Here is a 267,865-nt window from a genome sequence, read left to right on the forward strand (position 1 = left end):
TACTGCTCTAATCCCCAAATCTATGGGACGACCTTTTCCTCCCCAGCGCTCGACTCAAAGTCAAAATCAAACACAGCTTCTCCTCATCTTCTTATATTGCTGATGTGTTTTAATTGGCTCTAATGTTTTACTCTTTATTAGTATGAATTTATTCCTTGGATCATTATAGAGATCATCCGTTGTTATTTGGTGTTTAAATGCTCTTTATTTTATTTATTTATTCATTTTTCATTAATTGGCTTAAACAGGTTGCACCATAACTATGCTCTTCATATATAATATCAGATGAATTGCGTTATGTGATGGAGCTAAAAGCTAAAAGAGAAATCTGACATGTATTGTATGAACACACCATCCTCCTACAGTCACAGGAGGCACTGCAAAGAGCACAGTCGGCTGTTTTTCATGCTCATTTATTAGCCAGATACATAATAAAATAAAATTAATTGGGCCACCGGGGCTGTTTTTAAACTTCTTAGTCACTGTCTGGGCGAGGTTCAGATTTAGCTACAGTTTCTATTTTAGATTTATTTAATTATTTCATGTGTCCTTGTGTGTGTTTTTGTGTGTGTGTGTGTGTGTGTGTGTGTGTGTGTGTGTGTGTTTGTGCACAGGCACCCACTGTGGAGTTCCTGTTACATAAGTGGTGGAAAAAGAATCAGCACACCTTGAATTTCGTTATTTTATTTCATTAAATTTTTTCTGGATCCTTCAGCTTCTTTTCTATTATGTAAAATGAATGAAAATCATCAAAGGCAAGTTTTTTCTCGCTCTGTCTTTATTCTTGATTCAAGGAAGTGACATTTTCCAGAATCACATCAAAAAGAGCCACAAACAGCAAAATACATGCGCTTGGAGGAAGGAAGCTGCTGAATAACAAAATGAAGTAATCAGTTTTTACCCGTTAGACCTTTTGTGCCTCCTGAAAATATTAGAAATGATAATAACTCAAGAGGACAAAAGAAAACAGCGTTGCACAAATTACAAAAAAACATTGTGAGCCTGTGAGTGCTCCCCCGATCTCAACTTGTACAATGTTCCGCTGTGAATCTGTTGTTGCAGCTTTGGTAAAGTGTCTTTAATAGCATTAAGGATGCAAGAAAAAGAACGAGCAGCCTCCAAAATGAGATTACCCTCACTGAATATTCTAATGCATGAGTCCATTATCTGCTTACAGCGGCACAGAGAGCAGCGCCTCAACATTAACATACACGATCAGTGAGGATGGAGAATCTGAGGACAAAAGGTGAGCTGTTCAACATGATCTCTACCGTGTTGATGATTCCCATGTGAGAGACGTCCATAAAGCCACACGCCCAATTTCACCTCCTGACATTTCAAAACTTTGCAGAGAGTTAACGTTTTTCTACTCCGGAGGTTTTTGTGCTGTAGTTGGATATGAAGTCACTTTCGGTTACCACAGAATACATGTGAGCACAGGCAAGTATCTGTCTGTACACTAAAGATACTGCAGAGGTAGTTTTCCACTGATGTGAAATGTGTTTATTCCCACAGAGATTCCTCTTCTCCCTCGTCTTTGCTTCGACGAGCTGTTTGAGACGCTGCACTTGTTTCTCCGGTGGCTAAAACAAGTTTTTCTATGTCTGTATCTTTTATATGCAGCTTCAGACTATGAGAGATTATTTTTGAAAACCAGACTCAGTGAACTATCGAGTTGAATGAACTGACAAACTGTTTTTATTTCCAGACTGACTGTAAAGTGAGTTTTCACCCCCTGACTGTCTTGTACCAAACTCTGTAGACGTTAGCTCCAGCAGGTTTACATTTTCCAATTCTGTATTAAAACAGATTCCTCATGCTTGTATATAGAGGTCATTCAGAGAGTAGTCAGACCCCTTAACTTTTATTTATTATGATATTTTGCAGCCATGTTGAGGACAAACCGGTTTGTTGTTGTAAAAATCTTGTAAAAACCTCCTATCTCCCAATGTGCCTGGATCCCCCCCCTGATCCATAATAAATGTGAAGTCCATAGAATCACTCCTATAATATCCGTGTCCGTGTAATTGTTGCTGACGCAGTCTGATCACGTCCTGCATTAACATTCTCCGTCACCTATAGGAAGTTCCTCTTCTGTTTTTTCTCACATTTACATAACGTGTGCACATGCGACGCTGTTCGCTGACGTCTTTACCGAGGCTCGAAATGCAGATGTGACTTTAGACACTGGAAACATCCGTGACTGATGTTAATTGCTGAATCGTACCATGCAGCACATCTTCAGTCGTCATGCATTTTAATTTGTCTCAAACTTCTTTAGGAAGCAAACTCTTAATGTGCAATGACAAATACATTTGGGCACCAGACTATTGGTTAAGCAGCCTTGAAAAATTTGTGATGAATCTATTAGCGGCTCAGAGTCAAGCTGGAATCATGCTTCTGCAGAGATTCATGTAGAAATCTCTGAACCTCTGCAGACGACCTGTGTGTTCGCTATTACACCTAAGGATTATGGGTATAGTGCACATAACTTGTGTTATCAAGGAGGATATACAATTGTTTCACAACCGCGTAGTTTGAGGGAAATCTACCTTGGATGGTTAAAATATTATGGCTGATAATTCAAATCTGGGATTTTTACTTTGCTTTTGAGCTCAATGTGGCTTCGACTGGAATCTTTTCATTCGTGGTGTTCATGTTTTCGTGTGTGTGTCTCTCTGCCCGAGCCTGTGTGGGAACAACGGGCTGTGACCTGAATTAATGTGAAGCTCAGACCTCCCTCGGAGATGATCTATAGGTCAGAGTTAACCCTGGAAGTGACAGCGCCGCTCAAAGTGTGGAGGTGAACCCCGAGTCTCGGATGTCCTTACCTGTCAGCGAGGGGTCAGCGCCGTCCACGTCCCAACAAGCGGGCTTTCAGGCTGACTGATGGTCCGCTGATAGATCCTGTCAAGAGGCTGACGTGAAAGGGAGGTATACGACGTCCCGTAACGAGCCGGACAGACGGCTGATATCCCTGAAACAGTCGAGGCCCGGCGTCCTATTGAAGAGTCCTTGGGCAACACAGTGAAAGCTGTCGTCCTCGTGTCACATGAATCAACCCAGCTCTCCAATGTCATGTAACTTTAATGCAGCTGTTCTCCCAGGCACCGTGGGTTTGATACTGAAAGAACTGAGGTGCATTGAGTTTGTGTTTTACAATGATAACATCAAAACATGGAGGTTTTCTAACTCAAGCTGTAAATCCAGTGATGTGCCACTCGTCCAATTAAAATCACCCGTCCAAGTGTTTGTTTGTCTGTCAGCAGGATTTCACAAAAACCACAGAACTATTTATTCATGAAACTCGGTGGAAGGACGTCACATGGGCCAAGGACGACCTCATTAAGTTTTGACGTGGATCTGGACAAAGAGGCAAATCCAATAATTTCTTTTCTAATCTTTCTTTGCAGGATTTTTTTTTGACATTCTCTGACATTTTCACTAATTCCCCAGGAAATGATTCATGAATATTGATGGGAAAAAAAAATATCAGGCACATTTATGGGATTAATATCTACGAGTGTGTGTGATTTGGGGCAGTTTGACTGAATTAAGGCGGATGTCTGCTCTCTATTGAGGGTCATTACGTGAAAAACAACTTGTTCTCATTCCGTTCACAGTGTAACGATTTTCAGATCTTCATAAGGTAAAATATTAAAGACTTTCTGGAAGGAAATAACCTTTGTCAATTAATGAAATTCAAAATGTCCCATCACAGGACAAGAGTGAACCCAGAGATGCCACTTTGCCCAGTTGTTACTTCAGGACTGTGAATATGGATTCTCTGATGATCCGGCACCAGAAGCGTCGCAGCCACATGCCCCGGGGCCTCGAGAACGTCTGATTACATTAGTTCAAGGAAGAATAATTTCGTGAGAACGCTCTTGAATTTTTATAATCAGCATTTTACCAGCGATTGCAATGATACCATGCTCAGAAACCCCTTAATGAGGCCGGATACCACCAGCTCTCTGCCTAAAGCTTCGTGAATTTAAAAAGTTTGGATGAAGATTAGAATGTGTTGACTATTTTCGATGCGTCTGCACTGGAATGATGAGGTTTGGTATTTCTTTGGGGACGGGGGATGTTTGCTAAGACCCACAAAGTCCATTTTACCTGGGGCCCCCCCGACGTCCTGTCCGGAGCCCCCAGTGAAGCCGCTGCAGCCCCACGGTAACACTGCTCAGATCAGGCTTTAAGAATTCATCCAGACGCTCCTCGTCCAGGAGACTGTTTGCAGAGGAGTTACGACATCAAGCTGCTTCACACAACCAGCGCTTTCATTTCTCTGCCAAGTCTTGTTGTAGTGATGTTCGCTGCTGGTGCTGCTGCTGCTGCTGCTCACAGTGTTGCCCACATGAGCTGTGATCATACATTCTGGGAGGCATGACGTGAATAACATAACAGCTATACTACTATATAAAACTTTTGATCAGCCATTGTCTCGTTATACCCGAACTCCAAAGGCGGGTGACAAATTGAAAGGGAGATATGATAACGGATGCTTCCATACAGGGAACCGGGGGAGTTGCTAACTGGGTCTTTGAATATGTATAGGAAAAATAATGTGAATCATATGTTCTGGTCTTCACGGTTTCCAGTTTCCACGGGAATGTACTTTTGGACAAATCTCTCAATTGAAAGGATTCTAGGAGTTTATGACAATGCTTTACTTATGGTGCTTTTTTTTCAGTTGTTAGTATTCGGTGATGTTGTGATTATTTGTTTTTTCATTTCAGGGAGTCAAGCTAATGGTTGACTCCTCTTCGGTGAGTGACAGCAGCTCCTGCCCCCCCCCCCCCTCCACCGAGCTGTCACACCTCAGAGGAAAACCTGCCCTCACAACACACACTTATTACTGTGATTGAGCCTAATGAAGCCACCTCCTCACACCGAGATAATGACCGCAATTGTCACAAATAGTTTGTCACCGGTAATTGTCGGTGTCACTCATCTCTTCATGTTACACAGAGGCCACTCAGAGTTGACATCGGAAGATGAGGAGGAGAAATGAAGCTGTACTCGTGTTTTTTATTTGATTAGGGAGCAGAGGAATCGTGCAACACAAACAGAGCATCACGTTTTTTAATAAACCCACCTGCACTGGTGTGGTGGTGTGTGTTTCCACAGGGGGTGGGGTCGTGGGGTCGTGGGGAACCTTGCAGACCCCCTGCTGAGACGTTGACAAGCTCCCACTTCATCCCCGGCTGTCAGATGACGCGCCTGCGCAATGACTGCGCGCTCAAACACCCAAACACACACGGGGCTCAGTCGGTGTTTGCAGGTTCGTGTTCCCAGTCATCCGGGAAGTGCACAACAAGAAGTGGATTAAAGAAAACAACGACGAGTGGAGTAGAAACCAGTCAGTTTTAATGGTTGGGACAAACTTCTCAGCGGATTTCTACTGGGATTTGACTCGGGGGGGAACCAGCAGCACTTTCTCTGTGGAACAACAACCAGCGGGGCTCGTTACACCTTCTGCTCCACACCTGAGGAACACGTCCCTGCGTTTCAATGCGTCCCTGAGCGCAAATACGCGTTTCACAAGCCGATAACAGGGAAGCGACCCGACGCGCCAGGTGAACCAGACACTCCGCAGCTTTTACGCGCTCGTCTGCTCGAGTCAATCCGACTCCAACTTTGACTTTTACGTCTTTTTTTTATTCCATTTCCAGAGGTTTTTCGCCATGAACCAAACCGCAGGAGCCACAAACGCGTATCGGAGATGCTCCAAGGCAGGAAAGGTAAGACTGCGTAAATCAGAGAAGTTGAGATTGTGGATTTAAAATGCGTCCCCGGCGAGGTGCAGAGCTCCTGGGGCATCGTGGCAGTGATCTCTGTGGGATGGGGAGGCTGTTTCCCGGCTTGTTTGGTTATAATCACGCGTAATTGCGCTTTGGAGAGGTTGTAAATTCTGTTCTGGGGACAATTTATGTGCTGGAGGAATCAGTTTGGTGAATGTGAGTGGTGATAGTGGCCAGTTAACAAGGACATTGGAAGCTTTGGAGCAAGAAACTCCTGCATTAGAGATCTTCTTCACATCCAAGATGATGACACTGTGCAACGCTCCCAAGGCTGTGACCCACATTACAGAGGCTTCTCCTCCTCCTGCTGCTGTGTGGATGTGCTGTAGTCAACTGGGAGAGAGGAGGGATGAGGATGGAGGTGGAGAAAGAGGATGAAAAGGAAGGCTGGGGGAGACGAGCTGGAGGGAGTGCATTGGTCTCTTTCCAGTGGAACCAATAGGAGAAAGTGTGTGTGTGTGTGTGTGCGTGTGCGTGCTCTCATTCCCAACACATCTGCCCTGTGTCAACATGCACCTCCACTGGTGATGAAGCATGAAAGCTTATTCATCACCAGCAGCTGTGACTCATGGGACCAGCTTTCCCAGTGCTTACCGAGTATTGATCCTGGAGCCACGAATATTCTTGAGTTGATGTGAATTGATGGTTGATCTGGTAAATGAGCTCTAATGGGATCAGGCATGAATTAACACTCACTGCTGGTTCACCGGCTCAGTTTTAATAGACCCTGACAGGTTTTCTGTGTCTTTGTCAGTGACAGGATGCAGGGGCCAGTTCAATCCGGTGGGCTTCACGGTAAAACCATGTGGAGAGACCCTGCAGAATGCGTGGTCAGACAATCCCATGTTCTCGCCGGTTGCATGCGGCAGTGAAAGTCAAGAAAATCTAAGCCACGACAGTAAGCGGAAAGATTTTAATCCCATAACAAAGTGATTTCGGCTCAGCGGGAGACGGCTGTAAGTGGCACTTTAACAGTCGCCAGGGGGGAAACACGTGAAAAAGTAATTCTGTTGTGGTAGTGCACTGATTTAACCCTGTTGCCTCCCAGCAAAGTGATTGTGAGTTTGAACGTTTCCTCTGGGAACGTTGGCATCTTCAGATCAAGTTAACTGTTGACTCTAGACTGTCGTCATGAGTGTGAAGGGTTGTTGGTGTCTGTGATGGACTGGTGATCTGTCCAGGTTCTACTGCTGATTGAGACTGCATGGAAAAAGACTTAGGGGTCACAGGTCAGAGGTTAGATGAGATTTTCATTTTCCTAAATCTTCCTAAAATGATATTGCATGAATGCATCACCACTAATTTACCTACAACATATTTGCTTGGACATTTTAACAACATGATAACAGAATCTCCACCTGTCAGAAATACATCTCATCATCTTATACATCCTTCCATCCCCGTCCTTCGTCACATGTCTGCAGTGTTTCCTGTGTTTGCTCGTCCTGCAGGATAATAGTGGTGTTTATATCTGAACGTGCTTTCAGTCGCTGTTTGTTCTAGATCTGTTGTGTTTCATCTCCACTTTGACTGAGAAAATAGACTCACTCCAAACTCCTCTCCAGACGCCTCCTCGGTGTCCATGTCATTATCTGTCCCGTGGCCGCCGGCGGGATCGTCTGCAATCTCAAACTGTTTTGGCGTTTTGTGTTTGTGTCTGTTTAAAGCCTCGGTGGCTGCTGCGAGTTTCTCTTTGATGAGTCCTTCGTCTCTCGGTGGAGTTTCTATTTCCAGTCGTGTTGACAGTCGGCCACGGAGACGTTTCATCGTGGATTAATGACGCCCCGATCGGGTCTGCATGTGTTCTGCAGGCCTCCCAGCAGGATCAGCCTCACGCGGTCATGGTCATCAGCTCGTGACGAGCTTTGACGGGTTTATAAACACCTGAAACGAGACGAGAGGGAGTCTGCTGTGTGTGTGTGTGTGTGTGTGTGTGTGTGTGTGTGTGTGTGTGTGTGTGTGTGTGTGTGTGTGTGTGTGTGTGTGTGTGTGTGTGTGTGTGTGTGTGTGTGTGTGTGTGTGTGTGTGTGTGTGTGTGTGTGTGTGTGTGTGTGTGTGTGTGTGTGTGTGTGTATAAAGGGAAAAACCGACCCTGTAACCATCGTGTAACCTGCATTCCTGCACCCGAGTTGTTGTTTGGTGTCTTTTTGTCACTTCAGTGCAGTTAAACGCAGGCGGTGTGGTGGGATGTCACGATGAGATATATCCACTACGGCTTTATAGGCTGTTGGTTCTGTTATCTTCAACACCGACAGCATGTCTCATCCTGCTTATCGCACATCAACAACCTTTTTTAAGGCTCAGGGAGAAAAAAATCATAGCAGAGGCAGACGTGCGAGTTTCTCCTGACAGAAGCCTCTGTAGACCAGCATGCAGTGCGACGGCGTGCAGGAGATACTGTCGCCGCTCCTCCTCGTAGCTCTGCAGTAATTTCCACCATCACACTGCTCCTGTTGTGCTCAATTTTCACACTAACACTCAATCCACCTCGCACAGCAGGGAAGCTCCTTTTATTTCTGCGGGAGGCCTTCTGGGAAATGTAGGAAGTGATTTGGAAAAGTGGAGAAGGCAGTTTGAATATAGAGTATGAAAGAGTAATTTGGCAGATTGGTAGTTTCCAAGATTATAAGATTATGCATCATTTAAGTTGTTTTTTTGAGCAACACATCAAGTATTCTCTTGTTTTTCAAATGTTATTTGTGTCTTTTGTCGTAGAGAAGTGGATTTTTTAGGGGTTTAAACTGCTATGATGATAGATTTAAGACATTTTAAGACTTCTCTGTCAGGCTTTTGGATTTTCTTGTTGTAAAAACCCTCAGAAGAACAGTTGCTGACTCATGACATGGTTGATTGTTTACGTCCCACAGTGTCCGTCTCCATCCTGTGTTGCCCGGTTGACCCAGTGGAGATGGTGGGAGAAAGGGAAACGATATTTAAACCAGCTCAACACCGAATTCCCTCAGTTATGACTTAATTTAACTGTTAATTTCTCATTTTCTGCGTTTGTTATTTCAAAAAAAATCCCATCCCTGAAATCCTGTTTGCAGTTTATAGATTCTGTTTACATTGTATAATTCTGTTTATATTGCATGTTTACTTCTTAATTACTTTTTTTAACACCGATGTTTCTCATTTTTACTTTTCCCATTTGCTGCAGAAACACCCTGCAGTGAGACTAATACAGGATTATGTTACTTTACTTCTAAGCCTCTGTGATGCACTCAGCAGGGGACTTTGTCTTGGGCATCTCCCATTAGAAAGAGAATATGTAGAATTAGGTTGTGAGTTGCGTCTATTTTTAGTTCATATGAGGCATTTACAATAGTTCGTGGACATATTTCACTGACTTAAAAAGAGAGCAAGGCAGTAACTCACGGATTAGCTGTTGTTGGAACGGTCCTTGCAGCATGAAAAATGTATGTGTTGATGTTGTGTTGATGTTAAAATTGATCGCACACTCAAAGGTCAAGGTTCACTGGGCGCTTTATGGTCCTGAACATCCATATATGTGAAAATCTACAGTTGAACGAAAGAACGTTTCTCGGGACCAGAGGTGCAAATACAATAAAATAATCAATCATCCTAAAAGACACAATATTCATACTTATAAAGACACAATAAATAATCCCAGTAGAAGACCAGTGCTTTAAAAAATGCAATTTTAAATCGTGTAAAAAGAGGGAATGATATATACATGTTTATGTTCTAATACCTCCCCAAAGAGTTTGTTTCATTTCATGTTTATTTATTTGTAAATGGGAAAAGACAACGGAGCAATGAGTGAAAAGAACATATGCAGTTTTATATTAGTTATTGCAGTACATATACTTTAAATCACTTTGATCTCAATCAAATTCTGGATCTGGAGGATTTAAATGTGGTTTCATAAGGGGACTGTATAGTTTTGTCTTGTGTCTTCACTGTTTTGGAAAAAGCGTTATTGTGAAAAGGAAAATATTGCAGATGGTGCAGGATGAAAATTGTGTCTTAGCTTGGAAGAACCACTAGAGGACAGTGTGGCACTTTCAATACGTTAACCTGTAAGGGAGTCTGGTGTTCACTTAAAGAAATATACTTCAGTAATATAATTCATTTTAAACCCGTTTCTGTCCCACATTCATTCTGATTGAGCAACAGCAGTAAAATAAATACACGTTGCATCGTTACAGGATTTCTTTTTCTGTGACTTCATTTTACTGTTGTTCCACATCTGTAAAGTCTTTTACTGTCTTTGCATTAACAGTATTTAAAATGATAATATGCACTCGTCACACTCTGTTTCTGTCCTGACTGGAGCTTTAGTTCTGTAACATTTAACAAATGTTATAGATTCTTTTTATTATTTTTTTGGGACTCCACGTTTCATTCAGCTCCGTCTCTTTGTCTTCTCCTGGTCACAGCAGGCTGGTTTGATTATCTCGGCCCTCGACAGCCCCGCGGTTCTGTGTGCGCTCGCTAAATCCCAATTAGCTCCGCCGGTTTCTGAACCATTTGCAACTTTTGCTAATCTCCACATCTGCACAGCCCAGAAAATCCCCCAAATTCTTCTGATTACAGTTTCATAATGAGAATATGAAAGTTTAATTTGAGAGACTTAGGGGGAAAAAAAGTAAATTGATGCTTCCCTGCTATGAATATTTATTAACTTCTGCTGCACCAATATACATTGATCCCATCATAAAGTTTGCAATTTCTTTCTTTTTCAAATAACTGTAAAATCCCGGAGGCTTATTTGTCCGTCTCATTACTACGTGGATTTTCTTTTGTGTGTTTTCAAACTAAAAGTAATTTGTCTGTGCAGCTATTGAGCTCACACCAGAATATAAATAACCTCAGCAGCAGCAGCCAGTGGTTCATATAGAGCAAAAGGGGCTAAGCTGATCCTTCATGGTGCAGAGGAGGCGAGCTGACAGCTACTTGGATTGAGGGTAAACTTCTTAATTACAGCGGGTTTGTTGGCCAACAGCAGGGCAAACACCAGCAGGAAGGTGCCAGGTATCGATCCCTGCTCTCATTACACCCAGGGCCCATTGTAATGCACTGTTATCACTCCGACTCGCTCACTGGAGTCTATGGAAATCGTCATTGATTTATTTATGTTTTTTTTCATCTTTGCACCCTTGGTAAAATGGCAGGAGAGCGTCTCTCTCAATCATCTTTGCTCTTTGAATTCCTGTGTTTGAAGCCGTCTCCTGCTCATTAGCACCCGTGATCGTTTTTTTACGCTTCCTGATGACCGTGGACTCTGGAGGAAGTTGGACGATGTGACGGCGGCAAAAAAGTGAAGCCAAATCCTCTTGATCGCCCCCTAGTGGCTGGTTGTAGTAAAGGTCATTAACCCCGCCTCCTCAAATGTTAGTGGATGGGACGTGGACCAAACTGAAAAGTCAAAGTACACGTTCCTTTTTCACGCACATTGTGTGTCTAAAAAGCTTTAAAAATAAAACAAGTTGTCATATTTATTGTAATATGTGACTTTTTAAAGATTAACAGGATAGGAGCACTTCAGGGACCAATCAGATTTCAGCTTGGGCCACTGCCCCCCCCTGGCTGTGCTTGGATCTGCCCCTGCTCCAGATGAAGTCCTCAGCACAAGATGGCAGCACTTGTTCCCAGATTGTTTGGCCTCATGTTTGCACAGTGGGAGGAAAGTGGAGACGTGTGATCCATCTTCATGGACGGGGTCATGCCGCTGGTCAAACTGAACTCATTCATGCTTTGCAGCCTTTTACTTTTTGAAGTTTCTCTTTCATGCTTTTCTCCAACACTTGAGAACCGTGGTCTTGCAGCGATGTGGTGAAAATTGTCTTATATCTGTGACCGAAAAGAAAAAAAAGTACGACCCCACCGCTCCTCTGTATTTGTAAGGGAACATATTCAGGCTTCATTGTCCACAGTGAATTTACCTTTAAAGGCACATCTGAGAGCTGCACCCCTGTGAAATGAATAATGCAACACACACACTCACACACACTCACACATGCACACACACACAGAACAGATTTCCTCCCCTTCAACACCCAGTATAAGTGAAGTCAATGTGTTGCAGTTTGCTAATTTTGCTGTAGTGGCATTTCTGTTTGTAATAACCTACTGGTCGTGTGTGCACTTCATCACCGAGTGCGTGCTTCCTCCGCCTGAGCTCATATGAGGAAATCCTTTGGGGGGGAGGGGGGGGGGCGGTGGGAACTTTATTACAGAAACGTGAAAAAAACAAACATGATGCAGATGCGTAGCCCATTTAAAGCCGAAAGCCTCGTCGCTGTTCCTCGGCTGCAGCAGCAGCTCGCCGACAGCTCTTTGTTTTTCCCGGCCATGATTGACACCGCGGGGAGTGTAATTGCACGAGTCGCCGAGACCTCCCCGGCCCTTTGAGTGAGCGGTTGCCTCGGCAAAACGCTCGGGTCATGACAGCCCATCTGCTGGCGTATCGCGAGCAGTCAACAAGGCCCAACGAGACAAATGGCGCCGGCGGTCGGGAGACGGACACTTGAGCCGTGTCTGAGATTACAAACATATCCAGTGTGTGGCCCCAGAGGCATTAGGAGCAATAACACCAGTCTAAACTCACTGCGTCCAACGTGTCTCAGCTGTCGGAGCTTGTCGCAGCGGATTGTGCCTCTTCTTGTTCTGGACGTGTAACAAAGAGGAGTTACAGGACAAGATCTGCTGATGTGTACAGATTTCAGGAAGTGAAGTGTCAAACCTAAAGCAGCATCATGGTGAAGAGGTGGAAAACGGAGAGACCTTTAAGTATCCAGGAGCGGTGTTTGATTTCCCCGCTTGACGATGTAATCTGTGTTTGCATCATCAAGTGGCGGAACCAAAGAATATTCTTGTTGCAGGAGCTGAACTCTTTTTAGTGTCTGTAAAAACATTTTAACATTTTCATTTTTCTGTGAAGGACGTTTTGAATGATTATTTTTAAGGTCTGCTCCGAGATCATTTGAGTCCAGAGAAAAAGACCTCGGCCTCCTCTGGAAGAACGAGATAGCAAAAGGAATCATGAGCCGCGAATAATCATGTTCTCTCCAGGGGATTCGGTGTCATGGCCTCGGGCCGGCGCTGTTGTGTGTTAGCTCATAAAACAAACTTTCTTCGTTCCTTCTGCTATCGGGCCACTAAATGCTTAAAGTTGTTGATTTGTGCATGTTGATGTCTGGCAGGTTGGCGTCAGATTGTGGCTGCTAATTTATTTACTCTTATTTGAATGGGTTGGATTAACTAATTGCCCTCCTGGGATTAATAAAGTCTGAATCTGAAAGGGCTGCACGTCGGGCTTCAGTTCGCCCTCTGCTGGATGTTCAGAGTCCCACGCCTCGCTCAGCAGAGTCAGCTGCTGCACAATGAGGCGTCTGAAATGATTAAACCGTTGAATTAACGTTTTCTTGATGGTGAGACTTTACTGAACGAGCGGTTTCCCTTGTGACGAGTTTAGATTTGAGGCTTTGGAACATTTTTACAGAAAGATTGCAGCAGGAACAAATGATAAGGATTGTGTTCAGGCTGCTTCATGAAGCTGCGGCGGTCGAGCATCACTCGTCTCTGATAGAGACACAGTGGGACATTCTACCTCATCATGTAGGACAGCAGGACCTCACTTACTCCAAATAAACTGTAATTTTATCCGCATATTGCTTTTTTCTTTTGTTCTATTTGTTGTATTCTGCCTCTGCCGTCACTGTTTTTCCTTCTATATCCTAAACCCACGCAGGAGCGTGCACTCGTGTGTTGAATGGCCTCTGTCAGATATCCAGAGACATGTATACAAATAGCCACATAGGTTTATTCTGCCTGTTCTCTGTGCTGCAGATGGTTTGTTCTTTAAAATGTGGGAAAGCAACATATTAAAGCCTTATATGAATAATATATAAGCCAACATCAATATGCATGAACTCGCACACTTGTAGAGGTTGAACTGCACCGACAGAATAATTAATCTCAACAATATTAACCACAAGTGACTGCATTCTTTATTTGCTTTAATACACAGGAGACTTAAACATTATGATATGTGGTTACCTGTCTAAAGTGACTTTTAAAGACTTTTGAAACACGTCAGCATCATGTCAGTCAATAGGTCGTGAATGAGAAGGAGCACTGTGCTTCTCCACAGGACCCTGACCTGCAGGCTCTTTTAGCCGCTCCACTCCTCCTTCCGCTCTATTCTTCAAAATTAACGAAGATGATTGAATTTGTTTTCAAGTGCAAACATTTTTGAAGCTCTGGATTATTCCTGAGAACCCCCAAGTGTCTTATTAAGGAAACGTCCTCATTGGCTCATTACATGGAAGCATTTTTGGTGCTTCCCTAATTCCCCCTCTTCCTCCTCCTCTTCATTCTAGTCCCATATAAGTGTGTTCCTGGGAATATCCAGCACTTTGAAATCCTTTTTTATATCCCTTCTCCTCAGCTAAGCCTTTCAGCAGGAAGCTCCTGAAGACCTAATGTTAGCTCCCTGTTGCCCGTGCGTGTCTGTGCACACTGACGCACGCCGAGCTCCGAAAGAAACCTGAGTGAAATCCTTTAATTAGAATCACTTCACTTAATTTCAGGTGAAAGTGTATTGGCTCTGAATGTGATCGGTTAAACCCCAGCACGCTCGCAAAACTCCAATTTTAAGGGGAGGTGCACAGTGGAGTAATTTTCCCAGTTTGACACAAAGCAGACGTTTTTTGTTTGTTCTTTTCTTATTTTAGGCTTTAGGGTCGTTTATTTTGTTAATTTCAAGCTTTTAAAAAGAGCTTGTGATGTGTTCAAAGCAGATTTTGTGTCGTTACATGCATTAAAATTGCCAATTTAATGTGCTGCCTGTAATGATTTGAATTAATGCCGTCGCTCAGCCCTGCTCGGCCTGATTGCTCGGCTCCATCAGCTCGGCTGTGACTCTTACACGTTGTTTTGCGAGCTCTGTCCTTGTTGCATTTCCAATCTGCAGCCTTTATTGAAATGTATAGCTCGGCCCTGCAAAGGGCCCATTTTCACATAACTGGTGGAGGCAATTTTATTGACTTATTGCAAAAAAGCCGGCGTATAAGTGATCGCACAGGCCTCATCTGTCCCCGCGTCCCTGGCAGTTAAAAAGAGATGATTTGTCTTGTTAACTCCCGCGGTGCTCCACGTTGCCCCTAAAACAAGATGCTGCTCCCCCCCTTGACAATGAACACTCTCCAGCTGAACATAAACAACGGTTTTTATTGTGCTCCAGCCTGCGAGCCTCCAAATCAATGCTTTGTAAATCATCCTCGGGAGGCATGCGAAAACGCAGATCCATTCTGTGCAGCCAAAACATCCACGGACACGCTGGCACGTTAAAGCAGATGGATAAAGGGCGCGTGAACCATCAGGCAACAGTAATGAGTTGTTGTTTCGTGGTGAGAGAACTTCAGCGAACGAGAGACACGAAGGGATCAGTGAAGCCATCAACCACCTTTCTCAACTGGATTTTTAAAAACCTGAGCCATCATTAAAGTTGAACAAATGCTTTCTGATATTTCACCACGGCTGAAGCTCGCCACGCTGCCTGTTTGTATTAGTCTTACTTAATGGGTTTATGTGCCTCCAGAGACGATAGAATCTAAAATGAGCAGCCGGCTGTGGGGAGCAGGCGGAAAGTGGGACAGAGATGCAGGTGCGATGCTGGAAAAAAAACGCCTACTCAGCCGTGTCCTCCGGGGTAAAACCCGCTTTGGTGTTCGGATGAAGACCTGCAGCACCGAGCGTCTCACAGGCTGTTGCGTGATATTCCTCCGTGCAGCCGATGCCTCAGGGATAAACCTTATTGCATCATTAACTCTTCTCTTAATGATAAAGTTAATATATGTCTTAATGAGAGGCGGCAGCACTGTGGAGTTTAAAGTTATCGGCGACTCCGTAAGCTTTTCATTACGCCAAACCTCGTCTTTAAATCTATTTATGGCTGAGGCTTTTTTTTTTTTTTCAGAATTAGCCATTCAGTGTATCTGTGGTCTGTAATTGCTTTTTTATATATAATGGTTTTCTTTGCCTCTGTTGCTGCTTTTATTGCGATGCACGTTTTCATACCTTGCAGGAGAATAAATTCAATAAGCACCACACGATAATTCATATTCTGCTGCGTTGAGACTGTCACAGTTTTAGTATGTTAAACCTGTACATGTTAATAAATGTTAATTTCATATTTTAACCACCGTCTGATTTGTGTGAATCCTCTCACAGGACTTGAATTTCCTCGTTCTCTGCAATGACAATGAAATAAATTCAATTTTATGGTTTTGTTCGGCTGCACAACAGTTTGGGAAATGTGCTCAGTTGCTCTGCTGCTGAGAGGTGGATCACAAGATCGATTCCGCTCTCACGTCCATGAGTCAATACCAAGCTATACTGCCAGATTTCAATACGGCTTGAAACAGGAGGAAAATGGTTTGCACGTCGTAATCTAACATGTTTTAAAAAATCAACTAATTTTACTTTCGGGGCCGGTTATTTGTTGGATTGTTGCAGACTCGATAACTGGATTCATGTTTGCAAGATAGAAAATTGTACGTTTTCCCTGTCATCCATCACTCATCTTGACACTGGACATTGAATAACTGTGTTTCTTCATCGTTGTTGTACTGACTGTGTCAAGGAAACCTATTACATTTGTGTCCTGATGTGTTTTATCTACTATTTCACACATGCGCTGACCTTCTTCACACTTACTCCCGTTCTCGCACACGCTCGTGTTGTTTACCAGACATTTTTTCCCATCTTTCAGGTGTGTGTACATGCAGTGTGTGGGATGTGACACTAATTTTCATGCTGACAACGATTTCCAGTGAGATTACACCCCGCTGATTGATGGCCACGCTGTTGCCCCAGAAACCACCTTGGGCGATGTGATATGACTCTCCCGTTATCAGACACTGAAGCATATTCCTGTAGTTAATCTTCCAAAATGGGCGTTCACGGGAGACATCCAGCATCCAACGGGCCTTGACTGGTAATGAAAGACGGCCCCTTTCCAGTGGCACCACTGAATGCAGCTCATTTCAAAAGCAGCAGAAATTACAAAGAGGGGGCGGCGGGGAGAAAGCTCGGCCGGTGTGTATCATTATCCACTGATGTAGTGGAGGGAACTTTTATGTGAGATCACAGAACGGTGCAGCCAGATGATGGGAAATTAGTGTTTTTCATTGAGTGGATTTATTCTGCAGATAAATCATAATTGTAGGCAGTGTTGCTGGTGGGAGGTGAATGTGGTCACAGGCATGTTAATTCAATTTTATACATAACTTGAATGTAGAGTCTGCGACGGCCGCACCAGCAGCCGCACACTGAACCTCGGCAACATGGTGGTGCTTTAGTTCAGGTTTCTTTTTGCACACACATGTAACAGATAAATTACTGGACACATAGATTTTGGGTTCATACAACATACGTAAGTTTTATTTGCAGATTTTGACAATAGGTTAGTTATTTGGAGTGTACCCATCTAGTTTTACTTTTTTACAACATTAGCAATTCATTCTCTGTCTGTATTTGTTTGTCAAAGGGACGTACAGCAATAACCAGACAGGGTTAGTAGCTTAAAGCTGTTAAAATAGATTATTATTTTAAATGCTTCCATATCGGATTGGTGCTCACTAAATGGTATTGGAACATCTCTAGTTCTATCATGGCCCGTCACCTTTTCTTCCACCAAGTTTTGTGGAAATTCATTCAGTAGTTTTTGCTTCATCCTGCAGACAAACCTCATCAGGGAGGTTTATGCATACACAGACAGGTTGAATATGAAGAATGAGGACTTTTTGCATCACTGGATTGTCATGTTGAAAGAAGAAAACACACCTTCCCCCTCCTGTTGCCCCAGTTTGGTGCGTATGACCCTGACTTTCCTGTACAGACCCCTGATCTCCAACACCTTCGGGGGAACCGGAGCCTTTACTTCAGAGTCAGACCTCACTAATGCTCTCATGGCTGAATACAATCAAATCCCTGCAGCCAGGTTCCAGAGCACCGAGCTGCCGTGAGGCTCTGTGAGCTGCGTCTGCCTGATGGATAAACATGAACCACCCAAACATGTGCCGGGTACAGCCAGCTCCACACAGCCATCACTCAACCTTAATGGTTGTTAGCATAGCTGAGCACCCTGGTCTAATCGTTGTTCCGTCTGTTGACAGAAGAGCGGGACACATGTCTAAATGTTGATGAAGCTGAGAATCTAAAAGGCCAACAGAGAACGGTGTGTACTGTCTGTTCCCACGGTCCTGCTCCCTGTTCCATGGAACTACGCTGCAGAAGTGCCGCTGGGAAAACAGATTTGAGTTATTTGCCGATATCGTTAAACGAGCAGGACGGTCAACTGTTTGCTGAACCACTTCCCCAAGTTAAGATCGTCCAATCAGGGCTTATGGTGCGTTCAGAACAAACACAAAGTGGATTTTAACGTCGCAGGTTCGTGTTAGTCGTGCGAGCAATGGACGTGAACGAGGAGCGAGGGAAGGGCTATTTCATTCCATCATGGCTGAAGTAGCTACACGTGCTGAGTTGTACCTGTTGTGGAAATACCGTAAGAAGCCAGCGTAAAGGAACGAAAGCTTTCGATCAGTCAGACGCTCGAAGAGCTCTGCAAACAGTTGATTTTTCATATTCGTCAAGAAAACATTCAGTGATCGCAGTCGTGCACAATCTTCAGTGAGTTATTCGTACCTGTCAATATCATGTGAGGGTTTGTTAATCAGTAAACATCTCAAATTTCCATTTGATTCGCTAGCGATGTTAAATGCGTCGTGATCAAAAATGGGTTTTTCTATGGAACCTTTTCAGCCACAGATGAATTATATCAGATAGTGATGGAGTAAAAGACGTATGGGAAAAAGAAGATGTCTTTCATTAAAGGTCAAAATATAAATTCATTTGTTATAACCTATACGCTGGCTTTGATTTCCCTCTCCCGCACTTTCCACGTCGAGAGGCTGAAAGCCAGCTGCTCGTGCGGCGGGTGGTCGTCATCCGTCCCTGAGCCGAGCAGGTTAAAGTGATGAATCTGATCCAACTTCCTGACAAACGCCTGCTGTTCAAGGCAACTGTTCCATTAATATTCAGATGTACTTACCGGCTCCGGCGTGGGGCGTGGGGCGGGGGGAAGCAAAAGTCTTCTTAAGTTGGAAAATAATTACAGTAACTTTCCCGTCTTGTGCGACTGAAGAGGAACTGTCTGAACTGTGAAGCAGCACTAAAGTTTTCAATTTGCCGTATGTCATATTTTATTAGTCTATTTAAAATCCACAGAAAACCGGATTTAAAGGATCAGGGCGCTGTTCATCCTCAACACGGTTCATTCTTATGCATGAAAAGTCAAATTAAAGGACTGAACCTGCTTTTCTGTAGGTGAAGTGTATGAAGGAACGTATGTGGGGTGTTTCATACCGAGCACCACATCATTTCCTGATCTTTCCTTCGCCGTATGTGGCAGTAATGCTTGTAATAGACCCTCCCCCCCCTTCTCCTCATTGCATTGAAGCTGGAAGATGAATGTGCACTTTACATGCCCCTGCATCATTTTTCCTCTCCTCCTGAATTCATTAGAGACTGTAACGATCTGTCGCCGTGACACTCCGGGGCGGGGAAGGTCAGTCGCAAACCTCTTATCAAGATTACGGAGCTCCCCCACCAGCGGAGAGCTGCGCCCGGCGTCTCTGAGATGTTTGAGATGCAAATTGGCCGATGGTGCAGCGTATGTGCTGAAATAGTTACCTCCTGCTGCTCAGTAATGGTTTTAAACACACTTATCTGAGGTTTGCTTTGCATTTATCACATGTAGGCAAAAACTATGAGCCACGGAAAAGCCTCCAGACCCTCATAGAGCACCCTCTCCTACTATTTCATCGGAATAATCCAAATCAGTGAAAGTTATTCCGGTTGTTAGACGGTGATGCTGCTCAAACACGTCCAGTATCTCTCATTAAAAACGGCGGGAGACGCCGGTGACAGCGGAGAAGAGGATATCACGGTATCTCGTAATGAAGTTGATAATGAAACCATCGATTTGTCCCACGGAGGTCCAGCTCAGGGTTTATTGTGCTGGAAGACGGCCGTCACCAGAATGAGGCTCGTTCTCTGAACTCACTCCGATGGGGATCCAGGAGGAGCAATCAATTCTGGATTTGAGCAAGTTTTAATCACTTTTTCCAGCTTCTGGTCTGGTGGCACAAGTGCGTAAACAGAATTCCGTAGATATTTTTTGTGTATTTTCTGGCATATTTTGTCCATTTTATGAAGCATGTAACACTGTAAAAAATATTTTTAGATCCTCATTCCCCGTCTGTGTAACGCAGCAGTTCACTTATGGTGTCTTCATGTTGGAGTTGGACAGCAGCCGTCAACACTGCGGCACATTTCCTCGCTCCAGCAGAGCTCCGTCGCAGCTCAGCGGCGTTTGGCTGCGATCGGCCCTGTTACAGTCAACTGCCTTTTTTATGACCGGACGCCTCCATGCCTCCGTGCCAGTGACCGCTGCGGCCTGAGGTGCTACCATCTGAAGTTTGGCACAAAAAATCCGACACAAGGAGTTGATTGGATTTTGGGGCTCAGAGGGTCAAGGTCAATGTCGTCCCCCAAAACATATTTTTGTGTTTTTATTTATCCGAAAGGCCAAAGGTCAACTTCACTGTGACGAAATGTTCTGGCTGTTTTTTTTCTGGCCGTTATTAAAAACCGTAACTCAGGAGCAGGAGGGGAGATTGTGACCATATGTCTTTAAGTGGTCAGATACCTAGGTGGTGTGACTGTGATACCTGTGTGTGTGTGTGTGTGTGTGTGTGTGTGTGTGTGTGTGTGTGTGTGTGTGTGTGTGTGTGTGTGTGTGTGTGTGTGTGTGTGTGTGTGTGTGTGTGTGTGTGTGTGTGTGTGTGTGTGTGTGTGTGTGTGTGTGTGTGTCGAACCTCCATTATTTCCACCATGTGAGTCTGGACAGACATGGATGTAAACTGCAGTCTGACTGTTTGGCTGAGTCGTGCAGCCGTGTGTTGATCATTCTCGTCTGTGAGGACCTTAACGTCAAGCTGCTGCTTCAACGTGTCCAACATTGTTGTTACAGATGTCCTTGGCCGCCACACCTGCAGTATAGATGAATTCCAACTTGGCTGGCGGCCGATGCGCGTAGCTGGGGCGATGGCAAACATGTGAATTCAATTTTGCATGTTTAGTGGATTCCAGTTTGTGGGCTTGAGGGGAGTTTGTGGGGCCTGTTTGATGCACAAACCCTGATTAAATCAGCGAAGCACAAGGCTGCTGTGACCATGAGTTGCATGGAATTATAATGAAGGTTATCGTTCGCCTTTGTTGGAGGAACTCCGCCGAGTGTTTACGAAGAAAATCAGTCCCAAAAAGAAAATGCAGACACGGTAATGAAGCCGCTACCTGTCTCTTGCAACTGGCGTGTTCTCCCTCTGTCAGCAGTCCAGCTGGAGTCGAGGGAGCGCGATGCCCCCATTAGGTTGTTTTGACAGCCTTATCCAGCGTAATTAATACCAGGCACTTTTAAATGAGATTTATGTGAGGCATGCTGTTTGCACTCCCCAGTCGGGGGGGAAGCTGCTCTCGGTGAACTGCTGCTGTCAGTTTAGGACACGCCGCTGCTTGGCTGCAGCCTCGGTGTGCGGCGTTTTATTCACTGCATTAAAGTCCAGATTCAGCAGATGCACTTTCACAGATATATTGATTCATAAAAAGCTGGAGAGGGAGGGGAGTAAGGGCAGCTGAAAGCACGATGACTAAAAGGAGCGTGTTTTAGTAAAGAGTTCGTTAAGAATTTTCAATTAACCTGCTGATTAGTCTTTCTGCCAGGGAGGTTATGTTTCCACCCCTGTTTGTCTGCTGTCAGCAGGATAACTTAAAAACTACAGATCAGATTTCTACACAACTTGGTGGAGGGACGGGACCTGGGCCAAGAAAGAACCAATAAAATGTTACTGCAGATCCAGGATTCCCCCCCCCCCCCCCACACACACACACACACACACACTTTCTCTAACATTGCAAGATGCTGCATTTTTCCACTGATTTCCCAGGGAATAAAAAAATGGATCTTGATGAAAGAAATCTGCATCAATGTGGGACAATCTGAGGCATTTTCACATTGTGTGTTTGACCAACAATCCTTAACCACAACATGTATTTACTATCAGATGTGACAAAGAGAAGCATCAGATCACAGGTTCCAAGATTCAAAGGCAATATTTTCATATGCAGAAATATCAGAAGCTGGGAAAAACTTGAAAAACCTCGAACAGTTTTGTATTATTTGCAATTATTACATATTATCTAGGCAATGTTATCACCTGAAATTTGGTGCAGCTTGATTGAATTTAAAGAGGCTGATTGGCTGTCCTCGTTTAAGTAAATACTAAAGTTTAATAACTTGAAATCATGTCCACTACTGTTCCTTGTTTAGTGTAAATAATTTGTGGTAAACCCTGTCGCCTCTGGTTCCTCCTGTGATCTCCTCAGGAGTCTCAATCTCCAGGTCAGAGAAAGCAAGTTGTAAATTGGAAAAGTTTGTTCATGACTGTCAGTGGTGATGGATGTTTCTCTGCCATAAAACACTGTGTTGCAGGCGTTTGGCATTTTGGTTTACAGCAAGTCAGGGACAGTTCTCCAGGAAGCTGCCCCGTGGATCCCCCACAGGCTCATGGTGGATAATTCCCTTTTTAATAATCATGACCTTTAAGACTCAGTGTTTACGCATACAAAAAAAAAAAGCCCCAGAAGAAGATGTGGTCAGATTTAGGTCAGAGTTTCCCTGCGCACCTGATGTTCGTGATACGCTGTTTACTCCACGATCGTGACCTTCACGTGCGTAAAGCTGATTACTCCTGAACTGGCGTCCCCCCCCCCCCCCCCCCTTTTCCTGCAGGTTTCCAGTCCGTCCATCCATCCATCATCATTTTACGCGCTGTCCATCACCGTTATAAATGATTCCCTGCAGCAGCTCGGGCAACACGCAGCGACTCTGAATCCCGCAGCGACGAACGTGGAACGAGGGGAATCTCCTGCGCATCTTCCAGCCCGGAGAGCGAGCGATGGTGCCTCATGCATCCAAACTTGCAACGCCTTCTCCTCCCCGTGCATGATTCGCTGTTTGGTATGCACGAGGGGAACGGGAGCTGTGCCCGACACCGCGCACACACACCGCGAGCCCACGTTGTTTCCTCTCCTCTCTCTCTCTCTTTCTCTTTTTTTTTATTCGTATCAATCCGGTGGGTTGTAAGCCCACCCACCCACTCATGAAGCGACTCTCTACCTAGCGGGGTCTGCTGGGAAGCTGCTGGGACTCGGAGCTGACAGGAGGAGCTGCACCCCCACCCCCCCACCCCCCCTCCACCAAAAAAAGTCTGCAGATTCAGCCTTTCTTTCCCGGAGCACGTCCGCGCAGCGACAGGAGCAGAGATGAAGGAAAAGAATCTGATAGAGACTGCAAAGATGCAGGGCAACGTCATGGTAAGGTGGCCGCTCCGCTTGCACGTACCGCGTGACGCCGATCAAGTGGTTTTTGCTTCGCATTTAAACATGTGGGAAGTATCCCGTCTCCTTCGTCCTCATGCGCTTTGACGCGCGCCCGCAGCGTGAAAATTACGCGTTTTTAACACCGTGCTTTGCACTGCGCAGCTGGTGAAACCCCTCTGAGCTGCTTTTTGGGTAGTTCACGCCCTTCTGGCTCTTCACGTGCACTTCCCTTTCTGAGAGTACAGTGGAGTCGGTGAGGATATAAATCTGAGTTAGAGGAGCTGGAAAGTTTTGTCCTGTTTTTTTTATGGAGCAGATCGTGATGATTGCTGAGTTTTGGCTTTGTCTCCCCTTTGCCTCACGAGGCTTCTGAGGGGCAGAGGTAACCTTTCGCCCAAGGAGGGTCCCATTAATATTTTACTGCATCTAAAGCTGCGAGGTGCAGGATATATTACTCTCCTTCTGCTGGCAGCTGCAGGCAGCTATATGGACCCATGTGTAATGAGGGGAGTGGATCCTCTAATGTCCTTTGGGACGCTTTCAAATATTAAGGGGTTCAATATCGTGGGCTTTTTCTTTCTTTAAATTGTTGAATATTAAAGTTCATTGTGCATTCACACTGTGTTTCAAGCCTTAAGACCCTCGTGTTGTGTTTACTCTGTGATTCTCTGACCGCACCGTCTCTCCTCCCGGAGAGTTAGTTAGTTTGTAATGGTTTTGATTTGCCCCACGATTGCTTTATTTATAGCTGAATAAGCTCAAACACTCTGGGCCATTTTGGAGGATGTGGGGCACAGCTGTGTGGAGTCAGGCTTTTTCTAAACGGTTCCTTGGTCTCGTTCCTCCCCGTGGCCTTATTCTCTGAATGTGCAGTGAGTCTTTGGCCCATATCTCTCTTATCCCTGCACAATCAAAAGTAAACACCAGTGTTTATCGTGGGGATTTTGGGTTGTTTTCAAAAGGCACTGATATGAAGTGAACATTTTCATTTGAGCTGGTGGCTGTGCAGCGTTTCTTTTTCAGGTTTTGAATAATATTGAGAATCTGGAGACTGAAGCATTTAAACATCGCTGAAGATGAAACGTTGGAATAATCTGAGCTGTTTTCTTGCAGAGAGTAAGATGAGAAAATTGATGCGTCTGTGTGTTAAAACCATAACTACTATACTTTAAATGTCTGAAAACTAGACCTATGTTTTATATTTTGTTGATTTGCATCATCCAACATGTTAACAGCAATGTTCAAACCCAGGGAAATCCCCAGTTTTATTCAAGGTAAAGAGACGTTTCATTTTATTCTCATTGCTCTGTCCGTCTCTGCTGTAACTTCATAGCAAGAAGGAAAAACCTGTGTGAGCCAGTCAGCAGTTTTTTCCTTCCACTGTTTGTATTCTCGTGATGGATCATAATTATTCTTTGCTGCGTAGTGTGAATAAATCTTAGATACATGATTTGAAACATGCATCAGGTTGATCATCACTGGTAATTGTGGTGAAGACAACAAAAACTCCCATGATCCCACGCTGACGTCCTCAAACTGGACCTTTTTGTTATTGTTTTGATTGAGAAACCCAGAGTGGCCGAAGTTACATATTGTACATTTAATTTAGCGTATAAGCATTGATACCCGGCTCTGTGCAAAGGTAATTAACTCCTGTAAGTTTAATCATCTGAATCCTCATGTCTTGTTTGATACAAAAAAACAAAGTGTAAAAAGTGTTGTAGTTATTAGGAGGGAAGTTATGTGCAAAATGATTTCTTGACCATTACATATTGGACGTATCTAACCCAGAGATATATTCCCTGTCCACACAAATGCAGATATTTTGCATTTTAAGTTTTAGATTTTCAAAAACTCCTGTTTCTGTGTATCTGTTGTCAAACTGAGCATTTGGGGAAAGATGACGTCACAGCTCACTTCACAAATAACCACTGTTGCTTTGTCCTTTATGCACCAGAAGCAACAACAACAATAACAATGGCAGCTGTACAACAGTTTCTCTATGTTTGGTTTGCACTGGTAGGTTTAATCACAAGTTTGCAGTCTTGCATCACTGCACCATATTGGCGACTTTCACAGGCGGCTGCCTCACCCGATGTTACTTGGGCCGCGGCGTTGGTGTTTGACAGATTGTTGATGTAGACTTTATCACCACCTACTGGCCCAGCGCGCTTGTTTGAGCATTTGTAGCCGTTTATGTGCGATGGAGATAATTTGTAAAATGAAGGTTGTTTTATTTTTTTGCAAAGAAGCGAGGCTTCAGAGTATTGATTTGAATTTTGAAATCCCATTAATAGACCAGTAATTCTTCTAAAAATGAAAATCCAAAAACTATTAAGATTTTCCAAGCTGTTCCTCCTGGATTCGCAGCAACAGTCCTGCAGGAAGGCAGCGAGCGTGCAGTAGAAAAAGCGTCTGGCAAAGAGAAAGCAGCTCCATTATGTCTTTATCTGTGAGAGCAGTCTGCTGCCAGACTCCTGACATTTGTGAGTCCATCTTGGCCTCCTCACTGAGATCTACAACCTGTCAGCTCAGTTTACCGCCTGAATTCTGCAGGATCGTGTTCAGTCCGGAACCCGACCAGGCGTTGCTGTCCCGGAAAGATTTCCTGTTGGCCCTGCTCTCATTTTGTGTATTTGAATCCTGATCGTTTCCACTGATGACTTCAAACGCCTGCAGGCCTAAAAAACACTGTTTTATTTACTGACCCAAACACGATTTGATCTCCAGAGTTTGATTCAGCAGGAGGCAACATGGTCAGTACATGACAGCGGAGCCGGCCGTGCACTTTGGCTTCTACATGAAAGCTTTATTGCACAATACGTTCATATACTCGTGGGATGGAGACTAACTGCAGCGTCTCAGTGTGAAGTCCTCTCAATAACAGGGAGAGATCTGCACAGCGTGATTTCTGACCGACCACACAAGACGTTGGACATTGTTGTCGCCTGCTGGGGATTGTGTCTGCCGGTGAAACAGGTATAGCACTTGGAAGTGGGTGCCAAAACAGCCCCAAGGTGTTGTGCCTGCACAGGAAATTGCAGCTAATCAAGTCTGCATTCAGATGCCTGAGGGGGTAATGACAGCGGAGATGTTACCATGGGATACGTGGGCTATTATCTCGGGCCGGGCAGTCGCGGTACAGTGTGCGGAGCGCCGTGTGCTTGATGTCTGCGGATGCGTGAGCTTCTGGCACGAGCGTGAGACGGTTCTGAATGTGCTCCAGCGTTTGTGTTTTTTTTCCAGCGCTGTTCTGTTTGAGTCTAATTGTTCCCTGACATGGCAAACATCCCCCGTTCAAGGACACAGGCGGCGATGTTGTTGAACAACTGCTGATTTGTTTCTCTGGGCTGAAATTAAAATAAAAAAAAACAGGAAGAAAAATCTCTCGAATGGAGAGATGTTTATCTGCAGCGGAGGTGAGGGATTTAAAGGTCTAAGGGTCCTGTTGTCATGGTTATAATATTTAAAGCAGTTTTTCTCAGTGTGAGTAAACATCGGCGGAGGTTGTCTCATTAACTTCAGAGTTTGTGTGGCTGCATGACACAGAGATTCAATTCCAGCTTTAGTAAGGTGAGAGTTGGGTATTTAGGAATTAAAAGGTTTCTATTACTTAATTTGGAATATTTAATCAAATATTAATTCCATGTGGGAAGAGTGAGGTCGTGTGCTAAAGAAAAACCAGCACATCAGCCTTGAATCTCCAGTAGGTAAACTGTCATAGCACCGTATGTGACGAGTGGTTAGAGTGAGAGTGTAAAACCACTTCTACACTCTCTTTAAACTCAAAAGAATTATACCCTGTTGTGAACTGTATATATTTGGCTTTTTAACTGAATAAAACTGGTGATGGGTATGTTGCATTATTTAAAGAAGCTGTATAAATCTTTTCTCTCCTTCAGTGGTGTTGACAAAGTCATCACTACCGCGTCTAACACCTCGTTTCAGAGTCTGCTCGATGACGACGCCTCGGAGTGCGGCAGTAACAGTGTCCAGAGAGCCGTGGTGGCAGCGCTGACTCACTCACTACTCGATTCACTACTCGATTCACTACTCGATTCACTAAAAGGTGCACAGATACCAGGTGTCTGGCAGATCGTGGCGCAGGGTGCAGCAGGCGTTGCACGGCGATCGATAAAGCAGCGTGCATGCGGAGGTGGACAAACAGCGCTGTGATTCCACTGCTTCTTCACGTGGTTCCAAGCGGCCGGGGCATGGAAACAAGTGCACTGAGCTATTGACATAACACCTACAAGTTGGCCCGCAGCCACCCAGTTAGTATCGAAAAGGCATTAACTGTGCAGTGCAGCACCAAATCACGCAGGGCGGTCCTCCATCAAAACACACTCATCGGCCCTGCAGGCCAACCAGCAGTTGTAGTTCAGCAAACAGCTGCGAGATGAACACAACAGGAACACATCTGCTCCCAGTCTGGGGAGAAAAGTGCAGTCGCAACCATCTTCAATGACGGTGACAGTCTTTACACGTAAGCTTATCACTGTCGCCCCGGTAACCTTAAGTCTGAAATGTCAACCGCTCGACTTCCTAAGAGGTTGTAGTTTTCTGAAGGGTCATTCTTCCTTTTTCCTTTTCCTGCTGTAAAGTAAAGTGATGTCCGTCATAAACACAGTTAGTTGTGACCACTAGATTTATTTTGATGAGTAAGGTTTGAATACTCAATTCGTATAACTTGGCTATTCGGTTATTCTTAGAATTAAATCTATTCCTGCGTGTTTCCGGCCATAGACGCCTTCTTCAGGGAGATTTCAAGGGGATTTCCTTTGGGCTTTTTCTTCTTGGTGTTTGCAAGAAGTCACATGATCAGTGTGGACGGGTAAAAAGTCACCGACCCAAACCCAAATATCACTTCAACATTTGTATCCGAACGCACAATCGTCCTTCAGCCTTTACGTGACAACATGAAGACGGATTCAGAAACGCCGAGTGTTATTATTCCGCTGTCGTCTGAGCGGCTGCGACCCCGTGACTGTGCAGACTTTGGGGATATTTACGTCGGTGATTGGGGTCGGGTTTTTTTTTTTTTTTTTGCAAAATCAGAGAGGCGGGAGCCAAGCGACCTGAGGGGACTTGATTTATACCGACCTTTATACAGGCCACAGTTTTTCAGTGCACAACAGCAGCATTTCATTAGGCACACTGGAATCCATCAAACTGAGTGTTTCCCCTTTGGCTACATTTGTTTGTCGAGCTATCAAGCGAGGCCGGCAGATGGCTGGAGTCATCAGCTTTAGAGGCGCAGGAGCTGAAATCTTATGACAAGGGTAGTTAGCTGGATTTTATTTTGTCTCCTGAGAAGACACCTTGTCTCGTAAAAGCGCTCTGTTATTTACTTTATGTTTGTAAGTTAAAAAAAGCTCAGAACAACTGTAATTGGGCATTGACGGAGTGGCGGATCAATACCAGTAACTCAAAGATCTCAGAGCGTGTACTCGTGCACATTCATTGTGTTTCCACTTTAATAAACGGCGTCTCGACAAATTGAGAAGAGCAATGAGAAAACTGTTATTTAATGAAATCTTGTGTTTTATCTTTGTCATGATTTTATAATAATCTGGATATTTTCCACATCTAAACTTTAGTTTTGCCTGACACAGCCTGTTTCTGTTGCTTTTTCAGCCATTAAAAGTCTTTTTGTTCAAAACTATCTATTGTGGCAGTTGGAACCCAGTTAACTTCCTATAACTCTTGTCAGGAACACGACAAAATGTCTCCAACCTGCTGCGGCGCCCGTCACACCTTGTGTTTTTTTTTTTCCTGATCGTCACAAACTCCTTGAGACACTCGGGAGCGTTTCTACTTGTGCACAGTGTCGTCTCCGTCTGCTGCACCCTCTCCTCGGCCCCGAGCAATCAATCACCTCTTAGCCGGGCTGCACCACGCTGAGTGCCCCTGCGAAATAATGAGCATACAGTAGCTGAATATTTCATATGGCCCCGCCCCATCCATCCCCGCATTGTTTGCATGTGGAGTTTGAGGACCCGTGCGAGTTAAGGTCTGATTGCCGCCGTGTTCGTCTTTTATGAGGAGACGCAGTAATTGGGCTTGTTCAAGTAGCCGTGTTGATTCCTTCCTTCTGTTTTCATGGTGGTTATTCATCATAGTAAAACCGAGATGGCCCCAGTGTGCTCGGCGAGCACCTGATACGCAGTTTATGAGCGACTTATACCGTATTCATGAGGTACATTGATGAGGTGAATCCAGGTAAAAGCCTCTGTATCTTCGTAATTGATTTATGTATGTGGAGTCGTGATGGAGGAGGTGGACTAATAAAGAGTCAGAGGAGTTGGAGAAGTATTTTAAAGGAATATAACAATAGTTTCTATGGTTTAAAGGACTCTATTATTGTACAGGTTGCAAAGGATATCTGATGTATTTCTAGGATCATATTTCATCACAATGTAAGCCCCTGTTTTCCCTTGGTTTTGAAAGTCTGATGATGGATGGTTACTGGTCGTTGTTCCTTCGGCAGAGGAAATGACAAATGTCACCGAAAACGTGGAAAATGTCTTTGTAGAGCGACAAACACGACAAACACCGTCAGTTTGTGGGAACAACTTCATTTCTCTAGTGTTTTATGCAGTTGCAAAACGTATTATCACTAAAACACAAAGTACAGTTTTCAGTTTAAACCAGAATATTGGACAACAACAAAGTAAGTAAAGTTTTTCACCTCTGTCGTCCATCTTACAGTTTGAAGCAAATTTAAAGCAATAACTCTTGGACATGCATGCATGTGATAATAACTATCTATAACTATACTGCAGCCAGCCACCTGGGGGCCGTCCAGATGTTTTGGTCTCAGGTGTCGTCCAACCTTCCTCATTCACGGCCTCTGCTTCCTCACATTAAAACTGTTGCTGTTGTTGAAATGTGTACGTTCTCTCCAAACTGTGCCGCCTCACAGCTGTTACTCAACAACCTTGACGGAGACAAAGATGAAGAAACATTTGCGGTGATGGATCATTCGTCTCCAGCCGGTTTCAAGTTTATTCTAAAAACGTGCTCGAATGGAAACTGCCCGCGAGGAAGAAGAAGAAGAATCTGGAAGCATGTGGTGTAGTTTGGAAAGTGGACGAGTGAAACATCCAAAACCCGCTGGTAGTATATGTTCCCTTAAGCTTCATGACATGGGATATCAGGACTCTGGATGAGCAGAGGCTAATTCAGCAGTCTGTGCCAGATGTGGACCTGCCTGTGCAGGACTGCGATTACCTTGACCTGTGAGAAGAAGTATTGCAACATCATGAAGTCTTTCAGGTGGCCTCATCTGCTCGTTTCGTCCCCTTTGTGCTCGGCGTTAACGATTATTTCCCTCTGTAACACTTGTTAGGACCCTGACATGATAAGCTGGTTTCCACCACGTACTCATGGCAGCGAGTATAATTGCATTTCACAGGAAGTCTGTGTGCCCAGAGTGAGCAAGCCGACGACTCAATTTGTCCGTAATCCCTGCATCATCCCTACAGTGTTTACCACTTTGTGTGTGTGTGTGTGTGTGGGTGTGTAGATGTTTTAGATATTTATAGCGGAGGAAGAATGAGGAGAGATGCTGGGAAGCTCTGTCCGGGCAGTAATAGTGTGAGACAGAAGGTAAACACGGGGAGGAGGAGAGTTTAGGTGAATGATGGAGAGAGGCAGACAGACTGACAGACAGATGGAGAGGCAGGAGAAAAAAAAAAAGGTTTCCAACGCCAGGTTTTTGACTTTCAAATGGCTCCACACAGTCCGACGCAGTGAGGGAGTCTGGAAACCGAGCAGTGGACAACAATTCGGCCAAAATCTCTGAAAAAGATTATCTGCATTCTTTCCGACCGGGAAAGTAAACATCTCGCACTCGGACTGTGAACAGAAAAAGGACAGAAAAAGTCGTAAAGAGCGGAACAACCGAGTCCACAAGGCAAAGCAGACAACAGGCAGGAATACTGAAATTAGTTTTCATCATGTGAGACGCCCATGAAAACGCCCTGCAGCTAAATATGAGGTGTTCAGATTGTTCGATTTGTGAGAAACTTATTTCAACAACTAACACATGAAACAAAGAGAAGCTGCAAAGAGAAACTAAAGCTCGAAGAGGTGAAATTGTTTTACTTTGAAAGTGATTGACTAATTGATTAATTTACTAAATCCTTGCTGCTCTATGTAAAATAATCATTTAAGTGTTTAAAGTGATGTGTTTACATGAGAAATGAGGCTGTGCACATGTAAACAAGGAGACTTTCCTTAGTTTATTATTGATTTTTTATTATTTTTTTATTTATTTCTCCCCACAGTAACATGTTGGATTTAAATTCTAACTGAGAATAAGATCACGTGCAGAAACGTCTCCTTCAGAAGCTTCCTGATTCCCCTATAGGAGCATTTCCTCTCCGCCTTCTTCCACCAGGGGATCCATGTATGATTAATCTGTGCCATTTGAGTCCTGGCAGAGGAAGTTGGGGAAACTGCCGGCTTGAATTCTGGGTAATTATGTCCAACCTGCTCTAACAGGGATCTTAGCTCTCCTCTCCGGCGTCAGCGTGCAGCAGCGAGCGCTTCGTGCCCGGCCACACACAACAAATTCAATTATCCTGTTTTTTTTATCCTTTTTCTTACAGTATCTATCTGCGTCTTGTCCGTCTTGCAGCTCCTCGTACAGCTGTGACATCAGACAGATGTCCGGCCTGGATGTTGTTGTTTCTCCCTGTCGTGTGGGGCGGGGGGGAGGGGGGGGCCATAGGCAGTTCTCCGCTCTGAGTGGCTGTCTAATGAGATCATTAAAGTCAGCCATCCAGACAGAAAATGAAAAAGCACCTGTTGTAGAGGGGAATGTTGTGTATTCCCCAAACATTAGAGCGCTATTACCTCACGGAGCGTTGGGAGAACATTCTGCAACGCTAAATTAACTTTTGTGCATCCGCGCCTTGCAAAGCCGATATATTATTAATTATGATATGGATGTTGGGGATTCACTCGAATTAATTGAAGGCCTCTTGAATGCCTCACGGACGGCCATTTTCTCTGCACGTTAGATGAAACACCCAGGGCACAATCATGCCATGCATACATATGAAGCAGGGTTTTTTTTCATTAACTCTAGACGACGAAAACGCTGCCATGTGCTTCATTAGGAGCGAAAACAATAAAAAAAAAACTGTAATAAAAGGCCTGAAACATGACGAGCGTGAGCAGAGAAACATCGTACGATGGCCGGCAGTTACTCACGCTGACGAAAGCTGGCGTGATGAAATGCAGCGAGGGTGAGCGCAGAGTCGGGACGAGGTGAAATGCATCCTGGGTGAAGGCAGATACATTTCCTTCAGAATTTATAATGACACTCCCCTTCTGCCGGAGTCTTGAGGTTATCAAAACTCAGCCACATAAAGCAAGAGACAGGGAGCCGAGCTACTGGAGCCGGTTTGATCTGAAGTCGTACAGCCGGAGTGATTTTGATTTTATACACAGATGCAGTGAGCACCCTCCCTATGCACTGTGCTGGAGCCGCACACGGGCAGCTCAGTGAAGCTGAATTAATAGATTACAGTAGCATCCGAGGTGCGTTTGCCAGCTCCCACTGATCAGGCAGATGCTCAGTGGCAGGTTTCCACGTCAGCAGTACAGTACGGTGTCCTCGTGCACACTGCAGCACCTTCACGCTCATTCATATACAGGGGGAGATTTACACCGGCCGCATTAGAGCCGGGCCGGAGACCAACCGGATGTCAGGAATCAACTTTGGCTGGAGATATATGTCTAGTTAAAGCTTCACTGTAAATCAAACTTTACACGAGGCCAGTTGAGAACGTTCTTCCTCTCAGATGCTGCAGGGTGGAGAGCTGCTCTTCTTTTTTTATTTTCCTCGATGCTTCCACCCACTCTGGTTGCAGGGACTTTGGAAAATACATTTCAATACTTTGACCTTATCCAGCTGCTCAGTACACGTGTGCACCAACGTCACACTTTAACTTCTGATGGATGTTTGAATTATTTTCTTATAGAATTTGCAGTGATGTAAATGTATGAAATGGGGAAGATCAAAGATAATGACCAATATGGCCCAGTGCTCATATTAGCATCAAGATATTTTCATTGCGGACATATCGAAAAAACCAAGTGGAAATAACTGCTGCGGCGCGTGGACTCAAGATCAAGATTAACAAAAATTCACATCTTTTCTGCAAATATAAGTTTTCACATTTGCAAACAAACACTGATACGGATATCAGGCAGGATGCTAAGCTGTGTGTCTTTGTATTTGAATCAATGCTTCAGAAATTGAACTTGTCAGAACCAAAAAAAAAGATTTTAGAATTGATTTCCAAGGTCTCAGTGTCCCAATCTGCATTTATTGTGTGAAAACAACAACAGGTTTTGTTGGTGTCACCGCTCGTCTCTCTTTTCTCTGCGATGAGAAACTGAAGCAGGCCTCAGCAGCGATTTTGTCAGTGCGTATTGATCGTGTTGGAAATACCCAGAGTGTGACACGGCCAATTTGTCACGAACAGTAGCGGCACACACCCAGTGCCACTGCACAGGTGTAATTCATCACATTGTATTGACTCGCCTCGGCTTCTTCCTGCCCATCAATTATAATCTTTGGTAAAGGTATGAGCGCTATAGGCTCTGAGGATTCTTTAGGTTTATCATGTGAGAGAAGTTCGGAGCTTCTGGATATTGACTGATCTGTATTTCAGAGCCTGTGCCGTCACGCACCACATGGTAAAGCCTCCGATATTCCACATTTACCCTTTGACTCCCTTCTCTCGGTGACATCTTCCTCGTTTCGTACTCCTCCTCTACAGGCCGGTGGCATTTAATGTTTCCTGGCGAGCCGGTGAGAGAAAAAGCTGCTGAGTGGACTGATTTGGGCCCATAATGAGAGGGCTCCGACTCGCGGGCTGACAGCTGAGTGTGTGTCTCAGCGCCCCCTGGAGCCTCGGAAAGGTCAACATGCCTCTTAATCAAACATCAGGCAGGACCGAGCTGGCCGTCAGCTGGACGCCGCCGCTCGCTCCCCCGCTGAGTTTAAAGTTCACTCCCATCTGCTCCCTGAAACTCACCCTCAGCGGCAAAATGGCAGCCGCTTCGCTCCCATAAAGCCGTCAGGAGGCGGATTTGATGGCCGTTTATGGCGAGGTGGTGATTTAGAGGTTGTGAAAATCAGCTCAGCTACACAGGATGTCGATGAAGTGTTGTTCAGCAGGTTTGTTTTTGCCTCGAGTGGTAATCATCCACTTGTTCTTCAACCTTTCGAGGGTATTTTCTCATGGTTACAACTTTTTCTTTCTCTCAGCCGATCACCAGAATGTGTTTAATAATAGAAACGCTTCATTTTTTAATATTTCGAAGTCTAAAAAAAACGTTTTAGCCATGACTGGGTAATGTGGCGCCTCAAACCAAATACCTGCAGCCTCTGAGGTGCCCCCTTTGAAAATCCAACCTGAGACGTCTGCCTTGGAAGTATCTCGACAGCCTCGACTGAACACGAGCGACTCATCACTCATTTATCTTTTGACAACCTTCTTCTCGGTCACAGTGAAACCTCCTCAAAGAGATTTTTGAAAATATGTCCCCTCTCGTTTTGAGCCTTTGCTATAGCACGATTTAAAAAAAAAAAAAAGTTAAGAAAGTGTCTCTTCTTCCGAGGCCTCGGCCAGGAGGAGCGATACATTACTAAGAGGCCTAATCAAGTTCGGTGCGGCTCATTGGTCCTCTGCGGGGCCGCACCACGCTCCAGCACGACTGTTTTCCAAAGGCAAATTGGTCGTGGGGATGAGGCCCCCCCCCCCTGATGACGGCTTCTAATGTAAGGCTAATGTAGTGGTGATCAAAGCTTGCCTCTGGAATTTAAATATTGTCTGTGAGAGACAGAGGTGGAGACGAGGAAGATAATCGCCTCTCACACAAAAGTAAATGGGAGGAAAAGTCTCAAGTTCTTAGATGTGTGAGATATGAGAGAATGTAGAGCAGGGTGGAAAAAAAAAAACTATCTTTGAGAATCACACTTTTATACTGATGGCCTTTTTAAGAGTTATTGATTAACCCTTGAGTCTAAGAGTAAAAACCGTCAATCACAGTTTTCCAGAGACCAAGGCGATGCCTTGAAATATCTCGTTTTGTCCGACCAATGCACATCAATCCAAACATTTTGAGTCTACAATGCTAAAATCCACCTGGAATAAAAAAAAGCCTTGAAAATGATTTAGAGTCAAATAAACCATAAACCTCTGTGTGCATTACTTAAGGCCTCTTAAAACCAAAAGGCGACATCATCGTGTTGCATATAACTTCTCTCTTTATCACCATGCTTCTAATACATATTCATCCATTAAGAGAAAAGCAGAGGAATGGATAGAGGCAGCTGATTGAAACATCATTCATTCACATAACGTTTTTTTTAGAAATGTGTTAAACTTTGGCAATTCTTTAATGGAAACATAACTCATGTGTGTTTGTGTCTTTCTGAGTCAAAGTCGCCGGGACCGGTGCCAGGGACAGCAGCCATATTTCTTCTCTGGCTCTGTGGCTGCAGTGAAATGCTTCAATGCCAAAGTCTCTCTCTCTCTCTCTCTCTCTCTCTCTCTCTCTCTCTCTCTCTCTCTCTCTCTTCCGCTCTTTCTGTCTGGCTCTCGGGCTCATCCACATTCTCTCTCTCTTTCTCTCCTCTACCACCCAAAGCCTAGTTTGTCTTTGTAAATAGCCGCCTCTCCGTCTCCTCGCTCCCTCGACACCCACGGCTCGCCGTTACTGTAACCGCCACTTTTTAAATTAGACATGGAGCGGCACAGTTAATCGCGGGAAAATGAAAACCTGCAGTTGCATCGATCGCATTGAAATGGACGTGCAGGTGCAGGTATATGGACACATATAAATACTGCTGTCTCTTATTCCTTTATATTTCCACCAGTTTTGGGAGAAGGACTTTTTAATATGGACAGCTCTGTAAGGTTTTCCCAGTTCGGTGTGGAGGAAGGCGCCCGGCGTGCACAGAGCCCTGATCTCCACCCGATCCGACACCTTTGGGGAGAACAGGAACAAACGCTGGAAGCCAGGTCCTGTTGTCCAGCATCAGAGTTTGACCTCACTGATGCTGGTGTGGCTGCAGGGAGAACAATCTCTCGGCCAGGCTCCAACATTTTGTGGAAAGCCTGAAACCTGAATAGTGGCAGCAAATGTAGCAACAAGATGCTCAGTGCACACGTCCAATTAATGATTTCACCCTTCTCCCAAAACATATGGAGAATAATGCGTCATAAAACAAGTGTAAGAGCAACTGTTTTACTCCATAAGCAGAACTGTTATCATAATATCTTGCAAAGATATTCAGGATCGGTTAGTTGTTGAAACCCAAGCTCCTGTTAAACAATAATTAGAACCACTTTAACAGTCAGTGATTTAAATCAGGTTTGATGGGGGTTTGTGTCAGATCCCGAAAAAAAGGCGTGGAAAAAGTCTCACTCCTCTGCTGTGTGTCCCGGGCCAATCAGCTGCTCTGTAATTACTGGAAACGTCGCTTTGGGCAACACGACAGCTGAACAGCCACTGACTTTTCAAAGCAGAAGGAACAGAATAAATAAATTTCCCCTTTTTATACAAAAGTTTACCTCAGTGAACACAAGCTCAATGAAAAGTTGTTGATCACAATGGGCTGTTTTATAAAAAGAGAATGTCAGTTTTTTGTGTTAAAGAGCTCAAAATGTAACAGATGTACTCGTCCAAATGTTTCTCTTAATCATAACTTAATTATAATCTTGCATTTTCCTTTTTTTAATCCACCCACACTGTACCGCCGAATAGGAAAACATGATTTATAGAAGTCAAAACAGTAGAATGTGAATCGTAAACAGCAGTTGTTGTTGTTAATTATATTCATATCGTTACTTATTTTATGTGACAACGTAACTTATGTTGATGAGTCCCAGCTGCTGCTATAGAGCGCCGGTCAGCTGTTTATCCAAAGTTGATCAATATTGAAAGTATCGTGTCCAAATCGCAACAAATTGGACTAAACACTGCACTGAACTTCATTTAACAGGAAACAATTATCCTGGTTCCTCATCTAGCTGTATGGTGCTAGTAAAGGTCAGGAAATCATGAAAGTTCACCATGAATCCCAGAACCCTGAACTGGAGAATCAGTTGTCGTTACCTTGAACAAGCCGTCGCGAAGGACAACGTCGTTCATGTAACGCCGGTCGTTCTTTCATTCATTAACTACTTGCTCGCTCCCCATTCTGACCCTGTTAGACATCTTATCACATTTATTAATTCGGAGAGTACTTTGTGAATAATTTCATTCCATGTGAGCTGAGCATCAAACCACACAACCAAAAACCTGAAGACCTTCACTTGCTCTTTTCTTTGTCCATTCATACTTAGCTGTGTATCAACACCTCTCTTTATAGTACTAATAGTTTTTTCCCCTGAGAACTTGAAGCCCCATGAATGTGATTTTTCTACCACATTAATTGCCTATTGTATTTTTCCGATTATATGGCTAATTTTCCTTTCCCTTTTCCATAAGTCTCCAACATTAGGAAAGTTCGTCCACCCAATATCACCTTGAACTTGAGAAAACATCATTAATCACAACGGTAAAACGTACAGGACTAATGACACTGCCCTGAGGAGTACCATTTCCCACCATATACCTTCCTGATAATACTGTCCCTATTATTTTTGGAATAAATACATAAATAAAAAGTGTATGATCTTATTATGTCTACTTGATATCCCTGTCATGTTTAATTTAATCATTTAGGCACCAAAGTACCTTTGATCATTTCATGTCTTTGATGCGACACTCTGTGGCCCCAAACATGTTTAGTTGCTATAAAGATCAAAGCTCATTTGCACACTTTTTTTCTCATTCTAGCTCAGTCTCACACATGAGCCAGTGAACAAGCAGCTAACCAGCAGCTAACCAGCAGCTAACCAGCAGCTAACCTGGCAACATGCCTATCCTGACCATCGGTTTCCTTGTAGGAGCCACAGTCACTGGGGCAACGAGGAGTCTATTTGACTCTATTTATGTATCATATCTCCTCCCACGTGAAGAGAGAGATGGAGGTATTGGTGAGGATAACAATTCAGCACCCATGGTTGCCACTGATCTGCCCGAATCAGCATCTGCCATTCAGGAGGATGAGGTCAATCCAAATAAGACCATTGCTGCAACTCTGCTCGACATTTGTGGAGCTTGGTACAACGCCGAAGATTCAGCGCCGGTGGTTTCTACTGATCTGCCTGATCCAGTAACTGGTGTTCAGGAGTCGGAGGTCAATCCTTTGGCCACTGCAGAGTCAGAGTCTGCAGCTCTGTTCAATGAAATAGAAAAACAAGATGAGACTGGACCTGCAGCAGTTGATTTGGATGCTCCAGCAGCATCAAATGAGACCATTGCTGCAACTCTGCTCAACATTTGTGGAGCTTGGTACAACGCCGAAGATTCAGCGCCGGTGGTTTCTACTGAACTGCCTGATCCAGTAACTGGTGTTCAGGAGGATGAGGTCAATCTTCTGGCCCCTGCAGAGTCAGAGTCGCTAGCAGAACAGGACGAGACTGGACCTTCAGAAGTTGTGTTAGACGCGACAGCAGCTCTAAATGAGGCCCGTGCTGAAGATGTGATCAACTGGTGTTTACACAATGTGCACAATGTTGGACGATGGGTTATGCCTGTTGTGTATCATTGTTATTTGTTGTTTTATCTTCTTATCGTCTTTCTTACCATAGTTCTCTCCGTAATCTTTAGAGTATGGCTCGGCTAATGTTGCCAGCGGAAAAACTGTACTTAAAAGCTGTCTCCAACTAGTACCACTACGCAGTGTGAAAATATTAAATGCAGGTATTTCTCCCACACAAATATGTAATTTAATATAAATATATTAAATGATTCTACTATGTATTCCTTTACTTGTTTCATGAGAAGCGTTGGGAAATTCTTGATACAACTTTAATTTAAATTTAAATTCTTTCTTTACTGTAAAACTCAAAACTTTACAACAATCTACAATCAAGGAATTTTCAATTAAGCACACACATGAAACAGTCTCTTCCTTGGGTGAATGACAGTGTTCTAAAAGTAATGAAGGGAAAGGACGATGCTGTAAAAAGATCTAATAAATGAAAGCAGTCCCTTGACAAATAAGACAACTGATCAATCATTGAAAATTCGATTTGATCAACTAGGTCAATATATTATAATGAATCCGTGCCCAGAGTTTCCAGGTCTGACAAAGCTATGTATGCACCATCACTACCGAAATCTCGCCACTTCTTCTTTCAGTCCAGGTAAACGTTCGTACCACATTTCAAGAAGTTCCCTCCGAGCGTTTCTGAGACATCGTGTTCACCAATCTGTGCTGGAATAGTGGCGATTTCTATGCTCCACCATTCACACTCCGGTAACTACATGTGGCACAAACTGGGGTCGGCGGTTTGGCATCATGTCTCCTCACAGCAAGAGTCCTCTGTCCTCCCACTTTTCAAAGAGGTGAAGTTAATTGTATTTCACACTGGCGAAATGTCCTGGTGTACTTCGCCTCTTGCCCAATGTTCTTCTTGGACTGGCTCCAGCCCCCCCGGTGGCCCTCGAGGGGGAAGCTGTATAGATAACAGATGGATTGGATATAAGGATGGATGGCCCCAACTGTAACTTAGACATATTCAAAACATATTCACATAATCAACTCCCTCAGATCATTGAAATTCACAGGATGGAATTTGGGGATTCCTCTCTAAAATGTGCTGTCTGAAAGGTTTTTTCTTTTGCAGAAGAGAAAGCTTAACTGTCCCTGGGGAAATATATCAACATCTATATGGTTCTCCAGGTAAAATGAGTATGTAGCCATGGCTGGAGCGTGTTCAGCTTCCCTGTGGCTGTGTTGTGAAATCCAGACTGAGATAATGGCGTCTAGACAAATTTGTCATTGACATTTAACATGTCTCTCTTACACAGAAACGAATACAAATGAATGCGGCCGCCCAGTGAAGGTTGTGTTTGTGTCCGGCTGCGGCTCCTCATTAGGGAGGAGCTGTACGCCATCACTTTATTGTGCATATTTGTTATTGAGATTCAGTGACACAGAGAGAGGGATTGTTTCAAAACTCTCGAGTATTATTCCTTCAGCTTGTTTACTCGGTTCTTATCAAACGACAGAGGAGGCTGCAGGAGGAAGGCGTCGGGATGGCAAATAGATTCTGGGTTAAAGAATCTTTTTACAAAGGATTTAGCAAACATTTGCTTTGTTTATTGCAGCTTACAGTGTGCAAGATACTCGCCTTAACAAAACAGTGAATGTCCAAAGCCCTGGCGTGCCGAAAGCTCCAGGGAGGGAAGAGAGAGATTCCAAAAGTGTCAGGTTTATCTCGTACATAATCGCTCGCACGCGGGATGAGAGATAAGGCGGGGGAGCGGCGTCGGGGCTTCATATCTGCAAATGACACACGCTTGCTCCCGTGAAAGGAAACAGATGGAGGGAAGCCACGGCAACCTCCGCCGAGGCGAACTTTGTTAGGGCTTCACAAACTATAGCAAATAAGCATATGCCTTTATGGCCTGGTGGAGCCACAAATAGCTTGTCAGAAGTGTGAACAGAGCAGTTGCCCTTTATTGCTTTCAGTGGCGTGATGCTGCCTTGGAGTCGCTCGCTTTCTCTCTCATGCTGCTCCCCAATAAACGAGGAGCTGCTTGCTAACTCAGACCACGTTTACCTTTGGGGCCTGTGCGACTGAAATGCCCCTTTCATCTGGGAGGGACATGTCTGTCTCAATATCCCCATGGTGCTTATGGCTCTGTGCACACAGAGAACGTGGAGGAGGAGGGGGAAGAGATATTTCTTTGTCCACCATAGCGTATCCATCGTTTGTGTACCCTCTCCCACCCTTCGTCTCATCTTATGGGGAAGGTGTGATGAATGCAATCAGGTCTGAGGGTTGGTGGTGGTGGTGGCGGTGGTGTGTGTGTGGGGGGGGTGCATGTGGACATGTCTACGAGGAAACGAGGTGAAGGCTGACTGGCAGCACCTCCAACCCTCCTCCCACCACCCTTCTGTTCTCCCACTTGTACCTGTCACTGGTGCATGGGTTGAGATCTCAGCGGCTGGCTGGTGCTCTCCAGCTGGCTGCTCGCGCAATATCTGTTTATCCTTCGCCCCGGCGAACCCTCGGGATTCAAACCGCAGCGTGAAGCCACATTCGATATGCTACGTCAACACTGTCTGCATTCACCAAGGCTCAAGCATGAAGTTTTGATGCTTCAACCTCCGCCAGATCTAGTGAATTTAAATGCAGTTTTCATTAGGGCCTGTTGACTGTAAAACTGAGGTATGACTTGCAGCCAATTTCCTAAAAACCCTAAATGAGATTAAAAGTGCAAGAGGTCACAACATGTTTAAAGGAAAAGTCTGACTAAAAGCACGAGAACACTGGTGGCAGTGAAACTTTTTTTCGTCCCGAGAGAACAAGTCGTATCTAAAATGATGAATCATCATGTGCAGATCAAATCAGATTGTCAGTCGCACAGATTTAAAGAGCCGTGCTTCTGTTTAGACTCAGTTTGTACGAGTCAGAGATGAGAAGGAAACAGTTCTTCACTGTGAGTATAGACTCACAATAGAATATCCTCCTCCAACAGCAGCTTCAGCAAATCATAATTCAGTAAAAGTACAAGTTGCCAGATGCATTTCAAGCAAATAGTAGTCAGCGAATCTTCTTTTGCATCAGGAATTTTCTGGTTATTTTTTTCCTTCTCTAATTTATAAGAGCTGTCACCCGTCCTAAGTAAACAGGATCAGACGAAGGTAGATGAGACTGGTTTTAAAACTCATCGCTTTTGTTTATCAGGTGGTGTGGAGCCTCTGGCCCCGTTTCAGTTTGAAGATTGCAGTCTGGACCCTTATTTACCTCCTGATTGGTTCTTATCAGCTGGAATGCCAAGCGTTGCTAACACTTTCAACAAATCCCTGTTTTTACCTGCATTTCTCATTCGTATTATCTGCAGCTTGCAGGGTAGACAATCTGCTCAATGTTTACTTCGGCATACAGAGTGAAAAGGTTTTGACCATATTGTTTGTTTGCATGAAGCCTTAGAACCAAACAATCCTGACTTTTATGAGAGAAGGACATTTCTGTTTCTTATCTCCAGGTTTCTTAGCTCTCCTCCCAGGATGGAGATGTGTGGTGTTGTCGAGCGGCAGATTCGACCTGAGAGGTTGTGAAGGTTTATGATATGAGGTCATGGTCACTGGGCGACAGAAGCTAAATGAAATCATAGCTGGAAGCAGCAATATGGAACCTGCCTCATGCCTGTGTGCGTATATATATATATATATCTTCTTTCATAAAGGAGAAAGTGTTTGCAGATGATCTGAATCTCTATCGCCACCAACGCAACAGAGTGACCAGTCTGCAGAGAAAGTTCAACACAGAGGAAAACGATTTATCACTGAATCAGGATGAAATGATGCTTACATTTGAAAGTACTGAAAGTATTTGATATTCTATGTATTCTTAATTGGCAATATCTGTTTTTTCTCATCTATACTTCACTGAAATCAGTACAAAATAAAAAAATGCTTTGAATTGAAAGTATTATTCGACACAATAGACTTAAACCACTTCTTAGATTTGGAAAAAGTCAAAAACAAGATTTAAAAACATCATTTACAAACAGCAGTATTTAATGTCAGTTGTCTTTCAGTTAAAAATACGTCACAGGCTTCTGCTGAAGTTTTCAAACTCGGAGAAAAACTTTCTTTCCTTTCCCTTTGCTTTTTAATTCTCTTTAAGTTTGGACGTCGTCCATTAATCCAGTCGATCTGATGCTCGAGCAGACGCAGGAAACCACATCAGCAGGCAGAGTCTGTCACCGCTGTGGGAGAATTACATCCCTCCCTCCTCCAGCTGTCATTTACCTTGAGTCTCCGTATGACGAGCCTTTACATTATTGAACCCAGTGCACACGCTCCTCCATCTGTCACCATATTGGCCTCTCCCGCCCGCGCTCCCTGATTGGCTGAGGTTGTCATCGATCACGCGCCGCTGAATTGGCCCGGCGCTCAAATCAATGTGGAGACAGAAGAGAGTTTCTGACCTTGGACTCATCCCTCCCCATTCAAACCAAACTCCGCAGAGGGAGGCGGATTAAATTCCCAAAAAGTATTTATGAGTGCCGTAAAGTACACGACCTAAAGCATTTACTCTCTGCCCGTCCCCGTCTCTCTTCAGCACGGCATGAAATTAACTATATGCCAGTGAAGTCGAGTTTTCTCGCTCCAATTTCCCTTTTGACAAGCTGAGGCTAATGGAGGAGGTGTTCCTGGATTAATGTCTCAGCGCTTTAGCTAAACCCGTCACCGGGGTGAGCGAAGGCCTGATTGTTTGTGGGTGTCAGTGATTTACTTCACGTTTAAAGTACTTATATTCAGACTATTTACTGGGTCATAGTTTTAATTTACTACGACTAAATGAGGTCGACTCAAAATACACTCGCTTATTTTTTACTATAGAAGATTCTCTTTGACAAACTGAAGTTTATGGAGTTATTTTATTATATTTGAAGAATAATACAACATTATGTGGTATCCGACAGTTTTTGGACATTGTGCCATCGGGATTTACACTTAATTAGCGGCTGTGGAAATCTCGTAAACCACTGTTGTGTTTGCTGCTGCTGCTAAGTGGCCGCCTCTCGCTCTCTGTCTCTATATGTGCACAGACGTTGGTATTTGTTGGCCTTTATATATAAATCTCTCCTCGGCCGGTTCCTTCTTGTCTGTGTACATACGCCGCGCAAAACCGAAATCAATACGCCCCTGCACTCTAATAATATTCTACAAATGGTGGCCCCCAGAGTTGGAACAGGATTAGGTAAAGAAATCTTTTAAAACACGCCGCCGCTTCAACAATGTACGGAGGGACCCGGTGCTGTCGGGGCTGATTACTGCGCCGGAGTTTAAGTCACTTTCTAAAGGAGAATGGGATTTCTGCTCAATGTGACTTCACAGAAGTTGTTTTAGAAAACTCTTCGTGAACGGTTCTTTCTATTTGACCTTGTTTCACATTATTAACTGAGACAAATGATTAGTTATATTGAGTCGTTTGTAACGTACGACAGTTGCATTTGTATGTATGTATATACGCACACAAACACATATATAAATGTAGCATAAATATACATTTATATTTATCTCCGAAGCACAAAATACTTTGCTTATTATTTTTTTATGTATCTCGGATGTTGTTGTTTTTTATTCCAAGGCTTGATGAGATTTTGTGTTTGCTTATTTTCTTCTTCCCCCGAGTTTGTAAATGTTAGTATTGATTGGAATTTAAAAAAGCCCATAATATTCCAACCCCTATAGCGGCGGAGCGCACCGGGGCAACGCTGCGGAAAATGTCAAATACTCCCTCTGCTCTTTCATGCTGCTCCTGAGGTGACTGCTTTCTTTCTTTCTGGGAATTAGTGGCTCTTCAGCTTGAATTTCAAAAAACTTACCAATTAAAATGTGACTCTAGAAAATACAGTTTTTAATTAGTTTTAACTGTAAGATGCATTTTCCCGAGCACAGAAAAGCCTCCGACGACCTTGTTTGGAGCAAACACAAAAATTTTAAATTCTACTGCTCCTTTCACTAAACCTAAAGTTGTCTTTCTCCCTTTTGAACGCGGGAGCAAAAACTTGCCATGATTGATTGAAGTGCTTTGTGACAGTGGAGCTTTTTTTATACTTTATTCTAACACTGAAGTAGGTTGACTTCACCATATTTGTGATGTCGGAGTGTTGGAGGGATTTGTTTCTTTCTGAAGTGTCAGTCATTGTCCTCCCTGTATTAGAAATGATGAAATATCCTTAAGGGCTCCGCGGCGTCTCCTCTTTACAGCGTACTTTACCGACTCTGTTCTCCTCTAAACCGCTTTAATAGGAATTTAGATGAGCCACAAAAGAGGGGAAACTTGGAGCCGAGTCAAAACTTTCATCTTTTATTCACAAGCAGCGGCTCGAATGCCATTTCAGACTTCCTTCATCTGGAATCGTCCCCGATGACGTTTTTTTTCCTCTTCCTCCGCTCGGTGGTATCTCTGCATATGGGTTGGCTTTACTTTCTGATAGTCCTATTAATAACAATTTCAATAAAATATAACAGCGGCGACTCTTTCAGACACAGGTTTTATTATGAGCAATGGGGCAATTTGGCGTAGAAGCATGTGGGTGTTCAAAGAAGAGCCATCACTTATCTAAATAGCGCCGAGTCATACGCTGAATGTCAAGTTATTAACTACGGCTGTAATACAAATTCAATTCAGAGGCCAGATTGAATTAGCAAAATGCTGAACTGCGTGCTAATCAAAAAATTGGGAAGCTATTCTGGAATTAATTCATACAACGTCATGGTCGTTTCTCATCAGGACGACCTCGAGTGATGTGTTCTGCTTCCTGTTTTGTACCAAATGATGCCGGGATTCAATTTATCAGAGCATTTAGGACTATTAATAGAATTCACATCTCGTCGGATTATTTTTACGTTTGTTTCATCGTCTGAAAGTGTGATTATGATTTCAATTTTCCCTGATTTGCCTCTTAAAGCGCAGCAGCCTCCGTCCAGCCTCGTCCTCATATAGACAATAAGTTGGAATTGCCTTCAGTGCTTCTTCAGACCTCAGGGACTTTTCTTCATTTTGTCTCTCTGCTCCCTCCTCGTGATCCGGGGGAATTGAAAAGTCAGTGCTCAATAATGGAATAAATGGGTTTTAAGGGGTTGGGGTGGGGAACTTTGTCCTTATCCAGGTATTAGTTAACAGCCCAGACACCATATCAGGCCTGTGTTAGAGACTCTGACGGCCGTGGACTCTCCAACGTCTCACTTTACTGCTCGTTCACTATTCAATTCTATATTTAATGAGTTCTATTGTATTTTAATTGTATTTTATCTTACTTTGTCACATAAAGTTGCCCTAGAACATTTATTACTGAGCTAATATCAAGCTCTATTATTATTTATGTTACAATAAATAACAGTGCAACCATAGAATTTAATACAGTCCGACTGATTTAGATTTTTGGGGGCTGATACTGATATATCAAAATATATATTCAATTCTAACACGAACATAAGGGGAATTGTTAAATCCTATTTTTGCTGAAAAGTTACGGAGACTATTCGATGCTAAGCTGATACATTTCAACTCAGGATTTGTTTATTCATCAACATAAACACGTAGTCGAAGGTGGAAATCAATCACACAAGTTAATTTTCCTACTTTTTTTGCTTTCGTGATGGGAATGCAACTAATCACATGGTCTGTTGAGTCTGGAAACCGCAGAAATACAAGCGATTTTAAATGTGAGCAGCAGCAGCAGCAGCGACTGTGTGAAACCGAGTGAAACATCCGACATCAAGGTGAGAAATGCTCGGCCGGCACCGGAGCCAGGTCTCCACACCGACCTCGTGGACTCGCTGACTTTTTACAACACCATCTCCTGGAATGTCTCTTATAGATATTGCTGAACTTACAGTAGGTTTCATGCCCGAATGACCATAATGTATTTCACTTTAAAGTCCTGTACCTTTTATTTGCCTCAGCTGAATAGAAAACCAAGCTTTTATTGGCTTTATGTCCTATTTTCCCTCCGTTTTATGTGTATTGGATCATATTTTAGTGAGATACCTCAGTTTTACAGTGTGTTGACAACACAAACTCAACACCTCTGCAGGTACTTCACATTAAAAGCCTCCAGCAATTTCAGGACCAATCGTTTATTCCATTTGCAGCTCGACTTTTACAATGTTTATAGTGAAACATCAATATGAAGCGTCCTCAACAGTAGCTTGAATCGAAATATAATCATCTGGATTAATTATTTGTGCACAAGTTAATTCTGTTTTTGGCAGTTTTAAGCCAGATCCATAGGCAGCAGAAGCCCTGTGGTTAACATGGTGGAGAGATGACAGTATCATATCTGCTGTTTAAAATTAGTCTCATGTAATTTGAAGTCTTATTACAGTTAAGTTGTGTCCTAAGTGTTTTTAATATTGTTCCAAACTCGATGATGGGACCTAAACTTTCAATTTTAGCCTCACGCTGTCTCTCTGACCTTTTCCCTGTCTTACTCTTGACACAACAAAATTACACAACCTCATAAATAAAGGTCCGCTAAACATATTTTTCATATTTTTTATCAAGATCTATTTATTATTTTCTGAGAAATCAATGAAAATGTTAAAAATCTTGCAATTTTACAGAAACTCTGCACCAAAATGTAATGTGTGCTTTGTTTGAATTGGATTGAGTGTTTGTGTTTATCTGTGTTACAGTTGTCATAACAACCTCTCAAGGTGCTTTACCCTGGACTGCTTCTGTTTGCTGCACTTTTCCATCGCACATCATTCACAGTCTGAGCAGACAGCTGTCAGGGGTCGTTTAGGGTTTCAGTGTCTTGCCCAAGGACACTTGGGCAAGGGGATCGAACAACCGACCTTCTGATTAGCGAACAACCCGCTCCACCTCCTGAGCCGCGGCCGTCTGCCACAATCACTCACCTCTCGTTACGACATTGTGTCCAGGTAGAGCCGCATACGTCCCTGGTGACGCTCCCTCTGTGCGGGGAGCAGATGCTGCTCATCAATATCCGTCACTTTGTCTTTCTCTCTTTTTTCTAAACTAAATAAAATCTCAATTGCAAGTTGCACCAACGATGTTTCAGCAAATTAAACTTGATCGAGAACTTTCTGTAACTGGATCGTTGTGGCCTTTATTAAACCATTTAGTCTTTTTTTCCGTCCGGGCCCAGTGCTGCTCTTATTGTCTTGTTTTACTGCCTCTCATTTACTAGCTGCTGGCCACGGCGGAGTCGGGCTCGCGTACAGTACCATCCCTCGTTCCAGTTTGGCACTTTGGCTCACCAAGCCGCGGCCGTAAACGCTGCATAAATGTAGATTGGTCTTGCATCGTGCCCGGGACCAATCTTCCTGAGAGGTGGGGGCGGTAATTTACGAGGTGCGATTTGCGCCGCGAATGTATCACCGCCGCTTTATCACCGCCCATCACAGGGCCTGATTAAATTGAACGGCGGCTGACACCTCATTCGGCCAAAAACCTGCACAAAAACACAAACTCCAGTGTGAGTCGTGTTGTACACGTGTTCGATATCCGATCGCCGGAGTCACGCAAACAACTTTGTTTTGTGTGGATCGCTGCTGATCGGTTACAGTCTGTTGCACTTCTGCTGTTTATTTTATTTAGTTTCCCGTCTGTTATTTCCCTCAACCGCCCTTCCTCCCTCTCTCTGTCGCTTTGTCCACTTGCCAACTCTTAATACACACAGACACACACACACACACACACACACACACACACACACACACAGACACGCGCACACGCGCACACGCGCACCTTTGGCTCACTAAAACTGTGATGGAGATGTTGAGAACTCAGTTGAGTTTGCTGGCAGACGACTCTTCTCGTGGACCTTCAGTTGCAAGGAGAAAAGAAAAGCCCATCGTCATGTGGGGAAGAGCTTAGTGTGGAGATAGAAAGGTAGAGACGAGGGTGAAGAGAAAACTGGGTGGAGAGAGAGAAGGGGAGAGAGGAAGAGAGAAGCCCTCCATTCACCATCTGCAGCTACTACAAGTGAGAGTTGGAGCAGACGACTTGTCTCGGGGACAAAGCCGATGAGGGAGCTCAGTCAATGAGAAAGATCGAGGGGCTGCGAAAAGTCAAAGAGGGGCAGGGGGAGAGCGGCGTGGAGGAAACGGGGGTGGGTGGTGGGGGGGAGAGTAGAGAAGAGGAGGATGAGAGACGGTCGGCGCGAGTGAAGTCGGGGAGCACACATTTCCCAAGAGCCCATCCGGGCGAATGGATCGCGGCGCATCAGAGCGACTCCTTGTCGTTATGTGATTGATTCACAAACGTGGAAGTGTGCTCCAGTCAGCTGACTGGAGGGGGGGGGAGAGAGAGAGAGGGAGAGGGAGAGGGGGTCTCCTGTAATCCTCCCACTTCAGGTGAAGCCTCGCACTCGCTCGGCACTTGTCCAGAGGACTTTCCTGTGCCGAGGAAGAGGAGAAGAGGGACGTCGGAGGATATTTTATCTCTCACTGTCACTCCAGTCATGTCCATGCTAATTGCCGCTCAGCAGATCGATACCACCACCTCCAAAATGGTAAGCTGCACTCGCACTGTAGCGTGCATGCTAAAGAACCGTTGAGCCGCAGCAGAGCGTCTGTGAGCATCTCTCATCTTCATCAGCGCTATTAGGCCCATGTGGTTCTAATGATGCCGATTCACTTTAAACAGACTTGTCCTCCTGCTGCTTTCATCACATCTCAGCTGAACCGCGCCTGCTTTTGTTCGTCTCATCCTCAAACAGAGGACGTTGGGACATTTGACTCTGGTTCTGGTGGGATTAATAATTCTGCATGTGTCCTGTCAGAGGACGTGAATGGCCGGTTGGGGGTCTGGCCCCTGGACGGTGGGGGGGGTTATCATCCTGATGCGATGACAGCAGGTGCTGTGGTGTTGATGTGTCGCCCCTGCCCCTGGAGGTCTCCTTCATAACTCATTCACCGCCTCTCAAGGCTGCCGGGCGGAGGTGGAACTTAAATCCGACTCTCCACCTCCCTCCATTCATCTTTCTCTCGGTTTTATTCTGCCTCCTCGTTTGAACCCTGGGAAGCACGTCAACGTTGGGTCCCGTCAGCAGCTGTGACAGAACATGACTCGGGCCAGAAGTGACTCTTCTTGTGTTTGCTCGTTGAAATGTTTGCTGCTGCTGATGTAAAGTGGCCTCGGCTGCAGTTTCAAGGTTGTGGAGACAGACTTTAGATTCTGTGATGGAAATTCAACAGTTTGATTTATGTAACAACTAAACGCCTTGAGGTGTCATTCCTTGTATATCACAATGGACTTCAGTGTATTTCACGTCACTGGTATCGTCACATTTAAGTGAAGAACATGCTCAGATCATGTTGTGCAATTGAGATATCAAATTAATATTATGAGAGAGATATTTCTATTTCATTATTTCTATTTTTTCATTTATTTTCTAAGATATTGCACCTTTTCAAAAAAGATATCAGCTTCTGCAACTTGGATGTTACACTTCTCCATATTGCTATTTTAATTAATGTTTCTATTCTATTTTTATATGTCAGGGGCAAAGATTGCACACGTTTGGAGGATGAATGAAAGACAAAGCTCACGATAAAGTTTCACACGTTGCTCACATACATTGTCAAGCTGCGTGGCGAGATGGAAAATGTGCCACTTGTCATTTTGGAATTCCTGAAGGATCCATCTGGGTTTGACAAGAAGATGCAACAGTGGTAACCATTAAATTCCTATTTCCCACAATTGGAGACAACCCACTTCTTTTTTTTTTTTTTTTACTAGTGAGAAATTTTATTGGTCCTGTCACGACTCAGCCGGTTACATCCTGTCCCTCCTGGCAGAATCCGAGGAGTCTGTGTGAAACCGACACGAAGCTCCAGCGAGGCAACATGGAGACAGTTTAACTGAAAACAAACCGCTGATGCATCAAGTGCTTGGTCCCTGAGCAGCAGTAGGATGTTGAGCTGCAGCGTTCCAACAGGACCAGTTAAAAAAAAAAAAAGCACATGTGACAGGGGTGTGAAGTGTTGCCACCAGCCACCACACGTGTAGCTGGCACCGGTGCAGGCGTGGTACAAAAGCAGGAGGCAGCTGTTTGCAGGCAGATGTTTTGGGCTTTATGAACATAAGTTTTAATTCAGAGAAGAGGCTTCATGACTGTTTTGAGTTTATTCTGCCAAATTGGAATCAAAGATTTTCAAATTCAGGGTCAATAAAAGACATTTTGATTTGAAAGTAGTCAAATCGTGGATGTAGACGTGTAATTTTGCATAACAGACACTGGTGGTCACTTGGGTGCATTATTCAGTTTGTGTAAATGTGGTAAATCTGTGTCCATCACCTGATCATTAGGTTTAAAATATGATATAACTACAGTATTTTGCATTTATCGACTGCGACAGTGGAGATAGGCAGGGGCGTTAGGTGACGAGAACGTAGACGATGGGATTCGAACCCTGGGCCACTTTAACCAGGTGACCGCTCACCCCTCACCCCTCAAATCTCACCCTCCTGTCCTCTCTGTCCAGTCTGAATCCCACCGTTCCCAATGCGTCTGATTTCCCGCTCCCTCTCTGTTCCCCCCCCCCGGGCTCACCACACACGTCACCGCTCTGTGTTAAGACGTCTCATTTCCCAGCTAATGTGTCTAATTCCAATCACTGTTACATCCAAATGGTTTCCAGCCCATGTGCTCTTATTCCTGATGGAAACTCCTCACGTTAAACACGAGAGGAGCTTTGCAGGCAGAGGGGATGAGTTTCTGAATGAATTTTAATGACTTTTTTTTATACAGAGCAGAGCTGGAAAAACTCTGGAATTGGTATCTGGTTCAAACTCCACTCTGGTTTCACTCCAGCGTGGAGGGATTTCTGTACTTTGAGGTGGATTAGTTGTGTAGAAATGGGGGAATATTACAGAAGAAAGGACTAGATTCACTATTGATTCTTTTTGAAGTGACGGGTGATTGACTTCAACACGCAGCAAAGGCTGAAATATGAATATGTGATTTCTCTCTGCCAACATTTGTCTCTGGCGAAGTTCCTCGATGGCATTTAAGTCCAACTTCTCCCCAAATAAATCAATAATTACTATAAATCCACAGTTTTCTATTCATTCACACAACCTTTTACTTTCTGAGCCAAAATACCCCCCCCCCCCCCCCAAAAAAAAAAAAAAAAGCCAAGAGGAGAAATGACTAATGTGGAATTGAATGTATTGATTTTTTTGGGGGGTGCTAATTGAAGCTCTGGCTAATGCTTTCCAGCCACTTCACTTGGCCCCCACTCAAAACTGTGACTGAAATCCTTTAGTAAAACTAATTAAAACGCCATCAGATAATACCAGCAGGTCGTTGTAGTAATAACAAAGTGTGTGTGTGCGTGTGCGTGTGCGTGCGTGTGTGTTTTCTGCACGTGTGTGTGTGTGTGTGTGTGTGTGTGGCAGGTTTAAATGCCAGACGTCCACGTGAGGCAGATTTCGTTCAACTTTTCACTTCTTGACTTTTCCCTTCAAACTTTTCCTTTACATCCCATCCTCCCCCCCCCCCCCCCCCCCCCCCCCCCCCCACACACACACACACACACACACACACACACACACACACACCTTCTGGTCTTTCAGAAGGCAAGACCAAAAGGTATGTTGGAAAATGCCCACCACTGCATTTCCTCCTGAAAGCCTCTCTCAGTTAAATATGTTCCTTTTCCCCGCCGCTGTCTGGCCGTCTGTAAACCTCTCGCAGTCATAATTCGAGGACATCTGGAGGTACAAATAAGCAGAGGGCGCTGAGTGTGTGTGTGTGTGTGTGTGTGTGTGTGTGTGTGTCTGTCGTGCTGCAGTCAGCAGTGCTCGTAGCTACACAAGAAAAACGATGGAGTAATAAGCGAGGGAGCTGCAGCCAGATGCCTGAGTTTCTTAATGCTTTTCACCTGATAACTGCTTTTTATGAACGTTTTTAAATAGATACCAAAAGTGTCAGGAAGCAGGATTTTGAGTAAAAGTGCATAAAATAAATTCTCACCCTCTTATCTCTATGGAGGAGGCACAACAGGAATCAGGATCATTTCACTTATTCCAGTTCGTCGTGGAGGGAATAAAAATGTCTGTGAATGTCAGATGTCGTAACTGTTCAAGCAGACATGGATATGTATAAGATAGATATGAGATAAGATATGTTAACACCGTACAGCTGATTCTGTCTCTCTACGTGTTTTGGATGTAAAAGTGTCAGACAAATTAAAAGTGATTAGATTTATGAATGTAAATGAGGCTGTGATCTGGGTTTAAATGTTTCAGGCTGTGAACACATGATGTGTCTGCAGTGAGGAGCCAGAACTAGCTGAATATATATATCTAATGCCCTGTAGAATAAGATGATTTCAATAATCTTTAAATTTATTAGATGGACTTCTGCATGTGCACATTCTCTGGAGCTCATGTAATGTTCATGAAAACAGCTTTTGAAAATGAAAGCGTAGTTTCAGGGGCCCTGAGCTGAGAGGAGTCCCCCAAGGAGGGTATGAACCCCCTTAACTTTTAGGATTAGCTTCGTACTGGAGACTATAACGTCACCAAGGTGGGAAACTCCTTAACGAGGAGGTTTGGTTGAAGACTAGAACGTCTGGTGGGTGTTTGCACTTAAACTGAACTTATAATTGTGATAGTAACAGAATAATTTGAAGATTTGGTTCAGTTTCATTCGATCCCCACAGTTTTTGCTTTGCTTGTGAAGTCCCATCTCACGCTCCTGCGTGGATTCAACATGCAGAGCACATCGCTCGTCCTTCTGAACTCTCCACATGTGCTCCTCCGTCCCTGCTCCTGGATTTGTTTGGTTACTGCTGAGCCGTCAGAATAACAAATCAACCCTTGGCAAACACACCTTTCCCACCTGGACCACCGTCACCCTCCCAGTCGTGGGATTATTCTGCGAAATGGGATCCAGGTCGACACGGAAGCGTGAGATAACTGAAATGCAGTTTTTCCTCCTCCCAGCCTCACATCTGCAAATTACCTTTGTGCCTCTTACACTTTATATGTGCTTCACCCTCCGTTGCAGCTCCTGCCCGCTCTCGACCACTGGCTTATTTGTGCCCCCCCCCCCCCCCCCCCCCCCGCTCGCTCTGTCCCTCTAAATTTCCCCAGGACTTTATCATGCCCATTGCAAATAGGATTGGGAGTCCATTTGCCATGCTTCATGTCCCTTTGCCAGAGAAATCCACGGCTGATACAGACACATCATAAAACTGCAGAATGAGCGAAATACGATTCGTCAAAAACTTTTTCCTCCCACTTGCTATTTGTCATTTCCGAGATTTGTTTCTCCTTGAGAGATGGTGCCGCGGTGGCGCCGGGCAGATGGAGGTGTCGATCAAAAAGAAAAAAGAACAACCATCAGATTGACGTTGAGGCAAGTAGGTGGTTTCTCAGCGGCAAGTGACAGCGCCTATTAATTTGGCCGTTTAATTATAAGTCCAGCAGCGTCAGGCTCCAGCACCTTCAATCTCGCCCTGTCATTCAAAACTCACCTCACGCCAGCGGCCACAGAAACACACTCAAACTTTTTGATCTAATGCTGAAACTTTTCCTCCGTCGGTCTTTGGAAGAATCCGTGGAAGAATCCTTTAAATCAATCAGACTTATACCTTCTCTCACTTTCTGAATTGCCTCTGCATCCTTGTGGCGATACTCAGGGACGGATGTAAGATGTGAGGGGGTGTAAAATGACTGCAGCTGCAGAATCGTAGAGTCCAACAGACCCGAATATCCCGAGCAATGGCCACATTGATCCTCCCTCTGTCGAGCTCGGGATGGAAGGTGGAGCTTTATGACAGTATTCTCAGAGAGAAATGGACGCCAGCAGAGAAATGAGACGCCGCAGTATAAATTCACGAGTTCCTGCACCTCCTGTTCTCTCTCTCTCTCTCTCTCTCTCTCTCTCTCTCTCACCTGAACTTTTGCTCCTGCGCTCGCTCCCCCCCCTCAGCTTCAGGAGGAGGTTTTTCTTTTCCGTCTGTGACAAGGTCAAACTTCACACTCCTTCCTCCGTCGTGCTTCAAGTTTGCCGAGTGGATTAATTCCTCAAATGCCATATGTGCGATTAATCAGCACCATATGACTTCGCTTGCTCGGAGTGTTCTGTTCATCACTTTATCAAAAATAAAATTCAATTTAAAGGGTCAGTTCACCCGGAGCAGTCAAACACTGTTGGGGCCTGCAGAACTTTATTTAAAGTCTTGGTTGAGATTTTAACATTTACACAGATATGAATCTAATCTATGAAGTTTGTCTACATCCAATATATGTACATCTGATTATTGTAGCTTTTAAAAACATTGATTCTTGTATTAAACAAGCAGATGAACTGAAAACATCTGACATTGTGGAATAAGATCATTTTTCACCAAGGAATAAACAGTATTTTTTGCTATAATTAGATAAAATTGCCTTTTAAATCATGATATTTAGAATTTTCTACATTTCATCAAACTATCCATCATTAAAGATAATTCTTCCTCTTGATTAATTCACGTCACTTAAAGCTTGTGAGGATGAGTGACTGCCTCCCTCTGGCCATGATCATTTCATGGCCTTGCAGTCCTGCAGCAATAACACAGCGTTTGGGGAAAATACTGTGGACAACTGCCTCTGCACCACCTTCGTCTTTATGACGGAGGAGGAGGAGGAGGAGGAGGGTGCACCCCCCCAGAGTGGCTTCAGTCCAGGGGCGAGAATTTGGCTCGATAGGAACAACTCCTGCTCAGGAGAATTCATCATAAAGATAAGATAAGATTACATAAAACATAACATGTAGGAATAAAGGTTTTTGCTTTTCTAATGTGCAAAAGAAAGGATGCAGGTTGTGTAATGTACAAGATGTGGAGCAGTGTTTCTTTTTGCATAATGTTGTTGGTTCACAGAATGTAATGCATTGGTTTATATTGCCTCAGGGGCATGTGCACAGTTTCTGCATGAAGACAAATTTTCAAAATTGATATTTCCAGCAGCACAGTGAGGAATTTATTCAGAAATCAATAGACCTAGATGAAGCAGCGTTTATCCACTAGATGCCAGTGTTTGCTCTCCTTTGTTACATTTGGTGTCTCCTCTTTCTAATTCACCTGCTTCATGAAACATCTGTAGCTTTTAGGAGTTGTGGTTATTGTGTTTGCTGCAGAATAGTGGAATAATTCCCTGTTTCTAGTTTCCAGGATGCACCCACAGGTTCCTGTCGAGGTTTCAGTCATGATTGATTACATGAAAACATAATGAGGATCCTCATTAGTATAACAAAATCCCCTTTGTCGTGTTTTGTGATCCGGTTGAATCAGATAACACTGATTTATTTTGGAAGTTTATAAATGTCCCACTCAGACAGAGGAGACTCTCTGCCCTCTGCTGCCCAGCTCCAGTACTGATCCCAGCAGCCGGCTGCATTTAACTCTTCATCAGCTCCAGAAATACTGAATTTCACTTTCTGTGCATGATCCAAATCAATGTGATGGGCCGAGCTAAGGTGCAGCGGCCGAGGCAGACTCCACTGCAGACCCAGGAAGTGTCTTACCTCTCATTTCTTCCACATTATTAATATCCAGCTTGAAAATGTCCCACGTATAGTCTCCACTTCTAAATGCACAGCTCCTGCACCCTCAGGATTCCTCGCAGTTTGTCAAACCTTGCTGCTCTGCCTTCCTCTCTCCCCCTAATCACATCACTACAGTGCCTGAAAATTGAATTTCATTTTCTGGGTCCTATGCCAGAGCCTGAGATGGATGTGATGTGCCAAAACACATGGAAGCCTGTTTTTTTTTTTTGCTGTTCCTTTTATGAAACCTCTCTTGGAAATCAATGGTAAAACATTTTGCAGGCGCATGGCAGAGCGGCCCGGTGCGCACTCTGTGTATGTGGGTTTGCAGCTCGGTAATCAAGTCGTGCAGCGCAGGGTGTGTTTTTAATCTTCGAAGATTAAAAACACACCCTGCGGACTTCTTTCAGGAGGTTGTCTTAATTGACGAGTAAATCTGAACAGATGTTGGGGGGGGGTAGGTTCGCTCTGAGTACACAGGAGGAGGATGTTTGTATCTCATGAGGCATTAAGCTTCTCCCAGAGAACTTCCTGCAACTCGTCTGGTACGTGGGCTGTGATGAGAGCGAGGCTGAAGTCCCAGCATGCTCGGCTTGTTAGAAACACAGAGGGAGGAGTCCTGTGTCCTGTGAGGCAGAATGAGAGCAAATCAAATGACAGATTCTGGGTCTGTTGTGTGCAAAGTAACGATTCCCACTGGTTTGCTAATGAAGTTAAACGATGCTGTGTCTGGACTCGGCGCCGTCCTTTAGAAACGATTGGTTGAACGTCTGGTGACTCTAATTCAACTGCTCTTCTTCCCCGACTCATTCTGTCGAGATGAACAAGATGATGAATCAATAAGATGATTGACAAGCATCTATTTTGATAATCACGTTATAACTTCTATCGTCTCAGATGTGAGATTTCACTTCTTTTCTTCCTCATGTGTGGTTGTAAACTGATTATCTATCTGATTTTGGGGGTTGAAGGTAAAAGGTCACATGTTTTGGGCCGAACCTACAAAAGGTTCACACCAGTTACAACACAATTTAACACAAACGCCTAAAAGGTCTTGTACGATCACAATATTGAGCAAAAAACACTTTTCTGGACATTATTCAACGCCATAAATCAGGAAGCGGAGAATATTGTGACCATGTTTCCTGAAACTTGACCGGTCGGCTGAGGCTTGAAACCACGAGCTGGCAATTCTAGCTTTTTATACATCATCCTCTTTGGTCTCTGGAGGAGCTTTTACCCTCTTACCTCACCTCACTGCTGTTTTAATGTGGACAGGCTCAAATGACTGGATTACACTGCACGGACGAACATACACAACAATCTAAAGCTCAACTAATTTCTATCCTTTGGGCAATTTAATGTTTTAATCTCATCTTATTTCTACACCTTGTTTTAGTTGATTCATTACTTTTAATTGAGTCATTTGCTTTATGTAAAACTCCTATGAACTGTATTTGTTCACGTTGTTTTTATATTTGCTCTGTTTTTTTGTGTGTTTTCTTGTCTTGGAATGTTTTGTTCATCGATTTGTTTTCTTAAAACCAAACAAGGGGAATCAAATCTCTGTAATTCTTCACCGTGTTGACGTCAGACGGATTCATTTTCTTATTTTATGGTCCAGAAAAACCTTTCACCTTGACAACGTGCCATGCCTTTCAACTGTCTCTCCTCCACATGGGGGCGCTCTTGCTCTCTGCACGACGCCTCCTCCACGGACCCGAATGGAGGTAAAGATGTAAAAAAAAACAACTAATAGAGACACTTGCTTCTTCTCTGTCTCCATCTGCAAAGTCATGATAAGTTTCCAGCGCAAATCTCTTGATATCTGATGCGTTAAAGCTGTTCTGGGTCGTTCGCATGCGGCAGTTTGGTGCATCCGCTTCTCTCTGCGCGTAAAGACAAAGAGCCGCTGGTCCCTGAGCGTTAGTCAGCGGTCACTTTCTCCTTCTACCACGGGGATGGTGATGGAGGGAGCCGGGATCTCGCTGAGCTTCCTCCGGCTGCTCGGGTCCGGATCGTGAGCGGTGTGCGTCCTGGGATCCAGACCGGTTTGGCTTTTTTTTCCTGCCAGTTACGCATCAAGTTGGGGGAAAGTGAGGAAACTGCGTCGGTGCAGCATCGAGGCTGAAAGTACGTGATGTGAATCCTGAACAGTTTTTTCTCTTCCTCCAACCAGAGCTTCGTCTAATCGAATTACTAAAAAACTTGGACTTGACGGACTCGACAAGTTATTCTTCCTTTTTTTGTTTTTTTTAAACGAATAGTCGACATGGCGTCACTGTATCAGAGATTCACCGGGAGGATCAACACCAACACGTCCTTCCCAGACCCCCCGGAGGCGAGTCATCTCCTCGGGCAAGGTGTGGAGGGGGAGAGGGCGGCGGAGAGCCAGGGACCCCGGCCTCAGCTTCAGTACCGGAGACACTGCGAGGACGAGGATGTAAGAAACTCACCATCACCTCTGGTTACAGGACCATTATTCATTAGTTGTGCGCTTTAAAAACACATGTAATCGACTTTAAAATGACGAGATACATTGATTTTAGGGCCACAAAGCTGAGTGTTGATTCTAACTTCCCCCCTTTCAGAGGCAGAGTTATCGAACTTGTGCGTCAAAGCCTCGATTGGTTGGCGTGTGTGTCAATAAACGATGCGTCAGGAGCGTCTCCTCCATGTCTGGTCACTCAGTTAATCCCACAAATCACACGTCAGGGGTTTTGACACGACGTGCTATTCTTAGATTCCTAGAAAAATCAGCTTTTCCACGAGGCTCTGCTATAAATATGCACCATTTCTCCCGGTTGGTTTGATCTGACACGTTTAAAGCAGATGTTGAGCTGTGTGAGCTCAGAGGCTGGGTTTGTTTACCACACAAGACTTGTTTGCGGAGGGATTTCCATACATTCTTCCAGTGGTGGGGGGGTCACCTTGGCTCTTCATAATGATGCTGTTATAGTAAAGGTGCAGATGTATGAGGCTGTTTCCAGATGTTCAGCTCCAGACTCCCGGAGCTGTCCGCGGTGCTGAAACACAGACGTTTTAAAAAGAGGTTGCCTGTTTACTCCAGTCACATAAAGTGCCCTGTTGTCTTCCTTGTGGAATCTATTTGCATTTCACGAAGACCTTGAATTAGCTGTAATTATGGTTAGTTGTCAACATCCATGCGTGACCTTGGAATTATCTGCTGCTACGAGTGAATTATGTGGTTTTGAGCTCTGAGTTTTCACTTCATAAATGACCAATCGGTAAAATCTGCAAATATACCTTTTTTACACGGGCTACTTTTACGAGATAGAGCGGGTCGTCCACTCGAAGCTCAGCGGTTCGATCCCAGTCTCCCCTGTTACGCGTGTCCAAGTCTCCTTGGGCAAGATTCTCGGTCAGAGAACAATATACAAGTTAGTGTTCAGCATCAAACGAAGTAAAACATCATTTAGTGATGATGTCGCTCCTTTAACCTTGATCACAAACAGGCCAGTTGACATCTAATGATTCAATTGGATTAACTTTTTTTCCATTTGTCACCTCAGTATTAATCGTTCTATGTGTGTTTCCATGTTCGAATCACCATTTATCCAAATACCTGTGTCTCAGGATTCATCTGCGAGCTCGTGCTTCACACTCGTGTGTCGGGCGCAGGTTGTAAAAACACAGGTTGAGGTGAACATGAATACTAACATGAGGTTGATTTATTGAGCGCTGGTCATGTCTTTGTGCTTGTTGGTGCAGAGAACTCCAACATGATCTGAAATCAATACAAACAGTGATGTAGTGTCGTCCCTATTCATCAACCTGAGAGCATGATAGTGCAGAGAAGAGCTTTGTCAGAGATAAAGACTTATTAATACAGGCCTGTGCAGTGATTACTGCAGGACGGAGAGATATACTGTAAATCCTGCTCTCTCTCTTCAATGGTGGGTTTTTTAACACTATTTATTTTTATACACTGTTAATTTCCACATTTTATTCAGCGTATCTCGCTCTCCTGTCCCAGTAGTTTTCCTTTGAATGTCAATCCGAGCTTTGGCGTCCGTCCAGCTGCGTGGCTTTAATGATTGAGTCTGGTGGAGGTGACATTTACATCCCACTGTGAAGATGAGAACTCGAGCCCACTGGGATGTAAAGCTCATCCACTGACTCCGACCCCCCACCAGCCCCGATCTGCCACTTCAAACCTGCCTCCACCCTTTTTCTCCTTCATACCTCACCTCTCTGTCACACGTGGCTGTTTCAGAGACATTAGATTGTGTTTCCTGAGAGAAGCTTTGATTCCTGCATCATATTGTCACTTCTAGATGAATCCTAGCCTGCAGTGTTTGAGATGCTGGGTACATTTCACTCCCTCTGTGTGTCTCCTTGGATAAAAAGTGTCAATTTAACACTTTAATTCTCGGGCTCCATGATCTCAACACCTCCTTGTTCTTTCCGACACTTTCTCTCTGTCCTTGTTGCTCTGCCGTGTGATTTCCTTCCTCACATCTGACAGTTGTACCGTCCAGAACCGGACAAAGTGAGGGAGCACGTTAAAGTTTACTGTCCTGCTGAAGGACACTTGGATATTGATGGACACCTTCGCTGTGCCAGGTATCGACTGAGGGACCGTGACTCCTCACAACCTATGGTTCCCAATGCGGGGAACTGAAGTACAGATCAAAATAGTCCATAACAAACAGAGTCCTGTATTTAAACTCGTACATACAGATCATATCATCACTTAATGTTCCTAAAATATCAGTATGAGTAAGTACAAATACTGCTTCTACTTACAGCTGCCCTGTGAGTGACTTACTATTATAAATGACTTAATTACACTGATGATTTCTGTTGTTGGAGTTACTTTAACTACTTTACAGTATTTACAGTGAGATAGTTTAGGTCAGTGGTTCCCAGACAAGGTTCAGGTCGTCTCTTCGTGGGTCGCAAGATAAAAATCTAAGCGTTAAAAGTCCTGCTCCACTAATCTGCTTTTGTTTTTTAACCTTCCTCTGATTTTGGCTTGATTGTGAAATATTAGGTCATTTACCCTCTGTCGGCCTTGAACAGCTACTTAAATGAAACCGTCTGAGAAACTTGGAGCATTAATCAACATTTTATGCAGTATTTCATGGAGCCTAGTGAGGTAGGAGTATAAAACAGCATCAAACGATGATGCTGTATACTTCCAGTCATATAATAGGTTCCTGATCAGTGTTTGTTCCACATATGAGGACTGCAGATGGAGGAATTAGTCCCCCCTCAAATAGACGATCTAAAACCGCTCATTATTGCTTTTGTTTGGGATGAGCTTGACTCATTCTCCATTGCCGCCTAAATCCTTCTCTGTCAATACATTCGATTGTGATCTTAGTTTGAAAATCCTCTCTGATGATGAGTCCCGGCTGGTGAAACAACTCATTACGATCTGATCAAACATGTTTTCTATGTATTTCTTTGTTCCAGCAGCTTTCACTCTGCGAGCCTGTGTTATCTGCCTCTCGTCCGGGCGCTGCGTTTTCCACGAATCAACTTTCCCCCGGCCGACTTTCACAATTAAAAAGGGAATTTGAGGAGTTTAATATCCAGCATTGTTTAGCCTTTCACCTTCCGTCGGTCCAGTCCACGTCCGTCTAGACTGTGATATTATGTTAAGCCTTCTTTGTTCCCACTTGAGCCGCCTGCAGCTTCATTTTAAAGTGAGAAAGTACATGCAGCCTCACATTTCAGCCTCGTTAATTAGATTCCCTCTCCTGTGGCATTTAAAGAAGCGAGCAAACAGATAAAAAGCAGAAATGGATCCTTACATTCGCCATCAGAGCTTCGTCCCCGTGGTTGATTTTGGTTTTTCTCCACAGACCCTATTACAAGAGTAAACATCTCTGTTTGTGTGTCTGTCTGGTACGATCAGCGCGTAATGAGACTCAGGAGATGTATGACAGAGATTCAAACCCTTACAGACACACAGAGGTGAGGTTTTTTGTGTGCAATGTGTGTGTGTGTGAGTGTGCGTGTGTGTGTGTGTGTGTGTGGTTTAAGTCGCATATTCCCCCAGTTTCACTTTTTTTTTTAACTCATCTCGCTTATTCTGTGCTCTAATGGCTTTGCCCCGGCACTTTGCATAAAGGGGGATGAGGAAAAAAAAGGATAAATCCACACTCGCACATTAATTCACACACAGTTTCTCCCTTTTGGCTTTATCTCTCTGTCACACACACACACACACACACACACACACACACACACACACACACACACACACACACACACACACACACACAGACAAAAAGGATATTTTCCTGGTTATGGATTATGAGGCAGCCAAGCCCTGAAATGCACTTTTAATAAGCTGGCCAGTATCAGATTCATTGTTTTTTATGATAACACGATGAGTAATAATGAACAACAGTGGGGGGAAAAAGTAGTAAATATATATAGTATATAGTAGAATCTGCTTTTATACCCTTTCCCCCGCTGTCAGCAGGTATGGAGGTTATTTGGAGCATAATAGAGTTCTGACTAAGTCAAGGGAATAATTTTTTCCTCCTCACTGGGCAGATAAAATTCAGTTTTATATTATCCAGTCCCATGCTTATTATCTTTTTACTTATTTATATATTTATTGCACTTATAAGATAAGCATAGTGACGGCTCTATACAACACTTATTCCTTTTCTACGACCATATCCAGCAATACAGTGTTTGTATTAATACATATTATTTGACCTAATTTGATTGCTTCAGTTTCTACCACCAGGACTTTTAATGTTGATATTATTACCTATTATCTTGATACTGTTAGAAATATTCACTTCCAATTAATTCTGTATTTGCTATAAGAGCCTATTGTAACACACTGTGTGAATAAACCTGCTGCAAAGTGCTGCACCAGTGTTTAATACCACGATCTACTACACAGCAGCATGACTAACAGATTCAGTAAGTACTGGGATCAGTACTTAGCGGTGGATGATCCCACTTAATGAAGTACTGTACATGAGCGGCTGCGGTTTAGGAGGGAGAGTGGATCGTCCACTTCCTCAAGGTCGGTGGTTTGATCCCTGGCTCCTCCAGTCTGCCTGCTGAGGTGTCCTTGGGCAAGGCGGGGACATCTGATGGCCGTGGCTTAGTGTGCGAGTGGGTGAATGTGACTGTGAGTGGGTGGATAAGACTGAGAAGCTCTATATAAATACTGCCCGTCAGCAGTAGCACATGTAAACAGTGTAACTTGAAAACCCCTCACGATGCAAAGCTTCATGAGTAATGAGATAAATGTTTAAGTTTTGTCATTTACTCATGAACAGCAGCTTCAGACTCTCTGGTAGTTGGTCCTCTGCTTTGGTTCAGACTGAAATACTGTTGCTGATATTCTCAGTCCCCAGAAGATGGATCCCACAGACCTGTGTGATCAGCTGACAGTGTTAGATTGACATGTTTGTATTTTAGTGAAACATCTCAACACGTAATGGAGCAATGGACATTAATCACGTATTAAACTCTCACCTGATAAATCAACACAAGTTGTAGCTACTTTCATTGGATATGTGACATTTGCTCTTTTTGCTGAGGGTCAAATTGTGTCTGACACCACTTTCACTTTCATGTAAAAGTGGTGTCAGACCTTAGTGTAGATGTTACATGACATAAAGCATGTTAATCTTTTAGTTGCACGCCTCAGTCTCAGTCTGTGCTTAGCAGGAAACAACTTAGTGAGTAATAACACCCGACACGTGGTTGCCAGATGTTTGTGTTCCCAGACGGAGGCGACGGAACATTTCCACACTCTTCAGTTTCTCTCCGTTTGTTGAATGAAGAGAACAGTTCACAGTTTAGGTTGAGCGACGTGTATGAAAGCATCCGCTGTCTGTTTAGTACAGAGTAATGAGCTCCTACTCGTCTTCATTTACCTGATTACACACAGAGCATGTGCCGGGTTGTGCTTTATTTTGTGTTGATTGGAAAATAGCAAGTGAGTGATGAATAATGGCACCGGTGGCAAAGGTAGAGAGAGTCATCTGTCCACGCACTCGAATTCCGGGGGCATCTGGAGACCTGTGTGTGTTGTTCAGATTCCTGCAGAACCACTGAATGAGGGTCGGGGGAGTAACTGGCACAGAGACTTAACGAAAACCAGGCGAGTGTAATTGTTTCCTCTCGTTTCCAACCTTCACTTGATTACTGTCATGTTGTAAAGTCCTCGGCGACGAGCCACTTTGACCTCTGGCTCGGTTATTTCACATCCGGCTAATTTCCCCTTCGTGAACAAACCCTCAGACGCTTCATGTTGATCGAACATGACTCACTCACACGTGCACCGCTTTCCTCCGGCGATGAGTTATGCAGCCATCAGGGTGTAAATCGGCCGTATGGTTTATTTATCACACGGAAGCGCCTGCTAACCAAATCAGCTGCACATTAAGAGTCTGTATGTGTGCGTGCAGCTCGGCACCCTCGTGCATAGGCCTAGGGGGCACGTGATCGGCTGTAATAGAGGGTGAAGGTGATTTTAATGGGTTTGTTCTATATATATATATATATATAATGTGTGTGCATGGATTAATCTATAATGTATAGCAAAGCACACAAATGGTTTCCCCATAGAATCAGAAAAATCTAAACCTTCCTTGAGTTTTTCCTCGAGGGATTTTCAAAGTAATGACGGTTTGTGACAGCGTCGTCGTGTCTGACGGTTTCCAAACTGAAAATTAAAGTAATTGTTGAACAGAAACATTATTTCCTCACCTCCTCTGTCTGTCAGACTTTTGACATGTGTCTCGGGAACCTGTGTTTTGCAGAAATGGTGAAATAAATGCTCTGTTAACGCGGGATATGTTTTAGGTAACTGGGAAAAAGGGACAATTCATCAATGTCTATCTATGCATTTGTCTTTAGTGTGTAGCAAAGCATAGAAATAGTTAGAAACAGAAAAATCTAAACTTTCTTATTTATTCCAGAGTTATTTCCTCGAGGGATTTGCTAAATAATGACCGTTTGCATCAGAATTGTCGTGTGTGACAGCTTCCAAAATAAAAGAAGAAGTAATTGTTGAACAAAAACATTATTTTTGCATCCATCTCTATCTCCCAGACATTTGACATGTCCCCTGGAACCTGTGTTTTGCACAAATTGTGAAATAAATGCTCTGCAAACACAGGTAAGGCCTATTCATCAAAACCAACGTGGCATCGCGCGTCTCCCCGTTGACGTCTGCAACTCTCTGGTGCTGCATTCCTCTTTTGTGTCGCACGCTGCTCGTCTGGCAGCGAGCTGACGATAACAGATGGTGGGCATTAATAACTTCATCTCAGCATAAAACAAATTCATATCCGGCCTCATCACGAGACGTTTTCACCGCGGGGAGAAACGGCGCAATGGAGGAGGACGGGGAGGCCGGAAACCAAAAGGCTCCTGTGCTGGGTTCTTAAGCAGAGCTCCTCTCCCGTCCCTATCCATCTCTCTGACACATGCGCACAGATGTACACAAACACACACAATCCACACAAGCACATGGGTCTCAAGAGCTGCGCTGCATTTCACTTTTATGGGTCAGAGGACTGGAGTGCTGATTTAGACATTATTTATGACCGGCCGCAGTATTTCTAAGATTAGGGAGGAAACAGGAGAGAAGCAAATAACTCCCCAGCTCCTGCAAAAACAACAAGCGTGTGATTTATACGGAACTATGACAGATGTCGGACGCCAATATTGTCTTAGCAGGGGAGTCGACTGTTTTATGATGCAGTTTGTTCTCGTTTATTTGCTGAAAGATTCTTCCAAGGGCGACAAGTCGGCGTCTTTATGAGTTTGCAAAAGTTTTTATTTTTTGCTCCAGGGTCTAAATTTAGCCGGGAACGCATACGTCTGAAGTTTGTCTGTGAAGATCCTCAATCATCGAGTTCATGCTATATTTTATAATGTTGTACGCAGGTAACTGGACTCGCTTGAGGGGCTTTAAGATGCTTTAGCTCTCATCCAAAAAGGGTTCTTCAAAGCAAAGAAGCTTTTCAGACGAGAGGTTTTCAAGATTCTCGGGTTGTAATGCTCTTAAAATTTCGACTTGTGCAGGTTTTGATTTGGTCTTCAGATGTGGTTCTTGCGTGTAATGATGTTTTTAATTCATACTGAGAATCCTGTTTCATGTAATTGGAAGAGAGAAGATCTCTCAGGCTCATTAAGTCAAAAGACACAGTTCTTATAGTTTTTTGGGACATATTTACAGACTTTAAATCTTATATGTACCTGTTGAGATTAGTGTTAACGGCTCAGTTGATTATGAATCTTTGCATTTCAGACAGCTTCATCTTCTCCTTCAGGCTTGAGAGGTGAAGGCATCGGTTGAAGTGCCCCCGCTGCACCACTAGAGGCTGTCCTGTTCCTGTCTCACAGCGAGGTGGATCATTTCTGCGGCAAATGGCTGAATCGTCTCGCCGTGCGAGCAGAGCGTCTGTTGGGACTGAGGGCCAGGCACACAGAGTGAGGTTAAATCAATGATACAGGGAGGATGAGGGATGATGAAAGGAAAGTACAGAGGCAGAGGGACGGAGGGAGGAAGGGACGGGGACGGACAAGATAAAGCATTTGCCTTAAAGGCAAAGAGGGGGCCGGCGCAGAGAGACGCTTGATCAAAACCAGAGGTGGATAATTGAATAGTGTATTATATCATAAAAGATGAGAAGTGTGTCTCAGGGACAATAGAGGGAGGACGTGACCCAGTCGCCGCTGTCGAGGGATCACAGCAGAGGCCTGACGGGTATCAGTGAAGTCACCTGACTCGCTGCCTTTGTGATCATTGGCTCAGTATAGAAATAGAACTAAGGCTTTGAATTAAAGGAAAAACCGAGTGAACTGTAGCATTCATCTATAGGCACTTTGTTTTCTCATGATTTAATGCATTCGTATATTCAATGTGTGTTTATGTTTGTTAGCAATTAGCATCAGCAGAAAACAGCGTGTGTTTGTTGTGGACGGGTTGAAAGCATCTCAGCGTCTCCCTGACTTTACAGGAAACACACAGAGAAATGGAGCATGATGGGAGATGAGATACTGGAAGCAGCAGCAGCAGCGTCAATGGGCTAAAGCGCAAACAAAGAGTGTGAGAGCACATCAAGTCCACATGCATCAGGATCAAATTAGCACTTGTGTGAGAAGAAACAACTCTATTCAGCAGGCATCCTCTCAAAGTGACACTTTGACTCGGCTTCATTGACTCTGCAGGCTTCGATTTAATCCGGTTTTGACACGTTCCTCTAAATTGTATGTGCATGTACGTTTGATGGAGTGGAATTCTTTCCATTATCTAAACCCCAAATCCCGAGGGTCCTGGCTGGAGCTGCTGGAGCCGATCCCTGCAGACAGCGAATAGCGCAGAGCCGACGTATAGAGACAAACAACCAAACATGCTCTCATTCACACCCACGGGCGATTTAGAGTCTCCAATTAACCTGCATGTGTTTCGGACTGTGGGAGGAGGTATCTGGAGAAAACCCACGCTGACACACGGAGAAAATGCAAAACCGCACACAGGAAGACGGACGACGGCGAGAATCCACTCCTGCAAACGACCCATCACTGTTAGGTGTGAGTTTCACGTGCAGCACATTCAGAGCCCGTCAGCTGTGAACGCTGGAAGCGAACGATGCACAGGGACGTTTATATCTTGGCTTTAGGTCGGATCGTAACAGCTTAAATGATTAAATCCTTCTCTATCCCGTAATGATGTTGCTAATAAGTCTGTGTGTTTAATTCAGCACATAAATCAAACTCATATTTATTCCACAAGACTCAGTAGGCAGAGTTTTCAGTTGCTGGAAATGACAAACACACAAGAAGACACATCAGCACACAGCGACCCACAAGCACTTTCTGTTGTCTCTTCCAAACTTTGCCTTTTCAGGTGGATTCATTCTGCCCGGTGTTCCTGGCTTTTAACGACCACCCTCCGCCTTTTTAAATGCGGAGGGTTTCCCCCCCCCCCCCGACATATTGCTCTCTGATGTAGAGATGGAGAAAGGGCCGCAGTTCAGAGGTGTGGTAGGAATAGGAAGTGGCGTGTCTCTGATTGTCGGGTTCCTCGGAGTTGAACATGACAGTTTTGTTTTCATCCGCGCGCGCGAGAGAGAGAGAGGAGTGTGATTGTGAATTATTAATGCACGAGCGTACAGGAGAGGATTTTCAGTGTTGCTGCTGAAGGCGCAGAGAGATGGTGGATCTGAGAGTCGGGGAAATACTGTCAACAGTTTGTTCCTTCTGCGGAATTATTGTTTGCATGTTCTCCCCCCCGTGTTTGCGTGGGTTTTTCCTCGGGCGCTCCTGGGTCCTCTCACAGTCCAGAGACATGGAGGTTAATTGGAGACTGTAAATTAACCGTAGGTGTGAATGAGATAGTGAATGCGGTTGTTTGGTTTAATTTCTAGTGGGAATTTCCCTTTTTTATTATCTGTTTATTCTCTGCTTCACTTGATTCCCTATATGATCCAGATTTCCATAAGAAATCTTGCTTTTCTAGCTCTAAATTAACGGTTTCTTATTCTCTCTCTATTTCTCCTCCTTCATGGATTAACAGCGTTTTGTTTTCCTCCTCCTCCTTCTCCTCCCTCATCCTGCTTGTGCTAATTTTAAGAATTCTCCTCCTCCTTTCACTTCTCCTTCTCACAAACATCAGAATTAGACTCATCTGCTGGTTCTAATTCAGTGCCGGCCCTGATGACTGAGCAGGGATGCGAATGTGTCTGACAGTAAGCACCTGAAACAAAAGCGGAGCCCTGGAGGTAAATTTCCACTTCAGGTTCGAGATAATAAAGCAATAATTCAGTCAGATTTTATCGCAGCATCTCCGTTTCTGTCCTTGTTAAAATGACTCTGGGCTATAAATAACGTTTCTCATATAATAGCCTTTCTCTGACATGTAGCGCTGGTTAACACACTTCATTTTGTCCCTGGATCCTGTGTCTGTATTTATCTTCCCTGAGTTGACTTTGCTTCCAGAGTTCATTACCCACTGGGATTGTCTCGCCTTCCTTCCCACTGACCTGTTGAGAGCGGCTGAAAAGAGCCGAGCCCCCAATCTCTTCACCGCCTCCTCTTCCTTTCTCCTCTGATCTATTTCCCTTTTCCTTTTTCTCCTGGTCGCTCGCCTTCTTGACCTTGTGTCCTGTTGAACGGTGTCGGTCCGCTGAAGCGTGACTTTACATCAGGAACCTTGTCTCCAGTCCCCGACACATGGCTCCGGTCATGGCTGCGCGGACCCGGGCTGCACATCTGTATTTCAGCTGAAATGAGCTGCGCTGACTTGAATGTCGATGTTTGACGGAGGGGTGCGGTTTGGCTGCTACATTTCAGTTTCCAGCTTCTCTGGCACCTGGAGCTCTTATTTAACTGTTGCCCCAGAGCCAGGGAGCACATTTACTTCAGAGTGAGGCAGAGTGAGAGCTGGCCTCAGTGTTTACTGGCAGTAGATAGGAAGTTGTGCATTGTCTTTGTAGCAAGGTGAAGAGTTTGGGTGGGAGACGTCAAACAACTAAATTTGATTTAATTTGACTTTGTTTCATATAAACCTGGAATAACTCTTTTCTTTGCAGAACTGAGTTGTGTGAAATGTATTTCTCGTCAGCTGATGGACGTGTTTCCATTATTCACTCTTCTTTTAGCTCTGTTTTGGGTCTCTACCAACTGCTGACGGGAATATCTGATGCTTTAGCGACTAAATGCACCACTTTGTTCATCAGCTGTTCTCTAACTGGGATCATCTGGGATGCACGGTAGGATTTTAGAGCCATGATACAGAAAACAACTGCCTGCTGATGCTATGAGTGATAAGAATGAATCAACTGAAGAGACAGTTTCTTATGAAGAGCTCTAACAGTATCTGATAAGTGAGGAAACAATACATTTAGAAGGGAATCACATTGACCTTCTATTACAACGTTTGTGTTGAGTGAACTTTACCTCTGAGTTCTTCTGGCGGAGCACGTCTCACTTGTGATGAAGCCGTTTATCACACGCTGCCGTCTCTGCTCACAGAGACACACACACACGTTCAACTCTGTGGCAAAACAATGATGTTGTATTATTTTCACATTTTCCTCAGTCATACATCAAGATCTTATACGGCCTCTTAATAAAAATGGATTTTCTTTCTTTCCTTCACGTTTCATCGCTCTGGATGTTCACCGGCTTTGAAGCAGCTTTTAATATAACAGCGTTACGTATATAAAACATCTGTTCCCCCAAAACACGCGGCTTAAAGAGAGCGAGGACACGTGTTGTACGTAAAACAAATGACTTCCACCCTTTTTTATTTTTTATTTGCTCGGGATCCATACGGCCATTACGGGACAATGTGAGGCCGCGACTGGGCTCAGGATAAATGCACCTCCCTGTACGTGGGTGAAGAATTACTCTCAGATATGAACCGAAGGCGATGGAACTAATGTTCGTCTTTGTTTTTCGGCCTCAGAATATTGCTTTTCCGCGGCTATGGAGCCGTTTGCTTTATTAGAAGAATAGAAGTAGAAAATAATTCGAGGGGACGGTAGACAGTATTGTGGATGTGGTTTATTTTCTGAAAATGACTCGTGGATGTTGTTTTGTGAGAGGAATGAAAAGGAGAAGATGTTTTAGGATATATACACGATGAAAAGCAGCAGAGAGACGGCTTTATTTGGCTCCGGAGGACAATGTACATCTACATAAGCATCTCCTCACCGAGCTGACGCAGCTTTCCAGAGCTTCAGACGGAAAGAAATGAGATTATTTGTGCTGGTGACAGGTTTGTTTCTGAAATAATAATTGAAAATATACATCATTTTAGACATAATAACGGGGCAGAAATTGCTAAGATACAGATTCTTGCTGTGTATTTTGCCCTTGGCACTCATGCAGGACCTATTAATAAAACACTGCTTAACGTGTCTGCAGAACATTGTACAAATCGTAACAGATTATATGTTTGGCTTCTTGGCAAATAAGCAACATTAAGCTGTTTTCAGAAGATGTGTGGATATTATCTCTGTTGTGTGTTAATAGAAACTAAAACTATTGCGTGTTAGAAACTAAAACGCTCACATGCTTGCTTTGAATTTTCCTGCTTTATTGTCACATAGGCTGATTTCGCTATTGTTTGGACATTTTGTCCGGGTCTGTCCCAGAAAATGTCTCACATCCAGCCCCTTTCAGAACATATCCAGAAAGTATCCAGACTCCAATGCTTGTGTGAAAGCCGCTTTAGAGAAAGACGGGACGTCGTGCTTGTCGTGCTCAAATGAATCAAGTGTTCAAAGTACGAGCGGCTGCTTTTTGCCACGGAGGAACCCGAAAGCCCACAAACGAGACAGTTATGAAAGTGACACGGCATCATTCTCTCCGTGCGGCACCAGGGGCACCGGGGGACGAGGGTTTGTAAATGAGCTCTGTGCCGTCCGGGGCCGCAGGAGTTAGATCATTACACCACTGACGCTCCCATGTGACGGCCGCTTGGCTTGTGTCAGCACAATCTACAAAGCAACTCACAAACACACACACACTCGCACACTTCCAGCAGCACTTTGTCTTTTCATACACGATTTGAATCCGTGTTTGGCCTTGAGGACGCTGCTCCCTCATCAACTCTGATCTGACAGGAAATAAAGTGCAGACAAGACATTAATGACACTGTGCCAGCGCTGCGGCGTCTGTTCCTGCTGCGGCGCTGATATCTCAGAGGCATCAACGTGCGTTCCGTCCGTCTCCTCTTCCGGGACGGAGGAAAAAATACACCCAACTCCTCCCAGGGGCCACGGAGCTGAACGCTCACTGGACCGTTCCGCCAAAGTGCCTGACTCTTTCAAAAGTGTCACTTTCTAATGGTTTCCTATTCCTTCTCTCGTCCTCTCTCTCTCTCTCACTAAGCTCCCTCTCCTTGTCACACACCCAGGTAGAAGCCCCCCCTCGCTGCGGTAGTTTCTTTATTGCTCTGTTTGATCCATTAGTAATTCATTTCAGGGCCTGTCAGCCATAAAGCAGTGGCAGAATGCAGCCTGCCTGGTTTATCTGTCACTGTTTGTCAGCCTCGCTCCGGCCGGTGATGGCCCTGGACGGGGCTGCAACAGGAGCCTGAATTATGCACCATATAGATAAATACTGTACTGTCCTGTATGTCAAAGTGGAGACGATGGACAGGGCTTCAATTTGGTGCAACAATGTGCTGGAGGTGCACTTTAGTTTTGGTTTTGTGGGGGAAATAAGAGTAGTCTTTCAGAAACAAAGCATGGAAAGAACAGGAATTTGTAGCTGCACCAATGTCACCTGATACCAAAACACATGGTGTCTAATGATAAGAAACTTCAGATGAACTCAGGGGGATGGAGATGAATTCGTTGTGAATCTCCTGGAAAGTCGTTTGGCTTCAGTTGCTGCTGTTTTGCAGAAGTTGCCCAGCCTCACTTTACTGTTTCATTTCCTCATTACCCAGGTGAAGAGTTTGTTTTCACATTTCTTCCTGTTAAAAAAACAAGCTCACCTCCGGTGCCACGGTGGGATTCAGCCGCCGCACACAGACCAGACTAATCCGAGCTGCTGCAGCAGTTCAGCTCCGACCGTAAGCAGATGTTTGTGAAGCTTTAGATTCCAGGTTGTAATCCTGACTGAGTCAATTTAACACGCGGCCTATTGTCAATTACAGCCGCGTGTTGCAGTGGTTTGACATTTGGTCGTAAACATTCCTAATGTTCTGTTCTGCCTTTTTTCTTTCATTCTGCCCAAATTGAACTGTTTATCAGCAAAAGACCACATTTTAAACAAATTGTTGCAGGCGTCTGCAAAGAAGCCAAATGTTTACCCTCCTCCACTGTCTTTGCTTTTACAGACATGATACAATTATCAGTTTGCACTAATTATACCGAACCTCTTAACAACAGAAAACACATTTATGCATGAAGTGTGTATTGTAGTTTGCAGGAGTCGCCTCTGGGGCACGGAGGAGTCGCTGCTGAAATATTCCAAAAATTAAAAGAAAGACCCGGCACAGTGTTAATACATCAACGAGGCCGAGATACATTAATCATGTCGAGGCTCTCCACTATTGGACCGACAAGGTTTTGAACATCTGGGCATCCAATGCAAATCAGACTGCTCTTAAATTAATGAATGTGTGGGGGTTTCATTATGAACAATGATTCACATTCAGTTGTTCACACACTCACTTGCTGGTAAAGTTATTTACTCACTTTACAGGTGTGCACCACATGCAAGGATCAACCGAGCGTCTCCTCCGCTCATAACGCAAATGGCCTCGTCTCTCAGGCAATTATAGGATGATCGCAGTGGACGGCAAAAGAAGATTATTCAGATTTTATTGGTGCTGCCATTGTGAGAGATTACTTCCCGACGAGGCCCGAAATTGTTATTATTAAGTTCCTGCTGAGATTAATCACGTCTGCTGCATCCGGACGGAAGAAAAACAGGATTTAATACTGAAAGTGTTGCTTCCATGTGGATTTTATCAGTTTGAGGTGATATTGGTAATAATGTTTTGAAATTTAAATATAAGATGCGTGCGCTATTTTAAAATGTTTTGCTCATTTCTCTTTAAACGTCTTTCAGGCAACATCCACACTATGGATTTTCAAAGAGGTTTGGAAACGCTGCTGGTCCAGTTTTAGTTGGAGCTGCATTTTAGTCTAGAAGTGAATATCGTGTCTGGAAGAAACCGGCAGTGGCCTCGAGAATCCAGATAATCAATTATTGTTGCTGATCTTGTTTTCTAACAACTGTTGTGCGGTTTACTTGTGTAGGAGATGAGCTTTTATCTGAGCTATTACTTGTTTACACCGCTACGCACATGCTCAGTGAGCGTGAGTGGTCACGTGATATGAGTTTTTTAAGCGTGTTAGTATGGACGAGGATTAAAACTGATCTGAGGCAAAATGCTAGTTTGGTACAAGCCTAAAATCGGCCTAGTTTGTCACCATCGTGTAAACTTGGATGCTTTGTGTGGCTGCAGTGAAGCAGAGCTGCAGCTGTGGATGGTGCAACTAGACATTCACAGAAAAGATGAAAAACATGAAGCTGCTTCTCGCTCCTCGCAGCCGCACGTCATCGGCGCTGGCACTCGACACTCGCCTACACTCCCGACTGCAAGCTCATGATCTCAAATCAGCCACTTACCTGCCACGCTGTAACTCTAATGGCTGAATAAACAGTTTAGCACTGATTGTTCCCCTCCGTGGCCTCTCGTATGGAGGTGTTGAATTACCCCTGTTCACCCGGCATCACCCCTGTGCACTCCCTCTGCATCTGGATCTCCAAACTTCTCTCGTTCATTAGTTTAAGCCGTCTAATTGTGGCGTTGCGCCGATTAGAGGTGAGCACCATGCATCGGTTTTTATGAGGACTCTCCTGGCGTGGGTTGCGTCTAGGCAGAAAAGTGAAAGCTAATCTTGGCCGTGACTGTCTCCGGCCTCCATTAGGGCCCGTTAATGTGCGGGCCGTGCAGCAGGGATTGGAGACAGAGGGACTGGCGGTTGTTTGTGTTTGCTCGCGGTTGCTGGGAAGTACACAGTGTAATGGCTCTGGGTGTGGCAGAGTCTTCATAAATGGGAAAGGCTAGCGGGCTGTCAAAGCAGAGAGTGGCTCGCCGGCGGTGCAGCTGCAACGTCCCCGGGACGGCAATTGGCAGGCGTAGCAGACAGCGAGAGGCTAACTAGCTGCCACGGACGGCTTCAGGATGATGTTCGATCATTCGATGGGGACATCGATGGGCCTTCGCCGGAAACCCTCCAGGGTGGAGACGGCCAAGAGATACTGGAGGGTGAGCCTGATATTCAGTGATGGAAATGAGCCGTTTTCTGTGTGTGTGTGTGTGTGTGTGTGTGTGTGTGTGTGTGTGTGCAGCTGCATGTGTGCGGGGGGGAATGCATTTTGTATGAAATGTGATGAGCATGTCACAGAATATAAAGTGCATCACTGTGAAAGAGCTTTGTGATTGATTGCAGAGTCACAACTCCGCTGGGGGCTTTTTCTGAACTTGTAGCAGACCATTAAAAACATCAAACATAGAAGAGCTTTGGATAAAAATTAAAAGACGCGCTCGCTCTCCGTTCACATCTTCATCTCTCTAACTTCAGCTGTTACACCAGGTTACTGCGATCAGCAGGAGTACAGCTCCCTCAAAGCTTTACTGTCCCGTCCCATCTCTCTGATGAAGACGTGTCCCTATCGCTGCCGGCAAATCAGTGTAATGAGCCTGTAAAAGACCAACTTCCAGTCCCTTTGAAAAGCTGCTCTCAGGGAAAAGAATCAGGAAACGTATCCCTCAGATCAAGCTCGCCTCGCGGAGCAGCTCGTCTCAAAGTTCGTCCGTTTCTTTAAAGGTTACCCCAGGAGAGGGGAGAGCCTAACGAGACCGTCTGCAGCTCGGACCTAAATGCTACCGAGGGTGCTCGGAGCGGCTGCTTGAGCCAGTCAATACCGGGCTCCCCCAGGACGGTGGCTCTGAGCGGGTAAAGACAAACTCTCTCTGCTCAGAGTCCAGCTGTGAATACAGATGTGCGAGGATTGGGCTGCTCGTCAGAATGAAAATCTGGAGTTAAATCAGGAGCAGCGTCTTGATCCTCCGTCGTCTCCCTTGTTTTCTTTTCATCAATCTCCCCATCACCCGGGAGTTTTCTCCTCACTTTAATCTCTATCCCTCATCATGTGTGCACAAGCTAAACTCTCCACAGCTCATACTGTCGACCTTTACTCTCCACTATTTGATCTCCAGCACGTAGCGCTCCACCCCACTTGACTCCACTCTGTTGAGTGTCAATCTGGGCAGGTCTGCACAGACACACGGGCTCTGCCTCCCAGCTCAGACCTTTTAGCACATTTCAGACGTGCGCTGTTAACGTTCCTGTCGATTTCCAAATCTGAAGAGGGAGATTTTTATTTTATGAAAGGGACTCGTTGACCCTCATAGAACTGTGGAATATGTTCTGATGCAGTGATGAAAATCCAAATAAACTCTTAACTCCTCTGCCTCTCAGAATTGATGGCCGTATTCTGCTTTTATATATATAAAATATATAAATATATATATTATTATTTTAAATAAATATATATTCACCATCTTGTCCCTTTTTAAGTTTACTATTAGAGCAAAATAATTGTGTCTATCATCGTCTCTTGACAGTTTTTTAAAATAACTTTACCCTCATGCATTATTTCAAGATACATTTTCCATCCATAATAATTCAGTACGTTCTTCATGCCACACACTATTTTGTATTTTTCCCCTTAAATAAATTGGACGATTACACCCTGTCCAAGGTCTTGACTGGAAAATTGCTGAAGGATATGAGAATCCATATAAAGATAACAAAGTCTGGTTAAGGATTTAAATGAGCTCTGATGTTCACACGCTGCAGCGTCTCCGCCCATCTCAGTCAATCCACCGCAACGTTTCCTTTTCTTATCATCACACATTAACCTCCCGCTGTGAACATCTTTAGAAGCAGAGGCTGTAATCGTCGGTGATTAGCAAAGTCCTTTCCCCTGTTGTCAGATCGAGTTTAAACTCCCAACGTGTTTGTAATTCGGAGGTTTCTGATGTGACATCAGACAGGGATCTTGTTTTCTTTTGCATTTCTTAAAGTCAGCGAAGTCATTTGGGGGTCGGTGGAGTTTTCTTCTCGTAATCCCTTGAAGCAATCGTCGTTCTCCACTTCTTCCCTCGTTCCCCGTCTAAGACAATTTGCTGTATTCAAAATCACTTGCTGTTCCGGGGTCATCCAAGTTCCATTCACCGAAGTTGGCGCTTCCCCATCATAACGTCAACCCAGTCCGGAGCCATCTGGTTTATGTGTGCGAGCCTGCAGCAGCTCCCTTCAGAAAGTAAAGCAGAAATGTTCTTTCTGTCCAGTGTGTCCATCAATATTTCTGTAACCTTGAAGATGTCAGCTCCCCTCATGAGAAACTGTGCTGGTTCAGTGTCAGGATGGTGCTGAGATTAGATCCATTTGTCCTGTAACTGAAAGGCTTCTAGTTCAGTCCGGCTCACAGCAGCAATCTGTGTCAATCAAGAGCTGGATCCTCGTCGGAGGACTTCTGAAAAACACACACTCACAGTAGCACAACCATTTTAAAAGTCCTCGCTTCTTGTTTCATTTTGTCCAATTAGATAAATAACTGGGTTTTCTTAAGCTGCTTTCAGACATAGACTGGACTCTGGAGAACCTCTGGAGAACCTCTGGAGAACCTCTGGACATCCTTGTACGCAACTGTCAGAGTGAGAGCCTCTGGACTTTCTGCGGAGTTTCTCCAGCCTCCAAGTAAAAACTCCTGAGAATGTCCAAAGAGCCGATGTGAGAACACAGCAGGAGGAAAAACAAAAATATTACAGATATCTCAAGATGAAAAAGTGGTGCCATGAAGAAGACAAAGGGGGGTAAGAGCTGTCATCCTCAAACCAGAAGATCGGTGGTTCGATCCCAGTCTTTCCCATCTGCATGTTCTTGGGCAATAACCAGAACCCCAAATTGCCCCTCACAGAAACAGTGCTGCCCAAAGATGTGTCCTTGGGGGTGAGAATATTTGGGCGGTTTCTAAGGGAAGATGACTCTGAGTCTGCTGCACCAACTCTTTCCCTTCGGATAAAACAGGAATAAAGTATTTTTTCAGATACTTGCAGTTTGGGGGCTTTTTTCCATTAGAGTACCGGAGACTAATATTCTGTCAGATAAACAACGTATTCTGCCGATGATCTGAGATCTACTGATTTGCAATTCCAACTTGTTTTTCACCGGTTCTCTCCCCTGATGTGTGCGTTTTATGCACGGTTGCTCTCTGTAATTTGACGGCTGCAGAATGCCCGGCAGTCTACCTTGTACCTTGTCTTGTCTTTTTTCATCAGCTCATGAAACACGAACAATACAGTTTTCTTCCCCCTCATTTATCAACCCCCCCCACCCCCACACCCCCTCCTTCGCTCTCTTCCTCCCCTTTTGCTCTCTTTCCCCATAACTCTCTCCATCTTTTTGTCGGCGCCGCGGCGCTGGCAGGAACGTATTATGTGTCTTATTGGAGGAAATCTGCAGCAAATGCCACAGCGGTCTTCAGTTTCCTCCTTTTTCATCTGAGCTGGAAAAACGAGAGTGTGGCTGTAAAACTAATATCACTGCACCAATCAGGAGGAGATGAGCAGATGTACAATTACAACACACATCAATTAATGGATCATGGGTTCAACATCTTCTCGTACTTGGGACTTGTTTTAGATTTTCTCTTGTGGTTTGGTTGATCCCTCCCTCTGGCCTTTTAGATGCATTTACACTTGTACTTTCCTGTGTAAATGGAATAACCCGACCAACATGAATGTACCTATTTGTATAATTTACGTTGTTCTAGAAACATCCATCATGATTCTGCTGTGAGATGTTGTCTTTTCCCCTGTTTTGAGCCGAACGGCCATAACTCCGCTGGGATGTGTCTTAGAATTTATGACCGACATCGACATGGTGCTTTATAGCCTCATGCAGTATTTATACACGCTGTATATTCAACCTCACTCTGAGGATATTGCCCGATAAGGAAACACGAACCCATATGACAGAGTCTGCGGGTATTGACGGAGCTATAACGAGGAGACAAACCTTTTAAGATTTCACCTTTGGCTGCGTCGCTGGAATCTGCCTCTCGCTCTTTCCCTGTAAGCATTTCGAATCCACGTCTAGTTTTTAAAAATGTACTTATACACCCGTGTGATTTCACTGCTTTCCTTGAATGGAAGTCACTAAATTCCACTTACTGCTGCTGTGAGATTACCAAAGGTCACTGTGCACTGCTTAGCTCTTCGCTGGAACTGTTGTGGTGAAGCATAATGGAGCAAAAAGTCCAACAAATACGAGCCAGTGCCTTTTAAAAAGTCCTTGACAAAGACCATAAACTCCAATGAGTCATATGTTAAATTTAGCTTATGCATATTTCCCTCAGCACAACAACATGAGTCATTTCAGATTCGCCCACCTGCTGCTCTCGGTGTATTTTTCCCCCAAATAACCTTTTTTCTCGTTCTCCAATTAATTCCAGTCTCTTTATATTTCGCTGGTGAGCTAATGTCAGGTAAAACAAACACTTCTTACAGATGTGCACCAGCGTGAGAAGCATTGTACGTTCCCTAAACTGACGGAAAGGCTTTTAATTTGAAAAGTGCTGACTTTTATTATCGATCATTTGTGTTTATCGCCAGGTTCCATCGTGGGAATGTAGCAGATTAAAGCCACGCAGGCTAATTTTCCTCTGCAGGTTAACGTCATCTAATAAACATTATAAAGAAGAAAAGTGTGTCATCCAATAACCTGAAGGTTGCTGGTTCGATCCCCGGGTTCCTCGAGTGTGAATGCTGAAGTGTCATTGGGCAATGTGAATGGTGTGTGAGAGAAAACGTGCTGTGTATAGACAAGATGTATGAATGGGAGAATGTGACTTTGGATATAAATACAACTTGTACCATTTTGATGCTATATGTTCAAGGAGTCTTTTAACTGATTGTAATGTGATCTTATACTGATCTGTGTTCAGCTGGTAAGACCATGATTCAAGAGTGAGAGACGTATGAGAGTCTTAAACAGCAAAGAGGAACCAGAGTGACCAAGATATCATGGTTCTTAAAATAACTTTGGTGATTTCCATTGTAAATTTGTTCTATTTTCAAAGTTCTTACATCCTCAACTTCCCTAAACCTGCCGTTGAAGTAGATTCACTTATTAAAACTAAATAAATGTACGTTCCCTTTCGACCGGTTAGTGACCTCGTGATGAAGACTAACAGGAGTGTGACTCGGTCGGGCAGTGACGCAGCTTCGTGCTGCTGTGCTGCTGGGAGTGATATTGCAGTGTCGGATGGGAGAAGAGGTGGATGAGGTGGATGTCTGAGTGAAGAATAGGATCAGTGCATCCTCCTTTATTATTCATGAGCTGGAGACTCTGGTCACTGCAGAGACATTTATTAGAGGGCATTAGAGGGCTTCTTCATCCTCAGAGCGGAGTCACGTGTGCATGTAAAAAGCTGGGGAACAGACTCTTCAGAACAATGTTAGTGTCGGATTTTACATTCGTGAAATATTTCTGGCTCTGGGCTTCTCTTTGATGCTGTCGGCCACAATGAGGTTCTTCTCTTTCTTCGGCAGTATAAGTCATCATCCCCGTGTGATATAAAACCACAAGTCTTTGTATATCTGCAGTATTTTGTTGCTAAGATCTGAAGAAACAGCTCAATATCTTCTCTTCATGGCTGAAGGGCAGAATTATTTTCACTTTCGCTAAATCTACTTGAATATTTTGATGTTTAACCACTTTGTTGTTGTAGATTTCAAAGTCTGCAGTCATTTTTTTTAGTCGATATGTTTTCATTGTATTACTGAAAACTAAACAACTAACCATCCCCTGGTGTATTTATGCTTTAATAAAGGTTTGATTTGGTTTAAAATCAACTTGGTTAGTTTCGGCTTGAGGTTAAAACAAGTGAGTGCCTCTTTTAAGGTTAGAGGACATTTGTCGTCATGGTTACAGTAGAATAAAAGTGTGGTGAAGGTAAAATAACAATAATTATCCAGTTGTTCAAAGAAAGAAAAGAGAGCTATTGGGTGGAAATGGGAAACAAAGGAGAGACCGTTATTCACTGGTGTTTAATCATAATCGACGTTCGTTTCAATCTTCAGAATATTGTAGAAGTTGCGCTGAATCCAGAAATAATGAATCATGCCTGTGTGTTTGAAGAGTTATGAATCTGTTCTGCCTCTCAATTTGAAAATCTGGGCTCTGTTAAATGTCAAAAACAGTTCCATCATAAGTTCTAAGAAGTTCAAGGTGGTATTTTAAATAAAATATTGAATTTCCAGTCAGATGAAACGGAGATTAACAGCTAATCCTGACATTTCAGGAGCTGGATATCAAACCAGGCTCTTAAAGATAAATTTCTGTTGACTGCGTCCAAACAATAAACACCAGCAGCCTGATAACCATACATTTTTTAAACACCAGCCTTGGACGTAGGTCTTCAACTGTCCGTCTCAAGGCTTCGTCCATTTTTATTCTCTTGCTCAAGGTTCCCCCATAAAAGTTTTTACCTCTTAGTCCTCGCCCTGACTCATGAATATGACAATTGTAGTTGTCATTAATATAATTATAGCTCAACATTGAACCTGGGAGACGGTTTGCTCGAGGACTCTAGTTCATTCTCAGTGTATATGAGATGGTTAGTGGGTTATGTGGGAGCTGTGGTCTCCCACAGTCTGAGACGGGATGTTGAATGGGATCGTAATCAGAGAGCTGCACAAATAAGACTCAGGATGTGAAAAAGGGACATTTCCTTTGAGCTTTTTTGAGACGTGTATGTTCCCCCCCCCCCCCCTCTCCTTTTTGTTAAAGCGCTAATGAGATCCTTTGTGAACGCGGCGTGATAATGATGTGCGAGTTTCATTCTCCCTCTGTCGACCAATAACCACCTTTGATCACTGCGTGTTGATTCTTGCACGGCTCATTTCAAGAAATCAAATTTACTTCTCAGATGCTAGATGTTCTTGTGAGTGTTTTTTAAAAAATTTATTACGATGCACAACACACCCACGCAGCAGCGCGGGACGTGGACGCCAGGAAGTGATGAACGCCTCCCAACTCCGCTGTTACGCTCTCATTAGACGAGCACAGATTTCGGGGATCTACATCGCAGTAATCAGTGCAGAATAGATTATAAGACCACAGCGTTGTCAATGTTTAATGAGCACCAAAGAACACATTGGTTTTATTGTAATCTAAAATTGTTTTAACCCGCTGCGGTTACTGCCACACCAAGACCTAATCCCCCTGTTTGTATGCATGGCCAGGCTAACTTACAAGAGAGACCTTTTATGTCCTGATCAAATATTTATGTTATAATGGTTTTGGATGACGAGGTTCCTTCTGCAGCGTAACGGCACATTTGTCTGCTCCGGCGCCGCCGCCGCCGCTCTATGAAAATTAGACAAGCTGTGGAAAAGTTAGAGGAGATATCGTGGAGAGAGGGAACGACTCTCGCACAACATGTCGAGATCACAAATGTCTACGCTGCGGCTCGATGGGAACGATACTCTGAGAGGCTGAGCTTGGTAAACAACACCGGCAGCCTGTTTGGATCTGCACAGAGCCACAGACGTATTTGATGTAGATTGCTGCAGTCTTGACTCCGCAGGCCGCCCGTGTTCACGTCAAAGCCCTCGTCAAATGTCAGCGTCCTCTGGGGTGAAGTGGGTGGTTGGTGCAGATTGAAGCTCTGTGGGGGTTTGTTTGGAATCTCGTGGGTTCGATCTCGTGGGTTGCATCAGGCTCTGATTGGAGGCGTCAAGTAAACACAGCTCGTTCACTTTCAATGGGCTGATGTTGTTGGCATTGCGGGTCTGTTATTTCTCCTCGGTTGCGTTGTGTGTGTGTGTGTGTGTGTGTGTGTGTGTGTGTGTGTGTGTGTGTGTGTGTGTGTGTGTGTGTGTGTGTGTGTGTGTGTGTGTGTGTGTGTGTGTGTGTGTGTGTGTGTGTGTGTGTAATAGGTCAATTGAAATACAGGTTCTGCCCAGCACTGTAAATAATGACGACATGGCAGCTCCCAAGAAAAGAGTCCAAAACATCTTGTGGTTTGCTGCATTAAAGGTCATAAACCCCTGCCTCCTCCATGTTAGTGGATGGGACATGGTTTGGACAAAAATGTTGGAATGTTAATCTGGTTCAGTCACGATCTGTTTGATTTTTTACACTGCACGTGTCTGAAATCAGGGAAAACATCCGGCTTAGAAGACATCAGAAGTGCAAGATGGCTTTATTCATATCTGGGATATTTTAGAGAAGAAGAGAGGAGATCAATGCAGTTGGTGAACCTACGTTTTCATGTGGTTGAGAAGTTTATTTCCCACATACTTCCTCGAAGCATTGCATAGACAGCTAGCATCGCACATTAGCACAAACTTTAATTGGTTATTATAAAGATTGAGCCAGAACCAAGTAGCAGACGCTGCCACAGACGAGCCTTAAAGCAACATAAGTGCTCAATAAGTGTTTTTATATAAATATCTGAATTAACTTCACTTAATAAAATAATCTTCCAAAAATAGTTTATCTCTCGTCCCTTCCAGGCCGAAAAGATGGCTCAGTAAATTTTGTAGCTTCCTACGGCAGCAGAATGTGATTCTGCACAGTTGCAATCGTTCAACACATTTAAAAAAATCATTAAAAAATCTAAAGAAATGTTTCAGATGTGCCAAAACCATCCCTCACTTCTCCATATGCTCCAAACAACTGTCATTTCTTCAGGATCGGCTTCGTCAGATGGGTCGTTAGAGCTAATGAGCAGGAGTCGCTGCTAGCGTGAACCCAAGTAGCATATGTTGCAGAGGAAAATGTATTTCAGAATATACAAACAAAAAAAAGCAGGCGTCTCAGTATTTTTATGTTCCTCAGGTGTTCTAAGGAGGTCCCTTTAAAACTTTAATTTCAAATCTTAAACTAGAATAGCACTCGGATGGCCGATTATGAAACAGATTTAAATTCACTAGATCCAGATTTTTATTTCAATCTACATCAAATCGCACTCATAGATATCAGCCTCCTAAACATGCCTGCATTTTCTCTTCAAGATCCATGAATTATTCTCTGAGAAAAACATCCTATTCACGATGCCAAAGAAAGTTGAAAAACAAATCAGCACCAGAACTTAAAGGGTTCTTACGTGACCCATGTTCCCTCCAAGTTCGGTGATAATCCGTCCGGTAGTTTTTGCGTAATCCTGCTGACAAACAAACAAACAGATGAAATCATAACCTCCTCGCTGGAGGTAAAAACCACTTTGGCCCCAAGCCGCTGGTCAGTGAAGTTGTTATGTTGAGTTAAACTCTGCTGCAGCCGTACGACCTTTTCAACACAGGTAAAAAACCTTGGATAGACTGTTTTTTAATAGAAAAGACATTTTTTTAAAAAGCACACAAACATTCGAGCAGTTAAAAATATGAGTTTTCTCGACTCCTTTTCCGTGCTTCTGACCTCCATCCGTCCACTGTCCATTTATATTGAATACAAGCCTCTTATCGGCCTCACGTGTTGCCAAACTTGCTGTAGCCGTACGACCGCCGGTGTGAGAGCGCGCGTGCGAGCGTGTAGGTTAAGGCGCGAGGTCCCGGCTGCTGACTGTGCTGCAGCAGATAACGGCAGAATTAGCCGACAGCTGTAAAGGCCTGTTGATGAAACTGCGGCGAGGTGATAAGACGGTGACCTCAGATGGGCCGAGAGAATGTTTGGGGCGTGGGGGGTGGTGGTGCTGCCAATCCCGAACGCTCCCCCTGGTGATAACAGGATGTGGCCGTTCGTTGTTCGAGATGGAAAAGATGAGACGAATTGGACCGACCATCCTGTCTGAACGGATGGCGATGGAGGATTTCTATCTTTTGCTTGAGGGCCTGCGATCGCACGGTGTCACGTCGTTGAGGCGGCGGTAACGAGAAGGGAGCATCACTTTTCATCTGAGAGCTAATCCACTGCCTCTGTTTACTCCGGGAATGTATTTCCACTCTGATCCTCCAAGCACAGCTGCAACCGGAGCGTCGAGGGTGTGACACGTACGATCGGCCTCCCAACAACGCCATTATGCTCTCGTTCTCTCTCTCGTTCTCTCTCTCTCGTTCTCTCTCTCGTTCTCTCTCTCGTTCTCTCTCTCACTTTGGCACCAGCGGCCACTAATTATTGCTCGCTCACCCTCCCTCCCCCCAGGGGAGAGGGAGATGGACTTCCTCTGTGTCGGTGAATCAACCCGCTGCACAATTTGGCAGATTATTCCTTCTCAAATCTACAACTGGCTTTGATTCAAAAGAGATTTTTTTTTTTCCTTGTGATTAAAGTATCACAGCTGCCTGATGGTATTTACATAATTACATCAATGATAAGTTGTCGTTGTCAGGGGCTAAAAGAGGAAGGAGTCTGTGCAGCCGGTCGTGGGGACAGTTGTGTGTCTGTAGCTGGTACATGTCCAAAAGTATTTTCGTCTCTGATGTAAGTGGATGCCGTGGATGGAGTTTCTGGGCACAGACGTGTGTAAGGCCCTCAACCCCTCTTACAAACCCTTATTATCGTTTTGCATCATTTGTTTGTCATTTTCCTTTCTATTTGTGTGTATTTGTGGTTGTTTCCGGTCGTCTTCTATTCATTTTGAGTGTTTTGTAGTAGTTTTTTATTCTCTTTGTGGCCTCGTTATGAAGGTTTTGCTATTGTTTGTGGTCATTGTGCATACTCTTCGTGTCTTTTTGTGTCTTTCTGTAGTTATTTTGAGTATATTTTTAAATGTTTCTTGTCTTGTGTTACTTAGTTTCGTGGCAATCTTGTTTTTTTGTGTTGATATATTAGTGTCCCTATGTACGGAGGCTTTGACCCGGGGTCTTGTTCCTGTTTGGAGCCTTTAGTGAACCATCCATGCATATATCTCCTTCTAGCTGCAGTCACCCTCCTCATATCCCTCCTGCTGCAAGAGGCGGAATCAGGTGAGGCATTAAATCAGGATTTATTTCAACATTAATTCCATGGCAGGGATTGATGCTATAAAAGCGGATCCTCGCAGAAGTTTATATTTCAATCAGTGTTTGCCGAGGAGAGAAGGAGCAATGGCACGATGGTGCATGATTTGATGGAAACACAGAGACGGAATCACAGGGGCGTCAAATCCGAACCCTTCATGTGATAAATGAAACACCAGAATAGCTTAATCTTTTTCACACGCACCCCCCCCGCCTCCTCAAAAAGAGAGGTTGGAAACCCAGTCATTATTGTGTTGTGTGGATGGGAAGCATTCATTGTGTCTGGAGCTCTCCTGTCCCCCCCCCCCCCCCCCCGATGCCCCACGTCTGCAGCTTGTATTTCTGCTCAGCAGGAAGCAGCTGGGTCTCACAGGTCCTCGTCAACACTTTGATCAGCCGACCATGAGCTGTTTTGATTTCCCTTTTGATTTGACAGGCTGCGCTCCCCTTCCTCCCAACCCCCCCCCCCCCCCCCCCCACCCAGACGCACACCTTGCTCACTGACACATGCTGCGCCTTGTTTTTTCCAGACTGTCGCTGAGGAGAGACGTCCAAATCCAGCTGAAGGTGTCATTTCAGTTTCAAATACTATTTTCTGATTTATGGCCGTCATCACCCCCCCCCCCCCCCCCCCCCATCCCTGAAAGCTCATACCTGCCAGACTGTGATGTGTGAACCGCTCTGTGTCACTCTGTCAACATCCCAGACGCACGCGGGGAGAAGTGGCAGGAAAAAAACGCTTCGAGTAATTCTCGGTCTTCGGAGTCAAAACGCTCAGAGGGAAATATTTGCCTTTTATTTCATTTTTATTTACATAAGAAAGGATCAGCAGAAAAGTGTCCACGTTATCCATTACAGATTTTATCTGTAAGACAACAAATGGGAACTCCAGGTTTACACTTGTTGAAACGTGCACTGAAATACTCTGAGACTATTCTATCCTCGCTGCTACAGTTTAGCTTCGGCTAATGTGAAGTCTCAGGGGTTTAAAGTTGTTCAAATCTAATGGAGCATTTTCATTTGGTTTTACTTTGATCATTCAGTGTTTCTTTGATAAGCTAAGTTATTACATACTTGCTGTTAATAGTTTTACGCAACATATAATCTTTTAAATGAGGAGTTTGGACGGGTGCAATATATAGAAACCACCTTGTGATGTCATCACGCCACGTTGATGTCTTTCCGACCACTGAGCACGCAGCAGCTATTACTAGTACGCCGATCTTTGAACCTGGCCTTCAGTTTCGTGACTACACACACACACACACACACACACACACACACACACACACACACACACTCACAAGGTGAACACAGAGCCGGCCGCCCTGTCACGTCTGGTAATAAATGATGTGCTAAAATGAGTTATAGTCAGAAGAAGAACTCATTTGATTTGACTAATTGCGACGGCTGCAGCTTCACATCAGCTCTGGTTAAATATTAAACATATTTCACACGGACGCAGGAAGTTGCTCCTGCATCTCCTCCACTAAAGGACATTAAGATGGTGGACAGAAGCAAACATTACAGCAGTAACTACAATAAAAAGGATGTTATAATTATAGACATGGGATAATTGAAGCCTGATTCTAGGCCACAGTCGTCTTTCTCCCCCCCCCCCCCTCTCTTGTTATCAGATTCCTTCCTCTCCCTCCCGATGTCAGACTTTGCTCCAGTCCTTAACAGACTCATCCTTCGCTCCGCGGCGCCCTGCCTGCCGGGCCCGATATTTGTTGCAGAATGCATTTGCTCACGAATCCGTTTCAAGTAAATTAGTTTTCTAGGACCCCCCGGCCCGCCCGCCGGCCAATCGCAAACCCTTCTGCAGCTTGTGTCCCTTGCTGGGGGAACAGTGGAAGGTCAAGTCATCCACCCCAGGCAATCAAGCGGCCGGCCTGTTGCTTAATAGGAGGATGAGAGCTGCCGGAGAGACGGAGGCGGCTGGCAGTCACAGTTACTCTCTCCTCCACCGCCTCAACTGTGTTTTCTCCTGCTGCAAACAAAGCAGGTCATTACGTTCAATTACTTTGCTACAGAGCAATTAAGCATCAGAGAAAAACGTGCCTTCACCCAGATCTCATCCAGCAGCCTCTACCACCCAGTGAATGGGTGCTCAGTCATGAGCTTGGCTGTAAAGCCTCCATTAAATGTTACGTTCTGTTATGAGTTTTATGACAAATATACGGAGGAGATCAGAGCTCGTTTTCATGCCTTCATCCAGGCAATTTCCTGTCATTCATTTAGGTCCAGGATGAAAAATGTCTCATAACTTACTGTCACATAAATGCCACATCAATTTCCTCAGGGCGTCGTTTTTAGTGCACACGCTGTGAAAAGGCTCCGGACGATAAGGGACATTCAAGTTGGAAGACGCGTCTCCACGTCTTCCAACTCTACAAATATGAAGCCAAACTATCTCAAATACGAATGCCGCCATCTTGCACTGGTCATTTGAAGCCAGAGTCTGTTTAGAGGTAATAAGGGATTTGAGCCCAGGGATCAAAGTCCTGCTGAAACCTGTGCTCGACTTATTTTGAGTCCGTCTTAGCTGACGATCACGTTTCATCATCAAATAACTAATTAATCAGTGTGATCTTTGAGAAAATGTGTGATATTTATATAGATGTTGGATGTTTTGTGGCATCAGTTTGAAAATATCACCTCCTCTGAAACTCAGATATTTGTGTGTGAAGCGTCAAACTACTTTCAAATGATGTGCTTGGATTAAACCATGTGACATAAAACATCATCTTGCTTCAGGGTCTCGATAAGATTCTGTATTTATTCTGATGATCTTCACTAATCATTCTCTCTTTGTGCTCTGGTCATTTCTTCAGTTCATGGCCACACTGATTTACAGCAGAGGACTCTTCAGTTGTCAGAGCTGCACAGAAACTGTCGTCCTGAATGAGCCCGTGCACACAATTTCTTTACAGCCTGCACTTTATAATCAACTCCATTCAGGCAAAGTCCTTGTTATTAAAATCCACGTCGGTACTGTTACGCTGGGGCCTTTGACATTGAATCAGAAAAGCTCGATAAAAGGGGTGATTTTCGATAACGAATCTCCGCCGTCGAGGTTATTTGGTTTGTCTTTGTCAGGAGCCGCCCTCCTCGCTCAGTTGCTTATCTTCTGTCTTAGGAGACGAGAAGTTTTAATGAGTTGTATTATTGCCTGCTTCGAGGAGGAATCCCCCCCGCGCGCAATCTCGCCTTTTAATATTTCAAATCATCCTCACCTCGTAGAGAAGAACGCTGGACGTGTATAAGCCACGTAACTGGAGGACTTCTGTAATTACCTCTTGAATCAGCTTGTGATCTTTGCTGACTTGTCCCATCATCAAAGCTCAGAGCGCAGTCATTGACTTTTAAATCTAAGTATATAAACCTGTGTGTGCTTCGGGGCTCGGGCAGGAACCAGTTTTCCACCTTTACCTTCAAACCTCCCTCTCTTCCTCCTCGGCGCCTCGTTGCTGCGCCGCATTATTTTGAAGTTAAACAACAAGACACATGCGGTAAATCACGGCGAGGGCGGCTTTTGTTAGTCGTGCTTCTCGGAGGGATGTGTCAAGAAGGATATGGGTTCCAGCGCCTGTGAAAGAAGATCCTATTACAGCATTTCCCCTCGTCGGGCATCACCAAGCCCCCCTCATCTCCAGGACCCTTTGTATTACACTTTTTTATTTATCTCTCTGCAGCCCTGGATCACACATTATGCACACGTCAAAGGCCATTTTATCGCGGTGCATGTCCGTAAAGTCTCTGTATTGGAATTTCCCCTGTGGCACCGGTGTCCTACGTCTCAGACACCTTGCATCATAGCTACAGGCTGTGGAGAGAGGCCCCGCCGAGCTCCACTCTTATATCTCAGCGCCACCATGCACTGCTCGGCACCATTAGAAACCCAAGGGCACGGCTAACGCAGCGCAGGGGCTCTATCGGCGACAAAGTCACAACAAAGCCTTTTTCTGTGAGGAATGAGACGACCATGGAGGTTGAAGGAACGAGAGGCGGGCGGGAGATTGAGGCCGAGCGAGCGAGCAAGGGAAGCAGAGGGAGAGAGAGAGAGAGGCCCGGCGCCATCAAAGAACATGTGGCCCCACTGTGACAAATGTTCTCCCGACTTGTGATTTATTACGGTCTAGAGACTGAGAGAGCAGCACCTCCAGAGCAGCTGTGGATAATACAGATGGCGTCTCGTAGAGGACAAGTCTCATTTCCCTGCTTTTACATGTGATTGTCTTATGTATTATGCACCGTCAGGCCATGAGGGGGCACGGGCGTGATTGCAGTTCAACACGGGTCACCTACTCCATTAAGCCCTGTGAGTCATGTTGGGGAAAATAGCATCTCGGTGCCTCTGTGAAATAAAGAAGATGCTCACTTATATAGGGTTGGAGTCACAGCTCTATTGCTCAGTCGGGCAGAGGAGTAAAACTGCTGAACCGCACAGTTTGGTCTCTCACTGTTTATTGAATAAGCTTTTAATGGAGCACGGTGCCACAACGCTGGACCACTTGCATATAATTAAGAGGCGGCTTGTGTATTGTCTCTGTTTGTGCTTTATCTAAACTATATTTTGTGGCATCAGAATTCAAGTTTGTCTGCCAAGGAGGTTATTGGTTTATAACAATAAACTACTGGCCTGATGGAGGGATGGGGCTTCGGGGGGGATTGGTGCTCATGTGGATTAAGGGGGCGACTCAAGGATTTTCTGATGATGATGCGATGCCCTAAAAGGAAGCTGTTTACTCGCAGCCCCTCGTCTATGGCTGGATACATTTTTAGTTTTGCTTTTATTTGAAAATTTTGTAGAGAAGCAATTATCCAGTTTTTCAAAAAGAGGGAAAGCAATTAGAGGAAAGTGTGGCGGGGAATAAATAAAGAATAAAGTATGATTTGCTGCAGCAGTGATGTGGGTTTTCTTTCTGCTCCTTTTTCCACTTAATCATCGTGTGACCCCTTGAATTAGTGTGTTTCTTGATAAAGTGCATCTCAGGTCCTTGAGGTTGGTTTTGCAGAAGTTTCCACAAAAGTGTCAAAACTTTAATATTTGAAATGAAAAGAAAAAAGAAAAGTCACTATTCTGCCATCAAAGGTATTTATTTATTTATTAACCTGGATGGAACAGAAGCGAGAGAAAGTTTTCTTTTATTTTGCCAGTCACATTATGATTCCATTAATATCAGATTCAGAACAGCTTGTTCAGTCAAGAGACTGGTGCTGTTCTTTCTTTTCTTTGTTCTTAGCTTTGCTTTCTTGTAGCTGCTCAATTACTGCGTCATCGGGAACGAGACGTTCCCTCTTGACATTTAATTACAGACGTGTTGGTCTCTGCTACATAAACATGCTCATAGGCTGCGCGTATGAAAACGTGGCTCGGAACGAAGGAGATTTATTTAAGTCAAGCGAAGATAATATTTTAAGAGACAACTTTGAAGGAGAGGTCAAACTAATATTTCTGTTAAATACAAATATTTCCCTCAGCATTAGTTTCTCTGTGTGTAACCTGCCGCTGCTGCTCAAGATCCAAATCTTTAAAAAATAACTATATCATTCAATTATCATTTATTTACAATCACTGGATCTTATTGTGTGACGATAATTTAAAAAGATCTTATATTTATATTCAGAATGTGACCTTGTGTTTTCTTAGGTTGATGAATAAGGGGTAAATTTCCTTTAACACTTTACTCTGCTGTATATTGTCTGTAAAATAAAGCTTGTTACATAAAATAAAACCCTGGTGACCTGATGTAAAGTTCAGCAAATGCAAAGTCTAGAAAGTAAAGTTAAAAACACAAAAACTTTTCAACTCTGCAGTAGAATAATGACGTGTCATATTTATAGAAAGTAGTTTGAGTAGGAATATCCTTTCTGCCCATATCACTTTATGATAATCACATGACCCTAATGACGTTTGAAGCCTGTTTCAAAATCATTTCCACTCGGCCTCGGTACTCACCAGCTCCTGCGCAGAGGGAGAAAGGTTCATTGAGCGGGGGTGTTTTTCTCTCCGGGTTCCATCGTCTCGGTGAAAGGAGTCCGGGACGTGGCGCTGGATTCAGAGTTGTCCGTTAAGTGCTGCTGAAAATCTATTTCAGCACTGTGAGGCTTCTGATGGCGTCTGCATCAGTACGGGGATGTGTCCTCTTCGCCTGTTGCTGAAATGCGTTACTGTCTGCCTGCCTTTCAGCGCTGCCCTTAAATGTGTTTGCTGGGGTATGGGGTATTTGGAAGGGTGCTATTACTCCAGGAAGTGTTGGTCCTTGAAGGAGCGATACGCTGCTGAATCAGCCTCTTCTCGGAGATCATGCGACACACTGTTGTGGCCACTTTGATTGCTTTGATATTTTTCTCTCCTGGGTTTGGATGTGTGTCCCTTTTTTTAAAGAAAGCTCTCCACACTCGGGAAGCGTTTTATGAAAATGCAGAATACAAAGCACCGACTTAAAGCGACACTGTGCAAAAACCCATCGAGTGCACGATGCAGGCGCTGTTGTCATGACAACAGACCCTTTCAAACGCGAGACGATGTCCGTGCGGCACCTGTTGAGAACACGTCATTAGCATTTATTGGCACGGGGAGAGAAACGGCAATGTGGTGTGAGCACAAGCAGTAAAATGTTATTCTATTATAATAAAAACAGAGAAGTCACACTTGAGGCTGTTTACTTTGGTTGCATGTGTTTCACCGTGGGGTGTGAATGCCGAGAGGAACCACATATGCATCGGGAAGTGAACGGCCTCAAAAGTAGAGATGTCATTTCAGGAAGCCTCCAACCGGCTTGTGCTTCCACGTCCTTGAGGCTCAGCGTTACCCTCCAGCCGGGAGGACGTGCTGCACGCTACGAGTATGCTAATAAGGCTGCAAAACTCATTCAGCACCACAGACGCGCTCATCATCTCGGGGCTGGGAACACGGGCACGGTTGTGGAATCTGGCTCTGTTGACATTTCACGGCCGAGTGGTGTGAAGGCTGATGAGTCACACCTGGCACAAAGTGCTGTGTGCCGGCGAGAGGAGAGACGGCATCCTGATGCAGCCCCTCTCTGTCAGGATGATGCTCCCGACCTGTATTTATTTAAGGGCCTCGCAAAGAGTATTCGCCAGGAGAGGTAGCAGGAGGGAGAGATGGTGTAGAAACAATTACGTTTCCCCCCGTATCTGGAAGCTGTGCCGGGGAAATAAGAGCGGAAAAATTGAGGCAGCAGTCGCATGACGCACCACCTGCTGGGAAACAGAGTCTCGGAGTGTGAATCTCAGACCTTTGGTCTTGGCTCAGTGTCAGCGCCAAGGTAATCACTTATCTATCCTCGACCTCTCCCTTGAGGCCGTGTCACTCTTATTTTGTGAGCAAGCTTCCTCCATCATATACAATATGAGATTTGTCCGATTCTGAATTTACGTTCCAGGAAATAGCTCTGCAGCCCACATGGAAACGGACACCTCCGAGTATTTAATCAAAACAAGTCACAGGGTTTTGCAGCGCTGAACAACTTTTGGCTTTGAAACATCCCATTACACTTGCTCCCCTGGCTATTCTACGCACTGGGGGCTCGCTGCATTGTGAGGTTTGATTTTGGAATTAATGTAACACTGATAGATGGCTGTGGCCGTATGCAATGACAGGATATGTTCTAGGAGAGTGGAGCTGGTTGTAACTCAGAAAATATGTTTTTATTTCTTCCAGATTCCATTTTCTTCACAAATGGCCGTGTTGGGACCCGTGTTTGTGGATGGGAGGGTGTTTTATTAACGTGGGTGCAGACACCGAAAGCAAAACACAAAAACACACTTTACTCGGTTTAAATAATCATATTTAACAAACTGACGTTATATGTTAATGGAGTTTTTTTTCTCAGAACGAGCTGCATTGTTCCTGCTCAGTTTCAAACTTCCCAGCGTTTCTACATGAGGCTTAATCAAGACCACACCAGATTTCCATGTAATGTGCACGATCCCTCTCATACCCAGTGGTGTTCACAGGGATTTAACGCTTTACTTCTCCCAACGTCTCAATTAAAAAAGGGGTTCGGCACCGAGCACTTCAGGAAACAACTGTTTGCTTTACTTAAACTAAAAAGCCTCGCGCCGACTTTGCTTTGGTTTTTGTGCTTCTAAAATTAAATTGAGGGAAGAAGCAGAAACTGAAGTCAATCTGTGCAACTCGGTGTCTTTCAGACCAGCAGCTCGTCTTTTTCATCCTCGTCCTCTAAATGTGACCGATCGGAGGAATATCAGCTCATTTTCTCAAGTTTCCACTCAGTTGGGTTTTTCATTCTCACAAATGTTCTGTCTTTTTAGGGCCTGTTTCTTAAAAGCGTGCAGATATAATACTCCCGCCCTAAACGCGCAGGTTAATTGCAGATGCATCTTTAACATTTGCAATATTGTCATCTGCATAATCATGTAATTACAAAAGCTATAATCGATGCCAAACGAATGCGTCTGTGTGTAGTATTTTCACATCATGCCGTGTATTGATTATGTTGAAGTCCTAATTAGGCAAAAGCACTTCCAGTCCATCAGGCTGGCGGCGGCCGGCTCGGCTTTGGCACTGAAGTGATGAGGCAGAAGCGGAGCGGGTGGCTCCATTTGTTCAGGCAGGTTGGCACTGTCACTCACTTAATTCCCGACTTTCCAGGAATGTGTATTTAAACAGAGCCGCCCTCCGGAGCATTCATCACCGTCGCCTCTCGTCCATTCGTCAACATCGGAGGCATGAAGTTTGTACACGGCCACAATAAGGTGGTTATATTGTGTTCTCGGCTGCCGCAGTGCGACCACATAGCATCCGTCATCAGCCAATAGGGCTTTGGCCCAGAGTGGTTGTCATTAGTTCGGCGCTGATTGATTGGCTGTTGAGAAGTCGTTTCGGTTTCATACATCATCTCCTCGATGGTAAATACAGGCTGAGTTTGTCGAGGAGGGCGGTTAATGTGGTTTTGAGCCACAACCGGCTGGAGCTGCGAGCGCCGGGTGGGCTATCATTCTTTTCCACATTTCAAAAGCAGAACACATATGGGCTGTGGTGGCTTTATGTGCCGAGAATCAAAATGCAATGATTTCTTCAGGGAAAAAAAAAAAAAAATTTGTTGGAAGAACCAGAGAAGCCAGATTCTTCAAAAACATAATCCACAAATGGACTCTAAAGCAATTCAGCCCTGTTTTTTTTGCCAGTGCAATACAAGATCCTTTTCAATGGGGTTTTAACAACTATAGCACAATGGCTTGAAGAACATTGGTCTCTCTACAGTCGGTGGGTCATTTGAGCCGGACTGAAAAGTCCCAACAACTACTCAATGGATTGCTAAGAGGTTTTTAACAGACATTTACGGTCTAAAGTCTTTTATTTTGGTGATTCGCTCTGTCTTCCTCAAGCTCCACTTTAAGGTTGACATCTTTCTTTTCTAATGAAACGTCCTGACAGCTACTGGATTGGATGTAATGCCGGGATTACCCCTGAGCCTAAATACAGCCTAACACTGTCACTAGCATAGCTGTAGATTCTAAGTCATGTTGACTCAGCAGGCGTGGGAGGGACTGGTCCCAGTACGCTCTCACTTTTTCCTCAAGTAGAAAAGGTCGAGATGGCGAAGCTCCCCACACCGACACAGGAGAAAGCTGTTTCTCCGAGGACTGGTGCAGAGAAATTGCCAACGAACCAAAGAGTCAAAGAACAGGTTGAGTCTGAGCAAATTGCAAAACGGCCCTTTGACACAAAACAACTCAGTAATATCTCGTCCAAGGATTGCAGATTTCTCCTCGGAGGCTGTTTTCTGTCCGGTGCTCCGCCGGTCACACGAAGCAACAATGCAGGCGTCCATTCGGGATTCCAGGTTGTAATTGACTTCCCACAGCTGCCACCTGGTTTTAATTAGCAAACGCAGCACATTCAGTTAGGAACCTGCAAAGCAAAGAGTCAAACTGGAGACCGAGGTATTAATTAACATTAAGTACAACTCCGAGCAAATCCAGGCGAGTCATTCCCTTCCCGTGTTTAACAGAGATTGCATAACGAGGGCGGCCTAATTGAACGAGGCCTTGAAGAGACGTTTGGTTCCCATCGTGAAATGTAGATAACGTGTGAGGTTTCTTCCAGAGCTGCTGCGGACGTGCCAATTATATTTCAGTCTCCAGGGCCGAGTTGTTCAAATTGTTTTATTTGGAAATATGAAGTTTAACCAGGATTGGATCTGAGATTAACAAATCAGATTCACCAGTGCTCTAAGTGGGAATATTATCACAGTTCAGGCTCCTACCTATTTAAAGAACAACAGCTGGATTAAGCATGGGGTCATCTTAAAGTGTTTTTAGGTGAAGAGATATAGAAAAGAGCAGAACAAACCAAACTCCCTTTTCGCCTAAAAAGATATTTTACCAGATGCGCTCCAAAATTAAATGGTGATCAGTTCTGTAGTTTTTGAGTCAACCTGCTGAAAATCAGACAAACAAACACAAAGCAATGAAAACATAACCTCCTCGGCAGAGGTAACGATACGACCGTTTCTTTTTCCATTTCACCTGATTTGTTTCTCAAAAGTCAGACCTCTCAATTGACCTTTTCTCTTGTAGCGAGCACACCTCAGCAGATACGCTCACTGTGATACAGATGTGCAATTGAGCGCTTAAATGGAGCTCTGAGTAGGTGCTTCGCAAACCTTAACTACCTGCGAGAGGAACTGTACTGAGACACTCGTCTGTTCTGTCCTGCGCTCCATCACTTCATCGCTTCATCGTAATGTCCCCCTCTGTCGTAACGTTTATGATGCATCTGAGGCTGTTGACGACCCGGAACAACCTCCCGCTTTCTCTCAGCAGGACGGGACTGATGTGTCTCTTATGATCGGGACATTTTAATAAACAGACTGGGATAAATAACAGTTAGAAATACATATATTATTTTTGTTTGGTACTGACAGATGTTTAGAAGATTGTTTAACAGTGATCACATCCATCTTGTTTTTACTTTACAGTAATTAAAAGCTTAATATGTAAGTTCTACTTTATCTACTTCGTATCAAGTGCAGAATATAAATAAAGGTGTGTGTATAGATACTAGATGTTGAATTATTTGACCAATCTTGAAGTTTAATTACACTTTGTTCCTGAGATCCAGCTCCTGCTGGGATCGGGATAATCCGGATCTTTTTGCAGTTAAGTAAAGTTGTCACAGTCTTTGACAAAGTTGATTTAAACTGATTGAAACTGAAATCAGATCCGATTACCTCTGAAAAACTGGGCCCGGGATTTAAATGAAATCTCATATTGACTGAACTTTATTAAAAGCTCCACTTTATTGCAAACTACGCCGTCCCCTGCACGGATCACAACTTTACACAGCCACTCAAGCCTTAAACTTAATTTCCAACATTGTCTTTATTGACTCTCGGTGTTATTACAACTGCTGCTCCTGTGTGAGGACAATATGTAATCCTGTTACTGCACAATCAGGCCACTTAGTGTTTCAGCATTAATGCATCGCTGCAGCAGAGCTCTGGACTTTGTCTTTCTTATTATAACAGCAGGAAAGTTGTGTCATGCAGAGACTCACATTCATATTCTGCAGGAACACATGGGAGAAGAAAAAGACATTTAAACCTTTGCTGCTTTTATTACTGTTTGGCAGCAGCTGCTTAAGTGAAGTGGTTTTATGTTGCAATTAATACGAATAATTGATACTGGAGTGTTTGAATGTCCTTCTGGTTGCACATTAACTTATATTCCTCACGACTTCAACGTTAAAAATGCAGATTTCAACGTGCATTTTTAATTGTTATCCTGCAACACACATGCTCCTTCGTGCTGACTTGCAAACCGTGCGTGTGCGTGTGTGTGGGTGTGTGTGTGTATGTGTGTATGTGTGTGCGTGTGCGTAAAACGCCTGTGGAATATTGAATGGCTCACGCAGATTCCCACGTCAAACGTGTAAAGAAGAGATGTGCCTCTCTCTCTCTCTCTCTCTCTCTCTCTCTCTCTCTCTCTCTCTCTCTCTCTCTCTCTCTCTCTCTCTCTCCCCCCCCCTCTCTCTCTCTCTCTCTCTCTCTCTCTCTCTCTCTCCTCCCTCCCCCCCTCTCTCCTCCCTCTCTCTCTGCTGTCTCCTCCTCTTTCGCTTCCACTGTGGTTCTTGTTATTTCTCACCTTGGCCGCTGCACACGCAGCCGTGAATACACCGTCCACCTCTGGGTTTGTTTTTTGTTCCTGTTACCGGCTCCTTGCCTCCTCCTTCTCCTCCTCCTCTGCCGCTGCACCGGTGCATCCTCCAGCGTTTGCACATCTGTTTTCCTCCTCTTCTTCCTCCTCCTCTTCCTCTCGCCGGGGAAGCAGCAGTTTCTCCCCCAGCCTCGGGGAATCATGACCACGGCGAAGGAAGGCAATGCGCCGAAAACGGTTCAGCAGCAGGAACAGGTATCGATGAGCTTCACTGTCACTCGTGCCCTCGCTTGTTAATACCGACATGAACCTGTGCTGCCCCGCTGTGATTGGCCAACACTGAGTTTTATCATCGCGTGCATGGGTGGTAAATAGAAAAGCATAATTAGGTGCAGTTAGTTAATAATAGACGTTTGCACCCGGGAGTCATTGGGAAGTGGTGGCTGACACTTCTTCACGACTGTGGTGGTAGTGCTGCAGCCTCGTGCTCGGTTGTCATCATCATCCTCATCATCCTCCTCATCATCATTATTCTTATTCTTATTATTAAGCTCTGAGCTCAATCCAGGCACTTTACGCACAGACGACGCGCAGCTCGTGTTTTCCAGTGCGCGTCACCTTGTTGCAGCCGCAGGACACGCGGATCAGCCCATTGAGCCCCAACTTGAGCTGGAACGAGACCGTGCGTGTGAACGGGCCTGTGAAAGTGCGAATGGTGCTGCGTGTCAACTGTTTGATTCCCGTTGAAAACCACCGTGTCACGCCGCTGACACCCCCCCCCCCCCCCCTCTCCGGAGCCTCGGTGTGAAAAGCCCTGTTGCGTCGTGGCGCGGTGCAGCCGTGTTGTTCTCCTGTTGCCTCCTCCATCAGTCAGTCGGTCTGTGATGATGGAGCATCCACAGAGGAACACACTCACCTGAATAACACAGGAAACAATGGCTGTTTGTTTTGGACTATCAATATTTCATGTTCTGAGGGTCGGTGGGGGGGGGGGGGAGAAAGAGACCCTATTTTCCATTGTGCTTTGTTTATGTCAGGGGTTGACAAATCACACACAGCCTGGAACAGTAACTGTGAACAATAATGCTTTACACGGGTTCCTGCAGGCAATGGAAGCGTTTAAAAGTTTGTGAACATGTTTGCACAATAGTTACTGAACGAGAACAACCCCACCCCCCCCCCCCCCCCCCCCCCAAGCATAGAATATAATAACAAAACTACATTAACAGTTTTATTTGGGCAAGTTCCCTATATTGTACCACGACTGCTCTCCGAGTCTTTCACCTCAAACCTTAACTCTACAGCGTCTGTCTGTGCCCGGCTCCGTGTCTGTGCTGCACGTGTCTCCAGATGACAGAGAAGGTGAAAGGGACTCTTGGCGTCATTCTGCCAAACAGACAATAATTCATCCTGCTGTGATTTTAGCTGTGTGCTGCCAGTCGCACCCTCAGAAGCAGGCAAAGGTCCGCCGGTTGCACCGTGCATATATTCTGCACATGCAGCACAGGCCATACGCAGGCGTGAACATTACCAGGAGCAACTGTTCGACTCTGAAGTGACAATATTGTGGTGAAATGATAAATAATATGGAAGATTCATTGTTAACAAACTTGAAAATGTTGATTTATCGAGCAGAAACGATAACAAAATGCTGCCTTCCAGTTTTCAAATGTAAGAAGCTTCACCTTGTTGTCTGGTGCATATGATTATAAATGAAGGTCTTTGGGTTTAAGACTGATAATTGGGACACAACTGGAGTCATGCAGTCAGAAAACAGTGAAGAATGCCTTTCACAAGAATATAAATGCTATTTTTGGAAAGAATAACAATATTAAACCAAAAATACAATCAAATAAAATCAACATTGATTAAATCAACTAATCAAATACTCGACTTATCCTTTCTAATCCTTTTGCCTACAGCGCTAATCTTTTACAATTTTGGCTTTGGCTTATTAGCCTATACGGTATTGGCTGCATTAGGTATTTGTAATCAGTATTAAATCACTTGATTCTGATAATTTATAGCAACAATTGTCCTTAACACCTGCAGAAACTAATCCTTGTGCTAATTACTGACAAGATTAGAGATGTGTTGATGCTGAAACTCCTGTAAATAGCAAATGGTGGCTGTCAGTGGATTTTCCTGAAGCGTGACACTCCAGCAAAGTGAGAAATTGCTTCAAGCGTATTAGGTTGTAAAATCGGCAATGTTACATATAGGCATGCATGCCTGCACAGGGGCACGCACACACACATCTGGTGTTTGCCTACACACACACACACACAAACAAACACACACAGCGGCTGTGATTACACCAGGACCTGCTGTGGCCTCCTGATTGATGGCCTGCAAGCACGTCTCGTGGTCCAGGGACAGAGGACGGAGATAGAGGGCAGCTCACTGGAGATAGCAACAGCTCTCCAGTAATCAGCTCGACACAGTCCACAGAGAGAATCACACCACTGACCCTCATTACTGCAACAGGGTGGAGGTGCCTGGTGGAGGGAAAGGTTAAATTGGGGTTTAGGGGCAGTAATGCATTTACACAGGAGAGACACGTTTGACTAATGTGAAGCTAAAGTATTGCTTTTTGTAGTCGAAGAGGAGTCAAGTTTGGTTAATTACATAGACAGTGCTGCAGGAGTAATATCACCGGGAACAAGCTAGTTAAACAAATTAAATTCTGCGGCTTGATTCTTCACACAAGAAAATGACAAATTAAAACTTGAACATCAGCAATAGAGTCCAGACTCTGCCCCAGTTTTTTTTTTTAAACTTGCTTTTTGGCAACTTAATCATCAGCTGCCTGTTAGACGCAGTCGAGTCGTTATCCCATTACATGAGAAATTAGGGTTTTTCAAAGTTCAGCTCAGAAGTCTGTTACTTCTCTCAGCCAGTTGGAGTCCAGTGCAGCTTTAAAGCAGGATCCCAGCACCAGACATTTAATGGGGAGGAAAACTTCAGCAGAGACGCCTCCGCCATCCATCCAGCCTCCATCCTCAGCCTTTCACTACTTTCTCTCTTTCTGTGACAAACTTGGGAAGCCTTAGTGGGGGGGTGGGGGGGGAGTATACACGCAGAGAGCCAAGCTTTACAGCAAAAGGTCTGCTCTGGTAAAGTTGAATTTTCAGCATTTTGTATTAAATGGTTGATTTAAATCCAGAATGTCAGCTACGCAGGCAGCTTGAGAAACAGCTGAGCGGAGCAGCCTGTGGGCGCTGCCGAGGAGAATAGACGCCCAGGAGCCAAAGAAGGAAGTGACTAATTGGCAAGCTATCGCATTGGGTGTTACACATTTGTTCAGCCTCTATTTATTTATATACTTGTCATGATATCCACTCGGTAATGTGAGTGTTTTTAAATGTCATATTCATTTTAAGTAACATTTCCCAGGACGTCTTCTTGTCAAGTATTGATTAAAAGTTGTTTATTTGAAACGGGGGCCTGTCTGCAGTGAGCTGATAAATTCGAGCATAAAAATGTGAAGCTGCTCACATGAAAGTCAAAACCAAAATATCGACGTCAGGAAAAAAAGTTTGTGGAGAACTCGCTGCTTTAAGACGATGATGGTTTTTTATTAAAGAATTCATGACACTTCAACTGAACATTTTCTCTGGCAGATCTTTTCTCTATTCAGTTTTTTTTTTTTTTTTGCTCACGTACAGAAAAACAAAGGGTGGTTTTAATTAGCCATGTTTGGTTGGATCCACCTCGCTGTGGAGGGGCTGCTGCCTCAGTGGCCCTCTGATGAATAGCTCCAGTGATAAGTGCTTAAACAGATGTTCATTAACTTAGCACGTTGCACACAGACCACAGAGGAATCGTCTGCACGGCACCTGCTTTGGCTTTTGTGTTCCTGCATGAACTTATCTGTGCCAGGCAGCGTTGCAGCAGAGATGGTGTGTCAATGCACTGTAGCTTGGATCTGTGCATGTTAACAAAGAGTGTCAGCCAATGAGTCACGGGCAAGCGTCATGGGCTATGACTCTGTTGGCTCCTATAGAATCTATAGGTCATGAGTGAATTCACTTTCATGTGTAAGATATTCAGTCTTTTCTCTTTGTAACCAGCAATGAAAATATACTGCATTCATCACGTGTGCTCGTTAGTTATGCTAATTGTTCACGTAATCGTTTTGAAAGTTTGACAGCTAGCCCCATTAGCTTAGCATCCAGCCCAAGTTTTAAGGAAGAGACTCCATTCTAGGCAAAATGCTAAAAATGAAACATGCAAAAAACACTGAACTCACCTTCCAAGTGGCAGTTTGGTCGTATTTACATTCTGATATATACTTCTTATGATCTGTACTCAATTTGTTGTCTAACGATTAGTATATTTCCGTGCAGCAGCACATCGATTGAATTTGAAACATCATAATTGCGCCTCATAGATGAGTCATAGTGATTCCTTTGTTGCTCGCACACAGACGTCCCCTCTGTTATGAATCAGTGGCTATCGCATCGTAGGTCATGAACCGTCATCACAGACACTCAAGCTATTTGTGCTTCTTTCTCTTCTCTTTCCTTTGCAGCTTCTTCTTAATGAAAGAAATGAGCAGTGTGGCCAGAAAAATGGTTCGGAAAAAAGCAAAGAGTGATGAGATGATTCACTTTTTTGGAATGCAAATAGATAATAGGGCAATTCTTCCTGTTTGCCGAGTGCCCTTGACTGATAAGAGGGAATGAAAGATGGATTCAGAGGAGAATTGGATGCCTCTAATGTTTGTGCCATAGTTCATCTTAAGGGCAATTATGAACAATTGAGTCGTGGTGTTGGGATCTGAAGTGGAGATTAGAGGCGTGATTGCCAGGCGGCGATTCATCATGATTGTTGTCATGATTTAAATGTTCTTTGCTGACATGGTTTATTACGCAGGAGATCGACGGGGCCGTTAATACAGCAATAAATATTCAGCGTCTGGAGCAACGGTCAAACTCAAATGTCATGACAATCCTCCGTGTCGCTAATAGTCGGTAGACATCAGGTGTGTGTGTGTGTGTGTGTGTGTGTGTGTGTGTGTGTGTGTGTGTGTGTGTGTGTGTGTGTGTGTGTGTGTGTGTGTGTGTGTGTGTGTGTGTGTGTGTGTGTGTGTGTGTGTGTGTGTGTAAACACCCCAGGAGTTTCTGCACCGTGTGTAAATTACTCATTTAGGAAAAGGTCAACATTTTTGCTGTCAGGTGTTTAAAAGTAAGTTTTTCTTCCTGCGTTGTTTTTTAATTGTGTCTCTAAGCGATGGAAGTCAGCGCAGACGGGATTCATTTAACACTTCACTTCTTTTTCTTCTCTCTGTTGTTTTGAGGCAAATTGTGTTGTGTCATGAGAAGTCAAGTGTGTTTAGAATAATTTATTTCTAAAGAGGTTTTTGAGTCAGATTTTTGCAGTTTCTGTGGTTGCAGGTCCTGGTCCGATTAATCATGCTTCATGCTGTCAGGGGTATATCAGCCGATATATGTCCGTGTGTCCTTGTGTGTCGCTCGGTGTGTAAGCTCATATATCTTCGTATTCTCGTCTACGTTTGCGTGTTTCTCTGCGCCCGCCTCAGCCCGTTTGAGCTGTGTTTTCTGGCCTTATCAGCCGGCTGTAATTAGGGGCCCAGAGCCGTGGAGCAGGAAGGCGATCAGGAGCCGCCATGTTCCACCGAGCCTCTAATTGAAACGTTGAGAGTTGCCAGGTTCACCATCGGCCCCCTCGGGTCCTGCTGTCGCTCGGCGCCACCTCCGCATCGGTGACAAACATTCAGAAGAGCGAGTGCTAGTCATGAACGATAAGCAGGTAATTGCCTGTAGGCCCGGATACGAATTAGGAGAAGCTGGTGCTGCAGCTTCATTGGACATGCTGCCAGGGGTTGTTTGTGCCAGTGTCGGGGGGGGGGGAGTGTGACAGCACAAACTGATACACACACTCTGCAGTGAGAATGTCATCAGCTTAGTCTTATTTAACCTCTGGTTTCAGACTCTCTCCTTCACATTTCCATAGAGATGCAAGTTTCTCTTTAAAAAATTGGTGCAAATGGACGACAGACTCCAGCGCGCTTCCTGCTGTGGCCTGAACTGCCTGATGAGACCACACATAGAGACACTTAGTCGCCTGCAGGAGGTTAAAGGCTGCCCCCAAATCGTGGCGTCTGGCGGCTCAGCCTGGCGCCGGCCTGGAGGGAATGCAAAGGAAGGAAGACACGGACCAGTCTTCCAACCTCCCGCTGTTTATCCCCTCAAACCTTTAGTGTTATTGTTATGGCTGCAATGAGTCTCGGCACGGCATACTGACGGTGCTACAAATTGACCAACTCGAGGATTTTAATATGACAGCTCGTCACATTATGGTGATGGGGCCGTGAAAGCAGGCAGCCGACCGCAATATCATCTTTCTCTACTTGAAAAGCACGCGTCCCTGTCGTCCGTCTGACAGTCGTGTTGTCAGCGCCGTCCTGGATTGCCTATCAGCTGGCGCGCTTCCCACTCCTGCTTCCTCCGGCTATAAAAAACAAGTCTGGGTGGAAGGAAATTGGTCCGAGGCGACAGTGTCAACCCCGCTGCTGATTTTCCACGCTCAAAATATTGGCAGCCATTACATGTGTCCTCAGTGGTGTTTAGTGCCCATGCCTGAAATACTGACTTTCATCATGACATTTGCTGGGTGTACTCCAAATGCCCAGTGGCTGCCTGGTTTCTATGGAGATGTTGTAGCTTAGTGTGTTGCTTTGTAGAAGGACAACACACACACACACACACACAGATTAAAACAGACAAAGTGAGACGGGGGGAAAATAACATTGGTCATTAATCGTGTCACCATTTCGTTTATGTTTCTCCATCGTTAACTACCCACTGAAATTGAATCAAATGCTCCGTAAATGTGCATTTTATTCTGGCAAATGAGCGCAGCCCTGATATCAGAGAGTTCCAGTGAGTGAGCGTCAGACTTTGTTCAAACCTCAATCAGGGCTTTTAATGTAGATACTGTTCTGCTGATATTTAAATGTAGGCACACTGGCACTTTGCGGGATTTGGCATTACTTGGATATTGCTAAATACTTCAAAGAGTCAGGCCTCACAAAGATTTTAAAAGCTTTCATGATATGTTCAATCCCTGGAAAAGCTGCGATTCATATCCTGAGGTAATGTGAACTGTGTTATTCCGGGAAGTTTGTACCTCGGAGCAGGTGGTGGTGGTGGTGGTTGCTTTCCAGGAGCTTCAGCCATCATTGCGTTTACAAGCAGTGATGACACGGCCTGTGAACAGCAGCACTCCATCGTGACAGACCAGACTCTGCAGTGTGGTGGACAGCAAGACCCACATGTTAAATAAAATATCTGTCTACAGACCTGTAGAGTTTAGTAGAAGTTTACTGTCAAGTTTCCATCGCTTGAGGGAAACAGGCGAACAGAACACAAACAGAACGCTCCACTAATAACCTCAGATTGGTCTCCTCGGGTTTGGTTTGGACATGTTCACTGTCTGAGAACAGCTTGTTGTTCGGAGCTTATCTGGCCATCGTACAATAATTCAGACTCCATTAACAGTTGTGTTTACTTCATATCAGACGTTTGGGTTCATTTGAACGACGTAGAATTCATCTCAGAGCACACAACTCGTATAATCCTGCTGATCGAGATCCCATCAAAAAGAGGCTAGACGGGTCAGGTTTATTTATAGAGCATGTTTACGACAACCAGAGTTGACTGAACAAGTGCTGTACAACAGACAGACACAGGAAAGTACAAGATTGAAGTGAAATAAAAGGATAAAAAGGGAATAAATACAATTTAAGGACACTTAAAACATGCATATTTAATTAAATATGTCTACGGAAGGGGAACACTTAATTGTAAACTGTTCTCAAGATTTGGGGCAAAGGCACAATTGCCCTTAGGAAAAGTAGTGATATCTGAATAAGAGCTATATCTTTGGCGTCGCTCTCCAAGACTGGTGACAGCTCTTAGCAAGTGAAGGAACTCAGTTCAACGCTGAACTTCCAGCGTCCCTGCTTTATTGGCAAGTAAACACCAGTTATGTATGCAGCAAAAGCCAAAGTTTACATTCGTCCCCGTCAAGTAATTCCCTGACACAACGCGTCGTTCATTTGCATTATGCAACCAAGCGGAAATACGAAAAAGGAGTCCAAGTGGCATTTGCACAGCGTGATCAAATCCATCAAGTCCACACAGTCCCTGGGTTTTCACTCTGGAGTTTATTATCTCGTTCCAGTGATCCTCAGGGTGCTGTCAATTGCCACTAAATGATATGCTCCAGCCCTGCTTATATCAGTGAAATACAGGTTATCCTCCACGCAGCCATTTGCTATCTTTCAGAGGAGAATTTGAAGAAGAAGAAAAAACTGCACTCCTGGGTATAATCTCAGGGTGTGAGGAAGCTATTCAGTGAGTTTTTATCACATTTCATTTTATTATCACTTGTCACTGACCCTCGCGTTGCTTCAGGTGATAAGACATCAAAACATTAACAGTAATTGTCATATTTGAGTCCCACAGTGAGTAGAGAACAACGGTTTCTGAGTTATTGTGTTTGTTAAGACCTATAAGCAAATAGTTTCTTTCTCTGTTTTCTGAAAGAGACTTTTTAAATCTCTTTTGAATATTATTTATTTTCTTTATGTAAATTATTGTATTAAAGCAGAACAATATATTTTAAGTTGGTTTTAACGACTTCCATTAGAAAAATAACCTTTACAAGTTTTAAACAAAGTATTCATATAGGCTACAAGGAAACATTTTCCAAACACAGAACTGAACAAAATATAACCAGAAAAAAATGCATTGTCTTTGCCTTATTACAATACATTGTACAGTTATATAGAATAATATCCCTCCACAAATATCACCCCGTTATTTGTCCTTGGGTCAGAAATACACTTTGTCCTCTGTAGAGATATTTTACTCTGCATGGGCCAAACAGTCAAACTAACACGCGCAGAGCTATTCAGTTTGCATGGATAACCTGAGGTTCGGTTAAGTTATGTTTAGATTGTGTGAACTTTAGCTTAATGTAATGTTTGTGTTGAATAAGCTTGAGGCTGTGTTTGTGTTTGTGGCAGTTTAAAGGGAAACGTAACCCAGTAAGAGTCAGGTCAGTGGTTTAATGCTGCAGTGATGTTTACTCCAGTGTCTCGGTACACGTTATGAAACACAGCACACTGCTGACCACCATCTTGAATGACTTAAATCACAATTTAAGTTTGTACCAACGTCAGGTTACAAATAAGTTGAAGTCAGCTCAATTTGAAGTTTTTATTTGAGTCAATTAAAGGCTGAATTAAGTCTGAAGTCTACAGATGAATTTGTTAAATCCCAGTTGGGTTTTCAGTCCAATTTATTCGAAATAGCGATCGATAGATACTTTGTTTGTCCCGAGGGAAATTTCTGTATTTTATTGGTATCAGCGAACGTGAAACACCACAGTTTACCGTATAGTGGGTTTATTCTTTAGTGTTTTTTATGTTGTGTCGGTAACATAGCAACATGTGTTCGGGTTGGGATTGGGGGGGGACACACACTCTAGCGAGAGCAAACATTTTGGCTTTAATTAGTGAACCACATCTTAGAGCTTCGCTGCTGGGATTTTTTTGCCAACTGGGGACAAAGAACATGTTGAAAATCAATTTCATCACACTGAGCACATTTATGCTCCGTGGCAGCAGAATGCATTAGAGAGCATTAGTGCATTAAGACCATTCAACGGGAGCTTCCCCCCCCCCCCCTCGTGTTCAAACTGATGCACAAACAGGCCGTGCCAACGATTCTTTTATGAGGCTTAACAACATGTATTTTTAATTCATGTTTCCTCCAGTGCCACAACATGTTTCTGTATTTTTTTTTTTATATGTTACAATAAAGGTTTTAAGTGAGACCAGAGATGCGTAGTTAGAGCGAACGCATAAATATGCCTCTGGATCTTAACAAGATAGAGAGATGGCAGCGAGCATGAGTCATAAGTGTTTACGCCGCAGCATAATGATATTGTTCTATTTCCATGCCAGCGGGAAAATGGAGCGCGGTGCTTTCCCGACACAAACACAGGCAGGTGATGTCTGGACCTGCGGTGACAAACACTTCCTCAGTTCCACCATTTAAATTTGAACACGATGTTCGAGTGCGAGGCGCTTTCATCTCTGGGTTTTTGTAAAACAGTGTGTACACCTTCTGTCTCCGTGCTTTAAGGCACAGGGATGAATGGGGGGAGTAGACAGGTGCCATCGCTGTGCACCACACCTGCACTCAGGGCCAATTAGAGAAACTGAAAAGGATGACGGGCGTTTTGAAGGTCCTGTAGAAGTTAATTCTGAAATTCTACCAGTGATTAACATTGGTTTTAAATGGGAAAGGAAAAGTGGTCTCCCGTGTCAAAGTACTGTTTTTGCATCCATCCATCCATCCAACCGTCCATCAATACTTCTTAATAAATCAAATAAGCACCACCCAATAATATAAATAAAGAGTAGAACCACTATTTCTTTAGCTCTATTTTAATAACTGACTTCCTGTTGGCTCCAAGTTCTCACCAGCCTCTCTCTCTCTCTCTCTCTCTCTCTCTCTCTCTCTCTCTCTCTCTCTCTCTCTCTCTCTCTCTCTCTCTCTGAGCTGCAGCCACAAACACTCCCAAAGCTGAACCCCAGCCTGAGAAAGTTTCCTCTGTAAACCTTTCTAACTCTCTGTTGACCGTGTGCAGATCACACTGGGGATGAACCCACAGAGAACCAGTGCTGCATGTTAATGGGGCTCCGCTTATTTCAGTTGTGGTGGAGAAAACGACGGAAGAACAAAATAAACCTCTCGTATATTCCGAGGTTGTCGAGAAACAAACATTGTACTGCAGCTCTAGGAAACACGGCAGAGAATACATGGATTTCTGCGATAGTTTAGTGAAGCAATGCAGGAGCCTCCACATGTCAACCGTCGTCAAGCCTCCCAGCAGTAATAAAGCTCACATTAACCCTTAAATGCACCAAGTCCACCTTTTGTTCTCATTTGATATTAGTGCAGAGAGCGAGACTCTCTCCGTCCGAACCACATATCAGAACAGGGTCACTGCTTTACTGCCCGGGGATCCTTATTGGACAATAATAGCGTCTGAGATACCCAGCAGGTGCCTGAATAAACCCTCTAATAGAGCAATTATTCTCAAACAAAAGGTCACCTCAGGCGTGACAACAGGCCCGGAAATCAATAAAGCTCCCAATTACGACTGGAGCACCGGGCCTATATTCGGTCTCTGGCCGCCAGCAATCCGGGAGAAGATCAGATTTCCAGGCAACCTCATTCCATGAGTACGTCTTTGAGATTGAGTTACCAAATTTTACTTCCCGGACTCTTTTCTTTGTCCGCTTTATTAATGCATAAATGATTGGGGCCATTCTCAAGTGGTCCCCCCTGATAACAGACCCTCCTCACGTGAAACATCACACTTCCTCTTACTCAGCAGGAATATTAAAACCTCTTTCAGCAGCGAATGGTTCTGATAAGAGTTGTTTCTTGTGTCGGCGAAGAATCCTCGAGTTAAAACTTGAAATCGATGTTGAGAGTGGATGACGGGCTCTCGGCTGGTGCCCGGCAGCACTTGGAAAACATTATTTGCATGTGTTTGAGAAACAGGAAAACTCAAAGGCAACATGATTTCATTTCACCCTCAGGGACGTTGTTCGCTGCCGTTTCCAGGGACACGATGACACGTCAGTTTCCCATTTCAGCACATGTAATTCCGCTGTGAGTGTCTCTGAATAGACACAACATCCCGAGAGGGGACAAGCTACATCCCCTCAGCTGCCTGAGCGCGCGTGTGATTCTGAGCTGCTGGACGTAATGTACTCCCGCCTCCTCCCACCCTCAACCCCTCACCCCTCACCCCTGCTGCAGAGACAACATTGATTTTGAGAGAATGGTTTGTGGGCTGGCTGGTTGAACAAGCTATTAGAGCGTAGTACAAACCTTTTCACTCAAGGTCATCGCCAAACTAAATTTGTTCTGGACTAAATCTGAAGTGCTGCGCTCGCTCCGAGGGATGTGTGAGATAGAAAAGCCGGCACATCTGCAGGCAGAAGGTTTTCTCTCATCATCTTGATGTCTTACACCACGGGGGGGATTTCAGTTTCAGTGTCAGGGGACACAGGTTGTGTACAGAAAGAAAAAAATACTTTTTCAGATACACCCAGCCCAAGGTAAACATGTTTTTCATAATTTTGCTATGCTCCTGTCATGGTGGTCAGTAAACAGGGATGAAATGATTCGATATATATCGACTCGCTCGCTGCAGAAGTGACCTAACTTTTCTACTCAGGATTTTGTGTGAGGCTTGTGAACTTGTCTGCATGAAGGTCGACCAGTGCACTGTCGATACGGGACGTAACAGAGACACACACAGACACACACACACAGACACACAGACACACACACACACAGTCGTGACTCCAGAGATTTGAGTCAGTATACCAACAAGTTGACTAAAAGCAGGAAGTAACATTCTGTCTTTTGTGTATATCAGACTCTGCCTAATTAAAGAAAAGGTTAATTACACCTGAATGTCACAACTTGCCAATTTCAACATCAATTTATCTTGTTTCTTTATTGAACCACAGAAACCTACTCAGAATATGAGGGTTTGAATATCAATATGCGAACTCTTATATGCTGCTGTTAATAAAGCTGCATAGTTTTTGGAATTAAATCTTTTAAGTGAATGTAAATTAGGGAAGGCCAATGGAAACTAATTAACCCGTTAAATGAAACTAAACGACCACAGCGTTTCCCTTTCTGGTTCTCGTGTCAGACCCTTTAACGGTGGGAGCTGACCGCCGCTTCTATCTCCACGTTCAGATTCTTTTCTCCTCGATGCACCTGCAGAGAGCAATGCACACATTTCTCCTCTCTGACGCTCTCGTCGGAGACATACCATCGACCTTTCTTTTCACTGTAGCTTGACAGGAGAGCAAACTGCTCCCCGCTTGTCAGAGAGGAGAGCACTTTCTCTGGGCTATTTTCAGGTGTAGGCAGAACGGTAGAGGGGGAAGGGAAAAGGGGGGAGGGGGGGTGGAAGGCAGAGAATGCATGTTTTTTCCTTATTGAAAAATCAATCGAGCTTCGGTTGTTTTTCCCACATTTCCTCGTGATATTCAATTTTGAGAAAAATGCTGCATCACTCCTGTAAAACCCTTTAGTTGTGGGGGTTTAATGGTTTAATCTTTTATTTGTGTGTTTGTGTAACTTGAGCCTTGATTCTCTTGAAATATAAATTGTAAAGAAAATTGAAAGTGATGCTGAGCCTGAGACCCACATGCATGCGTATATGTGACACAACTCCCCCCCCCCCCCCCGTCATCCGTCTGCATCTGGTCAAGTCGACGGCTTCGCTGACATTTCTCCAGCTTCTGCGTCAGGGCTCATTAGCCGTGGCCAACCGAGCATGTCGGCAGGAGCCGGCCGCCTCCTCCTCCTCCTCTGTCTCGAGTCGCACTGACCGCTTTGACGCACCTGAGGATTCGTTCAGGATCAGCCACCGGTTCATTGGACTGCGTCACTGGCGGTTGGCTGTGCGAGAATTATCCTTATTCCGATGCGTTCTCCTTTGCCAGTAATTGTGAAACTGAAGTGCCCGGCTCAAATTGAAATGTCAAGCTTTGAATCTGGAAAGACAATGTGAAGAGAGGCTGTATTGATGGGGGGGGGGGGGGCTGAGCCTTTTAGAGCGTATGATAATTGTGACTGCTTGTAATTATCATCGTGGTATGATGGGGTGCGAGGATGCAACAAGCAAAGCCAAAGGTCGTCTGACTGAATATCCATCGGCTTTGTTTGTGTGTTCGTTAGCAGAGTTACGCAAAAACTAATTTCTTTAAGAGTTTGTGAAGGGAGGGGACACAACCCAAGGAAGAGCCCTTTAAATGTTGGTGTGGATCTGGATCCGAGGGGCGATGCAGGAATTTGTTTTCTCTTTAACATTGTGAGAATGGACATTTTTCAACATTTGAATAATTCATGGGTCCTGATGAACTGTGCAGATCCAAATAAAAACCTGGGTCTATTGAATTTAAATGTGGGATGAGCTCTACATCTCATATGATAATTCCTTTTTAGTCCCACTATGTGGAAATTTAGTTTCTTTAGTTTTATAATCATTATACAGTGGTCATATTATATTTTCTGACATTTTACTGCACAGATTTTTACTATACTATTGTTCAAATTTGCATATGACTACATTGATAAAGTAAAATCTACATGCGAATCCAGACCTAGTGAATTTAAATGTGGTTTCATTAAGGACCTTGGCAGAGGAATGCATTGCATTCTAGTTTCAATATGCGAACTGGCAGAGCCGATGTAAATCTGAATTTTGTATTCTGACTTAAAACTTTCACAGAAAACTTTCCCTGCACATTGTTTGCCTCCTTAACCTCCAGATTTCTTCTAAAGTTCCATGTGCACCTTTTTTTAAATTGCTTACCCCATGAGTGAAAATCAATTCTGGAAACCAAACTACCGACTCTGAGAAGCAGTAATCTACATACGTTGCACTGCAAGTGTTCAAGGCTGCAGCAGGTTTGTGTTTCATACTTTCATAGAGATATTGTTCTCGTAAAAACATGTTTTTTTTTTTTTACCGGTGCAGAGAAAGGCTTATCAGAGAAAGAGAAAGCTTAAGAATTTTGTAAGTTGCAGGAAAAAAAAATTGTTTTCCTTTGTGGTAGCAGTAAGAGTTCTGCTAGTTATTCTCTCATCTTCCCCCCAGTCGGTCAAGTTCATGCCCCGAGAACTGGGATGAGCGCTCTACCTTGAAACAGCATGCGTCCTGAGAGTGAGAGGAGCAGCATCTGTAAAACCTCTGCAGGCTCAGAGGCAGCCGACACATCCCGCTTTTGTTACCGAGTCTGTTTTCCACCTGGTTGTTTTTCAGATTTTTGGTTTATTTAGAAAAACCTGGAGATTTAACGGTGGGATATAGAAGCGGATAAAGTGTGTTTAACCCAAAACAAACACTTCCGAAGTGGAAAAACAAGACGGCAGCACATTTACTTTTCAACACCAGCGTCCTTTTTTTACATTTTAAAGTTAAGTGACTTAAATCTTAAGTGTTTCTAGATTAAAAGCAATTAAAATGTCTTTCTACAAAGCAGTTTTCATTGTTAGCAACAGAAAACACTATTTCCACACATCCTATTGTCTACTTACGCACAAGGGATCCACAGGAACAATGTATTTAATCCAGCATCACTGTCACTGTCACTTTATCTCACTGATGGCAGCCCTTTGTTTACTGTTCACTCGCCTACATCCATATCAGCGCCGGATTCACCTGCTGCCAATGCAAACCAAACATTTCCTCTGCACATTAAAACCTTGTAAAACACAACAGGGGCCTCGGAGCAGTCGCAGGAAACGCAACAGATTTGCCGCTTCATCGAAAATATGTCCACAAAAACGAAGATGCGGCTGCTCGATATGTGGGCATGCAGCTTGTTTCTGACATTTCTGAATCTCCAACGATGTAACTGGCAGTATTGAGCAGTTTAGGGCGTGTTGAACCCCACATTTCAATAGGTCACACTGCAAATATATAGTCACGCAGAGATATTTTAATACACATCATTTGACCATTGCACTGAGCATAGCAACAAACCTTGGATACATCTCTCAGCAACAGGCAACTTGTCACAGGTATCAGGGAAATTCATCCACCGGGAGACGGAGCCGCTAAACAGATCAATCTCCATGGAGGCGTGAATCAAAACAAAAGTACAAACGGGTGAATTTAAATCTATTCTTAGGGCTCACAGCTTTAAAAAATTGTATTTGATTCCAACAGTTTTTCTTTCCTCTAAAACAGCAACAGTGCTGCAGATACTCCAGAGCAACAGGGAGACAGTTTCTGACTTGGTTGAATTTTCTGCCCGGTGTCTTGGCAGCGCTCACACACCCAGCGATGCCCTGCAGGTCGGCGGTTATGATCCGTTAATGAGGAGCCTCTTCAGTAGCGAACCACGACCTGAAATGGAGACAAAAAGGAACACATATGTTTTATAATGTGCTTTCAGACAACATGAGACGCCCTCTGGCAGCCAGAGACAGATCTCGGGGACATCGGTGCAGAACCGTGTGAATGACTCAAACACACAGGGACAAATTAGCTCAGTACAAAGGGGCCTGGTGGAGATTTTATAGACTAACGGCTCAATGTAATGTAATGTATTCTGCACTAGGCTGCACTCGCAGCTCAGTAACCAGGTAGAACCTCGCAGTGGAAACACATTCTGCATTTCCCTTCATTTAAAGTTAATTTCACTACACGTTTGTTTCAAGCTGCGTCCAATAAGAGCTCCTGTGATATGCAGCTTTAAGTAGAAGTGCGTGTTGAGCACGAGAGCCGGCCACTTACTAAACAAATACAGTCCTTATGAACCTGTTCAATTATTCAGTAGCCACTCTGACATGCAAAGCACGTGCTCCCATTTTCAGCTTAATAGCAGGAACGCTCGGGTCGCGGCAGCAGCAACAACAGGTGGTGGGATGGAGGGGAAGAGGGGGAATTATTATTTGCGCCTTTGACAGCGTTGCCGGGGTGACGCAAGGAGAGGCCACGTAAACAAAGTAGACCGATGGGAGGAGGAAATGGCCCTAGAGAGTTGTGAATATCCTGATTTTACTTTCCCGCACGGACCAGCGGTGAGGGCGTTTGCAGGAGAAGCTGCGGTCCCAGGTTAAACCAGGTGATAAAAGAAAAAAGGCGTCTCTTAAATTCCAGACATTCTTCATCATAAGAGCACTTCAGCCCGACATTATACCAGTGATGAGAGGCTGGAAAGACTATTCCTTTCCCGTGATTGTTCATATTTTGTCAGAGAAGGCTTTAACATACCAGCAGGCCAGAATGCATTAGCCTGTGTAAACATCAACAGGAGCAGCAGCCTCTTTTTATTAGACCCCTGCGCCTGGAAGCAGTGGGTTGTGGGACATTTCATTTCGAGGAAGCGAGCGCGTCCGCCGGTGCATATTGTTTCCACGGCGGCAATTTATTTTGCTGGAGTGGCACCACAAGTGTGCGTTATGGAATGAAGGCTGATAGATAAGAACAATGGGACAGATACTTTTCAATTCTTAATGTTGCCGAGAGATGCAGCGCTCACTGGCAGTGGCGCCCGGGGCCGCGGTGAATACCAATCACTCTTGAGAGCGGGGCCGAGGGGACACGCGGCGCAGTGGAATGTTCCCACCTGACTTTGCTCTCGGCCTCCCTCTCTCTGGTTTCTCGGTTTTCTTTCCCCAAACCCTCCTTCAAACGGGGGCTCACACGACTTTGCGGTGTTCGCAGCTGGGGAGTTTTCATGCAAAGCAGTTCACGAGCTAATGTCAAGTCTAAGCATCTCACAGTAACCGGGCCAGTCACCTGGGCTGTAAATACAGAGAAGTTTCAGTCGCCTGAAGCTTAACAAACCTTGTTGGAAGTGACAGATAAGAAAAATCCAAGATAGATGATTTTGTTATCGTCATATTGGTTTTTGAAAGGCACCTATTGTGTTGTTTAACCCTGTGGAGACTGTCTTCATACTGGTGTGATCATGATGTGTCCTGGGTCAAATATACTGATCGACCTTGTCCAGGTTGTGCTTTGTCCACTGTCCCTTTGTTTGTCTGTTGGTCGGTTAGTTTTTTATTTTTGTTTGTTTGTCAGAAGGACGACGCAAAAACCCACTGAACAGATTTCTATAAAACTTAGTGGGAGGGATGGGACACGAACCCAGAAATAATCTCATTTCAAGATAGTTTCAACAATCTCATGGAATAATTCATGGATTCAAAAAGTCCGGCTCAATTACAGGACTGAAAACTATATGTGTGTGCAGCATGATTGGATTGAATTGGGCTGGTGGACCTTGGAAGAGGTGTGCACGCTATTGAGAACCATCCGACTTCTGTGTTTTCTTTCCCCGGCGCATTGAAAGAATGAAAGACAGAGAAAGAATCGTGGGAAACGAGAAGAAGGAGACGAAAAGCAGGAAGTTAGTTGGTATTCGCCTTTGAACACGAGGACACAGCGACTTTCATTTAGACATTTGTGTGTGGGATGTGCTGCGTCCTTTAGAGGCTGGTCCTTTATGTGTCCAGTCCTCAGCGGATGATTGATAAAGACTCGTTTGGTTGAATACCCTGATGAAGGCCCTCCGCGCTGAAACATGCGGATTAGATAAGCTCAGACTCATTTACTCTTAGATTCCTTTGTTTCTCGAGCACCTGCTCAGCTGATGAGGCAGCGGCAGCGCAGTCCCCGCTGACTTTGACAGAAGTTGACAGAAGAATTACCCACTAATGACAAATAGAACATTAAACTGTGTGTATTCTCTTTCTCATTAGGATTTAATGAGTGTGTTACTTTTAGCCCAAACAGGAGAAATATGGCATAATGATTTGTGAGGCAGGTTTCTGTGAGAAACTAAGGAGGCTGTGCTTTTATATAATATTATTTTTGCACATGTCGCTCTATGGATTTCTGCAGATCTGCTTCAAGTTTGCACACGTGGCTTCAGATACCTGACTAATGATATGATGGAACATGTACTGGTGCCACCTTTTGAATAGACATCTGCCATTAAGTAACACTTCAAGACGAAGGACCACGTAACCCATCGATTTTCCACCTGCAGGACGGTCGCCGCAGATCCTCGCCTCCCCCCCAGAAGTCGTTTATCTTTCGGCGTGTAGCTCGTGACACTGATGCAGTTTAGAGATGAAGGTAAATCTTTGGAGTCATCTGGGCCACAGACACATTTCTCCGGGTACATTTTGCCCCGGCGTACAGGACGTGCAGACACACACACACACACACACACACACACACACACACACACACACACACACACACACCGCCACAGGGAGAGTGATGAAATGAGGAGAAACTCTGTATTGTATTGTTCTCGTTTCCCGAAAAGAAGATTTTACGTGTTGAGAATGACGAATTACGGAAACGCCTCTTTTTCATCACTTGTTTGTCATAATCGGTAGAGCAGTAGCCAAAGGGGACATTCACAGATTCAAAGCCCGAATCATTCTTACTCTGTTTCCATAGTGACAAATGGGGAATGATTGGAAGTACATGTATTTAATTGCCTCTATACGCACTAAAAATCAAATGTAAAGAACGTCTGTATCCAGAGTTGTTTGTTTGGTTGAGGTGAATCAGATTTTCAGAAAAAAACGTTCATCAAATGTAAATCAAGTCGTAGCGAAGCACAGTGAATCGTAAGAAACATTCCCACTGGTTTATCTGCACCTTGTTACAGCAGCGCGGAGCCGTACACGCCGGCCCTGGCTACTCTATGTTATTTTACAGAGATGTGATTTAGTGCAAACTCTGCAGAGGGAGGTCAGCCGGCGGCGGAGCCCTCGCAGCAACTCTCTAATGGACTGGAAGGGATTCACTCGCAAATCAAACAAACCAGGCGGAAGGGGCTGGAGAACAACATGTGCACACACACACACACACACACACACACACACACACACACACACAGACGCATATACACATATATACGCTGGCCAGTTGGAAATTAATTCTCCTGCTGTGTGTAACAAACAAGACAGCTTGTTTATGTACAGCCCCATCGCTGCGATAACAACAAGATTGTTGAAATGTGTTCGGATGCAGTCGCACAGCGTCGGTGCTCTTTGACCCGCGGAGCACGGGGCAGGAGCACGCAACCCATCTGGAATATTTCATTCAAAGATTAAAAGTCTGGCTGGGCGGAGGGAAGGCATGAAAGAAAATCCATCTTCACTTGAAACCATTTAAACAATTGGGGCGAGGATTTGGATCTGAGATTAATCTGCTCTCATTTTTTGGTGGAATGGAGTCAGGAGGAGGAGGAGGATGAAAGAAGCAGGGATTCAGAATCTCTCTGTTTGAGGATTAGAATCACATCTCTGTTAAAATGAGCTGGAAATGACACCTTTTACCACTTCTTCATATGGAGAAGTGAAAAGGAGTTCAGGGCAGTGATTAACACGATAGTTACAAGACCCAAACAATATGAATATTTATAGAAAAACATTATAAAAAACTTATTCTGAAGCCAAAAGAAGCAAATGAATGAGCAGTGTCATCTGATGGATGGTATATAGGTGATGGACAGATGGACCCTAGCATTCACAAACCCATTTGCAAATTCAAACAGACTATAGAGTGCAGTTTGTTCTTCTTCTATGCCGTCTAGGGGCGGCTGTGGCTCAGGAAGTAGAGCGGGTCGTCCGCTAACCAGAAAGTCCGTGGTTCAATCCCCGGCACCTTCAATCTGCGTGTCCTTGGGCAACATACTGAACCCTGCATTGGAAACGATGGCTGTGCCGACGGTGTATGAATGTGTGGTGCAAAGTGGTGAATGTGATTTGTGCTGAAAAGCTCTTGGTACAGATACAAATATCAAACTGCTGCATTTTTTGATAAATGGTTGTGATTGTTCGGACGAGTTTCAGGAAGGATGGAAACATGTTTTACTCTTATGAAATGTATTTCTCCTGAAATTTCATCTGTCTGTTATTTAATGTTTAGTGATAAACACCAGATTCTTAATCCTTTAGAAAAAAATGTGACTTTCATATTTTCTTTTACACACATGATTTGTGCCAAATAACAACACGAGCAGAACAGTTTGAAACAACCTCAACTCTCTGAAGTGTCACATCATTTAGCCTCAAGCAGCTTCTCTCATTTGAAGTCTTTAAAGATAAACGTGTTGACTAAATACTTCACGGAAAAAACGTGCCCCTGCGGTTGCTGTTATCAGCCGCCACGTTGCGACTCGCCGTATCAGATGGCGTGGGACCTCGTCGTGCTGCGACACGTTGGCTCCGACTATTTGATGATTTGCATCTGTTGTTAAGCAGCCTGCGTGCGACACAAGGTCACAGGTTTGATCCACTTAGTCGCCGACTTGTGTCTGTCGACAGCTCGCTGCGTCTCGCATCTGTCAAAGTGTCGGCGAGCCTCTGAACCTCGGGCCGCTCGTCTGGGCCTCCCTTGATAAGTGCACGACTTAAAAGCACATTTTATAAAAGTTAAACGCTCATTAAATTCTGCTGCTGTAACACATTTGATGTTGGAGGAAAATGACTCTGTTCTTTGCGGCGGCGTGATGTTCGTATCCCCTCTCTGCAGCTCCACTACGCTTCCACCCTTTCTACAGCTCCTCTCCCTTACATCTCTCATCAGTGCATTGAGATGCAAACCTAATGACAATGTCGTATTGTTGGTAACGCTATTAACCGTCTCTATTGTATAATTAAACAGATGGAAATGTGCATAAGTGTAGAAAATCTGCCGACATGCACACAGGCCCTTAGATAACAGATACTCTGCTGCGGCCTCAGTGTTTTTCATTGAGAAGCAGAATTAATGACCTGTACCATTTCTAATGCTGGAGCCCGGAGACATTATCATTTGATCCTCCGGGAGAAGACGTGAAGCCTGCACGTGCATGCAAGACATTATAGTTTGAGCTACTAAAGCGGAGAGAAGCCTTCTACTACGGTTCGGCCCATAAAGATCGCATGTTGCTCATGTCGTACAGAAAATCTGGTTTTCTTCCTGTTTTCTCCCACAGACTTTTCTTTTCTTTTGCCGTAATGATAATTAATTCAGAAAAAGGACAAGTTGTTTTGTAGTTGTGTGGGTGTGAACATGTGGATGTGATTCAAAACCAAAAAACAAGGTGAAACAGTGTTGTTGTGAACCTAAAATTTAAAAAAAGGCTGATTCGGGCTCTACGTGCTGAATGCTCTGCAGCTGCTTTCAGGACGAACTCTGGGGAATTTGATTGCAGAGAAAAGCAACTTGTTTGGTTGCTGAGCTGCGACGTTGTCGGATCAAGAGCAGGATCGAAAAAGGGCGATTTAACTGCCTGAACATGTTGTTTTTGTTTTGTCCGACCTCCTGTGTTGCTGCAGGGGTCATGGTGAATACTCCAGGGTTTGGTCAGTGAGGTCACGTCTGCACACATGGTGACACAAACACTCTGCAGCCCAACAGAAGCCACAGTTTAAGTCTCCAGCAAAAGTCAAACAATACTGCTTCATATTGTTCATATTGTGTAGATTAGCAGTTTAAAAAGTGTGTTCCTAAACAATAGAAAGTTAATCTCAGCACAACTAAGAACTCCTGTAAACTCTCGACTTGGTGCTGAAAGTTTCAGACCCGCTGCCTCTGAGCCCCTTTGGCTTCCAACACCGAGAGGAGAAAGAACCAGATCTTGTTTCCTGTGGCACCATGGGGTCGAGGAGCCGTGTGCTTGGTAGCTGTGTACTCTGAGAAACATTGGCATCGTGTCAAGTCGTACACTCCCGGGGCTGAATCAACACTGATGATGTCTGTTCATGCTCTGCGGATTTAAACATGACAGCTCCCGAGGAGTCGAAAACACCGGGATCTTGTTTGTATTCGAGTTCGGGGCCTGGATCCATCTTGTTGTGTCCCTTACTTTTTTTTATTTTTTTCTATCTGTCATATTTTGGTCACGCTTCAAGCTCTCCTGTCAGAGAATCCTCCTGCAGCCCCCCCCCCCCCCCCCCCCCACCCCCCCCCCCCCCCCCCCCCCCCCCCCCCCCTGTGTTATTTATTTACTGATTCTGCAAGCTCTGATCTCGCTCTCCTCATATCTGGTTTTATACCTCATTCCTCCCCACAGTCACTTGTAAGCACCTCGTCGTTACTTCAGTGCAGAAGGTCTCGCTAATTAGTCCAATCATTACTATAATTACAGATCACGGAGGCATGATTGGGAAGGTCAGGCAAGGTTAGGCTGCCTCAGCCAGGCTGAATAAGTGATTCTTCTCCCTGAGCCTAGAAACAGGGCCGCAAGTTCCTGGTGGGGTTTCTGTTGCTGGTTAAATCCTGTTTGTGTGTGTGTGTGTATAAACTTATATATGCTACTAACACTTGTGTACACGTTTAACCCTGCGTGCGTGTTTTACTCTGAATTGACGTGTGCAGTGACGAGGAAGCTTCAACCTGACTCTGCATTGATTGATAATTAGAGCTTCTCTATATAACAATCGATTAGTTTGTCCCAATAAATAAATAATCATTCAAACCCTCAAGTTGCAGTTTCAGTCTCTTCTCATCGGGGACACGATACGCTCGACACCCAACAGGGTCTAGATCCTCTCAAGAACGCCGCTGAATCGCAGGAGCCTCAGAAAATGTTTCAGGATGGTTTCCAGTGTCGACCTGTTTCCACGCAGACCGATGTGGAAATGTTGTTTGTGACCGAGAGAAGCTTTTCCAGCTCTTACAGCTTCTCTTAGCTTCTTCTTTGGCGAGCGTTGGACAATCCGCTGAACGTTCTCCCTTCCCTGCGTTCAGAAAGGTTGAGTGAAGACAGATCTTCCACCTGGAAATGAGTCGCCCTGTGTGATTTGACGCGTCACCGAGCGCCTGCGTCAGTTCTTGTGTAACAGATAATGAAACGGAACCGCATGGACCTTTTTGATGAGTCATGCCCGAGCCCATCCAGCTAGAGATCTGCTTTAGGGTCGTGTTGCTGTGCAGTTTGCATTTGTTTAAAATTGAGATACACACACACGCACACAGACAAATAAAATAATAGATTGTTAAATTTAAGACGCTGCGGTGGAATCATGCCCAAGCTTCAGATTGTGTTATCTTCAGAGCGGAGCCATTCGCATTGAACGCATAAAAAACAGTAATTGCTCAGCGTTGCGTGAGGATTTTCCGTCTTTTCTTTTATTGCGCTTTAAAAAGATTGAGCATCCCATTGTTGCCTGTAAGTAGTTGCTCTCCACAGAGCAGTTTCCCCCCCAATTCTGTCCCCGTCTTTGTGAATCCCACTCCGTCACTTACTGTATCAACAGCAACTATAATCAGCAGTGGGCTTCGTGCCACTCTCATAAAAAATGGAGAGATGGCTGAGCACAGAACGAGAGAAAGCAAAGGACACGGAAGATCCATCAGCCAAATCATTGTGTTCCAGCCTTGAATCTCCATTAGTGTGTTAGATACTAAATTAGATGTTGTGTGCTCATAAGTGGCCTCGTTGTTGAGCTGTAACAAAGTTAAGTTTAAAGCTTTGTGCGTCGGTCGTTCCCGAGAGTTTTTCTGTTTCGTTAATCAAGTATCAAGTCACTGTCACACGGACATTAGGGAGGATTGTTGTGTTGGTGTTGCTTTCTCACGAGGGTTTGCTGATTGGGAAAGTTTGAGTTCTGCTGAAGTAAAACCTCTTCCAGATACTTGGATGTGAAACATTTCAACTTCTGAATCTGTACTCGGCAGCTTCTGGGAAATAGATGGTTCTCGGTCCCTTCTCTTCTATCAAAGTTGACTATTAACGTATTAACTGATCCAACTAATGGTTGTGACCTAAACCTGCAGTGTAGGTCTATAGAAGCATATCGGACTTCTAGTAACTGTAGCTTCTCTCCTCATAACTTAGTAATTATCGTTAACATCTCGTAAAGTTTCTGTTTCCAGACACCTTCGCCTACACAGGGAACAACTTGAATGCCTCCCAAACTTTCTGGGCCTTTTTCTTTTTCCTCTTCATCTCCGCCCGAGGTGTTCTCCTTTGTGGCTGTCGCAGCTCTGCAGCTAACTAACTGGTTCCTGTTTTAATGAATGTGGATAATGGGCAGTGTGGTAAATAGCCCTGATTGCTCTTATCTCCGGGGCTAATGATGTCTTGGGCTCTTTTCAATTAAGGTGGAAGCAAGGTCACTTAAAGGTTTGCTTCATAGCCCAGACATTCAGCTTCATTAAAGCCTGAGTGTGTATTCATTAATGCTCCCGCCACAGGTCCCTGAAGCACATGCTCTGCTTCGCTCTTTTCATCCTCCATAAACTAATTAAGAACTTATTAATTCCACACAACAGTCTGGGCTTTGGATCCTTTCCCACAGAGTCCCTCTTGGTAGTGGTTCTGGTTTATCTGTGCGTTCGCCACAACAACCACAGCTGAGGTCGGAAACTTTAAGGGATGCTTTGTCTTCAAAGCCGCGCGGGTTGTTTTTCATTTGGCGCTTTATTCGCTGAAATGACTCATTTGTGTCACCATCATGCTTCTGTTGACAGGGAATTTTCAGAGTAGAGACATGAAACGGAGGTGCAGCACAAACTCTACTAGGAACACAATTCAAAAGAGCCTCAGTCATTTGCAGCTCGGATTCCACAAGATATTGGAAACGTTTGTTCCATAATTATTGTCTTTGTACGATGAATTTCCATATTGTACGATCATTTTAACATTTTGTGACACTTAGTTTAATCAGTGGTAATCTTGATAGCAAAATATGGATCAGGTCTGTGTTTAGGCTTTTCCTCTCACGTGACTTCTTTCCTTGTGATGATGAACGTGACTCGCTCAGCTCAGTTTGATCCCGGCGTTCACCCATAGCTCATCGTTGTGATGCACCGAAGCGCCACTTTTGCTTTGGGTGTGAACAAGAAGCCTAAAGCTGCGTTCCTCCTGTTGTTCTCATTTCATATCTCGCGGTAACGCTTCCTCCAGCACCGTGTTGGTTCTTTTTAATTCCGTTTGACTGCAATAAGTTAATTTGTTGTCAGACAAAAAGAGAAAAAAAAAGGCCTCAAGGTTGCTCATAACTCCGACTCGTTTTTCTCCCTGCACTGTTTCCAAGTGTGCAATTCACCGACGTGTCTCGGGCTCCATTTTTATCTGTCACATTCGTTTGCGGCTGATGGCCGCCGATGCTCGGCTCATTAAGAATTCTCCCCCTCCTCCTCCTCCTCCTCCTCCTCCTCCTGCTGCTGCTGCTGGTGCCGCCGCTGGCACGTCTCCTTTTGAGCCGAGAGGCTGCGACTCTGACTCACGTTCGTCCTTGACTGACACCCCCCCCCCCTTCCTTTCTTTTCATGAGTTTGCCATTTATACTTCCTCTGATTCCTTTTTGCTTCTTTATCAGAGCCCACATATTGTTCTTTTCAATTTCTCCGTCATTTTGTCCTCATTTCGTCTCCGTGAATTGTTCCCTGATTCCCTGTGATGATAGTGGTTTTACTGTTTCTGACCATGTCTCTTCTCCTCCTCTCTCTCTCTGTCTGTCTGTCTGTCTGTCTGTAGGAGCTGGTGGGCAGTAACCCTCCGCAGAGGAACTGGAAGGGAATAGCGATCGCCCTTCTTGTCATTCTGGTCATCTGCTCGCTGATCGTCACCTCCGTCATCCTGTTGACACCAGGTACACGGCACAGGACGGGGGGAGGGGGAGGGGCCACAACACCATGCATCGCTCTGTTTACACGGCGATTATTATGCACTGACATGCCCATTAGGTTTCGCAATCAATCCGGGCGGGAACAATGCAAAGAGTAATGTCTGTCTCTGTCCTGGTCGGCTGGGCTCTCGTGCACTATTTGCAGTGTCACCCACGGGAGCGTCACAGTTGGGCACAGGGGATTTGGTGAAGGTCAGTAAACCTCATTGAAGATCAGCCTGTGCAACATTTCTTTCTTCACAAGTGCAGGTCTCATCTGCCTCGTGCACTTAGACCCTAAACTCTGCACCTTTTGGATGTCTCAGTTATTTTAGGTTTCATCTCAAAATGACCTTCAGGCTTTCTGTTTGCAGAATTACATTAAACTTCAATCAGCAAGTCATCTGTTTATATTCAGGCGCATTAAAGGTCCTTGGTGTAGTTTTATGTGCTGCCAGAACCAAATCAGCGAGCGTGAACTATAACTCACCGACAAAGACGGTAATCACTGTGTCCGTGTTTCAGAAATACGGCATGTAGATGTCAGAGCTCGGTGGCAAAGCACGGGGGGGGGGGAGTTTTCAAAAGCAATTCAAGGTTGTGTTTTTCTACATAATCCTGAGAGATGTCGACAGGTGTCGGAGCAGAAGTGTCGCCGGCGTAGACCTCAGTGCAGCAGGTGTCAAAGCAGCGAGGATCAAAACGCCTCGTCACCTCCTGGCCGCGACCCCTTTCCTGTCCTGTGGCGTTTGTTATGATGGACTTGAGCTGTTTAATGTGCCTTTCCCAAACAAGGCACACCAGCGGGGGTTGGGCGTCAAACGGAGGCCGGGCAGGTGGCGTCTGCAGCTTGTACCTCGCACTTATTTTTCCTGTCGTCGCATCAAACCAGAGTTGCCAAGTCTCGACAGGAGCCAAGTCTCTGCCGCAGCTCTGAGGTCTCCTGTAAAGTTCAGCGTGTTTTCCGAGGGAATGTGATATTTGAGAAACATCTGGGATATTTAAAATGTTTTCTTTCCGCGTCAAATCCATTTCAAGTTGCTGTGGATTAATTAGATGTGTTGAGCAGCTCAGGTGAGCTTCAGGATGCTGCAGCTTTATAAACCACACCTCAAGGACGGTCGGTTGTTTGTGGAAAGAGTTTATTTGACCCTTTCTTGAGGTTGTTGTTTTCACGATGGACTGTTTTATTTGTAGAGTTAAAGTAAAGGTTCATCCTCAAATACTCACAGTACTTTGTGTATCTCTAACCTGATGCATTTCCTCAACTATGATAAATATTTGTTTCTTTAGTTTAGGTCTGTGTTTCTTTCTTTATATAATTCAGATATATAAACAGAAACTCAATCTCCTTCCTGTCACAAGTTAGATGAGGAGACTCTTATCTCTTTCAGGTCTGTAAATTAAACATGAAGCCACCAGTTAGCTCAGCCAGCATGAAACTGGAAGTGAGACCGAGTCGTAGCCCTGATCCGGAGGTGAAGTGTTTTATGTCTCGTTCATTCATTCATTAGGGCTGATTTAGGATTACTATGGAGGCTATAGGCTGCATATTAGTCAACCATATCAATAACTTATTGTTAGACTGGTTTTATTCAACTTTCTTATGCAAACTGAAAATATTTAGTGGTGGGTCGTTCCTGTGTACTCAGGCACCACTGCACATTTAGCCGGCTCAGTTTAATACTAAGATCCGCCAGTTCTAAAGGTCACGGATTAACATGTTATTAGTTTTCGCCTTGTTGACTCTGTACAAAAACCTCTAGCCGATTATTAATTCTCACGGTTCGGGATGATTTAACATGTTCAACAATGTCCTGAGGTTGTAAAGTCGTCAGTGTCCTCCAACCAAAGCACTTGATAAATGGTCAAATGTCCAAATCCCTCGTCAGCCGACACCTTCCAGACTTTCAGACAGAATATACTCGTACATAGACGGAGCAATGCTGACTTTAATTTCCATCGAGAAGTACGTGTGGATATAAAATACATTTTCATCATCGCCAGGTTTTCAAATTTCATATTTCACACACTTTCCATGAGGATCTCCTCAGATGCATTTTGTGGTTGTCTGTTCTGGCTCCTGTCTCTGGATGAGTCTCTTCTCCCTCTTAAGATGAATTCCTTCATGAATGATTGTGAACGAAAATAATGAGCAACGGCAAGAAGGCCTTGATTCTCCGGCAGTGAAACCACAGTTACAGGCGCAGCACAGATTTTATATTCTCCGTTTTTCTTCCTTTTCACATAGTTGAAAAATGCTGTATGATGGAAAAAAACCTCCACTGTTGCTGCTGTAAATCAATCAGAGAACGTTTGGTCTCTTATCTGTTTGAAAAAAGAAGAGTTTGCAGAGCAGAAAATGTCTCAGGGCTGCGTCTGTGTCTCGTTTTATGAATATTTCAGATAATATAACAAAGATTAAGCTCGATTTAAAAACAAAAACACACACAACGCGGAATCTTTGCTCGGCATTTGAGGGAAATAACTCAAGGGCTTAATTACATACAAATTAGTGCAAGGGTTTTTAAAATGCTACATGCAGCAGTCAATCACAACAACTCATTTTACTCTAATTACACTACGAGGACAAATATTTTGGCAACTCCTGCCCCCCCCCCCCACACAGCAGACTGCAGCAGTGCGGCTCGGCTGAGGAGATATGAGATGGCGTGTTGTTTCCACTCGGTTAGGAGGGTTTGTTGATGGATGTTCCTCCGCCAGACGGGCCGGCCACTTTCTAACTGCTCCTGACAACCACTTTGTTCTCAGGGAAAAAAAAAAAAAAACGTGCACACGCAGACTCGCACGCACGCCGGTCGACTTTTCCTCCTCTGACAGGCTGCGTCTGCTGTAACTGATGGCTACAGGTTTCTAAGAGGCCGCTCTGTTCCATACATCAGTACAACTAGGTCAGATGTTGGGTATCGGCAGCCGTGTGTTCGTCAGACGGAGGGATGTCAGTCTGACTGACAGTGAGGAGCTTAAACTGTGGCAGGATGGAACGCTGGGGTAATTTGGTGCAGGTGAATACAGACAGTCAGATTATGGCACGAAACCAGAAATCAGCTTCTTTAGATGCGTTCACTCAAGCTATGATTATTATTATTGTAATTTTGATCATATTGGGGTTATGACATTGATTGTAGGTAATATTCATACCCCTGAATAAATGGTTCTAACATTATAACGATTTCTTACAATCAGCATAGAGCTCTAACTCATTCGCTCTTATTTCTGTACTGTGGTCTGATTACCGACTCATAAAGTCTGCGTGCTGAAGTGTCCTTGGGCAAGGCACCGAACCCCCGAATCGCTCCTGACAGCATGTGAGTGTGAATGTCAGCTGTACTCACCGAGACTAGAGAATAATTCTAAATAGATACAGTCCAATGTTAACATACAGTCCATGATCAGGCTCTGGATTCTAATGAGGATTTAAATCCACTCCTTGACGGCTCCAAGATAATTTCTCTGTCTTTCATCTCAGCTGCTGAATATCGAATTATATATCGAAAGTGAAAGACTGAATAGATGCTTTTACCTTTTTCTTTTGTCGTCAACACTTCAGACTTTCTGAGAACCTTCAAATTATCCGTCAACCTGCCGGGTTCAGCGTTGGACTGAAACTCCCTCTGCCATTGCTTCCTATTGAAAAGAGGTCGCAGCACATTAGCATACAAACTGCTCACGTGAGCCCGACCCTGCTGGATCTGACTGTTCCTGGGTTTTTTCAGCCTAATTCAAAGTTTCTGCCTGTGATCACAAGCTCTGCGGGGGGGGGCGATAAAGACGTATGACTTCAGAGCCTTAAAGAGCTGAACAGGAAACGTATTTTTAAGCGTTCACATGTAGAACGTCATCTTTCCAGTAACTCCTACTTTGTGTTCAGCCCATGAATCTGCCAATCAGGACTGATTATAAATGCAGTATTTATCCCCTGTAAACCTCCACATCTGATGGAGGCCGCTCTCTAACGTCCCCCCCGCAGCCGATACACAGTCTGGTGACTCCGATAATCACACTGAAACTCCAGCGAAGCACCGAGCAGATGCCTTCAAAGGTGTTTTTGTCCCCGGTGATGAAATCGGAGAGGAAGTGAGGATCAGTCGATTGTCTGTCCATCTGTTAGGCACAATATGACACACACACACACACACACACACACACACACGCACACACACCTGAAGTGATTGTTCCGTTCTTGCAATTTTAAAAACACTTTGATTCGGGGTTTGCAAATTATTTTTATTTCTTAGATTTTTGACACAAAAACAAAGGCTTCTCTTCGCCGATGCATGTGATGGATATTTGCTCCGGCACCGCTGGTCTGTCATTGACTCTGACAGGACGACGTGACAGGTGCAATATTATCGCCGTCACTCAAAGAAGATTTCAGACGTCTTGTTTTTTTAATGAAAAAAGACAAATTCTAATAAGAGCGTCTTATTTTTAATTCCAGCAGCAGACAGTTCTTTTTTCCATTTCATCCAAAACCAAGACTTTAAACTGTGACTAACCCGAATCAAACATTACTCTCAGGTTGCTACAAGCGCTAAAACTATTTCATCTGTTAGTCCGGTGCTTCCCGAGCTTAACTACACATTTAAACATGGCCGCCCTTCTGGAAAGTCGGGTAAAAAAAAAAACTCCCTCTGCAAACTTAAACGACTCAGTGGAGCGCAAACCTCCGCCAAGGCCCATCAGGCGCCTGAAATCAGTCAGGCTGCAACAAATTTCACACACTTTTAGATATCAGTTCCTTTAAATGTACCGGATACCTGGATTATTTCCTGGGAAAACCATCAGAATTTTGAAAGAAATCGCACAGTTAAAGAAATCTGGATCCGCTCCAAACTTCTATTGGTTCTTTCTTGAGCTGTTCCACATCCCTCCACCAGGTTCTGTGGAAGTTCATTCAGTTGTTTTTGCTCAACTTACAATCAAAGAGTCAAATGAACCAACAAACAAACAGATGATAACACAACCTCCTTGGTGGAGCTACTACACTCTTCTGTCAGAGAGATGAGCTCTGTGATGTGACATGAACTGGAAAATGAGAAGCAAATGAATTCGTCGATGATTTAAAAGATAATTATGATAGTCTCTCAATATTTGTCTTTAATTAAACCAACATTCACACATTCCAGCTTATAAAAATATGAGATTTTAATCCTTTTCTGTGCAGAATGAAGTGAAAAAAATCGGTTCCTTTTCATGTGGATGTCCAATCAGTGCCGATGGTAATTGTCGTCACATTAAAGCGATAGATTCCACCGTGTGTTCTGAGCTCAGTCAGACAGAGCGAGCCGACGTTCAGACAAAACAAGTCATTCACAAACACTCTGGGAACGTGCTCTGGGAAATGCGTGTCAGACATATTCAAGTTTAAATGATTAATCAGTTCTATTAAAATGTTTTTTTTTAAATCTGTGTGGATCTCATTCTCCGTGATCTGTCATTAATATTTGAGAAACTCTTGAGAGAAGTTCGCTGTCGTTGAATCATGAATTTTGCTCTTTGGTGTCGATTCTCTCGTGTGTGATCTCAGACTCCTCCGATCACAAACAGTTGTTGAGATTTCACACTGATTCATTAATCAGTGTGTGATGCGACAAGAGGAAGATGTGTAGTGTTACTCCGTGTTACCAGACTCTCTCTGAAACTCCTCTTCCTCCTGCTCCTCCTCTTCTCTTTTAAAGACGATTTCTCCGACAGCTGCTGCACCGGGATAGAAATTAGAGGGTTTGATTAAGGGAAAGATTCTTCTTCGTGCTGTAGCAGATGAAAGACGCAGAAAAGAAAGTGTTGATGTTGAATCCTGGTTTGATAATTTAATTAGAGTGTAAAGTAATTGTGTTATATTTTTACACGATTTACTACAATCTCATCTACTTGACATCGCTACGACTTTAATTATTTATCTTTCAGATTTAATTATGCTTCCACGGCAACAGCCAGTGGCCAGAGGCAATTTGTTTTGGGCTTGTTTTCGTCCATAGGTGCGTCTGCATTCGGCAAATGTCAATTTCTTTAACTCAAGGAGGAACTGATCAGAATTCAGAGGTCAAAGTATAGAGGTCAAGGTCACTGTGACCTTATAAAACACATTTTTGGTTCTTGTGAACATCTCAGGGGACCGGAAGGGAATTTCTTCAAATTTGGTAGAAACGTTCTCTTCTTAGACGTAAAGAAAGATGACCTGATTCGACTTTGGTGGTCGGGGGTCAAAAGTTAAGGTCACGGTGACCTCATGTTGTTGTGAACGTGATATATCAGGAATTTCGTTTGCTTGCATCTGGCACAAACATCCACTTGGACTCAAGAATGTTTTATTTGCCTTGTGAACGTGAAATCTCAGGAGCACTTTAAGAGAATCCTTTCAAATTTGGCACAAACGTTCACTTCAACTCACAGATTAACTGTGTCGATTTCAGTGGTCAAAGGTTAAAGGTCACAGTGACCTCATATGAGTCTGGATAAAAAATGTGTATGGACTGAAACCTTCCTTTTCTTACTGTGAATGACCTGTTTCCATCTCTAACATTTAGTCAGAGGCACAGTTTATTGTTAGGCGTCGACCTTACACTGCGCCCTATAGAAATGCAACTAAATTGAACTACATAACCAGGTAATGGCCCTACAGGCTTATCATAGCTATTATAGAAGTGAGGCTGAAAGTATCTGAAAACCTTTTTCCTCAGTCTGAGAACCTAAAGTGCTGCGTGATTTTTAAATAAATATGTCGGCTGTGTAGTGCATGTAAATCATCGGCAGCTAAAACATGTAAAATGGGCTGTGATTGCTCAGTAGCAGCGTTTTCTCTGCCGCTGAACGCACGCAGCGGGTCATGCAGCCGTATGGATCCTCAGACTCGTCTAAAAGCTTTTTCATTTTTCAGGGTCTCAATAGACGGTGTCAGTTCCACATAATGGTCGGCCCGCTGATGGCTTCGGCTTCACAACGCTGCAAAGAAACAAGTTTTAAAGAAACACTTAGTCCTGGTCTTTCTTTTGTTGAACGCCATTATTTCAGTCGAGCGCGATCACTCTCCCTCCCTCTCTCTCTCTCTCTCTCGTCCATTTTTTGTAAGTTGCTTTAAAACTTGAAAACACGTTTCTTCTTCCTGTGACTCGTTTGTTATTCTATCCCTAAAATAATTCAATGTGCTTCATGACCAAGACCTAGAGGTCATTTTATTTACAGATATCGAAACACGTCGTCACTTCTGCCTTTTCTCACTCGTGTCAAGTCGGGCCATGTGTTTACAGATGAAGGTAATAACCTCTTTCAGTTTGGTGCGTCGGGGCTGCACCTCTGTGGCTTCACACTCTCACCGTCGTGTTTGAACTGTTGAAGAGGTGCTGAAGGATGTAAATAAACACAAAGAACAGATTTCTGGTCCACGTCTGAATCTTCACACCCAAACAAACACTTAAAGAGAAGCAGCTCCTTTCACTGCACTTCATACTGGACTCTGCCATCTGGGTTTATTCACAGGTGTGGACTCACATGCACTCACATGCACACACACACACGCACATGCAGCTGGACAGGCTACTAAAAGCAGCTCAGATGAATATGTGCTCATGTAGTTCAGGAAGCCGCTGTATCTTTGTTTTGAAAGTAGTTGTTCGCTGCTGCATTCATGTTAAAAATCTTGTGTATTTATGACGTATACAGGTTAGAAAGAGTCACTTTTTGAAAGTGTTAGATTGGAAACTCTACGACCATTATTTCTTTGGCTATAAAGCAATTTTCTTTCTTTAGTTTTCGATAATTTATTTAGTGTACGGGCCTCAGGGAGATGTAAGCTTTCATTCTAAGTCCTAAGATGGTTTTCTTTGTTTATACGGACCATGAAAACCCCAATAAAAGGAAGAATTAAAAAGAATTAATGAATATAATCCTGTGTATATATATAACCTTTGAATAATTTACCTACAAGATGCATTCATCCTGGTTTAAAGAGCAGCATTCATGTCTAACAGTGGAGGAGTGGGAGTTCTAAACAGACTAATAAACAGATGTGTGTTGTCATCACGGCCGGGGCTTGTTCTTTCTGCCGCTGCCATCTGCGTGTGTAGCCTCTAAACATGGCTTGTAGCTGTTATGAATATATGTGTTTTATTTTCTGCTGTTTGCTTGAAAATGGAATTTAATAACCTTGGTTACCAACGGAAATATTCCTCCCATTCAAACATCACGCAGCGGCGCCTGTTGCGATCTTTTCCTATTCATCGCTCTGTTTTTTATTCGTATTCTTCTCTTGTGTGTGTGTGTGTGTCTATAGGTGTGTACTCAAAACACAGAATATGCTTTCATACTGCTGCAGGTGAAGAAAATGTTATCCAACACACAGAATGCCAGCTGGACGGGATAAGCAGAGGGATTAAACATCACACATTAGATTAACAATCCAAAATATCACAGGTCTGATCCCCCTGGTAACCACCGCGTCCTGTCGGGGGGGGGGGGTTCCTGTGTCAGAGACTGAAACCGTCAAAGTCACAGTTAAAGCGACGCAAAGATGTTACTTCAAATTGAGTTTGCCCGTCGTGTATATTTGCATTTCTGCTTTCCATCTTCCAATAACGTGCACGGAGGTGAAATGAGTCACATCACGGAGCAGGAGATGATGTGATGAGCATTGATGGATGAAATTAAGCTGAAATGAATTGCAGGATGCGTCTGCTGTAAATATGCACGATGATCAGAAGATGCACGAGTCTTAATCAAAGGCCTCGGGGAGGTTATTCTGCTTCTTCTCGAATTTTTCATCTCTTTTTTATTATTTCTGTCTCAGCTCTTTTATTCTCTGAAAGGTGAACAGTCGCAGACCTGCAGGAGAAACTTGTTAAGATGCAGCTGCAGATCAAAAGGTGTTGAGAGAACATTATGTATTCTCTCAGTTTTATCTTTACACCTTGTTTTTTTTCTTTATGGCTCAGACTTAAATATTTTTCAAACTTTATAGATGTTCTTGCTATCCACAGGAGTCTTCACCTCCGACAATATAACAATATATAACATTATATAACAATAACCATAATGATATTCCAGCAGCAACTATATTAAGGAAGTGCAATAGTTGATTAATTTTCTTCATTCAAGCGTAAATACTTATTTCTACGGACTTTATTCAAAAAAGTTAGCGAATGCAATCGCTGAATTGACAACATGCCGACGACAGACATCTACAAACCAACGTTTAAACTATGATTTCATTTAAATTGCAGAAAACTTGCTTTCTGAGTTTGTGTCGTCGCTGCACACGGAGTTGCTGAGTTCTCTGTTTGTCCCTTTGCAGGTGAGGACGACCGTCTGGCTCTCAAGGCCAAGGTGACGGTGGGAGACCTGTTCAGGAAAGACTTGAAGGTTCACGACCCCAGCGCCAAATGGATCAGCAGTAAGTAATAATCCTGTTGAACATTAAAAATGGTGCCAGGCTGTTTTAAAGGATTCCTACAGGAGCAATATTTTTGTTTTCTCAGTTGTGGGAAAAGCAAAAACAAGACTGTGCAGATATTTGACAAATACTTGTAATACACTAATTCACGCTGATGAGGAAGTACTTCATAACTAAGTATGTCAGAGCTTCGATGAGAGGAGGTTGTTTAAATTCACTCTAAAAGGTTAAAAGGGATTTAATAGGAAACTCTACAGCATCACAATGATCTGGTTGGACAGTTAATGTCCTTGTTTCTACTTCTGGACCAATCAGAGTCAGGAGGAGCGATGCTTAACAGTCAGGAGGAAGGAGAAGGCAGGTAACTCTGAGGAGAGTTTGACATCAGCTGTGTTTAAGATACAAAGGAGCAGATGTGGCACAAACAAAGCACCAAAAAAAAATCTGTGACAACACTAAGCTACAGAGTCAGTGTGTTCCAGCGCCTCAGGAAACAGGAGCTGAGCTGTGTGAGGAATACAGAGTGACCGAACACAAATAATACACATCCAGGGACTCCAGAGTTCAGCTTCTACAGCAGCCGCTGCGATTTCAGTTATTACACTGGAGAAAGTGGTTCTTATAATTATATATTTCTGCTGTTTGCTTCATAGCAAATGGCAAAAAGTGTGTGTAAATATGCATCACACTGCAAAGCTTCAAATACACTACATGATTTAAGACCGATTTTGACGTGACTTTTGACTTGCTCCCAGGTCAGAGAAGCTAGTTCAGTAAACGTCTTGAAAAGAAAACCTAAAACATTTATCTTTACAAACAAACTGTGACTTCTTCTTCCTTGAATGAAACACCGAGCTGGTCCAGACGAGCCGACACAATGTGAGTCGAGTGTGAGTCGAGTGTGAGTCGAGTGTGAGTCGAGTGTGAGCAGGTAAATCCTGAGCTTCAGTTTTCCGTCTCAGACGATTCCCTCGTACAGTGGGAGGTTGAATTTACCAACATTTCTAAATTCCCTCAGCGTTTGAGCAGCTTAATTCAACCTGCAGCAAACGAAACATTTACTGAGACAATCAGAGTTGTTTGTTCTTCACTTTCTTCTTCCTCTTTTTAGTTTTTTTTGCACCATCTGTCTCCCGTGTTGTGTGTTGTGTGTTTGTGTTTGTGTGTCCTTGCTGTGAGACACTCCTCCCTGCGATGTAATCCATATGCTTCAATAGTCGCCCAATTACCTGTAACCACAACCCTCGTTTTTCCTTGATCAACGACTGTGTGTGGATGCTGCCGCTACACTATTCTTACAATTCATCACCATCAATTTCGGATTGCCTATTTTTTTAAACCGCGGGGCTGCGACAGCGTAAACAGCGGCAGCTCCGCGGGGAGCCCACGAGAGCGAATTCTACTAAAGTAAAAAAAAACAACAACAACAGCGACTTGATCCAGCCTCAGTGAGGAGAACGATCACAGCTCCGAGATGTGAGGAATATGTACAGCTGAAGGATTAATGAGGTGGATTTTGTCTCCTCTCTCGTGCCTGACGAAGCTGTCTCCTCCAATCACGGGCATCTAAGATGGCTCCTGGAAACGGCGCAGCTGTTAAACCTCAGACTCAAATCCTGGAAATTGCAAAAAACCTTCCCCCCTCTGTGATTGCTTCTAATCAGAAAGGCTGAAAACCTGCATTTATTCCATTAGTGAGTGGGAGATGTGGCTCCTCTGGATCCCGGATGACGAGCCCAGTATCCGTCAGGCTGATTCCAGTGTTTGTCTTGGCTACAGGTTCCCATATGTGCTGAAGGATGAGGCGTCTCTCGTGTGGCTGAATTGTTGCCGTTTCAAGCTGTGACCCACAAAAGTTGTAAACAAATCGATCGCGCTTGAACGAGCGTCGGCAAACATCTCCAACTGTGTGAGCACTGTACACATCTGGAGGACAACATCTGTCCTCCACTTGTAATTAGAAGCGTGTTTCTCGCAGAAAAACTAGAGTTTGAATTATGTGAAATCGTCGTAATTAGATTAAATTAATTGTGCTTATTTTCTTGCTCAACATTCCCTAAACCTGAGAGTGTGAATTATAAATGCACAGAGAAAAGAAGGCGCTTTGTAAGAATCCATACGTGCAGCAGCCAACGAGACTCGTCATTAAAAAGCCGGCCGCTCTTTCATCTCCTCCTTTTTGTGCTGTTGACGCTGCCGTCCTTGATCTGGAGGTATTTTAGTGAATCATTAGACTCGGCTGAGGAGGAGGAGGAGGAGGAGGAGGAGGAGGAGGAGAGAAGAGAAAGACGGAGAGAGTTGATTATTTCATCTTCGTTAGTTTGTCATTTTTACTCGACCCACGGCTCCACCGACCCGCAGGCTTTCAGGACTGTCCGCAGGTTTTTTTCAATAATGGCTTCCCTGATCGGGGGGGGCGGTAATTGAATTTCTTTTTTTCCAAACCTAATTGAGCCCAGTTTTATGTTTTCCCTTCCCAAGGTTCTCTCCACCTATCAATCAGTTCCCTGGACTGAATATAACCTCTCAAATCCTTAATGGTCATATATTAGGTTATTTTTACCAAGAAAAATTGCCTTCTCATGTCTTGTCGAACAGAATTAAGTTAAATTTATTCTGCACTTATCACGAGGGGCTTTTTATCTGCTTCTCACAAAGTTTTCCAGGACTGTGATCTCTGCTCCTGCAGCTGATGTATCGTGATTTAAAGGACGATATTGGTTTAGTGCAACTTGGGACTTTTGCCGATCGACCTCATCAATATAAAGATTTTTACTAGTGGTTCCCAAACCGTGGGTCAGGGACCCCTGGGTGTCCATGACATGCAAGGGGGGGAAGGTGGTGATGTCCAGAAATCAAATAACATTTGAATTGCATACAATTACTTATAATTGTCTTATAAATTTACCAAAGTCTTTTATGTGGAGTTTCCAAAAAACAAGCATTCTTTGTAAATTAGCAGAATAATGGATTTCTCATTCAGACAGAAGAGAAACTATCTTTCCTGCTGTAATAAATATCACACATTATATATATATTGTTAATATCTGAAGCAGTGGTAGTAAAGTCAAGTTTTCACTGTATCAACTTTATCCTCAGGATCTGTATTCTGATCATGTTCTGACTCCATCACCTTAACTCTCCCTGGTTATGTAATTGCACCGTTAGCAGACGCCACTGAAATCTCACCCACGCCCGTTTTAACCCCTTGTCCGCTCCATCGGAATCAAACTGTCGCAGCGTCAACATCGCTCTCCCTCCACCAAGGTGAAGTTCTCCCTGCGGGACTCGGTGCAGGTGCTCCGAGCAGCTGCTTGCGGTGGTGATGGCCACGCTCCTCTCGTCCGCCGCTCCTCGATGCCTCTCGTCCTGCTGATGTTTGTTAAATTCGGCGAAAGGGGAGCGATTCGTGAAGCGCTCGACCGTTTGGGACGATCCGGAAAGTGTCATCGTCGTGACTTTGATACGAGTGAAGCAGGTTTATCCTGTCGGCGCGTGCAAGTTGCAGAGTTACCTCGTTTCCTAATGATGCACAACCTCTCATCTTTAATGTTCGTGTGGAGCCAATCACTCAGGAGAAGATGAGTCAGTTGTCTCGCTCCCTTATTGACTTTTCATGGCGCCGCTCCCGCGACACAACATGAGTAATGATGTGAATGCCATGCGACGGCTCTTTATTTTACCAATGACACATATCAAATTAGCCCATTTACACGCCGTTAAGTATCCAGTGTTCACTTTGTGTCACAGACAATCAGCCGGTGACATTATACGAGGCGGCAGGTGTAAATATCCTCGTCTGCAGCCGCCCCCTGTCTTTCAGTAGGAGACGTGATGTTTTTATCTGAGGAGACGTTTTGTGGCACAAACTCAAATTTTGCCGTCTTTCTCAACGACTCGTCTTTTGACAGGAACAAGCTGTCACAATACACCGATGTTGCTCAGTATCTTAATCCCATCAGGGACCGGGCGGACGAGAAAAGCATCTGATGCAGAACTTAAGAGCAGAGGCAGACTCTCTCGAATTATTCGCTCGCTTCAGTGCGTCTCCTGATAAATTCAGCGGTCTCCCAGCTCCTCGGCTGCGAACATCAAGCCCACATCTGAGCAGCCGGATATCGTCTTTGATCCAAGTTTCCAGCAACAAAACTTGCGACGAAGTAACAAAAAAAAAAAAACATTCTATTTCAGTCCTTTCTGTCCACTTTAAGAATACGAAAATGAGATTATTCTTTTCTTCCGGTGACAAAGAGAAGCTTTCATGATTCTCGTCCTGATTACTGTATTGTGTCGCTTCCTTTCATACAGCAGCAACCACGCTGTTCTACATAATACACAATTCTTCGAAAAAAAGCCTTTGAAAGTAAAGACCAAATTGCTGTAATTTTCACAACCTCACCTCCACGTCTAAAATGAAGAGCAGTACTTCACGGACGGATAATAAAAATGAAGTCGGACTTTTATATCTTAAACTTCTGTGAGCAGGAACCAGATGGAGATGGAGACCTGAGCAGAAAACATTACTTTATAAGGTCCTGAGGTTATGAAACGTCCTGTGTGCTGTAGTTTGTCGTTACTACAAAATCATGGTGGTTCTTTTATTATGTCAACAAACTGAATCTACTAAAGTGTGACATCGAGATAAGTTTACTATCAGACTGCAACTCAGAGCCTGACCAATATTTTTCAAGTAGGGTCAAGATCACAACCTGAAGAGAAAACATAACTTAACCCATAACTTTGGGAGGCGACATTAGCTAAATTTGAAATACTTCTAAAATACTAGTATAGGGAAGAGAGAATGTGCAGAAGAACAAGAAGAAGAAGAGATGGAGGGAAAGTAAAGAAAGCAGGTGATGCGGATGAGAGAAGAAAGAGGAAAAGTGAAAAATAACGAAGTAGCTTTTATAAAATGAAGATGAAATATCTTAAATCAAGGAAAGATGTGCTGGTTTTTCTACAGACGAGATGAACAAAAGATCCCGAAATCAAATGAAACAGCACAAAGTCAGATGATGTGTCGGCACCAGAATGAAAAACTTTCTATTGATATTTTCTTTGTAACCTGTGGATACTTGATTTCAGATGCAAGTAGACAAAATCATTTCTCATTTAAGTTGTTGTCTTCATCACTTAATCTGGTTTTCTGGCCTATTCTCTAGAATTTCCAGTATAACAGCAGCAGCAGCAGCAGTAGTTGTTGTACTGGTGGTATTTCCATGAATCTAGCAATTTATTTTAGTCTCACAAAAGAGCAGCGAGTACATCTCGTTGAAAAGCCCCACTTGTGCTGTCTTGTTTCTGCCTGAAGGAGGAGAGACGACCGAGGTGGTTAATTAACAACGGAAGTAACGCAACCCACCCACGCACACACACACTAATACAGAAAAACAGACGTATAACACACACACACACAAACACACACTGTGGGTTTTCTTTGTTTTCTTCTCTTCTCAGCAGCTACAACTAATCCTAATTACTTTATTCAGGGTCTTTGTTCGTCATCTACATGTATTGGTGCTTCCACAGTTCTCTACGCAGAATGTTTAAGCAGCGCTGATGCAGTTAATGAATGGTGGCGTGTTCCCGCGGCCGCATATGCTCCGACACGCCCTACGTCCCTGCTGCGGCAGAATATATCCAGCTGGCGTATGGACAAAACCCCGCGTCCCCACAACCGTCTGCTGCACACGGCGTCCACATCCAATCCGTGAAATTGACTTACAGTGCTTTGAATTCACTTTAGCCGTCTTATCACAGAGAATTCATAGCTTAGCTGTGTTTTGTGTGGCACAACAGAGAAGCTGCCAGCGTCGCCTCACAGCACGAGGCCCGCCGGATGATTTGAGTACAGACATACATTAACGTCGAATTCAAATGCAAATTTCAGGAGCTTGTGGACGTTGAATCGTAAATAATTAGTAGAAGTCGCTCAGATTTGTAAGTATTTGACCAGAGAGCTTTTATAAAGTAAAAATACACAAAACACAAGAGCTGTGAGGTTTATTGTCGTCATTATTGTTGTTGTTATTGTTTTTATATAAGGATCAGACTGATTTTAACTGATATGAAGCTATGGTGCGTTCAGGCTGCAGAGGTTATGGATTTATGATGAGTGTATGAGCATCAGGCGGATGCTGATGAAATGATTGTCACCTCCGAGGCATGAAAGTCAAATCAGTCGCACCAAGTCGCTCTCTGGATTAATTGCAGTCGAGGTTGCAGCTTCCAAAAAAAAAGCTGCAGCAGCTTATACAGAGTTGATGGAGGGTTTGTGAGAACGCTCGCTCGCTCCCCCGGGAGTCGTGTTGGAAGAAATATGGAGTTGGATGAACAGTTGGTGAGTTTTTGAGGACTTAATGTTCTTCTGTGAGCTGCTCTCACAGGCAATATACTTGAAAGGATATTTCGTGCAGCGTGGTTATAATTTATTTCATTTCGTGTTTTTAATTACAGATCGGGAACATTTTATCTTCTCTAAATGAGGAAAATGATGCTGAACTTGAGGTTTATGTTGCCAATATTGTGAGATTAGAGTTTGTTCATTACATTATGACGGAATAAAAACACCCAAATTACTATTAAAACAACTGCTTCCTATTGGGCTCACGCGACAGATGTTGTCATGGCATATTTAAAGGTTGGCCTCGTTTGATGCTTCTTTAATGGACCCGTGTTGCCGGGGCATAAACTTTTACTCTGCAGATCTTGGCACAGTTTCATTGTTGCATCATTACCTTGCGCAGCACATTTCGCTTTCTCCTCAGGTTTTGGTGCTGACTCTCAGCAGGTGATAGGTGGTGATAATCATTAGCTCTATTGTCCTAATGTTTGTTTGAATTCATATAAGCTGATATAAGTTGACTTTTTATTACTTAAAGCAACACTATGCAACTTTTTCTTTTACTGTGAAATAGCAGCTTCTATTTTAATGTGAATTTGTGAAGAGTTTTGCACTTTTAATGGATTTGTTAACAGTTAATATGTCAAATTACAAGTTCCAATTTCCAATGAGACAAAAGTTTCATAATCTATCTTCTTATCGTCATTTTTGGCTATTTAAAGTAAAAAGTCTAGGTTTTGGCACCGTTCAGACACCAGCACTGTTGTAAAAGTATTGATCAAGCAGCGGTATTGGGGAAAAACAAACACACTGATTCCCACTTCTCCCCTGGAACGTTGTTTTGACATGAAGAAACTTTGCATCATCTTCTCTGACCCTCACAGAAGTTGGTTAAGATCAAGATATAAAATAACCTCCTCTGTATTTCAGATGTTCAAACAACATTTTTCTGACCTTAATGGTGAATTCAGCAGCAGCAGTGAACCAGCGGGTTTTTCCGCTGATTGGCGTCCCTGATAAACATAAATGACTTCCGCTGTGAACACCGGCCGGCAGCACGTTGGCCGTAGCTCCGGGTGGGTCCATGTTTTGTACGGCAGGTTCATACTTGCTCATTTGTTTGCTCTGCCGCTCATAAATCACGTCGGTCAGAAGTAAAATTCAAATTCCTCGGTGCTGCCGAAACAGCAGAGAAAACCACACAACTCCATTATGAGAAATCCTTCTCTGAGAGCCACACGAATCAAAGTAAATTACCAGAAACATAAGAGGGGCAAGATTTTTAATTAAAACTCCCATTGAGTTCTTTTACAAACCTGTTTTACAGCTTATCTAATTCAAAGGGTGGCAAAGATTTAAGAGTGTATTACCGCACTGGAAACTTCGTTTTATTTAGCCACCAACAGACACCATAATTCTCCGCCAGCAGCTTCTGTCGCTTTTTATCAGACCAGTCATCATCGGCAGCCTTGGGCGTGGACAAATGACCTGGAACGGACAAGAAAAATCCCATTTCATCCAGAAGTTAACACTGCGACCCTGCTCACCTTGCAGCCAGCGATACACCCCACAGAAAACAACCCACTCCAGTCGCCCGACTGTGATTTGTAATCACATGGTGATGCATTGTGTGGAGGTTATGGGTTTGAAGCTGGGGGTCGTTAAAGTAGCATTTTTCCATTCCTCTCAGCGATGCACAAATTCTGTCACTCTTATCTGTTTCTATTACGTTTCTGCTCGAGGTGGGAGAAGGTTTTTAAACTTCTCCCTCAGACGACGTCTCGAGCTTGATGAGCTCTTACTTACAACAATGTACAGAAGCAGGTTCTTTTCTTTCTCTTTCTCTATTCTACCGTTAAGTGTCTGCTGAGGACTGTGTTTCCTCTCAACTGGTACAAAACCCACTCAGGATAACACTGAATGCATTGAGCGGCGTGAATGCAGCTGCATTCATTATGTATTGTATTGCGAGCGGGAGCAGATATGGAAGACTGCGAGGGGCCGAAGGACGAGATTGTGAACAGTCCAACTCGTAGTATTGACTGCAGTGCAGTGGAAGGTAACTTAACTTTCCTTCTCGTAGTAATAACTAGATTTGCTGCACTGTTCTGTCTTTTTTAATTAAGCTGTCATATTACACACGAGGCCAAAACGATTTTAAAGCGTTAATGAAGCTTAAGACACAATGAAGCCGCCGAGTGCTGCTGCGAGTGCTTTGAGAGTTCTGCCCCTCGGGTTGCACACAGGCCTCCCCACCCTGCTCGTGGAGGTTGTATGGGGCCGTTTGCAGCCTGAGAGGAGAACCTGCAGACAGAAGCTGCTCTCAGACGCGCACTGAACTCCGGACTTTCTGCAGACTCTCTCCAGCTGGTCCCCGAGGAGTCCTCCGTAATACAGGAGGGGCCAATGTGAGGAGATGGTCCTCAGGATTAACCACAAGCGAGTGGGTGTGGTGAAGATGTTTCTATCACGTGACAGACACAAAAATGGAAAAGAACTAAATGTAAACAAATATCTCCGGATCCAAAATGCGAAACCATAAAGATAAGACTTATAGACTGCTGTCCATACAAACTCTTTATTTTCTCAGCCTCACTCGAGTGTGTCGCCTGGTGTCTCTGCCTCCCCGCTCTCCCTCCCCTCCCCGTCCTGACTCTGCCTCCCTGGGGTGAGGCTGCGGGTTAGAGCCGTGCCCGGGGCAGGAGGCTGTATTAATAAGACATACTGCCATGGAAAGGTATAGATCAGAGGAGGAAGCAGAGCCCTAGGCCAATGCACAACAAATGCAGGTACAGGAAGAAGGAGAAGGAGAGTGAGGGTTAAGAGAGAGGCAGAAAACCTCAGCCCCTTTTTACTCCACCTGTTCATGGGGGAATGTTTTCATTCTGCCACACTGTTCTGTATGAAAGGCCTGAACATGGAGTGTGGAGGCAATGCTGCCCCACGTTGTGAATGTGGCCACAGATCCAGGGCAGGACGCTGTTACTGATATGTTCCACATCACGTCTCTGAGGCTACATCCATACTACTAACTACTAACCCTGCTACAGATACACATGGCGTCCACAGGAGTTTCAGAGCTGCTAAAACTTAGAAGTTTGGAAACTCTGTTGCCCCCATGTTTTAGTTTGAAAACTGCAGGGCTGCGATTTCGTCTGGACGGGCGGAAACTGAGATGTTTGGAAACCGTGACGTAGACGTTCACAACCCATTGCTGATTGGGTTTTTTCGATCACTGATTGGCCAGGCTCCAATCACATGATGGAAGAAAACAACTACATGTATAATTGATCCCAAACATCTGCATTTTACAATAATGCAACTGCTTCCATGCGTAGGAGACGAGCTATTATTCAAACAATCTGTTATTCAAACTATGTGTTAGTATGGACAAGGATTAAAACTGATACGGATCCAAAACGCTCTGTATAAAACAAATAATTTTTGTTGTAAACTCCATTTTCATACTAAAACGTAGAAGTATGGATGAATAGCCAGAATGTGGAAGGTGAACTTGCATTGTAAAATCACACACAGGCAAACAAGGGGTCTCAGCATCATCTCCAGATAAGAGATGGATTGAAGGGACGACATAATGCCCAGGGGGCTGTGGAAGAATACCTGCTTTTGAAAAGAGCAGGAAACAAAAGAGAGGAGACGGAGCGATGATAAGGTCTAAAATGATGAACGCAGCGGGGGGGGCCTCACGGAAAGGGCAGCGATGGGAAGCACTGGAAAGATCTGAGGTGTATCTGAGGCGTCTCGGGGTGCGAGGATAAAGGGGAAGATCAGCAGTTCGGTGAGAAATAAAGATGAAGAAAGGCTTTTTAAAGAGATGCAGGTCCTTTGAGTTTAAAAGTAAAAATCTAAAGGCCTGTCAATCTCTTCTCATTTAGCTCCATAATATCTTTCTTCTCACCCATTCAGGCCCCAGCGACGGCAATTACCATGTTATATATATATAAAAGAGGCCCATTTATCAAGATGCCAAATGGAGTCAAACATAAAATAATGGAGCTGGGTGGAAAAAGTGCAATACCCATTATTTACCACCGTGATTTACATGAAGGGCTCCGTGTTACACCCTTGTTAGCTTTCCAGTGTTTTTTCTGCAAAGGGGACAGAAGCCGTCGAGGGGGCGTTTGGCTTTGCCGATCTAAAACTGTCTGGAGCTGCCCTCCCAAGCACGTTCTGAATTAAAGCGCATTGTGATGGTAATTCTGTCACCTCTAATGGACAATTAGATATGCCGGCAGATAGAGAGCACGCCCGCATAAAAATCTCTGGCTTCTAATTACCGCACCGAATGGCCTGGTTGCTCGTGCGCCTATGGATCAGTGAAGCAATGAGGCAGAGGAGAGCCCGGGTGGAGTGAAGGTGAAAGGGGCCACGTGTTGTATTATACTTATCCTTCCCTGATAAAGGCCTGACGGATGGAGAGCTGCGTGAACTTTCATACGTCTGGATCCTAATGGCTGCCTGCAGGGGCTTCCTCTCGTGGCTCCACTGTGTTTGTGCTGGAAGCTTTTGTATTCAGATATAATGGAAACTGGGCCTTTTCCCCGGGTCAGATTCGAGAGCACATTACTTAACCATAGATCCATACAAGTTATCGTTTGATGGATAAAAGATATGAGCTTTTCACAGACATTTCTGTGCTAGCTTTTATGTTTGAAATCACGTTACATTTTGAAGTTCTATGTGTTTTCTGTTTATCTATAGTTATGTATTGCAAATGTATTAATGTATAGATCAACCAGTATATTGGTATATTCATATCAATATCTTGAATCTCAAACTTTGTTCACATCTCTCCACAAAACTTTTGCAGCCCCAGAACTTTTTGTCCATCTTCATAAATTCCAATGTGACCTTTTGATTCTCACAGCCGATGCATTTCGTGGTGCGGTTTTTATATTTCTGCTCTCAAAGTTTTCCGTGGATCTGTGAAACCTTCGCTGCTGCTCTGCGGAGGTCGGTGCTCATGTCGCTGACGGTTGTTTTCAGGTTTTCTTCTTCTGACAATGCTGCTGCGGTTGTCTTCGGTCAATATGTTCCATGGCGGCAGCTTAGTGCCCCAGTGCTTCCTCTCTTTTGTCATGAATTTTACAAATTGTTGGCTCTACCCAATGTTTGTGAAATGGCTCTGATCGATTTTGCTTCTCGCGCAGACAGCTCTCTGCTCTTTGTGTTATTCTTTTAAACAAGAACGACGTCTTCACAAGTCAAATCTTGATTTAAACTCAAGGAAATAAAAACTGAAACTCATATTTATCTTTTGATCTTTTACCAAACTGTCTTCGGTGAAGAGTTTGAACAGTTTTCCAGGGGGATTGTTTTCCTGCCGTTGAAGAGATACTGGAAACTCAACTGTGTTTCTTAAGCTGTCAACTGAATTATGCAACTCTTCTTTGATGAAATCCATTAATGCTGGTTTTAAAATCCTATTTTCATTTGACATTTATGGATTGAACATGGCTCAGAACACCACCTAGTGTCTCAATCTGTCTCGGACCTCACAGAGGCGATGCACATGTCGAGTCCACCATTAGCGACGTCTCTATCTCATGACATTTACACACGTTATATCTGAAAAGGTCAACACCCTCTGAATAAAGGTGGGCAGCCTCCCGCCATAGCAACTTCTGGCAAGTGTGCGCTCATTTCATATCTCTACTGAATCCAAACCCCTAAACCACCATCGTCTACCATTCAGAGACGTATCCTCTCCTGCCCCTTTTAATTGAATTATGTTGCCAATGCATGGACACCTAATAACTTCATTAACATTGAATTCTTTGGTTTTTTTCCTACTACGCTGTAAGCTACAGAACTATGCAACATTTCCAAATGTAGAATATTTTGTTTTGAAACCAGACTTTTAATCCGAAGAGCAAAAGACAAACGATATCTAACCTTCTGAGCAGCAAACCAGAAGATTCACTGTTTCACTCGTGACTAATCAGATCTCGGGGCCGAGTCTCTGACATGCAAGATGGTTTCTTTCCCTCCGTCTCTCTAATGTCACTGAGTTACATTTGTTCTGCACATGTTCAGTGACCAGGATTCCTCTCTAAAAAGCGTTATTAATTCTTAATTAACGTGCTGTGACTGTCAGAGGGCAGCGAGTCCGTCTGACCCACAACTTTGAGTTAAATTGGATCCTGCAAACCTGTTTGTGTTGAGTAACGTGGAGTTCAGAGTCTTTCACTGCAGATTAAAAGATGGTTTTATTGACATTATCTCTGTCTGTGTTTCTTCCATCTCCCAGGTTATGAGCTGTTGTACCGTAACCGTGACGGCGACGTCGTCAAGTACAACGTTGACACCGATGAAAAGACAATACTGGTTCACAACAAAAAGTTTGTAAGTCTTTTCTCTTCTTTACTCACGATCACAGGAAGAATTGACCATGAATTAAATAAAAAACTTTTCTTATTACATCAGCAAATCAAAGCACCCACAGCTCTTTTCTTTATTTTTATTACAAAGCTTAATGGAATGATCCATTATTGCTGTAAAATGTAAACTGCGTAGTTTAACACTCGGGGCTCGGTTGTGTGGGGAGACTGTGGAGATGGAGATGTGGCGTCAGCGCCGCAGCAGCTGGGCTGACGCCACACAACATTATGTCCGCCATCAAATCACCGAGCCCCAGTGCAGAGATTAATGCAACTCCCATTTGCTTCGGGAGCCGAGCAATCCGTCAAACGCAGTCACTTAATGAGTAGTTTAATGAAAAAAATACCACGCATGGTTAAAGGTCTCATCTTTTTTGTCTCCTCTGCTTCTCAGGAAATGTACAAAGCCAGCAAGTATGAGGTGTCGCCCGACATGAGGCATGTGCTGCTGGCCTACAACGTCGCACCGGTGAGCTTCTCATTTGTTTGCTTGTTTTTTGAATTAGCAGGCTGACAGCTAAATATGTCAGCCGCCTCCACTGGGGGCGGGGGTGGCTGTGATTATGGGCATCGTAGTGAGGCGAAGGCGGGAGGGAGGGAGGGAGGGAGGGAGGGAGGGAGGAGAAAGTAATCACGGCGGGGTGTGACGGCCTGCCGCACACCGCCGCCTGTCAGCAATGGCAGCGGGGGCCAGCACAGCCGAGTGGAACTGTAGCGAGGGGGGGGGGGGACGCAGAAACACAAACAGACCCCTCGGCACTGCCTCGCACGCAGGGAGACGAGATCGACAGCAGGAACAGGAAGTATTGGCTGGGAATCTGTCATTTCTGTGCAATTCCACGTGAGGTTCCCCGTAACTGCACCAGCTCTACCTCAGAGCATCTCTGCTCATGGTGCAGGTAGATCAGGTTCATTGAATCGTTTCTCTGACTGATGTCATGAAGCTCGGTGCCATGTCGCTGGCGTGCGAAGGATGTAACCTTGTGTGACTGTCTGAGATGAAGAGGGACATATTACTACACACTGGAGACGTCTGGTGTGTTGCGCTGCACGTGTTTGCGTTTCTTATTCCGTCCGAAGCTCCGTCACCTTGATAGATGACAGTCGTTCCCCCTTCACACGTGCACGTTCACATGCAGCGCGCCCCTCTATAACATGCAGAACGGATCCCTGTTTGTTATAGATACAGTCAGAGCGTACTAACGCCTTGAGCCTTTGAATATGAATGTGTGTCTGACGATCGGTGACTTAATGTGTTCCTGCACTGCTCATGAAACACTGATGTGAAACACACATGCAGAAAAACATCTGTCAGTAGCTGTTAATAGACACTTGAAGTTCAGATCATAGAAAAACATCCTGAATCTTTAAATAAAAATACAATTTGATTGTAACCTTTTCTTTAGCTCTCTATGGTTTATGAATAGACTCTAACTGTCATTATAATGTTCTGTTACTAGGGTCTGATTTTATATTAACAACTAACTCGAAGCGCTTTACCCTTCAAGTTACATTCCTCCAGTCACACACACACACACATTCATCCAGTGCTTCTATATGCAGCACTTCCTCTATCGCACGTCATTCACATCCATGTCTTGCCCAAAGACACTTGGACAGTTGGAGCCAGGGATCAAACCACTGACCTTTTACAGTTAGTGGACAGTTCTCCCGAGCCAGAGCCACCCAGGGCAATGCCTTAGTATTTCATGTGAGTGCGTTGTGCAGTGTTATCTTTCCCTGATGTGATTCCTCTCTGCACTTCCAGGTGTACCAGTATTCCTACACAGCGTTCTACATCATCTGCAGCTTGGAGACTCCGTAAGTAGGCGACAGGGCCGTTTACACTCTGCCTCGTCCTCTCCCCCTGCAGTATCTCACCTGACCTCACTGCCGGGGACTCATTCCCACCTGTTCTCACTCCCACCTCCCGCAAAGCACCGAGGGCAGCTCCAGAACCTGCACTGATTCTATCGCTGGAAGTAGAAAGTGATCTATGACCTGGCAGCAAGAGTCGCAATCCTGCACGTCCGTCCTCTCAGATAACGAGACACTCTCAGATGCCTATTCACAATCAGATGCAAAACTATCTCATTAGACAGACGCCCAGCAGACAGACATGTTTAACTTGAGAACAGGGCTCTAACGTCACTCCCCCGTCTGTCGCCGCTGGATAGTTAAAATGTCAAGAGAGAGGAAGAGCTATTAGTGAAACATGACAAGTTTCCACTCTTAGCTGCATTTTACATCCTCTCTCCTCAAGTCTTACGGCGCCGCTCCTCTTAACGACGCAAAGGACACGAGCAAACAATAAAGGCAAAGTCAAACGCAAATAAAAACAAGGCGATCGTAAAGACAAACAATAAGCTCATCAAAAGCAGAAGATTAAAAAGTTTAAAAGTGATGGGAAGATGGGAAGGTAAACTGTAAGAAGTGTATTATGCATGCATGAGAGTTATGAATGTTTTTAAAGGGGATCTGATGTCTAATCTTAGTTTACACAAGAAAAATCATTATCGCATTTGATTTATACTATAAAGCCCAACTCACTTTTTCAAAAGCCAGGGATTTGTATAAATCTGTATCCGAGACCAACTGGGTGATGCTCATGTTGTTCTTAAAGTAGCCACCTCACTTATTTCCCTTTAAAATAAACAGTACAAACCAGGTCACAGTACCACAGCACAGTCAGCAGCTCGCCTGCTCAAATCTATTTGTGTGCTGCCACCCAGTGGTTCGGTGCCAAACCTCCGTCCACAGCCGATGACCTCGTTCATCCTCGGCTCCAGACAGAGACACGGAGGCAGTGGCACCTTTAATTCTGCAGCCTGCACGGCACAGCACTTTTCCCAATGAGTCGAGATGACACTGTTACCGAGTGTTGGTATTTATAGACACACTTAAACCTTTGTTCCCAGATGCTCTACACTTGTTCTCCTGCCGCCGTGGTGCTTGAGGTGCACGCTCACCGTGTGTGTGTCTGTGTCTGTGTCTGTGTCTGCTACCTGATATCATTGTTTCCCCTCGTCTGTGCACTTCAGGGAGACGTGGAACTTGAACCCTCCAGAGGTGCGAAACGCTCAGCTGCAGTACGCGGGCTGGGGGCCCCAGGGTCAGCAACTGGTAAGAACGGCAATTCCCTCAAAGTCACTGGCTCATCTCCTGCATGCTGAGGCATCATATTTCACGCTTGGATGTATAAAATATATATATATACTTGAGCAATTTGAACGCAATGGAAACTTTGGAAGTCTTTGATGTGAAACATAAGGAACCAATTTAAAAACTTGGTACACACAACTTGCATAACTGGGGTAGGTCCAGCTTCAAACTGGTTTCATCCCTGTTTGACTAAAGCTCCTTCCCAGCTGATCAAAAAACCCACTGACACCTACTAACATCTGGCTTGTGTCTGCGATGCTAATGGGTTAAATCGGTGTTCGCTCCCGGGTCAAATTACTCTGCAGTGATGGAACCCTGACACCCAGTCTGTCATTCTGGTGTAAGAGGGTTATAATACACATGTTTATGCCCCCCCCCCCAGTGTGTGAAGTCCCTCAGTTTCTGTGTTCAGTCACTTATACGCAGATGATGCATCGATCTATTTCTCCGCCAAACTAAACAATCCCAGTCTCTCCACAGTTAATTTGCCGCCGCCAAAAACTAGATGTCTCGATTTTTTCCTTCATTCTAAACTGAAGTTATTCTAATCGGACCTGATAACTAAGAATCTTGGTTTAGTCTCTTACACTTAACTTCAGTCAAGCCGCTCTAAATCAATTACACTTGGTTCAAAATGCAGCTGCCAGAACATTAACTCGAACCAGCCGTTCCTCCCACATTACCCGTGTTCTGACATCGCTCCACTGGCTTCCTGGCACCGCACGACCTTGCCCCCCCCCCCCAATTACATTTCTGTTCTCTTCGTTTCTTATTCCAATTCTCAACCAGTGAGATCCTAAAAACTCAAGCCTCTGGTCCAGCTGTAAAACTAAAGGTGATCGTTGCCTCTCACTCTGAAATCATCTTTCCTGATCCAAACGACTTTCTGAATCTTTGAACTGTTTTTTTATAGGAAGGCTTTTTAAAGACGTCTGTACTCGTCTTTGTTTTAGTTTGTTTTTACTTGTTCGTTAATTTATATGAAGCATTTCTACGTCAACAAGACATTCATTGGTCTATTGTTTGTTTCCACGTGAGTAATTTACTGTATTCAATCTTTTTTTTTAGTTTTGTTTCCCTCTCCAACAACTCCTGAGAGAAATACTTTAAACAGCTTTTGCTAAAACTTGTCCCACACTTGTCATCTGCTGGCGGGCAGGTAGCGCTGCAGCTGGGAATGACATTGATGAGGGAAGTGAGAGTTAAACCAGAGCAGTAAAGTTGCTGGCTGTAAAATCAAAACAATAAAGTGAAAGATGCTAAAATGCACCACAGCGCTTAAGGGAGCCACAAAAAATCTCTATTGGTTTGACTCCTTTCAAGTGCAAGTGGTGATTTGATCCATCGCTATCGTGAAAACGGGGATTGGAGAAGATTTAAGGGTTTATTGTTTTGTTTGTGTTTCCAGTTATGTTCAGATGGCAAAGTCAGTTTTTATGCAGGTGCCTTGTCACCCAGGACGGTTTGTCCTTCAAGACCTGGCTGGAAACACAGCTGCTTCCTGGAAGAGACGGTCAAGCCCCCGATACTTCAGAACTAATGGTGCATTCAGGTGCTCTCTGTCAAACCAAAGAGTCGGACGTCTCAGTAAATACACGGCTGATTATGTGTCAGTGGTATAAAGTGGTATTGTAATACCTGAGGTTACTGTTTGTTTCACTTAAACAGAAAAGTGACAACTGGCCAACAATGCACCAAGTTAAGGGGAAATACTTCAATATAACTTTAATTAGTCTTTGTTAAATGTGCCAACAAGAACAAAAAAGTCAAGTTTAGCCCTGATTTCCTTTAATTAGCTCCTCTTTGGATTTTTCACTGTTCCACATCATTTAATAGATTGACCAGTGATTGATGAACCTGACAGATACTTGGTCCTGACGACAAATTCTTGACTTTACGAGTCGACCAGGATTACCTGAACGCCCCATCGCTTTTACCAATCGACCAGGGCACAATGGATTATGGGATTATGGAAGTTTTGACCTCAGACAAGATTCAGACAGAACAAGGACCTCGTGCTCGTAGCCGGACCCGGAGTTAATCTTTATTTTGTTCCAGTCAACGGGTCTGGGATAAGTTTGTTGCAAACCCTGCTGTCCCTCGGGGTGCAAAGCCTCCTAATGATTTCCCAGTAAACAAAATTCAAATCAAACGCTGTTGTTTGAATCCCAACGAGCAACCGTCCAACTCCTCCTCGAGATGAGTCACCCTCCGTCTCCATCATCACAGTGGAACTTGGAGCATTAATGAGCTTCAGTCTGTTGGTTCTCGGGGCCGACAGACAGACTGTAAGTGATTACATCCTGCAGCACAATGCTATTAATTACCTGTTATCTCATCAGCGGATTAATTAACGCAGAAGCTGGATTGATATAGCCTCGAGTTTCCCACCGCTCGTCGTGAAGTGGATTCACTCGGAGCAGAGCAGGCGAGTGATGTTAGCGTGCAACTTTTGCAGCAGCTGGTTTCCCCCCCGAAGATCCAGACGTCCTCTGTCGGAGCCTGCGAAGGTTGAAGTGAGAGTCCATCAGATAAAACGAGCTCACGCAGTCGAGCACCTTCACAATTAGACATCTCTGCAGAAACCTGTCCTCCTGTCTCCCTGTCTCCCTGATGCACATACTTACACTCACATATTACAGCTGTCCAGCAACAAGAAGTGATTTGTTACGCATGTTTCTTACATTTTCTTTTTATTCTCGTGGTGGAAAAGTAAATCCTCCGGTGAATAGAAGTTTATTTTTCACTCCCCACTCTCCCTGTAGGCGTCTGCTCTTCAGCACATGGTTGACGCGTATTCACACACATTCAGAGTTGAGCCGCTCAGCCCCAGGAGGCCTCACCCCGGAATCACACCAGAGAGACTTTGTGTGTGTGAGTGTGAGGAACAGGGAGAGAGAAAGAGACTGTGTCTAAATCACTTAGGAGTAAACAGTGTGAACTCTGTGGGTCAAAACTGTGGGAAAATCGGCTTTGTAGCATCATTTCATGGAGACTTAAGCGAGTAAATTAGTCTTTTTACTATAATTAACAAGAACTCAAGAAATAAAGATGTTTCCTTTTGTAAAGTTATCCTCAAATGTTGCCTCTATTATATAAGTCAACATGTAAAACCCTGCCAGTTTGGAACGGGCTCTGTTTCGCCTGTGGTGATGCTGGTTGCAGCTTCTTCCCTAAACTGTAAAAATGACCTGCAGGAGTTAAACTCGACTTTCTGCTGTGGAAGACGTTCACCTGTTTATTCAAGGTTCAGTGACGCTCGGCTCAAGACGCAGAATCCTGAACAGCAGAATCAATCGTTGTCAAGTGTGAAGGTGATAAGATGAACGGTGCTTGAAATATTTAGCCCACACACAGACAGACAGAGACAGACGTTTTGGGAATTATTCAATAGATTATTACTGAAACACAAAATAGAGACGATCTATGGCCTTCAAACTAAAAGACCTGGGGTACTTTAAGGTTGTTTTCTTGGCAAAGCTGCTGCCACGTTCACAGGAGCCAGAAAACCAACGTGTCTCAGGGAACAAGGTGAGAAGCGTGATAGGATGGAACCGGTGCAGCACCTCATGATCCTGGTGCAGTTTCGTTTGCATCTGTGTTGGTTTTTACCGACAAAACCACTAACGTAACAAACTCTCCAGAGTTTGCTCCAACTTTCCTGAGGATAAATGTGGATCCTCCACCTTCCTGCAGAGAACAGGGTATTCTCTCTGTGATGTGGCCTAGATTAGCTTCTCTACCGGGACTCCATCTGCACCGGTGTGACACCAAACCACACGGGCCCACAGCCACCGTCCTTCTCATTGTGACAGATGTGGTGTCACCTTTAGAGACGACATTTGGCTTTATGGTTATTCCTGGTATATGAACGAAATGAATCAGTTTATTCTGCAGGATGGAGTAAAAATATCAACATGCAGCAATGATGAAGCGTTTCAGTGTTGGATTTCCTGCTCTTTCTATCTTTTAGAATTATTTTTTTATTCAATCGCTCTCAAACTGATACCACACTTCCAGCTCGAGGCCGAGACTTTCCACAATCCTTGAGATCCTGAGTGAGCCCTTTTCTGTAATAGCCTGAGATTGATTTCAGCATGGCATTACGGCTGTAACATTTAAAAAATTCCAGCCCCAAGAGCCGCCCTGCCCCAGCGCGCTCACCGTGGCTGCTGCTGATCTATTATTCCGTTGAGTTGACCTTCAGTTATCCTGAAAGCCCTGCAGGGCCTGTGGCGGTTCAGCGTCAAAGTCAGAACGCGGTCCCCAAGGTTCGCCGTCTTATCAGAATTTGAAACGATTTTTTTCCCTCTCTCCTTTGTGCTATTGTCAAAAATGTTGGTTTGCCTTGGATCAGGAGGCGCCATCGCAGACGTGTGCACTGATCTCCTGTGAGCGACAGGTGGAGAAGCGTCACGCCTGTGTGCGTGTTGACCCCGAGGTGGATCTCGCCTGTGATAGCGTGATTTCTGCCTCACTCACACAAATGTCAGTGTCCGTGGGTTCTTAACAACGGAAATGTTGTGTTGTTGAAACTATCTTTCATCCTGGTTTTCAACGTTTAAAGACAGTTGATCTCATATCTTGTGAATCATAATCTGGATTAAAGATAATCTCCTCTTTCTCTCTGCTCCTTGTTAGATCTTCATTTTCGAGAACAACATCTACTACCGCTCGACGGTGGAGAGCCGCTCCATTCGCCTGGTGTCCACTGGGAAGGAGGGCGTCATCTTCAACGGGCTCAGCGACTGGCTCTATGAAGGTAAGGCAGGAAAAACAGCTCAGTAAAAGTGGTTAAAGGTCGAAATCTAAAAACAAACGCACTTATCTCACTTACCAGCTGTGGTATTAAGCTTTTTTTTGTATGTGCCACGGTTTTGAGAGATCTGCCTCTGAAACCGCTCCTGAATGGAATTTTTGTTTGTACAGCTCAAAGCAGGGAACATTTTGAAATAGAAAAAGGAAAATAGCAGCGTGTCTTTGAAGAAACAGCTCGCTCTGGATAATCCACAGCCCAAACGGCAGCCGCGCACCAGACAAAGGCTCCAGCGCACAAAGCTCGGATCGTTCACACTGCATCTGAATGCAAATAATACAAATATATAATTTCCTTATCCTCTCTGATATTTCTGATGTTTCTTATTTACAACTTTAAAATACTGCAGTACCCACTGGATGCATGTTGCAGAGGTTCAAAGTTTAGTTTGATTGAACTTTAGACGCACGATCTGGGTCAGAATCAGTAAAGCACTTGCTGCAGTCCAAGAAAACACAGCCTCTCTCTCTCTCCGTTGGAAATAATGGCCCCGCTCTGCAGTGTTGAAGCAGCAATTTTGGTATAAACACCAGGTAAACCGCTCGGTAAGCAGTTTTCATTGTGGCTGTTTCTCCTGCAGAAAGTAGCTGCAACTTGTTCCTGATCAACTTGGATATTGTCTTAAAAGCCTTAAAAGTCCGTGACAACCTTTGTGTTTCCTTAACAGCAGAAGTCCAGATATGTTCAAATCCTTTCTGCAGTATTCGTCCTGTGCAAACTGTCGTGTGATTTCGTTGAACAGACTTTCTGGCTCATTTTAAATCAAGATGATCGATCTATGGAATCTGTCCTTCCTCTGTCCTTCCTCTGTCCCTCATCACTTGAATCTGACTACTCTTCAGGAGCACAGACACACTCCCCAGCGTCTGCAGCCACGTTAGTATTGTTGGCGCGTTGATTTCCCGCCGGGAAAATTAAAAATGTAAAGTCTGTCAACTCTCCTCTGCTCGACACAGCCCCGGAAAAACAAATGAATGTTCTACATGGCTTGATTTGCATTAATTCCGCGGAGCAGCGTGTTGTGTACCCTCGGATACAGATGTCGTGTTGCTCTCCGAGCGTCAGCGCCACCGATCAAAGCTCACCTGACGGGAGGGGGGGGGGGTGTGCTGTGTTAGCACTCAACCCGATGAATTCACATCCACAGCGCTGGGTTGTGCTCCAGTTTTAAAACACAGAGCGAGAGGGAGATGGTGGAGACTCATCGATGAAGAGATACGAGGAATGGAGGGAGCCTGTGATATAGAACAAGCTGTTAATCCTCAAAACGCCGTAAAACAAAGCATAACTGTTTGATAATGGGAGCGGCTGCCACCTCGGAGGCCTCTCGGGATTTAGAAGTGGTGACCCGGTGGATATCTGAGGTCACCAGTGCACCAGGACCGGAGCCGTGCTTCCTCTGATCGGGCTTTTATTTAACGTTGTCGACCCGCGGCTCCTCTGATCTCTGCGTTAGTCGCGCTGACATTTGAAACCACATCCATCCTTCAAGAGCAGCACCCGTTCTCAGCCATTCGAACATTAATCAGCGTGATATTGCAGCGTCTGACCCCCCCCCCCCCCCCCCCCCCACGACTCGTATTTATGGGCTGCTGAAGGCCTGGTAATTTACACTCATCATTTATGGAGCAGATAAATCTCTCAGCGAGCGATAAAACCCAGAATCAGCTTCGTAATGTTGGGATAAAAAATGAATCGTAGAACAACAGAATGTGTTTATTTCTATACTTCTGCAGATAGTGCGATGCAGGAATCCCTCCAGTCCTCGTTTGCTGTGATAAGAGAACATGTTGTTTTACGTTAATTGACTTCTTGAGATATTTACCCTGAGGAGTCGCAGATAACTCGATTCAAGATGCAAACACAGAGCAGCTCTGACTTGAAACTAGTTTTAGATGTATAGTACTTGATGTTCTATCAGTTTTAGAAACATATCTTCACAGTTACAACTTTGAAAATGCTTCGCAGAGCATGTTTATGGTATTTTTGATACAAAGAACACAATTTTCCACGTCTGATTTATGTTTTTAGTGTATTTTTAGGTCCCGTATGTTGATGTACTATGTCCAGGTGAATGTAATGTAGGCAGTGTTGTGCTGAAAAACCAGTTGCCAGTTTATTGGGTACATGCAATCCTACTGAGTCCTACTGCACCTACCTGAAGGTTATAATGTTCAGATTGTTCCTTTGTGCACAGACCAAGGTCAATAAGAATTGTTTTTCCCACTTTGGTTTGAAAGAACTTGTCTGACCTGCACGTCGCCCTGATCTTGACCCCGAACAGCAACGTAGAGAGGAACTGCATCGCTGGCTGGGAGCCAGACCTCAAGGTTCAGGATCATGCGTCGGTTCTCAATGACGGACGCTCCTGGAGCTGAACTTTGCAGCAACTACAAACCAGAGGAGTTGAGGATGTTGTTCTGGAGCAGCAGGTTAACGCTCAGGGTTTTAAAATGAGACGTTCAAGTGTAAACAGGGTTTAATACTTGTGTGTTCACAAGCAGCTGCTGCTGATGCTGTTTGTTGGTTTGTTTGCTTTCAAGCAAGATTATGCAAAAATCCACTGGACAGATTTCCACAAATGTTGAATGGAAGACAAACCTGTTAAACTTTGGTGTGAATCCGGATCAGGGGACGGATCCAGGAATTTTTTCTTCCCTTTCTTCAACATTTTTGCTGAATTCTCAGGGAATAATTCATGGATCTTGATGGAAATAATCTCATTTCGGGGACTGATATCCATGTGTGTGCAATAAGACGCAGCTGGATATATCTTATTTACTAAAAATCCTTTATCCTCTATTGATGATGCATCACGGTAGAAATAATGTATCGTTAAGCCTCTAAATAGATTTGGCGCCGGCCTGCTGGTGACGCCAGCAGCTGCAGGGGAGTTCAGAAGCTGTGCCAGATTGTGTAATATTTACATTCATCAGTGGGACCGCGGGGCGGACGACTTTCCAAGTAAATGACTCAGACTCTGGCTCTGGCCAAGGTCAAGCTCAGGCTCAGACTGCCGCCGAGGAGAAATTAGGTCCTAAGCTCTTCATGTCGCAGCGCTGCAGATTTGACGCTGAGGGGTGAGAGGTTGGCAAATAATCCTTCCGGTTTGAATATCCTCTGGTTTACATCGCTGTCTTAATCCCTGTTTGTGTGTGTTTGTGTGGCAGGAGCGACAGGGGCAGGGGGAGATGGGAGAGAAGAGAAAAATTAAAAGCTAAATTAAAAAAGAGGAGATGGAGCCAAGAGCCCAGTCGGCTGTGTGTAATAGTCCAGGACGCCTCAGGAGAGTCTCGAGTGTTCTGTCATCTGTCGGCTGTCTGATTATTGAGGCTGCAGAGATACCGACGCATCCTGCAGTGTGACGCAGCCGCAGGAAACAGCTGTTTACTGGGCTCTGGTGCACCGAGATAAAAAAGCCGGCGTGGCTTTGATTTGAGTCATGTTTGCCCCACAGATGTTTGGCTAAATGACTGTTTGCATCGAGAGGCTTGTTTGTAGGTTTGTTTCTGTTTATCGCTGTGTTTGTGTCGGAGGCTGCAGGGCACAGAGCAGCCACCAGAAAGGAAAGATTAATAAAGGGAGTGAAAATGTTGGTTTTAGTTCAGTGTGAATCTGAAACTGTTCCCGAGACACACGGCTGCAAATAGAACTTTTTACTGCATCGAAGCTGAATCGCAAACAGGAAACGGGTTTGGTTAAATTCACTATTAGTTGAAGGTTTGGTATCAATTTCTTTGATTCTGTCAGTGGAGGATACTCCTGAATGAAATATCCTTATCATAACAACATCGTTCAGAACTAATTTATTTTCTTAATTAAAAGCTACACCCTTGATTACCATTAGAAATCATGCGGCAAAAACACTAAAGGAACAGGTCTATAAATCCGTTTTCAGACATGAACTCCTGAGGATGTTTTAATAACGTATTAAAATCTGCTGCGGACATCACGTGTTTTCCTTTACATCTTCACGTGTACGGCTCCTCGTTCTCATTGTGAGATGTTTCTTTTAATTTTGTTTTTGCGTTACACACATCATCAACATCCCCACTCCTTGCGGGGAATCCTGCAGAGGATCTCCTGATGGGTTTTGACAGCAGAATCTCTGGAGAATGTCTGAAACCTTTCACTCAGACATTCGTTGTCCCTTTGGATAACGTCCGAAGATTCTCCTGAGTTCACTGCAGGTCTCAAAGCTGCTTAAGATCCTTTTTTGAAATCCGTCAAACAAATAAATGTCACATGTAAAAAGTTAAGTGTTGCTGCAGCTCTGCTCAAATCTGAAGCAGCAGATTTCTGTGATATCCTGACATTTAGTTTGTGGTGATGTTGAAGCTGCAGAAATCCTGGATCTTGCATTTTCCATAATGCATGAGAGCCTCACAGTCAGGCCAAGGTAACCCTCCACAGCAACAGACATCATACACCTGTTTCAGAAGCCGAGTACGATGCTTTTGTTTAATGCGTAAACTGAACTTCACGTGTAAAATTGTTGTGAAAATACACAAAAGTTTCAGAAAGTTTGTCAGTAGAACTCCTGCTGTGGCTGAATCCTTCCCTGAACTCTGTGTGTGTGTTTTCCTCTTCTGCTTAATCCAGACCTGCGAAAACAACTCATTGTAATCACATCTTCTTCCTGCGTCATCCAGCGATGATTTCTCTTTGTACTGAGGCACAAATTGCTGATGAGGCTTAGGAGACGCTGAGTAAAATCTCCCCACACTCCCTCATGCTCTCGCTCGGTTATCACCGGCCCTGTCACCTCCGTCAGCGCGCTGCTAACCGAGCTGTATTTATAGTAACACGTTTTTTTTTCTTCTGTTTTGCGTGTTGGATGGAAAGCAGGGTATGTCATCATGTCATGTGACCGACCTGCTTGTCAGCGAGTCCGGGGGGGAGGGTGTGTCCCCCGCTGTCAAATCTCATGCTTAATTGGATTTGGTCCATGTATATTTATCTAAATCTGACTTGTCAATGCACTTTATGTCCTTCTCAGGATATTAATATTCAGAGGGCAAATAACAACCCATTTTTCTGGCTTTTTTCAAGAATTACAACCAAAAGCTGTTTCCCCCTGTGCTGCTGGACTTCATGGTTCGAGCATGTGACACTGCTGCCCCCTGTTGGAAACACGTGCTCACTGTTTTCCCACTTAGTCGATACAGATTCCCACCGTAAGACTATTATTCTCAAAAGGTAGATTTGTGAATTCCTGCTATTAGCAGAGTATCATCCAAATGCCACCTGGGAAGTTTGATATGCTTTTCTCCTCCTCATTAGCTCGAGCTGTTTACCTGAAGCTGTCACCTTGTGCTCATTATTTCCCACCGGCCCCTTGACTCCTGGTATCTCATGCATTAATAATATCCTCTACTCAGTGAATAATGTAGTCCGCGCAGTGGGACGGGGGAGGAGCGGGGAGGAGATGAGACAGCTCACCTTGGCCGTCGAAAAAATAGAGAAAAAGAGACACGATCTCATTACTTAAGAGAAAGAAAATGAGCTCATCACAAGTGGTTCATTTACACTCTCTTCTTCTTTTGTCCCTTCGTTTTCTTTTGTTCACATCTCGGGACGCTGCTAGAAACTTAACGACTCTCTCCTTGACTAGTCAAGGTGACCGGGCGTCCCCAGCCGAGCGGATCCGACAGCCTGCCGGTTCCACTCCGCGTGGAAAGCTTTTTAAGGTGCCGCTCCTGGAGTTAGGAGGCGCCGGTGGAGCTGTCCATGCGGGAAATCGTTTTTCATTATTTTATTTTAGTTTTTTTCATCATTGCTAATGCCGGGCTGTGCTTCTCTGTTCACCACCAGGCAGTGAGACCCATTCAGTCCCTGCTGAGCTCTGCCAGCAGGGTGCAGGTGGCCGCACCACAGGCCAGGAGAGCAAAGACTGACCCGACTAAATTAGCCATTAGCTCGATTTCTCCTCAAGCCACGAGCATAAAGAAGTCTGGAGTTATAAATACTTTAACAGTGTCCAGCTCCGGAACAGAAGCTTTTGCAGAAGTGCATTAGAGAACAAATATACATAAGTGCTGCGGGTGATTGTCAAATGATGCTGCATCTAAAGTCATTCCACCAAAGCATGCACGGTTAATGAAAATGCTAATTGGTAGTTGATGTCTGTTAATTCCCCAAAGCCAGCACCCAGTCCTGCAGATAAACAGCGTTAATGAAATTTTAATTGCAAAAGTTGATATAAACGTAGCTCGTGGCGGATTCGAACAGGAAGTCGGGCGATTTCGATGGCGTCTGCGGCGGCGCCAGAGACTTGATGATGAAGTGGGATTGTCGCGGCCGCGCTTTATGTTGTCATGAAGTTCCCTCGGCGAGATGTTGTTTGCATAATTTCTTAATGAGTCACTGTGTGTTGACAGAGTCGTGTGTGTGTGTGTGTGGTCCAGGTATTACTCATGTTGTGGGGACAAATAACCTGTTAACACAGTTGCATTTTGAGGACTTGTCGTCCTAATGGAGACAAAAAGTCCCCATCATGTAAATCATTAGATTTTAGGTGAGGACAAGTTTCAGAGTTAGGTTTAGGCTACGTTAGTTTAAAGGTGAGGTTAAGGTTTAGGTTAGGCAAGTAGTAAGAATGGTTAACGGTTAAAGTAAGTCCTCTGAAGACATGGAGACACAATCGTGTGCGCGTGTGCGTGTGCGTATGCGTATGTGTCTGCTCTTGGCCTCAATTTTTTCTTTGTACTATAGAGTGTAACTGCTGCATAACTTTATCCACACGTCTCAAGGGAGGTAGTTTCTTGATGAAACCTCACACACACACACACACACACACACACACACACACACACACTCACACTCACACTCACACACACAGCCCAACCCCCAAAGAAACTAAAGTTATCTTTCTAAGTGCTGTGCAGTCGCACCTGGTGGGGAATTGCTGTTCGGTCCATTTGTGGGGAATGTAGCCGGGGTCTATTTTGGTCGATGTTCGGCTGTTGTGAGATTAAAAGCTGCTGTGATTTATGACCTAAGCATTCGCTGCGGTGAACGCTCTTGTGTCTAGGTTTAAAAAACAGAGCTGCAGAGTGAGTGAGAGAGTACACACAGAAAACAGGTCAGTCAGGAAGTAGCAGAGAGGATAACTTTTAGTTTTTTGCCACCTTGACCTGATTTTAGAAGATTTTTTTGTCCTTTTAAGTGACTTTAACTATCGTTTCCTATTTTTACAACTTACATTGACTGATTTATGTCCGCTCCTAATTATCGTGGCCAATAGGTGACAAGATTTATGAAAGAACAATTTATTGAGCTTCTGAATGTGCCACCAATGAAACTGCACTTTATACTTCCCCCACATCACCTGTTCATTTCCTGCTGACAGGTAACAACGCTGTCCTCCTGTTGGCCGGGAGCCATCTCGTTAATTCACGACGCTGCTGTGAGAGTTTTTTTATTCCCTGTCCTTGTGATTGATGGTCATTTTATTCTGTCTGTTCCAGAGGAGATCCTTCGCTCCCATGTGGCCCATTGGTGGTCTCCAGATGGAGCCAGGTTGGCGTACGCCACAATCAACGACACCCTGGTGCCCAGGATGGAGCTGCCCATGTTCACAGGCACACCGTACCCAATAGGGAAAGAGTACCACTACCCTAAGGTACATGTTTAAGCCTTTTGCATCACTGATACTTAACATTTAACACATTCTGTAACATAAACTTCAACAACAGACGAAGTGCATAGTTTGTTGCTCTTCTCTCGTCAGGCCGGTGAAGAGAATCCAGTTATAACTCTCTACATCGTGAACCTTAACGGACCTCTTCACACCATCGAGATGAGAAGACCTGATGATCCCAGGATAGGGTGAGACGTCTGAAATGTCCACAAATCAAACTTTCAACCAACCTTTCAGTCCTGCACAAACTTCACACCGACGACAGTCAGTGGCTGGAGGAATTATTGTATCGGGTTGTCAGTCCTTCCTGTTCTTGTGAACGCGATATCTCAAGTACATCTTGAGGGAATTTCTTCAAATTTGGTACAAACATTCACTTGGACTCGAGGATTAACTGATTTGATTTTGCTACAACTGCAGGGTCGTATTTCTAGTTTTTATAAGATTCACAGCAGCTCTTACACACACCTCCAATCGTGTATCATTGACTGGACTCCAGTGTGTGTTTGTTGTTATTGAGCGAGGTCCACCCACATTTATCAACCTAAGGACTTTGGCAATTAAATGATTTGTGTGTTATTTTGTTTGTAGATTTAACTTAGATGAAGAATGTACATAAATTAACATCAAGGGTTCACATACGTTTTATTGCTGCTGTAGATTCTGTAAATTCTATTTCTCCAGTGATAGATTTCAGCTAATGTGGTTCCATGTTCAATTCCATTAAGTTTAATGCCCTCATTTGCTCTGGTCGTTTTTTTTCTTCTACCCATTTTATTATTCCTCCTTTGCTGTGGCTCATTATACGACTGTATGCTGCTCTAATATCTCAATTTCTCTGCCAGAGATCATAAATGATTCATCTCTTTTTAAAATTCTATCATGATCTAAAACTAGTGAATGGAAAGATTCTGGAAAATGTTTCGATCATAATCCAATTTTCTAATATATTCATCAACCTGCTGATTCACAGACCTTGACATGTAAATACAGTAAAGTACATTTTTTTTAAATAATGTCTCTCTTTGCTAGTGAATACTATGTGACCATGGTGAAATGGGCCACCACCACCAAACTGGCCATCAACTGGCTGAACAGAGCCCAGAACATCTCCATACTGACACTGTGTGAGGCCACAACAGGCGTCTGCACTAAGGTACGACCGAGTCCAGTGTGCACGTTACGTGTGCGGCACGTCTTCATGCACCAAGTGAAAACTGTCACGCTTTTGTTTTCAGAAACACGAGGATGAAAGTGAAGGATGGTTGCACAGACAGGTGAGAATATATATATACTTATCTTTGAGTTGTCTATTGTGTTCACCTTGTTTTGGTTTAACAGATTAAAGCTTTGTTCTGGAAAAAATCTGAATATGACATGACAATGTGGCTGGATTTTGTAAATTGTAATGTTAAATTGTGTTTTTTTTACATTTGTTAAGTCAGTGATTTAATCAATGTGTGTCTTCAGAATGAGAGGCCTCTGTTTTCCAAAGATGGCCTCAAGCTGTTCTTCACTCGGGCGATTCCTCAAGGAGGCCGGGGCAAGTTCTTCCACATCTCCATGTCCATCTCCCAGGTACAAGGATGTTCATGTGTCGATTATTACTTCAGAATCAGAAAACATGTGTAACACAACAAAGTGATAAAGGTAGCGGGGTCATGCTGAAACAGATTTAAATGTTTTAAGTTCCTAGTAAAAAATCTTACTTATGTACAAGTCTGAGTTAGTTTATCATAGAAAACTATGAAAATGTGCTTAACTTGACATGTACTAAACTATTTCTCTTTCTCTGTTTACCTTCCGTCGCCCCGAAGCCCAACACCAGCACCGACACGCTGCAGTCCATCACCTCTGGAGACTGGGATGTCACCCAGGTCCTGGCCTACAGCGAGGAAAGCCAGCTGATGTGAGCACCTCACTCACAGCGACTCACAGCAGTGAATCAACATCTTTCAGTCGTTTTTTTTTGGGGGGGGGGGGGCTGTACACGTTATTTATTCCCGAGCAAACAAAAGTCACATTGATGCAGCATTAATTAATTTATTGAGCACTTATTAAGTCCTGTCAAGCTGTCATCCTCGCACAGATTAGGCATGCGGAGGCGTAAAGGATTTATTCTCTCTGTAACCTTGGCTTGACACGATAATCATGTCAGCCGTGTCTGAAATAATGAGGAACCATGACGTGACACATGAGGAAATAACTTTATGTGCTGGCACACGCAGCTCGAACACTGAAGAAGGTGATGATTAAAATGGATTTTTATCCAAAACCTTTTTTTTTTAAACTTGTATGTTTTCGTCCTTCAAATATAATATAGTAATATAACAGGTAGTTTTATGTGATAAGGAAGCTTCAAAATAAGAGGGTAGACAATAGGGTGGATGTTTCAGCACCATGGACAGAGATACAGAGCAAGAGACCCCATGTTTTAATGGCTTCTGTCTCTGTCCGTGGTTCTGAAACCAGGATCCACTGTTGCCGTCCAAATGATCCTGTTTATCGTCGAGCTGTGTCTCCATTATGATCAATGGCAAGTTTATAGCCCTGATGCTACATTTTGAGAAGGCGCCCACACGTATTGTCTATTGTGTTGGAGCCTCGTGTTCCTACCACCAGCTCATAGATCTCCAAACAATAAACTGCTCTAAATGTGCTCGGTGTAAAAAGCTCCCTCCGTCTCCGCTGCACCCGTGAGGAGTGTGACTCATCGCCGTCACTCCCAGATCATTTCACACCCACGCTTCCAGGCCAGGAGGCAACTGGGATCCGACTAACATGAGCTCACATGTGTTTATAGAAACACAGACGCTCTTTTGTTCCGCAGTGGTAACTGAACTCTCCCAATCAAAAAAAACTTTCTTCCCCACGGGGTTACGATTCGACCTACTTCTTTTCTAAAAGGATTCATTCCCCTCTTTCCCTCCATCATACTCTAGTAGGTTTTTGGGGCAGTGCTTGTATTTCTGCAACTTATAGTTCAGTCAGCTCTAATGCCACGATATGTGTTTTTCTGTTTGCATGAGTACAGATACTTCCTGAGCACTGAGGACGGTCCGAAGCGAAGGCATCTGTACAGGTAATCCCTGCTCCTGTGGCATTTGTACCAGTTGGTTTTGACAGTGGAAGCCGCTGACATTTTGCTTATGTGGATAAAAGTAGAAGTCTGCAAAAACGTTGGCTGTATTCTTTGTTTTCTTAGCGCCGACACATTTGGCTCGTTCAACCGCCGCTGCCTCTCCTGCGCCTTGTCCGACAGCTGTGGCTACATTAGCGGCTCCTTCAGCCACAACATGAGCTATTTCCTTCTCAACTGCCAAGGTAGCTAACACCTGCATGTCTCCTTTCTCTCTTTCTGCAACTCTCTGTTCATCCTCACAACTTTATGAAAGCAAGTGGGGCTGAAGTTTAACAGCACGGTGCAAGTTCTGCTTTTATTATGTCTCTGTGTTCTATGTGGAACAAGTTCAGCCGAATAAAGTGATTAATAATTAACATTTCTTGTTGAATAACTGTACAAAGACAAATAATAAGAGTTTATTTATTGATGAATAGAAAATACAACTCAGCAACAAAGTAAAACTATATAAACCTTTCTATAATTCTAACACACACTCATAACACATCCATCAGGATATTATTAAAGAAACTTTCTTTATTCCTCTGCTCCAGTAACAGCCAGAGGCTGAAGGCTTTATGTTTCATGTTGTGGACAAAAAAGGGAAAATGTCCTGCCTTGTGAACGCGATATCTCTCGACTGCCTTGAAGGAATCCTTTCACCTTTGGTAGAAAGATTCATTTGGAATCAAGGATTAGCTGATTTTGGTAGCTCGGGATCATGGTGGCCTCACAAAATATGTTTACTTGGACTCAAAGATGAAGTGATAAGCTGTCAGTGGTCAAAGGTAAAGGACACAGATCTTGTAGACAGAAACAACACTGGTTGGTGAAGGCATACAATCTTGTTTTCTGTGTTTGTCTTGGCTACACATTGAAAGGAGGCTTTCACCAATTGGCAACAGAAAAACATCACAGATCACACAGGACAGTACTTGAGTAACTGAAGGTCTGTGTTATTCTACAGTCGCTGCACTTCTTTGTCATGTATTTGGACGACTGGAGGCATCGAGCTGTCAACAGACCAAGTCCTTGGATGTCTCATCTCTTTGCAATGTTTAAGAGCCAGTTTTCATCAACAAGAAAAAAAGATCTTGGATCCTGTCGTTCCAATCCATCCACTTTTAATCTATACGCACTGTGCTGGCCATGGAAATACAGAGAGAACGAGGCAAAGCCCTTTTCAAGATCAGAAGAATATCAAAATGTCATCGCACTGTGTTCACACTGCCACAAAAATAGAGCCCGAGGTGTCAGAAGATTCCTGCGTGTGTGATCTGTGTCAGACTTGACGCTTCAAAGTTTAATCAAACAATCACCTCTGATCCAAACTAAGTGATCATCACTGAACGCAGATCAAGTAGCATGCGGCCGTAATGCCGTCAAACACCATCTCTGTCGACCCCACAAATCAATGAGAGTCAATGAAGAATTCATGTGATGAGGTTATAATATCATTACCACGAGAAGAGAGAGAGGAGGAAGAAAGAAGGAGGGAGCGAGTAGCTGATGTACCGTCCAACAACTGCAGCCTCAGTGTTCCTGTGCACAATTTGCTAAGTGCATCAATCACCTCATTGGCTGTCCCTCCTCGGGCCTCTTTGAGGTTTTAGAGGCTTTAGAGGGACTTGTGGCCTAGATATGGACGAGCTTTTCCAGCTGATGCATTACATAAATCAAGTAACCACCGAATTGCCTCTTTGTCTGACGGACGTGTCTCTGTCTTGTTTGATGAATTCAGACTCAGACTAGAAACGAAAAACATTCAAATTAAGCAGAATAAATAATTTACTGGTTTATTTGCTATCAGAAAAAAGGCTGATGATGATGATGATGAGACTAAAGAAGTGTTTCCACCCCACTTTTCTCCTCAGGCCCCGACATCCCGTTTGTGGCCATTTACAAGACGCAGAGAGACGCGGAGAGTGAGACACAAGACAGAGAAAGTGAGTTTTTCCACCAACTAAATCACACATGCTTCATTTTCCAGACTCAGAATGATGCCACAGACGAGTCCGCCTTGTTTTCATTTGCATATAGTAGCAACATTGGAAATGACCTTGTGGAATAGGGACGTGTTTCCACTGCAGTGACCACCTGTGCACTGAGTCATCGTTTGTCCAAGAGCCAAGTCCAGCTTGATGGAAGTAATCACATTACTCCTCACAATGGATGTACTCATTAAATTATGAGCTGCCCAACAGCAACATCAGCATGCTGTAATTTGATTACTACAGTGTGTTTGTGTGTTTGTGTGTTTGTGTGTGTGTCTGTGTGTGTGTGCGCCAGCCGGTGTCATCTTTTATCAACATGATGTCGCTGCCCTGACTTTGTTAAAACAAGTCTGCAGTTTGATTTTATTACTGCAGCTGTTCAACTGTGATTTTGTGGGTAATTGAGTTTGTTCCGTTTCACAGGCTGTTTCTACACTGACAGGTTATTCTGCAGTTAACATCACTGACATTTTAACGAATGCAACGTGTCATTAGGAAAGTGTTGATCAGGGAACACAGGGAGAGGATGCTGCCTGTGTTCAGAGTGCGTTTCCTGCTTCCCCTCTGACTTCAGCTTTCAGTGCAACCAAAGGCAATGAGCCGGCTGCACAAACCACCTGTTACCTGTTGAATAAGCACAGCTGGTTTCTCTTTTTAGGGCAAACTCTGGATTATCCAGGTCACAGATTCAGCTGCTCTCATGTCTGTGTCTGCGGGATTGGATTAGTTGAGGTTCATGTTGGAGGATTGGGAGGATTCTGATAATGTGTGGGCGTGTTTTCTTGTTTGAATTTACAGACACAGCTCCACACATTGTTTTCCATATTTGAATGAATAAATCATCAAGGTGATAAATATGTGAAATTCTAGAAAATAGCTGAAGAAGATGTTGTTTAAAAGCTTTTAATATGTTTAGTTTTGATTTCAAGATGTAACCTCAAATGTATAATTTGAACTTGAACCACGTCTCCGTCCAAACATGAAGACACATCTTGTTTTCTGTCTGCAGGTATTACAGAAGTCTACAAACTGGAGAGCAACGAGAACCTGAGGCTGACCTTGGATTCCATGCAGATGCCCACAGTGGAGTACAAAGAGATCATCATGGAGGATTACAGTACGTGTGTCACAGCCGGAGTCACGTTAAAGATCAGTAAACAACCAGAAACATGCAAATTAGATCCTGTACAATAAATCTGTGTCTGCGTTTATGTAGAAATGAGTCTTAAAATGTGGTTACATGTTAATTTAACAGTTTCTGTAGTGACACGAAACCAGAAACTGCTCTGAGGAGAATAACTTCACATACATTCCTGAAGCAGTTCTGTATGAGGAAGGGTCTTTTCTTAAGTTCTTAACATTGTCGAGTGAGCAGATCTGATCAACAGCAGCTGGAGGCGCTTATTTGAAGTTATTGCTGCCAAAGGAGGTTCAACCAGTTATTAAAATCCAAAGGTGCACCAGCGCTGTCAATGTGTAATGGATGTGTTCAATAAGAAACCCCAAAGATTATGAGATGATATACAAGATGATGATATTAGCTTATTGTTTTTGTCTATTCTACCGACTTAGATGAAGATCAGATCCCATTTCATGACAAATTAATGTAAAAAAAAAAAAAGCAATTCCAAAAGGTTCAATTACTTTTTTCTCCCACTGTAGTTAAATGTGATGTTTTAATTATAATATAATCTGATCAGTTAAGCTGCCATCAGGGCAGAAATATCACCGTTTTTTTACTTCCTGCAATTAAAATCTATTTGTCATTTGTTTTAGCGTCTCCCAATTAATTTGATTTCCAGAAAAAGAAATTAGTTGACGCACAGCTTGTAATTATTAAAGATAGCGGAAATTTAAAAGTATGAATTAAGTGTTGTGTTTCATCAGGCTTCATTGAAGTGTGTTTATTGTGTTGTGTTGTCTCACAGCTTTGTCGATGCAGATCCTGAAGCCCGCAGGCTTCACGGAGACGTCTCACTACCCGCTGCTCCTGCTCGTGTAAGTATCAGCGCACGTTTTCACACACTCACACATCGGAGACGTTTGTGTGTCTCACATCCACTCGTCTCTCCAATGTGTTGTTCTCATCGATGGAGATTTTCTTGGCAGAACTTTAATCAGACGTATTCATCAAACACAAGGATGCGTTGCTTTGTCCTCTAGACAGATGATAAATTCACTGCGGATGGGGAAACGTCTCCTGCTGTTCTTTTTATTCTTTCATTAGCATTTTTGCTGTTTTACTCTGTAACTCACATCTCAGCTTGGCCTCACGCGCTCTGCTTGTACTTCTCAAATCATCTTTGGAATAAATTCAACTTTCCAATCCTCTGAGAGAACCCCTGTAGAAACGTGTGTGCGTAATCAGTCTGTCCTTGTTAATGTGCAGCGATGGGACACCTGGTGGTCAGATGGTGTCAGAGCAGTTTCACATGGACTGGACCACGGTGCTGGTGAGCAGCTTCGGCGCCGTCGTGATGCGCTGTGACGGCCGGGGCAGCGGCTTCCAGGGAACCAACCTGCTGCACCGCATCCAGAAGAAAGTGGGCGTGTTGGAGGAGCAGGATCAGAAGGATGCACTCAAGTATGTTATGTGTAGAGCGGCACGTTTTCATCTTGTGTTCCTGAAAACATCCAGAGTGGACGGGTGTTAAATGGCGGTTTGGATAAGAGAGAGGTGTTCAGGACAATTAAAGCAAAGTTGCAAAATAATATTACCACCCTCCTGTTTGTTTTTTTATCCGGGTTCTCCATGTGCATCACTTTTCAACTTGACTTACTGAAGCAATAATGATTAAAGGTTCCTTAAAAAACATATTAGATTTCATACAAAATGTTGTATGATGACAAATAATTGTTTCCCTGACCTGAGCCTCTGTTTGTCTGTTGCAGTTTTATTTTGAAAGAGCAATATGTTGACAAAACCAGAGTGGGGGCTTTTGGACAGGTAAGAGACGTGTCAGTGTGGAGCTGAGAGGAATCGAACATGTGTCTGTGGACGTCACCACCTGTGATAACATGTGTCTAATGTACGTGTGTGTGTCAGGTGTATGGCGGCTACGTGACCAGCTTGTTGGTCAGCGGCGAGGAGACTCCTGTGAAGTGTGGAGCTGTGCTGTCGCCCATCACAGACTTTGAATTATACGGTGAGCGAAAATTACAAATCTGTAGCCTCTGCTCTGTGTCGTAAACAAATACAGTTTCTCTGCTGCGGCCGGGAAGTCGTCAAAAACAGGGAGAGGATGGAGAGATTGTGAATCTGGAACCTTTAACCCTGCAACTGGAAGTCGTTTCAGTCGCTGTGTTAAACATAAACATTAACCGTGTGAGGAAAGAGCTCGTTCACCTCCTCGTTGAGCTGCTGCCGATGCACCGGGAACCCAATCACACAAAGATACCTACACCGGCCTCACCCCAGCTACCAAAGGAAGGAAAATGTGTGAAATGCAGAATTGTGTGATGAGGAGGGTGATGGAGAGAGAGGGATGGAGAGAGGGATGGAGAGAGGGATGGAGAGAGAGGGATGGAGAGAGGGATGGAGGACGACGGCGCTCCTGTAGCCGTAGATTCACCGAGTCAGGAAACTGCAAATTAAGGAGGAGCTGGATTTGGCGGTGGGACGAATTTCTCATCTATTTGATTTCTCTCGCTTTGCCGGAGGGGGTGAGAGACATGCCGTGACACCGTATGAGTTCAGAATTGCAAAACGGTGACGGTCCGCGGCAGCTTAGAGACTTAAGAATATGTTCATGTGTGAATTTATCTGAACGTGGAGAAGAAAAACCTGAAAATGTCGACTCTTACTCCTCAAAGTGTCCAGAGAGAAACTGGATTTCGATGCCAATGAAAAGTATTAATTGCGTCTTTTATTTCCAGCCTCTGCATTTTCAGAGCGATACCTCGGATTGCCAAAACCTGATCCACGGGCATACGCAGTAAGATTTCATTATGACAGTTTTTATATCTCAAATTCCTGTTGATTATTGTAAAATCCAATTGATCCCATTTGCTTCTGTGTGTCTTTTCTCTGCAGATGGCAAATTTAGCACATAGAGCTTCTCAGTTTATGGACAAGAAGTTTCTTATTATCCATCCGACAGCTGACGGTAAGTCCAGAATTATTGAAACGTGCAAAGAGAATATTAAAAAAATCGAATCTGACGTTTTGGCATCTGTCTTATTCTTTATTTTGCAGAAAAAGTTCATTTCCAACATACGGCTAAATTCATTGCACAGCTCATCAATGAGAAGGCCAACTACACTTTACAGGTACGTGGTTCTACGTCGCACATCCAGTGTCTCTGCTCGTCTTTCTTTTCCCCGGTTCGCTGAGTCTCCAACCTTCCGGGACTTCTCCATCCCAGCGGGGATCCCGCAGCAGGCGGAGGATTAGCCGCTAACAATGCCTTTCTGCCACATAATGAGATTATGAGACCTCGGCGGGGCAAACTGCATTAACACCGGCACTAATCCAATTAAGAGACAGTGAAGAGCGGCTGGATGTTCGTCGGAGCTCGTTATTGACCAGCAGACAAGTTACTCTGCTCACACACACATTGACCTGGTTTCCCCAGCAGCTTCTGTGGGTTTCAGGTCAACACGAGTAAACACGATTACTCAGTTAAAATGTGTGTTAAGCTCATGAAATGAACGTCCCACTGGTGCTGGATTCATTTCTGATTTAATGAAAATAATAATAGTTTTAAAGGAGCTTTCTTTTTTTTATAATTTTAAACATAAACCCAGTTGATTGGACAATAAATGACTGAACCTTGAGCTTTTTTATTCTTTATCCACGTAGTTAAAATTATACAATTGCCGTGATTTTAATTTCAATGATCTACAATCAGAATTTTCATTATGAGAACCCTTATATATAGAGAGATCTGGTGTGTGGTGAGATTGGGAACTTCACCCACTTGTGTAATAACGTTCTCACGCCCTCAGATCTACCCGGACGAAGGCCACTTCATCCACAGTGAAGCAACGAGGCAGCACCTCAGTCAGTCCCTGGTGAACTTCTTCGAGGAGTGCTTCAGGCTACCGGAGCGAGTGTTTGAGGAGGCTCTGGAGGAAGAGAGCGAAGAAGAGGGTTAGCCCGGCCTCGCTGGGCTCCTGCGCCCCCCCCTCCCCCTGCCCATACAGTCATCTACCACAACACTGGCGTCCCAATAGTCCACAATATGCAACTCTCATCTGCTCTTTCACTGGTTTTGGTTTTGCATCTGGATTCCCTGCGTGTCCACGTGTTGAACTCGAGACTGCCCTTCCAGCAGCCGACGGATCTACTCCTGCATCCATCCTCCTCGTTTTGTGCCCTGAGTTCGAACCCAAAAGGCCGACAAGAGACCGCCGACTCGACCCGATGTTTTGGAATATACCGATCGACATGACAGGAAGCAGTCTCCTTCGCAGCGGGATGGACCAGCTCCTCCAGAGCAGTGGAGAGGAAGCACCGGCTCTCACACAGACTTTGACGCTGTGAGGAGAAGGAGCACCGTACAGCACATAACTCCAGGGCTTGTATATTAATGGGAATCAGACGCCCGGTGGGAAAAAAAAAAACGCTTCTGTGGGGCGTCTGGAAACGTGCGGATGCAGGAAATGTAACTATTTTTAAAGTCGTGAAGAACTTTCCTTGTTGGACTGTGGTCGTGTCCGTTGTTCTTATGTAAAATAGCACACAAACATTCACTCGGCTATTACGGAGACATTTTCTTTTTGGATTCCATGTTTGCCCCCGATGTTGGTTTCATCTTGTTGCCTCATGTATTCCAGTGATGTCGATTGAATTCAAAGTGTTTGGAAGAAAAGAATCACGATGGGTTTCTTAATGTTCATTTTAGATTGTTTTTAACCTGGTTTTAACAAATGTTCTTAACAGAAACTTGTTTTGGTCACTGTGCCTTACTTTGTCAGAACACATCCTGCTGTGGGACTCATTTTATTGGACTGGTTTGATGTTTGGGGAAATATATTTATTCGCGATTGCTCCCACTCGTTTTCGACAAAAACGAAGTTACAGCCACACCAGCCAATTAGCTTAGTGTTAGGACAGAGGCGGAGCTAGTTAGGGTTAGTTAGCTGTAGATCAATCTGCCAACCAGCTGCACACTGTGATTTAAAGAAAAGGAAATACATCTTCACACCAAGGTTATAAATGAACACGTAGAGAATCAAGAAACCAGTGTTTGTGTTTGTTATCGAACGTTACCTAAACTTCAAATCGGTGAACACGTGGTACAAGGTCGAAGGCAGGAAGCCGACAGGTGAGTCGTGTTACATTCTGAAAACATGTTTGCTTCACAGTCCAACTCATGGAAAATACATAATATAAAAGGATGAATTACTGAGGCACAAGTTTCATTTTCCATGTTTCTAATTTTTTTTTATTTAAATGGACATTTGTGTTACGTTTCAGTGCATGTTCAGAAGTTTTTTCGCAGCACTACCCCCCCGATCAGTTCCACACGGTACTTTTGACATCTTGAATGTTCCTTACTGGATTGCATAAATTACATTTCCAGTAGTATTGTGATTGAGAACCCAGTCTCGTCAGCTTGATGTGTAAATGTTATTCAAATATCATTTTATTCTAAATAGAGAAAAAAACAATATTACCTGAGTGTTATTTGTGCATAAAAGCATTTTGGAAATTACATTTGACTTTTCATTTCTCTTCTCCTGTTGCTGTCCTGGACTTGAGTTGGAAGTGGACGTTATAAATAACCAATCGCAGCGTGGAACTCTATCTCCCGTGGTTGAGGACTTTTTCCAAGACGCTTAACTTTGTAACCCAGAGCATAGAAGCAGATTTATGGCATGAAGGTAAATGTTAGAATAAAAAAAATAGATATTTTATCAGCGTACAATGTTTTTGGCTCATTTGTTTTATTATTTTTTGGCCACTTGGAATCTATGGAGCACCACAAGTGTCACATATAATAAAGTATTTCATTTATTAACAACAATTTGTGCAATTATAAATATGCATTCATAAATTTCTTTACTGATGATGGATCATTTAAAAAAAATCATTTACAAATTAAATAATCCTTTAAAGAATAATACTTTTTAAACACCCAGGGAAAACCCTGTAATATAAAATATAAAATCTATTTAAAAAGGCAGTTTGCTTAAATTATTGTACAACTAAATAATGAATCAATGAAATGCTTTGTTGTGATTTCTGTGACACTCGTGGTGCCTCTGTAGGAAGCAGCAGAACCCAACGCAACATTTACATGTTATCACTGTTAAAACGTTTTGGAATGTCAACACAAAAACATTCAGGGTAAAATGCCTAAACATGCAGACATTTTGTAAATCCTGCACTGCATCAAGATTTATGCTGCACATTGCTGCAAATATCCCTTTTTTCCCCACTTAAGGCTTTTTCAAACAATTTGATCAAAAGCAGCAAATAAAAAAGCAAACATGAAGATTTACCCGTAAAGATTCACAAGTGATTCATGCAGCCAATCAGCAGCTCGATGTGGAAAAGCTCATGTGCAAAGAGACCTCAGAAAAGATAGATCTGCTCGAAGGCGCTGTGATTCCCAGTGTAAACAGGATTGTAGTTGTATATCAGCGCTTTGTTCTCCCCCTCCTCGGATGCAAAGCTGTGGAAGTTCTTCCTGGCTGCAGGGAGACAAAGGGAAACTAAATATCCACATCAAGCTACTGACGATTCAAAGGAAGAACCACAAATACTGCTCCTCATACCTTCGCTGACGAAGAACTCTGCCATGTAGAAGGTGGTCCTGACGGCCGATGGAGTGTGTGGAATGTACGGCCGCGTCCATTCAAATGCATTTTTTTCCGGATGCCACTGTGTCGCATAAATTGGGTAATCATACGCTGCGGAAAGGTAAACAAAGAGGAAGGTTTAAACACTTCAGTGGGATTTATTCTGTTTTAAACTTGTTAAGTGATGCTGCATGTTTTCTACCTTCCACTGTTGACACAAACTGGGTTTTTCCGTCCGTGTTTGTGGAGAGAACTTTGTAAAACGTCTTCAGGTCCTCATTGGTGTCGTAAGTCTGAAAGGTAAGTTACCACGAAGCACATTAAACCAAACTCTGTGTTCTTTGTGTTTTTTTAACAGTGTCAGAAAAATGAGTTTTGGGGGTTTTCACTGCACCGTTTACCAGATGTTGTAGATAAAGTTTGACAATGGAACATTTTCTTGTCATAACAATAATGGACGACTTACCAACAAGGCCAAACTCCAGGTGTGAGAGTTTTCTGTCAGTGGCTCAGATGCCAGATCTTTCATGAGGTCAACTGGGAAGCCTTTAAACATCCGGCTGTCTCTGGTTTCTAGAGGTTGGGTCATAACATTGAGATCATTTATAACAAAATACATATTTTAGAAACTCATCAACATTTTCCAAAGGACATTTTAAAGCAGCTAAAGACGTCGAGTTTTGTAGCACAATGATCAAACAATCTCCTAAAACATCTTTAAATGAAACAATATGTAGTCTGGCATCACCAGAATAATGTTGACATGTTTCCAGACACAGAATAACATATCAACACATCATTATTTTGTCAGTCTAACCATAGATCATAGAAAAAATTGAAAAATAAATAAATTAGTGCAGAATATATCTGGATACATCCAAACAATACTGATTCTAGATCAGTAACCACGTGTATTTAAGCCGTACCATTAGTGAAGTCCAGAGGCAGAGACACACCACTTGTATTGGTGTTCGTCAGTAACGTCTTTCCACTCGTCAAATACATCAGCTGCTCAAACCCGAGGCAGGTTCCCCACACAGGGAAGTAGTCGCCTCTCTTGTTTGCCTGAAACGTTGCACACAGTTTAAAACGTGATCCAACATCAACAAGTTTAAAACTGGTTAAGTTTTAGATAAAACTACCTCAATAGCAAGCTCATAAAAGATTTTTGCAGCCCGTTCATAACCAGATGAGATGATGCTGACTCCTCCGCCCGGGTAGAGGATCCTGTTAGCAACACACAAACGCACGCACACACACACACACACACACACACACACACACACACACACACACACACACACACACACACACACACACACACACACACACACACACACAGGAAGGAAGAGGTTAGAGAGTAAATGTTTGGTATCCTGTTATGATATATACATACACGGTATACAGTATATAACCTCATGTTATATGGGGCCTCTTTCAGAAAGCAGGGTCAATGCTATACGAATAAAACTTGATTGATTGATGATTTTAAAGTTTATCTTCCCCCCCCCTATCAAGTTAACTTTATATCATAATAACAGATTTACCCATTGATGGAGTTGAACAGGGTCCGGTACTCCTCCGGTGTCTGGTTAATCCTGCAGGGACAGAGCAGATCAGCAGGGAGACACCATGTTTCCCTCCAGAGGGAATGATGCTTATGAAAGAAGTTAATAATTCACAGTGTCATGAGAATCTCACATGACGGGGACGACCCTCGCTCCTGCTGCCTCCAGGAACTTCACGTAGGAAGCAGCGATGTACGAGCTCTGGTTCAAATAAACCTCCTGAGCCAGAACCCCTGAGAGGGAACACACGTGTGAGACAACAACAACAACAACAACAACAACAACAACAACAACACGCAGGCGTTGTGTCGAGGAGGTGACGAGACAACATGGAACTCACCCACCACGGGCCTGTCGTTCCTCTTGGCTGAGGAGTGGAACGGGAAACACAGCAGAGGAAGAAGAAACAGCGGAACCATCATGATTCTGAAAGCAAAACAAACATCAGCTCGTTTCACCGCAGCCGCCATTAGTCCGCCGGTTACCGCACTTCCGGTTGGCTTCAAAATAAGAGCACGCCTGACCTCAAATAACCTTGGTTATGTCGTCGGTTTTTTTTTTCACCTCGTGAAATAAATTTAAATAAATGTGTGTGATATTTTCAACAGTGATCATTGGTCCATTTCATTTGTTTCAAAGCTGCCACATCCATTTAGATTGGGAAATATGTATTATTTAGTCAATAGGACAAACTATTCCATTCCTGTGAAATGACATTCGAATCCATTTGGTCAAAAAATAATAAAAGAAATCTGTATTTTAACTTAACAGAAACAATGTTTGAGATTAAGAGTTTTAAAACAACTACTTGTGTTAGTTCGGAGCCTCTAAACTCCCAAAAGATGATTGTGCTCACAAGATTGTTCCCACATGATAATAATTAAATCATAATACATTATTTTGAGAAGATGTTTGTGTTTTAATCACTCAGATGCACAAAGACATTCAATTTGACCACAGATGGAGAAAATTCAGCTGTTCAAGTTTTATTTTCACCTTCATGTTACACAATGAAATCATTGTGGCTCTCACACAGAGACACAGGATTGTCAGGAATCATTTCCTACGTCGCATCAAGGACATGATGTTGTTGATGTTTAGGATTTACATGATAAATACGATGATTTTAAATGGATTAAAAACAAAAAAATGTTTGACAGATGTAGAAGATAAACAGCAGATCTTAAAAAGTAAGATTCACATTTCTGTAAGAGGATGTTCTTGTCCCCTTTGTTCTGATCCTGCTTCAGGTCATGACATCACAACCAGTCTGGTTTGTAACCTTCAGTCTGTTCACGTCTACACCGGCAGCCGTCAGATCATCGTGGAGTCTGCTGACCACGTCCCCCGGCAGCACCCGGGTGCGAGCCAGGATCCAGGCGAAGTCAATGTGGAAAAGACTGAGGTAGTCTGAGCAGGAGTAGACCAGAGCGTAGGACTGGTAGTCTGTGGAGAGAACCCAGTACGGACCATCTGGAACACCTGGATACAGAAGTTATAGTAAAACATACAATTTCCCAAAAGATAAAAACTGCATCCAGCGTTAACCCACCTTTAAAGAAGCTGACCCCCAGCTTGGCAGGTTGAGACGGGTCTTTAACTCTGGCAACACCTTCGATGGAGTTTATCTTCCCATTACACCTTTACAGAGAGGAAGAAAAGGAAACTTTACATTAACGATTAATTCATATATATTCTTACATTAGAAGTAAAAGAAGTTAAATCCTTACAGCAGCTCTGCATTGTAAACTCTGACTGTCCCGTCAGCGAGAGGAGAATAAGTGGCCTGGACACATTTCCCTCTTTCAAATAGAGCCGGGAGCTTCTCTACCTCGTACCAGGTTCCCATGTACTAGAGGGGAAACAGAGCAGTTCGGCTGTGGCTGAGCGATACAACAAAACAGGAGCAGAAGGAAAGAGTCAGTGTTTTACCTGCGTGACGTTGAAGTCCTCTTGAACTGACGGCTGAGGGCATTTGCCGAGGTGGAGGGACTGAGCGTCGGCGGCCGCGGTCGACAGCAGGAGCACGAACAGCACCTTTCACACGGAAGCTAGAAGAGTTAATGTGATGAAGAGTGGAACGGTCACTCAGACAATACCAGAGGAGGTTTCACATTCTGCATATTACAAGTATTATCATTAGATTTCCTAAAGACGTTCAGTACCTGGAACTTCTTCATGTTCAAGTCGCTGGAGACCCTCCGATACAAAACACGATGTGAAGCAACAGCTCCCTGTGACATGTGCTCTGTCTTTTCAGCTCAGTGCAAACTGACCAGTGTTTGGTTTGCTGGATTCTTTCTTCCTCTGCACATCAGACCTTTGGAAGTCAAATATGTTTGAGGAGCTAAACTTCTGTCAACAAAACCTTTGACCTTCAGTACAGAGTTATCTAACAATCACATTCAGCTCAAACTACAGTATAATATGTCTGCCTTGTGCTGCCTTCAAGGTAACTGTTGTAGGCAGCTCATTATTTACTTTGTGAATTATTAATAATGTAGTCGGCTCAATAATAAAGATAATAAATGGCAACCTTGAAGGTCGGGAGGTTTTGAACAATAATATTTCTATGGATCGTTTCATTCATGAGTGGGTTCTCATGTTGTATTATGCAAACAAACAGGTCAAAGGACACGTGGCCTTTTGTTTCCTCATATTCCAATGCCGACCTCCAGATAAACTCCAGATAATGAACCAACAATAGCAGCCGCTGGTAAACACGAGAATAAAATGTATTTAAATTCAGGTTTGCATATGTTTTATGAGTAAAGAACATCTTTAAGGCCTCCAGGATACACAAAGTATTTTATATGTTTACAGCACAGGCTGTCTTTAAGTTGGCAGAGCAAAGATGGAAGTAAAGAACAAGAATATTTTTATTTTTAGTACATTCAATATATACGCAGACACACATGCATACATCCCAATCCTTGTACGGACCAAACTTATGTGTCTTTCCTTATGGCTATCAGATACCCTTTGTTTCACTTAGTTTCCAATTCTGAAATGTCTCAATCTTTAACATTAGAAATTAAAAGAGGCAGAATTAATAAATAAAATCCCATCTTCTCTTTGAAGTGAATATGTGACAGTGTGTTATATTTTCAGTAAGTTGAGTTTTTGAGTTATGTTCTGTCCTGCATTGAGAATGAAACAAGATCCGGTTATGAAAAGAAAAATCTTTATTCAACAAAGCACCAACATTTATACAAAAACATGTGCTCTCACTTTCGCCAGCATGAAATTACTTTGTAAAGTTTGGTTTTTTTGGATTGTGAAAATATGTTTTTGCTTGTTTAAATCGTGTGCATTAAACTCTGTGGAAGTTTTGCTTTGAGTTTGTCGACATTCTCCAGAAAAGTATGAGCTTAAAAAACAACTGTACAAAAAAAAAACTAAACAAGAAAGCTAAAAAAAAAAGTGATGAAAACAAAAACAGTCATTTGACAAACAATGAACGATAAATTACATTCTTAGATTGAATCATTTGATTTCATGTTATGTGCTGTGACGGTATAAATAAATCTAAATGGATTTAAATTAAATAGCCTAGAAAGAGCTGCTAAGGAGTGAGATCACCAAGGTGTAAGAAAAGCTACGAACACATTCAAGAATGAAAATGTTGAACTAAAAGATTGTTTTAAAATGAAGTACAGTGCAACAATATTTACTTTGGTGGCAACACTGGTCGTCTGGTCGTCCTGCTGTTGGACGAGGGACAGTTCTTAAGGTCTGGCTCTTGAAATGTTAAGTAAACGTCTCCTGAAATTCTTGACAAATATTTTTAAAAAAAACAATATCCACGACAACCTGTAAACAAAACAGCGAAAGTCGCATTTTGACACTTCTGTTGAAAAGTCTTTGGGGATCCCTCAGGGCAGGTTTCAGGTTCAGGTGCAGATTTCTGTGTGTCCTCGGTCTCGACTCTTAGTCTTTTGAAGAACGACGAGACGAATGCAGAAGAGACGTCTTATCCTCAACACACCCGGGTGACTATGTGAAGCCGCTTGTGTTGCTTTGTTTGATTCTCACAAACCCATCTTGTGGCATTTGTTTGGAAGTAACGGTTAAAGGTGCCGCATTTATCATTTTAACAGTAATAAATTATTAACTTTGAAAGGACAGCGTTAATGTCTCGAATTAATACGAAGACTGGCAGCCGCCATCAGGCTGTGCTGCATTTTACATTATGTGCCACAACAGTGGAGTTAATGGGAAATCCATCATGTTACTTTACAACACTCACGGACATTGTTTTTGCAAGGAATCCTCCAAACTTCACATTACAATAAATCTCTGTTTGTTACCGCATCTGAATCTTTCCCCTCACAAAGTGAAGTGGGGAGAAAAACAAGTATAAACATCCTTTTTGCAAAAGACAGGGGTTTCCTGCCACAAAATGCGACACATAGCACCAACCATGTGCTGAAAAGGACGTTCTTTGCGGAGAAAGACACATCGATTCCCAGAATGTTCCACGGTGGCTGAGATGGGTTCCTCGGTGGAGTGGTTTGGGGGCGTTGGGGGAGGGTTGGGACGGGATCTAAGGGTTTTTGTGGGTCTCGATGCAGAGGACGATGAACTCGTTGGAACAGCTTCGAGTCTGCTGGCCCAGGAGCAGCCCTGAGGTCAGGCTGGACGACTGACCCATGACGGACACGTGGTCCGCTTGCCACGTCTCACAGTGTTTGTCCAACACTCGGAAACCCCTGCTGGTGGAGCCGTGCCAGATGTTCTTCTCAGGCCTGGCGGATAGAGGGCAGAAGATGAAAACTTGACAAACTCAAGGGAACAAACAAAGAAGTGTGAAGTCATTGAAGTTTACTGACCAGAAGGGGTCGGCTAAAATGTCCCGGCCATCGAAGGAGTAGATGGGTATCCGGGAATTTACTGGTCCTCCGTCGCCGCTGAAAATCGCCCGCCAGTTCCTGAACATCACGTCTCCCTGGAAGACGACACAGAATGGGTGAGACAGGCAGAGGTGGAGGGTGAACCCCTGACAGACATCGAGCAGGGGAGCAGACTCACCCTGAGGTTGGTGACTGGCAGATTTTCACGGAAACCAGGGTAGACCACATGGACCAGGTCCTGCCTGTGGGAGGAGATGAAGGCGCGGTAGTTTGGAGCCAAGCCCATCGCCTTGGCCTGCTCGTAACACATGCGGTCGGCCGTGTCGAGCCCCATCAGGCCCCCGGAGTGAGGCTGGTTCAGGGCCACCAGGTTGAGCTGCAGGGAGAAGGAGCAACGGTCCAGTGTTAGTCTGGGGATTTGGATTTGAAACTCACTGACGACCTCATAGGACGTTATAGACCTTATATTTAACAACAAACCAGAGATGGGTGATAAAAAAACATAACAATTCTTATCGGAATGTAATTTTCTTCAATTGCAACCTAACAAAAGTTAAATATAAATAAAATAAAGGCACGTGTAATACTTTAAACTTAAATACATTAATTACTTCAAAATAAAAGTATGTGTGATTTCCACTCACCCTCTCTTTAACTGAACTTATTCTTTCTATCGTGTCGCCTCTTATCTGATATGCAACTCGAGGCTGAATGAATAGAAAACAGATGTTATGCAGATGAGCAACGGCCTGTACAATATTTCACAACAGCACTTTCACCGAGTAAAAACCATAAAAACAAGCAATATGTACCTCGTCCTGTGGAATGATGTTACTGGAGAGGTAGATCAGGCTGCCGAGCTGTGACGACACAACGAAAGACAAATCAAGGTTGTAAAATGGGTTCTGTATGTTGTGGACCCGTCATGTCTTCTATTTGTGTATATATAATCTACAGATTAACTCTGAATGTACAACACTAGTCCGAGTGTTTACCTGTAGCTCTTTCCATCCCTGGGAAACCTTGAGGAAGAGACTTCCTGTCCCCGTGACGTACGACAGAGTTCCCTCTGCGTCCCTGACCGTGTTCTGCATCATGCTCTCGCGAGTAGAAAAGGTTTGCATCTGACAAACAAACACAGAGAAGTCCAGTTACATGTGGAGGAGGTGGTGTGGTTGAATATTTATATACAATAAAACCTGTAGATGACATGTATACATATTGTGTGAGGCCAAAGGAAACATATTAACTTACAGATGCTGAGTTACCCGAAGATCCAGGAGGTCCTGGTGGTCCAGGAGGTCCAGGAGGTCCAGGAGCGCCACTGACGGTCAAACCTGCCGGAACAAAAACATCAACTTTCATAAAAAGCTCAGAAGATTCATATACAGTATTATATCATAAAACATAAGTATGACCGATGTGTTGTACCTGTGGAACGGTATCTTGAGGATGACGAAGAGGGTCCTGGAGGCCCCGGTGGCCCAGGAGGACCAACAGCACCAGGTCTCCCATAACCTGGGACGCCAGGTGAGCCGGGCATCCCAGGGTGGCCTGGATGGCCCAGTACAGACTCTCCTTTAGGACCCTGAAACATGGCAGGAGGTAGTTTCTGAGGTTAGTTGTCAATTCTTTGTCAGAAAGATGATGCGGTTGTGTATCCGTGGAACTTAGACTCACCACCAGTCCTTGTCTACCGGGGTTTCCTGGTTGCCCCAGAATACCAGTCTCTCCGTTGTCTCCCTTCTCCCCTTTCATTCCCTGGTCACCCCTTGGCCACTGTGATGACACAACACAGACACACAAACAAAACCTGAGTCTCATGGAACATTAAACCAACATGATTCACAAACATGACAAGAAGACTTTGGTTAGAAACGTACCCAGGCTCCTCTGGGCATTAAAGTACCTACAGAGGAGAAAACACAGGAAGAAGCAGAGAAGGAATTATGATATCTCCTTATAAACAAACATTAAAAATATATTCTAAAAGCTAGCTCAATCACAGCAGGATGATTTCATTGAAAAACTGTAAAAAAAACACTTTAAAGAATTATTATCAACAATTATTTTTCTCTTTGGTGATATTTAAAGTTGTAATTTGTGTGCGTTTACATTGAGAACGCTGTTATACTTCTAATTCTAACGTGCCGACTCACTTGGTGGAGCTGGCATCCCAGGGAGGCCTCTCTCTCCCTTCTCTCCTCTCACTCCCGTCTGACAGTTTCCTTGGAGACAAAAAGAAATAAATCAACATTATCCTTAAATCCATGAACGTTAGAAGTATTTTTAAGGATGTTTTATCGTATTAATATCCCGAATATTCCATTAAATTGGCCTATTTAGAAATATTCTTATAATTCATACTTTCTATTTAACGTGGGAAAATAAACCAACGTACCGACTGCGATGCTTCCATTGGGATTAAGCTGAAAAATACGAAGCACAAACATTAAAGTGATTTGTCATTTAAAAATACTCAGAGTTCTTCCACTCGTCACTTATTAGTCCGTTGTGTTAACATCATAATCCACATGCAGGTGACTATGATACGTGATTTTTAAAAACTACCTCAGTTGGTTTGTGACACCGAGCCTTCACCTTTCCAGACTGGATGTGAAGCATGCAGGAGTAGGATGGAGTCCTTGAACAGTTCTGAGTGGTGACATGTTACAGGAAGTACTGATGTTACACAGAACCACATGCATGTTAGAGGAAGGATGTGCAAAAGAAACGGAGATGGAAAGAAAGTCGGTGTTGAGGGAGCTGAAGGAGACGACTGTAAATCAGAGGGGAATCACTGTGTTGTTATTTAAATTCATAGAAGAGATTATGCAGGAATCTGAGGTGACTCTCTACCGGCCTGTGAATAACTAATCTGGACAAAACCTTTCATACAACTTGTGTCAGAGAAAAATAAAATCACACCACATCTGTACCTCCAATATGTACACAATGAGTATTGAAAAGGAGGATCATCGTAGATAGAAACTCTGAATGAAGTTTTATACAAATCGATGGTATTTCATTCACAGGAAGTTCTCTGACACACGCTGTGGTAAAAGGTTTTATTAACACATGCTTTAGTAGCAATACTGATGAATACAGTGTTTTCAGAAAGTACTCAGACCCTTTTACTTTTATTATGTTGCAGCCGTATTCTAGGATCCTTCAAATGTTATTGTTTCCCCCAAATCAATCTACACTCAATCTCCTCAAGTGGCAAAGCAAAACGTTTATTAAAAAGTGAAATGTCCCATTGACATAAGTATTCAGTCGCTTTACTCAGTACTTAGTTGAAGCAGCGATTACAGCCTCCGGTCCTCTTATGACTCAACAATCTATTCACACGTGGATTTGTGGATTCTCTGCCCTCGTTCTCTGCAGAGCCTCTCGAGCTCTCTCAGGTTAGATGGAGGACAAACATTGTCAGGTCTCCCCAGAGATTTCATTAGCTTCAAGAGTCCTGAGTGCTCTGGACCAGGTTTTCATGAAGGTCACCTCTGGTTTACCGAGGCCCGGCTCATGTGCAATCAATCAAGTCTTTGCTCAGGAAGACAATCAAGGTGGAGAAACATCTGTCCAGAGTCTGAATGCTTATGTCAATGTGATATTTCACTTTTTTTCTAAGCTGAGTGCAGATGAATGTGGGGATTCAAAGATTAAAAGATTTTATCATGAGGCTTAAAAAAAGTGAAGGGGTCTGAACATTTTGTGGAAACACTGTAGACATAAACTTACAGCCATTTTGCAGTGGGGTCTGGGAGGGACGGGGAAAACTGTCTTCAGAAACCAGAGGAGAGAGGATCATAAGCATGTACACAATAATAACAAGAAAAAATATATATGTCCAGTATATATTAATGAAAGTATGTGAGTGTCTGTTCTTACTCCTTTGGGGCAGTTGAACATTCCTGGGCGGCCCGGTGGTCCAGGGGGGCCTGGAGCTCCCTTATGAAGAGGATACAACACAAAAGTACACAGATTAAAAAGGGATTATTAGACGTTATAAAACTTATAATTACATTTGTCAAACTTCAGAGTTTTCTCTCTTGATTCCCCCCCCCCCCTGGTGGGAGACTCACCTGCAGCCCAACAGAGTCCCCTCTGTCTCCTTTCAGTCCAATCGGGCCTGGACGACCCTTCACAGACACACACACACATTATCCACAATCATCCAAGTGACGACAACAACAAAAGCTATATGTAAAGTTAGATTGTCTTTAACACTAATGATTCCCACAGGGACGTTTGGGAAATTGGGTGGTTTGTCGACTGTGCGATTTCATTTAACGTAAAACTTCTCCAACAGCAGGTGTTCGGAACCTAAAATGATGTGTTCAGTGTTTTTTCACAGTAGAAGACAAACAACTACTGTTTGAAAAGAACATAGAAAACGAGAATTTTCAACCTGAAGCTCCTGATTCAAAGAACCAACAATTACTTGAATTAAATCTTAAATCACACTGGTAATGTTTGGTGAGTTCTTGGTGCTTACAGCTCTTCCAGGGAAACCAAACTCTCCTTTTGGCCCCAGGGGTCCCACGGGTCCCTGTTACAAACAAAACAAAGGGTCTGATTGTGTTTCTGAAATATATTTACAGTGTATTTCATCCACAGCAACAACATAAAAACCCAGAAAAGTTAATTTAGTTGAATTTGCTTGTTTTTGCTCAACGTCAGTACTTACTCGAACACCAGGGGGTCCAGCTACACCGTCATCTCCCTGCAGACACAAATAAATCTTCTCTGATATGTGCAGTTACATTGAAAAGGATTTTTGAATAAGCTGTTATTGATCCTGGGGAACATGTGAGTGTAAAAGAGGAATAAGTTTAAAAGAGATATAACCTTGATTCCGTTGGGTCCCGCTGGACCAACCAGGTCCGACGCCACGGCTTGATCTGCTGCCATGCTGAATCCTGGCTCGCCCTTTTCACCCTGCAGCAAAGTAAACAAACAAACAAACAAACAAGCCACTGTAGACTGAGAAATACTGAGTCCGTGTACAGAAATATGAACTCGTAATTAAAAATGCTGAAATTAGAGGAGCTATTTCTGAAAAACAAGGAAATCTATAAAGAAAACAAGTTTAAAATCTGACAAAAGACACAAACCAATGACAAAAAATACACTAATAACTACTGAAATCATAAAGACACATGTATATATCACTTACTCTAAGTCCTGAAGGTCCTTGAACACCTGGAAACCCAATGTCTCCCTTCGGACCCTGTGCAAAACAATCAGTTAAAGTTAAATTCAAACTAAAATAACTCCTTATCTGTATGTTTGAGTCGGTTTTGATGGGAAAATGTCGTCCCTACAGGTCGTCACATCCGTGTTTACGTACTCATGTCATGTCCTTTTCTTTGCATTGTTTCAAATTGGAAACAGCTGAATGCATTAACAGAAACATACAGATGTTACGCTCTGCAAATATCCAACAATCTTCTGTTACACTTCAAGAGAACTGGCTCTATGAAGGGTGTTTCTCTTCCTGATACTCACAGCAGATCCCTGAGCATCAAAAAACCCTGAGAAGTTGAAGGCACCGTCTGTGTCGTTGAGTAGAAGCTGAAGAAGACACAGATGCAGAGTGTGTGAGCTTCATCACTGAACAGTGCACAGCTCCATCCTGCGAAGGCCTTGGCCGGATGTGATCAGGTGCTACTCACATCCTGGAGGTTGACGAGGGGTCCTGGAGGTCCAGGTGGTCCTGCAGGGCCGGGAATACTGAGTCCGTCCCGTCCCATCTCACCCTGAAATACACAGTTGATATTTAAAGCATTTAACAAACAGCAACATGGAGCAACCTGAAAGTCCGAAGTGTTGTGAGTCTCTTACCTTTGGTCCTGAATCACCTTTGTCTCCCTTTGCTCCCTGCAGATGAGACAGAATAAAGCAAAATTCAATCATACAATTGATTTCTGTCACTATCATTGTGTTTTTCACAGGCTTATACGTAATTATCATGTATAATAATAATAAAAGCTATGTTTGTTTTCATTTAGGATCCATTCATGTACCTCAGTCATTTTAAGTTTTAGCCTATGAAGACTCCTTACCAGTTACTTACTATGGAAAAAGGACACAGTATCAACTGGTCTAAATTATATGTGAAAGCTGACAATTTTAATGAAACCATTAATCTATTGATGTGTCTGTCAATCGATCCATTTTCTGACCTCGGCCCCTTTCAGCCCATCCAGTCCTGGTCGTCCTGCAGGACCTGACTCCCCCTGCAGAGGCAACAGAGAAACATCCACCGGGCTCCATTCATCACTGAACAATGTGCTAATGGTAACATTCAAACAGTAAATATTTCTCTCTGATAAAACATCACTGACACAGTCTTTCTTGTTCTAGTTTGCAGAAACACATGTGAGCGAGCAGAGCAGGAGGCGGCTGAGATAACACTCACCTTTTGACCTGGTTTTCCTGGAGTGCCGTCTAAACCGTCTGTACCCTGAAAGAGGCAAAGATAAACAAGTTTTTAAATTCAAGATGCTCACTCCTCTGAACTGTAGAATTAAATATATCTACGTCAACAATAAAGGGGAGTCTGGCAATAACGTTTTAAGTAACTAATAAGACTTACATTTTGTCCTGGAGCTCCAGGGAGACCCTGTGGAAAACAGAGGGAGAATATAACATCTGACGCAACAAGACGAGTTGACTAACGACATCATGATAACACTTGGGGCAGGATGCTGCTCTTCATCACACACTCACTGTACCTGTGGTCCTGGGGAGGGAGCAGAGCCTAAACCCCCCCGCATGGCAGATCCTTCCAAGTCCTGCAGAACAAAACATGGAGATGAGGTAACACCCACATAACCTGAAAGAGCAGATCATTTGGTGCCATCACAGTCGTACATCGATAACTTTAAATAGTAAACCCAGAGACACTGATAATCCTGCAGCGGTCTCGTAATGTTTTTACAGCGATGTAAGTATAGATAAGATGCTAAAGATATCATCTTTATTCATTAAACATCTTGATAATTAAAACCATGTCTAATTAAAAGTATCCCAGTCGAGCTGTACCTCATAGTCCAATGTGCCTCTTCCAGGGGGTCCGGGGGGGCCCGGTGGACCCCTGGGACCGGGCTGCCCTCCTGGACCCTCTGACCCTGGGAAGCCTGGGATCCCTGCAGGGCCCTGGTCTCCCTGGGAGACAGAAGACAAATGAAAAACATTGATTAAATCATCTTCCGAACTGTATATAATGGGGCTGGGATGCACAGCGTTGTAAATGTGTAAATACCACACAAAGCCCAGTGTAATTATGATGATAATGATGGTTCACTGCAGGGAAATAATCAAATCCTACCTTTGGTCCTGGTTGGCCGCTCCCACCGGGGACTCCCTGTTAACAAATAAAATACAATCACAGCACATTAACCACAGCGACGACAGGAGAGCGACTGTGTTTCTGTTTTGCACAAAGAGGCAGAGCAGCGACCCCCCCGGAGGCCCGGAGCTTTATTAGTCTGCAGGGTCACCTCATTAGGAGCTCGGCGCCTGTGTCAGGTGGGTGTTTAGATTGTGTGTAGTTGTTTTCTGCTAACGGAGCACTAAGAGCCCGGCTCAGGGGAAATCAGAGACACGAGCAGGAGCCACACGAAGGTTTGGGCACGTTCACACAAGAGGAAATAACTCAGATCCTTTTAAATTGTAATCAGAACGTTAATGAGTTCATTCATTCCATAAGAACATTGTTTATTAGAACATTTTATTGGATTTCTTAAAGTCAGTTTTGTGAATTTTGTTCTCCCCCTCACCTTCTCTCCCGTCTCGCCAGCAGACCCTGGATCGCCATCTTTTCCATCCACTCCCTGCAGGAATATTTCAGGATTTAGCAAAAAAATAAAAGCACATTTATAACTTAAATGCACGAGCAACCATATTTCTCTTTGGAAATGTTTTGCTACGTGCAAGCTATCGAGTACAAACTGGTTCACATGAGGCCGTATTAAAACAAACCTGATGAGTTACCAGAAACTGAGGCGAACAAACGTTTCATGCACCTTCACAGTGGTGCAGTGGATTCTTATTAAAACATGTGAGTTGTACATTCACACAATTAGTAAAAAGCCTGTGAGACAAAAGACACATTTCCCCCAACTGAAGCTACAGCGGAGACCATGTTCTGAAGCCAAATGCTGTTAGCTTTAATGCTATCTGTAGATAAAGGACTTGACCCTACACACACACACACACACACACACACACACACACACACACACACACACACACACACACACACACACACACACACACACACACACACACACACACACACACACACACACACAATACTGCACAGCAAGCAATGGCAAGTAAGCAGTGAATGAACATGGTTTCTTTTTAAATAACGTTGGGGGAAATTCTGTCTTTTCAGCCCCTTTGATTTGGGGCCAGATGTTAATACCTGACCAGACCCTGAACCAGAACCAGAGCCAGACCAAAAACCAGAACCAGAACCAGACCCAGAATCAGACCCAGACCCAGAGCCACTAAACCACTCCACAATCACCTGGAAACAGAAGCTTGGTCAGGAGAGTGATCGTAGGACGACAAAACTCGTGTTTCATCTTCATGTTGAAGATGAACATCCACAAGCTGATATCTTGCTTCAGAAAATAATCGGTCTTCAAGAATTCCTTTGTCACATTTCATATATAACCACTGACTTTCATATTTTATATATTTCCCTCTTTGATTTTGCTCTTTTTGATGAACTGTCAAATGCAAACGAGAGCAAAGAAAAGGAGGAAAGAACGTAGAACCTACAGGAAGTCCAGGTTCACCCCTCACTCCGTCCTTCCCATCTTTCCCAGGAACCCCAGGTGGTCCAGGAAAGACGTCTCCGGACGAGGTCCCTGGGGTGCCTGGCTCTCCAGGGGGGCCGGGAAGCCCTGGAGCTCCCTGAAGAAACAAGACAACACATTTAAAAGTCTTAGAAAGTGATCAAAATATTCAACTAATACGCTATGGAAAAAAAAGGTGCCTCAAGATGCTACGTCAAACATGTTGTTCTTCTCTTTCTCATTATTTTCAAAACTGAGTCACAAACTTTAAAATGAACTGTGTCATAATAAAAGATTTAAGTTAAAAAAGACTTTAACTCACCCGAATAAGTTCTGCATCACTGTCAAACTCTTCAAATCCTGACCCCTCCTGGTGAACACATGACATGACCAGTGAGTCAGTCAACAAGCCAATCACCAATAACTTATCAATGATCACAACTAATCAGATCAATTAAAGAGTTTTACACTAAACTAAACACTTCAGATTTTATTCAGGATTCAGATTTATTATTAGAACTGGTGCATTAAAGTGGGAGTGAACAGAACTATAAGTAACATCAAATTCTTTACAATAGTGAATAATATATTCAGTTTGTTGATGAATAAACGTAAAATAATCATTTGTTATTAATCTCCTTCAGTGCAAAATAAAGACAAGTGGCTTTAAATTCATAATAACACTGAGCGTGTAGAGGGACTAGAATAAAACATGCAACCCAAGGAAAGTGCCTGCACCATGAATTAGTTACAGATTAAGGGAATAAAGTTATATCAATAAAACTTTAAAACTTCAGCCTGAAGCTCAGCTAGCTCAGAGCAAAAAGGGAAATATCTTAACTTGATTTAGGCCAAATCTCCAAAATAACTTTGACTGTCATTAGTAACTGAAGTACACCAGGTTCTGCTAAGTCCAAGAGGGTTAAAACAATAGTTTAACAATTCACCATGAACATGGTCCCCGAGCTGGTTCGACCTGGAGGTCCAGGAGGCCCTGGAGGACCCGCTACTCCAACACCCAGATCACCCTGAAGAAGACACCATGGGATAATTATGTATTTATTTCACTTTCCATCATTATTATTGTTACTGAATTATTGTTTTGCTCATTTATTAGTCCATGGATTTAGGTATTTAATGTGTTTAATAATGTTATTAAAAGAGTAATGTTAGAGTAATGTTTAATAAGTTATTACTGTATATATATATATTTTTTTTTACCTTTTCTCCCTTAGTACCAGGCTCTCCCTGAAGTCCTGGGAATCCTGGAGTCCCAGTTGCACCCTGGGAAAGAAACAGCTCAGCTCAATATACCAGAGACAGTGTCTCATCATCGTATCATGTCTCAAGCTGACACTTTATCCAGATATAATAAACTGAAGCTCTAAATTAGCAACTGTGTGTGGAAAATGGGACATTCCTGAATTACTTTTCCCTAAAGACACTAAAATAAGACTGAAGAGACTCACCAGCAAACCAGTTTCACCTTTAGTCCCCTGGAGACGAGACAGAAATGGAAAACCATTCATTTGACTTTCAGAACTCACATAAATAACAGACTCTGCTCTGAATAGCTCATGTGATGTTTTATAAAAATAGAAAGTGACATTTAAAAACAGAACATTGCAAAGGGAAGAAGAAGCATTTCAAACTCACAGGCTGTCCGTCTTTCCCCGGTGCTCCAGCTGGACCTGTGGGTCCCAGTGGCCCCTGTGGACCCCGTGGTCCCGGCTCCCCTCCCTCTCCGTCTGCTGAGGTTTGTCCCGGAAGGCCAGGGGGTCCTGGTGGGCCGGCCGGACCTGGATCCCCTCGCTCGCCTTTCGTGACCGGAGACACCTGGAGGGACTGAGATTGAATGAATGACACCGACATTAATTAAGCTAAAAAACAGACTCATTGGCTTTGAGATACTTGAGTATAATGAAGTAATAAACTGCATCTGGGAGCAAACACAAGGTTAAAGTTCATATCTGACAATAAATAAATACTTACAGTGTCCAGGGCTGAGGCTGGAGTCGCCGTTGGAGAAGATTGAGCTGTGACAGAGAAACAATTTGCTCATTAGACATTAACCACTTTAATTTTACACAAATGATTATTGTACTTGGTGCAGTTTTTATTGTTTTTAAGCTTTATTCTGTCTTCTCTTTATTCTAAGACAGAAATAAAAGGTAGAAAAAGAGATGAAGGCTGCAGCTACCTTGTCTTTATCACCATCTGCTGGCTAATTTAGAGAAGTACAGGACGAGCTGTGCAGCATCTCCTCCTGATGTGACTCATATCTACAGAATGAATTTACCTCTGACTGTGCTCATCGCCTCCTCATGTCCAGACGTCTCCTCCATATCTTCATCATCGTCATAATCGCTGCGTATGGACGGCTCAGTGGGCGGAGCTCGGAGCGGCGTGCTGTAAGTTGGGTCCAGCTGTGGGAGGGGCTATAAACATGGGAGAAAGAAATTAATAATCAAACTGTAACTGTACAAAAACACTTTGTCCAATATTCAACATAGTTTAAATGTTCCAATGTGATTTACGTTAGTTCTTAAAATTATAAAATCAGATTTGCTTTTCTTTCGTTTTTTGTAAAACATCCATAAACTTTTAAACTACAAAAAACATAATCATACTTGTATACATTTAGTTTTATAGAGGATTTTTATTCTCTGTCATGATTCAACAAACTACAGCTCGGAAAGTGAAAAGAAGAAACACACTGTTATCAACAGAATGAACGAGATGTTTTCTCTGAGTCCACAATGAGACACTTTCCACGTTCCACACATTGAACCAATCTGTGCTGCATCACTTCAACATTAATTCTGCACTGTTTTTACAGGATACACAGTGATGACAGGAAGTCTTGACCCCATCAAAACTCAGTGTCCTGCTTATGGATGATGCATGATGGGGGTTTCCATCTGTCTTTTAACTCTCCTGATACGACTGAGAGATATTTCTCATCCAAATATCTCAGAGCTGCCTGGATATGATCTGTCAAACCTCTTTGTTCCATATTTGTGAATCTTTGAGACACAAGACCGAGAGTCAGTGAGGTTCTCCAGAAACATCTGAGCTCAATCCCCCTGATTCCTTCTGAAAGTCTCTATCCATGTGCCCTTCAGCAAGGCACTGGAATCTCCTGAGACCAACGAGGCTGAGATCATGTCGGTAAGATCTTTACTGTGGATGTGGAATTGTAAAGTTTTGCTAATGATAGAGAAAAGAACCTGAGAGGTTAAAAAAGACGATTATTAGCTAGACCTTACTGCTACTACTACTACTACTACTACTACTACTACTACAGTACTCTTACTATTTACTGCAAATAAGCAGCTATTTCAATTATTTTTATAAATTTATGTGTGTTCTGTTATATCTCTCTAGTTTAAGAATGGACGTCAGTGACGACGCTGACAGGTGACTGGTTCTCTCCTGTTTATCTACATTAGACAGATTAAATAGAAAAGAACAGAATAATTTGCTGTCTTTTGGTTTTGTAAATCTGTTGGGAAGATGGCTCTTCTTGTATTTTAGCCTCTTCTAGAAAAAATTGTGTTTGAAAAAGTTGACCTACTGCTTTTATGTCACAATCACCCATTTAACTTTATTTTCTTCTGTCTTCTCTATATTATTTAAAAAGCATTTGAACAAAGACAAGTATTTGGAATTTGGAAGGCAACACAATGCCAAAGCGACTATTCTCTTGTGATTAAGGTCAACTAAATGTCAGTATTTTCTAAAGTTATATAATCTGTGGTCTTTAAATCCTCCTTCACTCTCGTCTAGTTTTGTCTGTATTTCAAAAGGAGCAGAGCTGGCACAGAGCTGCTCCATGTTCCAGACTCCAGCAGACCTAAAAGGATAAGAGTTGTTTTCTTTGGTCCCAGTCCAGATCAGCGAAATTGGAAGGAGAGAGTGTGTGTGTCTGTCTGTGTGTGTGTCTGTGTGTGTGTGTGTGTGTGTGTGTGTGTGTGTGTGTGTGTGTGTGTGTGTGTGTACCATGGTGTACTCTCTCTCCTCCACAATCTTTTTCACTTCTTCTCTTTCTTCAGCGTCGTCATAGGCATCATCACCACTTCCGTATCCAGAGGCCTGGAGAGAGAAATGAGAGCAGGATCCAAAGATAAACACGGAGAAAGACAGAAATGATTAAACGCTACTTAACAGACAGATTTTTATCTGAGCTCAAACTGTGGGATGAGAAAAGTGGATCAGGGGGAAAAAAGAAAGAATGAAAAATAATTATTTTATACCCAGTGTTCGGTTCCCACAGTTTCAGATTGTTCAAATCCAACTTGATTTAATTCACTCACATCTGATGCAACTAAAGCTCTTAACAATAATAAAGGAAAATACAAAATACGTGATGCAACATCAACTGGTACTGAATACAACATGCAAATAGAGAATATGAAGTATAGATAGAAAAGCACAAGTTCAATTTTAATTCAACTAAACACCTTCTGTAACTGTAACTTTTGTCTATCTGCTTTAGGAAATGTGTTTTAAAATAGATTTGGTTCCATGTAGAAGAAACTAAACTGGAACTGGTTTGAAGAACCCCTTGATAATGTAATCTTAACCCATCCCTAATATTCAAGTACTAATTGTGTGCATTAATCTGATGTTATTAAACTTCACACTTGTCTGAGAAATGCTTTCCACCAGATTTTGGACCCTGGCTGCAGGGACTCGCTCCCATGAAGCAACATTAACGAGGTCCAACAAATGTGTCGGGTGATGAGCTCTGGCTTTCACTCTGCATTCCAGTTCCCCCTAAATCATTATGGGATGTGGCTGAGGTCTGGTTTCTGTTGCAGGAGAAGTTGATTGACCAGCGAAAAAACTTGGAAAACATAAAATCACGGACGTGGTTTTCTGCAGATGAGCGCAGATACAATCCATTTAGCTTGAAATCGCTCGATGATGCAAAATAAAATTAAAAAGAAACTCATAACTCACTTTAAATGCATCAAAACAAAAAGTAAAGTCTGTTTTGAGAATGAAAACGAAGATGAGAGTTAAAATGTGGAGTAAAAGTAAAAAGTCATCAGAAAAAATTATATACTTAATTACAGATACCTGAAAAATCTACTTAAGTACAGTAACTAAGCATTTGTACTTTGTTACCTCTCACCTTGACCATGTACATAAAGGTGATAGACGTGTCCATATACTTTTGGCCATATAGTTTACTGAAGTGCACTTTTTCCACCAGTAGAGGAGGCGATAGTTCCAGGTTTGGACTAGAGAGGTGATGTGTGTGTATTTCACACATCAGACTCCGTGTTTTGGGTGTGTTTTCAGATGTGTGTGTGTGTGTGTGTGTGTGTGTGTGTGTTTTCGTGCACACTCACATACGGATCGTCCTCCTCACACTGGTCATCTGGGGCCGTGGGATCTGACTTCAACACCAGCTGCTGGATGGAGCCCTGGAGAAAGAGAAAGAGGAGGAGGTGGAGGAGGAGGAGAAGAGAGTGTTTTATGTTACACGGTAATTTAGTTCAATCTGTCTCATTAAATGTTATTGAAGCTGAGCGTCGATTCCCACACATCAACACGCTTCCTCCGACCTTCAGCAGAACATATTAACCTCTGTCCCTCGTTCGGCCAACACGTTAATACACACGCTAATATTCACACGTCAACATCTCTCAGTGAAGCAGGTGTGTCGGGCTCCGCTCCAAAACAAAGCCTATATTGTTTTTTGCAAATTCACATGTAAAATACTTTCACACTTTACATCATATTAACAGCTGCTGCACATCATGTCAGCGGATCAGCAGGGGGCCTGTAGACGTGTTAATACTGCGACACTTTAACACAGCAGCAGTCCACCGGTGATTCATGAGACCGTACGAACAGCAGTGCTTCAATTGGCCGAGATTAATGAGCGGAAGCTTAATGGGGTCATCGGGCATCAGACGCAACAATGGAGCTGTGAATTCTGAGCTTCTGTTCGGGGCGTCACAATCTAACAGAAGAGCTGTGAACCCAATTATTAAGTGCACGCACAAACTTGTTCCCACGTGCAACAGCGAACAGTTCTCTACATCCCCGAGTCAGTGGACCTCTCCTCTAATTAAATCAGCAAAAGGCAATTTCAGCCAAGCTTATTGATATTGACGTCAGGCCAGAGGACGAACACCTGTTTTTAATGGAAACACGGACGATCAAATTCAAACGGAGGTGAAGGAGTGAGAAACAGAGAGATTAGAGGGAAAGAGCGAGAGAGGACGGGTGGATGTGAGTCGGTGCAGCAGCTAAATCGGAGACATGTGTTTGTGCAGCAAACAAAAAAGTTTGTGCCTGACAATCTCAAACAACTGTACTATGTGAAATTCCCCCTGAAGTCAGGCCACAGAATCGAGGCTGAACGATGGACGACAGTTTGTAAAACTTTGTAATTGCAGGAACGTAAACACATGAAGTCAGCGCGTGGGGATGTGACGTTGTCGTGGCTGTTTGAGTGACATGTTTACAACACGAATGACCGAGTCCAAACTGGCCTCAGTCTCTCAGAAAGTAATCAACGTGAGAAGACACTGAAACAGATATTTTTATTTACAGCAACTCAAGACGATAAAAGACCATGTAGCTGCTCACATTTAAAACTTGTACACAAACTTAAACTGTAAATAAAGATGGACGACATTGTCCCCGCTCCTGTCGTCCATCTTTATACTCTATGTCTATGTGGGGACATGAATCTGGTCCCAACAAGGTAATTCACTCCCATCAGAGTTTGAGCTACAGTATGAGGAAGTGGAGACGCGTCGTCCATCTTTATTTACAGTCCGTGATTTTAACAGGAATAAACCACAATAAATAACTTTCACTTACAAGACACAGTTTGAAACTTGGCATATTCTGAATAGCTGCTTTGAATTTCAAACTTTATACAGACAAGCGTTGGCATTGGAAGTACAAAGTTATATCATTACTTTATCTGTGAGAATACAGTGTGAATGTGTGGGTGTTGTCCACAGACGAGTGTTCAGGGATCTTCACATGAAGGTTAACTACTGACTGTGTGTGCAGCTACTGACACTGAGAGACAACTCACACTGTGAGTCCAGGGTCAAGACACGTTTAACTCAGCATAAAGTAAAGTGATGAAGTTTTACGAAAGTAGCCTCTTTGTGCCACAAGGTGTCACTAGTTAATTTGATTAGGACGTAATGACTGTTTTTTTTTTACAGCTAAAGCCTCATTATACATATTATCCATTATCTTTTATGGCTAATTCCAGAAAAGGTGGAGAAAAAACACTGGCGTCGAAACACAATTTTATCCAGACTGCCCTTTTTAAAGAGTCTCAACCCGCACCATGAAGGGAGGCACATTTCTCCATGAGCGTACTTGGCTAACAGAGTGAATTTCTTTGACATTATGAGAAAGAAAAACACAGAGAGTTGCTGAGGGAGAAGCAGAGGACTCATAAACTGGATCGCTCACTCATGCTCCCTCTCAGATACACAAACATTTCCCTGCGCCCAACATGGGGGGGTGGTGAAACTAAGCAAAGCATAAAACTAAATACGAGAGAATAAGTCAGTGTGGCAGGAGATATTTTAGAGTATTTGTTTGCATGCGCGACTGCAGGGGAATACTGCTGCTGCTACCGATCTCCCCGGGTGGATCTCAGACGGAGCTGCCAGTTCAAACACCGAGCAGCTGGAAACCAACACTTACTACTGGTCCCTCTTTGTGTGAGGAGAGGGAGCAGTAAAAAGGGATGGAGCTTTCTGGGAGGAGAAAGATGAGAAGAAGCATGATTTTCTGCTGTCGTGTCAGTTACAGTTATCTGTGACGACGGGCCGGACTTGATTCGGGACACTATTTTTCTTTTTAAGAATCATTTTCTGGCATTTTTGCCTCCATTGAACAGTTGATGGAGAAGATGCACAAAAAGAAAGAGACAAAGTCCAACCTGGAAACAAATCACGGTCACTCTGGCTGCTTCTTTTATTTCTGTAATTTTCTAATATCATATTTATATGGCCAAGTTAGTAGAAATATAAATATCAGCAGTATCACTATTGCTTTTTGGGGGGTTTAGGAGAAATTCACAAAGCATTTTAGCTCTAAAAGTAGTTTCCAAGTGGAAGAGAAGGACTCTTAGGTCACAGTCGCTGATCAGTTCAAAGTAGAAAATTTGAAAACTTTGATTGGATCAGATCAACATTATGTTAGTTGCACAATTCTCCAAACACTCTGGCACTAGAAGAAATAAACTTTAGAGGATAAATGGATAATCTTGGAATAGGTCAACGCTCTGACAGAATATATGAGGCTGACATTTAGGGAAAGTTTGTTTTCCTCCTGAGAGGAATATGGATTCTATATCCAACGGGCAATTAACTTACAGAAGCTCAGTCTATAAAGACTAGAAGCTACAAGTCTCTCTGTCCACAGCCAATTATTCATTTATCAGAGAGAGGTTTTCCTTTATAGGATTTATTCAAAATAAAGTAGATGTAGAATATTTTTTTAAGAGATTTTAAATGGAACAGTGAGGTTGTTTTTCTCCAGGCGCGATGTAAATATGTCCGTCAGAGCTGGTGTCAAACCACAGTCGGTAGTAGAAACCTTTTTTTAGGTTGTTCCAGAACAAAATGACTCCCCCTCTGAGACGAAGAGATTCCTGAACAAACACAGAGCTCCCTCCGCCCGGATCCTGCACTTCTCTCAAGCTCTCCTCAGATTTCCTCCATTAAAATGTTATTGGGTGAAATGAAGTTGCTCGGCGATAAGAACTTCTTTCCACTGTCCTGGCAAATAAAACATCGTATTTCCGTCACATGGACTCACACATAAACAGGAAGAAGACGAGGCCTGGATTGAGTTTTTAAGGTCACAGGTCATGTGTTTATATGAATTTAGCCACTGGCCACGGGGGTAAGGGAAAGAATTGTTGACGTTTGCACAATGAGCTCTTCTCCAATTAAATCAAATTTAATTAAATTGATGATTTCACACGTTTTGAGACTTCTGAATTTTGATTTAACATCTTTAAATCTCATCTTTCTGGCTGCACTTGCCAAACCTTTGCAGATACATCACATAATTGAACGATATTCCCTTTGCACTAAACCATTTTCTTCCTCCATCTCAAAGCAATTACAAAACAGCAAATCATAGATGATTGGGAGGAACGTCCTGAAGCATTTACTGGTTAATTTGTTCTTTTTAAAGATCCTTGGGAGCAGAATATAAGATCGAGTGCATCTGATCTCTCACCACTTCTCTATCCTACACGCTTCCTCAGGGATATGTCTAACAACAGATGTATGGGAATGGAACCGCCACCCTCGCGTCCTCGATATTCTGCCGCCTGAAGATTTGGCGGCTGCACTCACGGTTGCACTCGGCGTATTCAAGATGAGACCGTCATCTATACTCCAGATATGTAAATCACATATGACGAGTCAGTTATGTGGTCTCTCTCAGGATGGAGGCTCATAAACACATGCAGTCATTCATTCCTCGTCTCCTGTGGTGGTCGTTATGCTGCCAACAAAGACTATTGTGTTCATGTCTCAGATGTAAAATAGGAAACCTCGCAAAACGCCACGTTTCTCTGTCTGTTCCACATCTGCTCTCAACTCATTTATCCAATGGATCTGACTCTGGGAATTCATAGAAATTCAATGAGGCACGGAAGAGGACATTTTTAAATATTGATGCTGGGAGAGAACTGGGACACTGGCTCTGCAGTATCCCAGTTCAGGGGCTGCGTCCTTCGAAGACTGAATTGGGACACAGGCACACACATGAACAACTTCTCTAGGAAATCCAATTCCCACCCGGACTCACCACAAACTTCTCCAGGCCCGTGCCGCCGGCGTTTCCCACAAAGATCCCCGAGCTGGCCTCGAACGTCAGAGGCTGCGGACTCCTGACGAAGGCAACCCGGTGATATTCCTCACAGTCCATGTAGAGACGCACCTGAGAAACAAGACATCAAATCTTATTATTCTCCAAAAACTGATGAAAGCAAGTATTTTTTACAGAAAACACACAAAAACTTACTGCATCAGAAATTATTCAGGGATATATCTGGTGATATTAAATTTTTCTTCTCGCGGTCACAGAAAGAACTAACGGACAAAAGCCAACAGTGGATTTAACTTATCGCCTGTGTAAATCTAACGGCTCTAGCAGTTTATTCCTCTGCAGCAGAAGTCTACGAAACACGATCTTTCATTATGACCAACATGGGAACTGTAGTTTACGTTGAGTCGATCCCACATCTGCAGCTGTAAATATCAGGTTTGGTATTAACCACAGTGTGCAGCTATTTAAATAATATTGAAATATATTTGTGACCCCATTTTTAAAGACTTATACATCAACTTGTTATCATACTTGTACACAAATTGTGTTTTTTTTGTTCCTATATCGGTTTCGTTTTGAATTGTGATCTGACTCCCACCTCCGCCCCCTGCACCGTCAGGGTGAACCTCGCCCATCTTCCCGTCAGGTCGCCCATTTTGAAGGAAGCAGCTTCCTGGGTCCCAGCTGTCGTCCCTGGGTCAGTGTAGTACAGCACGACCCTCTGGGAACCATCCTCCACTTCTGACAGCGCTATACCTAAGTGCACAATCTGAACAACAAGATGGTAAACAATTAAAATGTGAAGAGACATATGTGAGTGGAGTTAAAGGCAATCACCATGACTTACTTTTTGATAAGCATCTGTGATGGCGAACAGCACGCCACCACGCCACGTGGTGGGTTTGGCTATGACCGTGACGGCGAAGTCATTGTAGAATGGGTCGGGGATGAAAGACTTTGTGAGGCGGCCCACGTTGGCGTCCGGTCCGAAGCTGTACGCCGGGTAACCCTCGAAACCGGTGACAAAGGAGACGGAGGGAGGGAGGGGGACGCCGATCAGCTCCGTAAGGTCCAAGGCTCCCTGGGAACCGCGCTCTGCAGAAAGCAAACATGGAGAGGAGGGAACCGTGTTAGAGGAGGGGAACTGGAAATAAATCTCGATGAGTTACTGACACATTTACCTTAGAAAAAGAAACAGGGATGAAAAGTCAAAAAACAAAGGAAACGGCTGCTCGACCACATAGAAACAAACATGGAGTAAGAGGTTAAACTCTCATGGTGCAGAATGTTGCTGTCGTTTATTTGCTGTCTCGAGCTTCGTTCATCTCAATGCTGCAATTATTAATGATGTATGAACTGTTTGTCTCTGCAGTCGAGCTGTGACTGAACTCGAGGGCCACATCCTTCCAAGGCTGCGTCCTTCCACCGCAGAGCAAGGACAAGGACATCTCCACCAGGTGAATCCTTCCCAGGTCATGGTAAGAGATGGCGGCAAGTATTACATGTAAGTACTCAGAGGTCAACCCGGTGATTGCTTCTCCACAGCATGTGATCTTTAAACTGCTCTGTTTCTCTTTGGCAACACGTCACATACACCCCATCAAAGTTTGCAAAGAGGGTGAGAAGGAGCTTCCATCTTTCTAAGGCCTGCACCCATGTCATCACACACTCATGCACAGCTGGATGCACATTTGCTCTCTATCTGTCTGTCACACACACGTTCTCCAGCGTGCCACAGTTATTCTATCTCCAACAGACATGCTAGTGCTTTGTGAATCCCCCACCTCCCACAACATGTCTTTTCTCCCCTGCTTGCACTCGCTCTCTCTCGCTCAAACACACAGACTCAGTCCCCACAACACCTGGTTCTCCTTAAACGGGACGACCCCTGGAACAATCGTCTGTTGTTTTAGTGCGAACGGGCAGAGGGTATAGACGGCGGGCATCTGGAAGGCGTTAGCCTCGAGTAGTACACACGTGCTGCGGAGTGGCAGTTCCTGTAAATTAGGCTTTACCACATGGTGTGTGTGTGTGTGTGTGTGTGTGTGTGTGTGTGTGTGTGTGTGTGTGTGTGTGTGTGTGTGTGTGTGTGTGTGCATGTGTGTGTGTGTGTGTATGTGTGCGAGTGAAAGAGCAACAAAGCAAAAGAGAGAGAGTTGAAGGGTGCTAACGTTAAAAGACATCCACGAGAGCAGTGTGTGTGTGGGCATGTGCGTGGCGAGTGATGGTCCCCCACAGGAAGCGAGGCCCCCTCCCCCCCCCCCCATGCATTAATAGGATTGAAGCCCCTACAGACCGCAGCAATTAAAATAAATAACACTGAGGTGCATTTCTGCTGCGTAACCTTCACTACAGCTGATGAGTGTCACGTCATGATCTGAGATCCAGAGCTGCTGCTGCTGCAGATTCTGTGATGGTGGATGCAGCTAAAACAATCTCCAGTATTTAACAAATAAACTTCAACTCATTTCAGAGAAGCCTGCACTGAGGAGGGGGGAGAGAGGAAAGGTCCCAGAGGATCACATCCTGGAATCAGAATATCTGTAACTGGCTGCTTCACCACACAGACTTTGCTTTTCGTCTTCTCTACTGTCAGAAGTAAAGTTCTGTCCAACATTCCCACAGCTCGGCCGGTCCCTCCTCGTCGTCTTGGTCCAAAAGTGACATCACTGCAGATGTTCCTCTTCTGGGTCAGAGACGTAACAGCTGGACAGATTTCCATGGAAATTAAAAGATGTCGCTCAAGTTCTCATCGAGCAGGAGCTCTGCAGAATCACTGCTTGTCCTGTGTCCTGCATCGTCCCTGAGACAAACTGTATCTGTCACCACTCAGATGATCTCGTTGGAGGGATTTGGCTTCACAGACGGGATAGTTTCAAATTAATAATACCGTCAATAATGAGAATAGAGCCGTAACAATATGAATCGTGTCAGTGCAGGACGACGTCAGCTGTGAGTAATTCCAGTCAGGGTGTGACTTCTCGGAGTAATCAGCCTTGGCTGAGTCTGAGCACCACCTGCTCTGGAGCTGGGCATGAGAAAGAGAGCGGAGAAGAGGAGGGAGGCTCAGGAGATTCAGTACAAGTCCTCTAATGCTCACATTTCTTCAAAGTACATGAATGAAGAACAAGAGGCTGCCAGGCGATCAAGTGTTTGAGAATAACTGGCTGCAGTGAGGTGAACTCCCTGTTTCTTGGCCCATGTGAGAACATGCAACATGATTTCAGGGATATTGTGAATTCACAGTGCTTCAAGAAACCAAACTAAAGAAAAACACAGTTACCACACATTTATAACTACATTACTCCCGTATAAGAAATGAAAAAGTGAGTTACTGGGTTCATTGTGCTGTAGGTGTATGAGGGATAATATCAGACAGTACACTGCCAGAATGTTAAATGATTCTTTGAGGAAACTTTTTTGAATTAAAAGAAACTGCAATGGGAAACTTGCATAACTGGTTCTAGGGATAAAGACGAGGTACATCTGTAGAACTGCAGTTCAGTTTGACCACAGCACGAATAGAGAAATGGACAAAATGCAATATTTAAAATCACCTCAACACAAAAAAGAGCCAAATACTTGCACCACTGCAGATGTTTCAAAGTTTATTTTTAAGCTCAGACTTTTCGAAGTTGAGGCCTGATCACAAAGGGAAAAAGAGAAAGAAAGAAATGTGGGTCATAATAATGAGGTGATGATGGATATTATCTGGACAAGTCCAACTGGGCCGGAGAACCTCGGCTGTCAGTCAGAACACAGCAGTTTGTAATGAGCTGCCACACATGATGAGAGTCTGGAATCCAACCAAACCTCAATCCTCTCTGACTCCAGATCATCACAGATCATCAGATTCAGGAACACGTCCATGGGTCTGAGGTTCACCTCTGTGTACGTGCACGTGCACTACGAGAACTCACAAGCGCACAAAGCCTCGTTTCAGCAACAATCCAGAACAAGTGGGTCACGAACTTGATTCCAGCCTTTAAAGATGCAAAAAACCTCAGAGTGACGCGATGAATCGTCTGCGGCTGTGGTCACACCGCATCTTAGAAACCCGCTGCTGCCGCCCCCACAGCCGCTCTCTTTGTGTGATTGTCTTGTTTTCATAAAGATTTAAACTAGATTGACTTGAACTGTGAACTCATATGAGGACACATCTGCCAGAAGTTATAGCGAAAGGCCCAAACACTCGAGATAACAGCCAGTTCTACACAAAAGTAAATCAAAAGATTGCGTTAATGGGGAAACGAAAAGCCAGAAAACAAACAATGAGGAAACTCTGATGTAAGGCAGATGTGAAATTGCTCATTTCTTGCATTAAAAGTTAAGCTCTTGCTGGTAGAACTTGAAATATTGAATGTCTGAGTGTCCATGAATTGTTGTTGTGATGTCAGACGCATGCTGTTATGAAAAGCAAGAAGTCCGAGGTAAATTGCAAAAGACCACACAGCCTGTTTCAAATTTGAATCATCATAAAAACTGTGTTCGGTTATTGTGCTCTTTGCAAAAACTGTCCAGCATCGACTGCAGTTAGCAAACGTTTCCCAAGTGAAGGTGCCGGATGAAATGTGGGTTTGTTTGGGGCATTAGCGCTCCAGAGAGTTTGAAGCCTTCTGTGAGGACCGAGTCTGACTTGTGGTCAAATTATGGTCCAGAGGAAAAACAAAACTGAAAATGATGAGAACAGTCAGAAAGAAACTCGCTCTGAAAAGGATAAAGTTAAGTTTCCTCTTTACATGATGGGGACATGGGAATTGATTTGGCTGTAAAACTTTTCTAAAGGAGAAACACAACAGACTCTTGCACAAGACTCATCTGTTTTCATGTCAGATCATTTTAATCACTGCCACAACCGTCTTTTCTTTCTGTGCAGCATTCCAGCACATTTTAACAATAACCAAACAGATAATTTTGCTCACTGGACAAAGTGAAATGTTCATACTGTGTCATCTCCAGAGGGAAAAGGAACCAGTGAAGGAGAGAAGATCACATTCCTGCCGTCACATCCAAGAAGAAATGTGAGATTAAGGAATGAGGAAGCACCTGCACATGTGACTCTCCTGTATGTGAGGAATGTGACAGACAGGACTAATTAAAGATGATTTCACAATAGTTAATACAGCACAATATGTGTGTTTTTTATATCTTAAGATGTGAAATATAACAGGAAACAGATTCTCCAAGATCTCCTGTGGCTGGTTGTTCCAGAGGCTCGGTCCCTGACCCCAAAACGAGAGTCCAGCGTGGATCATGTGCAGAGAGACAGTTTAACACACAGAGAATGTCTCCAAGTCAGCGAGACACCACATCTGCTCAATCTGACACAGCAACACAGGCGAGTTTTATCCAAAACAGCCCGTTTGTGGTCGATAACGGTTACATTTATTTCATTCCAGTGGGGAACGCTGATTGCATGATGTTGCAAGCACCTTACTGCAGCAGCTGAGCCCAATGAGCCACACATGGAAACCAGTACTGAGAAGACGTACTCGGGATGATTTGTATGGGAAGAAGATGTCACCTTCAGTTTAAAGAGTGGGTTCAGTGAAATGATGAAAAAACGATTTTCTCATATCTTCGTTGTGGTCTCTCGCCGCGAGGGTTTTGTTTCTCTGTCTCCAGGGCGATAGAAGTCAACAGAATTCAAACAAGTGTTTGGGACAGAGGCTGAAAAGAGGAGCTGCAGCACTGGACAGTCTGAGGAAAGTGATGTTTTCTACCTTTTCAAGTAATAACCCAACTTAGAATTAAGAACCTGAATATAAGTGTCATATGCCTCCTATTCCCAGACTAAGTTTCTTTACTTCACTTATGATAAAGTCGTCAAACGAACACTTCAAACTCAATGTGTCACATTTGCAGGCCACATCAAATTATAAACATTTCATAAATTAACAAGTTTCAACAATAAAATTGGATTATGTTATGTACCATGACAAAATCTTTCTCAATGTGTTTGCAGACTAAACGTAAAGTATCTGGTCGGCTACTCAACTCATGTTTTTGTCATTTTGATGTGCAAATACTCCTCGACTGTAAAATAACTGTACATTCACCCCTGATGCAGTTTTTTGCTAAACGCAGTTACAATGGAGTCGTTCATATGCTGAGAAATGCAAATAAATATGTGGAGCTGCCACATGAGGTTTCCAACGTGGGAAGTAAGAGCAGCTTTCATGTGCAGCGGACGTATAGAAGAAGCTTGTTCTGTTTGGTAAATCCTGAAACTAATTTAAAGTCGAGGTGGCTGCAGCTTCTTTTGAACTGAGTTTGACCTCTTAAAAAAAACATTTCAATCTAAACACAAGATCGATACATAGATCGAAAAATGTAAAGTATTAAATGTGTTTGTTGCAGCCAAGATCTCGTAAAGTAGGAGGACATTTTCCACAATAAAGCCATCATGACTTCATGTTCTCTGAGAGGCCAACAACAGGACACCAGCACCAGCTGATTATCCCATAAAATGGAAACAGCTTTTTTTACGGTGAGATAAACCAGATGGTTAACAGGAATCTGAATAAGCTGTTTCAGACCTCGCCATCGTCGATGCTGGAGCAGAACCTGGCTTATTACCACAGATATTTAAATTCATGCTCTGATGAACTGGATAAACATCTGTTTTTAAGCTATCAACACACTTCGTTTGACAATTAGTCGCCACCGGAAAAAGACCACGGGAGATTATTCAGGGTATTTCCTGCTCCAACCGTTGAGATTGTATCATTCTGGAATAAGAGTTTCCCTGGTTGCACAGAACTTTGTATTTGTGTTGCTGCTGAGTAGGTGTGCTCCACATTCATTTAACTGGGTGGTTACATAAACAACTGATGCAGCTGTTGACAACAGGATCCACAGCAACGTGCATCCATTACCGACTTCAGAAGAAAAACAACAAAATCCTGTCTGCATTAATTTGCCGTTGCCGTCTACATCACCGGCGATCACTTCCAAATTCTATCTGCAGCATTTCCTAACCAGTCTGTTTTCTGTGACACATATCCTGCTCTTGGCTCGGCGGCGCTGCTCCACAAAGTGTCGGTGCCAAGCCTGACTCAACCAAATCTCTGCCCATGTCCCCTGCTGACCCCCGTTCACCCAAAGGAGGTGACTTCATTATCGTGGGTCTTATTATTCCGACATGAGCTATTAGTTCCCAGGGTGGAAAAATAAATAAATAAAAGAGAAAAAGCAATTAGCTCGTCGGGCAAAGGGAACTAACCCTAAACATTCAATATTATCTGGGAAATTCCACAGTAGCCAAACCAGTGTAAATAAGAACCGATCCCATCGGGAGGAAGTGATGATAAGACGGATTGGAGAGTTAATGTTAAGTGGCTTCGGCTTCAGTCATTTAGGAATTCAGACACAAAACATTTAAAGACATATAGTATTTAAGTATTCAATATAGAAGTTTGGGCGTATTTATTTCACCCAAATATTTAATTTCTTACTATTGTAATAGCTTTAATTATGTAATACGTCATGTGACAATGACTCTACCATGGTTTCCTGGCTTAAGCATGGCAGAGACAGTCACGTACACATGCCACAATTCATTAAATGTTGTGATCCAAACAGGAAAACTTCTGTGAAATCTGCCAATTCCTCCTCCAAGAAATGACTCTCTGTTCCCACCCTGGTTAAATGAGGTAGTGCACTCTGCGTCCTGATGCCAGCTGCAGAACTGAAACCACCAAGCAGGACTCCCAGATGTGAGGAGCTGGGTTTTTATTACTGCACAGATTGTGGGTTTTATTATGACTTCACTTGCATCTGACTCTGCAGCTAAGAGGTGTCCAAGATGACCACTTGCACTGGAAGAAGTGACTGGGATCAGAAAACCAGTTGGGAAGATGTATATGTTCAGTCCAATTTTAACCTTCAGCAGGAGGTTATGTTTTCACTGCTGTTCGTTTGTGGGCATGTTTGTTTTTCAGCAGGATTATGCAAAAACTACAAAACTGATTTCCATGAAACATTTTCACCAATTTGCCTAAACTATAACGTAAAAATCTGACATGAGTGTGTGCAATTTGGTGCAAATCCAAAACATATATCCGGATCTAGCAGATTTAAACGTGGTTTCAGAGGTGGTTGAGTTCTTTTCAGGTGCTGTACCGTCATAAATTTTGGTGCAGACAAAGGGGCAGATCATGGAATTAGTTTTCACATTGTGAGGTTTATCTTTTTCTTTCTGGTGTTTGATGGGAGTGGATTTAAAAGTGTTGTCCATCATTTTGAGATTCCAGCTTTGCCTTTTCCTTTCATGGCTCAGTTCTTGATGATTAGATGTTGGTCCAGTGGCCAAACCCTATAAACCAAACAGGGTTTATATTTACGTAATATCCCCCAAAAGAGACGATAGAGGATTGAAGCTGAACAGTGGGAGTATTACTAGATATAAATCCTTTCTCTCTACCTTTTAAAAGGCCTCTCTTTCTATACCTCTCTCTCTCACTGCGCTGCACAACGGGAGCCTTATGTGTGACAGGTAGAGTGAGGTCTGGACCGGGGTGAGAGGGACGGAGCGGTTTGCAGAGAGCGAATTCTTGTGTTTCGTCCAACATTCGTTTTGGGGGAACTTTCTCTCGGTGAGGCGGGACCGGGCTTATTCTCGGCCGGTGGTCTCACAGACTACTGTCCACTTAATGCATGATAATGTATACAGTGGAAAGCTCTCGCTGAAATATGTGAACCTTTGGAGTCAAGTTGCTCTTTAATCAACTTCCTCCTCTGTAAATGGGTCAGTTGCAGTTTTGTGCAAAATGAAACACTCTGTGGACCGACCTGTGAGTTCAATATATCATTTAAAGCAACAATATGGAACGTTTACTAGGCAACAGCGCCCTCTGACGCCACATATGACCATGCAGGATATTTGAGCTTGGCCTGAGCTCTCAGAATTCTTCATATTTTAAAACTTTTGCAAAATATTGGTGATAAACGCTGTTTTTTACCAACTTCTAAGTCTCGTTAACTGGAATTCTACAGTTTGGAATTACTCCTGAACCTGATGGAACCAATTCTGGTAATTTAAGCTTTGACCGTCAGTTGGATTGGAGTGAGAGTCAAACACCTCCAACAGGAGATCGCACAGAGCAAGAGCAAACTCTCAGTGTGAGGAGTGGGATTGAAAGTGGCTCCATCGTTTGCATAGTGTTGCTTTAAGTATAAATCTTTTGTTCCACGTCTCCAGATCGGCTCTAATGTGACATCACAAACATCTTCCACCGTTGCCCAGTTCTTAATGTGTCTTGGAAAAAACCGAGCTCTTCCAGGAAACGCTGGCCGACACTACGCTGAGGTTTAATGGTAGCAGCACTGCTGTAGGTTTTACAAGGAGTCAGGGGTCTCAGTGTGACTCCAGCCGACTGAGGAAGAGGATCATAATATGACTTCCTAATGACAACAGGGTAATTGTAGCATCCGGGAGGGGAGGGGGGCCACTCTGGGTCGGGGCAGAATAAACTTGCAGTGTCATGATTTATGTTCGTGAACTTTTTAAAACAAAATCTTATTTCTTGACACGAACTGGCTGCTTAGGATTTCTTCTTTAATACAGACTGGACAGTTTCATGTTACTCCTGAATAACTTCCTTTCATATCCCACCTGCTCTGCTTTTCATACTCCTCCCATGTCATGTTACACTCAAAGAATCATTTCTTTCTACTCTAGTGTTGAATTTGGGCAACAACAGAGGTGCAAACAGAGCTCAGGAATCTGCAGGAATTCAAACCATCCCCTGCAGATTTCCAGTTGTTTTGGTGGGAGTCTGGTCCAGCCATTCAAAAACTCAGGCCTGTGCCCATATAAGCCAACACTGGACAGTACTGGGGTCACTGGTCAAAGCTGAATGATTTCGTCGGTAAGGTCGAGGACTTCACTCGTCTGTCTGACCAGAAACAAACATACATCTATGCACACGCACGCTGCCGCCAGCTCCCTGCTCCTTCAGATTTCTTATCTTCCATCTCCACATGGGGCACCGTCCTGGCGTCGGCAGGAGAACAGTATCACCTTTGTAAAGTGGAATATTTGCCATATTTTTTTCTTGATTTTTCACTTTAGCCACTCAGGTCACTTTTCAGCAGAGTAGCAGAGTTACATGCGCCTGGAAGTTGCATGTTTTTGCCATTTAGAGAAATAAAAAAACAAGAAGGGTTTAAAATGCAGGTAAACAGCTCAAGATAAAGATCTGTAGCACTAGAGGTCCACCATGTTGTGGGTCTTTTTGTAGAGTTAGATGTTTTTCTGATTTGACGATTAAGCCAAAAGAAACCGAAGGACGTCTAATGTTCCCTAAAAGTCGACATGCAAATTAGAAAGTTGCTTATCCAAGAAAACCTCAAATACACAAAATTCCCTCTGTAGCTGGAGAGAGATTTTATGCAGCGTAGAAAATATGCTGGTGCAGAAACTCTTTGCGACACCGGTTAACAGAAGAAGACCAAGTGAACCTTGTCACCCGAATGAGAAATAAAGAGACACACAGGTCAAGTGGTAAATCCTCCAGAGAAGCATTTAAAATGTCAACGCAGCAAATGTCACATTGAAAGAGGGATTAACTACAAAAATAAACCTCTGTTCTCGAGATCCTTTAAGGTTTGCTACCTCTCTTTACCCTTTGGATCTGGTGTTATAACGTTTTACCGCAGTGTTTAAAAAGTACTCTGCCTTTAAGTTAATTAAGGCAGCAAGAGGCCGCTGGTAATAGTGGACGTCCACAGGGGTCAGATGTCATGAGGCTCCGTGTAAACGGCACGTTGTTTCGGCTTACCCCAAGCTGTGTTTAACCAGCTGTAGAAACTGCACTCTGACCGAGGTGTCAGAGGAATGATGGGAAGGCTGAAACAAAAAAAAAAAGACACCACCGCCTGCTTCTGGCAGTTTGCCGCCACAATGTCGAGACTTCAAGGTGCAAAGCCTCTGTCTCAATTGAAAATGTATTTGATGAATGGGCACAGAGAGAGAGAACAGGCGAGAGCGAGAGTGAGGAGAGGAGATAATGCGGAGGAGAGAAGATGGAAGCGATCAATCACCAATTAAACAGAGAGGAAGGTACAAAGCTTCTTTCCCACTTAATCAACAAAGCAACTGGGACCTTTTAACGCGGCCAAGGTTTGTCACGGCTGCTGCCAGAGGAGAAGAAAAATCGACAGAGAATAAAAAAAAGGAGTGGAAAAGTGCACTCTGCTTGAGTTACAAAGGGAGAGACGGAGGAATGAAAAAAGACAAACGTGACAGCGCAAGAAAAACTAAAACAAATGAACAAAGGTGCAACTGAAGGACGAACATCTGCGAGCGAGCGCCGCCCTGCGAGACCATTATTTTCATCTCTATCAGCTCCTTAAACACAAAAAAAAAAAAAGAAATCCCTCTCCTCTTTTTTCCACTGATGGATGCCAAACCTCAGCAGTCAGGCAAAGGTTTGTCGTGTTTGTGTTCATCGCAGTGAAGATACTCGTGTAGCTTATCCAAACTGTTCCTGCAGAGGGAGGGCGGAGGCGGGCTGAGTGCTACCATCTGCTCTGGCTCCGCACTCCCAGTTATTCAATACAGTTTGAAGAGCGGGCCCTCGGCCAATCCACTTGCAGCCCGGTCCATTCATTGACGTACAGTAAGTGTGGCTGCTTCCCCGGGCGAACGCATGGCTGCCACTGTTTGAAGCGTCTTGACCGGGCCCGGCTGACCCAGATGAGAACGACCTGGATGACCTGAGAGCAATGTGCTTATTCAGAGTTTAAAATTAGGTTTATTCAGAAGATATATTCACTCTATTCATAGACTGTAAGGACTTTGGAACAGACGCTCTGACAACGCCCAGGTACACGGAGTCAGGTCCACAAAGAAACGCTTTTTCCTGGGTTAGTGTGGATCTTGGAATGATTTTGGTCTCATCAGCTGAAATGCCAGTGTCCTACCTCACTTGTGCTTTTTATGTCTTTAATATAAATATCTTGAGACTCAAATCTTAATTCAAATAGAGATAAGGAGAGGAGTTCAGACGTCCGGAGGGAGCTTGGAGTAGAACCGCTGCTCCTCTACTTCTGACAATGTATTTTCGATCGGGTGCAGTCAACACAGGTCAGACTCTCCAGGAAAAGACCCAGTGGGATGAAGTAAAGAGGTGTTTTGGGATTTCTGTCAGAAAGAGCAAAGATTTCTTGGAATAAATACAGAGCTATTAGTTCCTGCTACCTGGCTGCAGCTCTCTTTACCGCTTCTTTCCCATTAGTGCTTGTTCCTATTGTGCTGCTTGTCTCCTGAAAACTACAGTGAAGAATTGACTCCTCATCCCCGGATACGTAAGCTGCTTTAGAAGGTGTCAGGGTCCTCTTGCATCCTGTCCGTCCGAGAGTTCATTAGTGAACCAGTCGCTAAACTGGGTCAAACTGCAGTTCAGGTTCACCCCGTGGAGGACACGACCCCCATCCTTGACCCCTTGACAAGCGAGAACACTCAGCAGCTGTTAGCATCAGTTGTCAGGTCGAAGCCAGGTCAAGCTCATTGGCTTGTTATTTTAACATAAAATCCCACTCATCGCTCAAGTGGTTTAAGTGATGCGGCCAAAAGAAAAGCTTGGGTACGCATTTCAAGATGGACAATGGTTTGTTTCAGAAGTTGTTTGGAGAGTAGTTCTTGTCGAGGGAGTTGGACTTGGGGTGGTACTCAATTGTAATGTCTGGGTAAACTCCTGAAAAGTATGGAAATTGGTCTAATCTGCAGGATTTAGACGGTGCAGAGAGTGTTTGTCTTGGCCTGTGTTCGACATGCAAGAAAAGAAAGAGTGGACATGAGAGAGGGAGGAGAAGAAGGCAATAAATCTAGGTTGTAAAAGAAGGAGGATGACAAAGCGAATGGCAGATTGAGAAATGAAAGATAGATATTGAGAAGAAAGGTGCTATAACAAGAATCTAAACTTTAATTTCTTTCATCAGATATTGTGTTAAATGACTAACATGTTGCTTACATGTTCCTCTTTGTTTCTGATTTTGAATTCAGAAGCAATTTCTCATGTCGGTTCAAAATAAACACGTAAAACTCAAACAGGCAAACAGCCATATGCTATTCTCTCTGCTTCATAACCATGATCCCTGCTGTGCCGTTACTTCTAATGTGCACTGTAACGGTCCAGATCCCGAGGAGCCCCGCACGCCTGTGATGTCTCCGCTCCATCTGCTGCTCCGCACGGCGGGAACATCATTTCTGTTTTCACAGTCCGTGCTGGTAGCTTCCAACATGTTTTTATTCGCCATATTCTCTGCACGTCCATATTACTCCACAGAGAACATCCCTGACGAGTGTATCCACGTGACGTTAACTTGTGTTATGTTTAGCTCGGCGACGGATTTTCAGGTTAGTGGCGTCAGCGTTGGATGAACTTGAGGAAAAACTGCAGAGACAATCAGAGCGATGAGGTCTTTACTTCAACAGTCTGAAACTTTTAGAGCGGAGATGAAACCAAAGGAGTAAAAGCAGTTTTGTTATTTCTGGCTCTGTCACCTGGTTCCTCATCCTGCGGAGCACAGGCGTGGAAAGAAGTCAGCGAGCGTCCCATAGGTGCTTTTTATTAAAAGTTCAGCAAAGAGAGATGATAAGACAGTCACACAGAGAATCTTAACTATTTGATTTTTAGACTTATTTTCCACTTGCGAACGAAACTTGGCGCCGTCAAAAGCCAAAGATTGGAGCCACATCTGCAGTCGCCAGTCGCTACGCGTGAACTCTTCAGAGACAGCGACGGTGACACACTGTCTCCCCCAACTAGATCTTTAACTGGTTAAATATCTTGACAAATCCGTGACAACTAAAGCCGATCAAAGCACAGGACAGGGTGAAGTCGAGGGTGAAAGATCCAGAAGTGTGTGACCCCCTGTCGCCAGGCAGTCATGTTTAGTATGAACAACATAAATACATACAACATACAACGACTGCAAGATCTGCAAGATGACTTTGGCATTAGGGAGCAAAAGCACCATTAACCTCAAGTACTGACGACTAAGGTGTCTCAATATCAACAATATAAAACAAACCATGGGTTCAATATTGGAAATACTGCAGATTCTACAGTATCAATTACTAAGAGCCTGGAATCAATATACAATAAATTTCCGAGAAGCTGAGGTTTCATCTTCCATTTGGAAAGGAAAAGGCTGCAAATCCTGAAAGATGGAACAGAACACTTGATAGAGACCTTAAACAGATCAGTCTCCTTGTGAAACCACATTCAAATTCACTAGATCTGGATTTTTATTTTTGATCTGAACCAAAATTAGAAACACTCGTCGATATAATGCCAGATTTTTTCCATCAAGATCCATGATTCCTTTGAGAAATCAATGAAAGTGTTGAAAAACTATTTCACAATGTTGAAGAAAGGGAAACAAACCACAATTTATTGCGTTCAATATTTCATGGAAATCGTTTGAGTAGCTTTTGCGTAATCCTGCAAACTAACTAACAAACAAACACAGATGAGAACTCGACCTCGTTGACGGAGGCAGTAACCAAGAAAACACGGCTCCTGAGTGGAAACTCTGTGATAGTTTTATAATGATAAAACCTGCAGACTGAGCAAAAAGACATTTCACACACACACACACAAACAGAGCCTGTCCCCTGACTAATGAAAAGTCTCGCTGCTCTCCAGAATGGGTCTGATTTACCGCTGTTGGGGAAACTTAATCCAAAAGCAACAGTACCTCAGTTCAGCCGTGTGTGTGTTGGAACCTGTGTGAGTTACTGTGTGGGTGTAAAGCTTCCAGATTTAGAAGCAGGCCTCTCTTCTTGCTCACAGTCGCCCTACAACAGGAGATCGCACGTAGCTGTTAGTGTCCGTGAAAAAACCCTCAACAAGTACCTGCTGGCAACCTGCAGACGCTTTGATCCTCGACATCTGACCCACAGTGTGTCCTCATCCGCCAGATAAACTCAAAGCACGACAATCACATCCTCTACACACACACACACAACTACAAATATATGGGTTAGTGTACAGCCTCTCTGCCCTGGACTGACAGTGCACACAAATTACTAACAAATGCTGGGAGACACAGACATATGTTGGGGGGATGACCTCATGTCCTGAGCAGTAAGAAATAATCAAGACGCTGCCTCTATCAGATTGTACAGATTATTCTTGGACGCTTTTATAACACATGTTAAAATGTCTTTCCTTGTTTGTCTCTGCGAACTTATGAGTTCTGCAGAGGACTTGTTTCTGTATGCATCAGGATCAGTTTAGCAACGATTCTATCTTCATGACATCTACATTTTGTAGGTTTTGATACTTTAACTACTTCATCCTTGCTACTGTCGCTGCCTGAACTTTATACCTGAGTCCTATTTTCTTAATTTTCACCTCAAACCAGGGTTCAACGAAACAATTTGCTGAAAAACGTCCAAAACCAATAGACATCAGAAGTGAAGATGTGATGTGTCTCTGTGCAACACAACCGATTCCAAGACGCCCGGCCACATTTTTCACTTTGACATCTAGAAATCCTCTGACACTTTGCACACTTTGTTTTTGTCTGCATCGCTAATCCCAGAAGTCTGTCTCTGGCCTTTTACTCCCCCCGTCTCCTACACCTCCACCCCCCCCACACACACACACACACACACACACACACACACACACACACACACACACACACACACACACAACCTGCATTTCGTGCAGAGGTGAAAAGCCAATTCACAGCAGGAGCATAGACAGTAAGCATCGACATATATGCTGGTGCCCCAATTATGAAAGTTACCATCTTTTCTTACACCTCATCTTTCCCAGAATTCTGGATGGGGGCAAATTAGTGTTTTTGTGAAAGCTTAATGATTCAATGAATGCCAGTATCTAATTTAATTTGGAAATGGCTTCAGATTTCATGGGACAATATTTGTATTATAGTACTAGTTCAAACTTGGATTAAATGTATTTACAAAGTACGGAAGAAACAAGAGAAATTCTCAAATTCTGACTTCGTGAAAATAAAAAGAGACGTCTCAATGTTCAGCCATCAGGAGACGTCTTTGTCTGTAACAGCTTAAAACCTCAGGGGGAGAAATCTATACTGTAGGTGACATTACATTTCCACAATATCCTTTGGGTGCATAATAAATGCACCACATTTTCCAGACAGCTTGTTAAGCGGTGGTGGTTTGCTGCTGCCGCTGAACGCAACATGGCTCCCAAACCACAATCCTCTCCCATCGTAAACCAGTCATAACCCTGAGGAACACCATGTTGTCCACACTTCAGAGCTCCAGGGTTACAAGAAAAAAGCCAGGGCTGTAATAATAATGACGCTGCCTGTCACACTCCTTCTTGCTCCAAGACCATTACATGCACGTTGCATCATGTGTTGGAAGCTCGGGGGGGAAAGCCTTGAAGCCGCTCGGCCGAACGTTACCAGTGAGGACGCTGCAGAAACTCAACCCTTTCTAATCTTAGCCTCAGAAACATGGAGAAACGGGAGTGAGATGAGAGAAAAGAGTTTTATGTGGAAATAGTCTTGTTAACTTTCTGGGTGGCCAAAGTAACAATGAGCAGCAACACAAGCTAATACCCGCATCCAACTCGACCTTGAGCCCAAAGAATATGGATTTTTACCTAAAATAAAGGAACACGAGCCGCAGGGAGCGAGGACGTACCAGACAACTCCTCTAAATCCTCAGACGTCTGTCAGTCAACACTAAACAAGTCAAAACCACTTCCACAGGTACTTTGTTCATCTGAAGTGCACCAGCCTACACAAGGAGGAAAAAAGACAATAAAACCTGGAGGTTTCACTGGAAGTGCTCAGTCAGGTTATGCTCAATAATACATCAAAAGCAAAGTGATTTCCCAGTCGGTGTTATTCCCTGAGGGAGGGGAACTGGGCCAGAGATCCTGTTCCTTATCAGCTGCCAGTGGGCGAGTTCTCAAATCCAAGAGTTGTCTGCTAAACGGGCAGAAGTCTCAGTCCTCAGCTAGGCAACCGCAGCATCACACGAAATCACTTCTCTTCCCCTCTGGCCACGTAGGCAGGTTGGACTCAGCCACTCACAGTGAGCTGATGAGGGGCCGAGCGGCTACACTGAGGTTTTATCAGCACAATAAAAACATCAGCCCGTTTTAAGAGCTCAATGAGTTTAGGGTTCGATGAAAGACGAGGTTTCGATGATCTACGAGGGAGGATCAGAGCAGAAGAAGATCCAAAAAGCAAATTGTACATCTGCAACGGATTAAAAAATAAATACAACAAAGCAGAATCAACTGGTTCAACAGAAAAGTTTTACCAGCTTCATTTCACCTTCTTCTTGCCAGATATACACGTTTCTAACCACTGTGATTTTCCATTAAATCTACTGCTTCCAGCTACCGCACGTTTCAATCCATTTTTACATTTTATGTGTTAAAGTTTCCCTGAACCACAGGGGAGGTGGCTGTTTATAGCAAGGTTAATTACCTCATGAGCACTTATGTTAAATAAACAAGAAATCCCGTCATTCCAATCCGGTGAAAGCAGCTCGACTATAGAGAAACAACCGAGGTGTCGTGTACGATTTAATAGAGTTTGTGCTTGAAATCCAGTGTCTGACGCCGTTGACTCGACTCCGGGCTCGTTGATTTCGAAAGGAGCTGCTGAAGCAGTGAGGAAATAAAACATTTTGGAAGAGAGCTAAATAGGAATTTGACCTTTGCTCTGATCTCTGTGTTTTGTGTGTTTCTCTTCACTTTGGCAGAAGAAGCTGTTGGAAAGTTTGGAAGCTTCAGTGCCACACAAACAGTTTTCAAAAAGTCTGCAGGTCACAAATTAAACTACTAATGTCCTGATTCCAACAATGTGGTTAACTCGCTTCTCTTCGTTCCATCGTTGATTCAAAAGCCAAACCAATTATAAACGTAGTAACCAGAGACTCCCCAATAAGTTTCATGAAAACATCAGGAAGTGAAGTGTTGAATTTGCTCTGGAGCTATAAAAGCTTTTTGGAAAACCAATCTGTTTCCCTCCTCGCTCTGGTCAGAAGAGGCTGATGAAAGCTTGAGGGGCCCGAGCAGCGGACTGGGATGACTGGTGCCGCCTGAGGGACGGACTGATGACAACACTGTTCAACCGACGCCTGAGGAGGAAGAGAAGACTCCAAAGAATCCCAAATTCTTTCTGTCACCTCGAATACTTCAATAGGTTTCGGGGAAAAACCTTGATGTGGAAGTTTTACCTCCAACAAGGATGTTTTCAGAGTTGACTGTCTGACTCGTAGCAGGATTACTTTCTTTAACATTGTGAGTGTGAGATATATGTGCTCTGACGTCCCCTCTAGTGTCAAGAAGAGGTTCTTCAGAAGTTCTCAGTTTATACTTGAGACAACAATTGTGCCGATAATAGTTTTCATACACTTACCTGTATTTTCTTTATCGTTTTCTTGGGTCAAAATTGTTTATTTAACTATATCATTGAATCAGTTTTGTAGCGGATCTCCAGAAAAAGAGTTATGAGCAATGTTTGTCCCATTAAACAGCAGATTTACAGATAAATATTTCCTGGAAACAGTGACAGAGAAGAAGAACCATATCTTCAAAAGACATGTTTACTAGAATTTGTTAGATTTGTTTTCTAATAGGAAAAGACAAAGTCTGTCGAGGTTGTTTGTCTCTACACGTCAGATGTGATATGTTGCTGACTTGTCCAGGTTGTGCAGGTCGCTCCTCAAGAATGAAGGAGACCGGAGAGGTGAAACATTCTGGTTGGATTATTCAGGCTCAGCCCACTGGGGAAATCCATCAGCTGTTTTCACTTCTTTAATAGAAATGACAAACCACAGAGAAATAACTTTGCACACGTCACGACCGAAATAGAAGAAACACCTCCAGAACTCATCGACCGGAGCCATGTGAAACACATCTGATCCAAATACGATCCCGCCACTTTGAATAAGAGGTGAAGAAGCCAGTCACTCGCTGCTTGACTTCGCTTCTGTGACCACATGAACTTTCTTGAATCCAGCTTCACGCCACAGAGGAGAATCTTCATGCAGCCTCACAGGAGCGAATCCCATTTTGAGTAACTAATGGAAAAACTCATAAAAACCTCAGCGCTGATGCAAATGGTGTGAAGCCCCAAATCTGCACCAGCAAAGAAACCGACTTCTTTGCATGGATAGGAGAATAAATGTGTATATAAAAAAACACAATGAGAGAAGTTTTATCTGCTGTTTTCCTATATGTGGTAGTTTAAACAGTAACAGTAATACTAAGTCTGATCTAATGACAGGAAATACATTTACTGCCACTTGGTTTTCTTCGTCTTTATAGAGGAAAACTGTTACACACTTCACTAATGAGACGCTAACAGCCGCAGCACCAACCGCAAACCAAGGTGAGAAATTGACTTCCTGATTTTCACTACTTCACGGCAGATTTCACAGCACTTTGCTTTCTCAAAAACCCTTGGTGGTCAAAAGCAAAGCAAAATCTGTAAAGAGCTGAATATGAAGAGGATGGAAACACATGAACGAGATAGAAACCTTTAAAAAAAGGACAGAATCAAGTAAAGACAGAGAAAGACACATGTTCGTGGATGTTTACTCGCCTGGCGGTGGTGGAATAGAGATGTAAAATGAGACCTGACCATGAATGAGATTTGTGTTGGGATTTTTCAGGAAGTGCATCGACAGTGTGCTCAGAGACAACGCAGCTGCAGACCAGCTGAGCACACGACACTCGTATGCGTGTACACACACACACACACACACAGTCAAACACACCCGCCACTAAACGACCAACAACACCTCCCCTAATCCCACCCCCCGCTGGGAAACGATCGGATGCACCTCAGGGAATTTCAGTCGTTTCCCACACTTTCCACTTATCCACACATCGATCTCGCCGCCGCTTCGAGAAAAACACGCAAACCTCTGCGAGCACCTGACGATCCAAGCGGGAGGTCTTCAGACGGGCAAACAAAAAGTTCAACACAGAGATCAATAGAGTCGGTGATGAGAAGCTCGAAGTCAAACTGTTTTTGTCTGTTTGTTAACGACCAGAAGTCATTTCTCAGTAAGAACAGGACACAAAGCAGAGTCATAAAAGGTTCAAGGTGGAGACAACACACCAGTGACGCTGCAGAGTTGTGACCCGGTGGAAGATGAGAGGCTGCAGATGTGTCCTGACGCAGTTTTATTCAAAGAGAAGCAGAGTATGAAAGAAAAGCTCCATCTGTAGACGTATCTAACTCTAAACGAGTCTTTATTCTTGATGCTACAGATTTAAATGACATGTTGGACCAAACAAACTTGACTGACCTGCTCAAGCCCCCCGGACCCCAACCCAATCCAACACCTGTGGGATGAACCACAGCATTACCAGGCCTCGTTAGCCGGCATCACTGCCACTCTCACTTAGGCTCGTGGGGATAAATGGAAGAAAATCTCCGCAGCCATAATCCCACATCCTGCCAAAGGTCTTCACAGAAGAGCGGAGGTATTATAATAACATGCTAATGATTTTAAAATGATATGTTCTAGAGCTCGACCGATTTATCCGTTAGCCGATATCAGCCATTTACTGACATAACTGTTTGTGTTTATATTTGTAGGTATGCACAGATATGATATTCTTGTTTTTTTTAATAATGTAGAAAAGATATATATGATTACATTTTAGGTTGAAAGTTTATTTTCTTAATTCAAGTTTAATATATTGAGGTTTTAATTGTGTTTTCTTTTTATGTGAAATAAAGTTTGTTGTTACATATTGCTTACAATATTGGTTTGGGTTTTCTTGACTGTCTCATATCTGTATAGATATCTTTAATCCATATGTTATATATATATTGTGTTTAAATGTCACATGAAGGAATAATCTTTAGACGTCTGCATACGTTTGGCCTTGCAGTGTATACAGAGGCCCAACATCTAGTAATCATTACCTGAGTTCAAATGAAGTGTTACCTTCACCCCAGAAGCAATTAGCTGAACAAAGAGCAACGAACCTTTATCTCCAACACTAACATCCTGTTTCATCTGTGACAAACCCAGCAAACAGGCAGAGAACCGAGAGCAAACGAGGGTAAAGGTGATATTTTTAGAGTGAAAGAGGGGGGAAAAAAATGAAGCCTTCATAAATCCGCTCTCGCTCTCAACTGCTCTGTCATTTAGAGCCGTGCTGCTCCAACTCAAACACGGACTCACAAGAAGAAGATCTCTGCGTCCTCCTCGGGGGAACGAGCACTTTTCACAGAATTCGGATTCAACCAGGATTAAGGTGAATGAGACAGTGAACTCCTCATGTCTCCACTCCATGACCTCATTAGAAAGTCAGATGCTCCGCGCCGCTGTTTGACGGGATGTTCCCTCTCTCCCTCTGTGGTCTGCAGGCAGCTGAACAGACACCTGCTTGTTTCTGCTCCATCTTTCCGCCCTGACGGAAAACTTTCCAGAGTGTCGGAGATTCCGTGTTTTGCAGAAGGCCAGGAAGCCGCTCCCAGAAAAACAAACACGCTAATTCAGATCCACTTTACATGATCGTAAATCGCAGTTTTGATGCATCTCTAAGCCCCGATGGCAATGTATACGTCGGCTTTTCCCTCCAGGAAGGCAGGAAAACTCATAAATTACATCTTGTGCCACATTTTATTCAGTTAAAAAATCCTCACAGGACACAGGATGTACTGTGGCTCGGTCTCAAACATGCATCTTTACAGCTCCAACGCTTCTTTTCATCCTGCTTCACATTTATAAACCACTGAACATGTCCGGATGAGCTACTGGCAGGAGCTTTGGTCTATTGCACTTCATTAGTGGATGTTGAGGACACAGTAAAGTGACACTGTCCTGGAGTCTCCGCGCAGCCACATTGTTCACGCTCAGTGTTTCTCACAAGATGAAAATGTACTTGTGTTGGTGATGGAGGTTTGTGGCTTGTAACCGATGTGCCTGCATAGACTGGTGTCACCTAAACGCATCACATGCAGGATATAGGTAGATGCTAGCTATAATCGTTTCTCTCCTCTAGTCACAGGCCGGATCCTTTAAGATTTGAAATCTACTAAACCTCATCTGTGGATGTGCAACAGGATATCAAGAGACTACAGGAGCAACAAGGCTCGATAGAAAACCACTGACAAGAAGATGGTGATGGAAAAGAAACATTTGTGCTGAAGTACGATCAAAGGATGGATTTCTTACCCAACAACACTATGAGGTACAGGACGAGGGGGACGTGAGTGTTGTGAGGAGTTCTGATTTCAAAGTGGGTATAAGAAACATGAAGGATCAATTTGTATCTTCACAAACACAGAAGGAACATCTCAAGTATTCATTCAGAAGACAGAAGCAGTTATAAGTCCTTCAAACTGAGTGTTTATATCTTCAGGTTCTATGTGGATGGTCAGTTTAGGTTCAGAATTAACAGCATTCAACGTGGATCCTTAGTTCTTTGCAGGTGGGTCAGGATTAGGAAAATGTAAGGATGTACAACACAGGTTCCAACAGATGCATCACGTCGAGGGCTGCAGACTCGGGGAAAGGACGCATCAACAAAATCCGCAGCAAAATAAATACATAAATAAAATAAGATCGAGGCAACACAGTGCGGTTTCCTTTGATCTACGTCATCCCCGTCTGAAACGAAGGCAGAGGAAGGAAAACATTCGACCACATCAAACGCAGAGTTTAAAAGCACTTTGATGGGCGAAGCTTTGATTTCAGCGAGTGATGAGTGGTGTCGAGATAAGGTAGAATTAACAAGAGGTTCAACCGAGATAAGTTCACTCAGGAAGTCAGATTTGTTCACGAAAAGTAGCACTTTCCAACAAAACTGCTTTTTATGAAAAACAATTACAATCAAGGGTGAGAGATTTTTCCACTAATCTGTTTCCAAGGTCTAAAACCCCCCACGTGAGGTTTCACTAAAAGTGGACAGACAACAATAACTTAAAAAAGCTTCAAAGGGTCAAAGTGACATTTGGCGTTACACCTCCACCCTCCCACAGAACCCTTCCTATACCTCACACATCCTGCGTTTGTCCTCAGCGCTCATTCTCCGACTGAGCGTTCTCGATCACCTCTGCTCACACCGTGTCCAACACTTGTTTTGTCCAGGACAAATTTAGCGATTCCTGTTTACCCTCCAGAGTAACGCACGTGTTGTTGGTTTCTTTTAGATCATTTGCAGATAGAAGCCAACGTCCAGGCTCAGAGACTCTGTGGAGCAGCTTCCTTCAAAGTGTCGTGTCAGCAGAACAGCAGCAGCAGTTTGCAATGTCCCCTGTTAAAATGTTCAAACTTATTCACGAGTTAATGGATGCTTAAAACAATAATTCAGGTCATGTGGCAAAAATCAACGACGATAAAACTTCCAACGGCAAGAAAGTCGCAAAAATAACAAACTGCGTTAATTACGAGTGAGAGACGAGATGAACAAGGAGCCAGATGAAGATGAGAGGAGACGTTACAGAGGACGAAATGTGGCAGTTGGACGCAGCGAGGAACAATCTGGGATGCAGGAACATGTGCGACACACACACACAACCTGCAGAACATCTTGAATCGGTTCGAGTCTGACGCTGACGCATGCCACCGCAAGAAGCTCGTGTCACCGTCCAGGAAGCAAACAAACAGAGGAATACAGAGTCAGGGTGAATTTCATTTTAGATATCACACTTATTTCTTAGATTATCTGTTTATGATGTTGGACTTTACCCCCAAATCTTCACTGTTTTACGTTTTGTTGATTAGATCAATTTGCAAAACAAAAAGATTAATAAACCCAACGTGTCTCTGTAACTCATTTTTAAACCAAACTCTAAAACAGCTTCAGCAACTTTGAGTTGTTTTGGTTTTGTATCCAACTGAATAACACAAACTCTCCCGAGTGCAACTGATATTTATATAATTACCTCATAATGTAGCAGAGAAACCACAGTTAACCTGTTCAAACTCACACCGAGCAGTTGCACATTCGACATGCAGAGTATAAACACATCTGCAGAGTCCAAGAAACATCTGGACACTTTGCTTTGTCTAATATTTAGCGGTAGTCATGACGGTTGGTAGTAATAAGAGCTCAGGGTTCGTTGTTGTGGTTCAGGCCGGAAAAGACCTGCTGAGTATTATGTGTTTCAGACAAAAGACAACGTAAGAGCATTGATAAACCACGTATCAGATAACTCACTCGTGGGATATATATGTTTTGTGGTGAATGGAAACAACCTGGACGTTGATTTATAGGAAAATGTCACAGACTGTAAAAGTCTCTTTTTTGTTTCTCACTCATTCATGAAACCGCTGTTGGACAGGACGGACTTCTAACCAGAACCTGACGTCCTAACCTCGAGCAGCGCTGTGGTCCAGATGAAACTTTTCAGTCAAACTGAAAAACCAGGATCCCATTAAATCAGAATCAAGACCAAATGGATGTGGAGGATTTTACACGTTGCTTCCTTACACTCACTGTCATCTCACTTCTGTTGACATGTCTATTATCAAGTGGATCTACAGGTGTTACCGCTGCTACTTCATGGATCGAGGTTCATCAACTGCCCCAGTTTTCTTGATTTGTAATAAATCGATCAAGCTTCTGTCTGTTTCTCCGTGTTCCAAGGGTTTTTTGCTTCAAACTGCAATGAGACTAATGTCTCAACAGATTTTGTTTGGACAATGGAAATCAGCTGTCGGCCTAAACGTTTCCAGATTTTAACTTTTAAACAAAGTCAAAGCAGCAAAATTGCAAAAATTTGCAGCAGTTCTCAAAAGAAATAAGATTATATAAAATTTCAGGATATCGGACGGGGAATATCAAACCAGTCTGAACACTTTTTAAACTGTAGTTCATAAGAGAAACCATCGCAGTATGAATTCTTGATCCACAGACGCATGACTCAGAGTTTTATTATCTCCTCCATTATCAAGCTTAAATCTCGAGGGATGCTGAGTCAGCCTGACCCCTGCACTAAAATAAGGAATCCAGCTTTTGCAGTAGAAAACAAATGTTTTCAGTCGCATAACTTTGTTCAAATGAAGTCGAGGTCTGTCGCCAGAGAGCTTCATCTGAAAATCATGTGTGTGTCATGTACGAATGATTCTGTTGGATATAGAACATTTGACATCTTCCCCACCCTTTTGCATATTTTACTGATCTCCAAGGACTCACATAATTGTCTTTGTGTCGTCGTCACACTTCATCACGATCATCACCCACAATGCACTCATCACAGCCACGTTCACAGAGCCTCACATCATCAGCTACCTCGACTTCATTATCTCTAACAGGCATCTGTGTCTGGGGCATTCGTGTCATTCCACAGAGATAATTACAAACATTATTATTTTTGAATAATCACCATGTGTACAGCAGATGGGGGAACAATAACTGAGTGAGTTGCATGTGTGTTCTTGTGGATGTGTCGTATAGGCTGATGCAAGCTTGCGTACGTGCACAATGAAGCACGGCAGCGTCGTTGTCATTATCTCACAGAATCACCAGAGGCTGAAGAGGTTAAAATATATGTTTGTTTACAGGCTCATTAGTTAATTCCCCGAGGTTGAAGACTTTACGACTCATGAGAACAAAGTATATGAAGTGATGTCTGATCCCTTCACAACATGAGCCAACACCATTTTTTTATTGTTTTGTTTACTTGTTTCCAACATCTTGTTTAAATTCTATCTGATATACATACAAACTTTACTCCTTCATTCATCCATTCGTCTGTCTACATAAGCTGCTGTCAGACATGCCCTGGAATCTACTGACATTCTCCGGAGGGGCTGTAAGCGAATGTTCGAGTGAGAGGCGCCAGACTTTTGAAAGATGTCATGAGAGTTTTTAAAGGCCCGACGCCGATACTGATGTTCATGTGTGAAATGCAAAGTCGAGAGAAAGTCCAGGATCCAGTTGTGTGGACATCCTCCAGAGTTCATGTCTGAAAACAGCTACACTGGACTGAATCATTTAGTTATTCATATAGTACATGACATTCCTCTTAATCAATTATATAGTCGTTCATTTGCCTGGTCACACATCTGTTGATTGACATATCCATGCATTTGTAATATAGTTCTGCTTTCTCCATGAAGGTAATAAATTGAAATGTAATTCCTTCATTAATACATTGAACAATCAGCCTTTTCTTTTCACCCTATTTGTTTCAGTCTTTCTTTGTATATTATTTATCTGATAAGTCAGGAAAAGAAATCATGTTCTTATGATTATTTAATTCATTCATAGTCTGTTAATGTGTCCATACACCTTCTTTGATGACCTTCACCAAATATGGCTGAACAGAATTAAGCTCTCACTGTCCAACTTGACTTGTGAGACCTGATACGTCGTTTCCATGGAGTTTATTTTGTGTTGCCAACTCTCGGCTCAGCTGCATCCGCCTAAAATCATCAGCTGAGCGAAGCCCCACGAAACCATTTCACACGGAGGAAACAAATCACAGCAACTTTATTCAAAACAGAAATGTCAACGTTGCCACGGCGACAGCTCATGTTTTCAAGAATATTTACAGCACGCAGCCTGGAAATATTTGTCCCTGGTGTTCTCTCTCTCACTCGCTCTCTCGCCCTCTGGAAAGTGAGCCAGCGAGCGTGTTCCCCCCCACCCCCTCTCCCCTCCTCTCCCCTCCTCTCCCCTCCTCTTGAAAAAGTGAATCATGGCAGACGATTATGAAAATGGCAAAAAGCACAAACACACAGAGCGGAGCCTCGAGCGCAGCCAGCCTCTGCAGGACCCACAAGACACCAGACCATGAAATCACACTTTTCTTTAGTCGACACATCAGCTCCACATCCACTGTCAACTTCTGCTGGTTTTTGCAAACATCTACAACTTCTCCTCATTCCCACAAGGTCATATTTCACTTCATGTGATAATCAGGGGACAAGATGATTCCACTGTCTTTGCCGACCAGCAGCCAAAAAAGTGCTGTTTAATTCAAAATGTCAAACTGACATTTAAACTCATTGCGGCCACATTAGGAAAAGAATCCTCACAATCATTTGACAATACAGCTTTTGTGACACAGAGGTCGTTGTGGCGATCATAGGTCGAGATGTCCACACACACGCACATGGCTGCAAATGTCAATCTGGATTCCAGCACAGTGAGGGAAGCAGCGATGATGTATTGGCCCGACCGTCAGGGTGACGACTAATAAACTGAAGCTCTGCTGACATTGGCCTTCATGTCTGACAAGCCCCTCCCAGCTCAGCCTCACAGAGCTGAGGCATCACATCATGTTCACAACCTGTATAACGCGGTGCTGCTGATTGCAGAGCCGCTCTGTCCCCGTGCACAACGTGAGGTTCGGCCTGTTTCCAATTGCGATGGAAAAGAAAACCTCGTCACTAATTGGGACCACGTTGACGAGTCCTGATTGATCCATTAATCACGGAAAATAATCCAGATTTAAGCTGTGAAAACAGTCGAGCAGCCTCCTGAGAAACATCTCCAGTGCAGATCTAATTGAAACCATCGTACGACAGCACAGGAGCTAGCAGGTAGCTGCTCAGTGTCAGGAGGCTGCTCAACTTTCCAAAACATTTGCAAAGTTTCCGTGGACTTTGAGGATCTTCATGTTTCAATATCAGCCTCGTGCACAGAGATAATTGGAGCCATTCCAGAGAAGCATTAAGGATTTAATCGAATGTATGAAAAATGGGTGTCGAATGCAAATGTGCACTTTAACGTCAGACTCAAAACTTTCCCAGAGATTGATCTTTGTTAATTAGACACTTTAATTAAAATCCATATAAGAGCTGAGATGATTTGCAATAGAAAATTAGAGAAGCTGTTGCCAGGATGTTACTATAATAACCATAAAATGTATGTGTGTCCTACTCAATGCATAATGACCTTGGCTTTTTATTGCAATAACATTGACACCAAAAGTATCAGTATATCATCCTCCAATAAAGAAATCCCTCTCAACGTAATATCCCACTGTGGCTCAGTAACCCCACTGCACTGCAGGACCTGAGTGCAACAGCTTAATCATTCTCACTCTGCAGCGGATGAAAACTCATGAGCCAGCAGAAAGTTGGCCAACAGCAGAAAACTTTTTTCCCCCAGCAGCATGCAGTCATCCAACAGACAGAACGTGCACATACCGTCCAGAGGCTGATAGGCAGAGGAGCGTCGGCAGCAGAACCGGAGCACGAGCAGAAATAATCCAAAGAACCAGGGAGGAATGCTGCACACAAAAAAAAAAACAGAAAACACACGAGTGAATAGTCTCAAAGTTCACATGAAACAACTTCTCCTCAGAAAACACTGTGGCTTTCATTTACCGTGAAGACATCTTCAGTGGTGCCGAGCTTAGATCCCAACTAAACTTGCCCTGAGAGTGACAGCAGAGCGAGAGAGAGATGGAGCACACTCTGCCTCTCTCCCCCACTTACTCCAAACTAAAGTCCTCTCTCTCCTCCTCCTCCTCCTCCTCCTCCTCCTACTCTCTCTCTCTCTCTCTCTCTCTCTCTGGTTCCCAGTCAAACAAAGGCAGCTTCAGTGCGCTGGGACTCAAGGGGCCCTCGCTGAAAGCTGAAACCTGACTCCGGTGCGTCTCTGTGCGGACCACCGCTTTCTTATCCGGCCCTCCCCTCAGACAACTCAACCCCAGATACAAATTAACACACTCCGGTGAAGTCCTCCTCCTCCTCCTCAGACCGTTACGGCTGCTCCTCCTCACTGGTGGGGATTCTCCCACACTCCCCCGTCCTTTAAAGCAAGTGTGGCCTTGACCTGTCAGGTGGTGGGGGTGGTGGTATGTGTGTGTGTGTGTGTGTGTGGGGGGGGATGTCTCAGGATTTGCAGCATCAAATATATCAAATTTTACTGGCGACACAGGAATTTGTTGTCTATAGTTTAATAACTTCAACCAATGTAAACTTCATTAACTCACAATGTAACATGCGTGTAACCAGTTTCCATTTATATTCAAACCATTATAACCAAAAATGGATTATTAGTTAATTGGCCAGTTAAAATCGACCAGACATATTGCTATCGGTATTTATGTTTGTTGATATGCATCAATAAAACTCTTATTTCATAGAACACTGCAGGAAAATATGCATTTATGTTGATGTACATTTGTTTTTCCTAATTTAAGTTCTATATATTTGGTTGTTTTTGTGTTCTCTATATTTAGAGTTATTTTGATTTATATATTTTATTTCGAACATTTCTTTGTTTCTGAAACCTTCATGAACAAACGAGTCCTATGCTCTGGATTCTAAACATTTTTGTGACTCACACTCAAAATCTTTATAATCAGATCTATGATGGAGTGAGTCGTCTGAAACCTTTGGTCTCAAGAGCGTTGTGCTGTGGTGCCAAATGGAATCTGCCGAGAACAAACACAAACAGGCAGCAGTCTGGCTGCAGGAGCCGGTGCGGGGGGGGGGGGGGGGGGGGGGGGGGGGGGCAGATAACGAGTGTTCAGACCTTGTCTCTGGACAGCTCAGACAGATAAGTGCCATCACAGCCTGTGAGCGATGCTGTTAGAGAGGCGGCGTCCGTGATAAGCCGTCCTCACTTCGCTGACCTCACGCAGACTGACCAGAGGAGCTGTCAGGGGACATTGTTTGTCAAAATAAGAGCGTCCCGTTCCCCTTGACTGTTTTTGTACCAGTTCATAGGATTTGTGAGTTTTTAAATTCAAAACCTCAACGTAAAGTCAGGACGATCTTGTTGCAACATTAATCTTAGTTTGTCCATTTACAAGAAGGAGGGTTGGCAGTGGTAGCTCGTGTGGTGCAGCCTTTAACCACTGAATTCTTGTGCTCTTTCTGCTGCGTCTTCCCTCTGAGACAGTGGCCTAACAGATCTAGGACCTGACAATCTGTCGGTGGTCTGCTCGCCGTGGTTCGATGAGCTGGTTGCAAGCGGCAGGACGGACTCTTGAAAGGTCATGGAGGTTGTAGACTGAGCACGTCTCAAATTTACAGTCCAACACAAGCAGGGATACAGGCAAAACTAATTAAGAGTGTTCCCAGAAGTTGCTGCGTCCATGCACGCTGCCATCTTGCCTTGATTTCTCGGAGACAACCAGAATAAACATTCCTCCTTCACCTCAAAAAGCCCAGACAGTAGTTTTTGTTCTTCTCTTTGTCTTGAACGGAGAAAGAAGAAACTGGAGTGTTAAAGCTCAGTGAGTTCAATTCCCCTTTGGACTCATGTTATTAAAAAGTTGTTACTCAACATGAAGTGCTCCTGTTAACAGGGAGTTTAGTTTAGAAGGAAGTTCCCCATGACACAACGGAGAGAAAATGCACCCAGGTGTTCACGTCGCCTCACAGACTGAGTCACTGTTTCTCTGAGTCACTGTTTTGGTAACAACATAAACTTTATTAATAAAATGACACATTGGGGATTGTGTTGCTTGGTGGAGTTATATCTGGTTTGATAAAGAGTTTGTGCACGTTACCTGCAAACCAGGCTCTTGTTTGTTCTGGACTCTAACAGCTGCTGAAACCTCTTTGCTGTGGGCTGCACATAAGTTTTATATCAAACACTGAAACTGTTCTACTGCCTTATTTAACCTTAACTAAGGGTTTTTGGAGACATCTCGTGTCAATGAAACCTGGCACCAACTTCAATGTGCTTGTGCAAATTAGTTGTATATAAACTAGAGGGTTTCCACATGATAACTGAAACAAAAAGTGAAGAATCATCCATTTATAAATATGTGGTGAAAGCTCACATTAATTTAATGTTTGTTTTTTTTATCTCCAGTGGAAAAAAAATACACACTGTGGCTGCCAAGATTGCTCTGCACCCCCACTACGCCCACACGTTTAGGTGAGTGTGCTGAGATCTCCATAGTAGTCTGTGTATTTGGAGATAAACAAAGCATAAAAGACCATTCCCTGTGATGAGAGCGACGGGCAGACAAAGAGCAAACACGCTGGTGTTTCTATGCAAAGAAAACAGTAACACAGAAGGGGGTGAGGGTGAGGGACTCCAGCCTGTGGGTGGCTGCAGATTAAAAGGGGTCCCGGCGGAGGTCTTGCCGTTATGAGTCAGTCGAGATACCCGGTCGTCACCGCTCTTTGGCCGACGGCTGTGGGAAAGCAGACGGAGCTGACATCAAAACCGTCGGACAGAAAGAAAACACATCTGCTTGCAGCTTCGAGTCTGAATGAGGCCGATGTTTCCCCCCCTTTTTGTGTTCTAGGGAGTTTCCATGTTGTGAAGCTCAGCTGTTTGTGGTTGTAATGAGCTGTTGCTGAACGACTAAGTGGAGTTACTAAGTATTCATGGTAAAAAAAAAATACTAGATTGTGGTACGAAACGTTTTGGTGGAAACAAAAACTGGAAATCCTACTTGGATTATTTATGCTCGACATAAAAAGCAGGCGGTGTAAAGCACAAGGAGCCTGGTGGAGCTCGTAAAACAGAGGAGAAGCTGGAATGAGGCCCTCAGAAGAAGTCTCCCAGTCTTGATAAGCAGCGTTTGCTATCAGTCGTATTTGAAATATTTCTTATCGCAGAAGTCAGGATTCCTCGCGGCACCTCTGACCCACTGCAGTTGTCTATTAACCATCAGAGGAAGGAGGAACGCAGGGGAGGGGAACCTAATTACCAGTAGGTTCCTGTAACCATCACCAAAACACCACCGTCATGCACCATCTCCTGTTTCTGATGAGTCTGCAAATACAGCTGCAGCAACAGGGAAACTTTAGAAAACTCACAAGATTTTATAAATCTGTCATTTCCCTTATGTGTGTGTGTGTGACTGCAGAACTAGTTTTGTATTCAGTAGTTTACATATTTGATTCATCCTTGCCAACAGATTGTTATCGAGCCGACAACACTGCACGTTTTGTCCCGTCCTGATGTTCTTGGCTTACTTTCTGTTCTCGGTTTAAGACGCTACAGTCTTAAACCAAGCACATTACCCAAGTTTGGGGTAATTATTATTATTAGTCATGTGTTTGTGTCTGCAGAGGGAATTGAGACGTCGTTAATGATGACGGACGAGTTTGATTTGTGGGTAAGATACGTAAGAGCCGTATGCCATTCCAAAGCAGAGCCCCATCCCCCTGTTTGGAAAGTAGCTGTAGGTCGAGAACAAAAAGGGGAAAACAAGGATTTATTGAAACTAGTGAAACTGTGCTGATTGATTAGAAGCACATTTGAAGCTGGAAACACATGAAGTGTGCGGCCACGAACAGAAAAGAACCACAGAGTGTATTTAAAGACGGACGACAACACAGCTCCCCAGAAGTGAAGCGAAAACATCTGGTGGCTGGCTGCAGTGCAGGGCATAACCCCCCCCCCCCCCCCCCCCCCCCCCCCTCCTCCTCCATGGTGGTGGATGGGACACGGGCCAGACTTAAAAAAAGTTAAATACAATTTCCTCAAAGATGGTTTCTGTCATTTTAAGGGAGAATTTGTTTTTCTGGTGAGTTTTGATGTTTTGTTATTTCTCGTTATTTGATGCTATAAAAGCTGAAAAAATTTAAGAGTTATTGCGAAGTAATAAAAAAGAAGCTGAGTATAAATTCCCATCGTGACCATTGTTGGGGCCCAGTAGAACTCAAATAAATAAATATCCTCTCACTCGTTCTTTAGAGGAGATTCAAAGGTCTTACATAATAATCGTAAGCATCACACATTCAAATTTAACTTTGTTTAATCCTCCCTTTTCTTATTTCTATTTAACTTTCACTGTGTGATTGACATGGACCCCCCAGCCCTCAGCTTTGAGAGCAGTGGTGCAGCGTTATGAAGCATCCTAACAAAGAGGAAGGAGAGAGGGGGTGGGGCGGGGGGGCGAACTACAGGTCCCGAGGTCACACTTCATCTCTGAGGGTGGGGTGATGGGGGGGGCTGTAGGTGCTTGTGTTTATTCTGGGTCAACAGGGGAAAATAACAAGTGCCGCTGGTTGTTTTTTAAGCTGAAAGCCAAACAGAGCGTTCACAAAGGGGTTTCCCTGCTTCTGAGAACCAGCTCCGCTGCTCAGGCCCACAGTGATTGGCAGGACCGTGAGCCTCAAGGTCAAGCTGCTTTTACAAAGTGAAAATGAGATTTAAACGGGTTTAGATCCTGAATCCAGAAAGACTAAGAGAAAATATACTCTTGCATTCCTTCATCGAGGGTCATTCCAGGAAATAAAAGCACACAGAAGTGAAAAGACACATCACAGCTTGTTTAAAACTCAACTAAACTGATCTCAGTACGTCGCACATTTAGTATTTCTGAACAAAACAACTTCAGGGACAATAATAATTACCTCTGCTGAGGAGGTTATGTTTTCACAAGATTTCCAAGAAACCTTCGATGAGTTGCTAATAGAATAATCCATTAATATTCCTGTTTACATGTAACAGAGCACAGGCTCATCGTGATTTATGTCCAGCTGTTATTCTGCCAGTTGTAAAACCCCAAACAGAAATAATTTAATGTTCGGCAGCATCTTGTACCACTGTGGGTGTTTTCCTTCTGATTTTGCAAAAGCTCCAACTCTTAGTTTTCCATCTTGTTTACACCAGAGCATGTGTCGTATATAATTTGATTATTTCTTATTCCAAGTATATGACCTTATTCAGGTTAACGCTAATCAGAAAATGATGTTGACGTGTTAAAATGTCGTTGTCCATAGAAACATAGTTACTGTTTGTTGCCTTAATTCCATGATGAAAATACAGTGAAAGTTCAGCTTTTATAGAAGTTGAGAAAGTTTTAAATGCCTTGAATGTGTTCTAGCTCCACTTTAACGTTTCCTTTCCAAAATGTTTCTTTTATAAAAACCAGATTGGGTTTACAGGTGTTTAAAGAACGCAGAGCGAGCCAAGCAGAGAAAAACGTCAACGCCACATTTCAAATCCCATTTGTCTGTAGATCAATTTCTCCAAAATGGCTGCAATTACGGTCTCCAGCTGTAATCGTCCTTACAGGTGTTCCTGGCTGCGACCGTAGAATTCCGACGGCTTTTACAGTAGAATGCCAGAAGTCTGACCTCCACGCTCGCCGTCCTTGACTGTGCAACAATGCACAAGGCGTCACTCCCTGCACGTAATCCCGGGTGACGATAGAATCAATTACACGTGTCGGAGACGGACAGGGGCCGCCGCGCGCTTCTCGGTAATTACGTTCGTTAAATTGTCATGCTGCATTTTGTTTGGAATTTAAAGAGAAAATATGAAGCGGCCCGGACGTAATGGAACCGTCAGTCACAGGATGCAGCAACAACGGCAGCCAGATATTGTTCATTCATGATGCACACGGCTGCAGCGGAAAAAAAACACAGGATGAGTGTTTCACTTGGAGGATGGAAGAATAATGTTCATACTGTTTGCTGCTCTCGGTTATTTACCACCAACGTTTCTGTTTCTTATTTCTGAAATAAAACAATAACGTGCGAGGAAAGCAGATGATGCTAAAATGGTGTATAGACACATTTTTAAGCATTTTAAGGTTAAGGATTCTCAACAATAACCTCGAGTTTTGAGTGAATCTGAGTGAATAGCATCTGAACGTGATCATCTATAGCAGGAAATATTTCAGATGAGTTTGGTGGGAAACTTTTGGGAAAGGGGCTTTTCTTGATTTGCCCTAAGCGTGGGATACAGGTCGTGATATAAGGAGGGTTCGAATGACAGGGGGGGGGGGGGGTTATAAATACCTTTTTGTTTTGTTGCTGATGTGAGAGATCAACCTCAGATGTGCAGGTGATTATCGTGGATGAGCAGCAGCTGCTTTCAATGAGCAGCTCGGGGATTAGGTGCATTCCAGCTCTGCCCCTTTTTTCTGATCCTACACAATTCACTCCACTGAAAATGTTTCAATAAATAAAAACCTATGGAGTGTTTAAGGTCCCAGGATACAGACTTTATAAGTTCCTTTTCCTGGTTGTGCACACATACGAACATGATGCACATATAGATGTAGAAGCATTTTGCAAACTTGCAGGGTGAAGATTTTCTGAAAGTGTCGTGTCGAGTGTGAAACCAGTTTCTAGGCTTGCTGTCAATCTACTGGAACCGTGAACAACTTCTCTCCAGCTCCTGATTTGCCACCGTGGCTTTAAAAGTTGCTTTGCTCTGCTCTTTCACACAGATTTTGTTGTGTACGTGCGGACGAGTCATGAAAATGCACCCGTCTGGTTTGTTCAGGTTATCTGAGCGAGGTGAGAGTTTGATTTGTTGACCGTGCTAGTTAGCCCCGAAGCGAATTTTTCAAAGCAGCACAAGAAATCCTCCTGCTTATAGCGCTAATGCTCGCCCTGCAAGAGAAACGTTATCCGAGCAAAACGCGTAAAATAACAAGTTCTCCCTCAAACTGCAACAAGACAAATTTCAGCTTTTGAAAAACACAGTAATTATGATATCAAAATGCAGGAATATTAGTTTGAGGTCACGTATGATTATACATGTGTGTGTGTGTTTGTGTGTGTGTGTGTGTGTGCAGGTGTTGTTGATGCCTACAAGCCCCCCCCGGTGTCATCTCACTCCACTGATGTTAAAGAAAACACGGCTGGTAAACACAGATGTGGTCGGGCCTGAAGCCGTGAGTCTGCCTCTGCCATGTTTCACCGCCCGGACACAAGAAGTCAGTATATTCACTGGATTCTCTCTCATACTGTCCCCGGCCTGCCAAGAAATATGCCCCCCCCTTTTTTTTCATAAAGCCAAGACTGTTCAAACATTTTCGTACATCATCGTCCTTCCTGCGTCCAGCGGCGCGAGAAACGGGTTCAAGCTGGTTTGTTGTAAAACCACGTCTCTTTGAATTAACCTATTTATTTACAGTCGGCAAAAGTTTTTTGTGTCTGAGATGATTTACAAGGGAACAAAACTTCATCTTGCAAAAAAAATCTAAACGTGTGTCTCGCCCTGTGAGTTTTCTTTCTGCATCAGCACATGTAAACAAGCTCATTAGTCAGTTTGGGCTGCTGGGATTTATTTGTGTTACTTGTGAACATTGCAATCAAAAGACGGAATCACGGTGCAGGGTCTCACACCCAGAACAAAAGAAACCTCCCAGTTTACCCACAGAGAAACGAGCTGTAATCTTGAGATTCTGTGTCCTGCTTTGCATCAAACCGCTCGGTGACATATCAGAGAGAAGAACCACGATGAATCAATTACTGAGCTGAAATTACATTAACAAGTTAAAAGAGAAGCCGTCCTTGTGCGCACAATTTGGGGAATGTTCAATTGCAGCGCGCGTGGCTCCGGGTTGGCAAATATTTCATGCATATCATGAATATCACAGATTCACAAAGGTTAAACGTGGTCAAGGTGAGGAACTGTCTTCTGGGGGAAGTTTGTCTTTGAGAGCTCTGGGTGGCGTCTCGTCCAAATCCCTGTTTTTAACATCTGACTCGGGACAGCACAGCCACCCCCCCCCCCCCCCCCTCCCTTGTGTTTGCTGCCTCGACAAAAGCCCCCTTCGGACCATAAATAATCCCCGTGTTGCGTTCAGTGATTCCTCCTCAGACCTCTGACAACTGACGTCTCAGTTGTTGGCCGGATCGCATTTTAGAGCGCCAATCAAAAGTCACTTTTCCAGATGGGGAGCAGGATTTTTTTGGGGCCAAAAAAACAATTCCTGCACTTTACTCTGTCCCTGAATTGTGTGTTATTTCCTCCCCTGCTGCAGAAAGCACGCTGTGTTTGCAGAGCTCGACTTAAACACGACGCAGCGATGTGTGAAATGAAGCCGCAGTGCAAGTGTGGATTGTCGGGCCGGGCGACAGATAAAAGCCTTTTCATGGTATTCATGAAGGGTTTAGATGAGATTTAGATCTTAATGGAAGTGGATATTGCTTATAGAATTTGCAACTCAACAAAAGATGTCTTGTCTAATGTCGCCTGTGTTCACTACCCATTAAAATTAAGACCTTTCCATTCCATTCAAATCGTGAAAAGGTTTCTCGGGGAGTTGATTATTCTCTTCTGGGACTGGAATTGCTTTTTGTAACATTACATAATAATATGCATTGATGTCGCAGAGCACTAATAAGAAATACTAATGAAGAAGGAGAAGACTCCGGGACGCCCGACCGAACCGTTTCCATCGTTTTTATTCTTTCAGATAAAAGCTGCAGAGAACGTTTAAGAAACCAACTGATCACTTTCTCATTCACTTCGCTGTGCAGAGCGTTCGTTTACCAGACGATTCATGAAACTGATGAGCAACAGCAAATCTAACTGGCTGCCGCTTTTATTCATGAAGCACGAGGCAGCTCCGTGATTATCACCGAGTTTGAGAACTCGTCTGAAAGTTAAAGCTAATTGATCAGTGCCGATGGATGTTTTATTTTGAAAAGCCGTCGTCAAAAGTCCAATTTGAATTGTTTTAAATACCTAAAATAACATCTGCTTTCATTTCTGTAGCAGGTGGTCGAGTGGAGTTGTGTGGATAACAACATGATTTTCCTCAGGAGCAGACGTGGGAGTCACTTTTTTATACAACCACACAACATCTTTAGCAGGTGTTTGGGTCGTATAAGACTCATTATATGAAACGTCGGATCCGGGTCACACTGGACAGGAGAGCGATGCGTCACTGAACATCTTGCTCTTCATTTCGGCGCCCGTGGTAGTGGAAGTGGAAATGATCTTTCACCAAAGTTTCAATGTCTTTCTGTCACAAATATTTGCAACACTTCCTGTTCCTGTTTCAAAGCAAAAGCACTAAATCTAGTGGTTTATTTTAATAGATTTGTGTTGTTATTGCAGGACAGGAAGATGCACGGCTTGGTTTCATAGTGTCCTGGCATTTAGTCGTGTATATAGCCTATAGAAGACTTTCAGAAACGATAACCAAGTACTTTCAGTTCCCTAAACATAAGCAAACAGCAACCGAAAGAGTTCGGAGGGCAACAGCCCAACAGGCTCTCGTTTCCCAAACGTGACGGTGCCAGGTCCGAACAGGGTGGAGAAGAAACAGGAAGGCTCGGCCGCAGCAGGGTTTGGATTATGAAACGCTCAAACGATCTGCAGCCACCGACGACTTCATTCCCGGGCACCTGTCAGTGCACTGGCACTCTGCTGGGATCTTTCCACGGTGATGTCAGGAGCTGCTTTAGCTCAGACCAGCACCAACCAACACCCTTCACCTCATGGAAGACAGATGATGTCGGTGCTGGACTCTGACTGGGAAGAAAAATGAAATTAACCCTCGTTCCTTTTTCTTTCTGGGGTTTTGTTTCAGGTTTGATGGTAGAGTGGCCCGAACCCTGACGAGGCTCATGTGGATGTAGAGAGGACTGAGGTCATCCAGACAGTCCGTCCCAGATCTCACCACCAGACGGCTGCGGTTCCACAGCTGCAGTGATACTTTGCAAGAAAACAACAACAAGTCCAAACAATAATAAGGGTGGATGCAAACTATTTAATTGATTCATTTTCTGACTAATTGGTGCCAGAGTTGCCTTCTGACAGACTTTCTAAACGACTGTGGGAACTTGCAGATCCGATGGGATTTTCCCTGACGCGGCTGCTAGGGTTCTCTCAATCCAAACAATAACAAAAGACCTAGTTTGATGATGTCGTGAAGCCGTGTGGAATCATGGGAGTTGTTGTCTTCATTGCCAATAAAAATCTACCTGACGCAACTCGGGTGCAAATCATGAGGTAATGTATTAAAGTTTTATTCACGTGTAGCAGTCAGGCAAAGCTACGGTAAAGTGGATAGGACGCGATTAAAAAGTGATTGAAATGAAAAGCCTTGAATAAAATTGGGGGTTCCTCAGGGTTTGAACATTTTGGATAACGTAAGTACAACAAATTGTTGTTTTTAGACACTTCAATGAAGATGCCACATGTAATATCTTTAACTTTAAAGAAGAACCAAAAACAGCTTTTCTGGAAGCATGAATACGTGGAAAACAATTTGAAGAATTTGTCCAACAAAAGCTTGCACAGAACCACAAAAACAACACACACCTGCTCGTCCGATGACGACAAACAATCAGACACAAAGAGGCCTCTTCCTCGTTTCCACGCCGACTGATGACTTCATGTTCTTTGTGTGTCCTTGAGCACTATTCAGATCACTGTCACCGCTCCACTGAACCCCTATTATCTCCTCATCCCTCTTCAAGGACACGCTCGAGTACAGATGGCGGCGTGTTATTGTTAAGGCCGTGAGGTAAGAGGATGATGGACTCACCGTCAGTGTCGTCTTTCAGGTGAAGCGGTTTCATCTTCGGCCGCTGATAGAAGCTGGACGTCTGATTGCAGGAAGATGAGACAGAGGTTTCTTTCTGAACGGAGGTCAGGGCAGGGTCGAGGTTTTCATCAGCGCAGCTGTTCATAAGCACAGAAAGGTCGTGATGCTCAAGATGTCTGAGGTTTGATTGGATTTAGTCTGAATACACTTCTTTCCCCTCAGAGGTGGACAGGGATCAAAATATGGTGGCTTAGCAACAGGAGATAATACTGCAATGAAATAATTTTCAGTGAGTCACCAAACTACAGCGATAGAAAAGTCCAAACATTTGTGTTGCAAAGAAAAACTTCTCCTGGAAACAATCACTGCAGAATAAAAGATGATTCACAGGGTTTTATGGTGGGAGCACATGTGCCATCACTTCACGTTCAAATAATCAGAAACTGGCTGAAGGCAAAACCAACAAAAAGCAGAAAATTAAACAGTTAAAATGACAGCGAGGAAATTCAACACATCCCAGCATGAGAGAGACAAGAGAGCAGAGTGTTGAGATGATTGAAGGGGACAGTTTGTGCTAAATTACAACACAGATTGTTCAAACTCAATTGTACCACAGCATTGGTACTAAAGTGCTGCAAACAAAGTAATTATATCAGTGAATCTGATCCATTAAACCTTTAATTTGTTAAAAAGATGAGGAATAAAAACAATAGCGAGACACGAAAGGGCTCCCAGACTGCACCAATGCAAAACAAAGTTTAAAACACCAAAGTTGATTCAAGGTCACATATTCTTCTTCACATCTAAGAAGCTGCAAATTGTATTTTGTGAATTGAAAACTAGCAGATGAATGAGTTCAGGAGTCAGAAGAACGAGGCAGCGAGATGTGGAGTAAATATTCACTTCAGGGTAAATCATTTACATCTGTTTGTGCATAAATGACTAAATCCAATGAATAAACACCATTTGATGAGTTGCAGGAGGGTTAAACCAACACTGAGTGACAGGGGGGATGCACGTGGGAAAAAGTCACCTATGGAGCTAACAACTTATCTCAAATATTTACATTTCAAATCTATTTTAATTCTTTATTCGATGTGTTGAAGAGGTCCACAGGGTCTGAGGTCCAAGGACAAGGAGACAAATGTCTCATTACCGCTCAGCAGCTCTGGAGGAATTCAGATTAGTTGGGAATGTTGCAAAACTTCCAAACTTAAAAACAAAACTTCTGACGACCGAGGATTGTTACAGCAGGAATTTCAAACTTCTGTGTGCTTCACTTTAATTCTCATCCAAACTGACTTAGATTGAATACATTCAATCTAGTGATGGGGGGTAAGTAGCATGTTTGCTTTTAGTAACAATGTGGGAACAATTTGCTTTTACACACTGAAAACACACACACACATTTGAAGTCAACTGTCTAGTCAGACAACACACACATCACTGTTTTCATGTTCTCTCCTCTCACTGCAGAGTGACCACTTCTTTCCCTGATGAACTCATCACTGACAGCCCCGATGAATTTCCATCTCTCACACACACACACACACACACACACACACACACACACAGACACACACACACTCTCCATACATGAAGAGAGACACACACACAGGCAGGACATGGAAACCCTGAACGCTCCACTGAGCTCCACTCTGAGCGTTAGGAGCCGTGCGTCGGCGCCGATTAGTTTCAAAGTGAAGCAGAAAAGCTCCGAACAAACGTTTCAGTTAGAAATTCAGTTCATAGCAACAAAACAAAAACGTGTATGTTTCATGTCAGGGAGTGAACATAATGAAATGTTATCCTTTTGCCGGGTGAGGTCATAAATGTGACTGTACAGTTATAAAGGGTATAACATAAATATGACTTGTTTTCATTTAACTCGAAACCACAATCTTGACACTAGAGGCAGCAGATCAGGAAAAAGCACAAATGAATTTAAAATCTACATTTAAGGGTTTTAAAAATGTGCATTTTCTTAATAACCAGACAAACTAATGACTGAAAGCTCCAGAACAGACACTGAATTAATCCTGAAATGACAAATGTGTGTGTTTAGTTATTAATCAATCTGACGCTTCCTTATTGATTTACGCAGATTACTCAGTTTGATTTGTTCCTGTGGTAATTCCCTGCTGATGAATGTTTTTCTCATTCATGTACCTGCAGCTTTCTGATGGAACTCGAACGCAGCATCACTCCACTCATCCCTCAGAGGAGCAGAGATTCTCCATGAAGTGAAACTGCACATCGTCCTTCAGGAGTTTTTCCTCCGGCCCCCACGTTCACGTTCAAACCCCCTTTTCCCAGAGATGTTCGATCTCAGGACTTTGCACCGAACCCCTCGGGCCCCGGGTTGCCAGGTTTTAGAATTCGACTGGGCGCACATTTTCCAAACAATCTCAATCAATCCACGCTTGTGCTGTTTTTGCCAGACATTGTGCTTCTGCCAGATGTTATGCAATATTATTTCCACTAAACCTCTGGGTTGCTAGGATCTGGATTCGGTTGTGTCTGTTTTCCGCCGCCGTGCCGGCCAAATTGGAAAATGAATTTCCACCAAACTTTCTCTGGGATCGTCCGTCTGGTTGTAACAAAAAGAGGAGCCCTTGGGTTGCCAGGTCTGAAGCTGGAGTAGTTTCTTTCCATGGAAACAAAACCCTGATGCCTGTTTTCTGCTCGGATCAGATCATACGACGTGTAAAGCTGCTTTCCTGCAGAGCTGCACGGAACTCCGGAGAATCTCAGGAGTGTGTATGTGAGAACTTAAATGTCCGTTTTTAGTGGAATTCCTTCAGAGGTGACGTCTGAAAAAGGCTTTAGTGAACGTCAACTGACAAAAACACCAAAATAAATCAATCAATGGGATCCTGAAGGGAAGTTTTGTTCCTGTTCTTTCCAGGGAAACACCAGAACAGATGTGAACTGGTCCAGTTGCAGCTTTGCTCCGTTATTAAATTATTCCTTTCCACCTGCAGACCTTTTCACAAGTTAAACTTTTAGGTGGTGAAATGACTCTGCAAGTTTCAGATTTTGCTCAATTTAACCGCATTTAAGTAACATTGAGGGAAAGAAAAAAATCCAGCTTCACCTTTCAAACCCAAAATGTGACTTTGATCGTATAATCCCCCTCAAGTGGAAAGAGATTTAAAGCTTAATTAATTGGATTTGAAGGAGGCCATTAGCTGAGACACATACATATGCTTCTGCACTGCAGTGGACTAATTGTTGCCGGTGTGACCCGGACTTTCCACAGCTTTGACAATAACACGGTCATTAATCTCCTGTATCCCATCTTATCTGTCGCAGCAGAGACCAGCAGCTAATCCCCCCGCGCATGTGTCACTGTGCACATCCTGCTTTGTGTATGAAGGGAAAAGATGGGGAGTCTGCTATTGTAAGTGCAGGCTATTTGTCCACATTAGTCAGGGATGATATCATGAGTCAGCTCCGTTATGAGCCAGATGTTTAAAGTACCTGGTCTGTTATTAGCTACTGTGTGGATCAGGGTATAAACTGCTGCCTCTGGTTGTTACGATCCTCAGACGTGGAAATAAAAAGAAATAAGGAAATACTCTATAATATAATTCAATAATCTGAAGGACATACAGAGATTTATACACAAAGGAAAACATTTTCTTGCAATTTGAGGGAGCCAGGGATCGAACCGCCGACCCTCTATTTAGAGGACGACCCGTTCTACACCTCCTGAAACACAGACGCCCCAAGAGAAGACTTTGGTGTTTATCATAGAGTCGCAACTTCTCTCTGTCGTTGCTCTTTCACACTTCAACTCTGTTCCAGCAATAAAAGCTTGATGCCCAAAAATATCTTATATCAATTTCGAAAACAACAAAAGAAAATATATTTCTAAAGTCAAATCCTAAAAAAGACCATTTAACCTCAGATCATTTGCTTGTAATCACATGTATGATTGTGCGAGCACAGATTAACTCACACGTTCTGATTAACGTCTCCTCTCTCTATCCCTCACTTTAACACACACATACACACACACACACACACACACACACACACACACTTTAACGCTGGCAAACACACACTCCAAGTCGCACAGGAATGCAACCTTTAAAGGCATCATAAATTCCTGCACATTCAGTCATTTGTCGGACGCCATCGGTGCCAACTGTCCTCTGAAAACCTTGAGCTCCTCCAGACGGAGCATTCCTCTGGACCGAAGACGTCTCTTCTCCTTGTCTCTTCTCCTCGTCTCTTCTCCTCTGGACCGAGGAGAAGAGACGAGAGAAGAGACGTCTCTTCTCCTCGTCTCCATATCTCTGCTAACTCAAAGTCACAGTGTTTAATACTTTGACTGCGACGAGACGCATCTCGCTGTGTGTAAACCTGAAGGTGTTTATGGTAAAAGAAACAGAAAAGAAAGCCACATCTGTCCGCGCTGGTGTGTGTGTGTGTGTGTGTGTGTGTGTGTGTGTGTGTGTGTGTGTGTGTGTGTGTGTGTGTGTGTGTGTGTGTGTGTGTGTGTGTGTGTGTGCTCTGTATCAAGAGATCTGCGTAGCTGAGGTCGCCTCAGTGGGAGATTTTAAGAAGCTGCTACCAGGAACAAACACACTCCCCACTGTTAAGAACACCGGGGATCGTGCACACACACACACACACACACACACCTTTGTGTCAGGCCTGCAGCACTGGTGGTGGCACACAGATGTAAACCAGACCTCAGCTGGGTGGCAGGGAGGGGGGGGGGGGGGGGGGGGGGGGGGGGGGGGGGTGCATTCTTCCGGTAGTTGAAATTGAGAGTTTAATGTGTGTGTGTGTGTGTGTGTGTTTTGCTTTGATGCTGAATATCGATGAAGAAAGGAGAAAAGGGGGATGAAACTGGTTGAGAAAGTTGTGGAGGAGAGTTTCTGTGGCGTCGTTAGGATCCATACTGGCCTCGTGTGCTCGGAGACTCCACATTTATCAGGAAGCTTAAAGTTACAAACTGGAAACCTGGAGTTTGACAGACGTGGCTTTAAGCAGCGGGAGGAAACTCACTAAAGTCACTGTTGTGCTGCAGCAGGAGGAAAGAACGCAGAGCTTCTGTTTATGAATCCACCTTTAGAGACGTACAACAATAAAGGATATGACTATTATATTGTGGTACTAATTATATAAAGATACAAATATTTAGCCAAATTATTCCAGATACAGGCTGTGAGACTGTGCTGTTGTGATCGGGGGGGTGGAACTTTCTAAAATTACAGAAACAAACAATGAAAGAAATATATCCAGCATGTACTTTTACTTTTGGAACTTACTGCATGCAGCCACCAGGGGGCCATCCAGATGTTTTGGCTTCACCTTTGGGAGTGGTATGGAAACATTTAAAATTGCATAACTAACAAACATGATTCCAAATGAGGGTTTATACATCTTTATATATAACTACAGTGATACTTATTTTTGCTTTGTGCCACATTACCAGTAAATATCTGCTGGTGAAACTGATTTAATCAGAAGTTAAACTGGAAAAAAAACACTTTTGAAAAGGGTTTGAAAAGCTGAACATCTTTTCTGTTTGTTCATAGAAACTCTGCAGATATCAGCGTCGCTCATTCAACAACAACAAGAACAGAAGAATCAGCTCTGATGGACATTTAACTACTGTTTTTGTTCTCTGGCCCACTTTCCCTCCACATCTCTGCAGATTCTGTTAAAAGGGAGATAATTGGTACCAGAGCAGACAATTGTCTTCAGTCCCAGAAGAGCCACATAGAAACTGAATCGGTGTCTGGACGGCACCGTCGCATCCAAGAGGAGAAAGACAAATACAATCCACCGATGCTCATCAGTGGAAATAAAAATGCACCAGGTGAAGACCAATGATTTGAGAAAAGGAATTTTAAAAACAAGCGTTTATTCCGGTCTGAGATGGGTCACATTGAAATTAACACAGTATTAACGAGAGTTCACAGAGACGATGTTAATTGATGGATTGACAACACTGTCACTTCTGTTCGGCTCAGTGTGAATCTGCCGTCGTCTCTTTGGATCAACGGACCAGAAACTAAAGATTCTGGATCCACAACAATTGGATTGTGGGAAAAATTTGACCCTCAGAAACAAGCCCGTCTAATTTTAAACTGTAAAACTGAAGCTCGTTACTGATCTACAGGAGCGAGTGAATTAGGTTTGGTTTGTAAAACATAAAGTCTGGACCTGTTTAATCGAATTAGCTTTTAATAGACGGGTCCCTGATCTAATTAGAGCTCGACAGATTTATAAGATGGTCGATAAATATTGGCAGATATGAGCCTTTCACAGATATATTGGTTTTCTATTTATGTTTGACGATATGAAAACTTGTATTTTACAGAAGTAACTAGAAATGCCAACAGTCCGTCAGTATCAGCCTGTGCTGGGCTCCGGCTCTGACTGTGTTCTGCTTGTATTCTTATCTTGCTCCTCTAAGAAGCAGAGCAATCTGGGGGAATAGGAAGCTCTGCTCTGATGAACGTTTCCTTATCTGCGGGTCTGATTTTTCCAGTCGACCTCTGAGAGGAAACAGCAGCTGGAAAAGCAGCAGCTGATAGAGGCGGAGGGGGGGGCGACACAGGTGGTCGTCCATTTAGAAACATACGGAAAAAGCACATGTACACTTTCCTCTTATTTCCGTGAGATGCAACCTCCAGAGTGTCGGTGCTGAATGATCCGACTGTAACTGTATCATTCTGCTGTGTATTAAAACAGGAAGAGGAATTTATTGACGGTCCCTGAGTGGAAACCCTAACCTGAAACTAACTTCACCACATTTAGAAAACAAACGCAGATCACAGACAGATAAATTAATAAATAAAATAAAACTCATATCATCTGCAGCTCGTTGATTAGTCACCATGGAGGATTCATAATGTCCTCTTGTTTTTCCTCTGCTGCTCAGTATCTTTATAGAATCAGCCTCGAAACCGTCGGTGAAGTTTCATCTGCAGTAATTTCACTTCAATAACTTCATCAATTCTCTGTTATTAGTTTAAAAAGCGTCCAAACGTCACTTCTCAAGGTTTCATGACCGGAAGTCTTTCACCTGGCGTCTCTGCTCACCTGAGCTCACGCGCTCTGACCCCGCTGCAAACCAGAGGGGGCGCTGTTTCACTCCTTTTAAAGACAGTGTATTGAATTTAACTCAAATGTAGGAAATTCTTCAACACATTCACTGTGATGTGGCAAATTAAATGATTGAATGACACCAGAGCATTAATCCGGTTTACTCTCTCTCTCGCTCTATGTCTCTGTGTATCTACACCTCTCTCTCCCAGAGCCACAGAACAGATTATACTTTAAAGTCTGACTAAACAAAAGATATGAAGTTACACAAGTAACGTGAACAGACTCCAGCTTGTGTCCTTGCCTGCATGGAAACATGAGGAAATGTGTGTGTGTGTGTGTCAGTGCAGAGTGTGTGTCTGCCTTTCTTTCATTCATCTTGTTTGTTCCTGTTTACTCTCCACGCAGGCAAACACAATTACACAACACAAAAAAATAACCACCATCTTCCTGTCGACAATCAGAGGCCTTTTTTTTTTTGGTCTGTGGAGTTTCCTACACGTGTTGCAGGACTCTGTTTCCTTTTAAGGAAGCAGCAGCATGAAGCAGCACTGAGCTGATTTAGTATTTGAAATGTTGTACAAGTTGTTTATGATGTTCAATTAATCCTCGTTGAACGTTTTCACATTTAAATGAACAAGATGTAACTTCGGCTGCAATCAATCCAAACAGCTGGTAAAAATATGGGATGATAAATTGTCTTCACCATCGTTGCAAATGTAAATCTACCTGACGTATCTCGTTTATTGACTTTTAGCTTTGCATGAACTTGCTTCTAAATTAGAAAAATGGCAATTTCAGTTGCTTATATTCTTTGCCAGGCACCTACAGTGTGATTAAAACTAAATACTGACAAATCTGAATTCACAAGCACATTTTGAAAGTTAAAAACTATACATGTCACATTATAAAATACCTAAGAAAGGATAGAAAAGCAAACTGTTACTGTGCTACTGGAAATCTTTGAATTAAACGCAATAATTCAACTTTTGCGTCAGTCACTGAACATGTGAAGTTTCAGTCTCCAGTAAATCGTGGATTCTCCCACGTCGTCCTCATCCCAAGAGCTCGGGGTGAAAATGAATTACAATGAAAACCACCGTGAAGTGTAATGAATGCAATCAGGAAACTCGCTCGTGGTTCAGTCAGACAGTGACGGAGCAGGAAAAAGTCAGGAAATGTTATGTCTCTGGGGCGTTGGAGCCATTTCCCTCCTGCTGCTCCTCATATCAGCTGACCTACTTCCCCGTGTTGACTCGTTCAAAAGGGCACCGGCTAAACTCATTAACAACGGGGATCATTAAAGTGACTTTGAAACTTTGAAGGGACAAAGGCAGCGGTGGCCCTGTGGCACTTTCTTTATTTTACTGTCTGTCTCCTGCCGATATCAGGTCGTGTTGTCGGTGAGTCATCGGGGAAAAGCTCGTGGTGATTCTCGCCAAGTTCTGAGCACTTACATCAGCTTCAGCTTCGTATGAATCAAGTTGAAAGCATGCGCGGAGCACAGGCCGTTCAGGGAAGGAATCCTAGAAGAGAAGCAGCTTCCATCTGGCTTCATGAACCTCTGGTGGTGGAGGTAATGGAGACGTATTATTCTCTCTGCTCAATCATCACGTCTTAATGTTTCTGCAGTTGATTTTTGCATTTAGTTTTTATTCTACCAGACGTTTTGGGTTTTTACCGAAAAGTGTGTTTCAGAAAAAAACGGATTCCTGGCTTGTTTGAATTTTCATGATAATCTTGTCTCTCACTCCGGAGATGAGGTTCGGTCACTGGCAGACTTTACAAAGTTCTGTGACCCGTGTGGCCGCTCTGCTCAGGTTCTGAGGATATCACTTACAGGTAATGAAGCCCCCCCCCCCCCCCCCCCCCCCCCCCCCCCCTTATTCTCCAGAGTCTCCACACAAACCACTGCCGCATTTCCCACAGGGATTAACTGTGTCTGGGTGCATCTATGATTGTAGATATTTTTGGCCTCCGTGTGTGTGTGTGTGTGTGTGTGTGTGTGTGTGTGTGTGTGTGTGTGTGTGTGTGTGTGTGTGTGTGTGCATGGCTGAGTTATCTCCAAGGTAACAGCGAAGGACTCGTGGAGGTGAGTGATGTTTGGCAGCTGACGGATGCAACAGTCCTTCACATTCATCTTTTAGTAAGAAATAATAAAAAAAGAAGAAGGAAAATCAAATGAATCCCTGAGAGATCGAGGGTGAGACGTGGTGAGCGGAGGTCACTTGTACTCACTCGACCTAAACATTATTCTAACCCTAAAACCCTCAAACAAGCATTGGAAAAAGTGAGGACTGGCCAAAATGTCCTCACTCTGTAGGTTCTATGCTTAAAATTTGTCCTCACAAATATATACAAGTACAGGAACACACACACACACACACACAGTTTTTAACACATGATGGTGGTTGGCGGTTTTTGTTTTTAACTGAGTAAGCTAAGCTGTTTCCACCTGTTTTCAGTCTTTATGCTAAGCTAAGCTAAGTGACGCAATCATACACTGAACATAAACATGGACGCCAATGCAAAAGTGCCTGAATTATCTGTATTCTCACAAATGACCAGCAGAGGGCGACCCAACTTTGACCTGAGTGGAGGTCACGCACGCACAAACACACACACACACACATTGTTTCCAACACACTAAGATGGCGCTGGACAAATTCAATGTTTCGAAACCCGAGGGTGGAGTCGTGTTACTTCACTTAATCCTCAGATAATAAAGTGGAGTCAAAGCTGAAATCCTTCTGCTCCCCGAGTGCCGCTGACGTGTTTGGCCGCCGTCTCCATGACAATCAGGATGAACATGATTGCTCCGTGACTTGAGACCACGACCTTTTCATTGTGGAGGCGAACAGCCGCAGCATCTCAGTGTCTTCTTTCACATGTGTTTTCTCGTTCACACACAAACACACACACACACACGCTGCCGCTCTGTGAATGAGATCAGAGTGAGAGCACCACACTGACAGAGCAGCGCTGTCACCACAGAAGGTTTCACTCTGATCACAGAGCGGATTCAAAGTGTCTGGAGACCTGCGGGGGCTTGTCCGGGTTCCCAGGGATGTTCTCCAGTTACAGGGACGCGTGGGTGCTCTCGCTCCGTCTCGCTCCGTCTCTACGCAAAACAGACGTCCTCTCCGGCGCTCCATGACATCGGCAGGGAGTCGCCCACTGGTGCTGCTCAGGTTCCATCACCTGGAATTTCATTTGACGGACAAAACATCCACTTTATGTTCATTGAAAAAAGGTCAAATCTGCAGGAAGACTTTGTTTTTCATCGACTTTGATGAATCTTGTGTTTCCTGCTGAGATAGAGAGGACGTCTTTTGAATGATGTCATCACCATGACGACAGATATTTGGAGGATTTCATGAGTTTTGTCTGAAGTTTCATGCGATTCATGTATTTTCATTATTAGTTCTTAGCTCAGCTCCATTAGTAACCTTTCAGTTTTCCCTGGTCCGAGTTAAATGCTGAGAAGAAATCTTATAAAGAAGGAGGCCTGTGAGTTTCTCATATCTCTTTTCTTGAATATTAGAATAAACGTATTAACTACGTGTGTACAAGTATCCTGAAATCAATGAAACACATATGTAAGATGTAAAACCGATGTAATATCTTGGGGGCAGTAGTGTGACCAGTTCCAGAATTACCAACATTTAACATTTAATCTTCTCGACTGTCGCCATCTCTGTTTATCTTTATCGCACACAAATCTGTAAGTGGCAGAGAAAGATCTGAGTCTGTAAAATCTTTAGTTTGAGTTCTGTTGGAGGAAATTTAAAATCATGATACAATGAAATACGTCATGCATTTATCAGTTTAACAGTTTTCACATTTTCTGTCCTGAAAACAAAAGCCTATGAATGAGAACATCGTGGTGTTGCATCATTATCACTGAACTCTGACCTTTTCCAAAGCCTCTTATCTTAAATGAAGATCATGAACCGTGGAGGAATCTGATACTCGAAGCGCTGCACTGTGGAAGTGAGGGAGCTGGATCCTGTCAGCTGCTTCCTTCCAGAGGCCTGAGCTGCACAAACACTGCAGACGACAAATCTCCCGTTTAAAACGTCCACAGAGGAACATCCTCTCCTGCCCTCCAGCCCAATATCCTGATGAACTACTGTTTCCTCAGAGGCCTCGTTTAGACGCCTCTGACAATCAAATCCTGCAATAAAAAACAAATGAATGAATAAAAAGGTGCAAATAAACACCAAATTATCTCAATTATGACTCAGTTGTTTGACCTGATGTGTTGAATTTCTACTCTACAAGCTGATCTACTACTCTACTTAAAATAGTGATGATTCCAAACACGTGTAGTGTGATGGGAGAGATGAATAATGGAAAATAATGATGAAAATAGAGAAATAAATAATGAAAATCCTACTGTGTTGCTAACTGAGCGAAAACTGATGATGAGACGTGTCAGGTTTGCGGTTAAACGCCACGTGTGCATCATCGCCGCTTGTTTCCTGTGAAGAGAAACACAGCTGCGTGAAGAGTAAACACAGTTCATCAACCACACGAGTTGTGAAGAAGAAACTGGACCTGATTTCAGTTTAACGGAGTGAGCTTTGAAATGTGTTTTATTTTCTCCACAGGGTCGTCGTCGTCCGCCTCCTCCTCCTCCTCCGTTCACCCCCCCGCACGTCGACCCTCCTCTCGGCCTCGGCAGCCTTGATGTGCAGCAGATTCACGGCCTCACACATTCCCGCCCCTGAATCCTCCTCATTCCAAAGAAACACGTCTGTTTCATGGTGAACATCCGACGCAGGATTAAAGTCAGTCCAGTGATTGTAGAGGGGTCAGTTTATCGTATTTAGTTTTTTCTCTGAGGACGGACGAGGCGATTTGGATTTGGATTTTAAGAGTTGTATGTGAATTTTGTTTTTTAGATGAATCAGTTCTCATCACTTTCTTACAAACACACACATAAAGGGAAAGACATAGTCCAACTGTCTCTTCTTTTGTCTATCAACTCCACAGACTGTGAATAAAGATGGACAATGTGTCTCCACTTTCAGTCAATCGCTCCAACAGCAAAAAGAAGCATAACTATGACGCCACCAGCAGAAGACAGTTGGTTCAACTGGAAACAGAAAGAGGTTCGGACACTGAAATATATATGAGGGAGTGATGCACCATAAAATTGCTCAATTAATAATGAATTAAGAGTCTCCGGGTCCCACCAGCGTCGCTGGGATGACTGAATGAATGAAGTCTCTCGTGTAATTGCTGAATCCCTGTGACAGTTGGAGTTTAAGTCGGTTTGTCAGGATTTTGTTCCCGCGGCCTCATATTTCCACTATCAGAGCGATGGACGATGTAAACTGGGAACATGAGAACGTGAAGTTTAATTAAAGAAAGTTGCATCGAACCAGCTGCTTCACCTTCTTTCCTCTTAATGAATCTGATGTTAAATGTTAATTACACATCATCCTCATCACTTTGAATCAGGCTTTTACCACCGTGTTGCTTTCAGAGCTAAATAAACTCATCTCATGGAAACCAGATATTTTCCTGGTCACATATGATTCATCCTCTTTCCCTCCTCGATAATCTTTAGGATTCTGCGGGGGGGGGGGGGGAGAATGTAAGAACAATGGAATTTGGATTTAATGACACAATCCTTGCACAATGATAAAGTCTGCTTCCTGTGGAGCGCTGCCATGGCAACGCAGACAACAGCACAACATCAGGGAGGATGCTGGGATTTTAATAGCAATGAATCAAGGTCAGACCCTTTGCAGGTGTTGCACCACATCGAGTCACATTACAGAGCACACATCTGTTACGGCAAAACTTTAAGTGAAAAGGAAATTTTCCATTTCTCAAATCATCTATATTTATAATAAATAATAATTATTTTTACTATTTTTCAGTTTTGATGCACTAATCTAATTAGAAACATTTTTGAATCACTGCATCACTTGACTGTTTTCATCTAATGAGCTATAATCAGCAGCAGTTACAGTGTAAACAAACCATGTGTAAGAATTCCCCTCACACAAATGGTATAATATATATATATATATATATAAATATATATCTGTACGTGCACATTCAGTGCCCGGTCCTCCCGGAGGAGCAGGTCCCAGCTGGCAGGACGTCCGCAGCCTTATTAAACTGTGATGTTTTACTCTGCTGCAGCGACGGCTCCGAGCAGGAGGCGGCTGGTGAACTTGAAATGAATCCAAGCAGCACTTGGATTTAATGGTCCGGCAATATAACGTGAGTTGGAATTTAAATCCATGTGACACAGAATCGTAAATGTCTTATTAATTGAAAACAATTTGGAAAAACTTACAGGAGATGGAGCCGATGCCTGCAGCATATTAACTATGATTATTTTTATTTGTTAATAGGTTTAAAAAAATCTTGAGTTTAGTGATATTTCTCTTTAGTTTGGCACAGATCCAAGGAAATCCACTAGATCTGGATCCAGTGGATCTAAATGTGTTTTAATGAGGGAGCTGCTGGTGGAGGTTTGTGCTTTTGATTATCCTTGAAGTTGATAGTTAGCAGAGACGACACGATCACAACACAACACACAACAGTTAACTGAAGCCATATTTAAAAAGCTTTAATCTGAATGGAGACGTTAGCTTTAGCCCGTTTTCAATATAATGTAAAACACAAACACATGAATTCTCTTAATCGTGTCCAGGATTAACATTTAAAAAACATGAATTGTGATAAATGTTAATCTAACGTGACTTTTTCTCAAACGTCATTTACAAAAGAAACTGTAAAACTCCTCAACAAATGAGAATAGTGTTGGTTTTATCCACTGATGCTCTCTGCTCCGTTCAGGGTGGAGCATCAAAGCCGCTGCACGTTTTAAAATAAGCTCTCTAATGGCTCGTTACGTGTCAGATAAGGTCAGAGGGAGATTTAACGAGGAGAAAAATAAATAAGTGCCAGGTTCTGTTTCTGTTGCAGTTTGGTGGAGGAGAGTGAAGCTAACAGGAAACACAGCACCTCTGCTAACAGGGGATCTGCTAACTGGGGCTTTCCAGTGTCGCTACAGCAATAATGACCAGGAAAAACACTTTGACCCCAACAGAGGAGAGAGTGTGTGAGTGTGTGTTTGTGTGTGTGTCTGTGTGTTTGTGTGTGTGTGTGTGTGTGTGTGTGATGGAGGAAATAACACGACTTTAGTGTCCAAGGCGCTAATGGCCAGAGACAGATCATTGGGATTATGAGGTGTTGGTCATAACTTATATTGTCTGGACTCACTCTTTGTACGTGTGTGTGTGTGTGCGTGTGTGTGTGTGTGTGTGTGTGTGTGTGTGTGTGTGTGTGTGTGTGTTCGCATGCACGACTGGTGTTGTCGCTGGCTCATGTGTGTATCTTTGTCCTCCACGCCCAAATGAAACAGAGATTTTCCCAGGCCACATGTGAAGTGAAGCAACAGTTTGGAAGCCTGCCCGTGTGAAAAAGATGTTTCTGGCCAACGTTTCGTCGATAGTGGGAAAAGTTCACGAGTTTTCCGGATGTTGAAGAAACATCGAGAGAGTTTTTTCGGAACAAGTCGGACTTGAGATGAAAGATCTGATGAATTAAAACTTCAAGAGAACTCAACATGCAGAACCTTCCATGAAGAGAAACGTCGTGTGCAGCAGATAACGACGTCTTTTCATGTTCTAAACTAAATTTAATAGAAATCCCCCCAAATACAGTTAATTATATTAAAACCACGATGACATAGACGCGCAGGAATTTCAGCAGCTTGCATTTCAAGCTTTGGAGATTCCCCGTGCACGCTGTTTATACTACAAACAGCAAATAAGAACTTTCTTTATATTGCAATAATGGGATTTCATAATGCTGTCATCATGACGTTATCTTAACCTTATGATAATGGATGATTGGTTAATAAGCTGTAGATGTTTTCTGTAATGATCGTCGCTCCAGCTCTATTTGCTGAGGCATCTTGGAAAATGTGTTTTCAGGCTACATTTTGACCTGTGACCCATCAGCTCCAAAAGTTACTCATCTGTGGAAACTTTCCCAAGAGATACTCTGTACACACACACACACACACACACACACACACACACACACACACACACACACACACACACACACACACACACACACACACACACACACACACACAAATACACCAAACTCCTGGATAAACTTAAATTTGACAGAACAATGGCACGAGATTAAAAATGAAATGAGTTCAGCCTGAAGGATCATGAACGTCTGCACTGAATTTAAAGCCAATTTAATGCCAATCCGTCCCAAACCACAAACATCGTCCTCAGGCTGCCGCACGATGACAAGTCAGCGGATCACTGAAGTCTGGAGACCGTGAAACGTCCTCAAATCCTTAACCTCGAGAAGTTATTGATATTTTACAAACTGAACCCAGACCAGCTGATTCACACTGTCATCACTGAAAACACAAAGACGACGACGACGCTGCAGAGGACGAAAGTGTAAATTCTGGCCTCAGGACAAAGCGCAGCAGCTTCCATTGAAGTCCATATGAGTCCAATTATTAATCCAGGCCGCGGCGTCGTGCTGAGCCAGTTCTTTGAACATGCTTTAGTAGCCGGGCGAGGGGACGCCGTCTCCTCTGCGGTTTTAATGGCGGAGCCAAGCGTGAACATCATCCGCTCAGAAATCTGCTGAGTGAGGAACGTTTTTATTGAATAACAGGAATTTACTGTCACACTCAGAGGAGCAGACACGACCTCACACGCTTCCACACGTTTATTCTTCTGCCTCAACCAAATGTAAAACATGTCACTCTCTGTGCATCAGGACATTTGTTTCCCCCTGAATGCTTTTACCAATTAGGAGTGTTTACAGCTTCATGAGCTTTCGGGAACCGGGTGTGGTTTGGATCTATTTTCTCTTTAATCCGTGATCCAGAGAGAGATTGGAACATAGAATTTCAGATTCACCCTGAAACCTCGTCAAAATAACCCCTTTCACACGGTGACAGACAGTTTACCGACAAGTGCCTGCTGAAAAGAGTCAGATTCAGGCGGTTTAAATGAAAGCAGACAAAGAGCTCGGTGGCAGGGAGGGTGATGGATCTCTGTATTCCTGGGTGGCGTTCGATGCTCTGTGAGCACTTAGCATCACATCCACTGGCACCGCCGCTGGCTGTCAGGAGCACACACACTAAAACACTTCCAGAGGCAGCAGAGGTGAAGCCAGCTGCTGAAGAAAACCAGACGTCAGAAGGAGCTCGAATAGAAATAAAGTGGGCAAGAGAACACGTCAAGTCGACCATGTTGAGTCTGACACGTGTTCCCACTGGGAAGGTGATAGAACCAAACTAAACCCAGTGAGACCAGCATGCAAACTGGTGCATGTTCTGTATAATCTATAGGCTTCAGGTTAAACATCATGATCCTGATTCAACTCATGTCCTCGTCTGAACTCGGCTGCTTTTTATTCTCCCTGTCAGGTTAAAACCCAGAACCTTCCTACAAATGCACCAAAGTTGATAATTTTTGTTGCGTATTTATTGATTTAAAATCTACAAATCTACGTTGACTGATACTTATATACTTATTATATAATCTGCAATGAATAAAACCGTAACCGTAGACCTGTAACTACACGTTAGATGTCTTGCATGTCTAGTCAATGTGTGAACATGTGAAAACCCAGCAGCCCAAACAGAAGAGTCTGTGTCCAGGAGTAAAATAAGGATCCACCACATTCCTCATTCGTAGTGTCACTTCTCTACCTCTAGAGGGAGCCACATCCCAAGCTACAAGGCTGTTAAATTAACACTTTTGAATTATAAATGAAATTTGTCTCTGATGCCAGAATCCACTGTTTAAATGAACCTCGCTGGTTCAGTTTAACAGAAACAGACTTAAACCTCAAACCCAGGTTCACATCCTGCAGGAAACACATTTAACCAGAGAACCTGGTTCAAACGTTTATTTAATTCTGAGGCGTTAGAATTGTAATGTTGTGTTTTGGCGCCACACATCATTTCCTCCCCTTTTCTACCCATAATGCATCAATAATTTGACAGTATCGCACATTAATCCTGAACCATCTGAGAATGGTGTGATTCTCTGGTCACTGGGCTCGTTCCCACTTCCTGCACATGTGCTAATAAATTTCCCCCCGTCAACATGAACAGTGATGCACGAGGAGGAAGAGAGAGAACAACAGAGGAGACGTGGGTCACAGAGGAAGGTGAAGAGAGAGGAAAAGCTTCAGTGGCAGTTGGAGGATGATAAAAAAAAAACACACAGGAAAGGGATAAAAAAAGGAGGAGATGTGGAGAAGCTGAGAGGTTGACGGAAAAGCACTTGTATAGATGAGTCAGATTCATTATCTGATGGAGAAGGGAGGAAGGGAGGAGGAAGGAAGGAAGGGAGGGAGGGAGGGAGGAGGGGAGGAATCCAAGAGTCGGGGGAGAAGAAATTAGGGCGATGAGTCATAGAGCTGGAGAGAAAGACGGTGTAAGAGTAAGCCAAGAGTGGAAGTTAAAAAAAGAACAAGACAGGAGCGTTAGCAGGAAAAAACAAGAAGCAAGCCTCAGTCTGGCTGTGATTTCAGATTCACAGACTGATGCAGGTTCAGGTGAGCACAGGTCGGCTCAGCTCGCGTTTAAAAAGCTGACGATGCTTGCAGCTCTGGGAGAATCCCATCTGAAATCAAAATGCACGAGGGGAAAGGATGACGTTCTGTCTGCCGGAGACTGACAGAGGTAAACATCTGTCCTGCTCCAGATGTCTGGCTTCAAAAAGGGGACCTGAGGTTTTTCTCTTTCATGTGTTTTGCCAGGAAGGAGCGTGTCCTCACATGAACGACACCGGGACAAACAGAAGAAGAAGAAGAAATCAATGGGACAAGTTGTTTGTGTCTAAATGTGAAACTGCACCTCCCTCTACTGGCTGCAGCCTCCGGCCCTCGCTGGGCATGTGGCTGCACAGATATGCAGCTAAACACACTTCACACTAGAAGGTTTTACTGGAAGCTCAGTGAAAGATCATATGAGGATAAAGTTTTACAATTGTGGCCATTGTGGCGAATCTCCACGTGGAAGAGGGAGAAAGCATGAACTGCTCCAGAGGAACCGAACCAAGAGACGACAGGAGGATCAAGATCCAAGATCGAGGCTGAGGCTCATAAACACTTGAAACAATGATATCCTCACCCTGCTGGAGGAGGTTACAGCTTGTACAGATTGTTAAGGTTTTACATAAGAAGTGCAACGCAGAGATTAATCCAGTAAACACAAACCTTAAGAGACAAAGGGACATCGGGCCCCTGAGCACCAACATGTGAAAGGACCCGACTCCGCTCACACGTCAGAGCTGGAGCCACAGATACAAACACGTCAGACGTCTTCAAGGTCATTTTGAGTCTCTTGACAAATGTTTAATTGACTTCCTGTGTTAACATTCACTTTAAACTGTGCCCCCCCAACCCCCCCCCCCCCCCCCCCCCCCCCCGACCTTGAGGTTTGTGCCAAGCCGCTGCTCGTTCGTCCAGAGATCATCAGACAATGGACTCGAGGTCTCCAACAAACAACAACAACAATAGAAACAGATGTAATATCAGTCATTGTCTGTAGAACTGAGAGAGAAGCGGTTGCCATTAGCAACAGAGCATGCGACGGAAACTGACATGTGGATTGTATGTACAGTGCACACACACACACACACACACACACACACACACACACACACACACACACACACACACACACACACACACACACTGCAGATCATTATGTGTGTTTACACAGTTGCTCTGGTGACATTATTCATGTGATAAAGGATGTTGCATTTAAAACTGTACAACTTAAAAACAAAGAACCGACACAATCTTATTTTTATGAATAAATACTTCAGTTCATAAGTTTATAAAATGCACCGGAGCTCAGATCGATACACTCTTATTAGTTCTGGTGTTGGATCAGCAGCTGAATGACGTCACTCCACTTGTGTTTCTGTTAAACCTCAGTTACACTTCATTCATTCTGCATATTACACTGCTCTGTTGGTTTTTAACCATTATAATTTCTTTTATCTTTACCAAAAATGTTGGACAGAGATTGTGTGTAACAGCATTTCGTGTGTAATGCCACTTTCCTCCATGTGGTGGGGCTACAAATCTGTGATATCACAGGCTGATACGTGGTGAATGGACGTGAGGGATGAAAATGTGTGAAAACATTAGTAACTGATTTGTGTCCAAAACGTCGTTATGATTTTTTAATTACTTCTATTCCAACAACGATTGTAATCACTAAATTCAAATGAAGTGTAATTACTTTGAGACATTTAGATATTAGTCGCCCACAGGGGGCATCACACCTGTGTTGTATTTATTAAGTGCTTATCAGTGAAGAGTAAGAATGGGCTTATGACTAGTGTGTGTGTGTGTGTGTGTGTGTGTGTGTGTGTGTGTGTGTGTGTGTGTGTGTGTGTGTGTGTGTGTGTGCCAGTGCCCAGTAAGACATGTACTGGGTATCCTGGTGTGATATTAAGAGGTCACCACAGTTCAATCTCTCTGCAGCTTCTCCCATTGGCCGATCCCCGTGTGCCAGCGAATGATTAGCCTTCACGCCGAGTCCCTGTCTTAGTGCAGTGGGCATAAGGTGGCCCCAGATTAGTGCTAAGTGGTTTGTGAAGATGGTGTGTGGAGCAGATTGGTGCGGAGCTGCTGCCTCTGCAAGAATTACTCTGATTGGTCGGTGTTGCACGTCAGGAGGCGGGGCTACGTTTGACTGACGCACGGTGAAAAAAGGTTAAAGGTGCACGATGAAACTCAGGAATGAAAATTTGTTCGTAAACCAAACACTGTGTGTGTGTGTGTGTGTGTGTGTGTGGACGCAAACATTTACGTTTCAAGCGCACACAATAAATCCAGGTGGTTTTCATCATCTGAGACAAATAGAAAACAGTCGTAGAAACAGTCGTTCGTGACACAACTGTCTTTACACGAGGCCGTCTGACTCCGCCCTCTCGTGAGCACAACTGGTACCAGCTGCTGGACCTTTTTTAACTTTCAAACCGCTGCTATAAAAAGACAACTCACCAGCACTCCCACTCCGGCAGACCTACACCCAGTTAAATATAGAATTGGTTTTATGGATTTTTAGAAGTTACTATTTGTTTACAAAGCTTTTATTCTGCCCTGCAGTCGTCCTCTCGGTTTCTCTCACGTCTCTAAACTAAACCTTTCTTTGCCGTCTCCTTTTCCGCACCAGGTCTTGTTATTTCTTCGCCCACTATTAATAATTTTCATTTTAATTTAACGTGCCCCCTCGCTTTATCGTCTTCCCTATGATTCTTAAATCTCATCATTATTTTTATTGTTTTCTCTTGACTTATCATTCGTGTATTTACTGTGCTTCTGTCGCTGCGTTTCTTATCTTTGTTTCCAGGCTTCTCGTTCCTTTGCCATGATTATTAAGCTCCTTGGCTCCGCTCCTGCTGTTTTTAATGTTCTGTTTAAATAAACACGACTTGATGTTTTGGCAATGAAGTGTAAAAAGTGTTGAATCCTAAAGATAAGACGATTGAACACGGTGTCAGGGATCAGACGTCTGTGACTAAACACTAACCTTTATTATTACTTTTAACTTCTTGATAAAGCCGGCAGGCTCGTTATCTGACTTGTTTCCGGGAAAAATGAGAATTAGTGAAGTTTAGAAAAGCTTGTAGGCAGATTTCTTTCAACCTTCAGATAGCTTGTGTTTCTCTTTTAGGGAAAGTAAAGTGTATTTGCAAAAATGGGAAACTATTCTTTTAAAAAACTAGAATGACGCTCAGTAGAACACACACAGTCCAACAGTCCCCTCACAAAACTGAATCTAGATTCACTAGGTCTGGATTTTTATTGGGATCTGCAGCACATCACCCACACTCATGAACATCTGTCCCCTAAACACGTCTGTAAAACGATTTCTTGTGTGACCCGCACTAAAATGTAATGGGTTCCTCTTCCTCTTCTCTTTTCCTGATCTGTACCACATCCCTCCACCGAGTTCTGTTTTTAATCTGTTCGGTAGTTTCTGTGTAATCTTGCTTCAAATCAAACCAGAAAACTCACAGGGATGAAAACACGACCTCCTGGGTGGACACGACTTTATCAGCCACACGATGAGGTCATATTTCTACATCTAGTTTTTTATAAAGTATATATTTCTGACTCCACATCAGATTCGGGGGTTGGACATTTCTCCGCGGTCCAGCTGTGTTTCATGTCACAGCCACTGCGAGGCTCGAACTATTGAGACGTAGAACAAAGATGAGGAGAGACTCCACTGGAGAGGCTCTACAGCACTGAATAGGAAGTTGGATGAATAGGATTTGGAGGGGTGACAAATTGAACGAGGGATTAGGTGTGTGTGTGTGTGTTGTGTGTTGTGTGTTTGCGTGTGTGTGTGTGTGTGTGTGTGTGTGTGTGTGTGTGAGCTACACCAGCTGGCTGAGTCCTCCTTCCCATTAAGTGAGGGGGCGCGTGTGTGTGTGTGTGTGTGTGTGTGTGTGTGTGTGTGTGTGTGTGTGTGTGTGTGTGTGTGTGTGTGTGTGTGTGTGTGTGTGTGTGTGTGTGTGTGTGTGTGTGAGGCATGAGCTTCATCCCTTGTACTGAGACACATAACCATGAAGTGTATAAGCCCACTTTGGATGATCCCCTGGAAACATGTGCGTTTCAGAAGTTTCTCTATTGTTACCGTGACGCTGCAGCACAGTGAAGTAAAAGCAGTTATTGTCAATATGTGCATATGTTATATTTTATGTGATGGATTGGTTTCTCTCCTTCTCTTCATTGAATTCCAGTCACCTACATGTTTTAGTAGCGAACTGTCAGCCTGAGAGATTTGATCAATATTAGTCACATTACTTCACTGAGAACTATGCAGTAAAATATGGTCATTGCATAGTTTTCTTTCTCGATTCTAGTCCAAACAATCCATTATTTCAAATTTGTTTTTATATTTGGCTCAGATTTTAAGACTTTTCACAAGATTATATTGGTTCTGTGCTTGATTTATTTCTCAGTATTTTCTAAGGAGCTTTAGAAAACTTTGCAAAGACAAAGTTCAGTCGTGTTTTGCAGGCTACGGAACGAGCATGTTTTTAAGTTGCCAAACGATGTGCTCTCGAGTGAGCAAAGATAAAATCCTGAATTACAACCTTTAAATTGTAATAAGATAAAGAACTGTTCTTTTATTGCTGTGTTGAATTAGTGTTCATTTCTACACTATGTCACTGAATAATGGTTTATTTATATATTTCCCTTTAGACCTTGAAACTTCAATGTTTTTACATTTCTTTCTCATGATTATTATTTATTTATATTTCTACAAATGTATATTTTTTTAACACAACCAAAACCACATGGTGCTGCCACTGCAATGTTGTGTTACGACAAACCAACTAGCAATTAAAACACCATCTCAGAATCTGAAATTCACCCTCAGCCATTACAGTTTATTCACGTTGTGCTTTGATAAACCAGTACTTACGTGTTCTGCTCAGATTGAAAAGAACTGAATGTTAATAGTTATGTATTCTTCAGCTGCAGTTTCACGAATGCAAACGAATCAACAAGCCAATAATAATTATCCTCGGGCGGCGTGTAAAGACTCGTCATTGATTGACCAATGACTGGCAGGATTCGCCCTTGTGGTAAATTGCTTTAGAAAAATTCCTCTTCTGCCTCCTCACATTGATTTCGGAGGGACAATGGGGAAGTCAATAACAAATCTAAGGTTTCACCAGCGCTGATTTAAACGGGGGCCGAGCCCCATAAAGAGGTGTTTCATTCTAACCTTGCACAGACGAGCTTAAGTCTTTGCAAGGTCAGTTATTGTTGCAGAAGAAGCATCTGAGCGTCGGCTGAGGCAGCTGAGCGCTCGGCCGATCAGAGGACGACGTATGGTGGCGTGCACGAGGACTACAGGAGTCAGAGCGGGACATTAAAGACAGCGGATGACTCACTAAACCTCAAACAAGCAGCGCGGTGAAGCCGTGTAAGCCTCAAACTAGAATGTCACTCAGAGCACATTCCTCCACCGAGGCCCGACAGCACCACAGTTCTCCAAAGGGTAGTTCTGTGAAAAGAAAAAATCCCATTTATTTTCTGTATAGAGTTTGATTATCAGCCGTAATATTTTAACCATCCAAGGTAGACTCGCCACAAACTACGAGATAGGGGAACTATGTTGTATTGTTCCACAGGTTCAAAGGTTTGTATTATCAACTGTGTTGTGAGGAAATGTTTTATCTGTGATGTCAAGGAGAAGAACTACTCTACAAACATCCTTTGTACCAGAGGTACCCTGTGTCTCTGATTGATGCAGCTCACCGTTACCATGGGAACGTTTACCACAACTCCAGAAATCACTAGGTTACTACACAATACAAAATACTATAAATATATATACAAGATACAAACTGCAATATAATGCAACACCATATAACAAGGGACAATTCCCATGGTTTATGGGATGTGTAGTTCCTTTACTCTTATACACTGAGAACCTTTTTTTCCATTTTCCAATATTCTTGGCACTGAATCTGATGTTTTATGGTCACGATTCATCTTGTAGCTGAATCGGCCTGGTTCCAGGTTTCACAGTGTTTTTATCAGGATTTTCTGATTACCTACAAACCTAATGGGCACAAAATGACATTAAATAAATTGTTAATATAGCAGAATCCCCTGGATGTTCACTTCCATAATGAATCCGTGAACATCAGTCATGTGGAGCAGTTTCTGAATAAAGGTAATTGGCATCACTCGGTTTCGGGGGGGAGGGGAATGAAGTACCTGGCAGACTTTGTCTATGTGGACAGTAAAATACCTTCTTTGAGATGCAACACTCACACGTGCACAGTCCTAATGCATGTACACTCACACACCCTTTGAATTCCCCGTGCGTCGGCCTTAAGAGGAGTTCTGTTGCCGGGTAATGAAGAGGAGGGAGGCGGCGAGGCAGGTGCTGCTGCCGGGGAACACTGGGCCACTTGTGGCTCCTTTGACCGTCGCTCCACGCTCGACCATCTCTCTGCCGCCGCCCCCTCCAGACATCCCCCCCCCCCGCTCCACATTCACTCCATCTCACCCTCATCATCACAAACAGGAGTGAGGGTGATTCCTTTCCTCTCCTACCTGCAGCCTCTCATATGATTTATGATTTATTCATTTAAACAGGATTATTTCAGAAGTTTTATATTAAATTCTACTCACTGTGGACAGCGAGGATCAAGGGATCTGAAATAAAAGGAAATCAAAGTGATCAGACTCCCATTTAGATCAAAGTACAGCTCAGTTTATTGCGCTTGGATAAACGACAACAAAAACTAAATCTGTGTGAACTTGAATCACTTTAACAGAAAATCTATATCACATATTTTAGAGTCATAGATAACGACACACAGGCCTTTGTGTTTGAGTTAAATATGATATATTTTAAATATAACAATTACTTTTCCTCCATCTCCACCACATCTGGTTAGCTGGTGGGGATGATACCCTCCATGCACGACTCACATGTACATCATGTACGATACAGTACGCAGCTCGTTCTCTCCTCCCCCCCCGAGGGCGGTAAAGAGACAGACGAGAGCCGTTAAAAACTTTATGGATGTTTTTCTGTCTCAGTGTGCTGAAGGGCCCGAGGGCCGGTACAGAACTGTGGGGAAACTGTGATGATTCCCTCCCAGACTCGTTCACATCCTCACGCTCACTTACACACACACACACACACACACACACACACACACACACAGTATGTGCATCCACCACGATCAGTGCTTTGCAACACAGACAAAAGAACGCAGAGGGTGAATTTTACGAGAGGAAGTAAATGGAGCAGATGCCTTTTCCTATAAGACTCGTTTTATTGCAGTAATATTCTACTGATGTGAAAGTTCTGTCACAAAATAGAGTCGTACACATCCATCTAAGTACGTAAACTGAAATACTGGAGCTTTATAGTGGCTGCACATAGATATATATACCTGCCAATCAAACACACACACACATACATGATGAGATATGATTCTTCTTGTGTGTGTAATTAAGCCAAATATATATATATATATATGTGTGTGTCTCCGTTTTGTTCAGAGAGTTGGTTTGTTAGGTTGTGTTTGAGTTTGGCTTCGTTCTTTTGACCAGAACTTAACTGCTCGTTTCTTGAAAATTGCTTTTTAATGTTGTCTTTTGTTAAATAAAGCTCTTATTTTCAAAACCCAGCCACGAATGTCGTTTCATTTTTCTTTTTGAATCATTAAAATATATAAAAAATGTTGATTGGATCAACAAAAGTATGACATCATCCTTTGCAGCCAATAAATCCACAAAGAGCACAGACAAAAGCACAAATACAGAAATCATAGCAACAACTCAAAGAATAACATGATTGGAAAAAAGCAAAGGACAAAGCTGCAGGAGAACTTTATAATTCATGTCACGATGCACAAATTTCACGTTTCAGCCGTCACTCAGGATGTAGAGATAATTTCCTCCCACGGCCCATCAGCCAATTCAAAGATCATTGTATTTGTTGTGTGTATTTTCACACCGGTGACGACTCTCAGCGATGTGAAGGTTGTTTTCCATTCAGCAGAGATGACAGGTACCAGTGTGACACAGAGGAGAGACGAGCACGTCCACGAGCGCTGCTCCCCGAGCCTCGAGGCCGGCTCACACCAACGAGATTCACACCCCCTCTCCTCTCCAGCGACCCGCCGCAATCTATTTCTCATTCTCTTCTCATTGTTGACACACTGTCATTGCAGAGGCCTCGCTGCCTAGCAACAAAATCCGGGTGGACGTTTTTCCAATCTTCTGTCAGGGGGAAGCTCCGCCCCCCTCCGTCCCTGGAGGGATGATTGAAAGGTCACTTCACTCCTCGCCGTGTCTGACAGTGTACAGATTGTCCTTTGTGGAAACTGGAAGTGTGTGTCTGTGTGTGTGTGTCTGTGTGTGTGTGTGTGTGTGTGTGGAGGAAGGGGACACACTTCTCCGTGGGTACAAAACACTCAGTGATGAGTGGGCAGAGCAGCAGGGGAGTGAAGTGTGTGTGTGTGTGGGTGGGGGGGGGGGGGTTGCTGCCAGATCGATGATGCCACACTTTCTTCATCACAGGCTGAGTGTGACCCCCATCGCACGGCTCCATTGTTGTTGATGCGGGGGTCAGGAGCCCTGCCGAGTGGAATTAAAGGATCGGTCTGTTACTCTCACTCCTTTTATTTCTCACAAGCCGCATCATAGAATCGGATTTTTCACATTTCACTCCCCCTCCGAACCAGCCGGAGCCCACAGGAGAGACCAGGGCGAAGATAGAACACTGCTTTATACTCTCACAACATCTCTACTTGACGTGAGCACGTTGGATCCCATCCACATGTTTTAGTGTAAAATGCACTTTTAAAAAGAGGCTGAAAAAGTTGGTGTTTCGCTTAAAACAAAATGCGACAAAGTGCAATGGAAGCTGTCTTAAGAGAATTAAATATGATGCACATTTAATATGTGACCTAAAGATACAATATTACCTCTGTTACACCACAGTTAGTGGGTATACACTAAATAAATACACATAAATCTGTGTAGTTGGATTTAGTTCGACTTTATTCTCAATATTTCAATATTTTTTTTTTTTTAAGATTTAAACCTTATTTTTGACTTTATTCTCAAAATGCTAAAAATAAATAAAATATTCCTCCTCTCATTTTGTCTGATGTTTGACCATAATATTTTTCCTATATCTCTGCAATAATCCTCAAGAAAGATGAACAGAAAATGTTTACCAGTAAAAATGTAAAAAGATCTCATAGAGAAAACATGAGCTTCGTTCACTCTTCAGATTTCAAACTTGTTTCACTACAAAAGGAGCAGAAGTTTCTGCTTTTTCTCACCTGATCAATAAAGTTGTACATCACTGAGCCTCCTCCTGATGGATGGATGCATAATGGAGAAGAACTAAAGCGAGCTCCTCTCTCTCTCTCTCTCTCTCTCTCTCATTAACATTCCCCACAGTCACCTTCAACAGTACATTTGCATGGTGGCGAGTGGCGGCGCTCAGCGGGGAGATGGATTTCTCTGTTCTCGTGTTAGAATATTTGAATGTGTCATCAAAGTGGCAGCTCGTGAGCCACTGAGCTCGATCCCAGCACTGGAACAAGGAGTCTGAGGATAATATTAGCATACGCTGCCTCCGAGGAACCAACGCAGACAGGACTTTATTGACTCGCTGCAGTGACTGTGGACTTTTGTGCCACTGGCATGGAATAGAGATTGCAGAATAGTCTGTGGATGCATGTTGTGTGTCTGTCTCTGTGTGTGTGTGTGTGTGTGTGTTCCTTTCTCTGATTCAGTCAGAGCGCTGTGATAAATCTCTCAAATCCTGGTTCTGTTCAAACACATCCCAAGAATCTCATCACTGAGCTGCAAGAACAAGTCAAAGCGGATTCAATAATAATTATTTATATATTATATTTCATTAGGCTTCACTTTAGTAGTTAGATTATGAGGATGTTTATTTCAAGTTATAAACTGTCTTGTTTTGTTTTATGTTGTTTTTCAGTTCTGCTGATTTGACGTCTTCTATAAGCCCAGAGCTTTATTGCATGATTTTCTTTGTGAGTAGATTTTTGACATTTATGGGGTTAATAAAACCCTTATTTTAAAGATTAGATACAGCGATTAATAAATATCTATAATAATAAGAATTATTCTCCTTCAGTTGCTTATCATTGCATTTAACATTCATCATGTCAAAAAGATTTCTCACCCGAGGAGGATTTATTCTCAGTGCTCCTTGAAAAGTGAGACGACTTTTCATAAAATGTCATAAATCATTGAAATATTCCGTCCTCCTTGTTCTCTCTTGTAATTAATAAGCGTGTGTGTCACTTCCTGTTCTTGTTTACTTGGAAAGTGGAGTCGTGTTACACAGAACCAGACAGTCAGTCACCACCGGCTCAGTCGCTGCCTCCGGACTCGCACCTGTTGTCTCAAACTCACACACACAAAAAATAAAAGTGTGAGCAGCGTGAACAGGCCCGACCCGACCACCCCCCCCCCGACCACGACATCTGATCCAGTGGTGGCCAACAGCTGCACCACACACACACACACACACACACACACTCACTCTCCGATCTCCCTGCATGGAGGCAGAAGAATGTCTAACTTCAGTGGCTACACACGACGAAGCTTTAGCTCGAAAACACAACTGATGCTACGTTTACGCCTTAAACGCAGAGTTTTAGTTTGAGAACTCTGCGGCCGCGTTGTTGTCTGGACGGGCAAAAACTGAGATGTTTGGAAACCTGAGGATTGTGGGTAGTTTGGTACTTCTCCTTGAAATTGATTCTTTCATGCACATAAGTCAATTTGGGGGAAAAAATGTGCTGTGAATTTAATGGGAAACCAAAAAGAAATCCAACACACGAGCTGCAGTTGCTTTCTTTCGTCGCTGATTTATCTCGGCCACAAAACTGCAGTTAACACCCGGAGAAGTTGATGAGAAAAACAGTTTGATTTCAGGTCTGCACCAAGAATCAGCCAGTGTAGTAATGAGAGAGCGGCGGGAGTGACGCCCCCTCCAACCCCTCCCTGAAAGACCGAGCTGG

General features: G+C 43.6%; 4 protein-coding genes across 12 annotated transcripts; 1 reads left to right on the forward strand and 3 right to left on the reverse strand.

Moving 5' to 3' along the window:
- The first annotated feature begins 5,220 nt into the window (after positions 1-5,220).
- Positions 5,221-173,898, forward strand: dpp6a (dipeptidyl-peptidase 6a). 6 transcript variants are annotated; one of them, XM_034572946.1, is made up of 27 exons: positions 5,221-5,582; positions 5,679-5,747; positions 124,220-124,334; positions 133,660-133,758; positions 146,373-146,467; positions 146,897-146,971; positions 148,271-148,323; positions 149,544-149,625; positions 154,306-154,426; positions 161,950-162,104; positions 162,213-162,310; positions 163,155-163,278; positions 163,361-163,399; positions 163,593-163,700; positions 163,940-164,031; positions 165,157-165,204; positions 165,328-165,446; positions 167,118-167,189; positions 168,247-168,354; positions 169,166-169,235; positions 169,627-169,821; positions 170,130-170,184; positions 170,284-170,383; positions 171,114-171,172; positions 171,271-171,343; positions 171,433-171,506; positions 172,185-173,898. In XM_034572946.1, exons 2-27 carry the CDS (start codon positions 5,691-5,693, stop codon positions 172,332-172,334), a joined length of 2,436 nt encoding a protein of 811 aa, XP_034428837.1. In that variant the 5' UTR covers positions 5,221-5,582; positions 5,679-5,690; the 3' UTR covers positions 172,335-173,898. The 6 variants fall into 6 exon arrangements, with proteins under 6 accessions (XP_034428837.1, XP_034428840.1, XP_034428841.1 ...); XM_034572949.1 differs by lacking the exons at positions 5,221-5,582; positions 5,679-5,747 and adding an exon at positions 23,008-23,270; XM_034572950.1 differs by lacking the exons at positions 5,221-5,582; positions 5,679-5,747 and adding an exon at positions 49,066-49,430.
- On the reverse strand, positions 171,952-178,863 carry LOC117754207 (apolipoprotein D-like). The gene is made up of 6 exons (XM_034573005.1): positions 178,720-178,863; positions 178,487-178,591; positions 178,285-178,406; positions 178,107-178,195; positions 177,724-178,036; positions 171,952-171,979 (listed from the first exon to the last, which is right to left on the reverse strand). The coding sequence occupies exons 1-5, from the start codon at positions 178,795-178,797 to the stop codon at positions 177,801-177,803; spliced, it is 630 nt and encodes a 209-aa protein (XP_034428896.1). The 5' UTR covers positions 178,798-178,863; the 3' UTR covers positions 171,952-171,979; positions 177,724-177,800.
- On the reverse strand, positions 174,561-177,154 carry ggh (gamma-glutamyl hydrolase (conjugase, folylpolygammaglutamyl hydrolase)). Its single transcript, XM_034573001.1, has 9 exons — positions 176,895-177,154; positions 176,688-176,787; positions 176,534-176,584; positions 176,129-176,213; positions 175,913-176,051; positions 175,453-175,559; positions 175,189-175,279; positions 174,963-175,097; positions 174,561-174,878 (listed from the first exon to the last, which is right to left on the reverse strand). The coding sequence occupies exons 1-9, from the start codon at positions 177,022-177,024 to the stop codon at positions 174,760-174,762; spliced, it is 957 nt and encodes a 318-aa protein (XP_034428892.1). The 5' UTR covers positions 177,025-177,154; the 3' UTR covers positions 174,561-174,759.
- Positions 178,864-179,721: 858 nt separating the features above from the next.
- On the reverse strand, positions 179,722-228,599 carry LOC117754173 (collagen alpha-1(XVIII) chain-like). 4 transcript variants are annotated; one of them, XM_034572932.1, is made up of 45 exons: positions 228,349-228,599; positions 228,169-228,251; positions 200,914-201,161; positions 200,665-200,835; positions 200,046-200,177; positions 195,584-195,658; positions 194,226-194,318; positions 192,523-192,661; positions 192,216-192,259; positions 191,880-192,068; positions 191,693-191,719; positions 191,445-191,507; positions 191,171-191,251; positions 190,546-190,593; positions 190,207-190,341; positions 189,845-189,949; positions 189,195-189,248; positions 188,744-188,779; positions 188,458-188,580; positions 188,148-188,207; positions 188,009-188,035; positions 187,832-187,876; positions 187,596-187,649; positions 187,255-187,290; positions 187,086-187,169; positions 186,919-186,984; positions 186,587-186,640; positions 186,259-186,348; positions 186,098-186,133; positions 185,906-185,959; positions 185,493-185,549; positions 185,299-185,358; positions 185,149-185,190; positions 183,809-183,836; positions 183,567-183,635; positions 183,291-183,316; positions 183,088-183,186; positions 182,839-182,995; positions 182,662-182,744; positions 182,403-182,531; positions 182,220-182,267; positions 182,052-182,114; positions 181,586-181,783; positions 181,387-181,502; positions 179,722-181,302 (listed from the first exon to the last, which is right to left on the reverse strand). In XM_034572932.1, the coding sequence occupies exons 1-45, from the start codon at positions 228,357-228,359 to the stop codon at positions 181,101-181,103; spliced, it is 3,840 nt and encodes a 1,279-aa protein (XP_034428823.1). In that variant the 5' UTR covers positions 228,360-228,599; the 3' UTR covers positions 179,722-181,100. The 4 variants fall into 4 exon arrangements, with proteins under 4 accessions (XP_034428823.1, XP_034428822.1, XP_034428825.1 ...); XM_034572931.1 differs by having other exon boundaries at positions 192,216-192,265; positions 228,349-228,598; XM_034572934.1 differs by lacking the exon at positions 189,845-189,949 and having other exon boundaries at positions 228,349-228,596.
- Positions 228,600-267,865: the final 39,266 nt, after the last annotated feature.

The sequence above is a fragment of the Hippoglossus hippoglossus genome, chromosome 20 (genome assembly GCF_009819705.1).
Source record: "Hippoglossus hippoglossus isolate fHipHip1 chromosome 20, fHipHip1.pri, whole genome shotgun sequence".
Taxonomy (NCBI): Eukaryota; Metazoa; Chordata; class Actinopteri; order Pleuronectiformes; family Pleuronectidae; genus Hippoglossus; species Hippoglossus hippoglossus.

Excerpts from the sequence above, each read along its gene's own strand:
- LOC117754173 (XM_034572931.1), bottom strand. Across the intron at positions 186,349-186,586 it reads AAGGACCTTCAGGACTTAGA|GGTGAAAAGGGCGAGCCAGG; the intron begins GTAAGTGATATA and ends ACTTTGCTGCAG. Across the intron at positions 183,636-183,808 it reads CAATGGAAGCATCGCAGTCG|GAAACTGTCAGACGGGAGTG; the intron begins GTACGTTGGTTT and ends TTTGTCTCCAAG.
- LOC117754207 (XM_034573005.1), bottom strand. The coding sequence starts at position 178,797 with ATGTCACAGGGAGCTGTTGCTTCACATCGTGTTTTGTATCGGAGGGTC. Across the intron at positions 178,592-178,719 it reads TGAACATGAAGAAGTTCCAG|GTGCTGTTCGTGCTCCTGCT; the intron begins GTACTGAACGTC and ends TCCGTGTGAAAG. Across the intron at positions 178,037-178,106 it reads GGGGGTCAGCTTCTTTAAAG|GTGTTCCAGATGGTCCGTAC; the intron begins GTGGGTTAACGC and ends TTCTGTATCCAG.
- dpp6a (XM_034572944.1), top strand. The coding sequence starts at position 58,735 with ATGGCGTCACTGTATCAGAGATTCACCGGGAGGATCAACACCAACACG. Across the intron at positions 169,822-170,129 it reads GATCAGAAGGATGCACTCAA|TTTTATTTTGAAAGAGCAAT; the intron begins GTATGTTATGTG and ends TGTCTGTTGCAG. Across the intron at positions 171,507-172,184 it reads AGGCCAACTACACTTTACAG|ATCTACCCGGACGAAGGCCA; the intron begins GTACGTGGTTCT and ends TCACGCCCTCAG.
- ggh (XM_034573001.1), bottom strand. The coding sequence starts at position 177,024 with ATGGCGGCTGCGGTGAAACGAGCTGATGTTTGTTTTGCTTTCAGAATC. Across the intron at positions 176,214-176,533 it reads CTGTTCAACTCCATCAATGG|GATCCTCTACCCGGGCGGAG; the intron begins GTAAATCTGTTA and ends TGTTGCTAACAG. Across the intron at positions 174,879-174,962 it reads AGAGTTCTTCGTCAGCGAAG|CCAGGAAGAACTTCCACAGC; the intron begins GTATGAGGAGCA and ends GTCTCCCTGCAG.